This window comes from Leptodactylus fuscus, chromosome 3, assembly GCF_031893055.1.
Source record: "Leptodactylus fuscus isolate aLepFus1 chromosome 3, aLepFus1.hap2, whole genome shotgun sequence".
In the NCBI taxonomy this organism is placed as follows: domain Eukaryota; kingdom Metazoa; phylum Chordata; class Amphibia; order Anura; family Leptodactylidae; genus Leptodactylus; species Leptodactylus fuscus.
The window spans coordinates 137,772,844-138,061,201 of NC_134267.1; the positions used below are offsets into that span (position 1 = coordinate 137,772,844).

General features: G+C 41.1%; 2 protein-coding genes across 2 annotated transcripts; one reads left to right on the forward strand and one right to left on the reverse strand.

Annotated features, from left to right (window-relative positions):
- Nucleotides 1-5,376: 5,376 nt before the first annotated feature.
- On the reverse strand, nt 5,377-191,235 carry MCPH1 (microcephalin 1). The gene is made up of 14 exons (XM_075269543.1): nt 191,150-191,235; nt 190,602-190,693; nt 189,052-189,170; nt 187,138-187,225; nt 186,455-186,569; nt 185,378-185,512; nt 184,265-184,351; nt 178,706-179,860; nt 172,896-173,008; nt 147,678-147,715; nt 131,781-131,943; nt 122,698-122,775; nt 16,500-16,737; nt 5,377-5,429 (listed from the first exon to the last, which is right to left on the reverse strand). The coding sequence occupies exons 1-14, from the start codon at nt 191,190-191,192 to the stop codon at nt 5,377-5,379; spliced, it is 2,517 nt and encodes an 838-aa protein (XP_075125644.1). The 5' UTR covers nt 191,193-191,235.
- ANGPT2 (angiopoietin 2) lies at nt 82,571-119,895 on the forward strand. The gene is made up of 9 exons (XM_075268427.1): nt 82,571-83,001; nt 94,847-95,002; nt 98,316-98,437; nt 102,960-103,192; nt 107,692-107,822; nt 110,736-110,837; nt 111,794-111,960; nt 113,845-113,975; nt 118,115-119,895. Exons 1-9 carry the CDS (start codon nt 82,708-82,710, stop codon nt 118,273-118,275), a joined length of 1,497 nt encoding a protein of 498 aa, XP_075124528.1. The 5' UTR covers nt 82,571-82,707; the 3' UTR covers nt 118,276-119,895.
- Nucleotides 191,236-288,358: the final 97,123 nt, after the last annotated feature.

A 288,358-nucleotide genomic window follows, 5' to 3' on the forward strand; every position in this document is an offset into this window, starting at 1 on the left:
CCAGCACTGCCTGTCTGGTTCTGTAAGTCCTGCCCTGGTTGAGCAGTTATCTACTGAGGTGGGAATAACCCATTATTGTGAAAACTGATACATCTAATATTTGTTTTAATACAATAAATGCTATATAATGTATGTAAATTGAGCAATTAAAGGGATGGCAGGAAAATGGGTATTAAGCTAATGACAGTACATTGTGGGGCTGTTTCAATACTTTCCAAAGATGCCTTTTTTATTCTACATTGCAGCTCCATTTTCATGAAAAAAAAGTAAAATTTGCTCTCTGTTCCAGATAATTGACACTATCTGTTGCTCAGCTTCTTCCCTCATTGCTTGAATAATATTTCCAAGTGCCATGCTTTGTCTCCTGCTCTTTGCGGAGAAGCCTGACGTTATCAGGCAGGCACAGTAAGGGAGCCTTCACACGGAGTAAACGCGCGTGTATTTTTGCAAAATACACGTGTAAAAATACACGTTTAAAAATAAGACTCCCATTGACTTCAATGATATTTTTTTACACGTGTAAAAATACGCCTGTAAAATGTCATTGAAGTCAATGGGAGTCTTATTTTTACAGGTGTATTTTGCAAAAATACACGCGTGTTTACTCCGTGTGAAGGCTCCCTTACGTCAGAAATTTGCTTGCCTTGGCCTATTCAAATGATGAGCACAAGAAGATGGTGGTGGGTATTACTCGAGCAAAGGGGTAGAGTGCAGTGCTGTGCTGTTAACCAGGTTGGAGAGTGAACCCCCAACGGGAGTAACAAAGCCCCTAAAGCACTTTTCAGATAATTTGAAGAATAAACTAGATTTTCATGAAAATGTAGCTGTTGTACAAAACAAAAGGCGTCTCTGGAACGTGTAGAAGTCACCCTACTAGGTACAGTCATTAGTCTGAGAGTGATTTTATTGCTGACAGACTCCTTTTAAGTATATTCTATTCTGTCACATTTGTTTCAATAAAGGCGAGCAATGTTTATAAGCTGTAGAATTCCAGTTCAGTAACACAGCAAGGCTAAGAGATGTGATATATTACAGGTGTCTTTAGAGGAGAAGAGTTTAAACTATTTTTTCCGGGAGTTTGAAGATGATAAATGAAAGCCACGTATTTTTTTTTAAGGACAGGTTTTGTAATCCAGGGAGTCAAACTTCCTCATTAACTTCTTTTAGATAAGACATACTTATTGTCCAGAAAGGAGCCATGTGAATATATTGCTGTTTATTTCCAATGTAAAAGAGGTGTTAACATTATACCTTTCTGTCCTGTATTATCCAGTGATTTGCAGCCAAAAAGTGATGTAAAACAAGACTGCTTTTACACCATGTTTATGTAAATCAGGCAGGGAAGCAGTTTGAAAAATGGATGCAAACATTTATCAGTTTCTATGAAGGATCCACCATAAAAAAAAAAAAAAAAAAACATCCACTGTATCACTTTGTAACTTTTTATTATTAATTATTATTATTATTATTATTACTACATGGAATAGCGCAGACATCTGGACAGGAGCACAAAAAAAAATGGTCATGAACACAAACTACAAAAAACATCTGTATTTTTTGCATCCATGTTTTCTAAATTAGACTGTTTTAAAGATGACTTTTCATGTTCTCATGCACACACGGTTTAATATACCGCTAGACAGCCAACAGTGCGCTGAATTCGGTGCACTACCTGCTTTCCTTTTATGTACCCCGAGACTGGAGATATTGGTGCCATTAATTTCGGCACCACCAATCTCTCCTCACTGTCGGAAGGGTGTTTCTTACATTCTAGCTTCATGAGGAAAGGGCTGTGAGGAAAGCCCCTCTCCTGACAGTACTCTAACATAGCCATGTATTGTCAGAGAGTTCTTTAAAAGCATAACTTAACATAATAAGTATCTCATCATAAATCACTAATAACTATCAAAAATGGTTAACTGAAGCAAATTTTATTAACCATCAAACTTTTGGGGTTAAATAGATATCTTCATTAGGTGTGATCTAACAAGGAATCAACATATACAAAATGCAGAAAAGCTGCTTATTCCACATTTTTTTTAAAACATGTAATGTATAGAATTTGTCTGTATAAGATGTTGATATAGCATGGATATTTTCTAATCCAAGGTTTCTTAACCCTTTCCCTACATTTTCTCTAGATGTATTGCAGGCACCATAGCTTTTGGTGTATGCTGTTTTACACATTTGGGGCCCAGTGGCAAGGTCAGTCAACCCTGATCACGGGCACTTAAGGGAGTTAATGCCATGAAAAGTATCTATCCTCCATTCCACCACTGCACAATCAGCTTGTCCTCAGTTAGGATGAGTATAGGTATGACTGTTGGTGGATGGTGCTCCCATTCACTTCAACGGGAGAAGCAGAGATTGAGTAGGAGCGTAACAATCCCTGCGACCGCCACTGGGCCCTGAGGGGTTGCCCTGGATCTGGAGACCCAATCGTAGGCTCCAGGAGTGATGTCTGGGCCACATCATGTCAGTCGCAGGCAAAAGAGGACCATAGAATATGCTGAAGAGAGGCACACGGAGCGAGGATGCTCAGGAGAGGTGAGGTAAAGTGAGTACAAGTGTTTGTTGTTTTTAATCAATTCCCTCAGGCCTCTGCTTATTTTACTCTGGGGTCTGAGAAGAAAATAGTATAATAATAACACTGAAACAGAAAGACGAACCTCACAAATATTATATGTCGAATTTCATGGGGTTCACCTGAAGCTTCTCTAGAGTAGCTCCTGGGGACACTGTGTGGGGACACTGTGGGGACCATATAATACTGTGTGGTGTCACTGTAGGGCATATTATACTGTGTGTGGGCCGCTGCGGAACATATTATACTATGTGGGATCCCTTCACTATCCACATCACATGACATCTCTTTCATAGCAGCCGTGCACTATTTTTACATGCTGTAATAACATTATATAGTGATTATAAAACAGATACTGTGCAATTTAAATAGTGAAAGAGTCACAGCGCTCACAAAAGCACCACAGTACCTTTAAACAGTTGATCAGCAGAGGCCCTAGGTGTTGGACCCCACTGATCTCTTATAGCTATTAGATTGTTAAGACCCTGCAGATCAGCTGTTTCCCACAGCAGCTTCTTGTTTACATGCCAGGCGATACGCTGCTCACTCGCCGTATTCTTCATAACTGCTGTTGTGGGTACCAAAGCTGTATCTCTTTTAAGTATCTGAGATATCGTTGCAGCACCCATAAACGTCACCATCAAGAATACGCTGTAGACATTCATTGCAATACTAGATTGCAGTGTGCTGTACTTCGAATATCTCCAGTGCTCCCGTCAATCATGCCTACATTCATCCCAACTGTAGAGGGGAAAGACTCCATGTTCTCGTGAACAGTGAAGGTTTAATTGGTCAGACGCTCACCAATAAGGTATTATCCTCTATCCATAGTATAGAGCAGACATGTCAAACATGCGGCCCTTTACAGTCATATCTGCGGTCCGCACAAACGTCTCAAACTTTGTCTCTAAACTTTAGAGACAAAGTTGGAGACTTTTGTGCGGGCCGCAGATGTACAAGGAAAGTGAGTGGTGGATTGGGGAGGCCCTGCTGGACGCAGCGCTGCTCCAGCGGCCGCCCCTCATCCTTCTCAGAGAGCAGGTCTCCCTGCCTGCTCCGCCCCCTCCTCCCCACACGCCGGATGACATGGCCACGTAATCAGGCCCGCACCCGACGTGTGCCTGCGTCCTACACGGTCTCACAAGACCGCTGCGCAGGCTGAAAAGCAGAAGCAGGTAAGCTTCTGCAGAAGAAATTGCGATTTTTCAAGTATTTAACCCCTATCCTACAGATAGGGGATAAATACTAGATTTATGATGATGGGAGGGGGGGGGGGGGGGGGTTAGAGTGCTGGGAAGGGTTGGGGTGCTGGGGGAGGGGGGCTTTTTGATGTCTGTCTGATCCTTCCTTGGGCTTTAGGACTGTTTTTTTTTCCCACCCACGTTGTAATTCTTTCACTTGGGAGTAATTGGAGCATTACAGTCTGTAGCGCTCCTATTAACCCCCAAGTGCAAGAATTTCAAGTGGGTGGGAAAAAACAGTCCTCAGGCCCAAGGAAGGGCCAGACATCTAGAAGCCCCCCTCCCCAGCACCTTCCCCCCCAGCACTCCAACCCTTCCACAGCACTTCAACACAATAATGGTGTCTGCCAGCTTTAACTGCTGCCATTTACCGTCAATCACAGGCATCTGGAGCAAGATTCGTGGCCTGCGTGTATTTTTATGGCAACTGGGAGCCTTGTGAGGCTCCAGCCTGTCATTCTATACTTTCTATTGTAGGCTACTCTATGTAGCCTGCAATAGAAATGCCGGATTTTTGCGATGCATGGTATTAGTGATCAGTCCCCTAGGCCCTAGCCATTAGCTGCTGTGTGCAGCCCTCGCAACAACCTCTTGTTACTCATGTGGCCCTCGGGGTACCCTGAGTTTGACATGCCTGGTATAGAGGATACATACTTTTTGTGGCATAATCTCTCAGATATTGTGGTCAAATATGACCATAACATGTGGTAGTTATTTTGTGGGTATGGTCTTACTACAGCGACACTGAGAGAGGTTGGTAACCAAGAGCCTTCTGAAGACTTGTATAACAGTATCTATATGATTGCATGGACCCTTATTGTACATTTGTATCCCACATATTAAACACTGTAGCCTACAGAAAACGTGCCAAAATACACAGAAATCTAACACAAAAAACTGTGGCATGCTCCAACAGATTCCATCTAGACAAGCACCTCTAAATTACAAGGAGGTCTACTATGGGGCAATGCTGAAGCTCCTCTGCCACAATCATATGACTCCATTTCAAGCATTGTTCCCTATGTAGATAGTATTATCAGTCATGGAAGTTCTTGCAGAGGAGATTTTCTCTATTTACACTGGCAATTTAGAAATATCTAAGTTATGTACATTAATTTTACTGCTCTCTGGTGAACAATGTCGTATCCCTTCAAATTTTAATTGTATTGTGTCTTAATATTATGTAACTTCTGCAATTAATTTCTAAAGACAAAAAAGTCAGTACTCAGATCTGTTCTTGAAAGCAGTAACTGTACATTAGTGCTAGATAAATAGCTCCATTCCCAATGGGTAGATTAACAGAACAACAATTTATCATATAAAATATGGGAACTTTCTCCCCAGTGTATGTATTTTATTAGTAGAAAATATTCAAACAATTCACATCCAGTTGGGAAGTTGTTCCAAATCTGCAACATGTTAGACAATAAAAGACCAAAGGCATAAAAACATTTCATAGAATGTATAGCAAATATCCAAGCAGCAATTTCAATTATTCACAGTCGTGCTCTGTTCTTCAGCCGCAGAGGGGCCTCAGACACTGCATTATCATTATTCCAGGTGGTAGTTCTCAAGAGGGAGAAGTTTATGCTGCGTTATGGAATCTAGATAGGAGAAAAACAGTATTAGTTTAAAAATGTACAAATATACATGAAATGTCTTATCCCTATAACCTTAATCTCACGCTTACAGGGAGTCTACCATCAAAATATCTTCTAAACCACTCATACTGTTGCTGTAGGGGTAGTTATTGACATAATGGACATCCCTTTTTTGTGTCAAAGTGTAGTCTTACCCCTCCGTTTGGGGAGTCCGAATGAGAGCCCCCTCCCCCCAAACAGACTACTGAACGCATTTGCAAGTGGTGTGCAGAAAAAGTACATGGACCCCATAGGCTATAATGGGGTCCATGTGCTTGCTGCAAGATCTCCGCATGAGTCATGCGGACAGCAAGGTAGATTGTGAAGTGCTCTCCGCATGTTCCCGGCAGAGATCTTGCAGCAAGCACACGGACCCTATTATCGTCTATGGGGATCCATGTGCTTTCACTGCACACCGCTTGCAAATGTGTTTGATATTCCATTCAGGGGGGTCCCCATGCAGACTGCCCCGAATGGAATACCAACGCACATATGAACGAGGGGTTAGCTTTGAGAAAGTCAACTTTTAATCTGTATGCAACCTGTTCAAGAAACCTAGGATGTGTCCATGACAGCCAGAGAACCTATTTTCACCTGTGGATGACACATATTAGGACCATATTAGGACCTGTCACAGTCTGAAACAACCCATTCAGTGCTGACCCAGCAGACTATGCGAGGGAGTGGTTTTCCAGGCTAAAAAGAATAGGACATCACTATCAGCTTGGTGAAGGTTCAAAATACGGGACCCAATTGATCAACTGTTGCTGATACACAGGCAATGGAGCAGAAGGCTGTCAGAGGGTGCAGTTACACCGGGGCCCAGGAGCCTTAAGGGCTCATAAGCACTGGCATCAGTATTGAGATTGCTTCTTCAATCTGGCCCATAAGCCAAGGAGACCCACAGATTACCCTAACCACACTAAAGTTGGTTAAACAGTTTAGCACTCGTGACTATCACTATCAAGAATTCACTGTAGGGATGAGGTAGGGGGCCCAGGTTAAAAAATTGCACCAGGGCCCACAAGACTTTAGTTATACCACTGCAGACGAAGTAGTGCGGATCACAAGATTAGGAGCTAAGTTTAAGTTACTTGGCCTAGCCATGACACAGAGAACAGAGCTGTCTGCTTCCTGCTCCATTTTCTGTGTATCAGCTGTTGAAAACAACTGAATGATGGGGGTGGCAGGCGTCAGTGCCAAACCATCAGATTTTGATAAGGTTATCAATATCTTTAGCCCGAAAAACCGCTGACACATTTTTTTCTACATCTTGTTCATGGTCATCTCAACTTATCACTGAACATAAATAAAGTGAAATTATTGTGAAAGCACCACTCTAATCTTAGTTATAAAACCCCATGGGATCAAGAAAATGGCCAGAAATCTCTTGAGCTAAACTTTGATAAGACTGAATTGTCTATAAGCAGTCAAACCACATTGTCAGCAAATTGACTACTTGGGGATTGAGCAACATTACATTAAAAAAGCAGGTTGTCTAGCAAGCCAAAAAAAGAATGATCATAAATCAACATAAACTGTAGGGGAACGTAAGAGTATTTCATGCACACTACATTATAAGACCTAATTGTCATAAATGATAAATACATGGCTATTTCCTGGATGTTTTACAACACATTGCTGCTTCTTATTAGCTTTATTATCTCTATAAATAAAGCTACCTTGGGAGATGAACAGCTCTTAAAGACAAAAGAATGTGACATTGCCGCTTTCCTTTATGTCTTTCCTCTCTTGTCTTTATAATAGGATGTCTTTGGCTCATGTTCCCATTCATTATGTAAGGCTGATTAGTTACACGTATTATATAGGGCACACTTTGTAACATGGGGAAATAATAGTGAGGTGGTAAGATTGACAAGAAGAAAGCAACCAGGTACACAGCATGCTTAAACTAAAGTAATATTGACTACTCTGCTCTTAAAACATCCTGAATCACCCGAAATATACCCCTAATAGTAGTCTTTGAGTTATAAATAGAAGTCATTGGGGCAGGCATGAAAGCTGAAGCAAAGTAGAGCAGTTGCAATGGTAAGCAAATATAATTTTCCAGGAGTCCATTTGGAAATACACTGTATGGACAGAAGTATAGGGACATCAACACATCAAACTTACATGAACTTTTATCACATCCCATTCTAAATCAGTGGCCATTAATATGGATTGGTTCCCCTTCTGAAGCTAAAATAGCTTAATCTCTTCTGGAAATTTTTTTTCATCCACCCAGAAGAGGATTTGTGAGGTCAGATAGTGACGTTGAACAAGAAAACCTAGCTCACAAAGTCCGTTCTAGTTCTTCCAAACGTTGTTTGATGGGGTTGACGTCAGGGCTCTGGGTAGACTAGTCAAGTTCCTCCAACCATCCCGTTATGGAACATGCTTTGTGCACTGGGGCAGTCATGATGGCAAAAAAAAAAAAAAAAAAGGTTTTCCCCAAATTGTTCCTGCAAAGTTGTAAGCATATAAATGTCTTGGTATGCTGGAGAATTAAGATTTCTCTTAAAGGAATTGTTGCGCCGCTCTCTACAGTATTGGGGTACACCATTCACTTCCATGGACCTACTGACACTGCCAGAAATTCCAGTCCCAGCAGCCTCATAGAAGTGAATGGAGAGCCGGACGCGCAAACACATTGGTGCTCAATTCACAATCACACAAGCGCACCCCTATACTGTCGAGACCGGCATAACCCCTTTAAGGGAAATCTTAATTCTCCAACATAGCAAGACATTTCTATGCTTTCAACTTTGTAGGAACAATTTGTGGAAGGCTTTTTTCTTTTCCATCACAAAATGTATGTGTAGAACTGGTATCTAACAGAGATGAGGGAACACTATTTGTAACAGCCGTTTTGAATAGCACGCTCCCATAGAAATGAATGGAAGCGGCCGGTACGCTGACTTTGCCGGCGGCCGGTCGCTTAACCCTCCGCGTGCCGGCTACATCCATTCATTTCTATGGGAGCCTGCTATTCGAAACGGCTGTTTTGAATAGTGTTCGCTCATCTCTAGTATCTAATAATACATGTCTGTAGTTTTATCCAGCATGTTGGTAATATTCTGTCACTAGGTGATAATGATATGGGTTCAATGTCTGATGGTATTATATGAAATTTATTTAGTGTGGTATTATGAGCAATGTGATTCTTAATACATAGTGCTGTCATAATATACAATATTATTACTACAGTGTTCTCAATATATACAGTGTCATACTTATTATATACAGTGTTCTCATTATTATATGCTGCATCCACCTTGTTATATACAGTGTCCTCAATAGTATTACTACAATGTTCTTAATATATACAATGTCATACTTATTATTTCTAACACTTTATTATAGTGTTATTATCATATGTTGCGTCCACATTGTTATATAGAGTGTTATTATTATATACAGTGTCCTCCTTATGACACTATATACACTAATGATGGTGTAAACAGTCTCTGGTGTAATGCATACACCCCAATAATTTACAATACTGAGTGTGGCTGCTTCATTTTCTCAAAGATGATTCACCCCAGCCCAAAGTGAGGTCTTTTTGGCCGCAGTAAACCCTTGATTTCCTGTGTGACCTGTATTTGTGGAGTGTGGGATTCCACTGTGTTATTCAGAGTTGCCGTCAGATTCTCTAGACTATGTATACCCTTCATACAGGCAAGGAGATACATACCAGCATGGTGGGAAACACTTTACCAATGCAATGCTATAAGGGTCTTAGCTGCTGTACACAAATATAGAAACAGTTGGTTGCATCCCTGTCCTTAACTGTGAATCTATCCTTTATTAAAAGTTGGGTGTTCAAAAAAAATCAAAGAGTTAATCAATATAAAGAATATATCCATTCCAATGATATAATCTCTCATTTTAGTAACCAAGGGCTCTATATTCACAATGCTCCCTATTTCACACAACCCTAAGTGTACATAACCCACAATTACAAGTACGGTTTAGCTGCAGATTTCACTTTGTTCTTTACTTAATATATAAATACAGGGTTAGGATATCTTCCCTACTAGTCAAATTATTGTGTGAATGCCAGGCTTGTTAATGACTTCTGTAAGCAAGTTCAATACCCCAACCTCACTGCCGCATTTGATGTTGTAGAAGATCTTCAAATGCTTCTCATTCCTTGCGATCATCACTCCTCTACTGGTTGTGACACTCTGATGGTTTGAGTCTATCAATATCAGTTTGTGCCAGATTCTCATTATATCTCAGTTCCCAAACATTTTTCTTAAGGAACTTTGGGATTTTTTTTTTTAGAAATTAAAGTTATTCTCATTTACCTTATTTGACTCCTTCGTCTTTTACATTTATGGTATATGTCTCTGCTCAAAATGCAGCTTTCAGTAAAGAGACGCAAGGGGAAGTTGATATAAACCAGGGGTTGACATATTAATAAAAAATTAAAACATTAGACCACATATACAACTACTTAAAGTGAAACATGTACACATTGTGTATCATTGTATCTGAAAATGCCCGGTCTACAAACTTATAAAATTCTTTTTCCCATACAGTGAATGCCATAGTGGGAAAAAACAATCTAACGAGCCAAAACGACCTGTTTCATCTACTATAAAAACTTTGATTAAAAGCAGTCAAAGCAACAGACACTCCCCAAATTGGTATAAATGAAAAGTACTTCGGGTCCTGAAAAAAACAACACACCTTATTCCCTTATTCATCTTAATACCCAAAAATATAAAAAGTTAGGGGTTTCAGAATATGGCAAATCCAAGAAGTTTTTTTTGGCAAAGTTTTAGATTGTTTTTTTTTAGGGGGTTAAAACCTAAAAAGAAATCAATATAAATTTGGTTTCCCCAGAATTGTACCAACTCATAAAATACAGGTACACATGTCACTGACTGCATAGTGAATTACGTAAAAACAAAGCACTTAAAGTCGCACAAATACAGTTTTCTCCAATTTCACCCCATTCTGATTTTACTCTAGTACATTGTAACACTATGAAGTATGATTTGTCCAGGAAACATTAAACTGTTACAAAGCTCTGTAAACAGAAAAAAACAGGTCGCTCTGTGACATAAGACGACAAGTATTGAGCAGCACAGGAGCTCAATGGTTAGCACTGGAATTCTGGGTTTGAATCAACCAAGGACAACATCTGTAAGGAGTTTTTATGTACTCCTTGTGTATATGTGGGTTTCCTCTGCGTACTTTGGTATTCTCCCCCACTGTAAAAATGTTGCAGAATATGATGACGGTGTATAAGTAACGCTGGGTTCACACCAGCGTCTGGTCTCCGTTCTGAGGAAGAAGACGGAAACCTGTGAGACTGAGTCCGGCTGTGAGCACTGGTGAGCGTTTTATGCTCTCCGCGGCGAAACCGTTTTTTTATTAAAAACCAGATACAAAGTCCTGGATGTCCGACTTTGTATTCGGTTAACAAAAAAAAAACTGTTTCGCCGCGGAGAGCATAAAACACTCACTGGTGCTCACAGCCGGACACTTTTCAAACCCATTCAAATGAATCGGTTTGAAAAATGACTGCAGGTTTCCGTCTCTTGTCCAGTTTTGGGCAGGAAACGGAAACCTGAAAGAGGAGACCCGGGGCGCACGTGTGAACGAGTCCTTACCTAAATATATAAATATTATAACATTACATGATAGCCCCATTACAGATTTTGCACTGAGACCTTTGCACATGTAACAGAGATTATATGAACAGCTGTTGCATGTCACAATGACAATGTGTGCCACTTGTTTCCTTTACATTAGAATGTCTGGGTTAAGGGACTAAGAAAACTCCTAAAGGAGAGTGCCTTTTCAGGCCACCTTTGCAGTTGTATGAAGACTTACATGTCATTTGTGCACTACTGGGAGGAAAACAATGTCTCTGTTCGCTGCCACTAGGACAGCCCCCTTAAACATCATGAATGACTTTTTCAGTAAGCCTAATACCATGATGTGGGGATATTGCCATACTAGTATATACAAATATCATAGACCACTGTGGCAAACTATGCTACTAACACAATGCGATAGCTGTATAAGATTTGCTATATTTGTACATACAGTTATATACTTTACCAGACTGAATACCCACTTTGCAGTTGACAGGTGGAAATAGAAAATAAGAACTTAAATTGATCAATTTGTGTGTTAGAGCCCCATCAAGAAAGGTATAAGCTACGTTGCTAAAAAACGTATCACAAAACTATGGCAATTTGTGTTAAAACCGTACGCAGTTTTCCGTGGGATTCGCTATTAACCAGCAGCTGCATTGGGTCTAGGTACACTTAAAGTGAATATAAAATTGCCCTATCAATCACAATGCTTTGAACTGCTACTAAACAGAAACTTTACCACTGGTTAAAGGTTATCTAGAGGAGTACGTTCATGGAAAAGCTCTACCACTACAATTTATTGGCAAGCAAATCCTCTCTGTGATGTCCTAGTAAAATATTACAATTCACATCCAGCACTCCATAGTACGTTAGAATTTCCTAATAGCATGAAAGATGTTTAAGGCTAGAAGGCTTTAGCTGAGGACTTAAATCCCACTCCACTTTAAGCACGTGCAAAATCTCTAGTCACCGGTCACGTTTTTCAAGCTAAAAGCAAGCATGGATTGAAAATAAAGGACCTCCTGTTCTTAATATGATCTTCTTTTATTGACCACACTTGGTTTGAGCTTCAAGAATTGCATCACTGTTACCTGTAGGTACATGGAGCATTATACTCTGCTTATTTCCCGCTTACAATACATATATAATAGGGTTCCTGATGGAGCATGCCACATTTTTTCTAATTAATATGTAATTGAACATCATACAAATAAAAAAACTTCTCTGTATGAAACTGGGGACATATATTATTATTATTATTATTGTTTATTTATATAGCACCATTAATTCCATGGTGCTTTACATTTGGGGGTTACATACAATACACAAAATATACAGATACATATCATACTAACAGTGATCGGCTGGCACAGTGGGGTAGAGGGCCCTGCCCGCGAGGGCTTACAATCTATGAGGGCCTCACATGCTACTATAGCTGTTTGTATGAAGCAGTGGTGTAGCTAGTGGGAGAGGGGCTTTGGGCCCACTGGTTATGTGAGGCCAACTCTGGGGCCACCATAAACATTCAATTCTCTCAATTCTTTGGTGCCTGAAGGACACGGATACTGTTGAAATGCATGGAAGAGCAGGAAGCTGTCGGCTTCCTGCTCTACCACTTTGTAAGGTGTAGGCCACTTCAGGACTGCTGGCTTACAAAACATCAAGACCACAGACAAGATGTCTGCTTTCTAGTGCAAGCAGGCGCAATGACATAATCGCATTGTGCCTCCTGGGCATTTCAGTGATGTCCCGTCTGTGCTCATGGTTCTTTTTAAACAAGTGGAGAGTTAGAGGCAGAAATGGCTGTGTGCAGCAAGGGATTGCAGGCAGGTGCTAACCTTCTACTCACATGTGACATAAAGGGCACGTTAAGGGACGTTATAGCTATAGGAGGTCAGATCATTTATATAAGAGGGCATAAAGAATATAAAGGGGCATTAGTTATATAAGGGGTCATTATGACTATAGTAGGAAGATCATAATTTATATAAGAGGGCATAAAATATATAAAAGGTTGTTGGGGCATAAAGAATATAAGGGGTCATTAGAAGGCTTTGAATATAACTGGGATTATTTAACTGTAATATATGGGCTATAGAAGGAGAAATTGGGGGGCAGTAGTTATCTCAGGAGGCATAATATAAAGTGGTATTTGGACTTTACAGCTGATTTTTGATAAGTCTTTAGGACAGATCATCAATAAGAGATGAGCAGGGCTGTGACACTTGATCAGCTGTTTGAAGGGGCTATGCTGCACGTTCACTTATATTGCATGCTGTTTATTTTATATTGATCATTTGATGCAATTACAGCTTTGTCCTATAGAAGTGTATAGGTTGAGGTTGTAGTTACATTGCATGGCCACTGTGAAATGAACAATACATTGTAACTAGAGAAGATGTCACGGCACTTGCACAAGCACTTATGGTTCTCTTCTAACAGCTGAGCAGCAAGGGTCCCGTTAGAACCCCACAGATTTTTTTTTTTTTTATGGATGGCCTAGAAAACCCATTTAGTTTGGAGGCACACAGGCGGCTTTATTATAAGGAACAATAAAGGTGTAATGCATTCTTAGAAGAAGTTATATTATGTATTTTATTATTAGGAGTAGCAGCAGGTTGGAGACTTTTGTGTAGGCAAGTACAATGTGGGTTGGGTCCTGGAAAACTGAGGAGCCAAACTTCTCTGTGTTGCAAACTTTACAGATGTAAATTACAACTCGAAGAATCAGTCATGTGGCCCAGTTCAGACAGAGACAGAAAGTGCGAACAATTACAGTGGTTTACTTACCTAAATTATCTGCAGAGCCCTGAGTAAAGCCTGTACTTGCCACTATACAGTCACCATATAGTGATAATATCGATATAACCTAAGTTTGGGGCTCAAGTGGACAAACCTCCTATCAGTTTGTTCTGGATCCCTAGCTACAGTTAGGGCCAGAAATATTTGGACAGTGACACAAGTTTTGTTATTTTAGCTGTTTACTAAAACATGTTCAGAAATACAATTATATATATAATATGGGCTGAAAGTGCACACTCCCAGCTGCAATATGAGAGTTTCCACATCCAAATCGGAGAAAGGGTTTAGGAATCATAGCTCTGTAATGCATAGCCTCCTCTTTTTCAAGGGACCAAAAGTAATTGGACAATGGACTCTAAGGGCTGCAATTAGCTCTGAAGGTGTCTCCCTCATAAACCTGTAATCAATGAAGTAGTTAAAAGGTCTGGGGTTGATTCCAGGTGTGTGGTTTTGCATTTGGAAGCTGTTGCTGTGACCAGACAACATGCGGTCAAAGGAACTCTCAATTGAGGTGAAGCAGAACATCCTGAGGCTGAAAAAAAAGAAAAAATCCATCACAGAGATAGCAGACATGCTTGGAGTAGCAAAATCAACAGTCGGGTACATTCTAAGAAAAAAGGAATTGACTGGTGAGCTTGGGAACTCAAAAAGGCCTGGGCGTCCGCGGATGACAACAGTGGTGGATGATCGCCGCATACTTTCTTTGGTCAAGAAGAACCTGTTCACAACATCAACTGAAGTCCAGAACACTCTCAGTGAAGTAGGTGTATCTGTCTCTAAGTCAACAGTAAAGAGAAGACTCCATGAAAGTAAATACAAAGGGTTCACATCTAGATGCAAACCATTCATCAATTCCAAAAATAGACAGGCCAGAGTTAAATTTGCTGAAAAACACCTCAAGAAGCCAGCTCAGTTCTGGAAAAGTATTCTATGGACAGATGAGACAAAGATCAACCTGTACCAGAATGATGGGAAGAAAAAAGTTTGGAGAAGAAAGGGAAAGGCACATGATCCAAGGCACACCACATCCTCTGTAAAACATGGTGGAGGCAATGTGATGGCATGGGCATGCATGGCTTTCAATGGCACTGGGTCACTTGTGTTTATTGATGACATAACAGCAGACAAGAGTAGCCGGATGAATTCTGAAGTGTACCGGGATATACTTTCAGCCCAGATTCAGCCAAATGCTGCCAAGTTGATCGGACGGCGCTTCATAGTACAGATGGACAATGACCCCAAGCATACAGCCAAAGCTACCCAGGAGTTCATGAGTGCAGAAAAGTGGAACATTCTGCAATGGCCAAGTCAATCACCAGATCTTAACCCAATTGAGCATGCATTTCACTTGCTCAAATCCAGACTTAAGGCGGAAAGACCCACAAACAAGCAAGACCTGAAGGCTGCGGCTGTAAAGGCCTGGCAAAGCATTAAGAAGGAGGAAACCCAGCGTTTGGTGATGTCCATGGGTTCCAGACTTAAGGCAGTGATTGCCTCCAAAGGATTCGCAACAAAATATTGAAAATAAAAATATTTTGTTTGGGTTATGTTTATTTGTCCAATTACTTTTGAGCTCCTAAAATGTGGAGTGTTTGTAAAGAAATGTGTACAATTCCTACATTTTCTATTAGATATTTTTGTTCAACCCTTCAAATTAAACGTTACAATCTGCACTTGAATTCTGTTGTAGAGGTTTCATTTCAAAACCAATGTGGTGGCATGCAGAGCCCAACTCGCGAAAATTGTGTCACTGTCCAAATATTTCTGGCCCTAACTGTATGCCTCTGGTATGGAGACATATGGTAGGAAGGTGACCCAAGTTTAAATGTAACCAATTATTATTATCCTAAATAACTTCCTTTTTATTATAAAACAGACTGTCACATTTTCCTTAAAGCCTTAAAGAGGACATTTCATGTCCTCAGGTACACATGGCTTTATAGACCGCTAGAAAGTCGTCAGTGCGCTGAATTCAGTGCACTGTCGGCTTTCTTGTTATGTGGCCCGGGGCTGGAGATATTGGTGCTGTTATAATGGCATTGATTTCAGTCCACTGTCAGAAGGGCATTCCTGACAGTCTAGCTGGGCTTTGAGGAACGCCCCTCCTGACAGTATTCGTCCATAGCGCTGTACTGTCAGAGGGGGTGTTCCTTACCGCACAGTGGTGACGCTGAGCTGTGAGGAAGGCCCCCCCTCCCCTGACTGTACTTGTCCATAGACTAGTACTGGGGGACATTCCTCACAAATTAGCCTCATCGCAGGGTGGTAAGATACACCCACTCTGATAGTACAGAGCTATGGAAGAGTACTGTCAAGAGGGGCATTCCTCACAGCCCAGCTAGACTGTCAGGAACACCTTTCTGAGAGTTAAAAAAATATCGGTAATGGCACCGATATCTCTTGTCTCAGGACCCATAATGGGAAAGCAGTCAGCACACTGTTGGCTTATTATCAGTATATAAAACCGTATGTGCCCAAAGACATGAAAGGTTCTCTTTAACAAACCTCTAACTGTGCTGAGGTTATAGAGGAGGTTTATAGTTGTTTGAGCGACAGAACAGTATTACAGCACATACTGCACACTACATTACTGCATACAGTACAGGTTAGCACTCACCTAGAAGCCATTTCTCCGAGACGCACACCAGATCTGGCGGTTTCTTACCAGAAAACATTCCAATGCAAACATTGGCTGGGCGTATCGTCTTGCACACCTTTCCACCACATAGCTGCACCACATCACACAGCTTATCAGAAGGAGGCTGGCTGTGTGGAGATATGAAGATGGCTGGCGCACTGGAGAACAAATCCTGGTGGTACTCTCCAGCTGATAGATGGCGCTGTAGTCTACAGATCTGTTAGAGAGAAGCAGACTGTTAGGTTATATTGTGTGTAAGTGACAAATAGTGAACTTCTACAGTACCGTACAGGACTTCAGAGGTCAGTGTCTCTCTTTAAATATTAATGTTTATTTTTCATTTTTCTTTTGCAGTGTTTCACATTACCGAATTCCAAATCTTATTTCTACCACTTCTATCAGGGAAAAAGCAAACTGTTTCTGTGACCATCTATGAGACGAATGTTACCTATACAGACATATTTCTCCAAAATAAAATATTTTATACAACGCTTTATATACACGTACAACCAATTTTATTTTTCTAACAAATGTAGAAAATATTAAACTTTGGAAATTGTCTTGATCAAAAATTTCTATGGTTCCATATTATAAACCCTGCGCAGGTCCATCCAGCAGTCACGCAACCTATTGCCTACTTGTTGCTAATCTATGAATGCCTATGCAATACTGTGTAAGCGGCCATTGTCTTGTGTTCGGCGGGCATGCGCAGTCGGCTTTGCCCTAGGCCTGAGGCCTAGAAGTTTGAAGCCACCACCGGAAGAAGATGCAAAGAAGACCCGTTCCTGAAGGAGATGGAAGCGTCGCTGGAGAGTTCTCTCACAGCATTGGGGATGCCCCCAGTGCTGAGAGAGAACTCATTTACATACCGAAGAAAACCAGATAATATGCCCAACGGCGGAGCGGACAAGACATCTAAAGGTAGGAGAAGAATAGCTTTTCTTAAGGCTAGTCCTACATGGTAGGCAGCAAAAATGGAGTTTTAATGATAGGATCTTTTTAAAGCTGACAAGTGTTCCTAGGACTAGAGCTGGCCGTCTAAGGCTGCATGCACACAGAGATTTCGTGCACGGATTCTGACGCGGAATCCACACGGGAAAAAAGCCTACCATTAACTTCAATGAGTTCTTGGCAGAAAAGAGAAACCCATTGAAGTCAATGAGAGGTCTTTTTTCTGCGCGGATTCTGATGCAGATACCGCGTCAGAATCTGCGCACGAAACCTCTGTGTGCATGCAGCCTAATAGGCCTTCCATTTTCAGTTGCCAGCTATATTAATTAGCAGAGCCTGCATGCATTATTTATTACCTGTTACTTTAATAGGATCAACATATTCTGCAGAGCAGTCCAGAGATTGACACACATTAGGTCCAAATTCAGAAAATAGCATACCAGTTTGTTTTCAGAGACTGGGAGGAAATTTATATACCTGGAGGAACATGGCAACATTCTGGAAAGAACATATATAGTCATGGCCATAAGTATTGGTAGCCTTGAAATTTTTCCAGAAAATGAAGTATTTCTCCCAGAAAATTATTTCACTCACACAATTTGTTATATACGTTTATTTATTTTGTGTGTATTGGAACACCACAAAAAAACAGGGGAAAAAAAGCCATCAATGATTTTTCATGCAAAACTGCAAATATGGGCCAGACAAAATTACTGGCAATTTAATATTTGGTTGCATACCCTTTGTAAAAAAAAAAAAACAAAAAAAAAAAAACAACTATAACCATCAACAAGCTTCTTACATCTCTCATCTGGAATTTTGGACCCCTCTTCTTCTGCAAACTGCTTCAGGTCTCTCATATTTGCAGGGTCCCTTCTCCTAGCAGTAATGTCAGGATCTCTCCATAGGTGTTCAATGAGAATTAGATCCGGACTCATTGCTGGCCACTTAAGGCTGCTTTCACACGGAGTAACGTGCTGCACATATCACATTGAAAGCAATAGGTAAAAAAAGCCTCCCATTGAGTTCAATGGGTAGTGCACGTAAGACCGAACCCATTGAAGTCAATAGGATTCTGTTTTACTGTGCTCACTCTGACACGTTTTTACGTATCAGAATGTGCAGCACGTTACTCCGTGTGAAAGCAGCCTAAGAACTCTCTAGCGCTTTCCATCCACTTCTAGACACTTTTTGAAGTATGTTTGGGGTCACTGTCCTACTGAAAGACCCTTGACCTAGGACGCAAACCCAGCTTTCTGACACTGGGTGCTTGAAATAAAATTATTCACCCACAATTTTGAAAAGGTGCCAACAATTTTATATGGTGCTTTTTTGGATTTTTCTGTATAATTTTTTCTTTTTTTGACTTTTTTTTCTGTGTTTTTTTGTGCTGTTCCAATACACACAAATGAAATAAACATGCGTATAACAAAACGTGTGTAATTACAATAATTTTCTGGAAGAAATACAGTGATGACTGTATATAATCCATACTGATGTTGTCCTTGGTCAGATTGCCCTTTTATTTTTTGTTTCTTTGTATTATTTAGAAGGCATATATGTGTTGCCACAAGAAGTATGATGGAAGGGGCTGAACAAATACATCTAAACTCAAATTAAAGAAAAGACAATGCTGAGTAGTTAAAAATAAATCTTTCAAGTCAGCTGGGAAAATATACTGATAAATCATGGACCATTTGGAAAAAGAGAAGAAAGCCATTTGTTAGGGATTTCAAAAAAACATGACCGACCTCAGATCAAGAGCATTTTTCAATATTAAGAATGTGTGGTGAGGTTAACATGAATAATGTTTGGATTGGACACATAAGACTTCCTCTCTGTGCCAAGTTAGTGAACTGTACTAATAGGGTCATTTATCAAATCTAGAAGATGTGCTACACCTCATGTCTGTGAACTGCTCTCAGTTCTGTGCTCAGCGGAGCAGTTACACGGGGTCCACAATGACATGTCTCTCTATTAAGCAATCTAAACAACTACTTCATCTTACCGTCTTGTGTCATAACACGGACTCTGTTCTGAACCAATAGAAAGGATCAGTAGTCAGAAAATTAATGACTAAAAAGACATATCTAAGATACCAATCTCACCCAACCATTGCAAGGAAAATGTAGTGTCGAGGAAATAAGTAGAGAAGAAGAAAGTTTCCGGAATCTACTATATTTCTCTACATTTATCCACATCACATATGAGATGGCATTCAGTCATTTCGCCACAATACACCAAAAACTCAGGCTTGTTGTGACCTTTATATCGGATAAGGGCTCGTTCACATCTGCGTCGCCATCTCCGTTCTGCAGGTTTCCGTTTCCTGCCTAAAACAGAGGCAGGAGACGGAAACCTGCAGGAGTCTCTCACCCATTCATTTGAATGGGTGAGAGAGATGTCCGGCCGTGAGCGGCGGTGAGCGTTTTGCGCTCTCCGCCGCGAAACCGGGTTTTATAATCCGGACACAGAGTCGGACATGCAGTACTCTGTGTCCGGATAAAAAAATCCGGTTTCGCGGCGGAGAGCCTAAAACGCTCACCGCCGCTCACGGCCGGACCTGGTCTATGGTTTCCGTCTTCTGGCATGCAGAAGACGGAAACCATAGAACGGAAAGAAGAACGCAGGTGTGAACCCAGCGTAAATTATATTGGTTACAAATGGTAAGATCAGCATGGTATGTCATATCGGGGCATGTTGTATGTGAAAGTACAGTAAGAGACTTTGGCACCAATTCAATTGGCAAATATGTTATTTTATCTGTTGATCAGGTTAGGGTGGGTTCACACCTGTGCCCGGTGTCCTCTTTGCAGGTTTCCGTCTTCTGCCCGAGAAACTGGACATGAGATGAAAACCGGCAGTCAGTTTTCAAACCCATTCACTTGAATGGGTTTGCAAAGTGTCCGCCCGTGAGCGTCTTCTGGCTCTCCGCGGCGAAACTGTTTTTTTTTAACTGGACACAAAGTCGGACAGGCAGGTGTTAAAAAATAAACGTTTTTAGGGGCCACACGGTGGCTCAGTGGTTAGCACTGCAGCCTTGCTGTGCTGGGTCCTGGTGTTCAAATCCTGCCAAGGGCATAAAACCATCTGCAAGAAGTTTGTATGTTCTCCCCATGTTTGCATGGATTTCCATCCCATATTCCAAAAAGACATACTGATAGGGGAAAAATGTACATTGTGAGCTCTATGTGGGACTCACAATCTATATTTAAAAACAAACAAAAAAAAAAAAAATGTTTTTGCCGCAGAGACAAGAAGACGCTCACAGGCAGACACTGACTGCCAGGTTTCCATGTCCTGTCCAGCTTCTCGAGCAGAAGATGGAAACCCAGCACAGGTGTGAACCCCCCCCTTAGGGGGTTATAGTTCGATCAATAAACACATTTTTAGTTCCTTATACTGCACATATTTTGGTCTTTAAAATCCAGGCTATTTTTTGTGAAAGATGATTTTTATACAAAGCATTTTCTTTACAATTATTGTGGTTTAGAGTCTAAGAGTAAAAACAATACATTTTTCAAGTTTAAAAATTCTAATTTTAAATCACCTTAAAATCGAATTTATCTTTATGGCCATAGTTATAGTTTGTCTTTTTTATTTTTTTTATTTTGTGCTTTAATTTCATGCCTCAGAGGGTCAGAAAAAAAAACCTTTGCAGGGGACATAATTACACATTTTTTTACACTACATATTTCCTGCTATGATAACCTCAGTTCCAGAGATAAATAACAGTCCTGATGATGTCACAATAAACCCAGCAGTGCTGACACTTCACCGTTGTGTCAGCACTTATTTGGGCGCAGACACAAGTACAGGCAGTGGCACTGTCCTATAACACACATACATAACACACACATGTATAACACACATGGATAATACACGTGGAACTCACTTAATGTATACAGAAATTAAGAGGGATATGATAAAAAAACAACTGCCTTCTGTATGTGATAGCTGACTCTGAGCATGATTATCTGTACATCTATGAACCCATAGAACTGTGTTTTTACATTGACACAAATGAGACTCATTAAGGATCTCTTTAAAAACATATGGGTTGACCATTACATTACATAGTGACCGGGAATTGCATGAATAGTCATGGTGGTACATTGATCGAAATAAGTCATTGACTGCCACAGGAAAGGACTACCACAATGTTGTTCCACGTGACTTCTGAGACCTTCACTGCCATTAGAAGTATGGGAAGCTTGTGCTGTTATAATGGCAGAGGTAGGGTTACCAAGGATGTTTGCTCCAAGAGAGGAGTAGATGTGTTGCTAGTGTACTTATATAGATTATGAGGCACGCTGAAGCAAATACTTGCTTGGACATATATTTGGCATTTCTGACCGTGTAAAGGTGAATAATGACTCTAGCCAGCAGATGGTGCATTCACACACACTATGAACATTCATCTTCTCAAACAAGAGATGTCACCTTTCCACACAACATGATACAGCTTAATATGGTTCTTAACCCCCTTAGGTGCACAGCCAATATCGGACTTCAGGATGCTGTTTGTGCTTGGTTGTATGATCCACTCACTGCAATGCTGAGCTGCTAGTAAACCACACTGTGATACCCCACACCATATTTATGAAAGTAGGACCTGCATGACATCCCCTTGTAAAAGTGAGACACAGCAATGATACCAGTGATCAAAATTCTCTCTGATCATGGGCATTTCGTTTGGATTTCTAATCCCCACCTCTGGTACTTCCCTCCTCTCCTTCTTTTTTTGCGTTTTTCTCTTAAGATAATTGTAATAAAATGTGATACAAACATCAGACATTCTCCAAAAGAGTATAAATAAAATGTACAACTGACCCCACAAGACAAGACGCCTTACGAAGTTCCATTTATGGAAATATAATAAAAGTAATGAATTTGATAATGTGGTGTTTCCAAGAATTCTCTTCCCAAAGTTTTGCAATTTGCAGCCATCATAACGGCCTGCAGAATATATGTAACATGCCATTTTGGCTGCACTGTGAACGCCGTAAACCCATAAGAAAATGGTACAAATGCAGTTATCCTCTAATTACACATCATTCTGAATTGTTTTCTAGCTTCAAAGTACATTGTATAGAATATTCCATACCTCTACAATACCGTACCTCTAACAAGTACAATTTATACTATAAAAACTAAGCCTTCATATGAGTCTATGAAAGGAAAAATAAAGTTATGACCTATGGAAGGCAGGGAGTAAAGACGAAAATCCTGGCTGTGATGTGAAAGGGTTAATATTAATAATTCCTATAACATATCTTGTACTATTCTACTTGAAATCATGGTGACATTTGCACTCATATTGACTTGCGTACATGACTTTGTATGACTTTTCGTTGCAATGCTGTTGTTTCTTTAGGTGGTGGGGCTATTTTCTAAGGGATATATTAAATAATAATGTTAGTTTGACCTCTTTGCTGTATTCCAACAACTTATTAAAGAAAAATAAACCCTGCTTAGAAATTTAATGAGACATAAAATTGCTGAGTATAAAAAATTGGGAAATCTTAAGTTTATGTTTAACTATCAGTAACATATAGACTGCGGTTAGGACTCTACAGTCAGTGAATAAAATGCTGACCCCTCTCCCCCATTCTGCGATATTTCATAGGTACACATATACACATATTACACATTTCTATAAACATTTTGGCTATTTTGAAACACAGAAACAAATGAAAACTAAATATGCTGGGAACAAAAAGTACCCAGTTTATTTCTGGTTTACTTCACAGTACTACATAATCTCCTGAAACCATTCCAACCTAATATTATGGGCAAGGGCGAGCCAGGCTTTTTAAAGCAAAATCTATCACAAATTCATGGCACAGATGAATTTGGGGATGATGCCAACACTATGACGCTAGCAAGGGGAAAACCATTCCCATATCATGCTGGGGAAAACACAAGGTTTACTAAAAACATTACTTAATTAACATTACTTAACATTACAAAGTAATTAACATAGCTTAAGCTACAAAAGATATTGGCGCGCCAAAATCTTAAACATATTTTACCATTTAACACATTGGTGGGCCCAATGAAAAAAATTCAGAAATGGCCACCCCATAGCACCACCATCTTGGCATACCTGATCTGCTCAAATTATAATGCCCATATAGTATAATTCATCCTCAGTGGCCCATCACACAGTCAAAAGTCCCTACAGTAGCCTTGTATAATATAACGGCCCATCACACTAATACTCACCTTTTCACATTCGCCTGTCCTCTTTTCTCTTCCATCTCTGGTCCAGACCACAGCAGAGACAAGGACCGAGTGGTGAAGCAAGGAGCGAATGGCTCCCTGATTCACCATGGTCTTCAACTCATCTGCAACTGGTGAACATGGATGAGTTGTAATTGGAGCACCCTGGACCCATCCACTGGACAGCACTCTAAATGTAGGGTTGTCCCAAGGGTGCACCCACTATCATAGAGGCTGGTGCAAGTGCACTGCTAAAGCAACCCTGTTACCATGTAGAAGGGATCATTTTACTGCTGAACCTGGCTCCTGCTACTAAGGAAAGCTCATGCCATGAAGGATTGTACTTGACAAAAACAGTGTTTTGGTAGGCAGTATGTGACAAAGTGACATCCAATTGAATTTTAGGTCCCAAAGTTTCCCAACAGAATACTGTCTGTACCAGTTTGTGTTACCTGATGCTCTCTTATCCCAAGGAAAGTAATACACATCAATCATGGAGTCCACAGTACATGATGTAAATTAAAAAAAAAAAAAAAGTGTTATTTGTCAGACAAAGCCACCTTTTCAATACTCAATGGTCCAATGCCAATGATCAATTGCCCACTGTAGGTTTTTTGAGCTCTGACTGGCTTGCACCTATTCAGCAAGCTATTATGCATTTTGTTTTCTGACACCTTTCTACTGTAACATAGCCAGCATTAACTTTTTCAGCAAGTTGTGTTACAATATCTCGTGTGGAATCAAATTAAATGGGTCAGCCTTTACACACCATGAACAACAATGAGTGTTAGGCAGCTATAAGCCTGTTGCTGGTTCATCAGTTGTAATTCCTTGGACCACCTTAAGAACTAATCACTGTATAGCAGGAACACTGTACATAAACCATTGCCATAAAATAATGTCATTCACTTCACCTATACTTCACTGTATTGTAATTTATCGATTTTAATGGGTTTTCTGGGCTAAAAATATCAATGGTCTATTTTTTAGAATAAGTTATCAGTATCAGATCAGTGGAGCTCCAGCACACAGCACCCTTACCAATCTGGTGTTCTCATCAGCTGATACACAGAGGACATAGCAAAAAGCAGACAGCACCGTTCTCTGTGCAGTGGTCAGACTAGGTATTGCAAATCAGCTTATATTCTCTTGAATGGGAGCTAAACTGCAGTGAATTGACTCAACCAGTATACAGAAAACAGCCATCTGCTTCTTGCGCTATTCTGTGTTTTGGATGAACACCTAACCAGTGAAGGTGCAGTGGATCACCATTAATTTGATAAGAATAGGTCATCAATGTTTTTAGCCCCCCCAAAAAATCTCAATATTTCTAGTTACTCTCAGTTTAGGAGTCTGAAGGGTGGTCCATTCAGGGATTTGCAAACATTATTTATTAATAAAACCTATTAATGTTACAATCATTTCCAAAAATGTCTTATGTTAAAGTGACATGAAGTTTTGATTGTCAAAGATGTTGAGACTCCCACTAGTATTTCTCAGCTAAGTGGTATGTTGCCTGGTCTGTGTTGCCTTTCCTTGGTTCCATCAGTGAGGTGTGTGAGAAGATGACAGGCAGAGTGCAGATATATCAGCCTCAGGTTTCTGACCTATGTGTGGCCCAGGGCGGATCTGGAGTAGGCCTCAGCCCAGGTGTAGATCCTGGGCTCATCACTGACCCATAAAAGGCTGCAGTTCACGGCAGTTCCATGGGTGAAAGGAGGTGTGTGGTTCTGTCCATGTAACCCTGAGTCCAGTGAGACAATATTGCGCCTGTTGTGTTCGTTTTGCTGGACGTAAGATGCACATATAGTTAGGTTATCTGTTCTGTTAGCTAGTGGCTCAGACGAGCAGGTATTTATTTTGTTTTTGCCTATAGTTAAGGCTGAATTTTGTTTTGTTATTTTGTGCCTGAAGTCAAAGTTTATTTATTTTACTGTATTTTTCTAAATAAACTAGTTTGCGGCACGTTTTGTTTCCGTCTTAACTGTTTGGGTCTGCACCACTGCTTCTACCAAGCTAACTTCCCCACAGATGGTATGTTCAGTGTACAGGCTCACAAACTTAAAGGGGTTGTCCAGAATCTGATGGTAATTTATATAGCTCACCTATCCACAGAATAGGTCATCAATATCAGATCATTTGGAGTCAGTTTAATCCAAATCATCTTTTCTGGCTGTCAAAATCCATATACTAGCAGTTCTAGGTGCCACTGGGACAGTGTACAGAGTTCCATACACTGTATACAGCTTCTGGTCTGGATAGTGTAGTGGTTGCACCTGGAACTGCAGCCCTGATCCAATTCACTTGGCAGGGCTGGCAGCCAAAACAGATGATCAGGACAGGGCCTGGAAGTTGGACCCTGTCCGATCTGGTACTGATAACCTATCCTGTAGATAGGTCATAAGTATCAATGTGATCCTGAAAAAAGCCTTTAATTACCATTCCAACCACTGATGGTATTACAACACAGTAGGATCTGATGGTTATTCTTAAGAAAAGAACTTTAAAAAGAAAAGTGGAGATTTAATAGAATATTGTTATCATTCACAGAAATGACAAAAGTTCTGAAAAAATTCATTCAAACCTCTTGCAAAATGTAGATCAAATAAAGCACAGGCATTAGTTACACCATTATGTAGACGGTTTTAGACAAATCATATTAAAACACTATTGTCATTATAAGAGCATGTTGTATATTTCCACCAAGAGGCTACTCTATATCCTGCTGCTTCAAACTTTCTCGAAATATGGAATTTCTTCCTTAATGAAGGCTAACAATACTGGCCTTTTGACATGAACTGAGTACATATGGTGATACCATGTGACCTTCCACCATGATAATTGTCTCTATTGAGCTTCAAACAATGCTGTCTGAACCCTCCAGGGAAAGTAATGTGTCATTTCCGTGGTGTAAAAAAGACAGAGCAGAGGTCAAACATAAAGGTTTCATATATGCATGCTGCTAACAATTAGGGTTAAGCCACACACAAAGGTGTTTTCCTGATAACCATTATGGGGTCGGTTGTTTTCAATGATCAGGCTAGTTTTGCTGCAGAAAGCATTTTCTACATGGAAATGTTATGTTGGCTGTAACCAACAGAAGTTCTGCCAATAGAGACATCCAAAAGTGATATACTATAGAGCGAAGCCATGATGGAAATAATACAATAACAAGACCAGGGTCTACAGGGTGAAAACAAGTGCACAATAATACTAAGTTATCGCTCTATATTATAAAAATGAATTTCTGTCTGTCTGTCTGTACTTTATGCGCGACCAAACAACTGGACCGATCTTCACCAATTTGGGCACACAGATACTTCAGGTGTCCGGGAAGGTTTAAGATGAGGCCTCAACTCGCTTGGACGTACCGTTTCGGAGATACAGTATTCCTAAAACAGTGACCCCCATTAGCCAATACAAACCTGTAAGTCTTTCACTTCACATGCATAGTCTAACACTGATATCCAAACTGAGATACACGCATCACAGGATTAGATACACGTCTCAGCACACAGTATCACACACCAGAGGATTAGATACGCACCTCTGCACACAGTACCACACGCCAGAGGATTAGATACGCACGTCTGCACACATTTCCACATGCCAGAGGATTAGATACACGTGTCTGCACACAGTTCCACATGCTAGAGGAGTAGATATGCACGTCTGCACACAGTTCCACACGCTGGAGGATTAGATATGTGCCTCAGCACACAGTACCACATGCAACAGGATTAGATATGCGCATCTGCACACAGTTCCACACACCAGAGGATTAGATACGCGTGTCTGAACACAGTTCCACACGCTGGAGGAGTACATATGCACGTCTCTGCACACAGTTCCACACGCTGGAGGATTAGATATGCGCCTCAGCACACAGTACCACAAGCCAGAGGATTAGATACGTGGCTCTGCACACAGTACCACATATCAGAGCTTTACTCCAGGTTTCCATAGCAATCCAGCCATTTTTCTTCACTGCTTTATGTCAACTTTAAAGGGGGAGGGCGCTGTGGATGACACTGTTACACAAGGTCACACTGACATACAGCTTTACTCCAAGGTCTCCATAACAACCGATTGCAGGTTTTTCACTGATATCCAAACTGAGATACACATGATCACATGACGCTTATGGACACACACACACAAACGACATACAAAATACACCAGTGCAAAACTGAGAGAAGTATAAAAATGGTGACCTGGCGCCCGTCTAGTGGAAATAGTAGACTTCAGTCAGGAGCCCACCAGGCCAATTGCATCTCTTACCCGGGCACCGCCCCACACAGTGGGTGGTGGGGCAAATAGGAAAGGAAATATAGAAAAACCAGGAAATGATAGAGCGCTAATGGCAACAAAACCCGAAATGAACTTGAAAATAAAAATAACAATGTGGATGGTTAAGATGAATTGGTTTTGTTTATTGCTCCAAGGACATAAATAACAGCTTAAAATGGCTATGTGTTTCAACACAGGGGTGGGTGTCTTCTTCAGGCCAGGCAGGAGGTGTCCAGCAATAGCCTAAGGCTATTCCTATGGGGCCACTACATGAACAAAAAATGAAATATACCCATGTGAAGCTGGGTACTCCTAGTATAGGAATAAATAAAGATGCAATTTCAGTAATGATAAACTAATGCCAAAATGCATCTGCCCATGTTAACCATAGCACTTGTGTGAACAGTGCCTTAGCTATTGGTACAAACACAATGCAGTTATCATGTCCAGACAAAAACTACAATTACACAAGGTGTCTCTGTTTTTTTCAAGCAAAAGGTTAAGGGATATGAACTACTAATAGAAAAACTTCCCTTTTAACTAATAAAACACTCATCAGTTTTGGGTTACCTGGCAACACACAGATGGATATTGCCGGATAAAGAAAACATGATTCATTCCAGGACAAACACAAATCAGCCATGTTACTGAAAGAGAAAGTCTGGCGTGAGTGTTAGGTCATGGATATAGTGATAGGAAGGGTCACTCATAGATAGAAAGTTAGATATTTTCCCAAGACACATTCTTTTCCTATCTTTCAGCTAATCTGACATGACACCAAAAAGACCTTCTTGATTTATCGGACCACATTCACATGCAGTACAGAGCACTCATTATCCAAACAAAAATCACATAGAACCCATGGCACAGAATGCATTTTTAATCAGTAGTAAAGGCATCACACAGTGTATTTAGCATGTGCCAAAGGCCACAGTTTGTTATGAAAGCAGTAAAAAGAGATGGAAAATAATCATCTGGAGTCCATAAATAACTTAAAAAAGGTCATAAATCTGACTTCCGAGACCACGCATTTCAGCAAGTGTATGAAATGTGCCAATACAAGGAAAATCAATCTGACAACCTGAAAGTTGAAATAAGAGATCTGGTATGGAATCAGAAATAATCCCTGGAATCTTGGGAGTGAAGGTCATCTTCCTGACCCTATACACAACCCTATTAAATAAAGTAGAGAGAACATTCTCAATTAACTAAAAGCAACGTCCCTGCAGTAATGACTAATGTGATTGACAATCCAGGGCCATAGGAAGGTTGTAGCATGACACCTTTATTGGGATTTGGATGTTAGGGAACAAACAATGGAGTCTATTCAGACAGATGAAACGGACACAGCTGCTACTAGTATACTGTTTGGGAATCATAAATCATCTAATGTATAAGCCCAATTACAACTACAACTCTAATCATTCTTTAACTGCATCTGCCAAAACTGAATAGTGACGGAAAGGCTCTGCATGGTTGTGGTCGCACATCATATAGCGAGGCACATACTTTGGCTATTTGGCTATACTATACTTAGATAAGCCATTCCTTGCCAACAGGTTCAGAGCAACATAATAATGCACATTGTGATAATTAATAAAACTGAAGGCTTACGAGGGAGTTATGTTTTCTAGAGGCCACTCTTAGTTTTTACCACCTTTTTTTTCCATAAAAAAACTTAAAAATGTCAGTATTGCTTGCCTTTTATTGTTCTGCGGTTATTTGCACACACATTTGTTCTCCTAAGTCTATAAAAAAAAAAATACAACAAAAAAAAAAACAAACAAGACAAAAAAAAGCTGTTGTTAAAAACCTGGACTAGACACTTGACAAGGATTTTTTTTTCTGGCAAAAAAATGCTTAGTATATCTGTAGGATAGTTCATCAATATCAGATTAGTGGCATCCATCAATCAGTTGTTTTTTAAGACTGTAGCACTAACACAAGTGCTGTGGTCCCATTGTTGTTTGCCAGGCACACAACACAGCATTGTACATTGAATAGTGGCTGTGCTTGGTTCTGTAGCTCAGCTCCCTTCACTCTAAGGGCCCTTTCACATTGGCAGACTATCTACTGGTGATGAGCGCAGGGGTACACCTAACCTCTCTGCTGCCTGATGTACACTATTTAAAGGCAACCCCCTCTTCCAAAAAAAGAGAAACCCAACAAGGTTATCTTTGGTTACGTGATGGGGCCCTCCTAATTAGGACACCACCACCCCATTGGCAGATAAAAAAAATCCACTTATTTGGCTCCCACATACTATCACACTCCTCTTTTTTTGCCCCCCATATGATGTACAACACACTTTTTTTTAGTCCACTACATGATACATAACCCACTTATTCTGGCCCCCACATGGTAAGTAACCCCCGTTTCATTATGGTCAGTGGCTGTTTACTTTTCGTAGACATGTGGGTGATTTCAGCTACAATATGCAAGATGTGAGTTTAACTGCTAAGGGCTCGTTCACATCTGCGCCTGGTCTCCGTTCTGCAGGTTTCCGTTTCCTGCACAAAACAGAGCAGGATACGGAAACCTGCAGGACTCTTTCTCACTCATTCATTTGAATGGGTGAGAAAGCTGTCCGGCCGTGAGCGTTTTATGCTCTCGGCCGCGAAACCGTTTTTTTTAAATCCGGACACAGGGTCGGACATGCAGTACTCTGTGTCCGGTTTAAAAAAATGGTTTCGCAGCCGAGAGCATAAAACGCTCACCGCCGGACCCGGTCTGTGGTTTCCATCTTCTTGCATGCAGAAGACGGAAACCACAGAACGGAGACCCGAACGCAGGTGTGAACCTAGCGTCATATCTGAATCTTTCATGGCAAATGTGCTTACATACTGATCGTCATATCTTTTACTGGAAGGAGAGTTCATTGTTATTTTTGGGCGGGTTCACATCTTTGCCCGGTCTCCAGTTTAGCCAATCCGGCTGGTTTCTGTCTTCTGCTGCACAGAACTGGACAAGACACAGAAACCCGGCGGTCAGTTTTCACACCCATTCACTTGAATGGGTTTGCAAAGGTGACCACCCGTGTGCGTCTTCTGCCTGTCCGTAGAGAAACCGTTTTTTTTAATCCGGACACAAAGTCGGATATGCAGGCCTTTGTGTCTGGTTTAAAAAAAAAACGGTTTCCCTGCAGACAGGCAGATGACGCACACAGGCGGTCACCTTTACAAACCCATTCAAGTGAATGTATTTGAAAACAGAAACCCAGAGGTCAGTCTCTTATCCAGTTTCGTAGGGCAGAAGACGGAAACCCTCTGGATTGGCTAAGCCAGAGACCAAGCGCAGATGTGACCCCGTCCTTAATGGTTAATCTGTTGTTTTCTCTCAAATACAAACAACTGAAAAAAAAATTAGGTTATGTAATAAAAAATAAAAAAATAAAATAATAATAATAATAATGTAACCCTAATACTAAGGATTAAAAAAAAGGCAAAAGAGAAGGAAGTGCAAACTAGAAGATCCCATGGGCACAAATGCTGTGTCTGTGAAGTCACCCAATAGAGGACATCAATATACTTTATTTAGTGATATAGCCAAATTCACGTCCTGGTGACACACTAAAATAGACATATTCTGCCCACATTCTTAGATGAAGTGCTCTTCTAAATCAACATTTGACACTGTTCTAAATTTCATGAACAAATTTGAAGCATGAGAACCAGAATTTTTCCTGCTTCAAGTATGACAGCCTTGATTGATCAGAAAAATAAGATGGGAAAAAAATAAAAATTATGGGTCAGTATCATGATGAGTTGACATGACAAATGACAGGCGAGCAGATCTACTGCTGCTTTCAATTAGCCTGAGAAAAGATCAGCATGGGCTTGTTTGGTCTGAGGGAATGATCATTTGCTACTAGTTGTTTTGAAATGTAATACCGCCAAAGCTCCATAAACAAATGCAAGTTATGTATCCATAACCTGTGTCATATATTACAAATAAACAGGTGAGTGTTGTTTTGTTATCACATGGATTAAATGTATTGGAATTCTTACATTACATTTATCTTGTCTTTCATTTCTGCAGTAGAACATGTGCAGAACGTTTAATGTCCATTGAGTACAAGATGTTGTGACAGGTTACTTTCTACAAGGTGTTGATTGATTTAAAAAAAAAAAAAAAGGTTAAGAAAATCAGCAGCAAATTTTATAAAATAACATGATCAGTACTCACCCCTCTGCTCCCCCAGCGGTCTCTTAACATAAAAACAATGATGTGACCATTGCAGAAATCATGGGCTGTATTACTGGCATTGTGGTTCAGGGATGGGAGCCATGATGCTTGTAATACGGAAGATGACAACTTTGGTCATTTATAAGGTTGAGCGATCGTGTTCGGAAAAAATCGGATTCTGATCGGCGATCGAGAAAATTTCACGATCGCGATCGGAATTCCGAATACGATCTTTTTAGATGGGATCGGGATCGGTAGTATTCCCCACAATGCCTTCACACTGAGTATATAGTGTATACTCAGTGTGAAGGCTCTGCTGCAGTTCCATAAGAATGAATGGAAGCAGCCGACACACAGCCTTAACCCCCTGCGCGCCGGCTGCCTCCATTCATTCTAATGGGAGAATAAACTAACATGTCTCATAGCTACTTACCTCCAGAGATGGCTGGTCCAGTGCTCCACTGCTGTTCGCCTTGCTGCCGCTACAGCTGCAGTCTTCTTCGCCTGGGAGGGGAAACGTCACGTCTCCCCGCCCTGTACCCGCTCACACTCTCCTAACCTGCCCACACTCTCCTAATCTGGCAGGGAGGGGGCAGGGAGCAGCGTGGAGCGACAGTGAAGCAAAGAAGAAGGAAGGACCGGGCACCGGACCAGCCATCTCTGGAGGTAAGTGGACACCAGGGGGGACTAAGTAGCCAGAGGATTAAAAAAAAAATCCTCTGGCTACTTAGTGATTCACTACACAGCGTGGATTCTAACAATTGTTAGACTCCATGCTGTATAGTGAATAGGATTGCTTTTAAAATCCGATCTCCGATTAATAAAAAAAATCCCATTGACTTGCATTTGGATCGGAATTGGGATCGAGATCGGGTTCGAATGAAAAATGATTGGAAATCAGATTTTAAAATCGATCCTGAAAAGTCAAGATCGGCTCAACCCTAGTCATTTATTTGCTGCAATGGCTACATGTGTTCCCTTAGTTTTCTTTCTAAACTAGGCATTAATCTATAGGGAGCACCTTCCAATTGGTGTTGCTAGGCAAATTCCTCTTTTACCCCATTGAGGTCTTATTTGCTTATACAAATGTAAGCAATGGCACCCATGTGAACAAAATTTAAGGATATTTTTCACGTGGTATATTGAAATTTGCTCAACTTAAAATCCGTTGCATACTTTCAAATGGGTTTTCTGCAGCATGTGGCCATCTACAAATATATGTGTGAGCGCACCAATACATTTATGTTCACACATTTTCTTTGTGAGAGTTTCTGTACTAAGTTCCACATAAAAAACACCAAATGAGAGGCACTGAAGCTGAAAAAAGAAGAAACCTGCCCTTTCTTGACCATTTTCCACACCAAGAACAGCGCTAAAATCTTGAAACCTCTGTGTTCGCCTAATGGTGTGATCCCCTGGCTGCTGTCTGCCACTGGAGGTCATAATATTAGGTTAAAAGATGGCTGAGTGACCCATTTGGAGGTGGGATTACCCATAAAGGGGTAATGTTCAAGGAGTTGGATCAATTAAGAGAAAACCGCAACTGGATTGTTACTGAAACACTGCTCAGCGCCATCTCTTCTCTGGATTCATGCTATTCTTCTATAGAGTTGAGTTGGTTATACACCAGTTATCCATCAAATATATTACTACATATTTGCTTTACCATTATACAAGTTTCTTTCTTTGCACAAAAAAAAACGGTGTGTGAACATGCCGTTATCATTGTCCAAATTGATATATGTCATTGTACGGACTCTAATTTCTGATTAAAATAAATAAATAAATAAAATCCTGTTTTTCTTGTAAGGAATTTAGATCTGATGACAGATTTGCACTGTATATACTAATAAACAGCAATGTGGAAATGATCTGGCATTCCACTTGCTTTACCTCCATCTTCTGACATCAATTGCAGTAAACAAGACTGACCATGTATATTAGACAACTGCAACTTGTCAGCAATTTCCTTCCGTTCTTTTTTTTTCTCTATGCTTTAAAAGCAACTTGAGAGGAAAATTACCCTTGTAGACTTCTAACAACAGATGACTCAGTAGCACCTGAAAATATGTTATACTGGCATTCTGAACTTCCTGCTTCATGGAATACCAAACAAGTTGTGTTTCCTTTACAAATAAGCTATTACATCAAACCTTGTCCCTATAACTTCCGCATGTGTCTCTGATCCAACATTTTTGTTGGCAGACTTATGGATATTCTAATTAAAAAGCAGGGGAAAACAAGCATCAGTCATCTACATTGACTCACAAAAACAATCCAGTGTTTCAGCTTCCAGTGGTGAAAACACTGGAGAAAACAAAAAAAACTCAACTGAAAAGAGAAAGCCTGAACAAATAAAAGGTATCTGAAAATTACAGACTTTTTTTTTTAATAGATAATTTGAATCATCTATAATTCACTGGTACTGTATTGCCATATAAAAGTATATAACATTTAACTAAGTGTAGAAAATGATAATTTATATTAATCTAATTTTATATTAGTTTTAGAGTAGGGTTCTAGTTCATTATATTCTTCTATGACCATCTGTTAATCTAGAAATTCTGATAATTTAGCAACCATTGTTACTAGATTTAAAATGGCTACTAACTTTTCAGACAACCTAGTCCGATTTAATAGAGCATGTGATTCTGGACCATAATGTAATGCACTTTATTTAAAAATGTTGTTTTCTGCCTAAAGAACTTCTTGAAATTTGCTGTTCCCTAAGTGTCTCTCTTGTAGCTAATTTTCTCTTTATTTCCTGTTACTAGGTAATTTCTGCCCTTAGTTACCTTCAAAAAAGGTAAAGATGGTTCCACAGTGTAGGAAGGAGGTACTACAGTAGGCTCTCTTCCCGCAGTGGATGAAGAGGGGAGGGGCTGGTTTCTCTTCTAATCTTGTACATGTCTGAAAAGTCTATATTTGTTTATTTCTACCTGTGCAATATATTTATTTAGATGTATATAAATTTACAGTTATAAATTTATATACATTTAAAGTCATACATTTACATAATGAAAAGAAATAAACCAAGATATTAAAAAAAAAAAAAAGAATTGTAGACCTCCGCAAGTCTGGAACATCCCTAGGAGTCATTTCCATATTCAACAATAATAAGCAAGGTTAAACACCTTATGACCACATAGCCATCATATTGTACAGGATCATGTATTGTGTTTCTTAGTGATAGGTTACACTTTGCAAGTTTACATAGGGACAAAGATCTTACGCCTTGAATAAATGTCTTCTGGCATTTATGAAAAAAAATTGAACAATTTGTCAATAATGACCATCATTATGTATAGAGAAAACAAAAGAAGAGGCCTGCAAGCCAATGAACACCTTCCCAATTGAAAATGGAAAATGTTAAAACCGGCACACATTGATCAATTACCGCAAATTGACAATGACCCCAAGCATGCTTCCAAAGTTGTGGCAAAGTGGCTTAAGGACAATGAGGTGAAGTGCCCATGACAAAACCCTGGTCTTTATCCAAAAGAAAATTTATGGGAAGACCTGAAAAAGTGTATGTAAGCAAGGAGGCCCACAAATCTGACAGTTACACCAGATCTTTCAAGAGGAATTGGCCAAACTTAAGGCAAATTATTGCGAGAAGCTTGAGGATGGCTAACCAATACGTGTAACCCCTATTAGACAATTAGGCAATACTACCAAACACTAAATACATGTATATAAATATCTGAGCTATTGGGAATGTGATAAAAAAAGAAAAACTGATAAGTCATAGTACTCATCCAAGCTGATCTGAGGAACAAAATGTGTGCTAGGATTGAATGCCAGTACCATAAAAAAGGCTGCTGCCCAACTATCTGAGAAGGGTTATAAGGTAATTTTAAAATAATTTATAAAGTTCATCTTTCTACAGTTAAAGGGATTATTCATAAGTAGAAAACATTCAGAACAGCTGACAGAAGTGGTCATTCTAGCAAACTCACCCCAAAGGTCAAGCGCCACAATGCTCAGAGAAATTGCAGAAAACCCCAAAAAACTAATAACTACATGCCTCAGTGAAAAGGTTTTTCCGGGATAAAAATATTGATGACTTATCCCAAGTATAGATCATCAATATCAGATTGTGGGGGACTGATCAGTTGTTTCAGGATCTGGTACACTGAGAATGGAGCAGCAAGCAGACAGCTCTGTTCTTTGTGTAGTGACTGAATGGAATCAATACAGCTAAGGGGGCGTTCACACTACCGTCAGTGTCCGACAGGTAGTGTTTGCTCCTAGTGTCCGTTCAAAATCTCGCACGGACGGGGCCACACGGTGGCTCAGTGGTTAGCACTGCAGCCTTGCAGCGCTGGAGTCCTGGTGTTCAAATCCCACCAAGGACAGAAAACCATCTGCAAGGAGTTTGTATGTTCTCCCCGTGTTTGCATGGATTTCCATCCCATATTCCAAAAAAGACATACTGGTAGGGAAAAATGTACATTGTGAGCTCTATTTGGGGCTCACAATCTACATAAAAAAAAAAAAAAAAAATCTGGCACGGACATTAGGAGCGGACACTAGCTGTGTCCGTGACACTTGTCATTCACTTAAATGGCAATCGGGTGCGTTCTTTTGCACTCCGTGCCCTTCCTTCACTGTCCGCATGTAAAGATGTCTGCGTTTTCAAGCGGACAGAAAAACCCGACATGTCAACCATGAACTCCTATGTATAATAACGTATTCTAGAATCAAATATGATAATCTATCCAACAGTTATAGGGTGACCAAAACAGGCTCATGCCCAGGAACATGATCCCAAGCACATCAGTACATCTACAACAGAAAAAGAATAGAGTTGCAATGGCCCAGTCAAAGTCCAGACCTCAACCCAACTGAAAAGCTGTAGTGGGATCTTAAAACATGTTCAACTACCACAACCCGAGCAGATTACAGTGCTATACAATACACCTTTGATATAGGTCACTTCTGTCACTTCTGCTTTTTATCACCGCAATGTGCTCTGTAACATGGCGGTGGCAGTTGGATATGCTTGGGGGGAAGGGGAGGTGATAGAATCCTTTGTATAAGAAAGATGCACATAAACAAATGCCCACAAACATCATTGAATTGAAGCAACATAGTAATGCAGAGTGGGCCACAATTCCTCCAGAAAGACTTGAGAAGGTGATAAAATCATACAGAAAACTTCAAGTTATTGCAGCTAAAGTCAGTCCTACAAGCTATTGATTTGTGGGGTGTACTTTGATTGTCACGCAAGGACTTTCCATTTTGGTTTAATTTTTTGACTGAAGGATGAAACGGTAGAATCTCTTGTGCACTTGTTCATATGAGTCTGCATTTACCTTATTTTAAGATCTCCTAAGAACCAGAAGCTTTTTTTCTTTAGGTCCTGATATGAAAAACAATTTATGTGTGAAATATATATATACATATATATATATATATATATATATATATATATATACAATCGGTAAGTGTACAAACACATATATATATATATAAGCCCCAAACTTGTGTTATGTTATGGAAGTGAATTAGGGTCAGAACTGGGTCCTTGTAGATGATAGATAAGAGAAGTTGAGAAGGATAAACAGGCCACACAAGTTGGTTAAAAAAAAAAAAAAAAATGTATGTGTGGTCCCCGAATGACCATTTACATAACCAATGCACATAAATAACAAATTTATAGGAGTGTGTATCGCCAGTTATGGACCCTTTGGGAGATTTGTAATGCTTGACAATTACGTTAAGTTGTAAGTCTGTCACATATCTGTATAATTAAAAAATATTGCCCTAAAAATAATAATCTGTAAATATTAATTGGTGGTTTCTGTCAAGTTCTCAAGAATTTAGTTTTGTTGATTGAAATTGAATTCAATCACTATATAAACTTTGGATAATCTAGATTAACAAACAACAATACAGACCTAGCAGTAGTGACCAGTCAATGAATCACTTACCTCAGGACCAAGTTTTATGTGTAAATAATAAGTACTATAAAATAATATGGTATTACAGAGTGGGCCGTGTCCTGAATTGCTTGAGATGTTTTTCTTTTACACCATCACTGGATGAAATAATAATATTCAGATTACCTGCAGCCACCACTAGGGGGAGCTAACTGTGTACACATTTATATTATTCTATTTGAAAAAAGAATTGTTAATATAATTAACATTAATATAATAGTTTATTATTATAATTTTTTACTGGCTGAGAAGATTACTCAACAAATAAAAGTGTTATAAACAACTAGAAAAAGAAGATATAGAGGATTTTGTGTACACTAAAATCTAACTTTTATTGGTTTAATTAAAAGATAAGGTATTAATTAAGATAAAGTATTAATAAACAATGATGGTGAGATGTCTTATTGTCAAGTTCCGTCATAACTGGTAGGATAAAATTTTATGGAGGTGATAGACGATTGTCTCAAATTATTCAGGTGTCAGAACAAGAACTAAGTATATACTACTCTAACCCAATCTCACCCAAGAGAAGTGTGTATATGCAATAATGTTAATCCCCCGTCCCACAATACATGCATTGGCTAACATTCGGTCAGTTCAGAAGAGCCAATAATAAAACCCCAATGGTCTACTAGGTAGGGAAAGCATGTGTAATTATTTGTTTTTAACACACAACAATGTCTCACACCAAGTATTACTTAAAGCCTGGGATAATAAGCAGGGCTACAACACTACTGTGAGCTGCTCTATTAATAAGTGTGTAATGATAGGAGACAGGGTTACTAGCGTAGATCCTGCCCTATCAGTGTTGAAGGAGGTAGTGTGTCTGATATTCCTCAGTACATGCTCCCCTCACAGTATCAATTAGCAGGGGCAGCATATGTGGATACTTTTACAACATGCACTACTATACATACAAAACACTCTCCATTGTAAACTACCTGGGGAACACACACCAATTCACACACACTCATAACAAGTAGTGACACTGGGTGCCACCCATAGACTTCAAAGCCTAATTCCTGACGCATTTCTGCTAGCCCTAATGGCCAGCTCATCAGAGACACAGCAATATTGTTGAATTGCAAGATTACAACATATTGTTTCTAAGGGTGGGTTCACACCAGCGCCCGATCTCCGTTATCCAGGTTTCTGCTGGCAGACAGTGTCCAGCCGTGAGCGCTTTGTGTTCTCCACATCGAAACCATTTTTTTAACCAGACACAAAGTCCTGCATGTCCGACTTTGTGTCTGGTTAAAAAAAAAAAAAAAAAACGGTTTCGCCGCGGAGAGCGCGATCATGGCCGGACACTTTCCAAACCCATACAAATGAATGGGTTTGAAAAATGACTGCAGGTTTCCGTCTCCTGTCCAGTTTCAGGCAGGAAACGGAAACCTGCATAACGGAGACCCGGGGCGCACGTGTGAACCGCCCTACGTAGCGCGGTCAAGGGCATAGTTTCAGAGTTTTCCTCTGCAGACTTTCTGCCCGCCCCTATTATACCTGTATGAAATACAGCAGTGTTTCTGCAGGTATATTTGACATGCTGTGATTTTCGAATCACAATATTTAGCTCCTTCTCTGCTTCAAGTGCAATAAATGTCTAACAGGTAAAAACCCCATAATGTGAACTCCCACCCATATAGAGAATGAGGGACTTGTGAAAGCTTTCATGCAATGCAATTGCTGGTAGCAAAACCTTATTACAAGGTTATTATTTACATAAAATCTATACAAAGGTTAAAAAAAAATTAAATATAATCCATCATGGGAATACAGAACATTGCAACATAATTCATTGTCACCTGTGCAGAACACAACAATGTGGTATAATCACACATGGCAGATTTATTTCAGAAATACCTTTCCACACATCTAAGTGGAGTAATTTCGGCAGCATGTACATGAATTTATGCATACTCTATTTAGAAAAATGGGACAGTCTTGAAAACGGTGCTGGGTGTGAATATACATTTAGAAAAGTCATGGCAACATCCATACAATTTCGTACATTTAATAAACAAAAGAAATAAAAATAGAACTTTTTCTTTAGGGTATGTGCAAGCATGTCAGATTTGCAAGTGGCAAATTGCACATACATACAGTCATGGCTGTATAATTACACATATTTTGTTATATATGTTTATTTCCTTTGTGTGTATTGGAACACCACAAAAAAAAAACATGAAAAAAAAGCAAAAATGAACATTATTTCACACAAAACTCCAAAAATGAGCCAGACAAAATTGGTGGCACCTTTTCAAAATTGTGGATAAATAACTTTGCTTCAAGAATGTGATGCTTTTTCAAACTCACTTGTGGCAAGTAACAGGTGTAGGCAATATAAAAAAAAAAAAAAATTCACACCTGAAATTGAGACAACTGAGATCAGTTGTCTCAATCTTTGCATTGTGTGTCTGTGTGTGCCACATTAAGTAGGAGAACAGAAAGAGAGAAAGAGAACTGTCTGAGGACCTGAGAACCAAAATTGTGGAAAAATATCAACAATCTCAAAGTTACAAGTCCATCTCCAGAGATCTTGATGTACCTTTGTCCTTACTGCACAACATAATCAAGAAGTTGACAATCCATGGCACTGTAGCTAATCTCCCTGGGCGTGGACGAAAGAGAAAAATTGATGAAAGGCTGCAAAGCAGGGTAGTCCTGCTGGTGGATAAGCAGTCCAAATCAAGTTTCAAATAAATTCAAGCTGTCCTGCAGGCTCAGGGTGTGCCAGTGTCAGCAAGAACTATGCATCAACATTTGAATGAAATGAAGTGGTATGGTAGGAGACCTTGGAGGAATCTACTGCTGACACAGATATGAAACAACTAGACTACAGTTTTCCAAAATTTACGTGAGTAAGCCAAAATCCTTCTGGGAAAACATGTTGTGGATAGATGAGACCAAGATAGAGCTTCATGGTAAAGCACATCGTTTACCAAAAACGGAATAAGTCTTATAAAGAAAAGAATACAGTACCAACAGTTAAATATGTTGGAGGTTCAAAGATGTTTTGGGGTTATTATGCTGCCTCTGGCACTGGGTGCCTTGAAGTTTGCAAGACATCAATAAATCTGAAGATTTACCAAAGGATTTGGGTCGCAATGTAGGACCAGATGTCAGAAAGCTGAGTTTGCAACCTAGGTCATAGGTCTTCTGGCAGGGCAATGACTCCAAACATACTTTAAAAAGTACCCAGAAATGGATGGAAACAAAGTGCTGGAGAGTTCTGAAGTAGGAGAGATCTTAAAATTGCTGCTGGGAGAAGGCAGCCTTCAAATATGAGACACCTGGTGCTGTTTTTAAAAGAAGAGGGGTCCAAAATTCCAGTTGTGAGGTGTAAGAAGCTTGTTGATGGTTAATAGGAAGTGATTTAATTCAGTTATTTTTTCCAAAGTGTGTGCAACCAAATATTAAGTTGAGGGTGCCAGTAATTTTGTCCGGCCCATTTTTGCGTTTAATTATATAATTTTTGCCATTTTTTTTTCTGTTTTTTGTGTTCTTCCAATACATACAAAATGAAATAAACATGTGTATGACAAAACATGTGTAATTGCAAGAAGTTTCTGGGAGAAATACTTCATTTTTAAAAATTTTTAGGGGTGCCAAAACTTACGACCATGACTGTTTGGCACAAGATCCATCACACAGATACAATGCTGACACTCAGATATGCAGTGTTAACTGTTGTGGGTCTGCACAAGAATTAAATTAAAAAATTAAAGTAGAGATAACCAATGCTACGTGCCCAGTTAATAAACAAAAATGGGAGATAGGTAGGTAACTATCAGGGACGTATTTAAAATTTCACTTTTATTGATATGTATTAAAACTACTAAGTATAGCTTTTAATACATATCAATAAAAGTGAAATTTTAAATACGTCCCTGATAGTTACCTACCTATCTCCCATTTTTGTTGTCTGCACAAGAATTAGCCTCATTCAGTTTGGCTTTAGGCTAACCCATGCTGAAATCCATATCTAATCCGCCACGTGTTAAACATAGCCTTAAGATTTCTGTCCTTAAAAATGAGTTTTTCTGGTTTCTATAATCTACAATACCTGGCAACTTGAAACATACAGTTTTATGGATGCTAAATGAAGGCACTGTATACTTTATGGTCCAGATCATTAAACATGGATATGTTTGTAGAAGTTATTGGCATAATTTAAGCAGCTGCATTCTGTAGTGTGCACATCACTACATTAAGCGCATTCCTGAACGCTCCATCTTTTATTGAATGTTTGACCTGTTTACTAGAATGTATGCTGGAGCTGGGATTGGCCATGTCTGGATTGTGCCATTCAGTAGTGGTGCATGGCACTGTCTGTTGTGGATGTGTGGGGACTACATCCATAGAGTTAGTTGGATGTTCCACTCATTAGGCAGAGTTGGCGTGCTATGCAACTGCACGTACTTTGAAGCAAAGTTATGCCTCGAGTCGCCTCTCTTATCTCTCCACTCATTACTCACCATATTTCTTTACTCTTTACTCCTTATTCTGCATTCTTTTTTGCATCCATAAATCAGCCTCAATGCTCCATGAACTCTAGTCTTAGATTCCCTCTAGTTTCACTCATCATTAACGTTCTATAGAAATGTTAGCTTCAATATACAGGTTTTCCCTGCACTTTTCCTTTGTGTTACCGGCAATGACCTGTCAAATTGTGTGGCATTTATGTTACCTATTTAAAAAGGTATCGCTGAAGAGAAAATCACAGCGTCCCCAATATCAATACATGCTGACAGAGGGAAAGTATTGTCCTTTGTGTGACTATGGCTGGGTTCAAACTACCGTAGGTGTCTGACAGCTAGTGTCCGTAGCTAATGTCCACGCAAGATTTTAGCAACGGAAACTAGCTGTGTCCGTTTACAATTTCCATTAATTTAAATGGGATATTATGTTGTGTCCTTAAAGGGGTTGTCCCATCACAAGGATCCTATCTATACTGCTTGTTAATGTGGATGTAAGACTTTTCCTAAATACATTGCTTCAGCAAAACTGCTTTGTTTGTCCACTATCTCACTTTATTCAACACTTTGTGGCCAGAGCCCTGACTTAGCTGCTCCTGAGTCAAGTGATGTATCTGCCGCTCTCAGGGGGGAGGGAGGAGGGGCTAAGTGCAGGGAGCGAGCCTGTGTATCTAGCTATTCCTGTGTCTACACCACGTGACCTAGCTTCCTGTTAGCAGATAGAGGAGAGGAGCTGCTTTCATTTCTTCTGTTCTCCCAGTTATCAGGCTAGCTAATTCAGTTGTGTTCATTATGGCAGAGACAGGCAGTCGCTGTATGTAACACAGAATGGAGTTGCTGCTGCCTGTACTTCATAGTCCAATATGGGTGGGCGGAGCCACACACGAATTTGGGGGCAGAGCTAAACGGCAGGTTGCATGTGAAACCCCACCCACCAAATGATGCAAGAAACCAGGAAGAAAGAAGATTTTACAGCAGTAAAGACTGATGAGTATGTGAGGTGGGAATACCCCTTTAAGTGTCCGTGTGTGTCCTTAAGTGTCCGTTTACAACCATGTCCTATTTTTCAAGCAGACAGAAATAACCTACATGTAGTGTGTGTGTATGTGGGGGGGAAACCTGGGGTGATGACATGAGATGGGGGAGGGGTCTGGGCATGACACTATGGGGCAACCTGGGGTGAAGACATGATACTGTGGGGGCAACTTGAGGTAAGGACATGATATGTGGGGGGTCTGAGCATGACACTATGGGGAAATCCTGGAGGGTGTAGGGACATGATACTGTAGGGACAACCTGAGGGTGGCATGTCAGTGTGGGGGTGACATGATACTGTGGGAGCAACCTGAGGTGGGACCATGATACAGAGGGCGGATCTGGGCATAACATTATGGGGATAAGCTGGGGGTGGGCGGACATGATATTGTGGGGGCAACTTGGGGTGAGAACATCATACTGTTGGGGCAACCTAAGTGGGACATGTCAGTGTGGGGGGACATGAATCTGTGGGGGGCAACCTGGAGGGGGACATTATAAGGAGTACATTGTATGGGGCCATTATAATTTGTACAGGTCAGGTATTTCTAGGTGTTGGGGATGGGAGGGGGGCCAACTTATGAAATCTTTGCACAGGGCCCACCAATGTGTTAAATCAGGCCTGATTGTCCTATTATAATTATCTATTCTACCAGTTCTCATAGGAAAGGAAAATAGCAGTGAATACGGGAGAAGGGGAAGGAGTTAGAGTGACAGACGGTAGGTGCGGATTTCGATCAAGTGACTCAAGCACGGCACCTGCAGAACACCTGACGTTTGTAGTAACATGTAGAGCCATGCAGGATGAATTTAAACAATTATTGATTAACCCCTTTAAGTATAATCATAGTGACTAATGGGTTTGTTTATTTGATCCCCATGATGATGAGTATATTTAGTTTCAAAGTAAAATCAGACAAAATAAGAGAAAAAAAAAAATCAATCAGCCTCAATCAGCTACGTTTTTAGGAAAATAAAAAAAAATATGGTTCTACAAAGGTGAAAAACAAAAAGCAAAAAAAAAAGAAAAAAGGTTCAATCACTGAGACCCTAATAGAGCTGGTCCTTCAAGGGTTAATATTAACTATGTAATTAGATCTCAACATTCTGATACAACTTTGAATAAACGTTGCTGCCTAAATGGCCCACCATATCAGTAACCAGACTACACACGTACGTACGTGGCAGCACCCTATGGTCTACTGCGATAGAAATATGACTGTTCACTTCCTTTTATTCTCTCAACAATGTGAATTGACATCACGTTCTATGTAAATGCCAGAAACAGGTTACACATGTTGGGTCTCATATGTGTCCTTATTTTCCAAGGCAGTTCCTGTTTCCCACCATAAATTATGGAAATAAATATTGTTAGACTAGTGCCAACAAAATATGAACACCCACTTTTACTCGATTTCTGCTTCTGAGAGGCAATGAACATGAGCGATACAATTGATTCAGTGGAAACAATTGGAAGGTTCTTCAGACCTTGTCACCTTAGATTTAACATTACAGAAAGTTCTAAACCCATGGTCCGGACAACCTTCAGGTCACATTCATACCCATGGTTTCATTTAAGATTTATCGAACCTTTGGCACAGATACCTGTAGTCATTCCTTTGATAATAATTCTAACAAATTTTTAGCTTATTTGCACTTTTTCTAGATCGTTTTTTTCTCCTGATGACTTGAATTTTACTAATAATTAAAAATTGCTAGCTTTTTGCATAGAGTAACTATAAAATGGTAGATGTTTTCATATGACGCAATTTTTCCTGAAATGTTGAGAATAAGAAAGATACAGCGTGACAATATAGCTCTAAAACAGGTTTCTTATATTTGGCACAATAACAGACTGACAATAGTGACAAGATATACATGTTATTATTACATATTACTTGACATGGCAGTTTTTTCTATGTATCTTACTTGAACATTCACAAATGACTAGATCAAGTTTTGTGCAAGAACATATCAGTTTTACTGTAGGTGCCACCAGATTTTTTTTTTTTATTGTAAATTCTATTTCAATACAATTAAATGAATAAATAATTGTGCAGTCCAAATATATAAAGTATGTCCATTGGAAACTTTTGAAAAATATAACCTTTGGAGTGTACGTGGGAAACATTTTTAGCCATACATAACTACAAAGTGTTAAAAGCCACATATAAATAAATTAACAACACATTTTACTAAATAAAAATCAGATTAGCTTTACATGTTTACATCTGTACCAACCTATACTATTGGCAGACTGAAATGTAAGCTTGAAATGTTAGATTTGATCTTAAATAATTTGAAGTGTTACTTTAGCAGTAGATCTATAGCGTTAAAGAACAGGTCCCCCAGGAATATGTAATGGTAGAAAGTGTTGATAGGTTTAAGAAAGGTTGCATGTTTTCAGTACACGGTGTACCACGTTACTAGTACTAACAGTGTAGAGTGTTGATCAGACTGATTGTCAGTAGGGAGTTAGGATTACATTTCCCCTACCAGACTGGAACATGCCATTCAGATGTGGTATTTCTTACCTTCCTTTGGATCAAATCGAGTTTTTAGGTAGAAAAGGTTGTACTAGATAGATTTATTTTCTTCTAGCCTGGTAACTATATAAAATGTGAAATATAATGTCAGCAGAATAAACCAAATTATGCTGAATATCTCTGTGTCAGCCACCCACAACAGCCCAGGGAAGAGCAGTCAACCAAACGATGGTGGGCTGAGCTGGGCAGCAGTTAGGGAAAGTAATCTACAGCACAGAAAGATAAAGTTCCAAAATCCTGTTTCATTAAAACATATTTACTTGATACCGTATATACTCGAATATAAGCCAACCCGAATATAAGCTGAGGCCCCTGATTTCACCACAAAAAACTGGGAAAACTTATTGACTCAAGTATAAGCCTAGGGGGGGAAATCCAACATTGCAGATAAAAAGTCTGGTCATGTGCATTACAGCTTAGTAACTCCATGTGCCTCATGGTAATAGCAGTTAACCTCATCATGTCCCTCACATTAACCCCCTGTGTGCCTCACATAAGAGTTACTGATATGTGGGACATATGGAGGTAATAATTAGGTATCTTCATAATTAGGGTCCTTTATTAGTACCCCCATGTGTCTCACATATTAGCAACCCTTATATGGGGCACACAGGGGTTAATATGAGGGACATGATGGGGTTAACTGCTATTAATGTGAGGCAGATCGAGTTACTGAAACTAAATTAATAACCCCAAATGCCTGACATTACTAGGAATAGTAACCCCAGCAGGTACCTGTGTGTTACTTTCACTTTACTGTAGCTTCCTCTCCTCCATACGACAGGCATCTTCTATAAGACACAATGAATCCTGCACTGACTGATCTGCAGATGTTACATTCTAGTGGCTACAGGACCTACATGATAAGCCAATCACAGAGCAGTAGCACTAAAGGATCTCCCCCTTTGTTTAATTTATGCAGGTCCTTCAAGTTTCTGTGCTCCGTAGACCCTGACTCGAGTATAAGCCGAGGGGGGGCTTTTTCAGCATAAAAACTGTGCTGAAAAAGTCAGCTTATACTCGAGTATATACAGTAATGGAGCTGCAATGCTGAATAAAAAAGGCATATTTGGAAAGTGTAGGGAGCCCTACAAGGTAGTGTCATGTCTTCAATTACTTTGATTATTTTCTTGCTAACAGACTCGCCTTAACTAGACAAAATATTCATGACTGATCCAAATAAAATATTTCTCCCTAGCTATAGATCCTTTTATGGTTTGATTGTCAATACTTTTATATTTCATATCCCATCAGCAATTATACAATTTGCACATCACTATTTTTATGGAATACATATATTTCCAGTGATGTAATCAATGTGGGACTTGTTAGTGTTTCAAGACATTATGGAAAGATTTGTATGGGAAAAGGGAAAATTGAATAAAGTCTAAATTCTTCTAATGCCTTTCAATGTAAGTAGATTGGACCAAAATATTTGTATCGCATTTATGTAAAATTTTAAACTGGAGTCTGATGGTCTGATAATTCAACATCTGATAAAAGGGATACAATTTATTATTATTAGAGATGAGCGAGTAGTATTCAATCAAATATCGAATACCATTATAGTCTATGGGAGAAAACGGGAATGTTGTTCCGGTTTCCATGGAAACCAAAGTTAGACACATTGGATCCTCCAAGTTCAAGGAGCACGAGGAGGTTTTTGAATTGAATTCAATGGAATTTTCCTGCATGGTATTCGACCGATACGAGTAATCGATCGAATACTATTCACTCATCTCTAGTTATTTTATTTTATTTTTTTTACTTATTTACTTATCTATCATATATTACACAGCAATTTACAGATATTGCCATCACTCATTGTTGAATTCTAAATTTACTATCATTATGTATTTGGAGTGTGGGAGGAATCTGGAGTACATGGAGGACACCCACACCAAACACCATGAAGATGGTTGCCCTTGGCTGGATTTGAACCTAAGGCTACAGCTACTGCAACAGTGCTAACCACTGAGCCACCATGCTGCAAAATATCAGCATTTGGGTCTATGGTCAGACATATGATCAAATAAAGGATAAAATAGGCATGGAACATGACATCAGTGCCAGTAGGTTCGGGAATAACTGAAAGCTCCTTTGTTCCAGCAATGTAACAGTGGATCAAGGCAACCAAAAGAAATTACACAACCTGTTAAGACTTGGTAAACATTTTGTTAAGATTATCAGATAAACTAGCTGATAAAACATGGTATTTTATATTGGCCAACCAAATTTACAGAAATAGTAGTATTTACTGCAAAAACATCTTTACGTAAGTAATTTCCCAAACTGAATGTACAAGACAGAGGTTAACTATATGCAGGAAGGAATGGTGGAAGAAAAGCAGACAGTATTACCAGGGAGCCACTCATGGCCGCCCGCTGTGTGTTACAAAGGTGTTGAGACAGGATACAGTAACCGATAATAGGATTACTGCGCATCCAAGCATTTCCTTTGTTTCATAAACCAATGAGTCAGAAAAATGAAGAACCCAATTGACATCAGAGTCGCACATCCTTTCAAATATTTCCTAGATTATTTAATAAGAAATGAATGGTGCGTTGATTTGAATATTTTCGGTACTAAAGGGGAACTTCAGTGGCCATAAAAAGAAAAGACCTGGACTTATGAAAAAGCAAAGTATAAAGCTTCAGAATATGGTTACATTAAATAAAAGAAATAATAATAAAAAACATAAGACCAGGACATAGAAATGCAGTAGAGTTTCCAGGAACGTCTGCAAATGGTTAAACTGCTGCAGTGCAATATTTTATTTATTTTTTCATGACTTTTCAATTGCAGAGATTTGGGATAATTCTACTACAGTGAAGATTATAAAGGAGCATGGCCACCTGGATGTGCAGCGATCTGATGCAAGCACCATGCACTTCAATGACATACTTCTGCAGTTCTCTGCATAGCAGGTGATCAGGAAGCCACTATGCAATGTGCTCCTTTATTCTGAGGACTTGGGGGGTCCCAGAGGCTAGACCCCTTGATCATAAAGGTATGACATATCCTAGTGATATGCTATGACTTTGTAAGATGGGAATGCCCTTTAATTTATAGAATCGTTTTATTTATATGACATGCTTTGTACTTTATTCTGTTGGGCTTCAGTGTATGCAAAAAATGATGTATACCACATGTCAGTAAAACATAAAAGCACAGTTTGTTATTTAAGCTATGCTATTTATAAAACATAAGGAAAAAGCAAATTCCGCAACAAATAATGATTGCAGTAAACAAGTCATGACATGCTGTTCCGGTAAACACTTTTTAGAAGTAACACGTATCACTTCCTAAAGAAGCCCAGGAGACCGACTCCAGTCACTTAGGCTCTACTGTCAGGAAGCTGCTGTGCTCAAAGAATGAGGAAGAGAAGGTTACCTTTTAACAAGCCACGTTCAGACATTGGCATGCGAGCAGTGCAGTGTCTAAAGATATGAGAACTTCTAGGGGTTTACCAGCTTGTCAGATTTTACGTCTGAAAAATGTTAATTTGGCACACTGTAATGTATCCTGGTCTATAGATCTTTGAGAATGGGTGACAATCAAAATAGGAACCAATACAGATCCCACAAGATTGTCATCCATTTTTCCCAGATTTAATTTGAATAGCTATATATTGTTTTTTTCTGGGGCCAAACATATAGAAACCCTAACATTGCTAACATTGACTACCAACGTTGGCCACTTTTGGAATGCAGCCAGTGGACAACTTATATAGCCAAGAATTATCTAAAGTATATTTTTTAACAAATTGTAAGAGAAAGATTGCTATGTCTATTAATTTATGTATACAACTGTTATATTTATTGAAGGCATTAAAACATGAAAAACATAAATGTACTACCCCACAGAATACTGGCAATTTCTACCACATAGTGAATGCTGTAAGAACTAAAGTTTCTCCATTTCCACCCCTTTCTGAATTTTTCCTTAGCTTGCCAGCACATTGCACAGCATATTAAACAATGCCATTACAATGTAAAATTTATCCCTTTAAAATTAAACTGCCATTAGAATCTGTGCACCAAAAAAATGTGAAAAGTTATGGCTCCAGGATCTGGGATGGAAAAAAAAGAATCGCACAAATGAAAATGTGACGTGCGTATCACATTGAAGGCAATAGGTAAAAAAGCCTCCCATTGATTTCAAAGGGTAGCGCGCATATGCCGGCACCCATTGAAGTCAATGGGATCTGTTTTTTACTTTGCTCACTCTGAACAACTTTACGTTCAGAATGAGCAGAGCATAAACTCTGTGTGAAGGCTCCCTATGAAGTTTATTTTTCTTAGTTAACAAAATGAAGTACAAGAGAGAAATTTCAAGCACCTCAATAACTGGCGAGACCCTTTGCCTAGATTTCAATTTATTCATTCACTTCTATTGTTAATTGACACAATCTTTGGCTATGTGTGATACACTTTATGGACAAGGACATTTCCTAATCATCAATATCACTGTCATTCCAAACCTCCTAAGGTATTACTCATGAGCAGTGGTTTTCAGGCCCGAGCAGCTACATACAAACCTGACAACAGGCAGGGTGGTGGGGTAGGCTTACTCCTGTCACCACAGTGCATTTTTCAGTCCATTCCCCCGGTCCCCTCACTCACATTCTCCTCATTTGAAGTCCATGCTATCAGACTTTTCCGCCCACTCTCCTTACGTGTAGCCGTGATCTACCGTCCACCTGGCTCACCCTACCAATTTTTGGACCACTTTGCCTCTTGGCTTCCCCACTTCTTATCCAGTGAAATTCCTACCCTTATTATGGGTGACTTTAACATCCCTATTGCCCCCCCTCACTCCCCAGCTGCCTCACAGTTTCTCTCATTAACCACTTCTCTTGGTCTTTCACAATGTTCTTCTTCTGCCACACATGTAGATGGAAACACGATTGATCTAGTCTTCCATCGACTCCTCACAGTTTCTACATTTTCTAACTCTTCTCTGCCGCTCTCTGATCATAACCTTCTGTCTCTCACCATCAGTGCCCTCTCCCCTTCACAAGATACCCCTACCCATCACACATATAGGAATTTGCGTGCTATTGACACCAAGCACCTCTCAGATACTCTACAGTCCTCTCTGTCCCCCATCTCCTCAATCTCCTGTCCAAATCTGGCCACCAGTCACTATAATGAAACCCTTAAAAATGCATTGGATGAGGTTGCTCCCCCCTCCACTCGTAAAGTCCCACGTAGGAGGCAGCAGCCCTGGCACACGCCACAGACACGATTTCTTCAGCGCTGCTCTAGGTGTGCCGAACGTCTCTGGAGAAAATCATGCTCACCTGCAGATTTCCTCCACTTCAAGTTCATGCTTAAAACATATAGTTCTGCCCTTCACCTAGCCAAACAAGACTATTTCACCGCCCTCATCTCTTCTCTCTCCAGCAACCCTAAAAGGCTTTTTGAAACCTTTCACTCCTTACTCACACCCAAGGTACAGACGCCATTCACAGACCTTAGTGCTGATGACCTGGCCACGTATTTCCATGCTAAAATTGATAAGATCCGTCAGGAAATTACTGCCCAAGCCCCAGGTGGCATTGATCCCACCACCTACCATAGCAATGATCCCCTCACCAATTGCACCTCAGACTGTCTATTCTCATCTTTTGAACCTGTTACAGAAGAGGAAGTCTCCCAGCTACTTTCTTCATCTCGCCCTACAACCTGCAGTAGTGACCCCTTCCCCTCACATCTTCTCCAATCTCTGTCGCCTGCTGTCACCACTCACCTTACTAAAATATTTAACCTCTCTCTCTCTTCTGGAATCTTCCCATCCTCCTTCAAGCATGCTGTTATAACTCCGCTATTGAAAAAACCCTCCTTGGACCCGTCCTGTGCTGCTAACTATTGACCCGTCTCTAACCTCCCCTTCATCTCTAAACTCTTGGAACGCCTGGTCTATTCTCGTTTAATCCGCTATCTCTCTGCTAACTCTCTTCTTGACCCCTTACAATCTGGTTTCCGCGCTCTGCACTCTACTGAAACGGCTCTCACAAAAGTCTCCAATGATCTCCTGATGGCTAAATCCAATGGCGATTTCTCTCTTCTTATTCTTCTGGACCTCTCTGCAGCTTTTGACACTGTTGACCATCATCTCCTCCTCACTATGCTCCGCTCAGTCGGCCTTAATGACACTGCGCTCTCCTGGTTCTCCTCTTATCTCTCAGACCGCACTTTCAGCGTATCATTTGCGGGCTCTGTTTCCTCCCCTCTTTCCCTTGCTGTTGGGGTTCCTCAGGGCTCGGTCCTAGGCCCCCTGCTCTTTTCTCTCTACACAGCCCCCATTGGACAAACCATCGCCAGATTTGGCTTCAGGTACCATCTTTATGCTGACGACACCCAATTATACACATCTTCCCGTGACATCACCCCTGTACTCATACAGAACACCAGTGACTGTCTTTCTGCTGTCTCTAATATCATGTCCTCGCTCTATCTGAAACTAAATCTCTCTAAGACTGAACTACTACTGTTTCCACCATCTAACAGATCTGTCCCTGATATATCCATTGCAGTCTCAGGCCTTACTATAACTCCTAGGCAGCAGGCTCGCTGCCTCGGGGTCATGTTTGACGCAGACCTTTCTTTCACCCCTCATATTGAATCACTCGCACGTTCATGTCACCTCCACCTCAAAAATATCTCCAGAATACGTCCTTTCCTTACCAGAGATACACTAAAGACACTTATTGTCTTTCTGATTCATTCTCGCCTTGACTACTGTAACTCCTTACTAATCGGTCTTCCCCTCACTAAACTCTCCCCTCTACAATCTATTCTGAATGCAGCGGCCAGGCTCATCTACCAGGCTAGACGCTACAGCGATGCCTCTGGTCTGTGCCAGTCGCTACATTGGCTGCCTATTCAATATAGAATAAAATATAAAGTTATCACTCTCATCCACAAGGCTCTCCATAATGCCGCACCTCCCTACATTTCCTCCCTCATCTCTGTCTACCGCCCAACCCGTGTTCTCCGCTCACTCAATGACCTAACACTTACATCCTCTATTATCAGAACCTCCCCCGCTCGTATACAAGACTTCTCCCGAGTTGCACCACTTCTCTGGAATACTCTACCCCGGACAATAAGATTAACTCCCAATTTCTACAGTTTCAAACGCAAACTAAAGACGCATTTTTTCAGACAGGCCTATCACAATTCCTAATGCAAACCCTTCTTGATGCCTTTTCAGCCTAACATATTTGTCCATGCTCTATCCACATGTTAAAGGACACTACTAGTGACGGCCCATAAAGCTTTGTTTGTGTAATGGCTGCAACCTCTATTACAAAATTGTCTGAACACTGTATAAGCAATGCCTCCCCTCCTACCTCTTGTGTCATCCCCTCTACCTCATAGATTGTAAGCTCTTGTGAGCAGGGCCCTCAGTCCCATTGTGTGAAATGACGTTCTTTGTTTTGTATCTGTCTGTATCTGAACCCTACAAATTGTACAGCGCTGCGGAATATGTTGGCGCTATATAAATAAAATTTATTATTATTATTATTACATACAAACCTTATATCACCAAGAATAACGCCCTGGGACTCTGGAGCAGTGAAAACATGTTCTGTAATGTGCAGAATCCTGTTTCTCTATCTGGCAGGAACGTTACGTGGTGCCGGAATGCACTGTGCCAATTGTATGGTGGAGGAGGGATAATGCTATAGGGTTGTACTTCAGGCCCTTAGTTCCAGTGAAGGGGAAACTCTGTCCAAACAAGACATTTTGAACAATTGTATGCCTCTAACTTTCTAGGAACGTTTTAAGAATGGTCCTTTTCTGTTTCAGCATGACTGTGCCCCACTGCACAAAGAAAAGTCCGTAAAAGCATGGTTAGGTGAATCTGGTGTGGGAAATCTTAACTTGCCTGGAAATAGCCCTGATTTTAACCTCACTAAGCATCTTGGGAACAAACTAGAACACAGACTACAAGGGGGACCTCTCAAGTGCACTTCTAGATGAATGGCCAAAAACTAAATCTTGTAGCAAGCCTTCTCAGAGGAGTGAAAAATGTTTGGATGCAAATGGAGAAACAACTTCATATTAAGTCTATGGATTTAAAATTGGAGGCCATATAAGCTCATGTAGGTGTAATGTGTAGGTGTCCAAATACTTTTGTCCATGCAGTATATGTCCAGTGGCAATTGATACATGTGCAGTGAAGTGAATTGTGCAGGCCTCTTCTACAGACTCATCTCCAGTCATTTACGTAGACTGCACAATATATTCTATTTTTATAGTTATTGCTACAGCACAAAGTTGAGGCTTGTAAGGAAAGCTAAACCTCAGCTGTAAACAGCATGCTTATGGATGTAGTTCACCAATATGATGACAGGTCCCCTTTAAAACACATAGGCTTCACTTGATCCACTACCTGAATCAAATATCTCCTAAAGCTATCTAGACGAAAGTTATGTATTACTATGAAAATTAATAGGAATTACATCTAATTATTAGAAAAGGAAATGTCTATTATTTCCTATGAGAGGAAATGGCATCCATTTTATATTCACTCCACCCCACAATAAATAGAAATCCCTGCAGCTAACTGCACTACATATTGAATGGACAAATGCCAACAAGACATTTCCGTTATGTAAAATTCATGATTCTTATATTGTACGCTTCTGGTCCCAGGAGCAATTAAGTGGTTAACTGAATAGGAAGCAGGCGATAAGCAGAATTACCATTGACTTGCTTTTTAACTATGACCATCTTAAGAACTGATATCCAGGTCTATTAGCTAAAAGTCCGCCAGCTTTTTGTTCGCTCAAAATATTCTGCTAGAAAACGCCACTCTGAGGCTTGTCAGAAGAAGAGAGATTAGTGCATTGAAGTGAATTTGGAAACTTCGCCAAGCCAGATTTAGAGTGAAGCTAGATAAGGATGCAAATGAAAACTATCACTGAAGTTTATGCAGCAAATCTAGTTTCATTTTTCTACTGAAACAAAAATATTGCAAGGCAATAGGTGACCATGATGTTTGGTAGAATGTCACAGACCCCTTAGTTGCTTATATTGATACTTTAATAGTTCATTATGAATTACAGGAATGGGCAACATGTAAGGGCGGGTTCACACCTGCACCCCGGTCTCTGCTTTCAGTTTCTGTCTTTTGCTGACAGGAGACGGAAACCTGGGAGGACATTTTGCAAATCCATTCAAATGAATGGGTTTGAAAAATGACTGCCAGTTTCCGTCTCCTGTCCAGTTTCTTGGGCAGGAGACAGAAACTGAAAGCGGAGACCGGGGCGCAGGTGTGAATCCGCCCCAAAGCAGATATGTTCTCCAGTTTCCACTTAAATGGGCTGTACATGATCTTTATTGACATCCTCTCCTTAGGATAGGCCATAAAATAAATAATAAAAACATGGAGCACCCCTTTAATCTAGCATTTCATTTAGCCATGTATAGTTAAATGGCACCATAAACATATATCCTAAAGAGGTTGGCCAGAGTATTTTTGCACTGTTCTCTCTATCACTAAAGTCATGCTTTTTAGCTCAGTCTTCTGTTCAGTTCAGTACACTTCTACCTTCCGTAAGATGGCCACAGACAGAGGAGGAGGAGCAGAGCGGCAGTGACCAAATATGTCTTTTTAGCAGCCTCAGTAGAAACACAGTATGGTTCCAGAGGAAGCCAAAAAAAGAACCTTAAGCCAATTGCCCCATGTCATGTGAAAAAAAAAACCTTCCCAAGTCCAAATCCAGCAATCTGGATCAACTTCAACAAAAATATAAAACCCATAACCTGGAATATTTTTCTTTTCAAGAAAGACATCTTTGCCATTTTTGAATTTTTGCAGTGTATCCACCATCACAATATACTGTTGTAACAAGTTCCATAGTCTCACTGTTCTTACAGCAAAGATTGCCCTACTATGATGCTGGTGAAATGTTCTTTGGTGGTCCCTTAATCACTCCCAAACCCAAGTATAAAAAGATGATTAATAAGGCCGTTGTGCTTTCCCTTCATGTATTTGTACACTGTTATTAGATCTCTCTATAGCTGTTATTTCCTAAACTGAATATTGCTAAATTTGTTAAACTGTCTGTGTACTCCATTCATTCCCCTAATTATCTTGGGTCGCCATTCAGTGCACTTTCTCAAGTCCAGCTTCTGGTACACTGGGACCCAGAATTGCGCACAAGAGTCTACTTGTGATTTGTATAGAGGCATAAATATGTTCTTGCTAAGAGCACCTATGCCCCTTTTGATGCATCATATAATTTTATTTGCCTTGGTACTGGCGCTGTTCACTAAACGTAAGCTTTTTGTCCAATAATTATTACAGGGCTCTCGCCCATGTAATGACTGTATGGAGATAATAGATGCATGTTATTTTGCATAGTCTTATGGAAGTTAATTGAGCTAAGTAGATGAATGGTTAAATCCAATAATTGTACACTACATATACAGACATGTGTATGAGCCCCAAGACTAACTATACTGTAACAGTTAAACAAATAAATACACTGCTATAATAGTGGACAATAAGCAAGCACATACTGTAAAACACTATTTGATGAACTTCTGTATTTAACTGAAGTTATCCTTCCAAGATTTATACTGGAGTGTCTGTGGGAGTTCTCCTAAAAGCTTAGAAAATCATAAATTCTGAGAAGGTGTGAAGAGAAAGAGCGAAGGAAATGCATAATGGATTAGACACTGTTGGGGGGAGTTTGCTGATTACATTGGAAGCAATCAGGACACTTATACTAACCTCACTCTTTACCTTTCAGCTACTCAGTAAAGTATGTAAAAGTAAAACATCTGGATCCTAGATGCGGAATAACAGCGCCAGCCTTTCCCGATGTCCATGGAAGTCTTGGGATGCGGAAGTTCATTCTTGGCCCAATGCATGCACTGTGTGCTCTCCGCTGCTGATGCTTGAGTATGCACTGGACCAAGAACAAACAGTACCTGTGCAAGATTTCAGTTTATACAGCCATGAGAAGACTAAGTATCAATCATGGTAGACAGGGTGGCAATGGACAGGGATCGGACACTGGTCACTTAATTTGCATAAGATTATAGATGTGTTTTTTTTTTTAAAGCAATAAATGCAAAAAGTTTTCTTTCACTTTAAGATACATCTATCTTTAATATTTCTGAGCATAACCATACTGGCTCCTAAAGTTGTTCAATTTCAGAGAAGACTGCAGTCCTCATAGGAACATCATGTTCAGTCTACTTGACCTGAAACGTTCATATAAGTGGAGAGAAAATTGGGTTCATTTTAAAGCAGGATCAAATGCTTTTATAGATAACTGAATTGTCACATTCACAGAGATTCATTGAACTAAGCATCCAAATAAAAACTGCACATGCTGAGAAGAGAAAATGAAATCGTATTGTGGAATGAATGCTGTCATGACAAGGAAATCAGTCTGGGAAAAGTTCATTGGGAAGAGGGGATTGCCACAGTCAATTTGTCTTATATAAATAACAAGTACAAGACCGCGGAAAGAATCTAGGAGAATGTGCTGCAGAGGCTTCTTGGTTAGGAATTATACTTGAGGTTAAGTTATACTGTCCCGGGCCAAGGAGTATGGAGTTGTGAATTCACATGGGGAAAATTGGAGCAGTTTGACCCAAATCAGTAACTGTATAATCCAGAGTGACTAATAGAGTCGTACAACTGCTTTCTATCCTGAGAGGTTATACTTTCACCAGGAAGTGCCAAGCTGTCCAGGGCAAGGAGCTGCAAATTACACGGTCTGGCACACACTTCCTGAATCAAATCAGATGTGACAAGTTTTGTGATCAAAACACCTTCATTTTCCCTTTAAACTGTTGGCACAAAATGCCTCATTAAACCCATTAGAGTGTTTGCACCACATAACTGTACGTATATGGAAGCCACACAGTAGGGGCTATGTAGAATGACTGCTGAACTGGAAAATCAACATTTTCATATTTAAGGGTATCAATGGTTTAAGGCCATCAACAAGCGACTAAAACAAACAATAAACACAGAGCCACAATTCTGCTCCATAGTTTTGCACAAGCTTCCACTTATGATCTGACCCCGTTGATTAATAGGTTTGCTTATTGCAGTCGCCATACTGTATTTCTATTGCTAAATTCTCCCAGCGGCAGCACATTATTCACAGCTATGTAACAGTGATTGACACGTCATCTCTAGCCATCAGGTTGCAGATTTTTTTTTTTTTTAATAAAATGCAATGAGACTGAAAAGAATTTAAAGGAATCAAAAAGAGAAACTGAAAATATTCCATAATTTTTCCTCTCTTTATTCTAAAATTAACTTTAAAGATTCCTCTGTAGGTAGGTAGAGTATCACAACTTGCCATTAGGCTTCTTTAAGCTGTCACCAATGTACATACATAGAGGAAGCACATGTTGTTGCGAATACAAAAATCGCAGTCAGTTCTCATCCAATACACTTAACGTCTTGATCTAACAGCCAATAGACCATTGACGGGAACCCCAGGAGATTGCAAACTGAAATAATCCAAATTGAAATATAATAAAAATAAGTGCACAGTGTACAGAGCTGGAATCAGCGGCTCCATACACTGTGTAGTGGCTGTGCTAGGATACTGCTACTCAGCTTGGTTTCATGTGCAGATGCGGCAGTTGATTGGCAGGGGTGCTGAGGACCAGATACACAAAGATCTAATATGAATGACCTATCCTAAGAATAGGCCATGAACATTTAATCCTTGTATATGTGCATTCATAAAGATGAACAGCATATTCACAGAATGTACTATAAATGTTTGACAGGTAAGGGTTCCAACATTTGGTGGTTTCTCTGACTACTCTCATTCAGCACTATGGATGATAACACTGTCACCATCAAGATGTACATCAAGATTTTCCCTTTGTTGTACATGTACATAGTGTAAGCTGATGGCTGGTCAGGTAATGGAGGGGGTGTACATCTCACCCAGTCTACTAAGGTTGGTGAGATGAGAAAACTCCAGAAAAAATGTTTGTTCTCAGCAGACAACTTTCGTCTGCTGAGCATTTTGGTAAATGCTCAGTATTGGGCTGGATTTTTAGGAATGACAGGTAGGTTGGTAGTGGAACCTGTCATTCCACCCCCCTCCAGTCCACACTTTGGGGATGTTCCATCAGCGACTCAGCTGCTGAGAGTCTCCTCGTCAAGGAGGCTTAAGAAGCCAGCTCCAGCAGCAACACTTGGGCAGAGCTTGGCTGGAGAGCCAACAAAGAGAACATATTTTTGGAGCTGTGTCCTGAATGATTCTACTGGCTTTTGGATTTCTGTTATTCTAGGTGAGGTAACCTATTCTATGTTTAGTTAGAGCCTAGCCGGGCAGGGATTTATTTTTGTATTGTTTCCTTTTGTTGCTGCACTACCTTTTTGAGTGAAAATAAAACTCTACCTTTGTTTTGGACTAAAGAAACTGGACTTGTGTGTCTATGCCACCCCACCTAGGAACCCCAGACCCTGACAATAGGAAAGGGGGTACGAGACAACAGGCAAGAATCTAGCCATATTTGTTTGCATCTTGGATCACTAAAACAAGTAGTATAAATTACGAACAATGGCTATAACTGCTCTCTGAGACCAATGACAGAAGGAAATGTTGTCATCGGTTTCATCAATTTTCCATTCATTGCCCAATTTATTGTATTGGATGGAAAAAAAATCTAATTTTTTCCAACTGTCCATCAACTTTAACATTCCATAACATCATTGTTACAATGGATGGAAAAAAGTGACAATTGAACAGGCTTGTTTGATCCTTTGTGTTCATCTTCCTTCACACTTCAATGATAAAACAACTGATGATCTGAAAGTATCTACTTGGATGTGAGGTTTTTGACTTAACACTCAAATGCTGTACCAAGCCCAATAGTTACACTGCTGTATTGGAGTTTATAATCTAATTTCTTAACGAGTTTTCATACATGTATACCAATGTCATGAGTGGCCAGCTAAAATTCCAATATGTTATGTATAGTAGGATGAATACCCCACCTTAATTTAAAAATCTCTGGCTTGCATTGCAGACTTCTTTATTATTGCTCTTTATATTCTAAAATTACTATGAAATAGGAAAGAAAGTTTGTTTTAATGTAGGGTATACTGTAAAATAATAAACAGGAGTAATGGCATACAACCTACAACTTAAAAGGTTATTCCTATTCTGATAAATCATATTCAAGATGGGAATAACTGCTCTGCTGAGATCAGAAAACCCCTTTAAGTGGCCACTAACTTTCATACTGGTACATATACACTGATGACAGTGAGCAGTGACCAGTTTAGATACCGACTCCAGTCAGTTAGCCAGAGGGATTGCGACCCTCACTTGACCATTGTGTTGCTATATCCTACAACTCATCCCAGGAACTTGGGAGCGGTCTGTTTTTTCCAGCTCAGATTGGAAGTTCAGGTTGGTATACCGCATTGTTCATCAAAGATCCTCAAGGAGAGCACAGTTATCTGTGTTTTTTCCTCCCACCTATTTCACTAACTTTCTTAGTCTCATTTAATAAAGCAGGTGATTCTGGACCAAAATATTATGCACTTTATTTAAAAATGTTGCCAATTCCTGACTGAAAACGTCTTTAAAAATTGTTGCCACTAGGTGTCTCTCTTCTAGCTAATTTGCTGTTCACTCCCTGTTACTAGGGAAAGTCCGTCTTTAGTTATCTTCAAAATGGGTTCACAATGGATGGAGGGGCTGGTCTCTCCTCACAGTCTGTACATAGCTTCCTCTGTACCCTGCACAAAATGGATTCAGCAGCATATCACAGCTTACAATGTGAGAAAAGTCCGCTATATACTTGTAACTACTTTTATGTACTCGGAACTACTTTTGGCTGTTTGTGTTATTGCTGATGAGATATTAGTCACAAACATTAGGCAGCTTTCCTTATTGTACTCAGATTTCTCTCTTTCTTTTTGAGAGATCTTTCTTAGCTACATCATAGCCTATAAATCCAGTTCAGTGTCGCTTGATCTCCTATGTTATATTCACTTGGGCTTTTCTCTGCTACTTTTTTGCTATTTTATAGCTACTTCTGGCAGAATTACATGGGAATAAACCAGTAGTAGTAATAACAGATAGGGAAGGGGTGAGACTGTTGCAGTCATAATGGGGCTATTAGCAACCGATAGAACTCCATGTATGAAGACGTAAACAGTCATAGAACAGACTGCTCAACAAACCTTGCATTTACGATTACCAAGTTTTATGAATTACTCCTAGTTTAGCTCCTAAAAACAAACTAACAAAAAAAGCCTGAACGAAGTTTAGCTGTTTGACGATGAACCTGCAGAATACCAGCCCAAGTGCTAGTGTATATACCCCAGGTTTCATCCATGTAAATTTACAGGATTAGCTTTTCTTTCAGACAGGCTTGAAGGGACCCAACGTTTTTATTGGCAACGGAATATGATTGAAATAGACTATGACGGCTAACCACTAGCACATGAACATTATCGTGTAGTTTATCATCAAGTCCTTCTAATTTCGTGGATCAAAAATATGCATGGTCATGTCCAAAATATATTTATTGTATTTCAGTTGTTTGGGTACAGAGATGTTTGCTTAAGTCGTTTTCACATGGAACGCAATGAAATTAAATGGTTTCATCTTTATAGAAAGTCCTAGAAATTGTATCATATATAAATGTTAGTGAACTCGCATAACCCAAACAACCCTGTTAAGAGGAGCCCCATATTACACAACCAAGTAACAAAAAAAAAAAAAAGATCTGCAAATATAGCAAGTTTATATAGTGTGTTCCAATAGAAAGGCTTATTTTGATGCCTGGGTTCAGAAGAGTTTAAGGCTGTTTCTAGATAAGTACCAATTATTTTAAGTAATTGACCAGCAATAATTATATAAGCCATGCACGAGTTCCTACAATGAGACGCTTTGAACAGCTTGACAAATGAGTGTTTACATTGAGGTTATATAGCCAATAACAGTTGACACCGCCCAAAGTCAACTTGTCCTATAACCTGTGTTACTGGAGGTAATGAGACGGCAGGAAACTGATTGTAAAGCCCACCTCTGTTTTCTACACAAGGGGCTCTTGTGTAAATACAAATGCAGCAAACAAGTGATTTCCTGGTTCGGTAACTACCATGTCTGAACATTTCAAAGTGGTCACAGGAAGTTACAACTGCTCAACCATAGACTATTTTTGGAACAATTTCTGTCCAATATCATGCATCCTCCAAGAAGTTCTAACTGCATTTTTCATCGGATATTATTATATAATTGAGGTTTTATTTTACATATACAGAGGCTGAATTGCCTTCTAAGAAGGACAAATTGCTGTACAGAACATTTCTCCTTAGCAGTATAACCAACATTTGTCAACACTAGGGTTGTGCTGATCTTGAAATTTCAGGATCGTTTTTAAAATCCGATTTCCGATCATTTTTCAGAAGATCCTGATCCTAATGCAAGTCAATGGGATTTTTTTTTTTTTAAGATCGTTTTCAAAAGCTATGAAAAGTTACCAAAAAATACATACAAATTCTTAGAATGCATAGAAAAAGCAAGGGAACACTTAAATGGCCATAAAACATTGTTTTGTAATCACTACACAGAGAATCTCTATGGGAAATGTCACTTTTCGCATAACTCAAGCTCCCAGCTTCTCCAAGTAGCATCTCATCGGCTGCCACGAGTTGTGCTTGGCTACTCTTCTGCTTCGTCCCTGCTTTACCGTATACTCAGCTCTGCTACATCTCCATCACTGTACATTGACTTGTCTATCTACTCTTCTGCCTTCTTTACTCAGTTCTGCTACATCTCCATTACTGTACAGTGACTTGCCTAACTACTAGGGTTGAGCGATCGGGATCGGAATTCCGTTCCCGATCTTTTTTAGGCAAGATCGGATCCCGATTGTGAAATTTACTCGATCGCAGATCGGGATCCGATCCCGATCGCTCAACCCTAGTTAACACGCATTGTAAGGGTCTGTTGAATTGTATTTAGTAATAAATGCAATTTCCCTGTAAAGATGACCTGATCACAATAATTAATAATTCAATATCAGTTCTCACACTTGACTTTTGTCCATAAGAAGCTGTGGAAAAACTGAAGGATTTTCAGTATCCACACAAGTGAAGATAGGATACTTTACATATACTGTATGTATGGTTTACATATAGCATTTCTATTTATTTTACTACATTCAGGTGTACATTGTGCTCTGTACAATAACACAACAAGTACCATCAGCTTCAGTTGCAAAAAAAAAATCCAAATTAAAAATAAAACAGACGTTTTACTTGACATCTCCAGTGTATTCTGATATTTGGGTAACTCTTACAATACAATTATGTTCATATTCTCTTAGGGCTTGCATGCCAAGAGTGATTTATTGGCATCTATCATTGGTTAAATTAGAGAAAACTACATGCAAGTAATGTAGTAAAGTAATTATATTAATGACAAAGTCCCACAGGACACTGGAAGACTATTATAGCTGGGTAACACATGGCACCCCACAGTCTAGGGATCATTTTTATCCCATAAGATCATGAAAGTATCAGACATCACCTCCCTAAGTGGTACATCAGATTTCATCTTCTTGGCTGCTCTATACTGCATTTTAGCTAATAATGTTTATTTGTGAACCTGCTGTTATAATTGCACAAGATCTGGTAATGTTTACGGTTATTTTGATAACTACCTATGTGGATAGCATTACGAACTGCCTTTTACAATATTTAAACAACGTTTTCAACTTTTAATACTTTTTTTTTTTTAATTTTAAAAAATTTAAAGTGTGAGGCAGGTTGTTTTAGATGTACAAAAATGGTAGGTCTGAGGACCTTCCTTGTGCCTCTCTCCTCCATTATAAATGCTTGGCACCTCAAGCCTGATCAGATGGATTCCACTTCCTTTGGTAACTACTCAGATGCTGCTGTCACAAATGACTACATGGGTTAATTTCTGAGGCCTGGTTCACATCTGCGTTCGGTATTCCGTTCAAGGATTCTGCTTGGGGACCCTCCCGAAACGGAATACCAAATGCATTGACAAGCAGTGAGCAGTGAAAGCACACGGCCCCATAGACTATAATGGGATCCGTGTGTATTCCGTTTATTGTCTGCACAAGTTATGCAGAAAGAAAAGTAGTTCTTGAAGTACTTTTCTCTCTGTAGGGGTGGATCCAGGGCTGGGCGAGCTGGGCAACCGCCCGGGGCCCACGGCGCGGCCCTGACCCAGCGCCACACGTCTAATGGGGGCGGCAGCCCAGGCGATTTTTTTTTTTTTTTTACTTTTTTTTTCTTTTTTCTTTGAACCAACGCAGAAGAGCTGTCGCTCTCCGTGCGCTGGTTCACACGTCTACGTATCAGGGTAGGCGGCGTCATCACGCCGCCTACGCTGATACGTCTGACGAGAGAAGAGACTTGCGGATGCAGCGGGAGCAGCAGCAGCGCGATCGGTAACTATATTAAAAAAATTTTTGTTTTACTTACCAACCTCCCTGGACCTGATCACTGCCGCCCCCGCTTCCCCTTGTACTATGGGCTGCGGAGGCCAGCAGTGAATAGGCCCCGGGCCAGGCCACGATCCCACTGCTGCTATTATTATACTCAGGGGTCTTTTCAGACCCCCGAGTATAATAATCAGAGCCCCAGGGGAGGTGAGGGAGGTAATGCCCAGAAGTAATGTCAAAATGTAATGGCAGAAAATATGAATGGCATTTGAAAAACACATTTTTAGGGCTCATTTTTTCAAAAAATCCTGGTAAGTAGGGCCCCGCCAAAGTCAATTGCCCAGGGCCCTGCAAAGCCTGGATCCGCCACTGTCACTCTGCTTGACTGGTGTGGACACCGCGTAGAAAACACACGGACCCCATTACAGTCTATCATCACAGCGTTTAGCACTGAAACTGCTGGAAGGATGGCACTAACACATCTCCATAAGACTCATTCAGCATTATGATATATAGATGTAGCAGAATTAATCCGACTTTCAACAGAGGGAAAAATTGCTGTCAAAACATTTTTCAATAATGTTTCATTGACTTCAGTTGTGTTTGTGATAAGAGATCCTGCTGTAGCAATTTATTCCATTGCAGAACGTTGGGATAACTCTACATCTGTACATGCAAGTCAGTACTGAGATTATTTTAGTAGTTTAAGAAATGAGAATTGTTACAAAAGGGCTGCAGTTTGTGTGCAGTATTACATTCACTTTGTTTGTGTGTAGTATTACATTCACTTTAAAAAAAAAAAGAAAAAAAAAAAAAAAGCTGAGCTGCAATACCAGACACAACCCATGAACAGATGTGGGGCTGTTTCAGTAAGAAAGCCAGAGTTTGTTGTTTTTTTAAAATCCTGTGTAAGCCCTTGAAACTTTCAAGAATGTTTTTGAGTTTATCATCGCTGAGATATTTTCAGATGGGCTAAACAAAGTAAATATACTCTAAAATTATTCCCCAATGCCTTTAATGCATTTTAATAGAGACCATCATATAATATGCTATATGTGTCTTGTTCGGGCTGTACAGAGTTAATAATGTGTGCTGTATGTATTATAAAACAGCATACATAAAAAGTTATAAACAAAACTGTTTGTCAGATGTTTCCTTCTTCTGAGAATCAGCTCCAACTTTGTTTGACTTCCTGTCCCGGCGTATGGAAATAAATAATACATGTCAATAGCAGCCATGGCAAACATATTGTAAGAAAACTAAAGCACGTACCTTGGTTTAGGACCTAAGCTGTGTTAATGTTGAGAACAATGTCTGTTTTTCTTTATTTTGAGCAAATTACCTGGGTAAGTCAAAGGTTAGTTATCTTGTGTACTAGAAAGTAACCAAAATCTTGTTCCAATGTTATTCTGCCACACCAATAATATGTGTGTAGCTCCATTCTGCTCTACCCTCACACCTGGTGAGCATATAGATGACACATGGATGGTCAGAGATTGCAACTAGAGATGGAGAATCAATTCAGGATATGTTTCTGGTTCGGTTGAGTCAGGTCCCTAATTAGTTTCGGGGCAAACACGTTTGGTATGAACCACACCTTATACTAGCTTAAGAACACTCTCATGGCTACAAAGAACCTAATTTCTAGCTCTCTTGGCAAACACAGCCAAAGCTATGCCAAAGTGAAAGTGACATTATTATAATCTGGGGTATTTCAGACATTGGCTTCCAGCTCTGTAGACTGTGTTGAAATCAGCTTATCGGTGGGGGTCCCACTGATCTATGGATGGGCTATCAATATTAAGTCTTGGACAACCCATTTAAGGTAGCAGTGCAGTGGTCCCATTTACTACTGGGTCCATGTGCACTTGTGCATATAGTATGTTTGTTCCTAGGTATAGTATTACACTGGGGTCAGATCAGCACAGATCTATCAGAAATCTGCAAGTTGACTGTACACGACTTTCTTGCCTGGCAATTTCAGTTAAAAATAATAGACATCTGAGGGACACTCATACTCAGTGGGGTCCCCTTGGGCTTCATTCATGACTTACATGCTTCAACTTTACTGTGAGCCATTTACTATAAGTACATCTATGGCATTTTTTGCCTTTCCACAGTTTTTTTTTTTTTTTTTTTTTTTATAATGACGCAGTATAAGTACATTTCCAGTATGTTTCCAAGATCTTTATATTCTAAGTTCTCCCAAAGACGTAGGGTGCTGAAGTTTAACCTACCAACATAAATATATGGACTAGAGAATGTGTTCTGACAAGAACGCGCGAGGTGACGGCTGGTTAAGCAGAACAGAAATGTATATCTGTCTTAGTAAACATCCTTATCAAGCTTGAAATAATCGTCTATTTCTCTGCAAGTAACAGTGGAGCAAAGCATGCTGGTATGTGGAAAATGCTGGTTTTGTTCAAGGCTGAAGTGCTTGTCATGTGTGGTTCTAGCCTGTTTTATGTTCTAGGAAAGGCAAACTGTTTGAATAAAAGTGAATAGATAATATGAGATTAGGTTCACCGATGAACAATTCATTATCAAGCAGACATTTTAAGACCTGATATCCGCTGCAAGCTAAGTTATGATACAATCTAAATATCACAGGGCAGAGCAGCGAGCCCTTTCATAAACACACATCAAAAACTAGGCTCGCTCCGCAGACTTGGGAGATCCGAGGTTGATTATTTGATTTTTTTTTATGTTAACTTGGCAGCCCAAACTATACGAATGTGGTCTTGTAGAATATGAAACTGTGCACGTTTGACATCAAAGTTCTTGGCTCCCACACATTACGGACCAGGCCTTAAATTGCAAAACCATTAAAGGGAATGAATCACCAGAACATTTTTTTTGTTGTTTTTAACTTTATGTAATAGATATTTTTATAGCATTTTTTAAAAATCTGTTTTAAATTTATCTATATTTTAAATCCTGCAATTTTCACTCTGGTCACTAAGCTAAAATAATATGCCGAGACTTCCTGTTTTTTTTTTTTTTTGGAGATTTCTTAGCAAAAGTCACCATTAGCGCACTGATAGTGACAGCTATGATTTACATGTAGATAAAAACACAGAATCCACCAGTCACTATAGGTGATTTCACAACTTATCTTATCTTTTAGAAGCGATGGGGTACCACTCTGTGAGAATGTACTTTTACAATGCTAGTAACACTTATTGCCCTATTTTCTGTCAGTCGTGAATACACTTGTAAAGAGAAAATGTGAAAATTATCTAAAATGATTTATGGCTACATTTCTGTAAATAACACAGTACAATGCATACAGTACAATAAGTAATACAATAAAACCATAAATGTCTATGGTGACAAACGCCTCCATGTTGGCAGTGTTTATACAGTATCTCCTGCTCTTCGCAGCAGTCTTATCTTCGTGTCTAGCTGTCAGTGCGCTCTTCAACTGACAGAGAATCCTATACTAACAATCCAAAGGCACTATAGAGCTTCACTATATAATCTCTTCATGTGTTCCCATGGGATTTCAAGTTGTCTGGTTTCTTTCTCAACAGTGGGCAAACAAAACCTCAAAATACCAGTTTTTATCAAATTACATTTAAGCGGCCCCAAAATAGCACTCTTTACAAAGTATTCCATAAGAGCTGGCACTACTAGTACTAGACATTATAATGAAAAGTAGGATGCACAGGGACAGAGGGAGCACACACCATGACCAGCACAAATACTACAGTATACATATGTTTACTACCAAAGCCAAAAAAGAAGTCTATCAACCAATTATATTGTTTTATAGGTTGTAATGTTTGACCTATGTGTCACCAAAAAAAATATGCAAAAATTAGTTGAATAGCCCAAATGATAAAACCATACATATGGAAAAAACAAACAAACTGTGTCTGGTCCTGAACCAGAGAAATTGGCCTGGTACTGAAGTGGTTAAAGGGGTTGTCCCATAACAAAGATCCTATCTATACTGCTTGTTAATGTGAAAAGATGTATAGAAAAACCGGGAACTGGCAGAGCGCTAAAGGCAGCAAAATCCGTAATAGACTTGAAAAATAAAAATGACGATATGCAAGATTAAGATGAATTGGTTCTGTTTTATTGCTCCAAGGACATGAACAACAGCTTAAAACGGCTACGCGTTTCGACACCGGGCGGGTGTCTTCTTCAGGCCACTAAAATATACAGTAACAGACAAATACTAGAATTAAAATCAATAATCAAAACATGATAAAACGTAATCATAAATAAATGAATAAATACATAGATAAATAGATAGAAAAAAACAGTGGTAGTAATCATAATAAAAAGTCACATGGTACATATAAAATATCAGGTATAGGAGATATGATTGTCTCAACAGCTCTAAGCAAAAGTTTTTAGAAAAAGAAACAGAGAACCATGGTAACATTTGGTTGACAGATAACTAGATACATATATGGGTAACCAGATAGATGGAAAGGTGGTAATGGTCATAATAAAAAGTCATATGATAGATATCAAATATCAGGTATAGGGGAGTATGCTTGTCCCAGCAAGCTCTGAATAAAGGAAATAAAAAAAAATAAAAAGTACAGTCATGTGCAGTTCTACGTAGGCTAAATCAAAAACTTTGGACATATGGAAAGGTGGGGGTCCCCAAAACCTAAACCAACATCCTAGTAAGATGGTGATGCGCAAACTTAAAGTTGCTAAGTCAGGTGGTAAAGTGGTAGTATACTGATAAAACAAGAAATCCCCATATAACATGTCATAGGTTGCAATAAACACTTTCTTTTGCATATTAGTTGTGGATCCCTGTAAGGGCTACAGTGTAATGCTAATGGGTAATGCGGAGTTACGTACAGCAGGAAGTGTCCAGCAACAGCCTTAGAACCAAGTCAGGCCTTGTAGTGCCATGAGGGGTATATATACCCTGATGTGGGAGGGGAGAAGAAAAAAAAAAAAAAGGGGGGGGGGGGGCAGATATAAGGGAGTAAGCTTGTCTCTGCAAGCAAGCTATAAATAAAGACAAAAAAAGGGGGGGGCAGGTATAAGGGAGTAAGCTTGTCTCTGCAAGCAAGCTATAAATAAAGACAAAAAAAAAAAAAAGAAAGAGGGGGACAGGACTAAAAAGTAGCAAATATAATGCATGTAAGGGCATAAAGTGGATAAACAAGTAGATACAGAGAGTAGCAAAAGCATGACGCATGTCAGCAAAGTGGAATAGACAGTTTGTGATGTATAACCATACATAAATATATCATTAATGATCTAGAGGTACACAGTAAATAAAAACAATAAATTGGGAAATCAAGATGGATATAAACATTGAAAGATCAAAGGCGACAGGTAACAGTGATAGTGGTAGGGGGCAGCAGGAAGATGAATCAAAAGGACGATTCTACAGTGTCATTAAGACCATTGGGTTCTAGGGTTTGAAGCTTAAATATCCAATAGGATTCTCTCTGTCGTAATTTTTGAAACCGATTTGGGATGGCTGTAGGAATCTGTTCAATTGGCATAATAGTAATATTGGAAAATTTGGAAAATTGGAAAAATTTGCGCATCACCATCTTACTAGGATGTTGGTTTAGGTTTTGGGGACCCCCACCTTTCCATATGTCCAAAGTTTTTGATTTAGCCTACGTAGAACTGCACATGACTGTACTTTTTTTTTTTTCCTTTACTCAGAGCTTGCTGGGACAAGCATACTCCCCTATACCTGATATTTGATATCTATCATATGACTTTTTATTATGACCATTACCACCTTTCCATCTATCTGGTTACCCATATATGTATCTAGTTATCTGTCAACCAAATGTTACCATGGTTCTCTGTTTCTTTTTCTAAAAACTTTTGCTTAGAGCTGTTGAGACAATCATATCTCCTATACCTGATATTTTATATGTACCATGTGACTTTTTATTATGATTACTACCACTGTTTTTTTCTATCTATTTATCTATGTATTTATTCATTTATTTATGATTACGTTTTATCATGTTTTGATTATTGATTTTAATTCTAGTTTTTGTCTGTTACTGTATATTTTAGTGGCCTGAAGAAGACACCCGCCCGGTGTCGAAACGCGTAGCCGTTTTAAGCTGTTGTTCATGTCCTTGGAGCAATAAAACAGAACCAATTCATCTTAATCTTGCATATCGTCATTTTTATTTTTCAAGTCTATTACGGATTTTGCTGCCTTTAGCGCTCTGCCATTTCCCGGTTTTTCTATATATCTTTTCCATTTTTTCACCACCCACTTTGTGGGACGGTGTCCGGGTTAGAGCTGCAATTGGCCTGTTGGGCAATTGGCCCGGTGGGCTTCTGACTGGAGTCTACTATTTCCACCAGACGGGCGCCAGGTCACCCTTTTTAAACTTCTCTCAGCTTGTTAATGTGGATTTAAGACTTTTCCTAAATACACTGCTTCAGCAAAACTGCTTTGTTTGTCCACTATCTTAATTTATTCACTTCATCGTTGACACTGCGTTTCTATGGCCCTTGGGATTATCTGCTCAAATGTCAAGTGATTTAGCTGCCTGCTCTCAGGGGGAGGGAGGAGGGGCTAAGTGCACAAGAGCGAGCCTGTGTCTGTAGCTGTTCCTGTGTCTGTGTCCTGTGACCTAGCTTACTACTCTCAGATAATACATATAAAACAGTCTAAATCCTAGTGGGCTAAAGGACCTGGTCCCTCTGCTCACTAGGATTTAGCATTCTTATATAGAGCAGGCTAAAAGCTAGTGGGCATAAGGACCTGGTCTTTTAGCCCACTAGGATTTAGCCAACTCTATACAGAACAAGCTAAATCCGAGTGTTATAGGACCTTTGATGACATCACAAGCCCTTCAATTGTCCCATACGATCATGCTATGTGGTGGGCGGAGCTACACACTAATTTGGGGGTGGAGCTAAACTGGAGGTAGTCGGACAATATGGCTTTGCATATGAAACCCCGCCCACCAATTGACGTTGAAAACCAGGAGAAAGAAGTCTGCAGCAGCGAAGACTGGTGAGCAAGGGACATGGGAATACCCCTTTAAGAAAGAGGCTGCACCATAGATAGCTGGCAGCATGAATCGGGAGAGGAGACTAAGGGCGGGTTCACACCTGCGCCCGGTCTCCGCTTTGTGGGTTTGAGTCTTCTGCCCGAGAAACTGGAGAGGAGACGGAAACCTGGCAGTCAGTGTCCGCCCGTAAGAGTCTTCTGGTTTCCACAGTGAAACGTTTTTGTTTTTTTTTAACCGCACACAAAGTCCTGTCCAGTTTCTCAAGCAGAAGATGGAAACTCGCAAAGCAGAGACCGGATGCAGGTTTGAACCCGCCCTAAGTCTCTATTGGTAGTGGAGGATCTCCCCCTCAGAACAGAAGGATCAGGCATGTTGAAATTCAACGATCCCAATCCTTTGTTACCCCAGCATTTGCCTCTGAGTTAAAGTTGGAATAATCTGCATTATCTTTCAACAGAATATACCAAGCACCTATCCAGGCTTGCACCCCCTTACCAGCAGGTATGTTCTTCCCATTTATTCCCGGAGATAATACGTCACAGTGAGGTCTCGCAACAAATGTATTTGACATTTACAATCTGTACCATGGGGATTGGCATTTAAATGTAAGTACAAGGAATTTGTAATGTAAATTTAGAACATGTGACATGCACCAGTACATACAGTCCTATGAAAAAGTTTGGGCACCCCTATTAATCTTAATCATTTTTTGTTCTAAATATTTTGGTGTTTGCAACAGCCATTTCAGTTTGATATATCTAATAACTGATGGACACAGTAATATTTCAGGATTGAAAAGAGGTTTATTGTACTAACAGAAAATGTGCAATATGCATTAAACCAAAATTTGACCGGTGCAAAAGTATGGGCACCCTTATCATTTTATTGATTTGAATTCCCCTAACTACTTTTTACTGACTTACTGAAGCACAAAATTGGTTTTGTAACCTCAGTGAGCTTTGAACTTCATAGCCAGATGTATCCAATCATAAGAAAAGGTATTTAAGGTGGCTAATTGCAAGTTGATCTCCTATTTGAATCTCCTCTGAAGAGTGGCATCATGGGCTACTCAAAACAACTCTCAAATGATCTGAAAACAAAGATTGTTCAACATAGTTGTTCAGGGGAAGGATACAAAAAGTTGTCTCAGAGATTTAACCTGTCAGTTTCCACTGTGAGGAACATAGTAAGGAAATGGAAGACCACAGGGACAGTTCTTGTTAAGCCCAGAAGTGGCAGGCCAAGAAAAATATCAGAAAGGCAGAGAAGAAGAATGGTGAGAACAGTCAAGGACAATCCACAGACCACCTCCAAAGAGCTGCAGCATCATCTTGCTGCAGATGGTGTCACTGTGCATCGGTCAACTATACAGCGCACTTTGCACAAATAGAAGCTGTATGGGAGAGTGATGAGAAAGAAGCCGTTTCTGCATGTACGCCACAAACAGAGTCGCCTGAGGTATGAAAAAGCACATTTGGACAAGGCAGCTTCATTTTGGAAACAAAAATTGAGTTGTTTGGTTATAAAAAAAAGGCGTTATGCATGGCGTCCAAAAAGAAACAGCATTCCAAGAAAAACACATGCTACCCACTGTAAAATTTGGTGGAGGTTCCATCATGCTTTGGGGCTGTGTGGCCAATGCCGGCATCGGGAATCTTGTTAAAGTTGAGAGTCGCATGGATTCCACTCAGTATCAGCAGATTCTTGAGAATAATGTTCAAGAATCAGTGACGAAGTTGAAGTTACGCCGGGGATGGATATTTCAGCAAGACAATGATCCAAAACACCGCTCCAAATCCTCAGGCATTCATGCAGAGGAACAATTACAATGTTCTGGAATGGCCATCCCAGTCCCCAGACCTGAATATCATTGAACATCTGTGGGATGATTTGAAGCGGGCTGTCCATGCTCGGCGACCATCTAACTTAACTGAACTTGAATTGTTTGTCCAAAATACCTTTATCCAGGATCCAGGAACTGATTAAAAGCTACAGGAGGCGACTAGAGGCTGTTATCTTTGCAAAAGGAGGATCTACTAAATATTAATGTCACTTTTCTGTTGAGGTGCCCATACTTTTGCACCGGTCAAATTTTGGTTTAATGCATATTGCACATTTTCTGTTAGTACAATAAACCTCATTTCAATCCTGAAATATTACTGTGTCCATCAGTTATTAGATATATCAAACTGAAATGGCTGTTATAAACACCAAAATATTTAGAACTAAAAATGATTAAGATTAATAGGGGTGCCCAAACTTTTTCATAGGACTGTATATTATCATTTTTATGTGCAATCTATTTGAAACACTGGTTTGTCGAAGAACTTTTCCTACATTCACACTTGGCAATAACCAATGCGTTGTTTTCATGTGTAATTTTAGGTTACAAAAGATGCCTTCTTTCCCAGGACACCCCTCAGAGACCTTGTCTGGAGTCTCCCTTCAGAGATAAAACGCTGAAATTCTATTTCACTTCAGTACGATAAGGAGCCTGAAAATAGAACAACAGGCAAGCGCAATAGCTTGTAGAAACATGACAGGGTTGTGAACAGGTCTTCAAGAGCTGTTAAAAATTTGATAATGTACAAGAAACACAATCCAGAATGTCAGATCAGTAAACACTGCTACATTGCTGGTTCAGTGCCCTGGAAAGGTCTGGTTGAGAAGAAACACCAAATTTACATCTTAGGAACCTGTACAAGTGCATCTCAATAAATTAGAATATCATCAAAGAGGTTTTTTTTTTTTTTTAAAGTAATTCAATTAAAAAAGCAAAAACATATTATATTGAGTCATTACAGAGTGAACTTTTCCAAGTCTTTCTTTCTGTTAATGTTGATGATTATGGCTTACAGCTAAGGAAAACCCCAAAGTCATTATCTCAGAAAATTAGAATATTATATAAGACAAACTGTAAAAAAAAAAAAAATTAATACAGAAATATTGGCCAAATGAAGAGTATGTCCAATAAATGCTCAATACTTGGTCGGGGCTCCTTTTACATGAATGTTGGCATCAATGCAGCAATGTGGCATGGAGGGATCAGTCTGTGGCACTGCAGAGGTGTTATGGAAGCCTAGGGCAGGGGTGTTCACACTTTTTCTGCATGCGAGCTAGTTATAAAATGACCAAGTCAAAATGATCTACTACCCACTTAAAAAATGCAAAACAGGAATTTATTTAGAAAAAAACAAAACAAGGATCTTTATACATGTACAATATACAGTATGCTGGTGTACCTTACATAACTGAATGAACCCATTTTGTTAATACAACGCTGTACATTTTTGTCATTACCTCACTCTGATGACTTGCACTGAATGGAATCAGCCAGGAATGCATAGTCCGGACAGTAGCTGCTGATGGCCAGCCTCAAGCAGGTTAGGTAAGTGTTTGTTTTTTTACTTGGTCCAGCTTCCCCACTCATTTTTATATCCATTCTTAAGTTGAGAAGAAATATATTGGAGGCTAACCTGGCAACTCAGTAGCTTACAAGAGTTTTGCAGCGGTTTTACGCGCATGCGTGGTCACCCATGTGTCAGAAAAGGTCAGGTGTCAGACTGGCGGTCCTGTATGTCAATCAAGTGAAAAATCTAATAGTCAGGATGTCTGACAGGCTGACATGTTTTTTTTTTTATGTCACACGATCGACCCATACTTCCTTTGCGATCGACCGGTAGAACGCGATCGACGTATTGGGCACCCCTGGCCTAGGTTGTATGATAGCAGCCTTCAGCTAATCTGTATTGTTGGGTCTGGTGTTTCTCATCTTCCTCTTGACAACACCCCATAGATTCTCTAAGGTCAGGCGAGTTTGCTGGCCAATCAAGCAGTGATACTGTAATTATTAAACCAGGTCTTGGTACTTTTGGCAGTGTGGACAGGAGCCAAGTCCTATTGGCAAATGAAAATTTCCATCTTGTCAGCAGAGGGAAGCATGAAGTGCTCTAGAATTTCCTGGTAGACGGCTGCACTGACTTTGGTCTTGATAAAACACAGTGGACCTACACCAGCAGATGACAGAGGGCTCTCCAAACCATCACTAATTGTGGAAATTTCACACTAGACCTCAAGCAGCTTGGGTTGTGTACAGCAGCCTCTCCACTCTTCGTCAAGACTCTGAGACCTTGATTTCCAAATGGAATGCAAAATTTACTTTCATCTGAAAACACCACCTTTGACCCCTGAGGAACAGTCCAGTTCTTTCTCTCCTTGGCCCAGGTAAGAAGCTTCCGGTGTTGTCTATTGGTCATGAGTGGCTTGACAAATGGAATGCGGCACTAGTAGCCCATGTCCTGGATACTTCTGTATGTGCAGGCTCTTGAAGCACTGACTCCAGCAGAAGTCCACTCCTTGTGAGTCTCCCCCAAATTTTGGAATGTCCTTTTCTTAACAATCTTACCAAGGATGTGGTTATCGTGGTTGCTTGTGAACCTGTTACTACCACACTTTTTCCTTCCACTCAACTTTCCATTAATATGCTTTGATACAGCACTCTGTGAACAGCCAGCTTCTTTAGCATGGATCTTTTGTGACTTACCCTCCTTGTGGAGTGTGTCAATGACACTTAGGAAGCCTTTGCAGCTGTTTTGGGTTAATTATTCTAATTTTCATAGAAAATGACTTTTGGGTTTTCCTTGGCTGTAAGCCATATATTATCAATGTTAACAGAAATAAACACTTGAAAAAGTTCTCTCTGTTTGTAATGACTCAATATAATATATGGGTTTCACTTTTTCAATTGAATTACCGTATATACTCGAGTATAAACTGACCCAAATATAAGCTGAGGCCCCTAATTTTACCACAAAAAAACTGGGAAAACCTATTGACTCGAGTATAAGCTTAGGGGGGAAATGCAGCAGCTACTGGAAGATTTCACAAATTAAAATGGCCGGAATTTTTGGGTGCAGTAGATGCTGGGGAAGGGGAGGGGGTGTTTTGGTTATCTGTCTGCCCCTTCCCTGAGCTTGAGGACTGGGTTTTTTGCCCCTACTTGGAACTCAGCCTGGCTGAATATAGCGTATCTGCAGAGCTCCTATTACTGGGACACCTAATGTGTATGTTACACAGTAATTTTCTACTTTGAGGGCAGGTGCACACCAGCGCCCGATCTCTGTTATACAGGTTTCCATTTCCTGCCCGAGAAACTGGGCAGGAGACAGAAATCGGCAGGCAGTTTTCAAATCCATTCATGGGTTTGAAAAGTGTCCGCTGGTTAGTGTATTCTGCTCTCCGCGGCGAAACGTTTTTTTTTTTTAACCGGACACAAAGTTGGACATGCAGGACTGTGTGTCTGGTAAAAGAAAAAACGGTTTCGCCAGGGAGAGCAGAAGACGCTCACCGACAGACAATGAATGTCGGTTTCCATCTTCTGCCAACAGAAAACGGAAACCTGCATAACAGAGATCGGGTGCTGGTGTGAACCTGCCCTTATATGTATTCTAGGGAAAGAGTGATTTAGAACTTTTATTTATTATTATATTATATTTTTGAAAACTTTTTTTTCCCACTATTTTATTAGCTCCCCCTAGGGGACTTGAACCTGCAATCATTGGATTGCAAGTCCCGTAGACGGCAATACAAGTGTATTGCCGTCTAAAGGAGATTCTCTACTTTACTATTACAGATGGTCATAGACCAGCCGCAATAGTAATATAGCGATGACAGGCCTGGGAGCCTTCATTAGGCTCCCGGCTGTTATCAGAACAGGTCGGCTCCTGTGAGCTTGTCGAGCAGGAGCCGGCCTGCAATTTTAAATGTATGGGGCCGGTGGGGACCGGCCCCGGGGCTAATTTTAAACTTGGAGGGGGGAGGACATCTCCAGAGGGCACCTCCACTGTAACTCTTACAGCGGAGATGCCGAAGCAGCTCTGGCATTACCCACTGTAAGAGCTTATAGCGGAGGTGCCGGTTTCTATGGCAACCACTCTGCAGCGGCGCCATTACACTTATGCCCAGTTCACACATGCTGATGTGTTCCATCCGTAAGAGTCCGCATGAGGACCCCTACAGACGGAACACAAGCGCAACTGCAAGCGCTGTGCAGTTCAAGAACACGGGCCCCATAGACTATAATGGGGTCCGTGGGATTGCCGCGCACTGCCCTCATGAATCGTTTGTGCGGGCAGTGCGCGGCAAGCCCACAGAACCCATTATAGTCTATGGGGCCCGTGCGCTTGAACTGCAAAACGCTTGCAGCTGCGCTTGTATTCTTTCTGGGAGGGTCCTCATGCGGACCCTTACGGACAGAACACATCAGCATGTGTGAACCGGCCCTTACAGACCCGGCATCCGGACCCGGCATACAGACACCGGGGCGGGTGCCGGGGCCACAGCATCGCCACACTACTGCCAGGAGCATGGCGATGCTGTACATTTCAAACTGCAGAAGTACTTACGGTACTTCTGCTAGCACGCCAGGAAGCAGACACACGCCGGGTGCGGGCCTGAACTTACGTGGCCACGTCAACCGGCGTGTGATGCAGAAGTGGGAGGGCGGGGTCTGCGTTCCTGGCCTGCTAGCAGAAAATTACCGTAATGACTCTAGTATAAGCCGAGGAGCACTTTTTCAGCACAAAAACTGTGCTGAAAAAATCGGCTTATACTCTAGTATATACGGTACTTAAAAAAAAACAACTTTTTGATGATATTCTAATTTATTGAGATGCACTTTAAGTGTTCAAGGGATTTTTCCAGATCCCAGGCATTTATCACACTGGTGACCTATCCAAAGGAAATATCACCAGCATCTGATTGTGAAGTGGGGGGTAGTCCAATGCCATCAAAAACATATGACACATCTGTATTTTATGCTGGTCACTCTTGCTTAACGCTATTTTAACCCCTTCCTACTGCAGCAATTTTTCATTTCTGCTTCTGTATTCCTCCATAAACTCCTCTCTATAGACTTATATAGGATGCAGCTTGTGGCCTGATATTTGTGTACAGATTTGTCAGTAAATTCAGGGAGAGTGAACAAAGAGACGTGTTTCTGCAATAAAACATAATTATAATACAACATTTCTTATGTTGACTTATGGGGAAAAAAAATAAGAATGTAGTAGTTTTTAAAATGCAGAGGTTGCTTAGAGGAAATTTGTGATATACGGTCATATTGTGGGAAAGGTTAGGGGAATGGGGTGCATAATTTCATGGGTCTTGTGGAATTTCTCTATAAACCATATACTTGGAAAATGAGTTAAGAATTCCAAATCCTGCAGACTTGTACGGATGCTATTGAGCTCATTGACCTTATTAGAATGTTGTTTTAACTTTCTCCTCTCCAGAGCCTTATGCTTAAAGAGAACAGAGCTTATAGAATAGTTACGGTACACTGAATATATAGAAGTAGTGAACGGAGACTTCACCAGCGAGCATTACATAAACTATAATACAGCCACATGTCTGAGAATAAAGTGATTCCCCCCCCCCCATAAAATTGTTGACAGGGTTGTGCATAGTATAAATAGATAGTAATACGTTGCAACAAATATATTAAAAGACCCTTGTAAACCGTACCCGGCTTCCTATGGCTATGCACATGTTCTGTAACTAGTCACTGGTGCAGGGAGCAGGAAGCAGCTTCATCTTCTAGTCATGCAGTCACCATCTGAGGTCAGCAGTTAAACTGAGTTCACACAGGGTATTTTGGTCAGGAATCCGCCTCAAAATCCTGGCCCAAAAAAAACGGCTCCCATTGAAGTCAGTTCTTTCTTCCAGGAGTCCGCATGTGGACCCCCCAAACAGAATACCAAACGCATTTGCAAGCGCTGTGCAGTAAAAGCACACGGACCTCCACAGACTATAATGGAGTCCGTGTGCTTTCTACCAGATCTCCGCAGGGATCATGCGGACAGGAAAGTAGTTCACAAGCACACAGACCCCAATATAGTCTACGGGGTCCGTGTGCTTTCACTGCACAGCGCTTGCAATTGCGTTTGGTATTCCGTTCAGGGGGTCCCCATGCGGACTCCCCGAACGGATTACCAAACGCAGATGTAAATGATGTGTCCACCTGGGTACATTTACGGAGGATGGGGCTATTCTAATGTTAGTCCTAGAACATCTGGAACTATAAGCATTTCCATTAAGTAAAAATACATTATTTTTTTTAAATTATGGTCTGGATTTAATTATGAATAATATGCTTTGTAGCCCTTTTAAAAGCACTTCCAAAATAACACAAAAGACCAACACCACTACAGTTCCATAATAGATTTGCCACTCAGTACAAAACAGGGGAGCTTGAAAACTTTTCAGAGCATACAGTATTGTGCAAAATCTACCCTGTTGTGTACTAAAAAATTGTACAACTTATTATTAACAATAGTAATATAAAATATTACTTTTAAATATGCCATATATTTTAGATTGGCAGCTGTCGGTTTACATACCACTTTGCTGCCCACTCTCTGTGCTCCTAACAGTAGTGTTATTGGTACTGCAGAGGTGTCCCATCTGCAAGGGTCCTGACAGTCAGACCCGTGTCAATCTAAAACTGATAGCCTATGTTAAAGATGTCTCAGGCAGCAGATTGCGGACCCACTGTGCTACCTAACACAACACTAAGGGCGTTATCCCAGCAGACTTCTTGGCTTTGCCTCTTTAACCCACAAATCAGGATTTAGACTGCGCCGTTGGGAGACCGCCAGTCCACTATTTCCTGAGTTTGGTAGCAGGTGACAAGGCTACTAAGGTTATAGAATAAACTGCATAGCATGTACATAGACTAAAACCAGAACAGACATTTAAACAGGTTAACATCAGGCAGGGAAGAAGACAGGACACTCGGGTAGCAGGGATACATAAACTTACACAATATGAATAGAATAAAACATGAGAGAAGACCTATGGTGAAAAAGAACTGAACAGCATACACCATACACACAGAACTCAGAATCCACATATCAAACAGGACAGACACCAGGATAAACTGCATATATGAAATAGAACACAAACAAATGATAGCTCTTCACCTGGGGCACAGATCGGGAAAGCCGACAGTTCGCTGAATTCAGCGCACTGTCGGCTTTCTAGCGGTATATAAAACCGCCTGTGCCCCAACTGATGAAAGGTCCTCTTTAATTTATATAATTAAAATAACCTTTAGGGTGCATTCACACTGAGTAAACGCTAGCTTATTCTGTAGAGTAAAATTACACTTGTAAATTTTGCTATCCCATTGACTTCAATGACATTTTACAGGCGTATTTTTACAGGCGTATTTTTTACAGGCGTATTTTTACACTTGTAAAAAAATATCATTGAAGTCAATGGGATAGCAAAATTTACAAGTGTAATTTTACTCTACAAAATAAGCTAGCATTTACTCAGTGTGAATGCACCCTTACATAGTGGCTGGACTATTGTATAAGCAATGCCACCTGCTACCTCTTGTGTCACCCCCTCTATCTCTTAGATTGTAAGCTCTTGGGAGCAGGACCCTCAGTCTCTTTGTGTGAATTGATTTATTTCTTTGTAATGTCATATTTTGTCTGCACTTTAACCCTACGATTTGTAAAGTTCTGCTGAATATGTTAGCGCAATATAAATAAAATGTATTATTATTTTTATTGATAACTCTGCTAATATTAGAGCTGCCGTGTGTAACCAGTTGTCTTACACAGCTTCTTAGCCAAATCTACAGTAATCACCTGTATGCCAAGAAGACCCAAATACTAATAGGGTTATCTGAGGCCTTATAATACCATGGACATATTGTGCCCAACACTGGCATACAGAATTTTTAGCAGGGAATGCATGGTCTAATAAGTCCCTGTACAGTCTCTCCCTATTAACAGACATTACCCTTTCTGACCCAGAAATGGGTTTGTAAATGAGACTGCTTAAAACTAAAACAATGATTGCCCTAGGACAGGTAATACCTAAAACCTATGTACTGTATACCACTATGTTGTATTCTTGTCCATCAGTCAAAACCCCACCTAGAGGAGCCAGTCTCATCCAGAGATGAAGATAACAGCAGCATGCATTTCTGTGTAGTAAGAGGGAGGAGGGGTGACAGATGAGAAGGGAGAATCCTAAATTCTATGCTGCTGCATTCCTGGAGGCTTCTACTTAGTGGAGGTTACTAGTTCACAGTCACCCGAGTGTTTATGACTCTCTTATGTATGATATTTCTTAGTAGAAAGAATTATATATAGAAAAGAAAAATTCAAGAAGGGTGGAAATTTTTCTTTTTTTCTTTGTATAATTTTCTTTATGTATTTTATGTTGTTGCATTGCAATCCATAGATGAAGCAGAGTAAAGTATACCACCTGTTGTAATTCTGTTGGAGGGCTTTAGGATGATGTGTTGCAGAAATGTGAGGTCCGAGCTATATAAAAAAATATTACATTTCAAAATATAAGTGTTGCAATGCCTTTACCTTTGCAAGTATGTATCGTTTAAGGTCTACACTTGTATTGTTCTGCAAATGCTTTGTGAAGATCTGGATATGTTACAAAATTCCTTATGGGCAGAATAGAAGGTCATTTTATAGGGCAAGGGGGTATATGGTAATAGTGTACAAAATTATGAAAATGTCAGATAGTTTCAAGTCAATAGTTTACTACTAGTTATATATTTATATAGTTATAGTTACATATAGTTATACACTTTTTTGTTCAGAGTTAGTAGATGCTAGCTGGTACAATAGTCAGCTCTCCAGCCTCTCCACTGTTCAGTATAGTTGCATCCTGAGCTTGGACTGCTCTGGATTCTCAATTACTGTACCAAAAGGGAAGTGGCTGTCTTCCTCTACACCACAGCTCAGAGCTCACAACCAGTGATCTGGTTTTTAGACATTTTTATCTGACATTCCCCAGGGGCTCTACTAAGAGTCCCTCTAAAGCCCATGAAACAGGAGTGGTTTAGTTGAACTCTCTCCCTATAGCAGGAGAGGGGTGGTCCTGTCTGGGTATGCACATGTCATCTGCTCCCTGTTTAAGGCTAAATCTCTCACCGAAAAGCAACACAGCTTTGATTTGGAAATACTAAGCCCGCTCTTATTTGCACATTATATACAGCTGAAATCCTATGTTTATTAGCCTTGAAATACATTATTAGTATTGTATTATATATATATATATTCAATTGACATGCAGCTGTCTATTATCACTGTGCTGCTGGTGGTCTTCAGGAGCTTTGATGGGAGTCTGGCAACAACTCGGAAGGCTGTGGAGAGTACAGCAAAGAAGCAATATCAGGTGCAGCATGGGGCTTGCAGCTATACCTTTCTCCTGCCAGAGGTGGACAGCTGCCGCTCTGCTCCTGCCAGTCCCTATGTGTCTAACTCAGTGCAAAGGGATGCTCCGCTGGACTATGATGACTCTGTACAGAGATTACAGCTTTTGGAGAACATCATGGAGAATAACACACAGTGGCTTCTTAAGGTAAGCTTGAGTAAGAGTACTACACAATATGACTGAAGTTCAAGGATAGCATGCCATATATAGACACAAACTGCACAGATGTAGCAGGGTTGAATTTGCCATATAATTGTTTATGGGGGAGCTCAATGACCAACTCAGATTTGTTGCATGTTCTTTATAGAACTTAATATGCGATGACATCTGTAAAAACGCTACAGTATATACTGGCACTATATAATCAAGAGACATAGATAAATAAGATTATATGTCTACAGTATTTCAGTGCCCCCGAAGTGATACGATAGGATTCTGATGTAGGGCATAAAACAGTCCGTGCTAATAATTGAGTCAGCCTGGGTCATTTGTGAAATCACATGAACTATAACCTCTATGGAAGCGAACTTTACAGCATCTGCTTTATGTAAGACCATATATAACTGGTCATACACATGGGATATTTATTGCAGATCCAGTTCATTTTAGTAGCATCTGCGGTTAATGTGGATAACCATCACAAACATTAGACACTGAGAAGATTTCACCAACTGATCTGCAGATAAATATTGTATGTGTATGGCCAGCTTAAGTGGAAACTTATAAGCAAGACACTCACAATGGATACTGAGACAAGCTGTAAACTAGGAATCGGAGTTGACGGTGTATAATAGTTATATTGTATATAGGTGGTTCACATTATTAGAGAGTGTCATGGTTCTGAAGGACTCTATGGCAGTGACTCTGGTGGTGACACATGTTGCACTGTTAGAAATCTCAGGGTATCACTGACTGCATCACAGCTTATGACAGAGAATGTGGTTGTGTTGCGATCTACACGTTGCTGGGATCACGACACTGCAGTTCTCACAATCCTGCTGGATTTCTGATAGATATCATGTCCTGTCAACATGCAGGTTTAGAATATGGTCAAACTCCCTTTTACTAGCACGATTCAGGCAGCACTATATCATGATGTATGAGATTGCAACATATGTCTACACCAAAATGTTCACGTATCCTTAGCCTTAGGAAAACAGCACACTATTTTTAACCAATGAAAGAAGTTTTTGGTAACAATCTTCATTAAATCTAATAACCTCTGCAAATCAGTTTCAGAAAAACCTCTGAAACCACCACCCAAAATGCACTACAAAGTGGTCTTCCAGAAGGGTGGTCTATTAAGAAAAGATGGCCAGTATGTATAATCTATGATGGACGTGAAAATCTGCCAACAGAGATGTGGTGTGGGTAAAGGGGTGGGTAATGCGGACTTTCACTGTATACTAAATAACTACTGTATATACTGTATATTACTATTTAGAAGTCATCACAGCGGACTGAGAACGTTGTGGTTTGGAGTGAAAGTGATTTCAATACATGGCTGTAGAGAGGTGAGGTTTTGTGAATGGAAATGCTCATTTTCATTACAGCCTGTGTAAGTACAGAAGCTACTATAGAAAAGGTGGTATATGAATGAAGCAAAAAAACAACTCTGATAAGAACATTATAAGTAATGCTCATCATGTAGTTCCCTAAAATATTATAGATCTAGCAGTGATGAGTTTTCCATTTGGCACCAATCATTACAATGTCACATAGTACCCACTATTACATCCTAGGGTAACTCTGTGACCACAGGCAAGTTACAGCATCACATTGATAAATGGAATCCCTTAAATGTTTAATTGCTCAATTTGTCATCTTTATTGATTTTGTTATCCATTCATAAGATGCATTGCAATGGGTTTTCCCATTAACAGTATGGATTCCAAAGATATAGCATAGGGAATAAGTGTCTGATCACTGAAGGTCCAACTGCTTAGACCCCCAGCAATTATTTTCGTGGGGGTAATCATGTAAATGGAGCTGTAGTGTGCATGTGTGGCCACCATTCCTGTCAATACTTTGGCACTAAGAGGATGCTGTACTCTGCTATCTCTATCAAGGAATGGAGTGGTGGCTCTGCATGCAAGGTCTGATGGAATCAGATTCTTGTGATCATTTGGGGACCCATCAGCCCTCCGATCAAACAATTATCCCTCACCCTTTGGCTAGGAGATAAGTGTTAGTGGGAACACCCCTTTAAGCAAATAAGCCAAAGCTATTATAGCTACTGAATGGCATATTATTTAAAATCAAAGGTACCACATAGTGATAACTATAATACATTTCAGAATACAGGTGCTGTAGACATGATCATACTGGAAGGTGCTGTGATAGCATAGGGCACATGCTACTGAACAGTGCTCCACTAAATATCAGTGACAGACTCCCTTTTAATATACCTTTTTTAATGGCTAACTAATAATGATAACAGATTACAAGCTTTTGAGGCTCTAGGCCTCTTCCTCAGGTATAGTTTAAAAACTATTTCCCTTTTAGAAAGCAGGAATACTTTCTAGATGTATCTAGTGGCAAACGCTGCATTTGGAGAACACCAAAATACTAAAATAAAGGGATTGTTTGACCACCCACACAGGTAATCCAGCTGTTCCTTCCTCGAGGTTTAATGACATAAAGGTTTTACCTTTTAGTGCAGACCATTATGCAGAACAAGTCCCTTGTGGCCTTTGTGTAGTCACTTTTTTCAATGTCTAGTACTGATTAGAAAGAAAAATACAGTTTGTACAGTACCAAGAGTGCAAGATAATAAATCATGTTTATGATTGTCACATGAGGGTCATGGATGCATGGAGCAGGGTTCACTGAAGGCCCACAGAGGAAATATTCTCATGGTGAGTCCAACAGAAGTGTTCTCTACATTAGACATCCGAAACATCCTTTCTTTTTAAGAAATGGTATAGTTCTGTATCTTCCTTTGTAAATAATGAAACTTGCCCATTAATGTTTAGGGCAATGGTATGAAACTGGTAGGCATGTGGCCCTTCGCTCTCCTTTTGCTTGCTGCGCTGCCTTACATACATACAGATGCACAAGTTATTAAACAAATGTTCATATTGCATTAACAAATACTCATTTTGTGCTAACAATTTATTCACCTCATAGAACAGCAGCTATTTAATAATGCACCATAGTGTGAAAATGGTGCAATGAACAGCTGCTACATCTGAATGTATGGGAACAATCGCACCAGTGGTGGATCCAGGCTTTGCGGGGCCCTGGGCAATTGACTTTGGCGGGGCCCTACTTACTGGGGGGTCTGGGGGGTATTTCACATTGATTCACTCTTTGCTTGCTTTTGGGGCTGGTTAAGGGTCACGCTTCTAACCGACCTGCGTTTTTCGGTTAGGTACAAACTGCAGGGCCCCGCTGGCTCACCCGGCCCATTTTTTGTGGGCTTCTTTAAGTATTTCACACTGACGCAATAATTTCGGAGTGAGAGACTTCAATATAACAGATTTCTATGTCTCTTTTACTCTTTGCTTGCTTATGGGCTGGCTGAGCTTACAGGGGCTCTATCAGCAAAATTATGCTGATAGAGCCCCACATATGCATGAATAGCCTTTAAAAAGGCTATTCAGGCACAGGTAAAGTTATATTAAACTACCCCCCGTTTTAAAATAAAACCCTAAAACAGAATATGTTCAACTTACTGAACGCGCATGGGGGGCGGGTATTCAGGGTCTGATGTCATTTTCAGCCACGCCTCCTCTTCCAGCGATGTCCTTGGATCCCGTCTAACTAGTGAATTGACATTGATAAAAAATGGTGCAGGTGTGGGGCCACACGGTGGCTTAGTGGTTAGCACTATAGCCCTGCAGCACTGGAGTCCTGATGTTCAAATCCCGCCAAGGGCAAAAAAACAAGGAGTTTGTATGTTCTCCCTGTGTTTGCATGGATTTCCATCCCATATTCCAAAGACATACTGATAGGGAAAAATGTACATTGTGAGCTCTATGTGGGGCTCACAATCTACATTTAAAAAAAAATTAAAAAAAATGGTGCAGGTGCATGTGCAGTAGCATTCTGCGTCTACTACTGTGCATGTGCCCGCGCCATTTTTTATCGATGTCAGTTTGTGAGTTAGACGGGACCAGAGGATATCGCTGGAAGAGGAGGCGTGGCTGAAGATGACATTGGAACCTGAAAGGCCTCCCCCCGTGCACGTTCGGTAAGTTGGACATATTCTGTTTTAGGGTTTTATTTTAAAACGGGGGATAGTTTAATATAACTTTACCGATGCCTGAATATCCTTTTTAAAGGCTATTCACGCATATGTGGGGCTCTATCAGCATGATTTTGCTGATAGAGCCCCTTTAAGGGCCTCGCGCTTCTAACCGACCGACCCGACCTGCGTTTTGTTAGGTCCGGGCCACGCCACGGGGCCCCACTGGGCGCGGGGCTCCGGGCGGTTTCTCGGCCCTGGATCCACCCCTGAATGGCACATAACTGTGTACTGTCCATGTAGTATGATATACAATATTCACAACCAAATGGGTTAAAAAATTTTAGTGGTCATCTCCAGATTTGTTTTTGTCTGGAAATGATCAGTACAAGTAAAGGGGGTCTCCGATTACACACATTTACAGCATATGAGCACCATCAGGGAATGGGAGTTCTGTGTACCTCAGTTTGCAGCAGAGAGGTGGTTTGTACCCCTTCTATATATCACTTGACTGCTTCTGTATAAATCATAGACGCTAAAGAAATTTACCACACGTGCACTTACCTCTGCCAAAAACCACTGAATAGAAAATGTGGGACTCAAATGGAGTTAGGTCCCAATAATCTGCTAATATGACCAAGGGTAAACCTACAAATTCTTTCATGAAGACAAAAAGTTCCCTTGCTACTCCACATTTGCAATATCAAGTACACATATGTACATATTCAGACATACTGACCTACTCATTCTTAGAAGCGTGGCGTTGCTACCAATGCTTTCAAGTGTCAATACTGTGTACCTAAGTAAAGTACAGAAACTTAACCCCAAAAGTTGGTGACCAAAAGACGCATAAGTAATGTTAGGTTGTCCAGTCACTATTGCAGCAACACAGTCAACGGTTACTATAAGTGAGGTTACGTCAGGCAACATCAACTTAGTAACCCCACTCAGATGTCCTATGCCATACTATATAAGCAGCATACTCAATTAGAACTGGGGATACCTAAAGGATCACTTTTCTGAATAAACCCATCTAAACCTGAATGACCGCTTTGAGTTTCCCAAACATTAAGGTTATACACATACTCAGATGGGCACCATTTAAGTGAACACCTTTAAACAGTTAGATTGCGATCCATCCTAATTCAGCCTTTGTAATTGGTCCATCTGTTTCCATTTTGCAGGACCAATTTGCTTTTAGTCTATATTTTATGTACACTGCTATTTCTTTTGTAACTTATGGCATCTCAGAAACTCCTCAGGTTACAGTTGTAACCATAGGTCAAGTGGAATTAAGATGAAGGACTAGTTTATTACCATTAAGAATCCTAGTACCAGTTTCCATTGTGACCTTGGGCAATCATTACATCTCCATATATCATGTGCCTAAATTGCCCTGAAATTTGCTCAATCATAAATAAATATATCTAACCTACCTACTCCTACCTTATAGATTATTTTCATTGCAGCAATATAAACAATTTCTGAAATATTTTAACACATAAAAAGTAATTTTTCACAATGCAAAATGCAGGTAAATTTAGGACACGTGTTCCTACCTAAACACTAGGTGATACATTAAACATACCATATGTTCCTACAGTCATCAAGTCATAATAAATGAATCCCATAGTTCAATCCAGAGAGCAGTCAATTTTACCAAAGCAAGTATCACATCAGCCCATCCACCGCTCCATTCACAACAGGGAGTAAAACATCTCCATTCATGATAGCAGGGGTCCCAGCAGTTGTACCCACCACCAATCTGCAACTCATCCGCTATCCTGTGGATAGGAGATAAATTGATGACACGGGAAAACCCTTGGATGCTAGGCAAACCAGATGATTTTGGCAGGGTTGATGGACCATCTAATATGTATGGGGATGTCCAGATTTTAACCCAATTGTAGATTTTGGGGGAAGAAAGATCCAGCCATTTGAATTCCCTGACGTTATTGTTCTCAGGGGAGAAAAGTCATTGATGGAGGTGTCTGGTAGTGACTTATTTGTCTCCCCATTCAGAAAATAACAATTATTGGCCAAGTCAAGTGTGCAAGTGTATTAGGGGTCAGGAGGAATAGCTGTTGTCTGACTAACATTTGATGGAAAGCCATATAATGTGTATGGGCTGTATTATCTGTCGATTGAACGTCTCTCAAACTGTTTATAACGGTCAACAATGTAAGGTTTGACTGTCTCATACAAGTTCACTGGTAATTTTTTTTTTTTTTTAAAAAACACTAATAACTGAAAAAATGTGATCAATTATTTTAACATGGCGATATGTGTGAATTAGGGCGCATATTTACTGAGCACTCCCTCCAACACTGTCCAATCTTATCCAGGCAGGCCTACAAAACCTTACAGTAGAAGCCACATCTCACCGGATTCAGTAACTACATACAACTTTTTTAGTTTAAAACCCAAAGTGGTAAAATTGTTTCATTTTCTTTAAAAATAATACATTTTAGTCTTCACGGACTGGTTTCCTTCAACAAACTTAAAAAAAATAACAAAGGCAGACATTCCTTCATAAATAGTCTTCGTATAATCTGCACTACATTCCTTCGCAGCAAGTGTTCAATGACAGGGTCAAAGGGATTTTGTGTTTTGGGATTAGCCGAGGGAAGTGACAATCACTGGAAAATTCTGGCACAGAAAGGTGAGGTCAGGCAATCACTGCACGGACGTCACCTGGAATCTGTATGTTCATATGTAGAGACTAGCCATGTGTATGGTGAAATGGGATTAGGTTTCTCAAGAAATCAGCTTAGTTTTGGTTATGAGCATAAGAGAAATGCTTTAAGTAGCGTGATATGACAACCCATTGACCCTTGTCTCATTCACTTTAATTGTAGGGTACCGCCAGTAAAAGCACTACGCTATTAAATATAATTGGAAATTACTGGAATAATTCTATGCTAATTATGCCATAATGTCTCAATGATAATACAGATTTATCAGCGCCTCTAAACTGTATACCTATTGTATACCTATATTTATAGAAGGTAAATATGGTAGAGAGTTATTGCTTGTATAACACCAATATATTCCACAGCACTCTACATATATTGTTAGACATTGTCCCCTATAGGGCTCACAATCTAAATTCTCTATCACTAAGTCTTTGGGGTGTTGGAGGAAACATGGGGAGAACATACAAACTCCATGTAGATATGATACAGCCAGAGATAGTCTTGAAGAAGTGAATAGAGCAGCCATGCCTGCATGGCAAATGGGGTGTACAAGGGACACCAGCAGTCAGCCCTCGCTAATCAGACAATTTTCCCTACCTAGTGGATAGGGGATACCTTTATATTACTGGAATGCCCATTTAAAATATGACACTGCTTCTATACTGAAAAAAAACTAGACTGTCATCCGCCAAAACTATGCCATAAATACCTTCATATCAAGGGCGTAGTGGTAGAAGTTGCAGAGACAGCAGTTACTACCAGGCCCCGAACCCTGAGGGAAGCCCAAAGTTCCCTCTGCCACATAAACTATTACACTGTTCTACATGACACCAGATAGGTAGAGGACCCAATATAGATTGTGAATTGGGGCCCATGAGCTTCAAGTTACATCTCTGCTTCATACCATAAACCTTTTTCCTTTTTGCCTTAATGGTAAAAAAGTGACACTAAAATGTTCTGCTGAAAGGTAAGCTGAAATATGTTGTAAGCACGGGCTTTCTCTGTGCCTGTGGGTAATAGAAAGCAGGGATGCTCTGAATCTTCACATGTTAAGTTCACTGGTCCATGTAGACAATGTTTGTTTGTGGTGGATGACAGTGAAATAAAAGGTCACTTTGGACATCTGAACTTTGACTTGTTACCCATTCTTCATGACACACTTTGCGGAGGTCAAACAACACACATCTAACTAAGCCTGCTACATTCTTTATACACGTAGGGCTTCTGATCACTTGTCTACTATATATTTACTTTATAGACTCCTGTGGACACTAGTGCACGCAAAGTACATTACTCAAGACTATGGACTGAATGGATGACAGCCAAAATCTAAACAGATACTTGAATAACGTGTCACCACTAGCATCAAAAAAAAAAAAAAACAACAAAAAAACAAAAAAAAAAAAACAATACTCACCTGTTCCCAGTGCTTCAGTGTCTTTCACCATGGTCCAGTCCTGTCGCTCCAGGGCCCTTCTTCCAGTGGACTCTCCGCAGCACATGACCACTGAGGCCAAACAGCGGCCTAAGGAAGGGACACTGGACAAAGTGAATACAGGTTTTTTTTTTTCACTTTCTCTGGCTCATTTGCAAAAAAAAAACCCCCACAAAAACCACTTATACTGGACAACCCCTTTAAACTTTCTATGAATATTATGTCACATGATTATTCCTAATGAAGCCATCATATAAGGAAAAAAAAGCATTTTAGCGCTAAAGTACAATCTGTAATATTGAGGAGAAGCACACAGGCTAGCTGGGCAGCATGATGAATCGATGGATAGCACTGTTTCCCTGCATTGAGGTCCTGGTTTCAAATCCATCTAAAGGCAAACATTTGTTTGTTCTACACATATTCACATGGATCACTACGAGAGACTCCAATTTTCTCCCACACACCAAAAACTTACTGACAGATTTTCCCTGTTAACCCTGTATGATACGCTGCAGCACCCACAAACTCACAAACTGACTTCCCCCAGCAACGTAATAGTGATGACATATCCAAAGAATAGGCTATTGACTGTAAAGTCCCAGAGAAATCCTTTACCCAAAGTAGTGATCAGTCACCAAATTGACATGGATGACTTTAGCGTTAACAGATATCTGCCTGAATAGAAGACCCTATCCAATTCATAGAACATGTACAAACATGAGATGCAACTAGAAGGATCAAAGGGTTATTTGGGATGTTGTTAAGACTTCTAGCCTCAGAAGATAATCTGCACCCCTCCAAACAAATAGGACATGAGATGGTAAATGAGATCTATCACATGGATAATGAGAAACAAGCGAATATTTTCAGAATAGATACTACTCTTCCACTCTGTAAAACTAAAAGTATGAAAAAATATCTTGCAATTCACTGAATTTTTGTCACTGTAAGACTTCAGAAGATTATGCATATACTTTGAAGGCGTTATTCACAGTTAGAAAACCTCCTAAAACTGTGTATTCGTGCAAAAATCATCCAATGCACAACTCTATACTCCTATCATCCCATTAATCTTCTCTGGTTAGATGGAAAACTTACAGATGACATATTATCCAAACACAACATGGCCTTTTAACCATATATGTACCACATATTTCCAATAGTCCATAAAACGTGTGCATTCTGATAGGTAAAGATGACAAATTAGCATTCATAGCTATGTGCCTGCAGTGCATTGCTGTGTATTATTAGTTAGGGAAGCATGGTCTTATTGAAGAACTCTTCTCAAGTTACAGGTTCTGCCAGTTACCTGCATTGGAATAAGCCATCTGTAGGTTCATACTAGTTGTTAGACAAATAGTAATGAATCCTGAACCCTGACCCAGAAATAAATACCTCCTTCCCTCTGTGTAATTCTAAGTGTCAGGCTATATCGCCCTCCTATGTCACTCAACTCTCAAAGAATCCAAAACTTACAGTTCAATTTAGTTGACAAGCTGCAAGATTTGCAATACCATGCAAAAATAATACGTGGCAAAAATAGCCTAAAAGAATAATTAGTCCAATCATTCCTGTTTATTTGTATAACACCAAAAACACACATTTTAGGTCTGCAGTGTTACACATGTTTAACATTAGACTACATGTCAAAAACCTGGCATTCATTTCATCATATCAGTTAAAATATTCTGGGCTGTTCTAACTCAGTAATAAATAATGGCAATGTGGACTCATTTTACATGAGGACCATAACATCTTTCGCCACCGCAGTGTGTTAGTGGTAGGATGATGTAAATGTGAAAACATTAAAGCCCCATTCCGGCAGTATTCATTAGTACACGGCATACTAATGTAAAGTGAATGATGCACTCACTTTATTCAGGCTCTAAACTGGTTCCCAGGTGACCATGTGACCTGAAGACTGACCAGCAACTTCTCACTCCAGAAAGAAGACTATGAGAGCTCAATATCCAGACTCTCATAGTCTTACATTCACGTGAATTCTGGTTGGTGTGTGAATTGGCAGGTCAGCTGAAGGAACAGTTTGGAAGCTAGGTAAATTGTCCTCCAAATCCTCCAACAGACCAGAACAATGGATAGACCAACAGTAGTGTGAACCTAGCGTAAAACACAACAGAACAAAATTACGTATCAGGGCTCAGTTGTTTGAAGAATGAATGGTTGTACTATGCAGAAGTAAAATATTCTCTGTTCAGGCAATTGTAATTAAGGTACTCAGTGGTATCATCATCAGTGCTTCTATGGTGTTAAACTAGTAGGTGTAATACTAGTCAAACAAGCAATCAATGAAGAAAAGTACTAGTTTATAACATTTGCAACATGTACCATGTGGACTGACATAGCAACAGGCAAGTGACAACTAACTGCCTTTGTATCAGGGCTGGGTGAGTATGATCTAAATCAAAATCACAATCAATTTAACAGAGTTTTTGAAGAAGGCTTAAAATATAATGCCTGGTCACAGTCAGCGCCTCTGCGCTAGGATATGTCACGTTTCCAACCGTCCTAGACAAGAGCCACGCTCTCGCCATGGCAGGGAAAATTCGGTTTACCTGCTCCTGAGTCCGCCTTTTGAGTCTTGCCTCCTGGGTCCTACCTTCCGGCTGCTCCTATGCTCTGGGCTTGGTTATCTACGTGGCCAAATGTCAAGTGCCATTCTTGCTCACTCCCACGGACATAGCCACTCCATTACAGCACCTACCCCTTAATGTATAGGAGAGGAGATAGAGAGGGCCACTGCAACAAAAAGTATTTAGAGCGGTGGTTGTTAACCAGGGTTTGATCGAACCCTAGGCCCTATGCACGGTTCATTTTGTGTACCAGTAAAAAAAACCACATACCTATGTCTTGAATTTGGAAAAAAATCATATTTGATTTATCACTGAAGAAGGGTTTGGTGAATGTGCATATGAAACTGGTGGGTTTGGTACCTCAAACAAGGTTAAGGACCACTGTTTTAGAGAGAGCATGTGCCAGTAAGTTTAAGACCCACTGACCCTGCACCATCCATTATAAATATAAGTTAGGGTTACCCATTTTACAAGATTTGTCCGGAGCGAATCAGAAAAGATTCTGATTCGCTTCAGTGCCTGAAAAATAAGACCTTCCCTAAAAATAAGCCATAGCTCTTTTTTCAGAGAAAAAAAAAAAATATAAAACCTGTCTTATTTTCGAGAAACAAAGAAGGCAATGGTGTTCAGCTTTATCATGGCAGAAAACAAGTCTCTAGAAATGCCTACCTTCTGTTCTTAAGATACTGTCCATGAACTGTTGACCTAGGCTAACATGCAAATTTTCATTATCTAAACTTACGGTTAAACCTCCACAGCAACACTGACTGCAATTTTCTACTGGAAAACCAGTGAAAGGTGTTTTACTTTGAGGCTGGGCTCACATCTGCGCCAGTCTTGTTACCAGAAACCGCTGAAAATTGGCGGAGAGAGATGTCTTGTATGGAGGACACTCAACAAACCCCATTATTGTATGCCAGTGTCTGTCTGTAACCCCAGAGACTGCGGTGCTAGTGTGAACCTAGTGTAAGCTAAATGAAGGAAGAGGCAGGTAACCAGTGCACTATATGTTTTGTGTTGTATTCGAAACAAGTCATGTTTTGAGGTGTCCTCACTGTGCACCCATTTTCCTTTTTTGTAGCTTGAAAACTACATTCAAGATAGCATGAAAAAAGAGATGGTGGAGATGCAAAAGCATGCGGTACAGAATCACACTGCAATGATGATGGAGATTGGAACAAATCTGCTAAACCAAACTGCAGAGCAGACCAAGAAGCTGACAGATGTTGAAGCCCAGGTAAGTCCACACTACCATATTGTCGGCCATTTGCTATAATGGTATCAGGGGTGTGATGAAACAAAGACCATGTTAATGCATAATTTAAGTACGGTCATGTACTGTCTGTGATGTTTATGTAAAATGTGTGTTCCTTTAACCTACTGGGGAAGAAACATGGTCTGTAAAATGCTTCATAAATCTTTGGATCAGTCTCGAACCTCCATGCTTGCCAGACTAAAGCATTTCTGTTCTCCATAAATCAGCCTAATAACAAGAGTTAGTCTTACCACCCAGTCTTAGCAGTGTTCAGTGCTTTGACAATGTGAGAATGTACATAATTTGTACAATCTTCATGAAGACCTAGAAATTAATATACGGACACATAACACATCATTTATACTCTCGGACACATCATTCATAGTGGAATTAAAGGCTAGTTCTAAACCTTAATCGATCAAGTTTCCTTTTATTTTCCAGACATTGCAAATATTAGTTAACTGTAACTTGTATTAAAAAAAAATAACAGATCAAACATTACAGTGTCTGCTATAGGCTAGGCAGTCTTCTTGGTTACTAGCTGTTCACTGATGTACTAATTATATACTACCGCTAAATACGGGAGGGGAATTGTATGGAGACCTGTTCATACATCGCATCCTAAGTGGTTTCTAGATCTCTGATAAAATAGGACATTTACACTTCAATTTTCAAAACTGTTCACTTTAAATCAATCGTGGTGGGAGATACAATATTTTATAGAGCAACCATAAAGCTCAATACCATTTTAGTGAAACTGTTCAGCACTGCTTCATAAATGTAATAATCTGCATTTAAAACACCATCTATACTAAATTGTAAAGGTTTTCCAGAATTTTTTTTATGGCCTATCATTTGGATAAGATATAAATATTTGCTACATGGGGGGCATGGATCAGCTCTTTGAGATTCATCCTGTTGCCCATGATATAAGTTGCACATATCCAAAAGTAGATACTTCTGTATCTTGTAAAATGGCTGGATTCATGCACTGTAAGAAACCCCCTTTAAAGATTACCTTTTACAATCTGCAATAACTACAACTCTTTGCATCCTTCAAAGGATGCCACTGACTCCAGTGCAGTTGGAATGTTTTGTCCTGCCCCCACCACTCCTGAGCAATCAGTTCTGTTAGTTTCAGCAGTCAATAAGCTAATTAGGCTCTATTGTCAGGTAGGTGATCCTCATTGGGAGCAGAAAGCCGGGCACAGCCCAACCGACAGTAAGAGCCCATGTAGCTTATTGGATGCTGAAACTAACAGCAATTATTGTTCGGGAATGGCAGGGGTTAGAAAAACAATTACCACAGCACCAAGATGAGTGAAGTTGTACCTCATTAAAGAATGCAAAGATTTGTTATTAGTGAAGGATGTTAAAAGGTCCTCTTTAAATATGCACAATTTTGGCTTCTTGTTCGGACAATTTATGCAATTTTTATTTTGGTATGTGACACAACTTCACTTGTAACATGAATCTTTGTGTAGGGATCATAGCTAAAAGCTAGAACGACATAAATGTGTCTCTTCCAAGTACTCTGCAAACGTGAAATCATATCCTCAAGTAAAAATTGAACATGTCGGATATGAGTAATGAGTCCTTCCTGTCAACAGAAAGAGTCTCCAGATGAAAGAAGTCAATGTAACAGTTACACAAATAGTATTGTCTGAACAGCATGAAGCATGATGAGGCAAAATCTGCAAACATCTATAGCCTTGCTTTCCTTCCGAGACATTCTCATCAGTGGAATAAATAAGATTCCTAAGAATGATCTCAGCAGAGGACATATCTTAGTTCATTTCCAAAAACTTAGTCATAACTTTGTAATGACTCAGGTGCTGCAAATTTTTCACTGATGGTAACTAAAGAATCATGGAATGAAAGGGATTTTCCAACCACTGGTAATGATGGCATAAAGCTGGAATAGGTCATCATTATTTATTCAGCGTACGGGGGTCACATTACAGAATTAGTTGTTTTTTTTTATTTGGGTTTTGAATGTGTCATAGTGCAACATAATTGACATTATACCACAGGCTGACCAGGATTCATAACATGATGGCCACTTTACGTTAGTAAGAGGCAAGGTTTTGGTTGGTCTGGCTAAGGCCCCATGTGGTGGGCTGTAATTAAAAATTGCTGCGGGAAAAAAAAGTGTCAAAATGAATTGCGGTTTCTCCCACATGTCCTTTCACAGAAAGTTCACAGAGTTTTCCTCTGCGGACTTTCTGCTTTAATTCTACCTATAGAAAAACCATCACTAGAAACCCATCCACTTTGCAGAGACTGTAAAACACCATGGTTCTTCTGTAAAGTGGGTCCTGGCCTTGGGCCAAGACCCCACATTACAGAGAAGCTACCATTTAGTGGCAGATTTTGCGTTGGTTGCTTGAGGCTAAGTCAAGAGTGGCTTGAAAAGCAATGGGAAATAAAAAATTAAGCTATTATACATTCTCTTGTTAAAGCTACTTCTGGTTGTGGCTAAAAAAAACATACAGCAAAATCTTCAACCAACGGAACGTAGTAATCATTTGATCACCTTATGTCCTAGGCTGTTAGATCTTATCGGACATCAGATCAGCGATCAGCTCTGCTACTGACTAATGGAAAGTGGCAAAATTGAGGAAAAAACGTTTTAAGACCATATTGGTCTTTTATGACCTTTAGGGGGACATTATATGTAACAAATTTACATAAAATATAAGTAAAAATAAAAAAAAAATTGCAAAGTAGAAAGAAACACTCTCCTAAAAGCAACCGAAATCATTGTAATAACTGCTCCTTTTACTTGAGACCATCTTACTACTGCAGAATTCTGGGGCATTGTGCACAAAAAAGTGTTGCAGATGCTTTACACGAAATTGAGTAAATGCTTAGATACTGACAGTTTCTGTGCCCTGTACAAAAAGCAGACAGAGCGCAGAAACTGTTTGTCAGAAAGTAAGCCAACTCATAGGCTGCTAAGGAGGGGTCCCATGTTCGCTACTGTAAATTACCCTTTTATTCAGACTGTAAGACAAATGGTGGAAGAGGTAAGACAATGTTTAGATGGAAATTAAATGTATTTCTTCAGGATATTAAAAAACATTACTGCCTACAATTATAAACACTAAGAAAACAGCCATTAGTACGTTAGCTATACAACACATGGGATATCGCAACAACTGGCGGGCCACGGATGATGACTTCTGGTATAGTGCATACAACAGATGTGTAAGTGTAAGCCTAGGAGTTTCTTATTGACATAAGCCGCATGATATAGTATTAATGATTCACACCATTGTATTCATTTTACTAGGTATTTAATCAAACAAGCCGGCTTGAACTTCAACTTCTGGAAAACTCATTTTCAACCAACAAACTGGAAAAGCAAATAACTGATCAAACTAGTGAAATAAACAAACTACAAGACAAGAACAGGTAATGAACTTGACACTTTCTTTATGATCTTCACAATCTAAACACAGGACTATGCACAGATGTTGGCCAAAAATCTGCGCTCCTCAAAGTAGTCTTCATCAGCGGTTATAGACTTCTCATAGTAACCTAACATATGATAGACCGTGAGGCACAATGGGAACAAATGACTAATTTAGGAAACAAGATTATTGGACAAATATCATGGAACATATTTGAAAGTGTATCTAGTTTATAAAACAACATTTTACAGAATAATATGACTAATCCAAATTAGATTAGATTATAATTGAATTTCCTTTTCTAACATTCCTACTTAGTTCTTTTGTTGGGATGTTTGACACAAAGCTTAAAGACTATTAGTTCCCCAACATTAAAGCGACCATGAAAATCCTTTACTTGTCCAGTACTTTCCTGACAAGTTCCTAGGCTTGGACAGACTTGTTTTGAACACTATGGCCTAGTATTGAGTAACACACATCTATTCATTGTACACTGCCGGTGTGCAAACAGCCATAGACAATGTTTTTAACAAGGTGATTATTACTGGGATCATGCTCATTTCCCCAGTGATCAATAGAGGAAATACCATCTGTTTTCATAAAACAGCAATTGTGCCAGAGTTCAGGGGTTCTTCCTCAGGACGGAGATAAAAAGCATTTCCACAGACACAATGACATATTATTCTCTCTTTCTGTCTAATACATCCCGTCCAGTGCCTGGAATATTTATGTGGTGTGAATGTGTTTTAATGCAAGATAAACAATACCAAACTATACACTGTACATCTAGACAGAAAAATAGATCACGATTCCTTACACTGGATTAATGTGAACAAACCTTCTATTTAATGAATGCTCAATATAGCAGTTAGAAGTCACATCACAGTTAGAGGGGTTTTCTAGATTTATCTTGGGATAGGTCATCAATTGAAGATCAGCAGGGGTCTGTGGCCTCTACACACAAAACAAAGACAGCACCTTACAGTGGCTGTGCTTAGTATTGCAGCTCAACCCTGTTCATTTGAATGGGATCAAGCTACAAATAGGCTATTGAACTGAACACCCCATGCGACTGAAACAGCTGATTTGTGTCATCTGTATGTCAGAACCCCGCTGATAAGTCCAGAAAACCCCTTTAACAGTCTCTTCCATGCAAAGCATAATGTAGAAAAAAGATTTGCTTTCTTTTTACGTTGTATATAAATCATACCAAAGTATACATAGTATATACACTCACCGGCCACTTTATTAGGTACACCATGCTAGTAACGGGTTGGACCCCCTTTTGCCTTCAGAACTGCCTCAATTCTTTGTGGCATAGATTCAACAAGGTGCTGGAAGCATTCCTCAGAGATTTTGGTCCATATTGACATGATGGCATCACACAGTTGCCGCAGATTTGTCGGCTGCACATCCATGATGCGAATCTCCCGTTCCACCACATCCCAAAGATGCTCTATTGGATTGAGATCTGGTGACTGTGGAGGCCATTGGAGTACAGTGAACTCATTGTCATGTTCAAGAAACCAGTCTGAGATGATTCCAGCTTTATGACATGGCGCATTATCCTGCTGAAAGTAGCCATCAGATGTTGGGTACATTGTGGTCATAAAGGGATGGACATGGTCAGCAACAATACTCAGGTAGGCTTTGGCGTTGCAACGATGCTCAATTGGTACCAAGGGGCCCAAAGAGTGCCAAGAAAATATTCCCCACACCATGACACCACCACCACCAGCCTGAACCGTTGATACAAGGCAGGATGGATCCATGCTTTCATGTTGTTGACGCCAAATTCTGACCCTACCATCCGAATGTCGCAGCAGAAATCGAGACTCATCAGACCAGGCAACGTTTTTCCAATCTTCAGTTGTCCAATTTCGATGAGCTTGTGCAAATTGTAGCCTCAGTTTCCTTTTCTTAGCTGAAAGGAGTGGCACCCGGTGTGGTCTTCTGCTGCTGTAGCCCATTTGCCTCAAAGTTCGACGTACTGTGCGTTCAGAGATGCTCTTCTGGCTACCTTGGTTGTAACGGGTGGCTATTTGAGTCACTGTTGCCTTTCTATCAGCTCGAACCAGTCTGGCCATTCTCCTCTGACCTTTGGCATCAACAACGCATTTCCGCTCACAGAACTGCAGCTCACTGGATGTTTTTTCTTTTTCGGACCATTCTCTGTAAACCCTAGAGATGGTTGTGCGTGAAAATCCCAGTAGATCAGCAGTTTCTGAAATACTCAGACCAGCCCTTCTGGCACCAACAACCATGCCACGTTCAAAGGCACTCAAATCACCTTTCTTCCCCATACTGATGCTCGGTTTGAACTGCAGGAGATTGTCTTGACCATGTCTACATGCCTAAATGCACTGAGTTGCCGCCATGTGATTGGCTGATTAGAAATTAAGTGTTAACGAGCAGTTGGACAGGTGTACCTAATAAAGTGGCCGGTGAGTGTAACTTAGGCAGCAAAACAATTCCCAATAATGAAATGCACAAGTGAGATTACATAGGAATTAATGAGGGGCGACTAAATTAAAAGTTGGGTGACTAAATTAAAAGTTGGGCACCAATGGCCAAGTACTGACTTGATCTCAACAGTAAAAAAGCGAGTCTAAAAGAGGACAGTCGTACAAAGAGTGCATCAATATTCTGCCACTCAGGAGTCAAAGACCAATATCATATAGAATATGTAAGGTCAAATTTATCCTCCACGAAGTTGGTGCAGCCTGCTTAGTTTAAGGGGACAAAAATATTCTATACAGATTATTTACTGTAATGCTACATTAATTCTTGGATTTCAAGCATTACAGAAAACACAGCTTTGTTACAGCCCTCGGTATAATTGTATTTTCTGCTACAGTCTATTACACAGAAGGCAATTTTTTTTTTTAGTATTGTTTAAATATTCACTTGAGTCACATTACTTTAGTCTTTTTGCTATATTTCAGCACTGCATTGAAGCTGGCATTCTGACTAATGCAGTTATTTTAATCTGTTATCACTTGTGGTTGGTCCTCTTCTCACTTCTTATATCACACATCTGTTTTTGGGTTCGGTTTACACTTGGATTTACACTATATTTCAACAGAAGACTTCATATGTATTGAATATATGACACTAATAGGGCTTACATTAAGGATTACAGAAAAGTAGCCTCCACGAGCTGAGTGCAAGCTGATATATTTAAATAAACTGGCTCAACTTTCCGCACCTGGATTCCAAGCATCAGCAGCTCAGTCTTTCTAGTAACCCCCATTTGTCACTACGGCATACCAGTCAATGTTACAGACCCACATCTGAAATAAATACAACTTGACACAATAAAGATGTGATAACACTGACTTTATCACCATTAGCTTGTAAAGAGAGCTTACCAGTGCCAGGGTTAAAGCATGTTATCTAGGTTTCCATATGTATTAGGTTAGCAAACATTTTTAACATTCCAGTAGCAACATCTGTTATAAATAGAAAGTAATAAATACCCAATGCCAACCAACAGACAACTGACATGCCTTTTGTCACCCTTCTAATACCTGAAGAGTAAAATGAAAGTGTATGCAACATAAAACGACTTAAGTAAAATCAATCAACAGTCCATCCATTGGTATTTATCACTCCCGACACAACAAATTACTATTAAACAATGTCTTCTGGGCACTTAACCACCTAATGCTAAACATAATAAATGTCTAATACATTAGGTTTACACATAAAAACCAATGATGTAGGGTGGCTACCTCTGGATTCAGGCTGAAACTAAGCCAGCTGACTTTCATTTCAGTCCAGAAAATTTGTAAGTTGAAACTTAATGCACAAATAATTTTAGAATTTTGCAGCCAGTTTTGAACACTTCAATCCATTATGAGTCGCCACACGTAGACATCAATAGAAAAAAAAAGCTTACAAAGATAGCCTTCACCATGTTTGTAGTATAATGAGAATCTGGACACCATTCGTGCTTCGCATTTCTGAAAAATAGCCGCTAGAGAACACAACACTCCATTAATTTAAATGGGAGCACTGGAAATGGCCAAAGTCCAGTGATTGGCTATTTCTGGCACACCCATTGAAAATAATGAACACGCCGCTCAGACACTGCTCTAGTTAGAACAGAGGAAGAAAGTCTCTCATTCATTTCATCTGTGGGGTCTGAGCATCTGCACCCACACTTATCTACAGTATATCCCCTTCCTTATGGATAGGGGGATAACTTGTTTGGATGGGAAAACCCCTTTAAGGCCAAGGTTCAACAATGTGGAAACTCAGATTTATTTGTTGAAGATTTTGCTGCAGATTTTGCTGCAGTTTATGGAGCCAAAGCCAAGAATGGCTATAAATGGAATGTAAAATATATAGGAAGTTCTTATACTTCTAACTTCTGCTTAATTCCAGTCATTTACCCAGTGCTTGCATGAGAACAAAATCAAGTAGTACTAGCTCCTTTAAGAGAATAAATAAACTTGAACCTTGAACATGAACCTTGGTGGTATATGACATTTCTTTTTCTTCCTTTTTTTGTTTCTTAGCGATTTAGAAAAGAAAATTCTTAGCATGGAAGATAATCATTCTCAACAACTGCAGTCAATGAAGGAAGAAAAGGATAAACTTCAAGTCTTGGTACTCAAACAAAATTCCATAATTGAAGATCTGGAAAAGCAACTCATCACAGCCTCAGCAAATAATTCCCTTCTACAAAAACAGCAGCATGACCTGATGGAGACTGTGCACAATCTATTAACAAGGATGGCGCCTCAAACAGGTAGGCTCAACACACCCAGGAAATATAGACCTGACAAGGTCTGATAAAATGTACAAAATATCATATGACATTTTATCAGCAAAGTCATTGCACAGTAAAACATACATTGTTTGCAGATAATACTTAACTGTGTAATTTACAGAAAGGAACAGAGTATTATGTAAAAGAAAACGTGGCTACCTTGGGGATAAAGACCCTATTAGACAGACTGATATCAAATATTGGTAATCAGAGCTCCTAGAAATACTCAATATTGTTGATAATAGACCTGTCTAATAAAGCGGTCAATGAGCTGACCAGCGAGCAACCGAGCATAAGAAAAGAGGGTGATTACCAGCAGCACATCCCCATGTTATCAAGGCAGTGCTAGCAATAATCTTAGGGCCGGGCAAAAAGTAACCAAAGTCAACAGTCAATCCAACTAACTGATTCTGCGTATCTCAGTTATTTCACTTGGGTTACTACAGTATTTGCAGACCTCTACCTACAGTTTCATTTGGACCAAACATGTTGGAACTTTTATTATACTCTGTGGCCTCTTCAGTAATACATGAAATAGGGACACTGAAGATCCCAAAAAGATTTTTGAATATTGTTTAGTTTAGGGAAAGGATAGCTTAGGGGTGGCTTAATAAGATTAAAAATATCAAAGGCCAACACAGAGACTCCGCAATCTATCTATATTCTGGAATATATATATATATATATATATATATATATATATATATATATATAAAATTCACCCCTGCTTGTAAAAGCAGGGAGATTATGAATCTCCCTGGGTTTATGAATCTCCCTAGGTCTAAATACAGATCACGCTTTACTTCATACATCTACACTGGATTGACGTATTGATCAAGACTAGTTATATGTCTTGGTTTGGATTGTGACTTTCACATTTACCTACAGTAAGTTGCTTCTGAGCATTATCCAAGACAAGGAATGGCTTTCATGTGTACTATCAATCTGACTGCCTTTTTGAGCTCATTGAAGAATACATATTGGTTTTATTGCACTGTACAGTTCTATTACCATGTGATGGACACACTAGTGTGTGGCTTGTTACAAGACATATCTGATATACTGCCCTGTGGCTATAACAAGCCATGCATATATGTTTTCATCACATGACCATAGACTGTTTTTTTCACTGGAAGTAAACGAAGAATGAGACAGCAAGCAGAGTACTAGGAAATTGTGAGGGATTTAAACAAAGTAGATTAGAAAATTGTACAATTTTTCTTTATACAAACAAATAGCATTTTCTTGCTTAAACTGGACAACCCCTTTAACGTACTATTATTGTGACAGACAGGTTGGTTGGGGTAACTTTTATTTGATGGACCTTACTGTTAGGGTGCATCCAGACTGTACAGCTGGGTGAAGTTCACCAGAACCCAGAACATCAACCCACAGAAACATAGATTATGGTCTCCTGTTCCTTTGCTGCCAAGGTATACACTTGGCACTTGACACTATACAAATGAGTAAGAGCAATGAACGCATTGTCATTACCCCAAAGAGGTAACAGTAATGCCCTCTTGCCTACTGACAAATAGTAGTAGTAGTAATAATAATAATAATAATAATAATAATGTGGCAGAGGTTGGGAAATGGTTAATAAAGTTAAGTTAATTAACAAAATAAAAATCAAAATCAAATCAATATTGGGTGTGATCAACCATTACAGTAGAAGTCTTGGAAGCGGTAATATGGCTGCCACTGAGCCCTGATCTCAACACCCTCCAGTCTGTCTGGGATATCATGAAGAGGCAGAAAGATTTGAGTAACATCTGTGGTTAGCGCCCCAAGATGTTCCTTCAATAACTGTCTGAAAGCGTATTCAGCAGAATTGATGCAGTTTTGACGGCCTGGGAGCGTCTGTCCTGTACAACTGTACTAAATGCAGAATGTGAACCTGTAGCACTTGCCAAAGAGGGATGGTCACTTCAAAAATATCTGGTACGACATGAAAGCGGAGATTTTAAAGATTGCAACGCTAGCTATAATAAAAAGAAAGATAACACTAGTTTAAAACAAGGTCAGGGAAGTGATTTTTATATGCAGCATGTAAAGTATATAAAGCTTGAATTCCCAACATTGTTTTTAACTATCTCAGGTTATTTTATGGCTAATTCTTCAGTACTGGCAGAATGGGAAAGCTCAGCTTCCATGTTATGACAACCACTTTTCTAGGTGACACAGCCATTGGAAGTGTCCATTCCCTCTTTGGCTACAGCTCTACTGGAAATACAAATGTGTACAGATATCCCTGGGAATAGCTCAGTTAGCGGGTTGTTGGGGAGAATTTTAGAGCCAGTTTTCTATTAAAAAGATTTTCTATTAAAACAGCCACCACTCAATAGCACAAAAAAGGGGGGATTTAATCTTTAGATTATTGATTATTGCACTATATCTAGTTCACATAGGACAATAGACCATAGTCATAAAGTATAATGGTGTTCACTAAAGTGCATGGAAGAGTCTCGTGTGAATATGCGTCAGACTTTTTCTTTCAAAACGTAAAATTGACTACAAAGCAGTCTATAACGCCTATTCAGGCTCGGTCATAAACATTACATGATTATAGTCAAATCCCTCAACTTTAACAGGGTGTCTGGCACTGACTTCTTTCTCTCTCGACGTTCAGTACATATGTAACGTTAGGCAAGCGTACTGAAGTTTGACTGACAACTATCTTATATGTATGGCCAGCAATGAACATATAGAACCTTACATTATAAGTATGACGAATGAAACATTAGCTGTAGCGTGAGCCAAACATTTTATATATAGTACGTGCACACCACTTTCTGCATTGTTCCGAAGTGTGATAAATGGCAGTGCGCCTACAACAACAGAACAACTAATGTAACATTTTACAAGCATCAAATGAGTAATGTAATAAATTACTGTGTATGTGCACTCTACATACCCAAGTAAACATGCATGTGTTTTATCATCTGATATCCCTTTCTAAACTTTTCTAAAACTATGGCGTTCAGTAGAAAGCACTGAAAAAATAATAAATAAATTGTCTGGTGAAAACAAAATTTTGGACCGAGCAGTTGTGTTTTTCTGGATGGATACCAAGTAAGATTAGCTTAGCACAATAACAAAACTGTTATTTCAAGTGTTCTTAAACTTTGGATCACAAACTTAAGAACATAATACTTTACAGAAACAGATGGGTATTAAATTTAGAAATTGACATGGTGCCCTGTAAGATATTGGTATTTATTTAGGGCAGGAAAATAATAAAACAAGAATAATAGTTTTATCAGATTTTACAGAATTCTGGTGCCAAATAATATATCGATGAGGAAGAGGGGAAATTATACTGTATGCTTACAACCTATGAAGTCAAACAACCTCTATTATAGCTGGCAACACACCTAAATATCAATGAAGATTGAAGCATGGGCACACAAAAAGAATAGCCAAGAAAAATCTGAACACAAAAGTAGAATTTCTTTATTATAAAATGACAGTTTCTAAGAATACAGTACATTTTGGGTTACAATTATTTGTACTAAAGCTTTCTAAATTCACACAAATGTGATTCATGGTGCAAAAAAACTGAGTTCCTGTATTACATTTCACATATCCAGATTTACCAGCATGGCATAAAAGACATTATTAAAAACCCTCCACTCTCTGAATGCAGGACCCACTTTTAGATGAGAATTTTGGTTGGGACACCCCCTTTACCATACTTATTTCATTTGTTACTCTACATCTTATTCTGCTGCATCATGCTTCTTATACCACTTTATTCTGCCTCTTTTCACCACTGTATACTGACTCTTATTCTGCTGTTCACCTCTGTATTATGCTTCTCACAGTTGAGCAATCCTGCTGCATCCACAGACATAAGCCATAATGGCTACTCTCATGCATACAGGACCAGGCATCCTTGAGAAACACACCATTACCCCACTGGAAAATGTAGTTCACTTCATAGGAGGTTCCATTATTAATGAGCACTTTCCTGACTTCCCTCAAGGCCCAAAAAGGGGGAATAGAGATGACTAGTAAGAGCCAATGTCCTGAACATTCATTGGCATACGTACTTAGACACTACCCGCATGTTTTTTTTTTTTTTTGGATAGTCTTCAGTTGACCTCTCAACCCTTTCTTCACCTGCCTCCAACTGACTATAGGTTACTACATCTGCCTGCTTCCTGTCCTTCCGCCATGCCGCCGAGTCTGCTAGAACTCAGATTTGCCCTCTCACCAACTTCCCCTGCCTGATCCTGAACCATGTAGAGTTCCAGTTATGGATGCAAATGGAGGTTCAGTGACCTGACCTACCAACAGCCATATTAGGAATGCAATAATTTAATAGTACAAACCTTGTTGATGGGTCATGACTCCCTGAAGGTCTTCATATGACACCCCCCCACTGACGAAGTAATGACCCACTCCTTGGGAAAATGTGGTTATAGACCGTTTATATTGCTTCTGATCTACATAAGCCTCTTTCAATTTCATTTTAGCTCCAAGAACATCATTTGTTGCCAAAGAAGAACAAATAACATTCAAAGACTGTGCCGAAGCATATAAATCAGGGCTGACTTCAAGTGGCATCTACACGTTGACGGCTCCAAATACCACAGAACAGGTCAAGGTAAGAAAATTAAAAGTAGAGATGTCAAACAGGTGTATTCCCTCAGATTCCAGTGCTATGGTTAATTCATAACTAACGTCCATTCCGGAAGGCTCCCTTTCATTAATTAAAAGGGGTGGCCATTTTATTTCCCTAAATGTCCTGGAAGTGGCACATATAGTCACTTCACCTAGATAATTTTCTTAGCACAGTTGTGTTAATATCTTTATTTTTATATAGCAATCTCCCTATTTAGAGGGTCACTGAGGTTTTGCCCCTCCATCAGCAGACATGTTGGGATTGGAATGATAAAGACAAACAATGGGTAGCACTATACAAATAAAAACATCAATGAAAATCTTCTAACAACAGTATACTGTTAGTAAGTTACTTTAAAATGTCTTCGTTCCAGCACATTTGGATAAAATACGGATAAGGTGACCAACCAATGATAAAAATGACCCTGGCATGGATTCTGCCTACACAACAATCATACTGTGCTTAACATTCAGCATACTGTACATAAGTGTAGGGGAAATTCGGTCTCAGACCAATTCTATTTAAACTATGGCGTGGCAAATATTTCCCATAGGAGGTATGAAATTCATATTATTAATTATTATTATTATATGCTGCTAAGATAGTTGTATGAAAGCAGCTTTGGCTCTCCAATAAAGAGTTAAGTACAATTCCCCTGCACCCCGACCACTACTGGCAGCTTGCTTGTGACTGGTGATTAGTGGATGGTGGGACTATAAACAGGCTTTTACACAAAGGACTTTGGTCATAAGAGGACCGCCAACTACAAAAGACTATATTGTAAAATTTTCACTTTAAGGTAAACAAAACAGGATAGTTTCTCATTAGTAATTAAAATCAAATCAAAGAGGTCTTAAGTGCCCTACAGCATTCTTATGTTCTCCAATAGTTGTCCCCTTGGGAACAACCATTTTGATGTGCATCTGCTAGTCATTTAACACCTTTGTTGCTTTAGGGGTTTATAAAAACTGATGACTTTGTATTCAACGATTCCTACAACTCTTGGCAAGATTTGCCAATTCTTTCTATATAGTAATATTAATTTAATTTATGCGTCCTTGCAAGGTTAAACTGCTGCACGAAATTGTGAGCTGCCATGATGCAGACCCAAGTCAGCTCTACAGTATAGCATAGGAGGCTACATTCCCCCTCTAACTAGGTATTATACATAAGTCACTGTTACAGATGAAAATTTACAAAAATTGTATTGCATTAGCAGAGGAAGGAACTTGCATTCATGCTTGCTGCCTAAACAGCAGCATAGCAGAGTACGGCTACTGTAATAAATTAGTGTCAAAGGAACAGCAGACAGGTGACCAGTCTTTCTCCTAACTGCTGTCAGTGTCATTATTCAAGATTCACGATATGCCAGTTGAGTACCTCTGATCTAGAGCATTTCTTGGCTATATGAGTATTGTAAAAATACTATGACCTGTTGCAACCATTGGCTCAGAAGTCATTTTAATGCACATTTTGTTACAAAAGCAGACTCTCTTTAAATATTGCACATATAAAATACCCCTTTAATTAAAAAAGCAAACAAAAAAAGCCCACAACATCAACAAAAAATGCTTGCAACTTGATCTATTAAATGTTTAATGGTGTTAGGTAAAGTGCATGAGGTTGTCCCATGACTTTGAAAGAACTTTTAGCTGTTCTGCTAACAGGGCTCAAAAATGGAGGGGTAATTTTGTAAACTATTTTCTAGTCTCTTTCCCTCAGCACTTTTTATTCCAGCCTATTCCAACCAATAGTAGAAATATTAATGGTGTCGCTAAATGTACTTCTATTGTGCGGTTATCAAAACAGGAAAGTCCCCATGCTGTCTGATCCAGTCCAGGATCACCCACCTGACAGTAAGGGATTCTAACTGGCATACTGGGTGTTGAAATGAACACCCAATTGATTTCCAATTGCTCAGAAATGGTGGGGGCTAGGGGAAAAATTTCAACAGCCCTGGAATCAGCAGAGCAGCCCCTATTGAAAAATGTAAGGCTTGGAATTGGTCAAGGTGGTAAAAAAGTTCTCTAACTTTTCATTTGGAGTGGGATGTAGATCATACATTTATATATCGAGCAGAATCTGTACATTATTATATGGCTTTTTAAAAAAAAAAAAAAAAAAAAAAATACTCAATTTATATTTGGAAAATGAAAATCAGAGAAAACATGTTGACGTTATTAACATGGTTAAATCATCGTCACATGACCTCATATTTTAAGAGAAACATGTTTTTATCGGTATGTTATGGCATTGTGTGTGGAAGCAAACTTGTGTAGTGAAACTTTGAAACGGAGATCCTGTTTTCATTTTCCATTGTTTATGCGGTACAGATTGCATTCATAAGATGCTACCAGACAAGTGCCTCAGTTTGTTTCCAGAATTCCCTCTTGTTTTTTCCTAACTAGCTTAAATGGTTTCCTAACCTGTAAGGCTTAAGAAATACAAGTCCATTTGTCAATGGGAGGTAGGAAAAAATATGTGAAGTCCATGATAAGAATCTAGGACTTCTTGAGATCAAAATCTATTAATTCATTTAAAAAAATCCCATAATAACTTTTTTTTCAGGAAATAATTCGATAAATGACTGAAGCGGAAAACAGTTCAAGCAGTAGCACAGCGATCAGATAGTGGAAGCTGGCAGTTTAATAGCTAGCTATAGAAATATCACCTGCTTTAAAGAGAACATGTCAGGTCAATTTTGGACACTAAACCACCCACAGGTCCTTACAGACCTATAAGGCATTGCAGGACACTAAACCCCTGGTCCATAAGAGCCTGTGGGTGTTTTAGCTTCCAAAATCGCCACGACAAATTCTCTTTAATGATTTTACTTAACAACAATTCACATGAGAACCAAATAATAAAAAAAATAAATGTATGTATTTATTACAGACATACTGTGACATGAAAAACGGAGGCGGTGGTTGGACCATCATTCAAAAACGCTTTGATGGCAGTGTGGATTTTCACAGAACATGGAAAGAATATAAAAAGGTAGGAAGAAAAGCTACTTTCGGAATAAGACATCCATATTAAAGGAACATCTAACAAAATATACAAAACAGAAAAAAATAACAGCTATCTTTCTTAATATTTTTTTTCTTCATATTGCAAATCAAAGAAAAAAAAATATATATAAAGTGCTTGTTTATATGTTCCTCAGAAGAACTGTTATTTTCTCCTTCTCCCAATAATCTGTATGTATGACAACTGGGTGAAGCAGGACACCTCAACCACTGTTCTATCTCCAGTAAAAACCCAAATAATTACCATCACTTCCGTCATCCGCCATTTGAAAATGAAAGAGATAGCAGGAAAATGAAAAGGGTATCCCTTAGGGTAGGTTGTCAGTAAGAGATCAGTGGGATCTGACACCTGTCCAGCGGCACTTGTGCATTTGCTAGGACCTTTTCCCTTTTTACATGTGATATAATGACATTCATTTTTATGGGACTAGGCAGTAATTACCTTGCATAGCTGCTATGAAACTGAAATACCCCTTTAAGCTGTGTTCTGTATAAAATTTCTACAAGGCCGTTTCACCAGTTTGTAGAAAACCCAGATTAGAGAGTGTGGGTAGTCTTATCCTAAAATTCACATTATCACTGTACTATAGGATTAGTTTATCCATCTAGTAAAAGGATGTAACAGTAGCTGCAAATGGTATAGAAAAGAATCAATGCCTTTTCATTCCCTTAGTGAGAAGAGTTGGGAAAACGGAGCTAGTGCTCGACCACCATGGGGATGGAGAGATTAGTACTGATTTTGTTTTTATTTTATTCCATTTTAAGAAAAAGAATAGTTAATATTGGATTGTCTACTGTCTGACTGTAACTTATGTATTATTTCTTCATACCTTCTCTTAGAGGTATGAGACACTGTTGCTTTGTTTTGTAAATGATATTATACGTATTAACAGCTACTTATGAGATTATAACACTCTTTCTTAGGGATTCGGTGACCCTTCTGGAGAATACTGGCTGGGCAATGAGATTGTCTCTCAACTCACAAATCTACAGCGCTATGTTCTTAAGATTCAGCTCAAAGACTGGGAAGGAAACGAGGCTTATTCACTCTATGACCAGTTTTACTTAGGAACCGAGGCCCAGAAATACAGGTAAAATAATCTGAAGGGACAGTATGAAAGTATTCCATGTAAACTAAAGAACATAGGAATATATCTTCCAAAATAATCAACAGATTATGTCTCACTAGGATCAGTATAACTAGTAAAGACAAATAATTAATAAAGGCTTATGTTATTAATTCTTCCAATATGGAGTTTCAGATCATTTAATAAATAACACACTTTAAAGGGGTTGGCCACTTTCAGACCAATATTGAGAGACAAATGTTATTGTTTGTATAATAAAAAGTTGTACAATTTTCCAATATATTTTCTGTATCAATTCCTCACAGTTTTCTAGATCTCTGCCTTCTGTCACTCATTCTGCTTACCTCCAGTAGGTAAAACTCTGACCATGGTCACATGATATACGGTCCATGGTCATGTGGGGAGCACCCAAGTTGCTGCTCGTTATAGTCACAGGACAATAATCAGACATCTGCCTGGTAATCAGCTGTGCACCTGTGTGCTCATCACATGACCATGGTCAGTAAATCACATGACCAAGGACCGTAAATCACATGATCCTGGTCTGACTTTTAGCCACTAAAAGTAACAGAATGACAGACAGCAAGCAGAGATCTAGAAAACCGTGAGGAATTGATTCAGAAAGTATATTGGAAAATTGCATATACTTTTATTGTACAAACAATAACATTTGTTTCTCACTATTGATCTAAAAGTGGCCAACCCCTTTAAGGTTAATTTTACCTCGTCATTCCATTTTACAGGAGTTGCAGGGAAAGATTTTTTGTGAAAGTTGCTGAATGTAAATTAGTTTTAGCTACTACAAATATTACCTCATAATATATATGTTTGCATCATATAAGTACAGTATGTCATAAAACAATACAGTATAGCGCTGCAGCCTTGCATCGTTGGAGCCCTGGGTTCAAATCCCGCCAGGAACAACATCTGCAAGTAGTTTGTATGTTCTCCCCGTGTTTGCTGGATTTCCTCCCATTCTACAAAGACATACTGATAGGAAAAAAAAACGTACATTGTGATCCCTATATGGGGCTCACAATCTACTTTAAAAAAATATATAAAAAAATAAAACAGTACAGTATAATAAAAGTATCAATACACATTTCGGTATCACAAACAGCTGCAGTTAGAGTAGCCCCCATGATGAGAAACAAATATTATTAGCACCAGATACATCTGTAGAAGATAGAATTATCTGCCCATACTGTAAGCCACATCGGACTTCTTACAAGTGTGCTGTAGTCATAGGAAATGACCAAAAGACAGATACATTTACTGTATTAATATTAATATCAGTCTACCCTTACTGTCATCTGTCCAAACAAAATATTTCATTTCGTTCTAGTTATTATTATATTTTTTTAGTGCTAGACACTGAAATGCTTCTCAGAGCAAAGGACAGCAATGGGTCACCACAGTCAGCCAATAGCACAGCTTCCAAGTAAATGCCAGATTAAGTCGCTAAGACGGCATTTCCTCTGGAAATACAAGCAAATATGTGATACATCATGGATGGAGACTCTATATATAGTTCTGTCACTTTGCTTCTAAGGATCAGTATGCTTCTGCATTAATAAGACCAATGCTCCTAGACAAGTTTACATGGAAAGTATTATTGCTATTGACAATCAATAAGAATTGTATAATAGAACCATGTATAAGTGAAAGTATAAAGCTAGCAGCATCGTCATAAAAACGTTACAACAAATAGAAATCTTACTATCCATACTAATAGAATTAATAAGACTGCAGGAACCAACAGATTCAATATGAAGCCAGACATGGAAAGCTTTGCTTTGTACATGGTGATAGATTTTTCCATTAATGTGAACCAGCACAATACTTTGCTTCCACCTCAAATTCTCTTTCCATTTTCAATTACCACAGGATTCACCTCAAAGGATATACTGGGACAGCGGGCAAAATAAACAGCATAAGCCAACCAGGAAATGAGTTTAGCACAAAGGATGCAGACAATGACAAATGTATTTGCAAGTGTTCGCAAATGGCGACAGGAGGTAGGAACTGTTTTCAATTTTATGGTCTTCCTATTTTTACTGGCACTTGCACGATGCTATTTATTTGGAATTTGTGATGGCTTCAATGTTTTTAGCAAAATTGTGTCTGTGCCTCTAAACCGTAAAATCTGACTCTTTCTTTTCGGCAGCGTTACGAGATAACTTTTGTTAAAGATAAGATTATTGAATTGAAGGAGGAAAAAAATGAGGCAACCAGACATTTTTATGATTTTTGTGGGAAGAGTAATATTCATCAATGACAATATTTTGGGGTACACAAAGTACGGAAAACATTAACTCTTTCTGCCATAGCTATACTGTTAACTTTATTCTGTGAATAGATTCTTTGATGTGATTAAGTGGTATCAATTTTTTTATTGTAGTTATTTTAAGTTTATATTAAAAAATTAAATTGCACAATAAATACATTTTAGAAAAAAAATTGCTATAAAGAAAGAAAAATCTATGACTATTTGCTGTCAAAAAAGCCATATGATGGTTTGTTTGTGGACAAAGTTGTAGAGTTCATTGGCAGCATTTTGGTTATTTTTAAAGAGGACCTTTCACCATATCTGGGCACAGGCAGTGTTATATACTGCCAGAAAGCTGACAGTGCGCTGAATTCAGCGCACTGTCGGCTTTCCCGATCCGTGCCCGGTGTAAAGCACTATCGGTCCCGGTACCGTAGCGCTTTACAGTCAGAAGGGCGTTTCTGACCATTAGCCAGAGACGTCCTTCTGCCTCGCGGCGCCAATCACGCTGTGCTGTGGAGTGGGGAGGAACGCCCCCCTCCCGCTCCTGATAATGCTCGTCTATGGACGAGCTGTGTGAGCAGAGGGAGGGGGGCGTTCCTCCCCGCTCCACAGCACAGCGCGATTGGCGCCGCGAGGCAGAAGGACGTCTCTGGCTAATGGTCAGAAACGCCCTTCTGACCATAGAAGAGCTACGATACCGGGCCGTAAGCTCTTCACACCGGGCACAGATCGGGAAAGCCGACAGTGCGCTGAATTCAGCGCACTGTCAGCTTTCTGGCAGTATATAGAACTGCCTGTGCCCGGATATGGTGAAAGGTCCTCTTTAAGCCTCTTTTCAGCAGGTAAGATGAACAAAAAACAATAGCAATCAACACTAACAACTAAAAAAAAGCTATGCAATGGCTTATTTTTTGTGGGACAGGCTGTAGTTTTCATTGATACCATATGACCTTTGATTGCTTTTTAGTACATTTTTTAGTATATAAAAGCATAAAGTATTATACATTAAAGAGGTCCTTTCACCTCCTGGGGCACATGCTGTGAAATACACCGCTAGAAATCCGACAGTGCGCTGAATTCAGCACACCATCGGCTTTCACGTTGCTTACTGCCCAGCGATGACGCTGAGGAATGAGTAATATATAATAATAATAAATTTTATTTATATAGCGCCAACATATTCCGCAGTGCTGTACAATTTGTAGGGTTCAGATACAGACAGATACAAAACAAAGAACGTCATTTCACACAATGGGACTGAGGGCCCTGCTCACAAGAGCTTACAATCTATGAGGTAGAGGGGATGACACAAGAGGTAGCAGGGGCGGCATTGCTTATACAGTGTTCACACAATTTTGTAATAGAGGTTGCAGCCATTACACAAACAAAGCTTTATGGGCCGTCACTAGTAGTGTCCTTTAACATGTGGATAGAGCATGGACAAATATGTTAGGCTGAAAAGGCATCAAGAACGGAAGGGTTTACATTAGAAATTGTGATAGGCCTGTCTGAAAAGATGCGTCTTTAGTTTGCGTTTGAAACTGTAGAAATTGGGAGTTAATCTGATTGTCCGGGGTAGAGCATTCCAGAGAAGTGGTGCAGCTCGGGAGAAGTCTTGTATACGAGCGTGGGAGGTTCTGATAATAGAGGATGTAAGTGTTAGGTCATTGAGTGAGCGAAGAACACGGGTTGGGCGGTAGACAGAGATGAGGGAGGAAATGTAGGGAGGTGCGGCATTATGGAGAGCCTTGTGGATGAGGGTGATAACTTTATATTTTATTCTATATTGAATAGGCAGCCAATGTAGCGACTGGCACAGACCGGAGGCATCGCTGTAGCGTCTAGCCTGGTAGATGAGCCTGGCCGCTGTATTCAGAATAGATTGTAGAGGGGAGAGTTTAGTGAGGGGAAGACCGATTAGTAAGGAGTTACAGTAGTCAAGGCGAGAATGAATCAGAGAGACAATAAGTGTCTTTAGTGTATCTCTGGTAAGGAAAGGATGTATTCTGGAGATATTTTTGAGGTGGAGGTGACATGAACGTGCGAGTGATTCAATATGAGGGGTGAAGGAAAGGTCTGCGTCAAACATGACCCCGAGGCAGCGGGCCTGCTGCCTAGGAGTTATAGTAAGGCCTGAGACTGCAATGGATATATCAGGGACAGATCTGTTAGATGGTGGAAACAGTAGTAGTTCAGTCTTAGAGAGATTTAGTTTCAGATAGAGCGAGGACATGATATTAGAGACAGCAGAGAGAGTGTCACTGGTGTTCTGTGCAGGGGTGATGTCACGGGAAGATGTGTATAATTGGGTGTCGTCAGCATAAAGATGGTACCTGAAGCCAAATCTGGCGATGGTTTGTCCAATGGGGGCTGTGTAGAGAGAAAAAAGCAGGGGGCCTAGGACCGAGCCCTGAGGAACCCCAATAGCAAGGGAAAGAGGGGAGGAAACAGAGCCCGCAAATGATACGCTGAAAGTGCGGTCTGAGAGATAAGAGGAGAACCAGGAGAGCGAAGTGTCATTGAGGCCGACTGAGAGGAGCATAGTGAGGAGGAGATGATGGTCAACAGTGTCAAAAGCTGCAGAGAGGTCCAGAAGAATAAGAAGAGAATAATCACCATTGGATTTAGCCGGCAGGAGATCATTGGAGACTTTTGTGAGAGCCGTTTCAGTAGAGTGCAGAGCGCGGAAACCAGATTGTAAGGGGTCAAGAAGAGAGTTAGCAGAGAGATAGCGGATTAAACGAGAATAGACCAGGCGTTCCAAGAGTTTAGAGATGAAGGGGAGGTTAGAGACAGGTCGATAGTTAGCAGCACAGGACGGGTCCAGGGAGGGTTTTTTCAATAGCGGGGTTATAACAGCATGCTTGAAGGAGGATGGGAAGATTCCAGAAGAGAGAGAGAGGTTAAATATTTTAGCAAGGTGAGTGGTGACAGCAGGCGACAGAGATTGGAGAAGATGTGAGGGGAAGGGGTCACTACTGCAGGTTGTAGGGCGAGATGAAGAAAGTAGCTGGGAGACTTCCTCTTCTGTAACAGGTTCAAAAGATGAGAATAGACAGTCTGAGGTGCAATTGGTGAGGGTATCAGTACTATGGTAGGTGTGGGAATCAATGCCACCTGGGGCTTGGGCAGTTATTTCCTGACGGATCTTATCAATTTTAGCAAGGAAATACGTGGCCAGGTCATCAGCACTAAGGTCTGTGAATGGCGTCTGCACCTTGGGTGTGAGTAAGGAGTGAAAGGTTTCAAAAAGCCTTTTAGGGTTGCTGGAGAGAGAAGAGATGAGGGCGGTGAAATAGTCTTGTTTGGCTAGGTGAAGGGCAGAATTATATGTTTTAAGCATGAACTTGAAGTGGAGGAAGTCTGAAGGTGAGCGTGATTACTGTGAGTACTGGGGGGGCGTTCCTCATCGCTCAACATCACGGCTGGGTGGTAAGGAATGGCCCTTCTCACAGTAAAGCACAATAGACGCTACTGTGAGGAGTACCAGCACCGATAGCTCTTCACTGGGGTCACAGAGCATGAAAGCCGAGAGTGCACTGTCGGCTTTCTAGCAGTGTATTAAACTGCATGTGCCCCAGGAGGTCAAAGGTCCTCTAAGTATTTTATAGTCTTTACAGACAAGGTTATAAGATTTTTGTGGTGCGTGGGATTTATTTTTTTCTAATGAATTACACAAGCTCCACATGCAGAAATATTTGATCTAATGATGGCCCCAGTCTATTTGATCTACACTTTCTCAAGACAAAACGCTTATCGGTCTCAACATTTTATAAACAAATAGGTCTCAACACTTAATATGACAGATTATTTTATTGCTTGTCTGTTAGGTTACAGAACCTAAGTACTCTGGTATTGAACTAATAGACATTTCTTTTCTTATAGGTTGGTGGTTTGATGCATGTGGCCCTTCCAACTTAAATGGAATGTATTACTCATTGGGTCAGAATACAAACAAATTCAATGGAATCAAATGGTACTACTGGAAAGGATCGGGCTATTCTCTGAAAGCGACTACAATGATGATTCGACCAGTTGACTTTTAAATACACAACTAAATTATACTTATTCTGTCATGGAGACAGTTGCCAAGAACATTTAGTTAACCATCAATTTGCTGCAATGTTGATTGGAAATTAAAGAGCGATACCCTGGAAAGTGGACTACTTAACTGTAGGGAAGAATGAGTTATTGAAACACATATCTATAGGATTTCAAGGCAGCTCTTTACACGGCCTTTGAGAAACTTTCTGCTGTGTGCAACTTTTATTTGGATGTAAATAACTGGAACTGTGAAGTAAATACAAAAACCCTATCTTGTGCCTCTCTGCAGACACATACTTGCAGTCTTCATGGCAGCCTACCTGCAAACCACTTTGTATTATGTTTTGTATTATGTGGTGTACATATGACTGTAAATTAACTGTATACAGATTTTGATAGTTTGTTACACGTATAAATAAGAGGAGGCCATTTTCTATTTTATGACCTGTTTACATGTCGTCTTATAAGTAATCCTATTTTTAAAGGGAATATACTCCGGTCCAAAATGTCTCCGAAACCAATAATGCTGCTCTGTAGGGGTCTTAGTAGTAGCACGAATATACAATTGTGGCCATAAGCCAATGAAGCAATGAAGAGATATATCTTTTTAGAAATATTCAAATAGGCCTGCAAGTGCACTAGGGACGGGCTCTCCTCTGGAATCACTACCTAGAGTAGGGATTTTAGCTGGAAATTTGCATTTTCAGCTTTTTTAAGTGTCATGCCCCAAAAGTATGTTTGTGCATCTATAAAAGTTCTCTATACAGCACAGTTATTAATTTGGGAGGAATTTTGGATCTTATGGAGCCTATGTAACAGAAAGAGTATCACGGTAAAACCCATGCAAATGCCAAATGTACAGAGGTACGATGCAAATCGTCAATGATTTCTGAATTCTTACTAAGAATGAATAGTTTGCTTGACCATTCTGAAGAAAAATAACACAACAAATAATTATTGTATTCATAACAACTGGACATTGTTACTGATATAACAGATGTTCTTATATTTATATATACATACACAAGTTAGTGATAAGCCATGTCCCTAACATAATAGTACGGAAACAAAGAGGGATAACTATGTTCATAGACTATTGTGGATAGTGGGCAGTTTTGACTACATAGTTACCTCTGATGGATGGAAAAGTGAAGTCAATAAAGACCATTAGACTTTACTGCAGTGGACAGACAGTATAATTTTCAGCATACTCAAAATCTTTTTCCAGGCCCAGTGCAACATAATATCACATTTACCATAAAACTCCCAACTCTGTTGTGATCTGTGGTACATCCAACCAGCTTAGATATGTTACTGATAAAACACCTATATTAATGAAGTACCGCCACTGATTTGCTGTCCATTAAAGGACTGATTTTCCGGACACAATGTCACTATTGTCTATGGGCTGTGTCTGTTATTGCAGTACATTCTCATTAAAGAAAATGGAGGTAAGTGGACAACAGCTCAGACAGCCTATGGACAAAAGTGAGGCTGATTTTTTATTCTTTTTTTTAAATAAAGAAAACAAAAAAAAACCCTCTTATCAGATGTGGAAACTGTTCTTGCATTATTTCACAGCTTTCAGTGGCAGCCAACTGTATATGAAGGTGTTTTTCTCAGAATGACTTGGTCTTTGATTCAAGTTATATTCATACACTTTCTATAATGGTATAAATAGATATTGAATGTATGTCCTCTGTGAACAGTGCCTCTCTTTGTATACATCGACCGTCTTCAATAAATAAGTCATTATTTATTTTCCCTGTTTTCATAAAATCTGAGACTGTTTTACAAGTTTGCCTTTTTCCAATGCCAAGAGAAATTTCTATATATTTATGCAACTTATTTCAGATACTTTCTACCTAGAATTGTAACTATTCGCATAACCATACACCCTGGGAAAAGTGTGATACAGCTAAATCACAAAGGGCATCTAAGAACTAGTAGCAAAACATCTCTGAGATCATAATGGGATCATGGATGACAACCAACACTCCTCCTGAGCTGCTTGATGTTCAGCATTTTCTGTTAAGTTCTTCTGATAATAAGAAAATAGGCAACCCCCCCCCCCAAAAAAAACAAACAAACAAACAAACAAAACAAAACAAAACTGGCACTGCCATTCTCTAGAATTTATATCGGACAAAGTCTGATAGTATTAGTTAATTGAAATGTATATTTATTGTTCTCAAATACAATACGTTACAAGGCACAGAGTCCTTACATCAAGTATAATGAAAGATGTACCAATAGTTCTCTACTTAGAGTGCATTCACACGGAGTAATGTGCCGCGTGACCTGGCACGTATACACCGTGTGAGATTTTGAGCGCCGTATACGCTCCCATTGATTTCAATGGGAATTAGTCTCTAATACGTCGCGTTATTTTGCGGCCGTGATTTTGCGGCTGTAAAATCACGGTCGCAAAATTACGCGACGTATACGATCCAGGCTCCCATTGAATTCAATGGGAGCATATACGGCGCTCAAAATCTCACACGGCGTATACGTGCCAGGTCATGCGGCATGTTACTCCGTGTGAATACACTCTTATACTGTTAATCCCAGTTTTAATACTAGAAGATTATGGACTGAATTAATAGAAAAACAAAGCTACAAAAAAAATAGGTTGTACAATTTATAGTATTTCCACAATACTAGAGTCCATGGTATAAGCTGCCTGATGACTTTGTGGTTCTAGTGTTTGACCTTTACAAGCCATTAAGCTTTGAAGTTTTAGAGTTCTTCTGTTTTAATGAATATCCTGCTGAGGTACCCGAGCTAATAAATACAGAACTATCTTAATAGCCAGTGATTAAGACTTTGTGTCTCAGAATTTCTGTCTAGCTATAAATAAGATTAAAATAAGACAAAGGGTATGCATTGCATTATTTATTTCATTGAAAATGATCAAGGACACTAAAATTCACTATTATCCCAAAAATCATGTATAAGGAAAAATATCTTTGTACCGTGTTAGCTAGTGGATATGAAATATAAAAAATTGAGAGTCTTCAGTAGTTGATACCTTTTTTAATGGCTAAATAAAATAATGACAGATTGCAAGCTTTCGAGGCTGTAGGCCTCTTCTTCAGGCATAGTTTAAAAGTATCAACTGAAGTCTCTCAAATTTTTAAAAATCATATAGTACTTATGAAACAGTGAGTGAACACATACAACCAACAAATGTCAGCAGGTCTGAGAAGTCCAGTGATATGCGTTATCGGCTGTCACCTTGACCATTTTGGTGTTTTGTTTATCTAAATGTATTTAGCCATTCCAAACATATAAACCTTATTATGGTTGATACAAATTAGGATATACTAGCCAAGTGGATGGTTACACGGTAGTTTCTCTAATTTCTATCAACACTATAAGGGCTTATATCTTTGGAATGGCTGAACATATTAAGATAAAAAGAACACCAAAATTCTCAGGGTTCCAGTGATAGATGATGCCTGGCATTGGATTGTTCAGATCTGGTGGTTTGTCTCCTCAGGATTTCAGTGAGGGCCATGGTGACAAAAATCTAACTGCTTGGATCAATGTTTTCACTGTTTTGCCTCCCCCAAAAAACCGAATAAAGTGATCAAAATGTCATTCATTTCCCAGAATGGTTTCAATAAAAAGCACAAAAGAGCCCTTACACAGCTTCAGCGTTAGAAGTAAAAGAAAGTTTTTGTATATTGGAGTAACTATGTATCTATGATAGTTTTATACATACTAGCGCTATTCCAGTGACTGGTTATTGATGGTTTCTCTGTGATTGTACTAACCATCCTGGAGAACTAACTAGATATCTTCTGAACAATGGCTTCTCTAAATCCTTCTTTTTCTTCATATAATCCCAGAAAAACGCTATGTTGAGATCAGGGCTCTATGGGACCCATATCATAGAAACATAGAAGACTGGCCGCAGCCAAAAGAAGGCCTGATCTGTCCTGACATTATTTCCTTTATCTTAGGATAGACATACTTAAAATCACTTTATTGTGGAATTCCCAAATTTGTTGCAAGCATCTACTTTTCTGATTAAACCCCCAATTAATTCCAGATTCTGCCCCCTGAACCTTATTAATGCCTTTAACAGAATATTTCAGGGTCACAAACATGTCCCCTTCGTTTCATTCTTTCTTCAAGGCTACACATATTAGGTTCATCATCACTTCTAGCCTCCACCCTCCCCTTCAAAGGGTGGTCTTCCAAATATTGGATATTGGATTTCATTTAGATTTCTCTTATTTTCATTCACTTAAATTTGGTAATTGTCAAAAATAAACTATTAAACACTTCTACTTTTGAAAGCTTTCTTACTTTACACCACACCTGACAAAACTTTTCCACAGAACTGTATGAAATATATGAAACATTCAGAACTTGAAAAAGAAAAAGATGCCTGATAAATGAAAAATGTAACTTACAGTAGCTCCAGGAAAATCATCAGAAAGCTCAAAGGGTTCCTCTGGAATCCAGTGACCACGTTCAAGACACCACAACACCTTTGTGAAAACAAAAGTGACATATGTAATTATACAAAATACAAATGAAAACTTTTTTTTTTTTTACAGTCATGACTTTAAAGGCTATGGATACCTTTAAATGCATTGCATTTATTTTAGTCTAAAGTCTTGACTATACATTTCTCTTAAGGATTTCTCTCTGAATGGCAGGTGGCAGCTGGGTTGTCTGAAAATAGGCTGCAGAAGACAATTTGAGCAAAACTTTTAATAAGGTTTCAATTAATTCAAAAATTAAAAACACATTTAAAAAAGGTGTCCATAGTCTTTAAAGGCAGCAGGGCAGAAATGTTATGACTTGTATACCAGTTTTATAGCTTACAAGGCATAAAATTATTGCAATTTTAGCACAAAAAAATAGTGACTTTTTGTTTTAGCGCTACCCTCACCACTTTCCAGAAAGGGGGGTCATGATGAGGAAATGCAGGGGGACAGAGTAAGGTTTATAATTACGGTAAGTAGGAATTCTTATGTATATGATGTGGGAAATCCATGTTAGCTATGAACTGACATACGTTTTGCTCTGTGCCCCCCGGTGAAGAGCTATTGGTGGACTGTACTGTGAGAGCGGGCGTTGCTTACCAACCAGTGAAGACACTGAGCAGTGAGGAATGCCCCCCCAGTACTCGTCTATGGATGAGTTCTATCAGGAGGGGAAGCGTTCCTCATCGCTCTCACAGTACAGTGCAATAGACGCTACTGTAAGGAGGGGTGTTCCAACTGACTGTCAGAAATGCCCTTGTGACGGTGAAGAGCTACAGTACCGACACCGATAGATCTTCACCGGGGGCACAGAACGTGTAAGCCAATAGTGCACCGAATTCAGCGCACTGTCGAGTATCTAGCAGTGTATTAAACCCTAGGTGCCCTAGAGGTGAAAGGTCCTCTTTAAGCCCTCCTGACCCTGAGTCCAACATTTTGAGAGATCTTTTGAAAAGTCCTTCTGTCAACAACTCACCTTCAACAGCTGTTACCAAAAAGGCTTTCAATGATACATTGCATTCTATAGTACTATTAAAGGTTTTCATAAAAACACACAGGACAGTTGGACCAATCGGCTACATAGCAGCTATGGAAATGTGATGCATTACATAACATTTCATAGCATCTTTATAGGGGTTTTCCAGGACAAACTGAAAACCCACTGGTGGTTGTAGGAGATGTAAAATAAACGTTATACTCACCTACCCCAGGACCTCAGCTTGGGTAGTGTCCCACAGTTCTCGATTAGGCCATAAGCTCTAAGGCTCCTGTGACCACTAGGGCCAATCTTTTTTTATTTTTACACCTTATGTTTCCACCAGTGGATGGGTGATCAGTTTATCCTTGAACATCAAGTTCTGTAATACTTTTATTCTTTCTTTTTAAAGTAACCAATGAAGCAGAGTACACTTTGCTTGTAAACTGCTTACTCTCAGGTCATGGGAGTTCTTGCAAATTTCTATACTTTGGAATGAATTAGCAGTAACTGTCACTGATTTATGCCCAGCTTTAAAAAGCATGTGAAACTCCACAACTCCGGCTTGTGATGGTCAATTTGTGGCACAAGCAAAACAAACAACAGTGCTGTCATTAGGAAAGAAAACACATTGAAGTCAGAGATTAATGATGCGATGTGCACTAGCAGTTGCTAAGACAGGCAATCATCTTGGAATGGTTTTAACATTATTTAAAAGAACGCAGCAATCTAGTTGTTTGTTTTAAACCTATTTAACATAATTTAGTAGTACACTCGTTGACAAAAAATAACGCACCCATATAGAAATGATGGAGGGCTGCAAAACTCAATATGTAAATGACTACAGTTGTGGTCTGATTAGATACTTGTTTTTGCAGCAAGAGGATGTAAAAGGGATTTCCGTTCTCCCTATAAAAAGGCTGTCATTGGCAACTTTTGGGTAGTGTACTTTTGGCTAGACAAGCCTCTCACACTCTCAAACGCATTTTGCCCAATTGACTAACTTTGAGAGGGGGCATATCATTGGACTGAGAGAACTAGGGTGGATGCTTTGACAAACTGCCTGCATTCTAGGCTGTTCTAAAATGGTTGTTAGGAGGTCTTGGGAACAGAGGTTATATGAGGGCATGCACACACAGTAAACAGGCTTGACATCTAAGACAGATCATTTGATTTGCTGACATGCACAAGCTTCTCCCACAGGTTCCTTGTCTATCATCCAGACTCAAGTGACACCTTCATTACACACCCCAGTTTCTGTCTGGGTCATTTCATTTGATGGTGTCAAGAGTGAGAAACCTGGCCTAGGGATAAATCCAGGCTCCGCTTGAGATCTGGCAACAGTCAGGTTAAATCACAGAGGGCTCCTCATTAATGCTCCAATCCTGCCTTTGCTATGGAGCAACACACTGCCCAAATAGCTGTTATGATTATCTGGAGAGGCTTCACATACAACAGTTGGACATCCCTTGTAGTGAAATGAGTGACAATAACAGCTCAGCATTACTGTATATGCCTGACCGAGTGCACAGGCCGGCCGGTGGCCATTTTTTTGAAGGCCGCTTATGTGCGCATGCGCAGTACGCTCCTGTTCTCCATGGAATTACAGGAGCGTACTGCGCATGCACGAGTAGCGGCCACCAAAAAAAATGGCCGCCGGCCTGTGCACTCGGCTCTTGCCTGCGTCCCGATGGCAGAGCTGACTGCATAGGCGCCGGAGTGTGACTGCAGCCGGAAGAAGACGCAGAAGAGGCGGTTGCTGTTGAAGATGGAGGCGTCGCTGGAGAGAGTTCTCTAGCAGCATTGGGGACGCCCCCAGTGCTGTCTGAGCGCTGGGGCCCGCCCCCAGTGCTGCGAAAGAACTCATTTGTATACCGGTAAAAACCGGTATTTCTACCGAACGGCGGGCCAGAGGCAACTGATAAAGGTAGGAAATGAATAGCCTTTCTTAAGGCTATTCCAACGTGTCAGCTAGAAAAAAGTGTTTAAATGATAGGATCCCTTTAAATTCAATGTGGAAACTCAAAACTAGGCATGGTCAAGCTGTAAACTTCCTGTAAGGCTGCAACAACAGGTCTGTTGGAAAACAGCATAGAAGGCACATGAATTATATCAGTGTGCCAACCATGCCTCCTGGACACTTTCATTTCAAGTAGTGAGCCGGGGTTAGAGTGCTTGTCATTAAAAATACAGCTAGAACATGCTTGTATGTATGGAGCCTTAAAGGGGTTTTCCAGGCAACATTTTTTTTTTTTAAGTTCTGTTAGTGCTATTAATGGGTTAATAAACACCCAAATACTCCAAGCCGTGTTTTTAGTGATTTATGGGAGCTTCTGGCATCCTCTGCATTTGTTTACATGGATAGCTTCCTGCTGTCTTAGCCTACCCCTAACGTTTCGGTCGTTGGACCTTCATCAGATATGATCTATGTACAGGAAGCGGAGGGTGTAGTATATCTCAGGCCTGAAGGTCCAACGACCGAAACGTTAATTTGATCTATTATTTTCCTTTTTGGCTATTGCTACATGTCCATGGCACAACGATTGTTTAATTTATGTAAATAAACTTACCATACCCTTAGCAAATTCAGTGTGTGCAGCAGCATTTTTACATTATTTGCTGTTGGATCGAAGGATCCTTTCTGCTAGCACCACGCTATATATTACCCCTGGGTGTGCGGCACCATTGCTTTCTATATACTAAATTAGAAGTTAAGCGGGGGTTTAACTTACTAATGCATTTTTAGTTTATCCCAGACAACCCCTTTAAAGCTATACTCCATGAACTTTTTCACCCAATTAGTCCTGGCCATTGTGATATATGAAGAAAGGTGAGTTCACTCACTTGGCGACCTCATCTTCTTATACATCCACATACAGGGTCCTTTGTCTGGTCATATGTTGTCAGACTGATGTGCGAACTTGTACACAGAAGCTGGAAGTCCCTCTTTTTTGTTCAAATTTGTGAGAGTCTTACACCCAGGTTCTCAAAGAGTTGCATAGAAAATGTGAATGCTAGCAGCTGTGTGAATGAACAGGTCAGTCCGCTGATCATATGACCTGACTGAGGACCCATTTAGTGCCTATTTAAAGGGATTCTACCATTAAAACTCTTTTTTCTCGTTCACATGTCAGAATAGCCTTAAGAAAGCCTATTCTTCTCCTACCTTTAGAAGTCATCTCCGCCCCGCTGTTCGGTTAAAATCCCGGTTTTTGTCGGTATGCAAATAAGTTCTCTCGTAGCACTGGGGGCTGGCCTCAGCGCCCAAACAGCACTGGGGGCGTCCCCAATGCTTCGAGAGAACTCTCTCTAGCGACGCCTCCATCTACTTCAGCAACTGCCTCTTCACTCGTCTTCTTGCAGCAGGGGTCACACTTAGAAGCCTGCGCAGTCGGCTCTGCCAGTGGCCCGATGTAGTCCATAGAACTACAGGAGCGTACTGCGCATGCTCGCATAAGCAGCCACAAAAAAATGGCCGCCGGCATGTGGACTAGGCTCTGCCAGCGGCCTGATGGCAGAGCCGACTGCGCAGGCATCGAACTGTGACAACAGGCGGAAGAAGACGAGTGAAGAGGCGGTTGCTGAAGATGGAGGCTTCGCTGGAGAGAGTTCTCTCGCAGCATTGGGGATGCCCCCAGTGCTGTTTGAGTGCTGAGGCCCACCCCCAGTGCTGCGAGAGAACTCATTTGCATACCAACAAAAACCGGGATTTTAACCGGAGACGACTTATAAAGGTAGGAGAAGAATAGCCTATCTTAAGGCTATTCTGATGTGTGAACGAGCAAAAAAAAAAAAAAAAAGATTTTTAATGGTAGAATACCTTTAACATGACGAAAAAATTGAGGCTGGGGGAGGGGTGGCACTAAAACCTGTTATATCTTGGGCTTTAGAAAACATAGAACAGTGTTTCTTTTGGTAGCACATGAAACATGAGATAATCATGTTTTATATGACACCAAGGTTTCAGTTTTAACAGTATTTACAAAGATGTCACCAGTTGAAAAAACATTCAGGGTTAGGAGCAGGTTCATAGAAATATGGCAATTTTTGTGGTGGTCCACTTTTATCATCTTCAGTTCACCAATTTTACCGTCCCTTCGGTAAACTTGGGTAATCAATATTGATACTGCTGTATTTTCATAAACACTTGTTGTTCACATACTAACAATTTTATAATATGCTGATTATCAGAATTTATTTTGAAATTAAAGGGATTGCCCAGGGACTTCAACTTATCTTCTTCAGACATTTGTCTGAAGCTGGACTTGGGGAACCCAAGCTGCTTCTGACCCCGGGGGCACGGGATCAGAAACTGCCGCAATCCCCCATTTTGCCAAGTCTCCTCCCTCTCCCATTTTACAAATAGTTACCTGTGCTGTGGGGGCTGGCAGACAATAGTAAAGCCAGCTCCCTAGTGGTTGAGTTAGGGAACAGTTATTCCCAACTTGGCAGTGATTTGCTGTGATGTGAATAACCCTTTAAATAAATGAATTCAGGTGTTTTTTTCAGGCCCATTGCCCACTGCCCATTACATAGTTCATAAAAGTCTGAAGATGCTATGTTCACACTAGCGTTCGGGTTTCCGTTCTTCGGGTCCGCTTGGGGACCCGTAAAACGGAAACCCTATCCACTTGAAAAAAGCTTATCCGTTTAGACTATGATAGGGTCTGCCAAGTTTCCGCTTGAAATTGGCGGAAAGGAAAGTCCTACTTGCAGGACTTTTCTCTCTGGATATTTTAAGTGAATTGGGGGATGGAGTCCTCGAACAGTCACCCAACACTAGAGTGACTGCAGCCTTACTCAGTAACTGCAGACTTCTAAATCTCTCCTAGCATTAACATCTGTACAAAACTGAGTGTCAGAAACTTCATGGCATCAGTTTCCATGGCCAAGCAACTGCATGCATGCTTTACATCTCAAGCACAACGCCAAGCATCAAATGAATTAATGTAAAGCAGCTTTTCGCAAACGGTCCACATGCAAAAAATGACATAAGTTACAACTGGCCCTGCACAGTACAGGGCATAGCAAAATGATTTGGACACGTTTCCCTAGGGAGTCTGTCAGAAGAATGCTACCAGAAAAGAATGGTTATATGATATTGACGTGAACAATTCTACATTTGACTGACACATATAGAGTCCTGAACTCAACCTAATCAAATGCCTTAGGGATGAACTAGAATGGATGTTTATGATAGTAGTTTACTATACTCAGTTCCTTTATTTACCTTTTGTATGTGTTTCAATATTATAGGTAAGTGAGGTTCTGGATGCTTTGACGGGTTAAGTTTGTACTTGGGAGGGTGGCCACACCTATTGGGTGGTTCACCTATGTGTCTGGTGCTATTTATTCCTGTGCAGCATACCAGTAGTATGCATCCATTTTTTGTACACTTGAAATCCTACCACAGGAGTTGGGACTTGGCAGCAGTTACTCCCATCTCACCAGAAATTTGTCAAGATGAAACTAACCCTTTACAAAGAGTGTCCCACAACTTTTGCACATATAACATACTGTAGGTCACTGATAGCGAACCTATGACACGTGACATGCCAAGACATTTTGGGTGACACACATTGTCCAAACCAAGTGGCAGCCACAGGGGCGCACCGACCATGAGGCAATCTGAGATGATGGTCTCAGGCGGTTCCTCATGGAGTAATCGGCATCTTATTGTGTTACTGTTATAAGGAGCGGCCAATAGTTTTTACTTACCTGTCCTCGCTCCTGTCCTGGCCACCCTCCACTGCCTCCTCTAGGCAGCACTACACTAACGTCACAACGCTGGAGGTGGCAGAGGAGGGCAGCCAGGACTAGGGCGTGGACAGTTTAATATAAATTATTGGCCGCTACTCTGTGTGGAGGTGGAGGAAAAAAAATAAGGAGTCATATGCTATGGGTGAACATTAAAAAAGGGTCATATCCTGTGTGGGGCCATAAAATGGGGTCAGATACTGTGTGGGGTCAGCCCATAAAAAGATGTGACACGGCACCAGAGTTAATGTAGGTTATGGTTTTTTGTTTGTTTGTTTTTTTTACAACCACTGCTGTAGGTTGATGAAATTAACTTGTTCATAAAGACAGCGTGTTAAGAGATTGACTCCAAAAGTAAGTACCAAGTAAACTATGAATATGGTGCAGGTATCCAGACCTACCAAAAGCATACAACAATATTCAACGCAATAGTTCTCAGTATATCAATAATTAAAAATTAAAAAAAGTTACACTGGAATAATACAAGTCACACTCAGCAATTCATTGATATAAGGCTACTTTCATATTATGGATTTCTTTTCCAATGGACATTAAAACAGTCGCATGAAACTAGACTAAATATGAGAAAACTATAACTAATATTACCAGTTTCCCATTAGTGACTTGCATGGTAATATACCTTTTGACTATATTGTCTTCGATTAGATTGTGATGTGATGGCTCAATGACAGTTTTACAGCTACAAGCAGAAAGACCCAAAATAAAGCTATTTGTCATATTTTGTATTCTACGTTTCCCTCTTTGGTGCCTCAAGTCTCTCCATTATCTTATTGTTTATTATGTGCGCAGAGGTTATTTCGATCATTAAATATGGAAGTGATGAACAACTGGGACACTGAGTGTTATGAATATACGAGTGTCTGCTGACTGATCCAGGTTCACAACATGCTTTCAGAAAGTTATCATTCTACTGTTGTGTATTTTAGCTGCATGGATGAATGACAGAGCACAGACAGAACTAGGTCTCAAGCAGCAGCTCCCCATCATTACACAGATAAGCTAAATAAATATACACAGTAGGTAATGACATTTTTGCAGGCTTTACTATACAGTGACTACATTCATGTTGAACATCTCAGTACAGACTAAAGTTGCATTCAGATTACTAAAATGATATTACGTTCACTAAACAGGAATTTCTCACACATCTTTTCACTCTATTAACCCCTAGCGTATGCAGTAGTTTAGGTGTTAATGCTTGGCAACTTTTTTTTCATATTTTCCATTTTTCTCCTGATAAAGTTCCAAACTTCTCTATTTTTATGTCAACATAAAAGCTTATTCTTTGTGCGATGAGTTGTACTTTTCAGGGGACATATAATGTTTAGATAAGCTTTTACTTTGGGGATGGGGGGGGGTTCAAGTGAAAAAAAAACCCAACATACTAATCTATGAATTTTTTCTTCTTATGGCATCCACTCTGCATTATAAATGACAATACCATTTTTTCCCACCAGGTTATTACCACAACGGTGATACTATATTTGTATTGGTGTTACCACTATTGCTGAATAAATTGCATTTTGTGAAAATAAATGATTTGCCAGGATGCAACATATTCTGATATCTATAACTTTTTTTTTTTTTTCTGACAAAGCTAAGCAAGGACTCTTTTTTTTTGTGGGATAAGTTGTAGTTTTGATTAATACCATCTTTTTTTGGGGGGAGAAAGGTTACCTAAAACACTTTTTTTCATCTACAATATTCATCGTACAGGATAAATTAATATTTTTGGATAGTGTAAATTTATATGCACATCTGGAAACCTAGTATGTAAAGCATTATTTATTGGTAAATTGCCCATAGATTCCCTATGTGTTATAAAAAAAGATAGCCCGGGGGGAAGGGGGGCATTGATTGCTCCTCTGTCTGCATTGAGAGTTGAGGAGTTGAAGGTGGGGGGAGAGTTATCTGTTCTCCTAACAACCCCGATGATGTGATAACTATTGTGTGATTTGTATTGAATCTGAATCCGTATAGGCACAGAATAAAGCATGTGGATGGTAAAGACGACTTTATTACGCCTTGAATGAAGCATGGACTGATCCATATTATTATTATTATCCATATTATTATTGTATATTATCACAATAATTCACTTTGCAGGTGACCGTATGGTGGTTTAACATATTGTGACCCATATATAAAAACCTTTGTTATCTGAATTCAAGACCCTTTAGTGCGCAGATTTCCAACATAATAGCAAATATTTCACTGAAAGTATTAAATAGACATGTAACCACTTACTTACCCAGTCATAGGATAAGATCCAACATCCTCTGGCAATTCCTAGAATAATATTTAAAGTACGTCGAGGACTTCCAGCAATCACATGAGTGGTAGTTTCACAGACTTCATCTGAAAGCACAAAGCCTCCAAACTTTTTCACAACTTGAATTACAGTGTTCTGATTTCTAAAATATAAAATTATGATGTTTAAGCAATGCAATTCAGAATTTGTCTGTATTTTCTGCATTAATGTTATCACATTATGCTATGACTAATAATTACTTATACTGTATTTTGATTTTTCCCACTCCTTGTGTCTGAACATTTAGCCTTGTAAATAAAAGAAACCCTCAGTTATGCTGTGAAATGCGATTATGAATATGAGCAATGAGTAGCGAATAATGGAATAATTCAGATTCCAATGTACACTCAACCTTTGCGGTCAGCCTTTGCTATGGTTAAACTATAGATTTTTACTGTTCTCTAGACAAGTATGTAGTCATATAGTTACAGACAACACCATAGATCACAGATTGTTTTGTTCAAGTAATCTCCTTAAATAAACAGCAGAAAGGGCTGAGTATTAATTTGCAGTACTGTAACAGACAAGATCTTTGGCAGTAGAATCTGACAATTCCTATACAAGCAGAAGACTGCATCTGTTGCTGTTATCTAAGCTTTCTTGATACAGCATATTTGTGTCACTACTATAAAAATAATATGGCAGGTTGGCAGAACAGAATAGATATATTCATGGTGGAACCAGAGGAAATAACAGTTTCAACAAACTATGTATAAATCAATAGTACAAGCGAAGATATTACAAAACTTCTACAGAGGTTTACATGGAGGGAAATGGAAGGTGTAAGGACACACAAAGTGTTGCAGAAGTGGAAACACAGGTTTGGCCCTCAAGCACACGATTGCTTTGTCAGTGTGCTGACCCATTATTTCCTTATGTCCCTTTATGCACGACCATGTATTATCACGGGCCTGTGTCAGGGGCTGTGAACCCAGGGGCAAAACCCATAATTGGTCCTTCTTCAGTCCATTCTGTGGCTGGGGTCATTAATATAATCTATGTGTTGGTGGAAGTCATCCATGTGCTGTTAGTGTCGTCTTCTCATGGACCTTTACCCTTAGCCTAATGATAATAATTTTGGAGTTAAATATGAGCTTTCTGACATTTATTCACAACATAATAGGTCAATACCCTTCTCTATCTCTTTCTGTATATAATTATTTAAATATAAAATTTAATTGATTGAAAAATTAAAAAAAAAATACTTAAAGGGGTTGTCCAGGATAATCTAAAAATTAGCCCCTAAACTAAACCACCTCCCCCCCACATAACTTCTAATTTACTTCATTTAAAAAAATCTATAATTACTCATATCCCTTGAGTGGTCATGTGACCGCCCCAGGGACACTTTTTGATAATCTGGTGACATTCCATTTCACTGCTTCCGAAACAGAACGTCCCAATTACTTTTGTCCCTCTCCTATCACCATCAATAGTTACCAAGCTTTCCTGTGTCTGGGATGGCTCTCTCCCTGTCTTCTAGTAGTGGGCAGAATAAGTTAGCTACGTAGACAGGGGAGGGGCTAGTAATGGGTGGGATTTTTGGCTAAAGAGAGACAGGGAGGGTGGGAGGGGCTAGTAATGGGCTAGATCACTTGGTTAGAGAGACAGGGAGGGTTTTGTAACGGAATGAGAGAGGAAAGGGGATGAGTGAGAGGGAAATATTGTAGTAGCTACACAGAAAGTTGCACAGCAGAAAGCAAACACTATGTAAACTTAGGGAGAGAATGACAGAAGCAACCAGAGACACCCAGAAATCACTCCAAACACTGGTAGAGGTATATGGATGTACTTATTAACCCACTACTAGCACTAACACATCTTTATTTAAAAAAAAAATATATAATAATAATAATAATAATAATAATAATGATTAATGATTGAGAAACATACATATTACAGGAGATTTTATGGCATCCCATACTAAAGTCATAGGTCCATAGGCATTAATATGCACTTGCCACACAGATATTCATTTATTCACAAATTAGGAAGAATAACAGCACAATAAGAATTATAAAGTAGCAAGGATGCTGTAGAGTTGCCATTTCATGTGAAATACTAACATTTACTAAAACAGACTTGTCAGAAATTGTGAGGAATAATGGTTTTAGTTTTGTTTTTTTAAATCACCTAATATGGCACAAGAGAAAGTGAATATTTAAGAACAGAAATTGGTACATGTTGCAGTAATCTATTGTCTTTTCTATTGTATCTGAAAGCTTCAAAGTCCTTGACTGTATGTTGCAGTTTATAAAATATTACTGTAAATGCGTGGCAAACATTGCTGTGAAGGTGAGATTCATCTTTAACTACCACACAAGTTATTTTTGCCATTTAAAGCGCCTGTTGTAACAGCTGCCGACTACAATTACGGAATGTGCAATATGGTGTGTATTCCGTCTTTGGAGAAACAGACAGACTGCCATAAACAGCGCAATTCTAATAAAATGATGCAAGCAAGTTACATTTGTATAATGCTACCACTCCAATGACCAAATAGCTACACATATGGTTTAGACACTTAACTTAGGGTATTAATATTTCATGGCTTTTAACAAATGCTATGTTAACTCCCTTCCTTAGGGAGAAAAAAAATAAATAAAAATTCAATAACACACACCTCATGACACTACTACACTTCTATTCTGTATAAACAGCAGATAAGGGATTGCATTTTACAGTATACTAAAGAAAATTTATATGTGTTACAAAGAAAGAGGTTCACATCCCTTGAAAGATGCATGTTCTGCTTAAATCACTATATATGGATGCGGATACTTCTATGAATACATACTGTGCATAGACACCAAGTCATTTCAGACATTGTATACTGAAACATCAACTCTAATGTAAACACTTTAATTTGCTCCTATTATGATTTATTATGTAAGGACTGACCCCTAAGAGGGTCATATATTGCTCATTAACAATAGCATAGCTTAAGGGCTCTTAGTTTATTCAAATCCATTGCCCTCACCCAATTATTAATTTAACAAATACATACATCCTACAGAAATCTTCCGTCTGGTTAGCTTTATCCAATTGATCTAGAACATTGTATGTGAAAAGTGCAGTGAAAGTTTTATCTGTATTGGTCTATGTTGGCATATTGAAATGAAACAAGTTAATTCGCTTTTCCTCCCACTTCACTGAATTTACTGATCTAGAAAACGCAAGGAATTGATACAGAAAGTATATTGGAAAATTGTAAAACTTTTCATTACACACATAATATTTGTCTGAAACTGGACAACCTCTTCAACAGAAAACCTTGAAAAATTATCTAATGGATTTGTTCATTATGACCAACTGAATCAGAGAGAAACTCTATTTCAGCCCCACATGTTATCATGATAGCTGCCTATGCCCCCCACCTCTGCAAAACCGTTTCTGCCTGTTATATCTACATGCTGTGCCCCCTCCTCATGTCCTCCAACCACGGTCGGACTGTATTATTAACATCACTCCGCACAGAGAACTAAATGATCCTGCAGTGTGTCTGTTTCTTTCTTTTTTTAGTTGCTATGATTCCTAGGATTTTCTCTATCTGCCATGAGCTTGTATGTGTTTTTCTCTCTTGTTATATACTACTGTACCATCTATGAAACTGTATCACTGAAATTTCCCCATTGTGGGACTATTAAAGGATATCTTATCTTATATGACAGCTTCATTCTATCATCAGGAGGGTTTTTATTTCTTGGCTGTTATTAGGCCGGGTTCACATCTATGTTTGGTATTCTGTTCAGTAACTCCGCTTTGGGACCTCATGAATGGAAACCTATATGCATAGAAAATGGTTACCTGGGAAAACACGCGGCTATCATAGACTACAATGGGGTCCGTGTGGTTTCCGTCCAGTTTCTGCACAAAACATGCGGAGAAAAGTGCAGTTTGCACTTTGAAGGAGAGAACTGCACTTAATGCAATGCGGCCCACTCATACACTTCTCATATGTAATGTAGCACCCAGAAGACACTTTTAAGATTAAAGTTCATACCAGTGGGTTTTTTGTAGGTTAAAAGTCATATGATTTGCAATGAAACTGAGTTATAAAATGACAGCATTGAGCTAGGACACTCATTTTCGCATCAGGTAACATACATTATTGGGAACATTTAATTCTTCTACTAGATTGACTTAATTTCATGTATTTATTTTTATAGCAATTTTTACACCTAGTATCCATTCATTTTAACCGGTTAAGGACCGGGCCCAAAAGTATGTTAAAGACCAGGCCTTTTTTTTCAAAACTGACATGTGTCACTTTAAATGGCAATAACTTTGAGACGCTTTAACATAGACAAGTGATTCTGAGATTGTTTTTTCGTAACACATTGTACTTCATGTCAATAGTAAATTTTGGTCGGTATGTTAGGTCTTTGATTATTAAAAAATATGAAATTTGGCGAAAATTTCGAAAAAAACGCAGTTTTCAAACTTTGAAATTGCAAGTCTTCCAAATAGAAAGTCATACCAACCAAATTTTTTCATAAATATAATTAACCATGTCTTTCATTTATGTAGCAATCAAATTTTAATCACTCTTTAAATTTTTTCAGATATTATAAGGCTTACAAGTCAAGCAGTAATTTTCCAAATTTTCAAGAATATTTCCAAAACACAATTTTCAAGGGACCAGTTCAGTTCAGGAGGGAACTTGAAAGGCCTCTGTAATAAAACCCCCCATAAGTCATCCCATTCTAAAAACTGCACTCCTGAAAGAATCCAAAACAGCAGGTAGAAAGTTTTTTAACCCTTTCAGCATTTCACAGCAATTAAAACAAAATGGAGGTCAAATTTACATTTTTCAATTTCTATCACTAATATATTCATTTAGCCCTAGAATTTACACATTTACTAAGGGTTAAAAGAGGAAATGCACCCCACATTTTGTTGCACAATTTCTTCCGAACACGACAATACCACATATGTGCTGTTACCCTAATGTACGGGCACACGGTCGCTCTCAGAACAGATGGAGCGCTAATTGGATTTTGTAGACCAGATTTTGATAAAATAGTTTGCAGGCACCATGTCCCATTTGCAGAGCTCCCAAGGTGCCAAAATAGTGGAAACCCCCAAAATGTGACCCCATTTTGGAAACTAGACCCTTCAAGGAATTTATCAAGGGGTATAGTGAGCACTTTGACCCTACAGGAGTTTCACAAAATAGGCCCAGCAAATTGGAAAATTAAATTTTTTGCTATAAAATGTTGCTTTAACCCAAAATTTGGCATTTCCACAAGGGGTTAAAGGAGAAAATGCACCCCACAATTTGTTACGCATTTTCCCCCAACTACAGAAATGCCCCACATGTGGCTGTAAAGTGATGTATGGGCACACTGTAAGGTCCAGAACAGAAAGAGCGCTGTTGGGATTTTGGCGGGCAAATTTCGATGAAATATCTTTCAGGCACCATGTTGCATTTGGAGAGCCCTTGAAGTGCCAGAACAGTAGAAACATCCCCAAAATGACCCCATTTTGGAAACTAGACCCCTCAAGGAATTTATCAAGGGGTATAGTGAGCACTTTGACCCTACAGGAGTTTCACAGAATTGGCCCAGCAAATTGGAAAATGACATTTTTTGCTATAAAATGTTGTTTTAACCCCAAATTTTGCATTTCCACAAGGGGTTAAAGGAGAAATTGCACCCCACATTTTGTTACCCAATTCATCCCGAACGTGACAATACCCCATATGTGCTGGTAATCTAATGTACGAACGGATGGAGCGCTAATTGGATTTTGTAGGCCAGATTTTGCTAGAATAGTTTGCAGGCATTCAATAAGTGCTTTAGCATCTTCTTAGAGTATCCAGATTTTTTGTGAAATGTTGAAAAAGATGCAAAAAATGTAATTAGTATTTTTGTTCCCCAATGTATTCATCTAGGGGTATAATTTAGGGAATTTAGAGTTTATAACAATAGGAATTTGCAGGTTTATGCAAAAAATGTAATTAGTATTTTTGTTCCCCAATGTATTCATCTAGGGGTATAATTTAGGGAATTTAGAGTTTATAACAATAGGAATTTGCAGGTTTATGCAAAAAATGTAATTAGTATTTTTGTTCCCCAATGTATTCATCTAGGGGTATAATTTAGGGAATTTACAGTTTATAACAATAGGAATTTGCAGGTTTATGCAAAAAATGGGGCTTGGTGGCAACCACAAAATTAGAAGTGGAATATTTTCTGGGGAAGAGCTCTAATAATGAAGAACAGTGTGGTATCTCTCGAAACAAGAAATACACAGGCCTGGTTGTGAGGGGCATGAGGGACAAAAGTAACGGGTATCTCTGCGTCGCCCATTTTTGGCGCAGACACGGCATTTTTTTTGCACGTTAGCTCGTGTTGTTGTGGAGGGAATTAGACTGATAAAATGCCTTTCAGTGAGTCGTTTGACATTTTCAGACTGGGGGTTCTCTATGGGGTCCTGAGGGTCAAAAAGGAGGTTGTGAATTATTTCCTCCTGGAAATCCAGATATTTGTCGGTGCCTCCCTTCTTTTTATAAAGTAAAAAGGCATTGTGAATTCCAATTTGTATTAGGTAGATGGCCACTTTTTTGTACCAGGTTTTGGTTTTCCTTTTTATCAAATAGGGCTGTAAGATTTGATCACTTAAATCCACCCCCCCCATGTGTTTGTTATACTCGGACACACTTATTGGCTTATGCTTGTCTGCTGTTGCCCCTCTTTCCCTCACTGCCACTGTTCGTGTGGGGTGTATTGTGCTCAACACATATACATCTCTCCTATCTCTGTATTTCACCGCCAACAGCTCCTCACAAGAATAAGGACTCCCCCTTTTGTATGCCCTTCCCCACTAGCTGCTGCGGAAAACCAATTCGGTTTTTGCGCATGGTTCCACATGCTCCTGTGTTTGCACAATGCAAGTGTCTAAATAGGGCCACACCTGAATAAAAGTTGTCACAATACAAGTGGTACCCTTTGTGTAGCAGGGGCTGCATTATCTCCACCACTATTTTACTACTGATGGGAAAATTTGGGGGGCATCCTGGGGAATTAATTTTTTTATCTCGTCCCTCATATATTCTGAAGGCGGCAGTGTAGCCAGGACTGCTTTCGCAAAGCTTATATAGCTTTATGCCATATCTTGCCCGTTTGGAAGGGAGATATTGGCGAAAGCTCAGTCTGCCGTGAAAACTAAGGAGGGATTCGTCCACACTGACGTTTTGCTCTGGGGTGTAATGTTGTAAAAAGGAGTGGTTCAAATAATTTATGAGGGGTCTCAGTTTGAATAACCGATCACGGTTTGGATCATCACTTGGGGGGGCCTGTGAATTATCACTGAAGTGAAGGAACCTCGTTATTCGCTCATAACGAAGCCTGGACATGACTGCCGAATATATTGGGGTTGACTGTGCGGGACTTTTTGACCAATATGATCTGATTGAGGGCTTTTTTTACAATACCCATATTTAGGGTGAGGCCCCAAAATTTTTTCATTTCCACTAGATCTGTGGGTGTCCAATCTTTGGCATGGGCAGAGGAAGGTTTTTGGGTTATGTACTGGGTGGCATATAAATTTGTTTGAAGGACAATTTCATTGAGGAGGTCGTCGCTTATAAATAAACTAAAATAATTCATGTGGGTAAATTGGGAATCATCCACTGTTATGCCAGGAGATGCAGTAAATGGGTGGACTCTAGGGGCAAAAGATGGAGCAGGTGCCCACTGGAGGGAACGCACATCAATTAGTGGGAAAGTGTCACTGTGTGCTGCCGCACTGCTAGTTCCTGCACCTTCACCATCTGAAGAGTCAATGTCATCAGGGAGAACGTCCCCTGAAGACATATCGGAATTGACACTTATATTGTCATTTTCATTGTCTGCAAATGTTTCAGTGTCAGACGCATCTGATGCATCTGACCAAAGAATGGCGTATGCCTCCTCACTAGTATAAAACCTCCTCGCCATAATCGCTATACAGGGGACAGATATATATATATATATATACCTATATGGTGGGTAATTTATATAATATATATTTTATACGGTAGATATATATATATGTATTTAGCTAGAGAGCTGATTATTGCGAGCCCTCTTTGACACTTTGGCTGACAATGTCTGTAAAGCGCCACAGAATATGTTAGCGCTATACAGGGGACAGATATATATATATACCTATATGGCGGGTATATATATATATATATATATATATATATATATATATTTTATACGGTAGATATATATATATATGTATTTAGCTAGAGAGCTGATTATTGCGAGCCCTCTTTGACACTTTGGCTGACAATGTCTGTAAAGCGCCACAGAATATGTTAGCGCTATACAGGGGACAGATATATACCTATATGGCGGGTATATATATATATATATATATATATATATATATATATATATTTTATACGGTAGATATATATTTATGTATTTAGCTAGAGAGCTGATTATTGCTAGCCCTCTTTGACACAGTGGCTGTAAAGCGCCGCAGAATATGTTAGCGCTATACAGGGGACAGATATATATATATATATATATATATATATATATATATATATATATATATATATACACCTATATGGTGGGTATATATATATATATAGATATATCTCCCTATCTAGATCTGATATACAGATAGATATATATATATATATATATATATATATATATATATATTTATTTATATATATATATATATATATATATATATATATATATATATATATATATATATATGATCTATGTATAAGGTGATATGGGGTGGGAATTAGGGGTTTTGGGGCAGTGGATGGGGTGATCGATGGGTTTTTGGGCAGTGGAAACAAAGTATAGTGCTTTGTGACAGCTGCTGCTCTAAGATATCGCTTCTTCTTCTCTTCTCCTCACAAAAGAAACTAAGTGTAAGAAGAAGAGGAGAAGGAGGAGACTTAGAAGCAGCCGTCACTAATGTAAATAGAACGGATCGCTGTGACTTGCTGTCACAGCGATCACGTGACCGGGGACCAATCAGATCGGTCCCCGGCATGTTCACCAAGTCCCGCGCCGGTAGTGGGGGCGGGACTGTCGCCGGGGGGACGCGCGATCCCCTCTAAAATGGAGTCTAAAGACCGGCCGTTTTTTTACAATCGGCCGGTCTTTAGGTACCAGGATCACTGGCCGTAATTTTACGGCCAGCGGTCCTTAACCGGTTAAAGGGTTTGCAAAAGTATCACTGACTTAATTGTTCTACACATATACACACTACACTAACGTAACTTGACCTCTCCCATCTAGAAGTTACCCTGCACCCCGTGCACTTAGTAGCTTGTATATACACAGATACAAGCTAGTGAAGGGTTCATAAAGCTTCAGTTATATGACCTTATTTATTAAAAGGTGGCTGGACCATTGTACCAAAGAAGCCGTATGACCTCGTGTCTCCCTATTTCCCCATAGAATGTAAGCTCTTGCGAGCAGCGTCCTCACTTCTATTGTTTAATACACTGTAAATTTCTGCGGAGGTGGAGTTATGGTCTGGGGGTGTTTCTCCTGGTATGGACTGGGACCTTTGGTCCCAGTGCATGGTAAACGCAATGCCAATGCCTATTGCACTATTTTAGATAACAGTGTGCTTCCTACATTATGGCAGTTCTATGGGTCAGACCAATGTTACTTCCAGGATGACAATACCAGCTGTCATGTAGAAAGGTCTACCATGGCTTGGTACAGTGACAATTAGATTAACCGACTGGACTGGCCTGCCCAGAGCCCAGATTTAAACCCTATCGTGTTGATTCGCCGAACTAAGCATCCGTCCAAAATTATGACTTCTTGTACTACATTCTAGCATTTGAAATGATTTTTAACATTACTACTTGTTAAAGGATTTCCAGTTTCAGAAAAATATTGCTAAATAAATGTTTTTGTTTGTAAAATGAAAAGTTGTACCATTTTTCAATATACCTTCTGTATCAATTGCTCACAGTTTTCTAGATCTCTGCCTGCTGTCATTCATTCAGCTTTCTCCTAGTGGATAAAAATCAGTCCAAGGTCATGTTATATACACAGCCCATTATAGTTATAGCACAGTAATCTATCTGCTAATGAGCTGTGCACCTGTGTATCCATCACATAACCATGGACTGTACATCACATGACCAAGCACTCAGTGGCGTAACTACCGGGGTAGCAGCTGCCACAGGGTCTGGGACATTAAGGGCCAGGCGACAGCCGCTATCGCTGCATTTATTTATTTTTTCTTAATAGGCCGTTACTCCAGCCGGTAACGAGTCCTATTTACTTACTGATCCTGGCAAGGACCCTTGCCAGGATCAATAAGTGACGCCACAGGCCCCACAAACACTATTATTATACTCGGGGGTCTTTTTGGAGGCCCGGGAGAGGTAAGGGAACATAAAAAACACAGTTACTTACATCTCCACGCTCCATAAAGGCATCGGGCCTAGTTGTGTGACGTCCATGACGTCACTTGACCGGGACCTGTTCCCCAGGTCATGTGACGTCCGGACGTCATTGAAGATGGCCGACACCACCAAGGACTGCAGCAGAGCTGGGGATAGGAAAGGTTGAGGTCTTCGGTGTTGGTTGGTGTTTTTTGATATAATGCCTCCCAAGTCATGACCCTCAGAGCAGGACTCATGGGAACAACTGAGCCCTGCTGCTGTACACTGTTCCCATAACTCCCATAGAGGAGAATGGGAGCTACAGAAACAGAATAACACATATAGCTATGCCATTTCTGCATTGGAAGCTATAGAAACATCACAGTTCAGCTGTGCTATCATGTCTCCATAGCTCCCAGTCTCCTCTTTTGGAGTTAGAGAAACGGTGCAGCACAACACTGCTTGATTCTTTCTGTAGGTTACAGCTGTAGGGGTAGGGAGTAGTTGTTTCCATCTCAACAGCAATTTGTGAAATTGGGAATAACACATTAAATTAAATTTTACATCTTTGTTATTATTCTCTATCCTCCGAAACTCCTCAAGTCTTTTGTATCCTGGGTTCACTGTATGGTGAAACAATTTAAACTCTAGTATGTTTTCTGTATCAATTCTTGATGGATTTTAACATCACTGCTTAGACTGTCATTCTAAAGTAATCTCCATTAGCAAAATCCTAGATAAATATCTGTTGTAGTCATGCAATGGACACGCAGCTCGATACACCAGTTATGAGAGATCTCTTACCTGTGTGTCCAACACATCACCAAGACATATTACTATTCCCTAGACGGAACCACGTTCCAATTGTATAAATTCAAGAAGGGATCTTAAAAACTGTAAGTAATTGATACAGACAATATACTATAAAATGTTATAATTTTTTTTATTTCATATGGACTAACCTCCATTAATTTAACTGCCAATATTCCTTTGACATAAGTATGCCCTAAGAAGCACTATGACACAATAGCCACTTTGCAAGTATTGGGAAATATCCATACACACACACACGTACTGTATAACAATATGCTAACTGTATGACTGCAAGCTGGATGTTATCTCAAGGTCTTCTTGCATCGTCTACATAATGCTTGGAAGAACATTAATATGTAACACAGAGACATGCCAAAACAGACCCACAAGGATCTCAGCAAAGCAGAAGTATCAACAGATTAAAGAGATAAAGCAGTTTAAGATAGGGGTGTGTTTGATTCTCCAGTGAAAGTATTTCCTTTAAGTTATGCTTCATTTCTTTTGCCTTCAACACCATCCTTCCTTGTGTGTCCTGGAGGTCAGTATTTTACTTACAACTCCAATTGTGTGAAACTGTCCCCTCTACCACACACAGTACTTACACCCATGACAGTAAATTAAATGTGGGACAAAGAAGACGCCTGTACAGCCATTCAATGTTATACACCATTAATAACTATTTCAGCCTTATTACACTAGGGATTTCTACCTCAGTAAATTAAAACACTGTAATAGCTTCTGCCACAAGCAATTTGTTGAGGTTTTATTAACATGGCTGAATAAAAGACCTGCAATAAAAACATATATGAGATCGAGCGAGGAAAAAATACAGTAGAATTGCTGAAATTTCATCTAAAATTAAAAAAAAAAAAAAATTGTTCTGAATAAATATAGTTCAGATTTCTCTTGCCATCTCATACAGAAAAGAGATGTGGAGTGACAAAGTATTATGTTTTTTCACCGTATTTTCACCAACAGTTAAATAAGTTTAACGTATTAAAGCATTTAGTTAGAAGTTTAGCTTAGTCTTTCTGTGACATGCCATTTTCTGCTTTTTAAACTCATTTTATTGGTCCCACCCCCCCACCAAAAAAAAAAAAAGAGAAAGAAAAAAAAAAAAGAAAACTAAACAAAACAGAGCATACTTGTATATTGATGCACTGGTAAGAAGTACAAGTAAAGGATACGTTCACATCTGCGCCTGGCGTCTCTGCTTTCAGGTTTCCGTTTCCTGCCCGAAACTGGACAGGAGACGGAAATCTGCAGGCATTTTCAAGGGTTTGAAAAGTGTCCGGCCATGAGCGCCGGTAAGCGTTTTGGCGAAACCGGGTTTTTTTTTTTTAACCGGACACAGAGTCGGATATGCAGTAGTTTATGTCCGGTTTAAAAAAAACGGTTTCGCCGCATAGAGCATGAAACCCTCACCGGCACTCATGGCAGGACACAATCTGTCATATTTCCGTTTTCTGTCTGCAGAAGACAGAAGCCTGAGAACGGAGACTGAGGCGCAGGAGTGAATCCAGCATAACGTGTCTGCAATGTAATATCATAAGGTTTATCGAGGATATAATGGATATGGCCACATCAAGTAGAAAATAAGTACGGGAAGAAGAAGTTAAAAAAAAACAAAAAAACAAAGATGGTAGAAGAAAAGAAATCAGAAAAATAGAAAATAGAGTCCAACAATTTTACCAGAGTAGTCATGTGTTATTTTACTGTAAATTTGAGATGGCATGAGAGAACATGTTACAATTGTTATATCTGACTGATATATAACAGAAAAAAGGGGAAGAATTAGCATCAAATCTTCTAAAGAGTCTAAACATATAGAGTGATTTTCTCTAATTTACATATTAAGGCTAATCCTATATGGAAAGATGGCCCTCTATGCAAGAATAGGACTCTACCCACACAGTAAACTACTTAGAGATCCAGTCCTTGCTAATCACATGCAGTCAACAAATACAACTAATCGGGAATTGTCCAGATGAGACAGTGAATGTTCGGTATAGGTTTTACCTGAATCTGATATCTGAGTTACATAAATCACAGATAAACATGCCCAGGTGAAATTTTGGAGCCTTCTTGGAATTATCATTTGGTAAATCTGCCCTACTGCCACATTGTATGATGGCATGATACAATCCAGGAGGACAGAGGGTGACTCAAAAGGTAAAAAGGGTAGTATATAGCAGCATAAAGCTGTATGAACTAGTCACCAGCCAGTATTTGTGTGCTCAGATATAAAGTTCATTGAGTACCTAAAATGTAGGGTTGACTGTTAGATAAAAGGAATCTGGTTCAGAGAAATAGAATAGTAGTAATAGTACAGGGGCGTAACTACCAGGGTAGCAGCGGTAGAGGCTGCCACAGGGCTCGGGACATCAGGGGACCTGGCGGTAGCCGCTTCTGATACAGATTTTTTTTTTTTTTTTTAATAGGCCATTACTTGCTGGAGTAACTCCAGCAGGTAACGGGCCCTATTTACTTACTGATCCTGCCTCCTGCTCATGGCCGCCAGCGCTTCCCCTTCTGCAGAGGCTGCTGTGAGCAGGAGCTGTGATCAGGAAGTAAGGTTGTGGTCCCACGAACCTCACAAACACTATAATTATACTCAGGAGGGGTTTTTCTTCAGCAGGGAGTGCGCTGGAGCCAGGGAGAGGTAAGTAACAGTGATTTTTATGTTTGTATCCTCCCATGGGACTTCGATTATTATACTCTGGTACCTGAAAAGACCCCAGAGTATAATAATCGTTCATGGTTGGTCCACAATGCTGTTTGCAGGAGCCACTATGGAGCATAATACTGTATACAGGGGTCACTATTGGGCATATCAAAAGTTTGCCACGGGGCCCCACCATTCATAGTTACACCACTGTAATATTAGAAAGAGGCTAAATAGAGAAGAGTTAGGTTATTATAAGCCTGTATAAAAAATACTTTTAGGGCAATATTGTGAATTCTCATGTAGCTCAAAAAAGTCCCTAATACAAGGGAAAAGAACCGTAAATTCAAATGTACAGGCCATACTAATCAATCTATCTTGGTAGTTTGTATTACATAGTCAACATCCCGGCTGAATAAGTATGGCAATTGACGATAAACACTACATCCCCATTTACTGATATACATTTGCTACTGATATCCTTCCTACAATCAGTTTTATTGATTATTGGAAGCACCAGCAGTGTGCTGCAGATAATCTTGCATTGCTTATACTACATGAAAGTCGCTAAACGAGTGTTATTGATACAATATTCCTTCAACACACTTGGTAATAAAACACACACTTGTACATACACAATTATATATAGATCAGTGGGTCCCAAACTTTGCACAAAGACAGGATCCACTATGGAATAAGGGAGAAAAAAAAATAAATCTTACTTTTATTCTATTATGCCATCAGAACTTTTGAGGTCCCATACTGGAAAAATGTGTGTGTCCCCTACATCCCTGATGTATCTTGCAGTTTCCTGTCCTGTGGCCCTCCCACATAATATAGTATAATGTTCTCAAGTGCTCCCTACACAGTATGAAATGCTCCAGAGTGTCTCCACAAGGTATACTGCTCCACAGTGGCCCCACACAGTATAATACTCCTGAGTAGCACCTACAGTGTGATGCTCCACACAGTATAGTACTCCACAGTGGCCCCACACAGTATAGTACTCCACAGTGGCCCCACACAGTATAGTACTCCACAGGGGCCCCACACAGTATAGTACTCCACAGGGGCCCCACATAGTATAGTACTCCACAGGGGCCTCACACAGTATGATGCTTCACAGCATATTCACACAGTAGAATACCTCGGGTACCATAATTAGTAGAGATGGGAGAAGCTCAAAAGATTCGCTTTGACTAATATTCATGAGATTACATGTAAATCCTCCTTCCCTTTGTTCGTTTAATTGAATTATTGTACTTTGGGGTCTTCTCACACCTCAGATTATAATAAGTGGAGGCCCAAGGGAGATGAGGAAAATAGACATTGATATTCATCTAGTCTCACCTTCACCTCTCTGCATCCTGCTGGCACCTCACGTCATCTTCAGGCCCTTTGAGACGTCACACATGGCGCTGACCCAGTGTTATGATGTCAGAGGACCTTATGTGACTGCTGAGACCAATCATAGGCCTCAGTGCGTTTCACAACACAAGAGACCTGAAAAGGATGTCTGAGCATTGCCAGAAGCCCAGGAGAGGCAAGTATAAGTGTTTGTTCTTTTTAGTCCCTTCCCCTGGTCCCACCGCTGTAGGCTGATGTTTATCAGCTGCAATATAAAGACTGGGGCTCAGCGCTGCACAGCCTATTCACTCCTGATAGCTCATGATGACCTCTCGGCAGTCTTCATACAACCCACCAGGGATTAGCAATTTACAGTTTGGAAACCATTGTCAGAGATAAAACAATGATCTGATCTTGAAACAGAACCTGTGTTGCTACAATGTTCCCAGAACTATGGGGGTTTGATCATTTGTTATATTGATCACTGTCAGCATTGTGCAGCAAGTCTTGAATGACAGTCGCTTTCATAGGCTTTCAGTTGATAGATGACCCAGGTCATTCACTTTAGTACTATTTTACAATGGAAACTCTGCTGTACAATACATCATAAACTAAAAAATAAGAATGAAGTTGAGAGACTTACTCAGAGGACATGCTTGTCATAACCAGTGATCTTGTGCCCTAAAACAAAAGAGAGAGACACAGATTGCAGTTTATTACTATATTTAATCAAAACAGGTAAAATAATAATCTGTAACAACCTTCTCCAACATGCCAAGAAATTGGTTACACGTTCGGCAAATCTCCCAGAAGAGAGCAGCTGTTTGCCAAACATTATTTCTGGGCATCAATTACCGACAGTAGGTCTGAGATCCAGCACTCACGTCTATCAGCTGTTCGGCTCTCCACAGGGGGGAATAAAATGCCCATCACTACCTATAGCTGATGATTACACAGGATACTGATTGTTATTAGAGAAACATAATTACAATGTTCCCTAACAGGTAAAGATAGCACTGTCTCTAACGGCCCATGTGGTACTGTAAGGAGGTGTAATGGGAATTATAGTAGAGCACAGAGAAAAAAAAAAAGAAAATTAGGATGGTGTCTGATCAGAGCAGATAGGAAGCTGAGGCGTTACTATTGAGCAACATGGTAAAGTGTTTATAAACCACAGTTGAATTAATAGAAACTAAAGACTCTTAAACATAACTCAGGACCTGGCTTAGTGGGATTTAACATGTCAGACATTTTTGGGCCACATATGTGTAATCAACATCTGTAAGACTACGTGCAACCTGTAGGATTTCTCTACATAGTTCATCCAAAAACTGGTCATCACAACCCACATCAAGGTTTAATAAAGTGCCGTGTTCATAAAGCCATGTGTATACAGCAATTGGAAAGGCAGGGAAGTCCATATGTATACAGTTAAAGGGCGATTGACAAGTAGTTATATTTACTGTATATTCACATCTTTTGTTCACAATGTGAGGAGAATAAGCATTATATATGACAATGTATTGTATATGTTAGAGTCACCGTAAATAGAAGTGTTACTCCTAACGTACCAAAAAGTTACAGAGAATAGAGTAAGTAGAAAAAAATGGTTAAAACTTAACTTTTAACCCGTTCCCAACTTCTGCCATAATATTATGGCTGATACCAGGTCTTTAAAGATGGCGGCCACCACAGCTACCGTTCCAAATTACACCACCGCCCTGCACATATGTAAGAGAATATGGTATCTGGTACCCCCATGGTACACGTAGCATTCATCTTCCAATAATCATTTTTGTAGAACCTTTATCTTTGATCACTTTTCCTTGGCCTCTCTTCAAGTTCTTTGGCTGCACTGCATATCACCCCAGTAGGATACAAGTTAGTAGTATATAATTATCCTGCATAGCACTCTCCATTCCTCCTACATTAATAAACTCACTCCCACTATTGGCTGTGTCCTCCACAGAGGTTCCTAGGCCGCACCTTGTGTGGCCATGTCCTGTAGTTAGCTGCGGTTCTCATTCAGGTCTGTACCTACTTGGTTTGCGGATCTATTATGGGAGGCAGCATGGGAATGCACATCACACTGGGTGTGAGCAGTGGGCAGATCACTATTTTTGGATTGGCTATGATCCAATGGGGGTTGTGACAGAGCATCAGTATATTGGTGGTGAAAGTTCAGTGGAGTATTCGCCAGCACCAGGAGCAGTCATACTGCACCAACAATATATACTAATGGTGTGATACATCTACCTAAATAGCAGTTTTTACTGCTAAACATTGTATTGATCAACAACAGTTTTTACTGCTACTTGTATCAGACCCTTGATGATTACAGAGAAACACGTGTGGTCAATTTGTGAGATTATTTGTGATACAGTTTTGTTCGTCCCTTACTGTTTCAGCCTGACTATGAGTCCCTAGGCTCTGTTGATGTGGCACTAGGCAAGTGTCCTTTGATCGAATTGGCAAAACTTTATCCTCTGGCTGGCTAATCTTTTAATATTGGTGGAACATTTCTGACCCATAAATCTGTTCCATGGAGATCATCACAGTTTATGCTAAGTTTTTTTTTTTTTTTTTTTAACTTTCCAACATCCCTACAATTTTTCTTACCCCATAACGGGTGCTGTGCATTAGTGGACACTGCTCTTGCCTTGCTGTGTCATATTTTATCGCACCTTTCAGTTATATCTTTTAAAAATTCAGTTTAACCATCTTTTCTCCTTACTCTGTTTTTGGTGACTTTTTGCATTGTACATATTGTGTTACAAAAAAAAAAAAAAAGAAAAAAAAGAAAAAAAGAAGACACTTTGATCATTATGGAATCATTATTTTATTCATGCGAACAGATTATTGAAAGTGACATCTGTATATTATGCTTGACATTTTTGACATAAGGCGCAGCTTTATAACTGTCACAAAAACTGACTGAAATGTTGCTTGAGTGATATGAAATATAGTTTGTTTTTAGTTTTTTTTTTTACTATTTTGAAGTGCCAGCTTCTTTTTATTTATTTAGTTTTATACTCATGGTTCTAAAAGTCAGGACAAAGGACAATTTGCACCCACATTTTTTGGTGGTGATGCCATCAACTAAAAAACTGCATATACATATAGACATATAATACAGGTTACAAGTTTGCTTTATTCAGACCCCAACAAGCAATTTATCATATATCACGCCTTACACTAAATTAAAAAGACAAAAAAGCAATAAATGCACCACAAACGTTAAACCTCAGGGGACAGTAGGTCCCAATTACAGTACTAAATTGAGCCAAGCCACAAACTCAACACTCTGTACACAAGTGGTAATTTCGCTGAGTTCAGAGAAATTATGGCAAATAGGAATGTTACGCTTTTCTGGTAAGAGTAATACTTGGCAGAAACATGAGATGTAGAACAGAGCCAGAGTCAATCCATCATCAATGTAGAAATCTGTTCTCACAAAAGCATGATCTTGCACTGTTGTGTGTGACTTTTGACAGAAGGGATTAAAAAAATTACATGTTAGCCATCGAGGGGACCCAGAAAAAAATCTTTATCTCTTATCGTAAGTGAAGTTGTCATTCACAAAACATTTCTTTTGGCTCAAAGACACTTGGCTTCCACCCATTTAGCAAAGAGCGGATCACTAGAAGTCCTACTTTAATTAACCCGACGCAAGGCTACAATGACAGCCTAAAGTACAAAATGGATGTACAACAGTGAAGGATAGGCCTAACCCAATACTAAATCATTAGGTTCTTCTTAGAAAACTGCTTTGTCCAAACAAGGCAATTATATTAGGCATGTATGTATGTTAAGAAAAAAGATATAACAAAAACCACACTGATTCTTTATGTATAATATATAGTAACTTCCAAAAATATCAGTGAACAGTAGATCTGAAAACTATTTTTGAGCAAAAAAAAAAAAGTCTACAGGGAGTTTCTGGGATAGAAACATAGATTACCTATCCTAAAGAGAAGACAACAACTAGGATAATCCAGCACTCCGAGTCCGATGTATTTTGTTAATTTAAAACTTCACTTTTATTACGAAGATACCTTCTTCCATTAAAAAGCAGTAAGCATATAGGGATTAAACATAGCCTACGCGTTTCGAGGCTCCATATGCCTCTTATTGTCTTACTGCTAACGATCTGGCCGAGGGAATCTTTCTCCGTGCACTTACTTGGAAGGATCCGATTTGTTAATCCATCCAAGATGCCAATCTCTGACATGTGAGTGTCACTTTATCTTTTCTATGTTATTCTGGAGCTGGGAGCAAACACCATTATATCTCTATCCTAAAGATAGGTCACTAATATTAGATATGTGGGGGTATGACACCAGTCAGACACTGAATTACTACTTAGGTCCCATTCAACTAAAAAGGAGCTTATCTGCAGTACCTGGTCTGTCTGTCCACTACACAAAACAGAGCTGTCTGCTTCCTGCTCCATTCACTGCTGAGAACTGCAGAAATACCTAGCCCTTTTTAGAATATGTCATCCGCATTTCTAGCCTAGGAAACCCTTTTTAACTGAACAACAGAGTGGCTTATAAGGAGTCAAGATATCGACCCTAGCCACGCAGGTTAAGCCCCTTTGCCTACTGAGTTGGGAGGTTGACTTAGATCTATTCCCCTGACGGAAAGGCATGAGTCGTTTGGATTTGTCAGACGTGTGTCGAAGGGTGCTTCTCACTGGGAGATGACGCAAAAAATTATGTTGCGTTGGTACAGGACTCCCGCACAACTGGCGTGCATGAGTTCCTTCACTTCAAGGCTGTGCTGGCAGGGTTGCGGTCGTGTAGGCTCATTCATTCGTATGTGGTGGGAATGCCCCCCAATACAGGCGTTCTGAGTGGAAGTTTTTCAGTTCATGTCTTCCGTTGTTGGACTTTCCATTCCCCCTTCCCCAGGGTTAGCACTTTATTTTCTGGATCCTGGCTCTTTCCCCACGGGTACGCATGTTGTTTTGGGTCAAATAATCCTAGCGGCTAGGTCCATGATAGCCTGTCAATGGAAATCTGTATTGTGCTTGACTGTGCGTGAGCTGACCCATCACGTCACTCTAGCTTTCACTCTAGAACGTATGTTGGCCAGCAAAGGGCACACCTTTTCTAAGTTTCAGTCTAAATGGTCCTTGTGGTCTACCTATATGGGGAATGGGCGAGACCTTCCACCTCGGATCTTGCCTCCCTCCACTGGTACTCCTTGATAGAAGCTCTCTTTATTTGAGTGAGTTAGTGATAGCTGCACCCCTGGGCACCTCATCTGTATTTTGCCTTTTTGACATGGATTTAGACTTTACTTGCTGAAAAGCCGAGCTGGACATAGATAAGTGTTTTTGCTTTCTTGTCGTTGTTGTTCTTACTATTTCCTTGTTCCCCCTATCTCTCCCTACCCCATTCCCCTCTCTTCCTTTTTCCTCCCTTGTACCACTTGGAATTGTTCTCTCCCTCAATTGTGCATTTGTTTGTACTGTATTCTTGATTATTGGTACAATGTCTATCCTTTCATGTCACGTTTTGGGTTTACTGCTGGGGCGTGTTATTAGTATCCTTGTTTTCTTTTTCCTTTTTCTTCAATAAAAATAAAATTTAAAATAAAATAAATAATGAGACAATGTATATCAACATGGCGCAAAATATAGACATAAAGTAAGCCAATCAAGCGAGTACGTCAGCAGGAAAATTGGTACCAAACTAATGACAGTTCCTTAGGGCTGCTCCTCACTTTCAAAAGATTCCTTTCTTGATCTACATTGAAGCTCCATTTTTGTGATAATTTGCATTTTATTATTATGCAAATTGACTGAAAGGGGCTTTAGGGGTGTTTATTTTCCTGCTCGGGCTTCGCTCTCTGCGTTAGAAAACCAAACCCCTAACTGCAGACAAAGTGTATTAAAGCAGCAAACGTCAATCATGTAATGGGGGGCAGAGCTGGGTACCAGTCATGGATGGTTATCTAAAGTAGAGAGCGAAGCTTCAACAGAAGAAATGTCCCTAAATTTCTTTTACGCTAATGTGCATAAGAATAAAATCCAGATTTTCATGAAAGTGGAACTGCAATGAAGAATTTGAAAAAGACATCTTTGGAAAGTGTAGAAGTCACCGTGAATGCTACTATCATTAGTTTAATACTGATTTTACTGTGCTATTACAGTGGATGTCAGGTATTTAAATATGGCGGACACCCAGGAGTTGAGCGGTTACTATAGCCAGCAGGTCTCTTTTGTATTATACTGCACAGAACCAGCGCCAATGCCTGCAGTTAGTGCCAGCACTGATCACGTGCATTAAGTAGGGTTGAGCGATCGTGTTCGGAAAAAATCGGATTCTGATCGGAGATCGAGAAAAATTCCGAATACAATCTTTTTGGGATCGAGATCGGTGATAATTTTCCACAATGCTTTGCTAGGTAGTCTCCCATTCATTCTTATGGGAGACTAGCTAACATCTCTAGTAGCTACTTACCTGAAGAGATGGCTGGTCCGGTGCCCGGTCTTCTCGTTCTTCTTCGCCTTGCTGTCCCCTGCCTCCCAGGTTAGGAGAGTGTGGGCAGGTTAGGAGAGTGTGTGCGGGTACTGGGAGGGGAGACGTCACGGCTCCCCGCCCTGTTCCCGGCCACACTCTAAGCTACAAGCCCCGCCTTCCTAGCTCTTTAAACACTAACCTGGGAGGCGGGGGCAGCGAGGCAAAGAAGAACGAGAACACCGAGCACCGGACAAGCCATCTCATCAGGTAAGTGGACACCAGTGGGGACTAAGTAGCCAGAGGATTAAAAAAAAAATAAAAAAATCCTCTGGCTACTTAGTGATTCGCTACACAGCGTGGATTCTAACAATTAAAGCATTCAATTGTTAGATTCCATGCTGTATAGTGAATAGGATTGCTTTTAAAATCCGATCTCCGATTAGTAAAAAAAATGCTATTGACTTGCATTGGAATCGGAATTGGGATCGAGATCGGGTTCGATTGAAAAATGATCGGAAATCGGATTTCAAAATCGATCCTGAAAAGTCAAGATCGGCTCAACCCTAGCATTAAGCACTCAAACACCTTAGTCAATGCTGAGGCACCATTTTTGTGGCAGCACACAGGCACTGCCATTTTCAGTAGATCGCCCGCACACAGAACAATCAGTTGCTATGACCTATCGAACGCTCCAAAGGCATATCTCTCATTCACTTGTATTACAGGCTGCTATATGCACCCTGCAATATAAGTGGCAGTAGTTTGCAATGCATTAGTATTGTAATGCATTACAATGCTTACAATTGGGGGTCTAATAAATATAGCAAAATAAAAATAAATATTTAGAAAGAATTAAACAGGAATTCAAATCACCCCACTCTCCCTAAAACACTAAGTATCTCTGTGTCTGAAAATGTCCAGCCTCCACACTTACTTGTATTACAAATATTTTTCCCATACGGTGAATGCTGTAGTAGCGATAAAAATAAAAAAAACATTTGTTGAAATTTGAAAAAATATGCCTGAGGGGAGGGGTAAATGAAGGAGCCTTTAACACAAAACGGACAGGACCTATATTGAAATTTAGAGCCAGGCTCAAATTCCTCCCTCCATGGACCTATAAAAGACAAATATGTATGAGACCATAGGAAAAAAAAATAGCTGAGGGTGCCTTCCTTCAAAAAAAATAAAAAATACAGTGACCAAAACTACAGTCAAGTGCATGTAAGCGTAAATGCTTACATAAAGGGGATTTGGCTGTATATCAATGAAAAAATGCTTCACAATAAACATATTTATACTGTTTTGATCTTTCCCAACTTTTTGTCCTAAATTATTCAAATGGAATCCAGTTATGTGTGACCCGAAGCACACACTAAAACTGAATATTATGTTGGTAACATAACAAAGACTATACAGATCTTATGAACTTAGCGTGTATCGCACAGTGATAAAATTTTTCATGAATCAGGCCTATAACAGTAACACTGTCACAATCTCACTTATTAGGTGCTGCATTTTCCCCTGCACATGAACACTGTATTACAAATACAAGAGCACCCCCTAGTGGTGAGATCTACACAGTGTCGATATGCCCTTATTGTTAGACACAGGAAAAAAACATGCATCAGCCTTAATTGAACATTTTAGAGGACTGAAAATCTAGGCCATTAAAACACTAGAGGATCAACAATTTGATTTCAATTCCTTTCTCAGAAGCTCCAGATGAATCACTTGCTGATAGCTGGAACCTCAAACAGAATGCTGAAATATGCTTATTAATGTTTCACTTGCGTAAGACTTGTAAAGATGCTCCAGTGCATTGCTCTCAGGTATAGCAGCATCGAATGTCTTATAAAGAGACAGAAAATTAGCATTTATTATACACTGTGGCCAATACTTTATATACTGGCATTTCATTGTGTCCAGTACCGGTCATGAACATACATACGGAAATGCGTTAAACTTAATACTGAGCCAAATGGTGTAACAAACCAAATCCATATACCTATCAGAGGTTTAAGGCTAGGATTACATAGAGAGGTATGGCTGCAAGATATTTAACCCTTTCCCACTGCAACCAATTTTCATTTTTACTCCTTGTTCTTCCGTCCTCAGAGCCACGTGATGGCTTATTTTTGCAGGACAAGTTACAATACTTTTTCAAAGTACCATTTAATATTCCATACAAATGAGAAGCTAGAAAAAAATTCAGGGTGGAGTGGAATCTGAGAAAAATTGTATTTGTGCCACAGTTTTATAGGTTTTGTTTTACCGCCGATCACTGTGCAGTCAAAATGATAATTTAGCTATGATCTGCAGGTTGTTACGATTACAGCAATACCAAATATATCTATCTATCTATCTATCTATCTATCTATACACACACACACACACACACACACACACACCAATATATATATCTTTTGTGCATTTTAACATCTTAATAAAAACCCAAAAATGTGAAATTAAAACAAACAAAAAAAACCCCATTATTTTAGAGTCGCCATATTCTGACACTGAATGGGATGGCAAAATCAAGACACGCAGGAGTAGGGTAGATTTGCAAGAGTATAGCACACAATCCATCAAGAAAAAATACATAGAAAACCATAATTCACAACAGATGAAGTGGCCAGTCATTGAAACTAGCCACTATTTGTCACAGTGAACCATAATAAGCGATATCGGGAGAGTGTAAAGACAGCCAGGGCTCAAAGATCTTGTTGCAATCTCATCCAGTTGTACAGATGCGAGTATTTGTATTGGGGAGTGATAGAGTGAAAGACTTCCATCAGGTGATTATATGGATCCTGGCCACCAGGATATACCAAATAAGCTTAAAGCTAAGGCCCATGTTATGGAAACGCAGCTTTTTTGTTACGTTTTTTTTGAGCCAAAGCCAAAAATGGCTACAGAAAGAATAGGAGATATATAGGAAGTTCTTATACTTCTATCTTCTGTTCAATCCACTCCTGCTTTTGGCTCAAAAAAACTGCAACAAAAAAAGGTCTGACATCCACAGTAAAAGGATATCTATATTAGTATATACTTGCATTCTCCTTAATACTCTGAAACTCACTGAGCTCTGCAGAAATTTGTAAATAAATTGTGAAGTGAGTGTTACCATTCTCATTTGCCAAAGAAGCATGCTCCTACACAGTCTGACAGTATGAGTACTAGCTGGACATTTATCAGACTGTCTAGGGACAACCCCACCTGTTACAGACAGTTGTCAATTGATTTATCAGATCCTAGTTGTAACAGAGGAACCACACAATGCAAAGCTCTAAGAAAATATACTGTAGAATTATTTCAAGTAAGATAAAAGTTAATAAAATAGACACATCAGGAAATGTGACTGGTTGTCTGTAAGACTGAGGCCCCACGTTGTTGAAAGGCAGATTTTTTTTTGTAGCAGATTTTGTTGCATTTTTCAGAGCCAAAGCCAGGAGTGGATTGAGCAGAAAGTAGAAGTATAAGAGCATCCTATTAGAGATGAGCGAACAGTGTTCTATCGAACTCATGTTCGATCGGATATTAGGCTGTTCGGCATGTTCGAATCGAACACCGCGTGGTAAAGTGCGCCATTACTCGATTCCCCTCCCACCTTCCCTGGCGCCTTTTTTGCTCCAATAACAGCGCAGGGTAGGTGGGACAGGAACTACGACACCGGTGACGTTGAAAAAAGTAGGCAAAACCCATTGGCTGCCGAAAACATGTGACCTCTAATTTAAAAGAACTGCGACGCCCAGCTTCGCGTCATTCTGAGCTTGCAATTCACCGGGGACGGAGGTTTCCGTCCAGTTAGCTAGGGCTTAGATTCTGGGTAGGCAGGGACAGGCTAGGATAGGAAGGAGAAGACAACCAACAGTTCTTATAAGAGCTAAATTCCAGGGAGAAGCTTGTCAGTGTAACGTGGCACTGACAGGCTCAATCGCCGCAACCCAGCTTTCCCAGGATCCTGAATGGAATACACTGTCAGTGTATTCCCGTATACCCCATATATACACCCCAAATCCCCGTTCCAACGGTGTGCCCCCCCACCTTCACCCCAGAAATACCCTGCAAGTCCCCTAGCAATAGAATTGGGGCTATATACACCCACTATTTTTGCTACTGCCATATAGTGCCATTGTCTGACTGGGAATTCAAAGAATATATTGGGGTTATAAATACCCTCATTTCTTGCTACTGGTATATAGTGCCATTGTCTGACTGGGAATTCAAAGAATATATTGGGGTTACAAATACCCTCATTTCTTGCTACTGGTATATAGTGCCATTGTCTGACTGTGAATTCAAAGAATATATTGGGGTTACAAATACCCTCATTTCTTGCTACTGCCATATAGTGCCAGTTTCTGACTGGGAATTCAAAGAATATATTGGGGTTATAAATACCCTCATTTCTTGCTACTGGTATATAGTGCCATTGTCTGACTGGGAATTCAAAGAATATATTGGGGTTATAAATACCCTCATTTCTTGCTACTGGTATATAGTGCCATTGTCTGACTGGGAATTCAAAGAATATATTGGGGTTACAAATACCCTCATTTCTTGCTACTGCCATATAGTGCCAGTTTCTGACTGGTAATTCAAAGAATATATTGGGGTTATAAATACCCTCATTTCTTGCTACTAGTATATAGTGCCAGTTTCTGACTGGGAATTCAAAGAATATATTGGGGTTATAAATACCCTCATTTCTTGCTACTGGTATATAGTGCCATTGTCTGACTGGGAATTCAAAGAATATATTGGGGTTACAAATACCCTCATTTCTTGCTACTGCAATATAGTGCCAGTTTCTGACTGGTAATTCAAAGAATATATTGGGGTTACGTGCACCCACAAATTTTGCTACTGGTATATAGTGCCATTGTCTGACTGGTAATTCAAAGAATATATTGGGGTTACAAATACCCTCATTTCTTGCTACTGGTATATAGTGCCATTGTCTGACTGGGAATTCAAAGAATATATTGGGGTTATAAATACCCTCATTTCTTGCTACTGGTATATAGTGCCATTGTCTGACTGGGAATTCAAAGAATATATTGGGGTTACAAATACCCTCATTTCTTGCTACTGGTATATAGTGCCAGTTTCAGACTGGTAATTCAAAGAATATATTGGGGTTACGTGCACCCACAATTTTTGCTACTGGTATATAGTGCCATTGTCTGACTGGGAATTCAAAGAATATATTGGGGTTACAAATACCCTCATTTCTTGCTACTGCCATATAGTGCCAGTTTCTGACTGGGAATTCAAAGAATATATTGGGGTTATAAATACCCTCATTTCTTGCTACTGCCATATAGTGCCAGTTTCTGACTGGTAATTCAAAGAATATATTGGGGTTACGTGCACCCACAATTTTTGCTACTGGTATATAGTGCCATTGTCTGACTGGGAATTCAAAGAATATATTGGGGTTACAAATACCCTCATTTCTTGCTACTGGTATATAGTGCCAGTTTCTGACTGGTAATTCAAAGAATATATTGGGGTTATAAATACCCTCATTTCTTGCTACTGGTATATAGTGCCATTGTCTGACTGGGAATTCAAAGAATATATTGGGGTTACAAATACCCTCATTTCTTGCTACTGGTATATAGTGCCATTGTCTGACTGGGAATTCAAAGAATATATTGGGGTTATAAATACCCTCATTTCTTGCTACTAGTATATAGTGCCATTGTCTGACTGGGAATTCAAAGAATATATTGGGGTTACAAATACCCTCATTTCTTGCTACTGCCATATAGTGCCATTGTCTGACTGGGAATTCAAAGAATATATTGGGGTTATAAATACCCTCATTTCTTGCTACTGCCATATAGTGCCAGTTTCTGACTGGTAATTCAAAGAATATATTGGGGTTACGTGCACCCACAATTTTTGCTACTGGTATATAGTGCCAATTTCTAACTGGGAATTCAAAATGCGCAAGGCTCCCAGAAAGGGACGTGGACAAGGCCGTGGGCGAGGTCGGGGGAATAGTTCTGGGGAGCAAGGTAGCAGTGAAGCCACAGGGCATCCCGTGCCTACTCCTGTGGGGCAGCAAGCATTGCGCCACTCCACAGTGCCAGGGTTGCTTGCCACATTAACTAAACTGCAGGGTACAAACCTTAGTAGGCCCGAGAACCAGGAACAGGTCTTGCAATGGCTGTCAGAGAACGCTTACAGCACATTGTCCAGCAGCCAGTCAGACTCTGCCTCCTCTCCTCCTATTACCCAACAGTCTTGTCCTCCTTCCTCCCAAAATTCCCAAGCTTCACAGAACAATAACCCCAACTGTCCCTGCTCCCCAGAGCTGTTCTCCGCTCCTTTCATTGTCCCTCAACCTGCCCCTCCACGTCACGATTCCACGAACCTAACAGAGGAGCATCTGTGTCCAGATGCTCAAACACTAGAGTCTCCTCCATCTCCGTTCGATTTGGTGGTGGATGACCAGCAACCCACCCTCATCGACGATGATGTGACGCAGTTGCCGTCAGGGCATCCAGTTGACCGGCGCATTGTGCGGGAGGAGGAGATGAGACAGGAGTTGGAAGAGGAAGTGGTGGATGATGAGGACACTGACCCGACCTGGACAGGGGGGATGTCAAGCGGGGAAAGTAGTGTGGATGTTGAGGCAGGTGCAGCACCAAAAAGGGTAGCTAGAGGCAGAGGCAGAGGTCAGCAGCTTAGGCGAAGCCAGGCCACACCCGGAATCTCCCAAGATGTTCCAGTTCGTACCCAGCCCCGAAAAACTCCCACCTCGAGGGCACGTTTCTCGAAGGTGTGGAGTTTTTTCAAGGAATGCGCCGAGGACAGATATAGTGTTGTCTGCACAATTTGCCTCTCGAAATTGATTAGGGGCTCTGAGAAGAGCAACCTGTCCACCACTTCAATGCGCCGTCATTTGGAATCCAAGCACTGAAATCAGTGGCAGGCAGCAACGGCAGGACAAAGGCCGCCTGCCGTTCACGCCACTGCCTCTGCCTCCGCCACTGCTGACTGTGCTGGCGATGCACTCCAGAGGATGAGCCAGGACACCACTTCATCTGCCTCCGCCACTTTGTTGACTTCTTCCTCATCCTCCCCTGTTCCTGTCTTATCTCCTTCTCCTGCACCATCAAAGGCACCATCAGGCGCTTCTTTACAACAACCCACCATCTCTCAGACATTGGAGCGGCGGCAGAAATACACTGCTAACCACCCACACGCGCAAGCCTTGAACGCCAACATCGCTAAACTGCTGGCCCAGGAGATGTCGGCTTGTTGAAACTCCCGCCTTCCTGGACCTGATGGCAACTGCGGCACCTCGCTATGCCGTCCCTAGCCGTCACTACTTCTCCCGGTGTGCCGTCCCCGCCTTGCACCAGCACGTGTCACTCAACATCAGGTGGGCCCTTAGTTCCGCGCTTTGCACAAAGGTCCACTTGACCACTGACGCGTGGATAAGTGCATGCGGACAGGGACGCTACATTTCACTGACGGCACACTGGGTGAATGTAGTTGAGGCTGGGACTGCTTCCCAAACTGGCCCGGTGTACCTCGTCTCCCCGCCTAACATTCCTGGCAGGGACACGAGAAGAACACCCCCCTCCTCCTCCTCCACCGCCTCCTCCTCCGCTGTTAGATTGACCCCAGCTACGAGTTGGAAACGTTGCAGCACTGGCGTTGGTAGACGTCAGCAGGCTGTGCTGAAGCTGATCAGCTTGGGGGACAGACAGCACACTGCCTCCGAGGTGAGGGATGCCCTCCTCGATGAGACGGCAATATGGTTTGAGCCGCTGCACCTGGGCCCAGGCATGGTCGTTTGTGATAACGGCCGGAAACTGGTAGCAGCTCTGGAGCTTGCCGGACTCCAATATGTTCCATGCCTGGCCCACGTCTTCAACCTAGTGGTGCAACGTTTCCTAAAGAGCTACCCCAATGTTCCAGAGCTACTGGTGAAAGTGCGGCGCATGTGCGCCCACTTTCGCAAGTCGACAGTAGCCGCTGCTAGCTTAAAATCTCTCCAGCAACGCCTGCATGTGCCACAACACCGGCTTTTGTGCGACGTCCCCACACGCTGGAACTCAACGTTTCAGATGTTGAATAGAGTGGTTGAGCAGCAGAGACCTTTGATGGAATACCAGCTACAAAACCCTAGGGTGCCACAAAGTCAGCTGCCTCAGTTTCACATCCATGAGTGGCCATGGATGAGAGACCTTTGTGACATCCTACGGGTCTTTGAGGAGTCCACAAGGAGGGTGAGCTCTGAGGATGCGATGGTGAGCCTTACAATCCCGCTCTTGTGTGTTCTGAGAGAATCCCTGATTGACATCAGGGATAACTCAGATCACACAGAGGAGTCAGGGATAGCATCCGATCCGTCACAGCTGGAGAGTAGGTCCACACATCTGTCCGCTTCATCGCGTTTAATGGAGGAGGAGGAGGAGGAGGAGGAAGAAGAGTTGTCCGATGATGTGATGGTGATACAGGAGGCTTCCGGGCAACTTTGAATCGTCCCATTGTTGCAGCGCGGATGGGTAGACATGGAGGATGAGGAGGAAATGGAGATTGAACTTTCCGGTGGGGCCAGAGGAGTCATGCCAACTAACACTGTGGCAGACATGGCTAAGTTCATGTTGGGGTGCTTTACAACCGACAAGCGTATTGTCAAAATCATGGAGGACAACCAGTACTGGATCTTTGCTATCCTTGACCCCCGGTATAAAAACAACATCTCGTCTTTTATTCCGGTAGAGGGGAGGGTCAATCGTATCAATGCTTGCCACAGGCAATTGGTGCAGAATATGATGGAGATGTTTCCAGCATGTGACGTTGGCGGCAGGGAGGGCAGTTCCTCCAGTAGGCAACCAAGTTCTCACCGGTCCACACAAACGAGGGGCACACTGTCTAAGGTCTGGGACACCTTGATGGCACCCCCTCGCCAAAGTGCCGACACGGAGGGTCCTAGTGTCACCAGGCGTGAGAAGTATAGGCGCATGTTGCGGGAATACCTTTCCGATCACAGCCCTGTCCTCTCCGACCCCTCTGCGCCCTACACGTATTGGGTGTCAAAGTTGGACCTGTGGCTTGAACTTGCCCTATATGCCTTGGAGGTGCTGTCCTGTCCTGCCGCCAGCGTCCTATCTGAGAGGGTGTTCAGTGCAGCCGGTGGCATCATCACTGACAAGCGCACCCGTCTGTCAGCTGAGAGTGCCGACCGGCTCACTTTGATAAAAATGAACCACCACTGGATAGAGCCTTCATTTTTGTGCCCACCTGTGTAAAGCACCCCAACATGAAACTCCATGTCTGTACTCAACCTCTCCAATTCCTCCGCATCCTCATACTCATCCACCATAAGCGTTGCACAATTCTGCTAATACTAGGCTCCCTCCACCCTGATTTCCCCCAACTCTGCTGGTTAGAGGCTCCCTCCACCCTGATTTCCACCAACTCTGCTGGTTAGAGGCTCCCTCCACCCTGCTTTCCCACAACTCTGCTGGTTAGAGGCTCCCTCCACCCTGCTTTCCCACAACTCTGCTGGTTAGAGGCTCCCTCCACCCTGCTTTCCCACAACTCTGCTGGTTAGAGGATCCCTCCACCCTGCTTTCCCACAACTCTGCTGGTTAGAGGCTCCCTCCACTATGAATTGGTCCAAACTGGGCTGGTTAGAGGCTCCCTCCACCATGAATTGGTCCAAACTGGGTTTTTTAGAGGCTCCCTCCACCATGAATTGGTCCAAACTGGGCTGTTTAGAGGCTCCCTCCACCATGAATTGGTCCAAACTGGGGTTTTTAGAGGCTCCCTCCACCATGAATTGGTCCAAACTGGGTTTTTTAGAGGCTCCCTCCACCATGAATTGGTCCAAACTGGGCTGGTTAGAGGCTCCCTCCACCATGAATTGGTCCAAACTGGGCTGGTTAGAGGCTCCCTCCACCATGAATTGGTCCAAACTGGGCTGGTTAGAGGCTCCCTCCACCATGAATTTGCCCAAACTGGGCTGGTTAGAGGCTCCCTCCACCATGAATTTGCCCAAACTGGGCTGGTTAGAGGCTCCCTCCACCATGAATTGGTCCAAACTGGGGTTTTAGAGGCTCCCTCCACCATGAATTGGTCCAAACTGGGCTGGTTAGAGGCTCCCTCCACCATGAATTTGCCCAAACTGGGCTGGTTAGAGGCTCCCTCCACCATGAATTTGCCCAAACTGGGCTGGTTAGAGGCTCCCTCCATCATGAATTGGTCCAAACTGGGGTTTTAGAGGCTCCCTCCACCATGAATTGGTCCAAAATGGGTTTTTTAGAGACTCCCTCCACCATGAATTGGTCCAAACTGGGCTGGTTAGAGGCTCCCTCCACCATGAATTTGCCCAAACTGGGCTGGTTAGAGGCTCCCTCCACCATGAATTGGTCCAAACTGGGGTTTTTAGAGGCTCCCTCCACCATGAATTGGTCCAAACTGGGTTTTTCAGAGGCTCCCTCCACCATGAATTGGTCCAAACTGGGCTGGTTAGAGGCTCCCTCCACCATGAATTGGTCCAAACTGGGGTTTTTAGAGGCTCCCTCCACCATGAATTGGTCCAAACTGGGCTGGTTAGAGGCTCCCTCCACCATGAATTGGTCCAAACTGGGGTTTTTAGAGGCTCCCTCCACCATGAATTGGTCCAAACTGGGGTTTTTAGAGGCTCCCTCCACCATGAATTGGTCCAAACTGGGCTGGTTAGAGGCTCCCTCCACCATGAATTGGTCCAAACTGGGGTTTTTAGAGGCTCCCTCCACCATGAATTGGTCCAAACTGGGGTTTTTAGAGGCTCCCTCCACCATGAATTTGCCCAAACTGGGCTGTTTAGAGGCTCCCTCCATCATGAATTGGTCCAAACTGGGGTTTTTAGAGGCTCCCTCCACCATGAATTGGTCCAAACTTGGCTGGTTAGAGGCTCCCTCCACCATGAATTGGTCCAAACTGGGCTGGTTAGAGGCTCCCTCCACCATGAATTGGTCCAAACTGGGGTTTTTAGAGGCTCCCTCCACCATGAATTGGTCCAAACTGGGGTTTTTAGAGGCTCCCTCCACCATGAATTTGCCCAAACTGGGCTGTTTAGAGGCTCCCTCCATCATGAATTGGTCCAAACTGGGGTTTTTAGAGGCTCCCTCCACCATGAATTGGTCCAAACTGGGCTGGTTAGAGGCTCCCTCCACCATGAATTGGTCCAAACTGGGCTGGTTAGAAGCTCCCTCCACCATGAATTTGCCCAAACTGGGCTGGTTAGAGGCTCCCTCCACCATGAATTTGCCCAAACTGGGCTGTTTAGAGGCTCCCTCCACCATGAATTTGCTCAAACTGGGCTGTTTAGAGGCTCCCTCCACCATGAATTGGTCCAAACTGGGGTTTTTAGAGGCTCCCTCCACCATGAATTCGTCCAAACTGGGGTTTTAGAGGCTCCCTCCACCATGAATTTGCCCAAACTGGGCTGTTTAGAGGCTCCCTCCATCATGAATTGGTCCAAACTGGGGTTTTTAGAGGCTCCCTCCACCATGAATTGGTCCAAACTGGGCTGGTTAGAGGCTCCCTCCACCATGAATTGGTCCAAACTGGGCTGGTTAGAGGCTCCCTCCACCATGAATTGGTCCAAACTGGGCTGGTTAGAGGCTCCCTCCACCATGAATTGGTCCAAACTGGGCTGGTTAGAGGCTCCCTCCACCATGAATTTGCCCAAACTGGGCTGGTTAGAGGCTCCCTCCACCATGAATTTGCCCAAACTGGGCTGGTTAGAGGCTCCCTCCACCATGAATTTGCCCAAACTGGGCTGTTTAGAGGCTCCCTCCATCATGAATTGGTCCAAACTGGGGTTTTAGAGGCTCCCTCCACCATGAATTGGTCCAAACTGGGCTGGTTAGAGGCTCCCTCCACCATGAATTTGCCCAAACTGGGCTGGTTAGAGGCTCCCTCCACCATGAATTTGCCCAAACTGGGCTGTTTAGAGGCTCCCTCCATCATGAATTGGTCCAAACTGGGTTTTTTAGAGGCTCCCTCCACCATGAATTGGTCCAAACTGGGCTGGTTAGAGGCTCCCTCCACCATGAATTGGTCCAAACTGGGCTGGTTAGAGGCTCCCTCCACCATGAATTGGTCCAAACTGGGGTTTTTAGAGGCTCCCTCCACCATGAATTGGTCCAAACTGGGGTTTTTAGAGGCTCCCTCCACCATGAATTGGTCCAAACTGGGCTGGTTAGAGGCTCCCTCCACCATAAATTGGTCCAAACTGGGCTGGTTAGAGGCTCCCTCCACCATGAATTGGTCCAAACTGGGGTTTTTAGAGGCTCCCTCCATCATGAATTGGTCCAAACTGGGGTTTTTAGAGGCTCCCTCCACCATGAATTGGTCCAAACTGGGGTTTTTAGAGGCTCCCTGCACCATGAATTTGCCCAAACTGGGGTGTTTAGAGGCTCCCTCCACCATGAATTTGCCCAAACTCTGCTGGTTAGAGGCTCAATCCACCCTGATTTTCAAAACAAATGTTGGTGCCAACCTCAACTTACTACAAGGGCCAAATTCACTGCTGGTGACAAGCTCTCCTCACTGCAAGTGCCAAATACACATGTTTCAAGGTGTTTTCCTACTGTCAGAGAGGTGGTATTGAGTGTGTAAAGTGTGTAGTTGTTAGGCTGTGATGTTGGGGTAATAGAGGGTCTTTGGTGTGTTAGATGCCCCCAGACATGCTTCCCCTGCTGTCCCAGTGTCATTCCAGAGGTGTTGGCATCATTTCCTGGGGTGTCATAGTGGACTTGGTGACCCTCCAGACACGGATTTGGGTTTCCCCCTTAACGAGTATCTGTTCCCCATAGACTATAATGGGGTTCGAAACCCGTTCGAACACACGAACATTGAGCGGCTGTTCGAATCGAATTTCGAACCTCGAACATTTTAGTGTTCGCTCATCTCTACATCCTATATATTTCCCATTCCTTTTGTAGTCAGTCTTGGCTTTGACTCAAAAAACCACAACAAAATCTACAACAAAAACAGCTGTGTTTCTGCAACATGGGGCCTCAGCCTAAGACTGCAAATATCGCTTTACGAGTTGCAACTAATAGTGAATGCAGTTGTGCAAAAATCCTGAAGGGTTGGATTTCGTCTGTTTATAAGGTAATGGCACCTTTTAGGTTGCAATGGGAACACATTCACTATCATTAGGGGAACTTTACCAGTATAAACATTGTAATCTTATATTGTGCAACTACATGTCACTTTGTAACCCTATCCTAATACTTCGATTTTTATGTTTAATTAAAAAAGAACTATATCTTTATAGTAGACAAACATGGAAGTTTATCTGAAGAAAAAGGGCCCTCTGTTAGACAATAATAGAATACTTGCCTGAATCCAGCCAAAGCCTGGTTGGGAAAATAGATACTGAACAGCAGGAGATAAGTTTTTCTAGCTATGTCTCTTTGTCTAAAAACATTTTACTAATTAAATGTATCAGCACTAACAGCCTAAAATATTAAAGTCAAGCTGTGAATATCAATCAGGCTACGATGTTCAACATCTCTGGATGATTTGCAGTAAGATCATGTTTTCCTTAGAAAAACTGCACGTAATTACCAGCAGACACAAAATACAACTCAAAGCAATGCAGAAAAGGCTATCACATTGCAAGAGATACACGTCTGGATACTATTACATGTATGAGGAAGTACCAGGAAGATCAAAGCAGCATACAGATACTAATCAGAATAGCCTGGAAAGTAGAAAAAAAATAGCACAATAGCATACCTCCCAACCGTTCCAATTTCTGTGGGACACTCACCATTTCGGTGTCCCGTCCCGTGGTCCCAGTCGGCGGGAGGTATGCCCAGATTTCAACTCATCAGCGTCCTACGGACACCGATGAGCTAAATACACAGGTGTTTAAATCAGGAGCTGTCACAGCTTAGCTCCTGCTTTAACGCTGCGCTCCGGCATTTGTAGCCGCGATGTGATGATGTCACATCGCGCATACGTGTATGAGTGAGAGAGCTGTGGGGGAGCGTTGGAAGATGAGTGTAAGTGTTTGTGTTAAACATTAAGGTGGAACATAATGTAGGGGGCCCATGATGAAACTGGGTGCAGACGAAGGGGGGGGACATGGGACATCGGCATGACACTGGAGCATATGCAGGGGAGGAGAATTGCATGACACTGGGGCAGATGAAGGGGGGAAACAGCATGACACTGGGGCAGTTGAAGAGGGAGAGAATGGCAGAACGGCATGACACTGAGGCAAATGAACGGAGGGGGGGGCGGCATGACACTGGGGTAAATGAAGGGGGAGGAAGAAGGGCATGACACTGGGGCAGATGAAGGGGGAGGGAGAAGGGCATGACACTGGGGCAGATGAAGGGGGGGAACGGCATGACACTGGGGCAGATGAAGGGGGGGAGAACGGCATGACACTGGGGCAGATATAGGGGGGGAGAACGGCATGACACTGGGGCAGATGAAGGGAGGAAACGGCATGACACTGGGGCAGTTGAAGAGGGGGAGAATGGCAGAACGGCATGACACTGAGGCAAATGAACGGGGGGGGACGGCATGACACTGGGGTAAATGAAGGGGGGGATGGCCTGACACTGGGGCAGATGAAGGGGGAGAGAACAGCATGACACTGGGGCAGATGATGGGGGGGGGAACGGCATGACACTGGGGCAGATGAAGAGGGGGGGAACAGCATGACACTGTGGAAGATGAAGAGGGGGGAGAACGGCATGACACTGGGGTAATGAAGGGGGAGAACGGCATGACACTGGGGTAAATGAAGGGTGGGAGAACGGCACAACACTGGGGCAGATGAAGGGAGAAAGAACAACATGACACTGGAGCAGAGACGGGGGGACATGAAACTGTGGGCAGATGAAGGGAAGAGAACGGCATGAAACTGGGCAGAGACGGGGGGACATGAAGCTGGGGGGATATGAAACTGGGGACAGAGATGGAGGGGGGGACATGAAACTAGGGGCAGATGAAGGGTGTATATGAAACTGGGGGAGAGATGGAGGGGGGGACATATAATTTACGAGTGACTGTTGGGGGATTATACTGTGTGGGAGCACATGAAAAATGAATGAATGGGTGGAGTCAACATAAAAGTGGGCGGAGCTAAATTTACAGCAGCGCGCGCATTTTGTTCTTCTTTCTGCTCTTCAAAAATTGGGAGCTATGCAATGGGTATAATGCTTAGTACATGAAATAAACTGAATATGTGCAAGAATTGTGAAAATTCCCTCAAACTATCATACATGTTTTACATCATGTTTAGGGCAGGTTCACACCTGTGCCCGGTGTCCGCTTTGCAGGTTTCCGTCTTCTGCCTGCGAAACTGGACAGGAGACGGAAACCAGCAGTCAGTTTTCAAACCCATTAACTTGAATGGGTTTGAAAAGTGTCCGTCCATGAGCGTCTTCTGTATCTCCATGGCAAAACGTTTTTTTTTTTTAACCGGTCACAAAGTCGGACAAGCAGGACTTTGTGTCCGGTTAAGAAAAAACAAAACAGTTTCGCCGCAGAGACCAGAAGACACTCGCAGGCGGTCACTGACTGCCGGGTTTCCATCTCCTGTCTAGTTTCTTGGGCAGAAGACGGAAACCCACAAAGCGGCGACCGGGCACAGGTGTGAAACCGCACTTATTAGTGGGGTGTTAAAATACTTTTGTGCCTTGTAAGTAGGGCAAATGGGGCTTACCAAAAATCGTCGGGACTTGTCAAGAAAGGGTCAGGGTTTAAAATGTGACTCTACACTAAAATTGCGCCAGAATTTTGTCAAACTTCTTTTGTTTGTAAATAATGAAAAAAGACCAAACCTAAAAACCTTGTTCTCAGTGAAAACTGGTTCTAAGCGCATTTTTAACATCCTGCTTTAAAAAAAAAACAAAAAAAAAAAAAAGTATCGGCTTAGAAAATACCTACTTACAGGATATATTATAGTACATGCAGAAAAAAACTTCATTTTATTCAGAAGACGTCTTTACCTTTTTGACACCCTGTAATTCATAGCTAAAGGGGTGACATCAGGTAGCAATTTTAGAGAACATTCAGTGCACTTATAGCTACCTATAGGCGGATCTGACAAATCAGGCCGTGTTGCCAATTATAACATATACAATCTGAAATGCATATCCGTAAAAAGATGGGTATCTCTGCATTGGTTCATTGGTTTGTGCCCAGAAGGCTATGTTTCTGCTCTCATTTAAGGTCCCAAGACGGCACTAATATTGGTTTGGGAAGTATTATGTCTTCTGGTCATAATGGAGTAATAACAGCTATGAGAGATGTGTTCATCAAGGTTTGGTATTTTTGACAGCAAGAATAAAGCAGCAGACTGCAATTGTTCTTACCATGAAACAGTAACAGAATGTTGACCGATCTGGAACATACAAGCGTGAATGGAGTTTAATTTAGTGATCTGCAATATATTTTATCAATTGACCTGTGTGTAAAAGTCCATACATAGAGTAAAGTACAGCAACAGAGTTTGTACTGTGTTTATGGATCATAAGGTGTGCCATGTATAACATTATTGTGCCCTAAAGTACAGCACTATTCACTACAAGCATTGCATTCTGTAATATAATCATACACATGGGCTCTTACCCATGTCCTGATTTATACATGAAAAGGTCCAACACAGAGTTATAATCCCCAGTACTAAGTATGCGAGCCTTTAAAATGAACTGATATTAATCAATTCAATGACAATGACTATAAAGAAGACCTTTCACCACCTCCACTTCTTAGCATCTGATAATAGGCTTCCACTTCCCTCGCAAGAACATGTTCCTGATGCTCTGGTGTCCTTGCAGGAGGGTCCAGTCTGGATGCTCCGGTGTCTTGTTGAAGTGAAACTCCTCAGCAGGCGCCAATCAGCCTTCTCAGGAAGGGACCCGGGATATCATAGGTAGTGACTAGAGATGAGCGAGTAGTGAAATATTCGAGATTCGTTTTGAGTAGAGCCTCAATATTTGACTACTCGATCGAATATCGAATCCCATTATAGTCTATGGGGAAAAAATGCTCGTTTCAGGGGAAACCACTATTCGACTAACGGAGAGTCACCAAGTCCACGACTAGCAGGATGAGAGTGTTTATGAGGAGCAAAGTGCAGTTGAAGCACACGGACCCCATATACTATGTGCCGGTTCACATTAGCTCTTGCCTCCCGTCCGGAAGAAGTCCGCAGGAGGACCCCCCCCCCTCCCCCAATGGAATATCAGCGCAACTGCAAGTGCTGGACAGTTAAGCATACGGACCCCATAGCATACAATGGGCTCCGTGTGCTTGCCGCGCACTGCCCGCATGAATCATTTGTGCGGTCAGAGCGCGGCAAGCACACGGAGCCCATTGTATGCTATGGGGTCCGTGTGCTTAACTGTCCAGCGCTTGCAGTTGCGCTGATATTCCATTCGGGGAGGGGGAGGTCCTCCTGCGGACTCCTTCCGGACGGGAGGCAAGTGCTAATTTGAACCGGCCCTTACTCGTCCTGCAGAACCAGCATTGATTGGCTGAATGCTATACACTGTATAGCATTCAGCCAATCAACACTAGTTCTGCAGCAGGCTCGTCTTTGCTAGTTGGGAGAGCTGGCAGCTTGCGGTTAAGCGGGAGCTGACTTTTTCTCATAGGAATGCATTGACCAGTGTTGATTGGCCGTATGCTATACAGTGTACAGCATTCGGCCAATCAATGCTGGTTCTGCCGGTTCTTGTCTGTGACGAAGCAGAGTCTACGATCGAACCACAATGAAGACTGCTGTGGTTCGATCTTAGACTCCGCCTCCTTGCAGACGAGCCTCCGGCAGAACCAGCATTGATTGGCCGAATGCTGTACACTGTATAGCATTCGGCCAATCAATGCTGGTCAATGCATTCCTATGAGAAAAAGTCAGCTCCCTCGTAACCGCAAGCTGCCAGCTCTCCAGACTAGCAAAGATGAGCCTGCTGCAGAACCAGCGTTGATTGTCCGAATGCTATACACTGTATAGATTTCGGCCAATCAACGCTGGTTCTGAATCGAATCTTTACTGCGAATAGGAGTAGTATTCCATAGAGTATAAGTATTTCGAATACCGTAGTATTCGTTCGAATACCTACTCGATCGAATACTACTCAGTCATCTCTAGTAGTGACGTCATATGGCGTTCGCTGAGGCCGCTGATTGGCCTCAGCAGTCTCGTGTAGTGGACCAGCAACTGAATGGACCGCACTGGGAGGCCCTAGCACACAGAAAAAAGGAGAGTATGATTTTTTATTTTTTTTTCACTTCCCTGGTCTATTTAAAAAATAAAAATTTGGCCAGGACAAACCCTTTAAACTCTGTAATGTCAGAAGGGCAGTGCCAGACAGGGAGATGTGACTCAGAGCTCCAATCAGAAGCAGCCAGTGTCAGAATCACACCCCTTGCCTGCTCACAATACAGAACCTAAATAACATACGAGTCCCCCCAAACTAAGTGCACTTATTGCTCAGGAACTAGAGAAAAAATTCCAAGTGTGCTAGAATATATGGAGCAGCGCCTACTGATGATGCAAAGAGTTGCACTTGGTGGAAGTGGTGAAAGGTCCTCTATAAGCTGCAGTTTTATCCAAACTGCGGTATATAATCTTTAAAAAACAAAAAAAACACAAATTCCATATATCTCCACACCTTGTTAGACATTACTTTTCTCTGGTACATACAAGCCATCAAGCATGCCTCAATCTGGATCTCACGTTCACAATGGTTAAACCGGTTGCCTAAATGTGTTACATACTGGATAAATCTATTTCTTGTAGGCACTGTAAGTAATTTTTCACTTCATACAAGACAACATATATGTAGACTTTGTGAAGCATTGTTTAAAAACAGACTACATTTATATACAGTATTTTAGATCTTGGCTTTACGATTCCATTTGATTACTCAGATTTACTTTCAGAGTGTAAAATGTAACATCACTTTTATAGGCAATACTTCTTTATTCTTCCAGCTGCTACCACAATCCTTGCCTGTTTAAACACATACCTAGCATTCCCTGCGATCTGAGTTGTTATAATAGGTTATTTAAGTAGTTAAGTCAATGACCGTGATATAGCAGATGTTTTTACGCTTATTGTGCAAAGTAGACAGCAAAGTTAATAACTCGTTTATGTATTGTTTTTATGCTTTTCACCTCTATTCTCATTGCATACAATGTGCAAATTATTCCCACAGCTATGTCACTGCTGTTCAGAAGAGACAAGTCAATAAGCTGTAGGCATTACCGGCATATTCAACTGCTCCAGTACTTTACCAAATCAATACAGATTTGTGCTACACATTCAAAAAACCACTGCTGAGCAAAACACTAAAAAAGGACCAATCAAAGTAATTTACAGTTCAACTGACCTTTCTGCTTTTCTCTGTTTTCCGTGATTCCTCTGTGCATTTATTTCTTTGTTCATTAAACATTTCAGACAGTCCGTGTATTGCATCAGAAGCCGAAGTTCTACTTTCTGCACCTAGAAATCAATTAAATGAAACATCTAATTAGGGCTCAAAAATATAAACCTTCAAAGTGCATATAACAATTCACAGCACCGAATATCGACAGGACGGACACAAGAGAACGCTATAATCGCCTCAGCCACTCATACGTAGGGCATTGAAAAATCACACGCAAAGCCATTATATCTATTTTCATGTCCAAGTATGACAGACCTCTAAAGGACATAAAAGAGTCATCTATGAAGAGATGCGTTTCATGCTAAAAGCCACATGCACCCTGAATTACTTTGTATCAAGCATAGCAGCAAAGATCAATCGGCTGTAAGGAAAACACATTGAGAAGGATGAATCACCCCGAGTCACATTTGAAGCACTTCTGCTTATATGCATATACTAACATGTACAGTAAATAAGGTACTTGACAAGCCATAAGCCAGTGGCTAATAGGAAGGTTTAAGTTCATGATCTTCTGCCCTTCACATCATAAAATATCTTAGGTCAACAAAGTAAAATGCAGGGAAAAAAATGTATTATTGATTGAGATTAAAACTAGCAATAAATAAGATCCAAGTGTGCGATTAGAGCTTCAGGATTACAGTTCCCTCCTGCTGTGCAGTACATCTCTGCATGGCCACATTCCACATACTAGTTCTCCACTTTGGCTTTTAGCAGGAATCAATATAGTCTTTGTGTGCCCTTTACTTTCCTGTGCTAAAAGTGTCATCTGCCATGTGGCAAAGCACCATGTTACAAAGAAAATTGCTAAAATCCCTTTTTATATAAACACATCCTCAAATAGCCATTATAAAGGCTATTCCAGGCCTACCTGTAGTAGGTGCAACAGGTAGTTGTAGGTGCAAGTATGAACCTAGAGTAAGCAGATTGTCCAGACGAAAAGCAGAATATAAAACGTGAGAGGACTAAGCCACCCTCACCCCAGAAAGCAGTGAGTCACGTCATCCAACCTGGTGTCATGTTATAAACTTTGGAAAGAATACGAGGTGATATCACATAGCAGGAAAGACTGTTTGAACTCTGTTCGGAGTTTACATCCCTGAATCTGCTTGAAAAAAAGCTATGTATTTAGGAAAACTCTTCAAGCTAACAGTATAGTTAGGATGCTTGAAATGGAAATACCCCTTTAACTTTACGGGTATTTTTTTTTTTTTTTTTTAATACCTCAATGTGATTTTTAATGATAATGTGTACTGTTATTAGGGTTATTCCTTTTTTTCTTGTGAATTGTAAACGTCTGTAGTTTTGTGGACGTTTCAATAAACATATTAATGTAAAGGGAATATGGAAAAGACCTGAATCAATCAAATCAATCTGTGATTTTCCTGGCCACTGATCGTCCACATTGGTTATTACATTTTTCATAACTCAAGTTCCTTGCTCTGAATTTGTTTTACTAGCAAAAATATTAAATTTGAAAATTGGGCACGACTAAAGCTACCTAAGGGTAAGTTGACACTGGGTTTTTTGGTCAGGAAGCTGAGGCAGTGGTGGCCTCAGGTTCTGGACCAAAAAACAGGTAGCCGCGACTGAATGCCGGTGCACTGCACTGGCATCCAGTCGCATACTCCGCTCCGGATTAGGCCCAATGAATGGACCTAGTTGGGAAGAGGGAGTGTCTTCAAGCCAAATCACGAGGCCTATCAGGCCTGAAGAACGAGCATCTTGCTTCTTTTTCTGGGAGCCGGAACAATCCTGACCCTTTTTGGCCTTCGGCCTGAAGACACTCCCTCCTCCCAACAAGGCCCATTCATTGGAGTGCGCGACTGGATGCCGATGCAGTGCACTGGCATTCAGTCGCGGCTACCCGTTTTTTGGTCCAGAACCTAAAGTGGCCTCCGCCTCAGGTTCCGGACCAAAAAACCCCATGTGAACTTACCCTAAAGGAGGAATTGAGTGGTTTTGGGAATTATAAGTACTCTTTAATTTTCCATCTGTACAAGATGATTAAATGTAACTGAATAATTGTTTGATTACAAGCTATGCTTGTTAAAGAACAAACCTGGAAAACTGAACTATTGAAAAGGGAACCTGTCAAGTATGAGATATTAAATTACCCATAGGTCCTTATGGACAGATGGTTTAAAGGGGTTTGCCTATGAGACAAGTTATTCCTCATCTATGCTCATCACTAAGATAGGGGATAACTTTCAGATCAACATGAATGCAATTACTTTCTATGGTCTGGCACTTACCAAAAACCCAGCCATGATATTCTTATTGTGGCTAGATTCTCTTCTCATAGATGTAGTGTCAATGCTCGATAACCTGTCCACAATAGGGAAATCATAGCTTTAATTTTGACAAGTCTTAGACAGAAAGTTTCTGTATTCATGGTTATATCCATTGGCAACAGATCAAAACAAATGACTATCGGCACTAATAGGGTTCCAGAAAATCTTTAAAACTCTGCTAAATTTTTTTTATCCATGTGGACTCCCCCGGACGAAATATAAACGCAGATGTAAACCAACCCTAATAATAGTAAAATTATGGAAAGACTATCACAAGGCATAGCAATGGCAGCTGCCATATAATCAATTAAAAAGGGACTAGATGAATTATAACTGATCTAACTATAAATTATAGAAAAACTTTGTTTTACTACTTAGATGATAATGTAGTGATTTATTCTTATTGCCAAAATTGGAGTCAGGAACAAATTTTTCCTCAATATGGTGTGATTGGCATCTGTCTCTTAGAAGTTTTCACCTTCCTCCGGATCAATGTTATATAGTTATATGTTGAAATTGATGGACCTACAAGTTTATACAACCTTATTGAATATGTAACATGTTCGATAATAAGGCTGAAGATGCTTTATACTGGGTTCAGAAGGCTCCCCAGGACATAGCTGGCCCTTCTAACCAGCCTGTCAAGTCTGTTTCTGTCCCTGGCTTGTATGCTACTCCCCCAGCAGGCCACTCCGAAGAAGATGGCTGATGCTACCACAAAGCTGGTAAAGGCCCTAAGAAGTGCCCCATGGGCTCCAAAGGCCCTCAGTCTCCTAAGAAGGTAGAGTCCGCTGTAACCCTTTCTGTACTGTATCAGGATAAAACAAAAAGGGCAAAAAATAAAAAATAAAGATAAAAAGGGAAAAAACTACTATACAAAGATAATTTAATATGTAATTTGTTTTATTTTTGTCAGAAAACGATATATCTGGCTTAATCAATGGTTCTGCAGATTCAAAATAAAAAATGTCAGATACTGAATTTCAAAATATATAATAATTTTTTGTGATCCTAATCATCTCAGATCAGGAAAATTGGACCAAAGCTTTAGGCCTCATGCACATGAAAATTGAAAAAAAATGGATGGTTCATTTTTAATGTCCGGCTTCAATCCATGTCAAATTTTTCATCCATTTTTGCACATCTGTCAGTTTTCAATATCCATTTGTCAACTGTATTAAACTGTTCAAAAAAAAATAAATAAAAAAATCAGAATTTTATTTTTTTTTGACAGACATTAAATATAGACCCTCAGACTTGTATTGTTCTATTGGGCTACAACCATTGGCTGCCATTCTTTTCAAAAGAGATGCGACTGACAGAGAAATATCTGTTTTTCATGACCATGTGCATGAGGCCTTACAGATAAGTTGGTTTTCTTTAAGCCTAAACAAACTGTTCAATCATTAAGACATACCGTAATAGAGAAGGGGAGAAAAATTCATAAAACTACATTTTATAAAGAAAAAAGTTAAAAGGAATTTTCCACATTTAATTAAAAATAGGTGCAAATTGTTTAAAACAAAAATGGTTGCTCACCTCTTTATACTGGGTGTTCTGGCCCCACAGTGGCTGTTGTACCCCTGGTTTTTGTTGCAGAGTGACTGCTGCAGAGGTGACTGCTGCAGAGGTCACAAATAATACTACGTGTAAAATGGCTCTTATCACTGAGCCATTACTTAAGTAATACAAGCTGGGTTAAAAAACCTGCCATTGATTTCAATGTGTAGCGCGCGTGAGCCGGCACACATTGAAGTGAATGGCATCTGTTTTCAGCGCTGACACTCTGACACATGTATATGTGCGGTGTGTTACTCCGTGGGAATGGAGCCTAAGAGAGAAGTTATTTTTTAAATACAATTTAGGGTTTGTTTTGTTTTTTTTAATGTGGAAAAGCCCTTTAATACAAGCAATTACTTTACAAAAATATAATCTTTTATTGAATAAGACTATACAATTAAGAACACAAAAATAAAACAGGGAAAATAAAAGGAGAGGTATTCATGTGTATTTCACAGTAGTTTCTGTCACCACTTCCACTTCCAAGCTCTTTGTATTCTCCAACAGGTGCCTCTACACAGTTCCTGGCACAGATGGAATTTTTCCCTCTAACCTCTACCTGACAGTAAAGAGCATGAAAGTACTGAAAATAACAGAACTGATTGCAAGGGAATGGCGGGAGACAAAAAAAAAAAAATTCTGACTGTATAAAACAATAAAAAAACAAACAAATTCCAACTGTATTAGAATCTATAGACTGGTGCCATTTGAAGAACGCAATTACTTGAAACTGGTGGAAGCAATGAAAAGTCTTCTTTAAGTCCCAACAGAAGAAATAATCCTGTGGCACTTACCAGTTGTTTTCACATCAGACACATATTATAATATCTATCTTGAATGAACAGTGCAAAAGCGATGACTGTTTCACTTGCTGTATCCAAGCCTGCAGGATTATTCTTTCATTGGAAGTTTTGTGAACAAGTTATTTTTAATGGTAGAGCCGTACTAAAGGTCCTTGGTACCACAGTTTTCCATGAAGAGGCAGTGCCGATCTTTATATAGACTTTCAATATTTATTCCCATTACTGTATACATGCGATTGTCAAATCATCACAGCCAGTATCCTTTCTAACAATTTACCAAATAAAAGTATAGCTTCATGTAATATAATCCAGAGCTGCAATCACAATTCTGCTATTTGCTGCTGAGATCTGTCCAAAGCTTTTAGACACTCCTAAAACAGTTTAGCTGACCTACCTTTATACAATTCATCCGTACTGCACTGTATTCTGGGAGACTTAGTAAAGATAAGAAAGGGACACGGCAATACATAACCAAGGAATCATAGTTAGAATAGTAATTCAGAATTGTACTACAGGCTGAAAACCTGAATAAGCAAGGCAATCTGTAAAATTGCTCAAAATTTGTATATGTAGATTGCTAGTACATGCAACATGGTGTACTCTACTTTGCTGCCCATCAGTTACATTAAAAAAAAAAAAACAGTACATACAAGAATCTACCAGCGTTCCCTCAGGAAAGGCTGCTCAGCCCATCACTGTAAGCCAAAACCTGGAGTGGAACACAACCAGAAGCAAGTGTAATGAAAAGATATGCACCTTTTAAGTGTTTAGGTTCCACTCCTTATAGGATAGCTCCAGATATTTGCTTGTATACCCTAGCTTAAAGTGATTGGAGTCAGGGATCCTGTATGGACACATATTACAGTTATGAGATGCAATGTGAATCTTGCAGCTACTGAATACTTGAATTACAAATACACAATACAAGGAAAAAATACGTCAGCAAATTGTTGGTATTATCATTGTGCCATTCCGTTACACATAGTGCACATTATTCCTAATGTAGACAACATCTGTACGCCAGGTTTAATAGTTCAGTCAAACCACGGATGTATAATATCTGCTTATTAAAAAGATAGTGATTACAAGGCTCACGTACTTGGCTGAAATGGTTTCGTCTGTTTTCCGTGATCCGTGTCATTGACTAGATGCAAGTTCTCTTTAACACCAGGTACATCCTCCATTTTTATAGCTGTGGCCATTGATACGTTTTTCCTCACAGAGGTTGTGTGTATCTTGTTACCATTCTCAGCTACTTCAGATTTCTTAGAACTACTAGCAACTGGAGACTCCTTCTTATTTGAGGTGACACATTTTTTAGAACTTCTAGGATTTTTATTTGAAACCAAGTTTTCCGACGGTGATACAGAATGAGTTAGTGAATGCATAGTTTTCCTCTTTTTCACCGTGCGCTCTTCTTGCAGAGCGGCACCCATAGATCTTGTTCGTTTGCGGAAGTCATTAAGAGGTGGAGGGCTTGGTGACCTCCGTGGTTCCATAGTCAGTGAAATTCTACTCAGTTTACTCTCATGGTTATTTAAAGCTGAAGAAGTAAAAAAATCTTCAAATGTGTCAGGGTCTGTATTGCATGAGGATAAACAGGATTTTGCCACTTTCACAGCTTTATTTTTGACATGGGGACCTGAGACTTCAGATTTTAAACTCTGATTGCCCTTTTTCTTAGATTGTTCCTTTTCTTTACATAATGCAATAAGTTCATTTGCCATAGATGAATAGTCCAAACCTGAAACGCTCACCTTTTCAATGGGAGTGTCAGAAAACGCATCACTCCCATGGTCATCGACTGTTGTGCTATGAGCAGCTTTCACTTTATTGGACTTTAGATCCTTATGTGATATTTGTATTGAGAAGTTTTTAGTTTTCCCATCTACAGCATCAAAACTGACTTTGGAAACTGCTTTATTTTCCATAGATGTAAAATCGACATCCAGGGTTTCATTTAGAGTAAGAAGTGCTGCACTGTCATTCACATTTATACTGCCAGTGGGTCTGACTCGGTTTGATTTTCGTCTACTGACTTGAATTTCTGATCGTCTTTTTACTCTTACAGGACTAGATTTACCTTGTGCAGTATTTTGAGGTGATAAATCTGACTTTAAAGCAGCTGAATCAACTGGGTCTTCCTTATCTACATGGATTTTATTATTGCTTGCAATGCTAACTACTTCGCTCCCCTTCAAGACACTTTCAAAAAGGTCCTCATAGCTAGTATTAAGAGGGCTGGTGTTATTTTCTGAAAAACAGAATACAAGAATATTAAAAAAAAACAGATACTCAAATTTTATTAAAAAGTAAATTTGAAATATAGACATATGATTCAGTGTTAGAACATTTCATCACTTCAGTGAATAAGTCACCATAACCATGTTTGTTACTCAATCACACAAAAACTGCTGAATGGATTTGAATGACATTTGGCACATAGTTTGTAGCCTTGATTAAAACATAGGCTACTTTTTATCCCGGTAAATGACATGGCTTCATGACTGTTATGAATTTATGTTCACATACTATATTACACTGCTCTTGCAGCAGCTTATCTCAAGTTCTGATAAAGCCAGGTCTGTTATCTCTCTATGTAAACACTCAGCTAACCTTCAGTCCATTGTGTACATGAATTTGCATATTATCTGATCTGCTCCAGGCAACATGCTGACACACTGGATGGGAAAACACCTTTAATCCAAACTGGTAATTTGCTACTTTTAAACATGCCGGGAAAAAGAAAATCTAATTTGTCACAAAATTCTAAAACAACAACAGCTATGAAGGTAGCCAGAAGTCACAGAGTTCTCCTCAAGTGGAGCTGAGGGGGAAATCATCGGCGCCAACAACACGCTCATTATATGGCGTCCCAGCGAGCTACTGAGATGCCAGTACAATCACGGAGCACAGTGGTAGGAACAAGTTCAGCAGTAAGACAGCTTAACAGGTGCCAAAACGCCGGAGCAGGCAAACCATCAACGGCAACAATTTGCTGAATATAGGCGGATCATCTACGCCAACAACATGCAGACAAAGTCACGGGCAGAGGCTAGTTAATACTAGAAATTAAAGAACAGAATGACAGCTGGGTGTTATCAGTTGGAGGGTTTGTCCCTACATACTCTCACACTGTCCATTCAGTGCCACACAGTCCTTAAGCACCCAAAAGATAATTTATTTGCAAATCTCTAGAACATATTATAGAGACAACAACAACAACAAAATATAGGTACATGAGGAAAGAAAAAAAAAGAGCCCCAGAATCGACATTTCAAGGCAATGCACCAAAATCAGGACAGAAGACAGATGCACTTTAAAGAGGACCTTTCACCATATCCGGGCACAGGCAGTGTTATATACTGCCAGAAAGCTGACAGTGCGCTGAATTCAGCGCACTGTTGGCTTTCCCGATCTGTGCCCGGTGTGAAGAGCTTACGGCCCGGTACCGTAGCTCTTCTATGGTCAGAAGGGCGTTTCTGACCATTAGCCAGAGACGTCCTTCTGCCTCGCGGCGCCAATCGCGCTGTGCTTTGGAGCGGGGAGGAACGCCCCCTCCCTCTGCTCACACAGCTCGTCCATAGACGAGCATTATCAGGAGAGGGAGGGGGCGTTCCTCCCCGCTCCACAGCACAGCGCGATTGGCGCCGCGAGGCAGAAGGACGTCTCTGGCTAATGGTCAGAAACGCCCTTCTGACTGTAAAGCGCTACGGTACCGGGACCGATAGCGCTTTACACCGGGCACGGATCGGGAAAGCCGACAGTGCGCTGAATTCAGCGCACTGTCAGCTTTCTGGCAGTATATAACACTGCCTGTGCCCAGATATGGTGAAAGGTCCTCTTTAAGGTTGGGTTCACACTTCTATCATGGTTTTCAGTAACTACTAACTAAAAGCATGCTGCAGTGCTGGATCAGTTTTACAATATCAAGGCACATGACAGACCCCACTGACTATAATGGGTTTAAGTAATGATATCGTGGTTTTAGTTTCGACAAGAAAAATGGTGCTGCATTCTGAATTAGTCTTCTCTACAAATCAGACAGAACTGCCTCTCTCAGAGATGGAATGCACCATGGTCTGTTTGCCATGAACAGCTCCTTACTTTTTTATATACATACATATATATATATATATATATATATATATATATATATATATATATATATGTTTTTATATACATATTCTTCTATAAACCTAATTATTCAAAAGCAATGAAAGTCTAGGTGTAGCCAATGTGACAAAAAACCTGCTATTTTCCTAGAAAGTTAGACTGGGATTAGTTTGGGGATTAGTCTAACTTGCTTATAAAGTCTCTATTTTTATATACCGTACTCAATTGAATTAAAAACCAATCTGATGAACTTTAAATAAAAGGAAAATGAGCGCAAGCTGGCTTCAGTAAAAGAGCCCCCTTTCTGCTGTTTTATATCCCCTCTATTTCCTACTTATAATGACTTAAAGATCATTTACAACCTGATGGAACAGGAAGTTAAAATTTGTTAAACAACAGATTTACACTATTTTTAAGGTAGTGAAAAACATAAGTGATGATTTTCATCTGTTATTTGCTGTCATACAGCTACAAGATTAGCTCACAAGACAAGCTGCCATTTTCAGTTACTAATATTGTCAACCACCTACATTAACATGCGCTGTTTAGGTCAACTCAGTATTTTCAGTTCCTTAAATTTACAGCTCGGGTGATATTCAACCTTCATTTTTTTCACATAGCAAGGCACTCATGCAACCCACTTATCGGATATAAGGTTACTTACATTCTGATCTAGGTGCAAACTATATTAATATGATGAAACCACACGTGTCCATATGTGCTGAAAGGAGACCGCATACTTTGTGCAGCTAAAATACCACTATGTTATATTATACAATTACAATACTATGCTACTACCACGCTGATGAACTAGTAACCCAAGAACTAGTCTGCCAGTCATCACATGCTGGTGCTGTTCCTTTAACCCATCTATCAAGCTGTATCAGAACTCTGACTATTGTTATATATTCCTTACTGCCACTATCTTGACTACAACTTGTACCAAATCTCATTACATCCTTCCACATAAGATTCCAGGTGTTCATATCTATATGAGCTACAAAATTATTATTAATTAACTACATTACAATTATTTTTAATTGTAGACCTATTAAACCTTATATATATACACTCACCGGCCACTTTATTAGGTATACCATGCTAGTAACGGGTTGGACCCCCTTTTGCCTTCAGAACTGCCTCAATTCTTCGTGGCATAGATTCAACAAGGTGCTGGAAGCATTCCTCAGAGATTTTGGTCCATATTGACATGATGGCATCACACAGTTGCCGCAGATTTGTCGGCTGCACATCCATGATGCGAATCTCCCGTTCCACCACATCCCAAAGATGCTCTATTGGATTGAGATCTGGTGACTGTGGAGGCCATTGGAGTACAGTGAACTCATTGTCATGTTCAAGAAACCAGTCTGAGATTATTCCAGCTTTATGACATGGCGCATTATCCTGCTGAAAGTAGCCATCAGATGTTGGGTACATTGTGGTCATAAAGGGATGGACATGGTCAGCAACAATACTCAGGTAGGCTTTGGCGTTGCAACGATGCTCAATTGGTACCAAGGGGCCCAAAGAGTGCCAAGAAAATATTCCCCACACCATGACACCACCACCACCAGCCTGAACCGTTGATACAAGGCAGGATGGATCCATGCTTTCATGTTGTTGACGCCAAATTCTGACCCTACCATCCAAATGTCGCAGCAGAAATCGAGACTCATCAGACCAGGCAACGTTTTTCCAATCTTCAATTGTCCAATTTCGATGAGCTTGTGCAAATTGTAGCCTCAGTTTCCTGTTCTTAGCTGAAAGGAGTGGCACCCGGTGTGGTCTTCTGCTGCTGTAGCCCATCTGCCTCAAAGTTCGACGTACTGTGCGTTCAGAGATGCTCTTCTGGCTACCTTGGTTGTAACGGGTGGCTATTTGAGTCACTGTTGCCTTTCTATCAGCTCGAACCAGTCTGGCCATTCTCCTCTGACCTCTGGCATCAACAACGCATTTCCGCCCACAGAACTGCCACTCACTGGATGTTTTTTCTTTTTCGGACCATTCTCTGTAAACCCTAGAGATGGTTGTGCGTGAAAATCCCAGTAGATCAGCAGTTTCTGAAATACTCAGACCAGCCCTTCTGGCACCAACAACCATGCCACGTTCAAAGGCACTCAAATCACCTTTCTTCCCCATACTGATGCTCAGTTTGAACTGCAGGAGATTGTCTTGACCATGTCTACATGCCTAAATGCACTGAGTTGCCGCCATGTGATTGGCTGATTAAAAATTAAGTGTTAACGAGCAGTTGGACAGGTGTACCTAATAAAGTGGCCGGTGAGTGTATATATATATATATATATATATATATATATATATATATATATATATATATATATATATATATATATTTAATTTATAGGTAGATATACTAACAAATAAAATGTGTCTGCACTAGTGAAATCTTCAATCATTAAAACTAATGTTCTACATTTGTACCAGATAGATTTCCTTAGGATCATGAATGGCATTGGGTCACTAGTTTTTATGAGCATTCTGATAGCATTAAACCCTTTTTATATGCATTTTAACATACCGGGTGGAGAGCCCATAATGACAGAAGGACTATTTCCAAGTGATGGTTTCAAGGAAGAAAATTCAAAGGTCTGAGACACTTGAGAAGCTGTAAAAGAAAAACAAATGTGTGTTTTACCATAATAAGTACTCACATATGGATGTTACTGCTTTTAGCTATAAATATGTCAAATACTGCAAAGTGGGGAATAGGAGAAAAGAGGTTGAAAATTCATTAAATAAATAAAACAGTGTAGCAATAGAGTGCAGGACAGGTGTAGAAACTTTACTTAACCCCTTTCCAACATCCATCGTAATAGTATAGCAAGCGTCGGGTTTTTAAATATGACTGCTGCTCAGGAGCAGAGCAGCCGCCATAGCCAACAGGTCTCTGCTGTATTATATAGCAGAAGCCCAATGCTAATGTTCATGATCAGAGCCCTGCACTGATCGTGGGCATTTAGGCTCCCGATGGCATATTTGAGCATTTTCTCAGAGGCGCATTGGTGTCACCATTTTGGAAAGAATTGCCGGTGCCTGGAAAGAGATCTGGGGCCAGTAATCCATTGCCATGACAGCCAGGACCCTACTGGAGGCTCCCAGACTTAACCTTTAATATATAGTGGTATATAAAATGCTTCATATTACAGCTACATGTATGTACTCCTAGTAGGTAAAATGGTACAAAGAGATGAACACACACTGGATATAAAGTTTACAAGTCTGAGGTGTAAGCAAATTTGCAGCAGCTTGTTAAATAACTGACTATACTTTTTTTTTTAAATGTAGATTGTGAGCCCCCAAATAGAGATCACAATGTACATTTTTTTAAATTCTTTCTCCTATCAGTATGTCTTTATAGAATGGGAGGAAATCCATGCAAACACAGGGAGAGCATACAAACTCCTTGCAGATGTTGCTCCTGGCAGGATTCGAACCCAGGACTCCAGCGCTGCAGGGCTGCAGTGCTAACCACTGAGCCACCGTGTTGCCCCAAGTAACTGACTATACTTTGACTTCTACTTACAGTGGTAAATTACTGAAGCAAATAAAGAAATAGCACTTTATAATATATTCGTAAACTGCCCAGGCAAACTTTCACAACAGTAAGAAATAGCACTGCATTATTTTCTACCTGTAGGAGATAAATTTTCCCTTTTATTCTTCATTTCTTGTATTCTTTTTTCCATGGCATTGCAGCGATCGGCAACCACTGCTTTTGGGCTATACAATAATGTTCCGTCATCATCAAATGATAACAGAGGGACATCTGCAAATAGATTTAAAGAGAAAGTCAGATGTAAAAGATCATCAAGCCAAAAATCGTAACAGGTTTCAAAATACTACCTAGAAGTAAAGCATTATCAATGGCACCAAGTCACTTACAGTTTCTAAGTGCATCCGAAACACATTACGCTAGGTTCACACTAGCGTTCGGGTCTCCGTGTGCGCCGGTGAGCGTTTTATGCTCTCCGCCGCGAAACCGTTTTTTTTAAAACCGGACACAGAGTACTGCATGTCCGACTCTGTGTCCGATTTAGATAAAGGTTATTTGTAGGGTGTTTAATGGGCGCATGTCACGCAGTTAAAAAACATTTTTAAATAAGTTTTATAGTTCTTTTCACCTATGAAAGCCCCTAGACTGAAAAACTGCACCATTAAATGGTTGCTGAAGACCAGATATTGATGCCCTTCCCCAAAGATAAGCCATGAGTATTAGATTAGTGAAGGTCCACCATGTGGCACCTCCACTGCACAGCCAGTGTACTGTGTACAGGGCGGAAAGTAGATGAATGTAAGGCTCAAGCTCTGTTCTCATTCATTTGTCTGCTTATCAGTGGGGGTGCTGGGTGTTAAACTCCCACCTGTCTGATCTTGATGACATATCCTAAGGATAAATCATCAATATCTAGCCCGGGGCATCTTCTTTAAGAACAACAATTAGCTGTATAACATGTGTTGCACTGCAATGCAGCACACTATGCGCTAATCTTTAGTGTATTAAATACATACAATATTCATGGGCATCAGAGAAGAGCAGCTGAGGAAACAAAACTGTTTAAAAACAGGATTTTAGATTTCCACTGTTATGGTCCTTCCTTTTAGCTACTCTACTTGAATCATAAAATAGTATATTTTACAAGGCACCGCAACAAAGAGGCTAGGAAACGGTGAATATGTGCACTTAACGACAATTGCAGATGTAACTCACCAACAGACGCCTTTTGTACATCAAGGTCCTTGCACATTTTATCAAATTTTCGTGCAAGCCTCCTATCATTTTCTGGTGTTCTTTCAACAAAATCCTTGGGTTGCATACATTTTCTCTGTAAGAATTAAGACATAGTTTGTAGACTTTGAAAGAGTGCATAAACCCCCACAAGACAATAAGTATGTTCAAATGTAAGCAAGAACAACATAATACCTTACACCTATTGTAATCCAATACAAAATTTAAAAACATCTGAACCCTCTGATGTTAGTACTTCTCTCAATGGGCCTAGACATTCTGAAGCTATAAAGCTAGGTTTAAGCACAAACATATTTCACAACTACCCACTATGGTAAGAGTGGTACAATAGACTAATATACTGTAAATGGATATGGCATCCAGTGATAAGCTAGCAGCGTGTTTGAGTGGAATAAGTACATGATATGGCCAGAAGTATGTAGACAGCTGACCATCACTCCTATAGCAATTTGCTGGATATCCGAATTAAAAAACCATTAGTGTTGATAGTTGGGCTCGATTTTGCAGCTATCCCTGCCTCCTTTTTTTGGGAAGAGTTCCCGCTCAGTTTTCCCATGATCAAAAGGCATATCTTCATATACTGCAAATAGTTATTTTGTTCAGATAGATCTAAAATATTAGAATAAAAAGTCAGTTTCACTTACTTTCTTCTTAGCTAGCTGTAGTAAGCCCTTACTAGTATTTACTGCTGGGTGTGCAGATTCTTCTACATGCGCAGTCGTCTCTCGACATCTGTAAAATATTTTGTTAAGGTGCTCAGTTAATTGGTGAAATGAAATTAAGGACTTTTGAAGCAAAGATTTTTGGACCTATGAAAAACAAAAGTAAAACATCTGACTCCATCTCCTTAAGGCTAAGGCCCCTCGGGACGATTCGCAGCTATAAAACGCTGCAGAAAAAAAACCGTAGCGGGAACGCATCGCGGTTCTTCTCACAGCGCTTTGAACAGAAAGTTTGCTGAGTTTTTTTCCGTGGACTTTGTTATAATTATATCTATAGGAAAACCACCGGTGTTTCTGTAGATATAATTGACATGCTGCGATTTTCAAAACCGCGGCACATTTAGAAATCGCAGCATGTAAGCGCTATGATTTTTTCTGCGAAGTGGGCAGGAGATTCGCATGAATCCCATCCACTTTGCAAGTACTGTAAAGCGCAGCGTTTCCGGGCCATGGGGCCCCGGCCTAACAAATTACTTGAGCTGGATAATGAGCAATAACAAATTTACAATGGTACAATAGTACTTTTTTTTTTTTTTGTAGATTGTGAGCCCCATACAGGGTTCACAATGTACATTTTTTGCTTTTTTCCTATCATGGGAGGAAATCCACGCAAACACAGGGAGAACATACAATCTCCTTGCAGATGTTATTCCTGGCGGGATTCGAACCCAGGACTCCAGTACTGCAAGGCTGCAGTGCTAACCACTGAGCCACAGTGCTGCCCTTGGTACAATAGTAAATTTAAGAGGTATTCACAAACTAGCTTTTTATGGGGCCAGAATACCAGTCTATCTGTAGCAGTCAGAGGCAACAGGAGGTATGGAAACAGCTGAGCACCTATTTCCATAAATTCCAATCCCATACAAATTAAAGGGACTTGTGGAAATCGCGTAGCAAAATTAGATATGCTGAAGTGGTTCTTCAACTTCTGAGTTAAGGAAACAGCTGAACTGTTTCCCAACTCCCAGTCACCTCAGACCACCACCACCAAATAGCCTTTGATGACTAAGTTCAGGATACCTAACATAGGATTACCCCTAAAATATTTAAGAAGCTTAAAAATAACCACTAGTTTTTTGGTTTGGACCCTGTCAAAGAGTTTCTCTGCTTCCTGTGTCCCGGAACTAAAATGGTTAAGGATAAACAATATCACTTTGTAATTATTTTACATAACGTTTAATTTGTGCACATTGATTAAAACTGTCTAAGGGTGAATTCACACTGAGTAAACGCTAGCTTATTCTGAACGTAAAACACGTTCAGAATAAGCGGCGTCTAAAGCAGCTCCATTCATTTCTATGGGAGCGGGGATACGAGCGCTCCCCATAGAAATGAATGGGCTGCTTCTTTCACTCCGTGCAGTCCCATTGAAGTGAATGGGGAGTGCCGGCGTATACGGCAAGCTCTGCTCATGCCGGAGCGTACACGCCGGCACTCCCCATTCACTTCAATGGGACTGCACGGAGTGAAAGAAGCAGCCCATTCATTTCTATGGGGAGCGCTCGTATCCCCGCTCCCATAGAAATGAATGGAGCTGCTTTAGACGCCGCTTATTCTGAACGTGTTTTACGTTCAGAATAAGCTAGCGTTTACTCAGTGTGAATGCACCCTAAATATAAAACTGACTTTGTTGCCCATTGCAACCAGTCACATTGCAGCTTTCATTTTTCAGGAGCAGAATACATAATGAAAGCTACACTGTATTTGGCTGCTACAGGAAGCGATTTTAAGAAATCTTCCCCTATTTTATTACCGAATAGGTTGACTGCTGTTAAAATTCAATGAATTATTTACAAAAGTAACATAAATCCTTTACTTACTAAGAGCAATACTTACTTTTCTACCCATAGGACAGACACAAGTTTGACTTTTCTCTTGACTGCCTTGTCCCATGTACTTTGACTGCCATCTTTAAAAACCACGTGAGTTACTTGCTTATTGAATGTTTTTGAAACCTACGGACGCAAAGCACCAACATTAGAGACGACTGAATATATTCGATCGAATACCTCCGCCGCATAGCTCCCGGCGGCAGGGAAAGAGCGGAATAACAGCATCGCTTCTGCCGCTGCTGGCTTCATGCAGGGCAGAAGCATAGCGATGTTGCTGGCTTCACCTGTGCCGGCGTCTAACACTCCCCGGCATCCGCTGTAATGGAGAGGCGGATGCTGGGGACTGTTAGACGCCGGCACAGGTGAAGCCAGCAACATCGCTATGCTTCTGCCCTGCATGAAGCCAGCAGCGGCAGAAGCGATGCTGTTATTCCGCTCTGCTCCGCGGTCACATATGCAAAGCCAAGCGGCAAGATGCCGCCGGCCCTGCGTGCACGCTCATGGACCAGTCTAGCCTTCACAATGTGAATACAGACCCGACACCCTGTCGGGTCTGTATTCGCATTGTGAAGGCTAGACTGGTCTATGAGCGCGCACGCAGGGCCAGCGGCATCTCGCCGCTTGGCTTTGCATATGTGACCCCGCCCACCAATGACGCAACAAAGCCGGAAGACAGAAGATTTCACAGAAACAAAGACGGGCGAGTATGCGACGTGGGAATACCCCTTTAATATATTCTAATTTGAATTAACAGTAAATTGGTATATACACTAAAATGCTTGGGGTGTCACTGACTAGCAGATGATGTACATTATTAGATTTTCAGACATGACACCAGGTGCTCTTTAAACAAATCCGATTGACATACTGTAAAAGAAAACCCACAGCGCAAAGTGCCTTGTGTTGCAGATTTTGGAAACACAGTATCCATTTAGACAAACAACTATCCCCTAATGCTTTATAGCAGTGGTCCCCAACCTTTTTTCCACCAGGGACCAGTTTCAGCAAGACAATTTTTCTATGGCCTGATGGGGGCGGGAAGGGGTGTGGGCAGGGTTAAGAATGGGGGTGTAGATTACTGATGACGGACTCTGCAGGTTATGAAGATGGCTACTGATGACAGACACTGTTATGAAGATGGATACTGATGACGGATATCACTCCTAATGCTGCTATTAACTTCACTACAGCTACATTACACGTCACAGGGACAAGTGACATGTAATGTAGTTGCCCAAAGTTTGGTAAGCGAGTGCAGGGTGGAGCCAAGACCCGCTTCATGTCCTGCATAGTACTAGAATCCCGGACAAACAGCGGGTCCCAGATAAACCCTGCACTTTGCTCACCTTATCCCGATGAGCAACAACCAAGCGTCAGTGTTGTGGAGCTGCTGACTCCTCACCGCTGGTACACGGACCGATACAACATGGCCCGATACTGGTCCGCGGACCGGCGGTTGGGGACCCCTGCTTTATAGCACACACAGAATATAAGTAGCATTTGTTTGAGATAGGGGAAAAAGAATGAAATTCTCAAAACATTAACATTACTTACTTTGGCCCCCAGGTTAAGCAGCTGTTGTGAGAACATTTTGGAATAGTTTTCGGTTTGGTTGGATGACCACACATCTACAAATGCTACAACCCCTGAAAAAAAAAAAAAAGACAAAAGACCCAAATGTTAGAAACAGTGTTGTAGACATTAACATTCCCAAGCAGGAAGGAGTCACAGAACGTGCACTTGTCATGCATGGGTTACAGATAAACTTTTGCGCACACAAGCTTCTCCACTTTCAAGCTGGAGTCACAGATGCCACCATAGATCATGTGGAGAATCATAATGCTATTCTAACCTTACTTAGTTGCAGACAAGTACCCACTTCACCTACTCAAATACTTATGATAAAATATCTACAATAAGGCAAAATATTTAGGTTTATCATATTGCAACATGCACAGCTCCTCAGGCATTATTACAGCCTATGCATCTACAGTAGACAGAGTTCTGCTCCTACCTCCTCCCTCCACAGCTGTTTAGTGCTACAAGCCGCACTTTCCATTGCATCCTATGTAAAACGCATTTAACACGTCCAGCTGCGTTACCTGCAAGGATGCTGCTCCCACCGCTGCTAGGTGACAGCTCCATGAGTCTTGCAGCAGTCTTGCTGCTGCCTGTTCTCCTCGCCCGCCACAGCTTCAAACAGAACTTCCGCTCAGTGACGTCATCACAGGGCGCCGCCACGCTGGTTCTGTTCGGCTGTGTGTCTGTAGAGGGGCGGGAGTTGTGGTGGCACACTGAGAAGATCCTGGTGTATATTGGAGGCATAGCTGCTCATAGCTTGGCGTTGTCTTTCATAACGCTGGGCAAAGCCAGTGACTCCATGTGTATGGGGATCGAATAATATTAATTCATTCCTTCAATATTAATTCATTATTGCTCATTCTAGCGGTGGTTTACACGTGTTCACACTCTGTTTCATTTGCGGTTTGGAGATATCTACGATCTTCCTGGAATAAAACCTTCCTATTCCCTCTAACAGAGCTGCCTATCCGCTGGTCCTTCACATGTGATTTTCACATTACAATCCTTCTGATTGATAGAAAAAAAGTGTATGCATGGCAGAATAGTGTTTTTGGCAAATGGGACAGATGTCGTTCAGTCAGATCAGACCAGTCTATCCTGATATTTTCAGATATCTGTATTTGTGTTTCTGTTCACAGCTGTGTTTTGGATGATGTCAGGAGAAACTGTTTTTTCTGTTGTAATGCATAGTATGTCAACTGGTGGATGCCAAGGACTCGCAATGTGACATGGGTGTCATTTCATGATGAGAGGAAATGCTGAATGTAGTAGTCTTTCACATAGATGTGGACAGAGAGAAGAACATATACAGTATTTTAAAGAGGACATTTCACAGATTTGGGCACAGGCAGTTCTATATACTGCAGGAAAGCTGACAGTGCGTTGAATTCAGCGAACTGTCGGCTTTCCCGATCTGTGCCCCGGGTATAGAGCTATCGGTTCCGGTACCATAGCGCTTTATAGTCAGAAGGGCGTTCCTGACAGTCAGATATGTCACGCTGTGCTGTGTGAGCGGGGAGGAATGCTTCCTCACCTCCTGATAATACTCGACTATGGACGAGCACTGTGAGCAGAGGGAGGGTGCGTTCCTCCCCGCTCACACTGTGCAGCGCGATAGGTGCTGCTGTGAAGAAGGACGTACCTGACAGACTGTCATGAACGCCCTTCTGACTATAAAGAGATACGGTACCAGGAACGATAGCTCTGTACCCGAGGCACAGATCAGGAAAGCCTCAAAATCTGCCTCCATACAATGGTGGTCTATGGAGACCACTAGCGTTTTTTTTTTCCGCTGTCGGCATGTTACCGATAGCGGAAAAAAGCGAGCTGCCCTTACTTCAGGCGGCAGCAACCTTCGGTGTCGGGCCATTCATTTGAGCCGACTTCGGAGGGGGAAGCCGCAACTGCAACGGTCGTGGCAAGCGGGTTTTGACCCAAGAGTGATGCGGCTCGCCGCATCACTCTCGGTGCCAAAATCCGGCCCCGTGTGAACGAGCCCTTAGAGGCTGTCCAGCTTCTAATGTTTTTTACTTTTTTTTCCAAATCGTGTGCAAAAAAAAAAAAAAAAAAAGTGATACTCTCCTTATCCCCTACTATAACACGACCCTGGTACTCCACTTATCTCTGCTTCCTGGTCCTTCTGGATACACAGAAAATAACCAGCCAGTCATTGACTGCCAGTGGTGGTGAGGTTTTATAGAAACAGCATAGCTTACACAGCTTTAACTCCCATAAAATGAACGTTTACATAGTGCACTTTGTGTAATATACAGTAATTGCTCTGCATTAGTGCCCAACAGAAGTGAAGCTAGGGGTTCAGTGGGGAGGGGGTGGGTAAACATGTCTCGGTGGGCCTCCAGCTTATGTATACCAATATTATCAGCTCTACACAGGGCTCTGCAGACAATTTAGTTGAATACAGTGCAGTAACAATTAGTTACTTAGGGTGCATTTACACTACCGTTGGATTTTGTCAGCAGTGTCTGTGGCTATTGTCCATACAAGATTTTAGCATCGGACACCAGCTGGTCCATCTGAAATTTCCAGTAATTTCAAAGGGATTTTATTTTGTGTCCGTTTACACCCATATCCGTTTTTTCAAGCGGGCAAAAAAATCCTACATGCAGGACTTTTCTGTCCGTTTGAAAAAATGGACACCAAGTGTCCATTATTTATTTATTTTTTATTTAGATTGTGAGTCCTATACAAGGATCACAATGTACATTTTTTTCCCCATTTAAGTATGTCTTCATAAAATAGGAGGAAATCCACGCAAACACAGGGAGAACATACAAACTCCTTGCAGATGTTGTTCCTGGCAGGATTTGAACCCAGGACTCCAGCACTGCAGTGCTAGCCACTGAGCCACCGTGTTGTCCCGTGTCCATTATTTTTTTTAACATTGAACTCTACGGGCAACGGACGTCTAACGGACAGTAACTGATAGCCATCAGTTACTGTCCATTTGTGTCCGTTATGATAGGTGTCCATTTTTTATTTATTTATTTTAAACGGACACCTTCTGAATGAAATCCAACAGTAGTGTGAACCCTATCTTACAGGTGATGTCTCTGACTAATCTTTCATATTCCCCATCTCTTATATCGGGACGGCCATGACCACTTGTTTCAATCTATGTAAAGTCTGCAGCACAGACGTCTTTGGCTCCTTACTTTTCCAGGTACCTAACCCACAAGACTTCTCTTGCTCTTGTAGTTCGATACAGGAGCATAGAGAGGCCACCCCAAAATGGCCGCCAGCCAGCTCCTGTATTGAACTGCAAGAGCGGCTACCCAAAAATAGCCGGTGGCCATTTTTGGGTAGCCGCTCTTGCAGTTCAATACAGGAGCCGGCCGGTGGCCATTTTGGGGTAGCCACTCTTGCAGTTCAATACAGGAGCTGGCCGGCGGCCATTTTGGGGTGGCCTCTCTATGCTCCTGTATCGAACTACAAGAGCAAGAGAAGCCAGAAGAGGCGGAGTTGCTGCAGAACAAGGAGGCGGCGCAGGAAAGAGCTCTGGGCAGCAATGGGGACTCGCTCATCGGTGTTTCAGCGCTGGGGCCCGCCCTCATTGCTGCGGAGAGCTCATTTGCATACCGGTTAAAACAGGTATTTCTACGGAACGGCGCGGCGGAGACCACGTCTAAAGGTAGGAGACGAATAGCCTTTCTTAAGGCTATTCCGACGTGTTCATTAGAAAAAAAGGTAGTTTAATGGTAGAATCCCTTTAAGCCAAATGTGGCTCGACTATGCGAGAGTAAGCACTGCCATATCTCTAGCAGCAAGAAGTAGACAGAAGAAGCCATGTTCAAAACAGTTTATGTTCAGTGTTTCATTCATGTTCCGAAAAGGGGTTGGCCACTTTCAGACCAATATTGACAAACAAATGTACAATAAAAAGATATAAAATTTTCCAATACACTTTCTGAATCAATTCCTCACGGCTTTCTAGATCTCTGCTTGCTGTCATTCATTCTGTTACTTCTAGAGAATAAAACTCTGACCATGGTCATGTGATGTACAGTCCACACAGGTGCACAGCTGATTACCAGGCAGATGTCTGATTATTGTGCTGTAACTATAACGATCTGTGCACCTGTGTACTCATCACATGACCATGGACCGGAAATCACATGACCATGGTCAGAGTTTTATCCACTAGAAGTAACAGAATGAATGACAGCAAAGAAATGTTAATACAGAGATTTGAATCTGAATAATAATAATTACATTTCTCTAGTCAGCAACTATATGTGGTTTCTTCAGTCTTCTATATCTTCTGTATTATTATTATTCGAGATGAGCAAACACTATTTGAAACAGCGCTCACATAGAAATGAATGGACGTAGCCGGCATTCATTTCAATGGGAGCCAGCATACAAGCGCTCCCCTTTGAAAGGCTGCTTTTTTCCCTTTTGGTTTCAATGTGATACGCGCGTATCACATTGAAAAAGCAGCAGACATTGAAGTGAATGTGAAGTGCCCGCGTGTACGGCTTGCTCTGCTCATGCCGAGCCGTACACGCAGCGCTTCCCATTCACTTCAATGGGACTGCTCGTAGTGAAAAAAGCAGCCCATTAATTTCTATGGGGAGCACTCGTTTGCCGGCTCCCATAAAAATGAATGGAACTGCTTTATACGCCGCTTATTCTGAACGTGTTTTACGTTCAGAATAAGCTGCCATATACGTAGTGTGAATGCACCCTAAGGGTGCATTCACACTGAGTAAACGCTAGCTTATTTTGTAGAGTAAAATTACACTTGTAAATTTTGCTATCCCATTGACTTCAATGATATTTTTTTACAAGTGTAAAAATACGCCTGTAAAAAATACGCCTGTAAAAAATACGCCTGTAAAAATACGCCTGTAAAATGTCATTGAAGTCAATGGGATAGCAAAATTTACAAGTGTAATTTTACTCTACAAAATAAGCTAGCGTTTACTCAGTGTGAATGCACCCTAATAGTGTTTTTTCAAGCCTTACATGTGCACTGTGATAGCATACAAAGAATGCACTATAAAATTGTATGTGTGGGCAACAGTGGAGTAGCTAGTAGGGAAGGGCAGAGGGGGTGGCTGCCTCAGGCCCACTGACTCTGGGGCCCACCAATAATATATGGTTTACGTTTAACTAAATCATTGTCTGCAGACAGAGATCTAGATAAAACGCATCCTGCAACTAACTGTCTTGTAAACCGCAAGCCACTTCACACCTGCGGTTTACAAGACACCAAGACCACAGAACACGTCTGCTCCTGACATAGGCGGACACAATGACTTCACAACATCGCACCAGCTCCTACGCTGAGATACAGACGTCCTGTGCTCATACTGGAAGGACAAGATTCCTCCACATGGTTGCAGGTGTGCCACTTTCAGTTTATTTTTATAGCTTTTGTTCTGATTTAAGGTTACATACTACATATACCAGACCCTGAAGTTATTTTATCATTCTGAATTATAATACAGCTAGGCCTGCTGTATGTTATGGAGTATCACAACTACAACTTTGGTTGCTGTAGTCATGTGATGTTCAATAAAGCTGTGGCTATTTAGTACTCAGTTATACAGTTTTATGTCTTTGATTTGATCCACTTTGCTTGGGATTTCCAGCTCAAATAGCACATAGTCATGAGGCCAGACCTTGGTCCTTGCAAAGTTTCCAACAGAATGGAGCAAAATACAAACATCTCAACACAACAAAATTGTGCGCACATCTTCGGATTAATATACTGTAGTGCTGCTTGTAGCAGGGGCTACTGAGGGGCTTGTATAGTATAAACATGGCAGACATTACATAAGGGCAGTAATAAAACTGGAGAACAAAGATGGAGGAGGAAAGTTCCAGCATCTACACATCGCCACTGTCTGAAAGAGTGCTGTGCTACACCCACCTCCCTCTGGGAACAGAAAGATTTGTGTATGTGCCAAAGTGTATTTACCATTTTAGGATGTCTAAAACCAGGAAAAAGATAAAGGAGAACATATACTTCTACATATACTGTTTCGGTGGCTATTGGCTATATACTATACTAATAAACTATAAACTATACTATACTAATAAAATATACTCCTAAACGTGGAACCCAATTTCACATGTTCACACGCCTTACAGTTACCGCATCGGAACATTCCATTAGGGATACATCTATTTAACCACGTGTTTGTTGTCACTGGTGCAAAATGACTATGTACTAGTCTATCATGGAGGTTCCTACCCCTCCGGAATGTAATCGAGGGTGTGTCGGATATCATTTGTTCAATATCCGTATCTAATTTGAGAACACTCCAATGTGAATTTAAGATGGACCTCACTTTCTTATGTAGGTGATCATATGTGCCAATGACTCTCAACTGACCAGTCAGGTCTTCCCTAGGGCGAGGATTTAAAAGGCTTGTGCGATTTTGGTTACATGCATTCAGATATGATGCGGACAAAACATTTTCAGGGTAACCACGTGCTTTTAAACGGTTGGATAGATCTCGTGAGGCACCTTGAAATGCTGTAAATGATGAGCAGTTTCGCCTCATCCTTAAAAATTGGCCTTTAGGGATACCTTTCCTAAGGACCCTAGCTATACCTGCTAAATGAGTCAGAGCCTAAATTTTACTATACGGCTGGGACATATTGTTTAACCCCTTATTGTTTATCATAGGGGTAGTGGTATATTGATGGTACAGGGATATGAGTAAATTGACTAGCCGGTTCATCCAATAGGCGTATCTAATAATCAACCTGGCCCTATATACCTACTTTTGTTGGACTGATATTTTAGAATCCTTTTATTCAAATTTATTAAAAGTTATGTTTTAGAGTTACTCCCTCAGTGAAGTGTATACAAAGCTTGAGTAGCGATCCCACAGTGATATTTGTTTAATTTGGGGAAATCCTTGCCCACATATTCGAACATTTATGGCAAGGTTTCTGAATAACGATATAGACCCCAGCAGATGGTTGGAAGAGGCAACTAATGTCTTCTCAGAGAATGAATTACCAACTTCTGAACAGTCCATGTCAATCAAGTCCACTTTTAAAACTTTGACAAAATCATATAGAGAGTATATCAGATGTTGGTGGGAGATACAAGGGCTAGGGAAATATGTAGAAAACAAAATTGTTCCTAGAGGCCTGCGTAATACTACCCTTCCCCCAGAGCGACTTACAAAACTGTGCATTTATACCTTACTGGATGTTTGTTTTTATGTCTGTCTTTATACATGAGTTAGAACTATAACATATGTTTGCTAGTCCTTCTCCATTTCCCTACAATCTAGTGGACACTTTTTATCGTAGTCTGAAAATGTTATGAGCTGCATTATGAATTACTGTTTATTTTCTAATGAGCCAAAATCATTGTGTTTAGTGGAAGAATTTCCATTTGAAAACAATAATGTTTGTCTCCTTAATAAATGCAGTGTTTTACATATGAATTGTTCCATTTTTGCATCAGGGATTCTTTGAAGTATAATACCCCAAATAGGGATGTGGCAGTGAATGCTGCTGAGTGCTCTAAATTGGCATTGTAATGACTTGCTTACATTTCAGTTGCCTCATCTAAGGGAGATTGTGACAGACATTTCTCTTTGATCTTGGCAGCCATTTCACTTTTAATACAGGTTCCACTTTTTGCATAATGCACTCTGCTGTCTAAACAGCAGTCTGCAATGGTACCGTGATTGCCTTACTGTCTTTCACTTGCTAAATCATTCGTTAATGCTTTTTAGGCTTTGTTTTGAGGCAACTATATATATTGTATTCAAAACATTTGTTTCACATGTCTCAGGGTCTAAAATGTAAATTTCAGTTGCGCAAGAGGGGCCGATCGTGATCCCAGATAATCTAAAGTCATTTCCAGAATTCTAATTGATTTTTGTGTGAAAACCTATTGTGCTAAATAGATCAGTTAATATGATTGTCAGCCCATCAGAGTCAGATTTTCTTGGGAACAAAATATTAACCAACATTACATAGTATTGGTAAAGAAATAGAACATGTTATTTTTCAGCCTAATTTCACAGATCTCTCAATAGACTCATGTGTAGGAGGGATCAGTGAAAACGGAGAAGTACTTTTTCACAGCCGAGTACAGGGCACTGTCATGTGAATGTAGTCTCAAAAGAGGTTTAAAACTCATAAGTATAACATGTCAAAAACATGATAGATGTCTCACATTTTAAAGTGGTGGCATATTTGTAGGATTGTGTCCTACTGGACCCCCACTGATCATGAAAATAAAAGGTGCTCACATATGGCTGTGTCCACTGCTCTGTATTTCATACCGATAACCCTTGTCACATGCAAAGGAAGTACAGCAGTTTCATTCTAAGTTTTCTGCACATCTAGGTGGTTGAGACTGCTGCTTTGCAGAGAAAACATCCACAACCCCTTTATTGTAATAATCCATTATAATGGCATCACATTATAAAATTGGAAAACTCTTTTAAAGGAGCTAGTGCTATAGTGGTGGTTGTAAGTACTGCCGTAGTGTTCCATTCAAGTATATGGCACACCAATGCTGCATCTAAAACCAATACTAACTAATAAAAGAACAGCAACTGAGGAGTGCAGTGTCCAGCACATAAACAATGCCCAGAGCTGGGCGTTCGGGAGATTCAACAGTAAAACCTGCCTGGAATTGATGGCTTATCTTACAGAAAATTTGTTTCATGTCCTCATAGATGAGCAGCACTAGATGTGCAGAGACATAGACATTAGAGATGAGCGAACACTAAAATGTTCGAGGTTCGAAATTCGATTCGAACAGCCGCTCACTGTTCGTGTGTTCGAACGTGTTTCGAACCCCATTATAGTCTATGGGGAACATATACTCGTTAAGGGGGAAACCCAAATCCGTGTCTGGAGGGTCACCAAGTCCACTATGACACCCCAGGAAATGATACCAACACCTCTGGAATGACACTGGGACAGCAGGGGAAGCATGTCTGGGGGCATCTAACACACCAAAGACCCTCTATTACCCCAACATCACAGCCTAACAACTACACACTTTCCACATTCAAAAAAACCTCTATCAAAGTGGGAAAATACCTGGAAACCTTCTTTACTCCCCAAATGGATGGACACAAACCCCAATTTAAGCTCAACAAACAGTAACAACCACCCCTTTAAACCATGACAACCACAGATGGAATAGGCAATGGGAAATCCTTTAGTCCTCACCCACAACTGTCATTGTGTGTGTGTGTGTGTGTGTGTGTGTGTGTGTGTGTGTGTGATGTGGTAAGACCTTCCAAAATTGACTTTTCTAGCCCTTAACATGAGCCCTTCCAAACAAAGTTACAGGACCTTACGCTGAGCTACCAGTAGAGATTGAGGCCCTTGGCATGAGTAAAGCCTTGCACCAGCAGTGTTTTTGGCCCTTAGGGTGAGTTGAGCCTTGTACCAGCATATGTCCCTTAACATCAGGCGGGCCCTAAGTTCTGCGCTTTGCACAAAAGTTCCACATTAACTAGGCTGAATGGTACAAACCTTAGTAGGCCCGAGAACCAGGAACAGGTCTTGCAATGGCTGTCAGATAACGCTTAAAGCACATTGTCCACCAGCCAGTCAGCCTCTACCTCCTCTTACCCAACAGTCTTGTCCTCCTTCCACCCAACATTCCCAATCTTCCCAGAACAATAACCCCAACTGTCCCTGCTCCCCAGAGCTGTTCTCCCTTCCTTTGACTGTACCGCAACCTGCCCCTCCATTTTGTGATTCCACGGACCTAACAGACGAGTATCTGTGTCCAGATGCTCAAACACTAGAGTCTCCTCCATCTCCGGTTGATTTGGTGGCGGATGACCAGCAACCCACCCTCATCGACGACAATGAGATGCAGTTGCTGTCAGGGCAGCCAGTTGACATGCGCATTGTGCAGGAGGAGGCGAGACAGGAGTTGGAAGAGGAGGTGATGGACGATGAGGACACCGACCCCACCTGGACAAGGCGGATGTCAAGCTGGGAAAGTAGTGTGGATGTTGAGGCAGGTGCAGCACCAAAAAGGGTAGCTAGAGGCAGAGGTCAGCAGCTTCGCCGAAGCCAGGCCAGACCCGGAATGTCCGAAGATGTTCCCTTTTGTACCCAGCCCAGAAAAACTCCCCCATCGAGGGCACGTTTCTCGAAGGTGTAGAGTTTTTTCAAGGAATGCGCCGAGGACAGATATAGTGTCGTCTACACAATTTGCCTCTCGAAATCGAGTAGGGGCCCTGAGAAGAGCAACCTGTCCACCACTTCAATGCACCGTCATTTGGAATCCAAGCACTGGAATCAGTGGCAGGCAGCAACGGCAGGACAAACGTCGCCCACCGTTCATGCCACTGTCTCTGCTCACAGTGCTGGCGATGCACTCCAGAGAACAAGCCAGGACATCACTTCATCTGCCTCCGCCACTTTGTTGACTTCTCCCTCATCCTCCCCTTTTCCTGCCACTTCTCCTTTTGCCCGCGCATTCATGCGCCTCTTCCCAGCAACTCCCCATCTCCCAAGCCTTTCATTTCATGCTAAAGTACAGCGCAACCCACCCATATGCCCAAGGCTTCAACGGCCTCATCTCAAAAAATCTGGCCCAGGAGATGTTGGAGTCCCGGCTGGGGGACACTCTGCCCTTTTTGGGCAGAGTGTCTACTGCGCCACCTCACTGTGCCGTCCACACCAGCACTTTCCCCCAAACATGAGGCGGTCCCTAAATTCAGCGCTTAGCTTAGCTGGGAAGAGACGCAGTATGGTGCAGGCCAAAAGGGCGGATGAGGGTGAACTCCCCAATGTGTCACAGACAGATATGTAGGTGTCCTTGCATCATATCCTTGCACCATACTTGGCTGGATTGGACTTTCATTTTGTGCCAAAAAGTGGTCAAGACAGCGATCCCTCAGCTAATCCCATTACACCATCCATTGCCAACTGCAGCACTGAAATTACCATCTCTGGAAGTGGTCCAAAATCTTTCTCTGCATTTAGCCAGGCTCGATGCTATGGTAGGCTCCAGGGTTCTCTTAATGCATATTGCATGGGGGACTCAGATGTGTTTCTCAGCACTGAGACCACCACTTCTGAGATCCCAAAGGAAGTAGGCAAGAGATGTGCAGTGCAGAATAAAAGATGAGAAAATAAGTGTAGGCTGTAGAAACGGCCTCATCTCAAAAAATCTGGCCTAGGAGATGTTGGAGTCCCGGCTGGGGGATACTCTGCCCTTTTTGGGCAGAGTGTCTACTGCGCCACCTCACTGTGCCGTCCACACCAGCACTTTCCCCCAAACATGAGGCGGTCCCTAAATTCAGCGCTTAGCTTAGCTGGGAAGAGGCGCATTATGGTGCAAGCCAAAAGGGCGGATGAGGGTGAACTCCCCAATGTGTCACAGACAGATATGTAGGTGTCCTTGCATCATATCCTTGCACCATACTTGGCTGGATTGGACTTTCATTTTGTGCCAAAAAGTGGTCAAGACAGCGATCCCTCAGCTAATCCCATTACACCATCCATTGCCAACTGCAGCACTGAAATTACCATCTCTGGAAGTGGTCCAAAATCTTTCTCTGCATTTAGCCAGGCTCGATGCTATGGTAGGCTCCAGGGTTCTCTTAATGCATATTGCATGGTGGACTCAGATGTGTTTCTCAGCACTGAGACCATCACTTCTGAGATCCCAAAGGAAGCAGGCAAGAGATGTGCAGTGCAGAAAAAAAGATGAGAAAATAAGTGTAGGCTGTAGAGCACAGAGGGATCGGAGAGGGCAGAGCTGGTGTCGGCCAGGTATTCCCACAACATGCGCTTATACTTGTCCCTCCTGGTGACACTAGGCCCCTGAGTGGCAGTAATTTGTCCAGGGGGGCCATTAACGTGTTCCAGACCTAGGAATAAGTCTTCCAACAGGGTAGAGTTTTGCATGCCTTTGCTTCTACCCACTGTTTTTGCTGCTTAGCTTCCCTCCACATCTACACTGCTTTCGCCCCTAAACATGACCCCAGTTTATACCTTTGCTTCTACCCTGTTTTTTTGTTGAATTAGCTTCCCTCCACATCTACACTGCTTTAGCCCCTAGACATCACCCCTGTCCATGTGGGGTCGGTGGCCTCGTCATCCACCAACTCCTCTTCCAATTGCGCACTGTCCCCTTACTGCAAACCGCAAATGACCACAGCTTGCCCTGATGGCAACTGTGTCTCATGATCCCCACTGAGGTCCAGAAAAGTCGGTGGCGGGTCCAAAACCCCATAATTGGAAGGAAATGGCGGATGCTGCAGTATTTCTAACACCAGTTCCTGGTGCTCGGGCCTGGTCTGTGTTGTACCCTGCACCCTGCTTAACGCAGCTGCCATATCCGGAGTTGTGATGAGCGCATGCTAATGTTTCGTGTCCAGTGCAATGGATGGGATGGGATTTCACATAAGTCTGCCACCCATGGCCACTCATGGTTGAGCAACTGATTAGCTATTGGCTACTGCTAGGCAGAAAACATTCAGAGCACACTCCTCTCATCTTCGCGCCGTTGGCTGGCGGAGGAAGACGAGGGGGTTGGAGTGGCATCTGATGTCCCTGTCCCACATGAGGCTAGAGGGTGCACTTCAGTGCATACCATTGCTTCACCACAAATGGTGTGAAGGGGAGTGGAAAATGGAGGAAATGGAGAGTGACCCTTACAGTTGGGGCCAGCAAAGGCATGCCAAGTAACACACTGGCACACATGGCTGACTTCATCTTGGGTTGCTTTTCAAGAGTCTAACGCATATTTCACATCATGGACAACAAATAATACTGGATTTTTACAAGCCTCGAACCACGGTCTAGGTCTAATGTCTGTTCCTTTCTTATATTAGGAGAGAAGGAAAAAAATTACTTCAGTGATGTGTTTAGCGTACATAGACTGACTATTAATGTGTATCCCACTTAGTGTTGTTAGGGTTACACACCGTCACAACCTGGCTAAAGCTTCCATAGCTGTTAATAAAGTCAACATAACTTTACAGTATCCAAAAAGACAGCTGGTACCGACAGAGAGCAAGACAAATGTCAACCAAAGCTGTGAGCTCTGAACACCCACAGTGACTTTGGCGTCATCATTATAAGGGAGCGGGTGGTAATAAATAACTTGGCAGTGCCTAAAACCCAACAAGCTTATACAACTATATTTACATTAAGATACACAAATGACACTTCTTAGTAGCATGTCATGAGACAAGCTGATAAGATCTTCCTTTGTGCAGTGCTATTTGAAAGTTAATAGCTGCCTTCATTTTAATTCTGGAGAAGGTGCAGACATTAGATTTAGAACATGTTGTCTTCATTGTCCAAATCCTCTATATAGGTAATGTGTTTTTCGGGCCGAGCTGTCTGGGAACGAGCTGGTGCAGCACTGACAACCTAGGTGAATATGGCAAGAGCCTGAGATGTAGGGTGAATGTATCCTCAAATTATTTGGGGAATTTCCACTCAGAAACTGGCACTATATACCAGTAGCAAAAATTGTGGGTGCACGTAACCCCAATATATTCTTTGAATTCCCAGTCAGACAATGGCACTATATGGCAGTAGCAAAAAATGAGTGTATTTGTAACCCCAATATATTCTTTGAATTCCCAGTCAGAAACTGGCACTATATGTCAGTGGCAGGACTTGAAGGTATTTGTAACCCCAATATATTCTTTGAATTCCCAGTCAGACAATGGCACTATATGGTAGTAGCAAAAATAGTGGGTGTATATAGCCCCAATTCTATTGCTAGGGGACTTGCAGGGTATTTCTGGGGTGAAGGTGGGGGGGGCACACCGTTGGAACGGGGATCGGGGGTATATATAGGGTATACGGGAATACACTGTCAGTGTATTCCATTCAGGATCCTGGGAAAGCTGGGTTGCGGCGATTGAGCCCGTCAGTGCCACGTTACACTGACAAGCTTCTCCCTGGAATTGAAGTTATATGTAACCCCAATATATTTTTTGAATTCCCAGTCAGACAATGGCACTATATGGCAGTAGCAAAAATAGTGGGTGTATATAGCCCCAATTCTATTGCTAGGGGACTTGCAGGGTATTTCTGGGGTGAAGGTGGGGGGGCACACCGTTGGAACGGGGATCGGGGGTATATATAGGGTATACGGGAATACACTGTCAGTGTATTCCATTCAGGATCCTGGGAAAGCTGGGTTGCGGCGATTGAGCCCGTCAGTGCCACGTTACACTGACAAGCTTCTCCCTGGAATTTAGCTCTTACAAGAGCTGTTGGTTGTCTTCTCCTTCCTATCCTAGCCTGTCCCTTCCTACCCAGAATCTAACCCCTAGCTAACTGGACGGAAACCTCCGTCCCCGGTGAATTGCAAGCTCAGAATGACGCGAAGCTGGGCGTCGCTGTTCTTTTAAATCAGAGGTCACATGTTTTCGGCAGCCAATGGGTTTTTCCTACTTTTTTTCAACGTCACCGGTGTCGTAGTTCCTGTCCCACCTACCCTGCGCTGTTATTGGAGCAAAAAAGGCGCCAGGGAAGGTGGGAGGGGAATCGAGTAATGGCGCACTTTACCACGCGGTGTTCGATTCGATTCGAACATGCCGAACAGCCTAATATCCGATCGAACATGAGTTCGATAGAACACTGTTTGCTCATCTCTAATAGACATAGATGTGCAGTATACCACTACAAAGCCAACTGTGCGCTGAATTCAGCTTTCCCAGGACTCACCCAGGTGCTGGAGATATCGGTGCTGTTAATTTCGGCACTAATATCTCACCACTGTCAGAAGGGCAGGCCTTACAGCTCAGCGTTATCGCTGGGTTGTGAGGAATGCCCTCCTAATAGTACAAGACTATGGAAGAGTACAATCAGGTAGGGGGGCATTCCTTACAGCCCAGCAATGATGCTGAACTGACCTTTCTCAGGCACAATCTGCAAAGATGAAATCAAGAAGGCAGACGTAGTACACACTGGCTCTGTGGGGTTAACAAACCCTCCAAGTAGCGAGGCTACTACTTGGAGGGTTTGTTAACCCCACAGAGCCCATCTCCACCACTCCTGCCTTCCTGATCTCATCTTTGCAGATTGTGCCTGAGAAAGTTTATAAATATGACCAAAATGTTGTCTTCATAATCTGTACAATTTGGGGATATTTTTTGCCATGAGATTACTAGATACTGGTGGAGGATCACATATTATGCTCTGTTGCACACAAACTTTTTTTAGATTTGCAAACGTGTGCTGTGGTTTTGCATCCTATATTACTGGATTGTAGAATCCTACCACGAGGCACCCACACAATATTAAGGAGAGTGCGGTACCATTGTTTGCCTACAAAAGAGATGGCAAATAAAGACCGACCAACTGGTCATAACTCACTAGGCACTATCATAACCATACTAACTTTATGAGTTTTATACTGGTTCTGCTTTATGAGATATCTTCCCTCCTGGCGCTTAGTTATCCAGTTTTCTGTAAATTTTTATCTGATGATCTAGTAGTCTTTACAATCCAAGGGGACATGTGATATTTAGTTATCTATATTAGTCAACTGTCTAGTGTTCCTTTACAGTCCATGACCTCTCAGGAACCCATAACTTGTTGCTAGCAGAGGAGGGAAAGTAAAGACTAGAGAAGAATAACTGAAAAACTACTGAGGCCACACATATTACCTACTCACCTTGCTGCACCCTACCTCGTTTAATACCATAGCCAGGCTGACAGCTCTATTTCTTTGGGGATTGTGGTGCCATGCATCCCTTAGCACTGGAACTTGTTAAAGAAAGTAATTATTCCTGAAGGATCCAGGTTCTGGGTACTGCACAAGAAATTCTCTCTTCTACAGGTTCTATAGTGTTAGGGGACACACATGAGAAACAGAGCTTTAGTTATAATGGATAATTACAAGCTGCCTGAAGTTGTGATAAGTGCTGTATAAAGAGCCACGTGAAAACCGAATAGCATAAAACTGCCTCTGCTAGCATTTACTAACAGAGTAAGTACTGTACACTCCTGTGACAGCGACACCATCTTTATACTGAAACAAATTCTATTATGTTTTCAGCTGTCTTTAAAACTGGATGAGTGTATTTTGTGGGTTAAGCAGATCAGAGTACAGTATGTATAAAAATACTGCTCTATTATAACTTTATGTTTATCCTGCTACAACATATCCTAAATGTGAATTTGTATTGTCATTTGATAATGTATCACTTTATCTACTTACCTACCTTTATATGGACTTCTAAAAATTGAAAAAAGGCAGCATGGTATACAAACACTAGGGGCAAGTGGGTTCACGCTGACGCTAGGTTCACACCTGCGTTCGGGTCTCCGTTCTGTGGTTTCCATCTTCTGCATGCAAGAAGACAGAAACCACAGACCGGGTCCGACCGTGAGCATTTTATGCTCTCCACCGCGAAACCAGTTTTTTAAAACCGGACACAGAGTACTGAACGAGCCCTCAGACTGACCAGATGTCAAACAAAATAAAAATGTGCAAACAAAGTCAGCACTCCAATCTAAAGTGATTCATTCACCAATACATCTATCTATCTATCTATCTATCTATCTATCTATCTATCTATCTATCTATCTATCTATCTATCCATCCATATTTAGAACCAGTGTTTACTACCAATGTTTGTATATATATATATATATATATATATATACATACACACACACATATATATATACTAGAGGGAGGACCCGGCTTTGCACAGGTATATTACATTTTATGTTCATGTAGTGGCCCCATAAGAATTGTCCAATTTTGCACTGATGTATTTTGTATGTTGTTTCTGTGTATGTCCATAAGCGTCATGTGATTATGTATATCTCATTTTGGATGTCAGTGAAAAACCTGTGATCAGTTGTTATGGATACCTGGAGTAAAGCTGCATCTAATCCTTCCCTGTGTAGTACTGTGTTTAGATGCAAGTATCCAATCCTTGTTGGTGTGGTACTTTGTGCAGATGCACATATCTAATCCTCCAGCGTGTGGTACTGTGTGCAGATGCACGTATCTAATCCTCCCCTGTGTGGTATTGTGTGAAGAGCCACGTATCTAATCATACAGCATGTGGAACTGTGTTTAGACGTGGGTATCTAATCCTACGGCATGTGGTACTGTGTGCAGATGCGCGTATCTAATCCTACGGAATTTGGTACTGTGTGCAGACTCACTTATCTAATCCTCCGGCATGTGGTACTGTGCGCAGACTCGCGTATTTAATCCTCCCCTGTGTGGTATTGTGTGAAGAGGCGCGTATCTAATCCTACGGCGTGTGGAACTGTGTGTAGACGCACGTATCCAATCCCCCGGCATGCGGTACTGTGTGTAGACACGCGTATCTAATCCTATGGCATGTGGTACTGTGTGCACACGCGTGTATCTAATCCTATGGCGTGTACAACTGTGTGAAGATACGTGTATCTAATCCTCCCCTGTGTGGTATTGTGTGAAGAGGCGCGTATCTAATCCTACGGCGTGTGGAACTGTGTGTAGACGCGTGTATCCAATCCCCCGGCATGTGGTACTGTGTGTAGACGTGCGTATCTAATCCTCCCTCGTGTGGTACTGTGTGCAGATGCACGTATCTAATCCTCCCCCGTGTGATACGGTGTGCTGAGACGCGTATCTAATTCTCTGGCTTGTGGTACTGTGTGCAGAGGCATGTATTTAATCCTCCAAAGTGTGATACTATGTGCACACACATGTATCTAATCCTCCCCTGTGTGGTATTGTGTGAAGAGGCGCGTATTTAATCCTATGGCGTGTACAACTGTGTGAAGACACGTGTATCTAATCCTCCCCTGTGTGGTATTGTGTGTAGACGCGCGTATGTAATCCTTACAGCATGTGGAACTATGTGTAGATCTAATCCTACGGCATGTGGTACTCTGTGCAGACGCGTGTATCTAATCCTATGGCGTGTACAAATGTGTGCAGACGCGCGTATCTAATCCTCTGGAGTGTGGAACTGTGTGTAGACACGCGTATCTAATCCTACGGCATGTGGTACTGTGTGCAGACATGCGTATCTAATCCTACAGCATGTGGTACTATGTGCAGACGCATGTATCTAATCCTATGGCGTGTACAACTGTGTGAAGACACGTGTATCTAATCCTCCCCTGTGTGGTATTGTGTGAAGAGGTGCGTATCTAATCCTACGGCGTGTGAAACTGTGTGTAGACGCGCGTATCCAATCCCCCGGCATGTGCTACTGTGTGCAGATGCGCGTATCTAATCCTATGGCATGTGGTACTGTGTGTAGACGTGCGTATCTAATCCTCCCCCGTGTGATACTGTGTGCTGAGACGCGTATCTAATTCTCTGGCTTGTGGTACTGTGTGCAGAGGCATGTATCTAATCCTCCAAAGTGTGGTACTGTGTGCACACACGTATCTAATCCTCCCCTGTGTGGTATTGTGTGAAGAGGCGCGTATCTAATCCTTCGGCGTGTGGAACTATGTGTAGATGCGCGTATCTAATCTTACTGCATGTGGTACTGTGTGCAGACGCGTGTATCTAATCCTATGGTGTGTACAAATGTGTGCAGACGCACGTATCTAATCCTCTGGAGTGTGGAACTGTGTGTAGACGCCTGTATCTAATCCTTCGGCATGTGGAACCGTGTGCAGACGCGTGTATCTAATCCTATGGCGTGTGAAACTGTGTGCTGATCTGTGTATCTAATCCTCTGATGCGTGTATCTCAGTTTGGATATCAGTGTTGGGTTGTGTATGTGGAGTGACCGTGTGTTTTGCAGTTGGAATATGAGTGAAAGACTTGCAGGTTTGTATTGGCTAAGGGGGGGGGGGGGCATTGTGTTTGGAATGCTGTATCTCAGCAACGGTACGTCCGAGCGAGTTGGAGTCTCGTCTTAAACTATATATATATATATATATATATATATATATATATATATATATATATATTTATTTATTTATTTCTGAACCTTAAGGCTTGAAAAAGGCTCAGGAAAATGGATGTATGAAAGAAGCCTCCATTTTCACTACGTATTGTAAGGGGGTCCAGCTCACACAGTTTGGGAATGGCAATGACACATTTCAAGCGGGCAGTAGGTTTAAAATCCAGGGGTGTTTTATTCAGCAGCTTCTTCACAAATACCATGCAAACAAAACAAGCAATTGAAAAACCTAAGTCTGTCTGGCTCTAGCTTTACACCTAGTGCAAACCTAGACACGCGTCATCCAATGTAGCCACAAAACTGTACAGGTTGTCCCAGGAGTACTTTCTCTCACTCTGGCTGTAACACTGCCATCCCTCCTTTTACTAGGCTTCCTTCCCCAGTAACATTTTAGGAAGCCTCACCTGTGAGCACCTGGGATAAGGGAATAAATCCGTAGTGGACTAGAGGTGTGGACTGGAACACTCCCACTACCAACCTGCCCAGAAAAACCAGCCTATGTAATTTACACAAAAGAGCTTTAGCAGATTATGTTCTACTAAAGCAGCATGCAATCTTCTAGATGTCTTTTATCTCACCTTGCTGAGGAAACCAGGCAAGATATACACCCCGTCCACCACTTTACCATACACTTTACTACAGTATATATTCATGTATTTATTTTATGAGTTTATGTATTTATTGTACTGTATATTATCTATCTATTCATCTATCTATTAGTTATCTGGCTAGATATACAGTAGCTAAGAAGTAGACAAAAAAGGAAACATGTTGGGTATTCTAACAAGGTTATACATGTAGATACATTTCTAAATGTATCTAAGAGAAGCTAAGAGAGTTCATAAACCAAATTTTATTATATTATCTAGGATTATGACTTTTTTTTGCATTTTCCTTCCTTCCTTCCTTGACCTTATAAATGTAAAACATGACAGTAATTAATAATAAATCACATACCAACTAATTTTTATCATTTGATTAATAAGTTTAACAGTGCTACATTTTATATCTCATTAGTACATAAAATTGTGCTTAATATGTAAGAATAATATCACTTTTATATGTAGTTAACTACTAAAGCTTTGCAGGCGCAAGTACTTTTTCATGTAATGGTATATAAAATTACTTTAAGAAGGTCATGTGGAGTTGGCACCTGCTCTTGAAGTGATGTCTACAACTTCAGAGGCAAGTTTCTTAATTATAAGCTGGTTTTCTTCAATTAATCACTTTTACACAGTTAAAATCCCTAATTAGTTAATTGCCACCTGTTACTTTACAGTTGTTTTCCTCCCACATTGTGATGTTCTCCTGTTCTGTATTCATTAATTGTACAGATTTCTACTATACAAGTGTCACCAACATCATAATCAAGTGCCATATTTCTTCTAAATAGCCTTATACAATTTGAATTGATTTTATCTATTAGGCTTCCTTTTACATAATGCAGCCGGGACAATTGCCAGGTTACACCTGTACTTTTTATTTGAAGCAATAACTACTGGTGCAATTTGGGAATTATCGTCTGCACCTGTATTTACGGGTTCTTCAAATAGAAAATATAGTTGTGATCCAACAATTTACACATAATGGATAGTGCTGAACTATATTGTCTTTGTCCACCCTTAGGCTAGGCTTACACTAGATGAAAGTTGGCTTATTTTGTTACTATGGAAGATAGGGCACCACATTAGATGACTGAAGTGGCTTGCAGCCCTGAAACTTTAACCTGTTTCCTCATATCCTGAGAACCCCGAAAACTGAGCCTGACATATTGAGGAACTTTAAATGTGAGTATGTTTCCTGATTCTCTGAGTACTTTAAAACCTGAGCCTGTTTCCTGGCATCCTCACAGTCCTGAAACCACAGTGTGTAGCCTGAGTTTGTATCCTAGTATTCTGTGAACTGCAAAATCTGAGCCAATACGCTGTACCTTGTGAATCTGAGCCTTTATCTTGGTATCCCATTCTTTATTCTAGGGCTTATGTCTGGTATTAGTGTATAAAGACGTCCTTGTGTTTCTATGTACAGCTGGCTAGGGTGTTCATAACAGTACTTTATACAGGTGCTGGTAAGTCCATAAAAAATATAAGATTACAGTGGAAGATCAACCTGAGTCTGTCCTCTACTTATGGCACCCCCATCTTCTTGACTTATTCCAGTGGTTATGCCACTTGATCTAGATCCATATCTAGCCGAGGCTAGGACAGACTTAAAAAAAGCATTTCATTTAACAAACACATCAACATTATCTACATACTGGCCAACTCTTCCAAAATATTCAGGAGTCTCCTTTAAAAAAGGGTGACTACCCGATGTTCCTAAACAGTGAGGCAATCTCCATGACCCCATGGAATGCTCCCATGTCTAGAGATGTCTTGGTCATATGATGTGGGGCATATACTTGAGTGATAAGAAAGACGACACATTTCATAACAGTGTCACAAAAAAGGCGTGTCATCGAAAAACAAGGGAGTGTGTAATCCCCAAAGGGAGCGAGGCTTTACATAAAAAGAGATGTGACCACTGAAAATGTTCTTGATGCACTTCATACAGGGCTGGACCATCTGCATTAAAAGTATAATTGCATATAGCAAAAAATCCAGAATCCAGACAAAATCCAGAGGTGGATAGTGTAAAAGTAAGTTCTCTTTAGTAGTATAACTTCTCTTTACTCATGCACAGTAGGTTAGTTATTAAATCCTGAAAAATGCATTATATTTGAAGATTATATAAATTCTTGAGATATTAGAATGGGTTGCGAATTAATTTCTGCCATATTTAGGGGTTTGGAAGTAATATTTTAATGTTAGTTTATATTGGGAATATGACAGAATGGCTTTAAACATTATGCTGACACTGACAATTGGGTTTAATTGTTGAGCTAGTTTGACTTTAAAATGCCCTATGAAATCAATCGAGACTTGTCAGTATGTTTATGGATGGTTGGCAAGGCCGCTTAGTGACAAAATACATTCCAAAAGACCAATTCTCTTGCATCAGCTATGAGCTAAATGAGTTTAACTAGCATTAAATTGTATGCACAATTGTCTATAAAGGAGATGTTCTCTATTTGTGGCTCACAAGAGGGTTGACCTCGCCAGATAGATCAAGACTGACATTAAATCCTACTTGAAGTTTCAATAATACATACTTAAGATTATGAATTACACACTTTATTCTGCCTATGTTAGCTTTTCTTTGTTATTCATCATAAATCAACAACATGCTTCCAAAATTGTCATTGTTCATATGAACTTGGGAACTTGTATAAATTTATTAGGGTAAATAGAAGACTTTTAAACATGCTTACATTATTATTAAGCTGGATTTATTACCTTTATAAATTTCCTAGTCAGCATATTACACCTTTCCACATAGCTTCACCTAGGAAGATATAGATTATGGTGTCATATTAGCTTAGAGGAAGGGTCGGTCACTATTTTAAAGAGTTAACGAGGTTGTTCTGATTTTCTGACACCCATTGTCCAAATGTTTTTTTTTTTTAATCATACCTAAGTTTTTATTAAAAGTTGAAATATTTGCAGTGTCTTGCTGGACAAACTGTTCTGTGACTGTATAAACCTTCATATATGGTGGCCTATCAGATTATCTCCTGCCAATAGTCCCATTATGGCTGCAGCATATTTTACATATGTTTCTCAGGCTGTGGGTATGTACAGTAAGGTGCAATCTGTCCCCATCCCCATCTATTACTTCTACTGGTTTGCTATTTTACAATTACTGGTGGCAGAATTACATGTACATAAGTAAAATAGCAAACCAATAGCTGAGAAAAACACAAGTGACTATCATATAGGAGATCTAGGAACACTGAACTATAAATATTGTGCAAATTCATGCAGGAATGATACAATTAAAAAGATCCCTAACACAGGAAAAGAGCAATCTATCAGCACAACAGGATAACTGCTTTCTGTCGTTTACTAACATCACATCAACAATAACACAAGCAACCAGAAGTAGATAAAAACACATCAGTAGGCTTTTCTCATAAGCTGTGAGATGTGCAGAATGCTAAGTCCAGTGCACAGAGAAAGCAGTTTTGCAGATGTGTTTGGATCAGTGAAAAAAAATCAGTCCCACCCCTCTCATTTCAGTGTGTGAAGACAAAACAGACCCTTCCCTCCACTGACTGTGATCCCGGCTTGCTTTTTTTCAATAGCATGGGCAAGGCTTCCTTTGTAACAAAGAGTGAACATCAAATTATCTATAGAGAGACACCTTGTGGCAGGATTTTAGAGAGGTTTTTCAGGCAGAATGCAGCAGTTTTAGTACAGAATCTAGACTAAGTAGATATACCATAGAGCATATCGCACACTAAGAAAGAGCTACAAAATGGTTATATACCCTGTTGATAAATGTGTGTGCTGTCCATCAGAGGGAGCAGAGCTGTACCACTGCCTGTGGTCCTGTGCACGGATACAGACATTTACAACTATGCATCTTACCACTGCAGGACCATTCCACACCAACTAGGCAATAAAGGATATTGATAAAGATACAAACCCATGCACCCAAGGCATCAGAAGACTGCTACATGTGACAGCAGCTACAGAGATTGAAAAAATCTTACAAACCTGGATACTCCCAAATCCTCTCCCCTTCAAGGTATTTCTGGATAGCTATTTTACATCATGAAAATGGACGGGGTGGAGGCCTCAAGTAAAAAAAAAAGGAGACGCTTGAAGAAAACTTCTTTGCGTGTTGAGAGAGCTTTATCGATATATTTCCGGTAGGAACTAGTTAGCCTATGTGAAAGTGCTTTCTGTTGACCTCCTGGTGCCTAAAAAGTTTATTAGTGAATGACCCTCCAGTCCCCCCCCCCTCTACTGACATTGTGCTGTTCACTGTCTCCCCCATTCCCCTCATGCGTCCCATGTTTGTCAAATTTCTATTTTTTATTCTATCTGTGGATTTTGAAGTTGACTCTTTACACACTCACACACCCCTATGGGGTGCACAGGGGTGTGTGAGTGTGGTACACAGTTCATTTTTCTTACTTCATTGCGTGGCTGCATTGCTAGTATTGCAGGAGGGCGCTGCCACAACCTGCCCTCTTGCGTATGTTCCTCAGGTTCTTTCTCCCATAGACTGCAATACAACAGCTGCAATAGCAATATTTCTTCTTTTTTTTTTAAATGTAGATTATGAGCCCCATATAGGGCTCACAATATACATTTTTCCCTATCAGTATGTCTTTGGAATATGGGAGGAAATCCATGCAAACACGGGGAGGACATACAAACTATGGTTCATCTTTGGCAGGATTCAAACCCAGGACTCCAGCTCTGCAAGACTGCAGTGCTAGCCACTGACCCACTGTGTTTCCCCCAATAGCAATATTTCTATGAAAGGCCTGGGAGCCTTCATTAGGCTCCTGACTGTCACAGTAACAGGTTGGCTCCCGCGGTCTTTCCACGATGGAGAAGGCTTGTAACTTCAGAGCTTCTGTGAATAGGTGCCGATCCACTGACTCCAGCGCTGTTGGAATTTTCTCTCTATCCCTCACCATTACCAAGCAAAAAGTGCAGTTAGTTTTGGTGCCTGATGTGCTATTTAAAGGGGTATTCCCATGTACATAATTATTTCTATATTTGTAGATAATTAAAAGTTAAACATTTTTGCAAATATAAGTAATTAAAAATTCTGCAGAGTTTTAAAGATTTTCTCTAACTTTCTTAGTGGTGTCAGTCTGTTAACCTGATCAGTTGCCATGGATATGACCACCAATGCAGAAACTTTCTATGGTCTGAGACTTGTCAGGAACCCAGCTATGATTTTCTTATTGTAGCTGGGTTATCAGGCAGGGACACTACATGTATCAGAAGATATCCCGGCCACAATAAAGAAATCATGGCTGATTTTCTGACCTTAGAAAGGTTCTGCATTGGTGGTCGTATCCACTGGCGACCGATCAAGATAACAGACTGTCACCACTAAGAAAGTTAGAGAAAATCTTTAAAACTCTGCAGAATTTTTAATTACTTATATTTGCAAAAATGTTTAACTTTTAATTATCTACAAATTTAAAAACAATTATGCAGATGGGAATACCCCTTTAAGCTCTGTAATGTCAGAAGGGCAGTGTCAGGCAGGGAGGGGGGGGGGGGGGGGTCATGATTCAGAGCTACAATCAGAGGCAGCCAGTCTCAGAGCTCACACTCCTTGCCTACTCTTGCTTGACACCGCCATCAAAGTACAGATCCAAAACAGCATATCCAGTACCAAAATTAACAACTGTGTTGGAATCAATGGAGCAGCAGCTATTGAATGAAGTAAACAGCCGGACTTGTTGGAGGTGGGGAAAGGTCCTCTATAAATATAAAGTAGAGATGTGGTAAGTAGTATTTATTAACTAATTTTAATGGTGTGATTACCTGAGTCTTTCACATTGTATTTCAAAATTTTCACCAAAATTTCCCATTTTTCACAAATAAAAATATCACAAAAAACACTCTCAAAATCATTTCATTAAGTTAAATCATCCCAAAGTTATTACAACTTGAATTGACACATCATGTCCTTAAGGCTGGAGCCACATGGGATGGAAACGTCATGATTTGCCCGTGGCAGAAGCATCGCAGGAAAAATTGCGGCGTTGTACAGTACGGGCAAAGTGGATGGGATTCTATCGAATTCCGTGCCTACATTGTGGTAAAAACCGCTTTACAGACACGCCGCAATTTCCAAATCCAGCACAGTTTTGGAAATCACAGCATGTCAATTATACTTTCAGAGACGACGGCTGTTTCCCCATAGGTATAATTATAACAGAAAGTCCGTGGAGAAAATCTCTGTTTAAAGCGCTATGCAACTGGCGCATCATTAACTTGTTAAAGCTCCTGAACAGCTCCAAAGCTGTATAAAATGAACACTGTGCCCTCCAACAAGTATAATTTTCCACAATATTTTTATGGGCGGTAACATTTTTTGCGGTAATATTTTCCTTTACATTCACTTTGTAAGATGGCTGAATTGTTAATTTACCTAAATCCTAAATGATATTTTGACATTAATCTGTGGTTTATTGGGAATAAAGAAGCTCAATGAATTAGTTGGTTTGTCACATATTGAATCAATAGTTTTAGAGATGTGTTGCTTGCATGCGGTTTCTAGTAATAGGCAAACCTCTTCTGTCAGGAGAAATAATTATTTCACTTCACCCTGCACTCTGCGGGATTAATGTGGGAAAGGAGATATATCAAAATATGGAACAAGGAAATCGATAAGGTACAGGATGAAAGCATTTTTCATGCAAAACAGGCAAGCACAACAACTTATTCAAGTGAGATGGGCAGAGATGTCTCATGGGAAATGTTAGTAAATGCTTTTTACACTTTATTGATGGCACACATGCCTAGAAGATGCAGTGAAACCTAGTATAGAAATGTATTCTATGTTCTCTTTGTGAAATGTTTTATATTCTCTTTGGTTTATCTTGTCTCATTACTCAACTTCTACAACCTTGGGCACAACAATGTGGAACAGCAAAAGAATCGCTCAGATCAAGTGTATCTTACTGGACAGTCATAGTAAACTGGGACTTTGTGGGATGGTGTCAGTGGAGCCAACTCAGGATTAATGCTGGGAAGACCAAGGAGATGGTGGTGGACTTTAGTAATTGGAGAAGTGCCCCGAATCCAGTGGACATCCAGGGGACAGGCATTGAGATAGTCAAGACCTATAAGTACCTGAGTGTGGGTCCAATGTAATAGTTATTTTGTTTTTGCTGTTGTACTGTTCGTACTCTTGTCTTACTTTTGTGTTTGCTGTGTTTTTATTGGCCTATTTTGGATCTTGTTGTGTCTTAAAATCTTGCAATAAAACTTTGAATTGAAAAAAAAAAGTACCTGGGTGTGCTCTTCAATGATAAGCTGGACTGAGCTAATCACCTGGATGTGCTGCACAGAAAGGGTCATAGTAGTGTAAATGCGGGACCTTTAGAGAAGGTAAGTTGCTAGGTCAATCAGATGGAGGCAAGGATATCAGCTCACACTTGTAGGTTTATTGGAAGCACTTCAGACAGTCCAGCAGCACATAAAACAAAATGGCTTTCTTCAGCATAAGGATAACTCAAAATAGCTTTCTCGAGCACAAAGATAAATCAAATAACATAAACTGTCCTTACTTCAGGAGACAAGAAAGTAAATCTCCAGGGGTTTCTCACCAATGCACAAGGTGATATTTGCCTTTCTCCTAAAGACACACAGGGTAGTGTGTACACGGCTTCCTTAAGTAAGAGACGACCACCCTCCCTTCCCTTGGGCATCCTCAGTTCTTTAATAGCTGACCACTTGAGTCAGTCAGCAAAACCAGAACTAGAGTATAGGCCTGGGTCTACAACCACTCCTAAATCCTGAACCCATACTCCAGCCAGTCACCATGTGGATACCAGCCACCTCAGTGGAAGGTACCTGCCCTCTACCACTTTTTCATCTGCCTGTTTACAGTAGGCTCTATCTGCTCAGCAGGCTGAGGGCCTTCGGAGTTCAGGGGACACTTCATAGGGCCTTTTTCAATTCTTTAGTGGCATCAGTCATCTTCTTTGGAGTGGCCTGCTGGGGGAGTAGCATACCAGCAGGGACAGAAATAGACTTGACAGGCTGATTAGAAGGGCCAGCTCTGTTCTGGGGAGCCCCCTGGAGTCAGGGTAGTACAGGTAGTTGTTGACAGTAGGATACTGTCCATGGTGAGCTCCATGCTGGAGAACAACTCCCAAGCCATGTATGAGACCGTGACAGCACTGGGCAGTACTGTCAGTAACCGACTATTCACCGCAAGTGTGAGAAGGAGCTCTATCAGCAGTCCTTCCTCCCAACCATGGTCAGGCTGTATAAACAACATCAGGCTAAGCGAAGATCACTCCATACCGAGAACTAAATGATCCTGAAGTCTTTCTTTTCTTTTCTTTTTTTTTTAGTTGCTATCACTCCTAGTATCTTTTTCTATTTACTATTCTGAGCTTGTATTTGTTCTTTTCTTGTAATATATTATATAATACAGTATTATCCATGCTGCTATAATACATTGAATTTCCCGCATGGTGGGACTATTAAAGGATTATCTTATCTTATCTTAGTAAGGACAGCCTTTAGGCTAAGGCCCCAAATTGTGGAAACGCAGTGTTTTTCCTACTGTGGGAAAGCAGCAGAAAAAAATATGCTGCACTTTGCAGGAGAAGTAAAGTGAGTGACATTCTGACTTATGCATCCACACATTGCTGGGGAAAAAAAACTGCTGCAGAAAGGCTGTTATCATAAATGCAGCATGTCAATTTTATCTGCATAAACGCATCCCAGAAGATTTAATAAGGGAAGAAAAAACACAATGAAAAACACTGCGGGAAATAAACGTGATGTGTTTCTGCTGTGTTTTTTCCCCCCCGCATTATTGTTAGCTGAAGTCTGCAGTGTGGGACCTTACCCATAAAGGGGTTTCCTGACACTTTAATATTGATTGGTGTAGCCTCTTTACGGTTTATACAGCATAGTACTATATGCCGTTTATTGGTTTGAATGGGCCTGAGTGGCAACATGGCCATATGATCAATGTGTTACTTAAAGAGGACCTTTCACCATATCTGGGCACAGGCAGTTTTATATACTGCCGGAAAGCTGACAGTGCGCTGAGTTCAGCGCACTGTCGGCTTTCCCGATCTGTGCCTGGTGTAAAGCGCTATCGGTCCCGGTACCGTAGCGCTTTACAGTCAGAAGGGCGTTTCTGACCATTAGCCAGAGACGTCCTTCTGCCTCGCGGCGCCTATCGCGCTGTGCTGTGGAGCGGGGAGGAACGCCCCCTCCCTCCCTGATAATGCTTGTCTACGGACAAGCTGTGTGAGCAGAGGGAGGGGGCGTTCCTCCCCGCTCCACAGCACAGCGCGATAGGCGCCGCGAGGCAGAAGGACGTCTCTGGCTAATGGTCAGAAACGCCCTTCTGACCATAGAAGAGCTACGGTACCGGGCCGTAAGCTCTTCACACCGGGCACAGATCGGGAAAGCCGACAGTGCGCTGAATTCAGCGCACTGTCAGCTTTCTGGCAGTATATAACACTGCCTGTGCCCGGATATGGTGAAAGGTCCTCTTTAATGGGGAATACAGTTATTGACAGGTTCTCATTAAAAGGGAAGAAATGGTTTAAGGCTAAGTCTCCATAAAAATCAAGGTTTTTTTTCCGCAGAATTTTTCATTGCTTTTTCGTAGCGTTTTCTTCTGCATTCGCGTCATTTCTGCAGGCATAATTGAAATTCTGTAATGTAATATGCTTTTTCTCTGCAGATTTTTTCTGAAATGTGTAGATGAGATTTGGCAGATTCCCATTCACTTTGCAGATATTGTAAAATGCTGCATTTTTGCAATGTGAGGCACTTTAGCCTAAAGAGGACCTTTCACCTCCTGGGGCACATACGGTTTTATATACCGCTAGAAAGCCGTCTAGAAAGTGCGCTGAATTCAGCTTTCCCGTTCTGTGCCCCGGGTGAAGAGCTATCGGTGCCGGTACCATAGCTCTTCACTGTCAGAAGGGCATTTCTGACAGTCAGTCAGGACACCCTTCCTCACAGTAGCGCCTATTGTGCTGTACTGTGAGAGCGGTGCTTAGACGAGTACTGTGTGGGCATTCCTCACTGCTCACCATCATCCCTGGGCAGTAAGCAACGCCCCTTCCCACAGTACAGTGCAATAGACGCTGCTGTGAGGAAGGGCGTTCCTGACAGACTGTCAGAAACGCCCCTTTGACAGTGAAGAGCTATGGTACCGGCACCAATAGCTCTTCACCGGGGGCAAAGAATGATAAAGCCGACAGTGCACAGAATTCAACGCACTGTAGGCTGTCTAGCAGTGTATTACACCGCATGTGCCCCAGGAGGTGAAAGGTCCTCTTTAACCAAAACCTGTAAAAAAAAAAAAAAAAAGCTGTGTTTCCGCAGCATGGGGCCTAAGAAGGTCTTATCTGGTAACAGTATTTTGTATTTTATCAGTTCATAAGCAGTGAAGGAGTAGCCCATCCAGCTGGAGGCACATATTGAATGTCTTTGTTGCAGTCTTGCAGCAATTCACTTATAGTAATAACTGCATTTTATGGAAACTGATTAAGACACCATTTCAGTAATTATAATAATTTACATTGGCTTGTCTGTTTAAATTCTCAGTGCATATGGAACTATTCATTAACATCTTAAGATGGAAAAGATAGTTATGCAATACCCTGCTCATAGAAGCAGCCAGAACAATTTTCAAGTAATGGTTTTGGCAGTTCAAATTCAAGGTCACTTAGGAAGTAAAACAAAACCTGGCAAATTGCTAAAATTTTATATTCGACTTGAAAACAGAAGAGAAAATGCAGTTCATTTCTTAATATGAATATAGAAAAGTATATTTTCAGGAATGAATGTGCCATTCTAGATGTAAATGGGGGCCAATCAAACATACCGATACAAATATTTAAAGAGGACCTTTCATGGATTTGGGCACAGGCAGTTCTATATACTGCTGGAAAGCCGACAGTACGCTGAATTCAGTGCACTGTTGGCTTTTCCTATCTGTGCCCCGGGTAAAGAACTGTCGGTCCTGGTACCGTAGCTCTTTACAGTCAGAAGGGCATTTCTGACAGTCTGTCAGGTACGTCCTTCTCCACAGCAGCGCCTATCGCACTGTACAGTGAAAGCGGGGAGGAACGCCCCCTCCTGATAGTACTCGTCTATAGACGAGCACTGTGAGCAGAGGGAGGAGGCGTTTCTCCCCAGTCACACTGTACAGCGTGATAGACGCTGCTGTGGAGAAGGATGTTCCTGACAGAGTGTCAGGAACGCCCTTCTGACTGTAAAGAGCTACGGTACCGGGACCAATAGCGCTTTACCCGGGGCACAGATCGGGAAAACCGTCAGTTCGCTGGATTCAGGGCACTCTCGGCTTTCCAGCAGTATATAGAACTGCCTGTGCCCAAATCCATGAAAGGTCCTCTTTAACCACATATCATAAAATAGCAATATAGTATCTTGTGACAAAGGAGAAATGGGAAGGTTAAGGGGTTATTCACACTACCGTTGGTGTCCGCTCAGCAGTGTCTGTGGCTATTGTCCATACAAGATTTTAGCAACAGACACTAACTGGTCAGTTTGCAATTTCCATTCATTTCAATGGGATTTTATCTTGTGTCCTTTAGTTTGTACCTTTAGTGTCCGTTTACAACCATGTCTGTTTTTTCAAGCGAACAAAAAAAATCCTACATGCAGGACTTTTCTGTCCGTTTGTAAAAAGGACTGTAAGGCTGGGTTCAGACGGGGTTTTTTGGCCTGGAATTTGAGGCGGAGGCCGCCTCAGATTCCGGACTAAAAAACCACCTCCCATTGAAATCAATGGGAGCCCGTCATTTCCTTTTTTCCGCAAGCGGTTTGTTCCTGCTCGCATAAAAAGAAGCAACATGCTCTTTCTTCATGGGGATTTACCTCGTGATATCCTTCTTGAACACCTTCTTCCCGACTAGGCCCATACATTTGGGCATAATCCGTAGCAGAATGCCGCAACTGGATGCCGGTGCACTGCACCGGAATACAGTCATGACTAGCTGTTTTTTTTACCGGAATATGAGGCAGACTCCGTGTCAAATTCCGGTCAAAAAAACCCTGTGTAAACCCGGCCTTTTTTTAACATTAAGGTCTATGGGCAATGAACATATAACGGACAGTAACTGATAGCCATCATTTACTGTCCGTTTTTTTTTTTTAAACACCTTCTGAGCGGACACCAACGGTAGTGTGAACCCTACCTTAAAAATGTAAGAAACTATGGTATAAATATTGGGTGGGGACACAATGGGAGTTCTCACAGCAAGTTAGTTATTCATACTCAATTACTACTAACCTACCCCGATATACAGTATCAGAAGAGTGGATGAGATTTCACTAACTCTTATCCACATGCTGCAGTTAAGCCTTATTCACATGTCAGTGTTTTGGTTAGTACTTTCCATCATGATTGTAAGCCTAAACCAGGAGCTAAACTGAGGCCACATATTGCAGAGAGGCTGTGTGTTTTTTGTTGCAGATTTTATTTATTTTTTTTGGGGGGGGGGTTTGAACCAAAACCTGGCGTGCTTTGAAAAGGAATAGGAAATATAACAGAGGTAATGATACTTTTCCCATCTGCTAAATCCACTCCCAGCTTTAGCTCAAAGAAACACAGCTTTTCTACAATATATTCCTTCAGCTTCAAATTCGGCAGCTTGTTCACCCAGTATGTCCCCAGTCTTAAAATAGAAAATGTACATAAATATACAGGACTTGCTTACTTTTCAGCCTTTTGGAAACTGAGTGAATTTATATAATTCTGTTCTGTAAAACATTGGTTTTACTTATTGGTCAATAAATATTATACTATGTTAGTATAGGCAATCATTACTAGAGATGAGCGAACACTAAAATGTTCGAGGTTCGAAATTCGATTCGAACAGCCGCTCACTGTTCGAGTGTTCGAATGGGTTTCGAACCCCATTATAGTCTATGGGGAACATAAACTCGTTAAAGGGGAAACCCAAATTCGTGTCTGGAGGGTCACCAAGTCCACTATGACACCCCAGGAAATGATACCAACACCCTGGAATGACACTGGGACAGCAGGGGAAGCATGTCTGGGGGCATAAAAGTCACTTTATTTCATGGAAATCCCTGTCAGTTTGCGATTTTCGCAAGCTAACTTTTCCCCATACAAATGCATTGGCCAGTGCTGATTGGCCAGAGTACGGAACTCGACCAATCAGCGCTGGCTCTGCTGGAGGAGGCGGAGTCTAAGATCGCTCCACACCAGTCTCCATTCAGGTCCGACCTTAGACTCCGCCTCCTCCGGCAGAGCCAGCGCTGATTGGCCGAAGGCTGGCCAATGCATTCCTATGCGAATGCAGAGACTTAGCAGTGCTGAGTCAGTTTTGCTCAACTACACATCTGATGCACACTCGGCACTGCTACATCAGATGTAGCAATCTGATGTAGCAGAGCCGAGGGTGCACTAGAACCCCTGTGCAAACTCAGTTCACGCTAATAGAATGCATTGGCCAGCGCTGATTGGCCAATGCATTCTATTAGCCCGATGAAGTAGAGCTGAATGTGTGTGCTAAGCACACACATTCAGCACTGCTTCATCACGCCAATACAATGCATTAGCCAGTGCTGATTGGCCAGAGTACAGAATTCGGCCAATCAGCGCTGGCTCTGCTGGAGGAGGCGGAGTCTAAGGTCGGACCTGAATGGAGACTGGTGTGGAGCGATCTTAGACTCCACCTCCTCCAGCAGAGCCAGCGCTGATTGGCCGAATTCCGTACTCTGGCCAATCAGCGCTGGCCAATGCATTCTATTAGCCCGATGAAGTAGAGCTGAATGTGTGTGCTTAGCACACACATTCAGCTCTACTTCATCGGGCTAATAGAATGCATTGGCCAATCAGCGCTGGCCAATGTATTCTATTAGCTTGATGAAGCAGAGTGTGCACAAGGGTTCAAGCGCACCCTCGGCTCTGATGTAGCAGAGCCGAGGGTGCACAAGGGTTCAAGTGCACCCTCTGCTCTCCTACATCAAAGCCGAGGGTGCGCTTGAACCCTTGTGCAGCCTCGGCTCTGCTACATCAGAGCCGAGGGTGCGCTTGAACCCTTGTGCACACTCTGCTTCATCAAGCTAATAGAATGCATTGGCCAGCACTGATTGGCCAGAGTACGGAATTCGGCCAATCAGCGCTGGCCAATGCATCCCTATGGGAAAAAGTTTATCTCACAAAAATCACAATTACACACCCGATAGAGCCCCAAAAAGTTATTTTTAATAACATTCCCCCCTAAATAAAGGTTATCCCTAGCTATCCCTGCCTGTACAGCTATCCCTGTCTCATAGTCACAAAGTTCACATTCTCATATGACCCGGATTTGAAATCCACTATTCGTCTAAAATGGAGGTCACCTGATTTCGGCAGCCAATGACTTTTTCCAATTTTTTTCAATGCCCCCGGTGTCGTAGTTCCTGTCCCACCTCCCCTGCGCTGTTATTGGTGCAAAAAAGGCGCCAGGGAAGGTGGGAGGGGAATCGAATTTTGGCGCACTTTACCACGCGGTGTTCGATTCGATTCGAACATGGCGAACACCCTGATATCCGATCGAACATGTGTTCGATAGAACACTGTTCGCTCATCTCTAATCATTACCATACTTAAATAGAAAGATGGGCTTGAGGTTTGCAGGTTGTTGTGGGAACTTTTATACAAAACCAAGAGAAAACTCTCTGGATAAAGCAGATTAAAGTGAGGTTATTGTAAAAAGAGTATTATAGATAGAGATAATAAACAGAACAAAGAGAAGTAGCTACGGGACCCCCCAAACAGGGTTTCTTAAGCCAGATTTCTGACAACTACCCAGAAAAATTCCCCTTACAATCAATGTCACCCTCATAAGAGAATTAGCATAATTATACATGTGACTCATAGTTAACTTAGGGTTAACGCTAAAGAAAATCAGAGCTTTCTTCATCTTGACCTAAAAACAGCTACCTAAGGCTAAGGCCCCACGTGGCGTCCTGCAACAAAAAAGCGCTTCGGGAAAAAACGCTGCTGCAACGCATCACAGTTCTTCCCGCAGCACTTTAGACAGAAAGTTTGCAGAGATTTCCTCTGTGGACTTTCTGTATTCAGTTATACCTATTGACATGCTGTGATTTCCAAAACCACATCACACCATGGTTTTTACCACAAAGTGAGCATGGGATTCGCTAGAATCCTATCCACTTTGCTCTGACTGTAAACTGCTGTGATTTTTTCCCTTTTATGCCATGTGGGTCGCCAACCTAAAACAATGTTTTTTGACTTGCTAGGATCCAGTTAACTAGAACAAACATTCCTTTTACATCACAAAGCCACATGTTAAAATGTCAGCAATAAAGGAATTAGCTGTATACATATATACCATGGGAATGCAATATAACACCAAGTAATTAGTATACTATAATGAGTATTTTTCCTTACACGTGTTTATACAAAGAAGCATATTGATGCCTGATCCACCAGCTTGCAGCCCAGCATAAGCTTTGTAGGTCTTGTTTTACACAGCCAAGTTTGGCCCAAAACTCATTCTGTGTATCAGCCAATTTACTGGCAGCTCTGTTGAACTGAACAAAGCTGAGCTGAGTTTTCACCAGTAAAAACAGCCAATACATCTAACCTGAACTTGGTCGCTTGAAACCAGACTAAAGCCAAATGTTGCGGAAACACAGCAAAAGGAAAAAAAAACACTGCATTTTACAGCACTAGCAAAGTGAATGAGATGCTAGCTAATTTCATCCACACATTGTGGAAATACACTGAAAAAATGCAGCATGTCAACTTAAGCTGTGGAAACACAAGCATTTTCTTTAGATTTAATGAGGAACAAAAAAATGCAGATAAAAAAACTGTTAAAACACAACAAACAATGATGCAGAAAAAAATGCAATGCATTTTTTTCCGCTGCAGTTATTTACGTTGGGCCTTAGCCTAGTCTCCACATTGTGGAAATATAGCATTTATGTCTGCTGCTGAAACCCAGCCGAAGAAAATGCTGTGTTTTACAGTACCATCAAAGTGAATAACATTTTAGTTAAGGGTAAGTTCACACAAGGTTCTTTTTGGTCTGGAACCTGAGGCAGAGGCCGCCTCAGGTTCCGGACCAAAATACAGGTAGCTGCGACTGGATGCCAGTGCACTGCACTGACATCTAGTCGTGCACTCAGCTCCGGATTAGGCCCAAATAAATGCTCCGTGTGAACTTACCCTAAAGAGGTCCTCCCATCTCCCTGCATCAGCAGCTTTACTTTCTGTCTTTTCTTCTCACTTTCTCTATTCTTCAACAAACAAATGTAATATAATTGCGGATGAAATATGCACAGTAAATGTATATTACTGTACACAGGTTTGTAGAGAACACTTACATGCTGCTAGGATAGACAACTTTTTTTAAGTAAACTTATATTCTTTTTGTGTTTATGCAAAGGAGTAAAAGACATTGTGGAAACTTTTTTCAGCAAACTGCAATTAGCTGAACTGATAATAACAGGAGATCACAGCTCTGAGAGCAAGCATGATATGGAGAATTCAGCCCTCTTCCCTCCAGAGAGCATTGAGTGAGTCACGTCATCTGCCCTATATCAGATAAATAAGATAGGGAGCAAGGAAACCATGTGTAAATAATGGGAGGGATAATTTCATATAGCATTCAAGTGAATCAGCATTTTGGGACTTCCACCACAGGTCAGCACAGGATGAAGAAGACCGGACCATGCAGGGAGGCATCGAAATACAATGGAATGGTATGAATTTTAATTTTTTTTTTCACTGCCCCTGACCAATTTAAAATTTAAACAAGTTGTCCATTTTTGCCTGGACAACCGCTTTAAGATTGGTTTATCTGTCTAAAAGTTTGGTAGAAAAATATCACTGTGGGATCGTTACTCAAGTTTTGAATACACTTCACTGAGGGAGTAACTCTAAAACATAACTTTTAATAAATAAACATAAAAGGATTCTAAAATATTAGTCCAGCATACTTAGGTATATGGGGTCAGGTTGATTATCAGATGAGCCTATTGGATAAACTGGCTAGTAAATTTGCTACTGTTCCCTGTACCACCATATCACTACCCCTATAATGGCAAATAAGGGGTTAAATAATGTGTCACAGCCATATAATTTGCATTTAGGCTCTGACCAATTTAGCAGGCACAGCTAGGGTATTGGGCATAGCATTTCCCCAGCCTGCTCACCTATAATAAGGCTACATATCAATTGCCGATAACCTGCCTGCACTTCTATCATAAATCCCCTCAACGCGTTTCTATGTCCTTGTATCAGGACAGTTCATCAGGAGGAGTTTTGTGGTTAAATAGATGAAGTGCGGTGAAAACCGCAGTTCCCCTGTCCCGTGTGGTAGGACAGGGTACCGATGTATGCCGCCGAGCGCGGCGTTCCTCACGACTATAAACCCAAAGACACGCCCCTTCTCCCGCCTCCTGTGTCGTGGCGCGATTCTATTGGTCGCACCTTCCTATCTCTATTGAAGGCTGAAGCTGCTGTGTCATGCAATCATGTACATTGACCCCATGTACTGCGATCGTGTAAGATACTGACGTACCGCAGAAACGAGCGAATGACAAGTAAGTGAAGATAATTTTTCAGGCGGCTCCAGAACAGGATTGCCAGATATATCATATAAGCGTCCAAATCAAGATTTCTCCTTCTACATATCCGTTTGGAGAAAATATCTACATTAGATGGCCACAGACTCTGTATCACGTAATATTTATGTGGATTACAGAGAAGGATGTCACGGATGTGTACAGTATGTCTAAACCGCACCATATAATATAAAGATGTAACGCCGGAAAAAACGCACTGTGTGAACAATGTTCTACTAACACCTTTACATATACCTATGAGAACAGGTGGGAATATATATAAATATGCTACTGTATGGTAAAGCATAATAATAGTAGTCCGGAAAATTTACATTGATGTCAATCAAATCCAATCCGTCTAAGAACTAATACACAGGTATAGAATGTGATAGTTTATTTAAATAAAACATGTATACCCAATGTTTTCATTTAGTCCTTTGGGACTCAAGGACTGTAACCTATATATCCACGCAGCCTCTTTCTGAAGAATTTTCTTATACAGATCACCCCCTCTTGGACTGGGTCTCACAAGTTCAATGCCTTGAAAATAAATCGCCTTTATGTCACCTCCATGATGCTCCCAAATATGTCTACTTAATGGTCTATCTTCTTTACATCTAACATTACCCACATGTTCTAAAATACGTTGACGTAATTGGCGTGATGTCATACCCACGTAGTTTTTTGGGCAACTACATGTTGCCAAATAGACGACTCCCTCACTGACACAATTAATAAAACTGCGGATGTCATATTCCTTTTCAGTGTGAACACTCCTGAATGTGGAACCAGGTTTCACATGTTCACACGCCTTACAGTTACCACATCTGAACATTCCATTGGGGATATGTCTATTTAACCATGTATTTGCTGTCACTGGTGCCAAATGACTATGTACTAGTCTGTCACGGAGGTTCCGACCCCTCCGAAATGTTATCGAGGGTGTCTCGGATATCATTTGTTCAATATCCGTATCTAGTCTAAGAACATTCCAATGTGAGTTTAAGATAGACCTCACTTCCTTATGTTGGTGATCATAAGTGCCGATAATTCTCAACTGACCAGTCAGATCTTCCTTCGGGCGGGGGTTTAGCAGGCTAGTGCGATTTTGGTTACGTGCGTTCAAATATGATGCGGATAAGACGTTTTCAGGGTAACCACGTGCTTTTAAGCGATTGGATAGATCTTGTGAGGCATCCTGGAATGCAGTGAATGAGGAGCAATTTCGCCTCATCCTCAAAAATTGGCCTTTAGGGATCCCCCTCCTAAGGGAGAGGGGATGATAACTATCCCATGCCAAGATGTTATTAGTGGCAGTATCTTTTCTGAAAACCTCCGTTGACACATCCCCTGCCTCATCTATCTTAATCCTCAAATCCAAGAATGTAAGTTGGTATTTGTCAATATTTGCTGTAAATTTTAGATTGAGGTCATTGTCATTGAGTGTGTCAACGAAGTCAAAAAACTGTTGTTCAGTTCCCGACCAAAAAATCAGGACGTCATCTATAAATCTGAGCCAAACGTGGACCAATGAAGTCCACGCCTCCATAGATTCCGTAAACACATACTGTTCCTCCCACCACCCTAAGTATAAATTAGCAAAAGTGGGTGCTGCGGGACTACCCATTGCGGTCCCGACCATCTGCAGGTAGAGGCGACCATCGTATGTAAAAAAGTTTTTTTTCAGAATAAACTCCATGAGGTCCAACACGAATTGACTGTGTTGGGCAAACTGACTGCCACGAGCTTGTAAGAAGCGCCCTACAGCTCCACACCCCTTGTCATGGGGGATGGAGCTATAGAGCGCCTCAACGTCAAGACTGGCGATAAATATGCCAGTAGGAAAGGTTACTTCATCCAATCGTCTAGTACACAAATGCTGAATCTGAAGTGTCTATGTCTGATACAGATGCATCAGACACAGAGAGACGTAGCCGTTCACAAAACCGACAAACAAGAGGGAGGGGTAGGGGAAGAGGAGGAGGTTTTCAAAGTAATAACAGACAGATATCACGTAACCCTAGGGAGAAATCAAGCAATAGAAGGGATCGACCTGGTTTTTTATCCGAGGGTCCCCAGATTTCCACATACTTCCTGAGGGGCAAATCGAAAACAACCCCAACAGAGAAGTAGAAATTGAAGGAAGTGGGGAGGTGGGGACTTCGGATGGGGATGTTAATTCATCTAGTTCAATCTATGTAGATAAAAATCTCCAAGTTGTTAATCTCTCTAAAAGGAACATCACATTGGCTGAGAAGGAGGTCTTAACTAAAGGACTATCCTTTGTACCTACATCAAGGTTCAATGAGTTTGGCTGGGTGAAAGATATTAATCTCTTTACCCGAAAATTACGCTGGGCTAAATTCATGAAAATAAATGATGCCAACAAATGTAGAGAGCTTGGCATAAACCAGGAAGACTTACCAGATCTAGCTGTACTAGAAACTATGTGGGATGAAGGACAAGGGGGAGTGATTAAACACACGAATCTTAAACCAAAAAGTCGAAAGAATCCACCTCTCTTTGATACCAGACTGATAGATATTTTTGAACAACTGGTAATGAAAGATCTGGCATCACTTGGCCTACAAACCCACCCCATTCATAATAACCTCACAAAGAAACAAATCAAAGCTCTTAGGGATTTGGAGACAGATACCTCAGTTGTAATAAAACCCTCAGATAAGGGGGGGAACATCATTATTATGGACCGTGAGCACTATAAAACCATGTGCTACGACATATTGAGGTATCCTAATACTTATCGGGTATTAAAGGAAGATCCAACTGACATTTTCATCAAAGAGTTGGTCACCCTATTAGATCGAGCTTTGAATGAGGGGATTATATCTCATACAGAATGGGAGTTTCTAGTACCTCACAAACCTGTAACACCTACCTTCTATTGTCTCCCGAAACTACATAAAGGGACCTCCCCTCTCAAAGGGAGACCCATAGTATCTGGAATTGACAGCATCTCCACTAACATCAGTATATATGTGGACAAAATTTTAAGGCCGTTTGTATTCTCTTTACCATCATTTGTGAGGGATACAATGGATGTGTTAAGACGATTGGATGAAGTAACCTTTCCTACTGGCATATTTATCGCCAGTCTTGACGTTGAGGCGCTCTATAGCTCCATCCCCCATGACAAGGGGTGTGGAGCTGTAGGGCGCTTCTTACAAGCTTGTGGCAGTCAGTTTGCCCAACACAGTCAATTCGTGTTGGACCTCATGGAGTTTATTCTGAAAAAAAACTTTTTTACATACGATGGTCGCCTCTACCTGCAGATGGTCGGGACCGCAATGGGTAGTCCCGCAGCACCCACTTTTGCTAATTTATACTTAGGGTGGTGGGAGGAACAGTATGTGTTTACGGAATCTATGGAGGCGTGGACTTCATTGGTCCACGTTTGGCTCAGATTTATAGATGACGTCCTGATTTTTTGGTCGGGAACTGAACAACAGTTTTTTGACTTCGTTGACACACTCAATGACAATGACCTCAATCTAAAATTTACAGCAAATATTGACAAATACCAACTTACATTCTTGGATTTGAGGATTAAGATAGATGAGGCAGGGGATGTGTCAACGGAGGTTTTCAGAAAAGATACTGCCACTAATAACATCTTGGCATGGGATAGTTATCATCCCCTCTCCCTTAGGAGGGGGATCCCTAAAGGCCAATTTTTGAGGATGAGGCGAAATTGCTCCTCATTCACTGCATTCCAGGATGCCTCACAAGATCTATCCAATCGCTTAAAAGCACGTGGTTACCCTGAAAACGTCTTATCCGCATCATATTTGAACGCACGTAACCAAAATCGCACTAGCCTGCTAAACCCCCGCCCGAAGGAAGATCTGACTGGTCAGTTGAGAATTATCGGCACTTATGATCACCAACATAAGGAAGTGAGGTCTATCTTAAACTCACATTGGAATGTTCTTAGACTAGATACAGATATTGAACAAATGATATCCGAGACACCCTCGATAACATTTCGGAGGGGTCGGAACCTCCGTGACAGACTAGTACATAGTCATTTGGCACCAGTGACAGCAAATACATGGTTAAATAGACATATCCCCAATGGAATGTTCAGATGTGGTAACTGTAAGGCGTGTGAACATGTGAAACCTGGTTCCACATTCAGGAGTGTTCACACTGAAAAGGAATATGACATCCACAGTTTTATTAATTGTGTCAGTGAGGGAGTCGTCTATTTGGCAACATGTAGTTGCCCAAAAAACTACGTGGGTATGACATCACGCCAATTACGTCAACGTATTTTAGAACATGTGGGTAATGTTAGATGTAAAGAAGATAGACCATTAAGTAGACATATTTGGGAGCATCATGGAGGTGACATAAAGGCGATTTATTTTCAAGGCATTGAACTTGTGAGACCCAGTCCAAGAGGGGGTGATCTGTATAAGAAAATTCTTCAGAAAGAGGCTGCGTGGATATATAGGTTACAGTCCTTGAGTCCCAAAGGACTAAATGAAAACATTGGGTATACATGTTTTATTTAAATAAACTATCACATTCTATACCTGTGTATTAGTTCTTAGACGGATTGGATTTGATTGACATCAATGTAAATTTTCCGGACTACTATTATTATGCTTTACCATACAGTAGCATATTTATATATATTCCCACCTGTTCTCATAGGTATATGTAAAGGTGTTAGTAGAACATTGTTCACACAGTGCGTTTTTTCCGGCGTTACATCTTTATATTATATGGTGCGGTTTAGACATACTGTACACATCCGTGACATCCTTCTCTGTAATCCACATAAATATTACGTGATACAGAGTCTGTGGCCATCTAATGTAGATATTTTCTCCAAACGGATATGTAGAAGGAGAAATCTTGATTTGGACGCTTATATGATATATCTGGCAATCCTGTTCTGGAGCCGCTTGAAAAATTATCTTCACTTACTTGTCATTCGCTCGTTTCTGCGGTACGTCAGTATCTTACACGATCGCAGTACATGGGGTCAATGTACATGATTGCATGACACAGCAGCTTCAGCCTTCAATAGAGATAGGAAGGTGCGACCAATAGAATCGCGCCACGACACAGGAGGCGGGAGAAGGGGCGTGTCTTTGGGTTTATAGTCGTGAGGAACGCCGCGCTCGGCGGCATACATCGGTACCCTGTCCTACCACACGGGACAGGGGAACTGCGGTTTTCACCGCACTTCATCTATTTAACCACAAAACTCCTCCTGATGAACTGTCCTGATACAAGGACATAGAAACGCGTTGAGGGGATTTATGATAGAAGTGCAGGCAGGTTATCGGCAATTGATATGTAGCCTTATTATAGGTGAGCAGGCTGGGGAAATGCTATGCCCAATACCCTAGCTGTGCCTGCTAAATTGGTCAGAGCCTAAATGCAAATTATATGGCTGTGACACATTATTTAACCCCTTATTTGCCATTGTAGGGGTAGTGATATGGTGGTACAGGGAACAGTAGCAAATTTACTAGCCAGTTTATCCAATAGGCTCATCTGATAATCAACCTGACCCCATATACCTAAGTATGCTGGACTAATATTTTAGAATCCTTTTATGTTTATTTATTAAAAGTTATGTTTTAGAGTTACTCCCTCAGTAAAAGTTTGGTAGGCCTTGTATTAGGGAAAATTTGCCTGTACATATTGCAAATTTTTATCAAACAAAAAATAATTTTACAATTTAAAAAAAATGAAAAAGCATTCCAAAAATTACATAAATTATTACATTATTACATCTTAGCACACCTAAGCAAAAGTGATAGCTTGAGAGTGTGACAGAATGACAGGAGATAAAGCTCAGCCAGTCCCAACACCTTAAACTTCTGTTGTCATCTAAATGAAAGGGTTTATGCTGACAGGGAAATCCTATACTTTACCATGTCTCTGGCACTGCTCTGTCTGCCGTTCAATGAGTCTTACCTCCTTAGATTCTGATGTGATCATTCAAGGAGAAAAATGCCATAGATGTGTTTCTGAAGACACTTTGTGTGTCAAGGGAGAATCTGTCAAGGGAAAGCAACTTCTTGTACTGAAATCTGTTCTCCTGTGTCATGATGCACTAACTATGGCTGCCGGGAGTCCTGCCGGACAACAGATAAAGTTTATGGCTTAAGCTACTGTATGTAAAATGCCAATATTGCATGTGACTTTTAATACAATTGATCCCAGAGGTTGATCTTTTACATGCTAGGACTAAAAAGATCCATAGACTCTATGGAATGGAATGCATTGTACTGCAAAAAACTAAGTTAGACCAGTACTTCTAAATAATCTGAAGTTCGCAAGTGTGTGCGTCTATGGCTCAAATGTAAAAGCAAACAGGCACCAAATATTGCAGCCCACAGCTTTAAAGATCACTGGTTGAAAACATAGTCTAATTGGGGTTTTTATATGTAGATGCGGAAAAATATTCCAGTCCCAACTATACTTTATGCCGATAACTCATTTTCTTAATCCAACTTCCCCAAATATTATCAAACTGTTCTTTATGACTTCTTCTTAACATAAAAAACCTATCCAAGTTTTCCAACCCCTCTAAACAGATTCTCAATTTACATATACTATGTACATATTCCTGTCTTCTTGTCTAGTAATTAATAGGGTTTTCTGGGCTAAAAATATGGATGAGCTATCCTAAAGATAGGTTACTAATATTGAATCTTTGGGCGTTTGACATCTGCCACTCCCATTGATTACTTGTTCTAAGCAGCTGATATACAGAGAATGGAGCAAAAAGCAGATAGCACTGTTCTCTGTGTAGTGGCCAAACCAGCTACTGCAGATCAGCTCACATTCATTTCATCGGGACCTATTCTGTAGTACCACAGTTCTGCCACTATACAGAGAACAGAGCTGTCTGCTTCCTGCTCCATCCTCTGTATATGAGAAAGATGCTGAGGACAGGTAATTGATGGCAATGGCCGGTGTGAAACTCCAACAGATCAAATATTAGTAACCTATATTTAGGATAGATCATCAATATTTTTAGCTTTGAAAACCCATTGAGGTTAGGACAGTTCTACAATAAATAGATCATGTCCCCAGTACCAATAATACAGCTAAAGCAATGGTCTTTGACACTCGTGAATGTTACATACTGTAAGCTATATGGGATATAACTAGCTCTATATGTGAAATTTGTTTATACTTCCATTCTACAAAATTCTGCATCTTAAATAATTCATGCAATCTCAAATTATCTCAAGTTTGAGTCTGTTAGGTTTATTTCAGAATCCCCAGCATGTTATGTCAGAATTCCAGGAGCAAATATCAGCAAATAGCAGGATTTTGTTGATAACATAAAGCAGTAGAACAGCTGCTTAAATCTAATACAGTGTTGAGAGGTAAACCCAGACTCCGAAATGTCTTCACCAGAGCCAGCGGCAATGCCAGATGGACTTTGCTGAATTTATGGTCCGAGTTATCACCACCAGAAACTGTACTAGAAATAAATGCTCCACTAGATGAAACTGAAACCAGAACCTACAATAAACTTACAGGGCAGATCTGAAACAGGAGAATATATATCCAAGCAAAGGATCAGTATCAAGAGATTACGTCAGAGGCAGAATCAGGAGACAAAATGAATATCCCATACAAAGCCAAGGATTAGTTAACATGCGATAACATCATAGGCAGAACCAACGGGCAAATGAATAACCAGAAACAAGCTTAGAGTCAGAATAAAGTAATCCAATGCACACGATAAGGGTTCAGAGCCAAACTAGAGTACTAAATTAGCAGACAATCTGGATCAGGAGGAAAGGGTATTTGTGATATTGTAGAAGTTTCTCGGGTTGGCACAGTAATCTTAAAGGCATAGCAGTTGAATTGGGAATCCTGACATAGCAATTGCCTCATTGCATTCCAATGTCTTTGTGTAAGAACACCTATATTGTATATAGAGTTCACAACCTGTAATGCCTTAGTATAGGTCATAAAAGCAAACAACCATTTCAAATTCTATTGCTGTGTTAGGGAAACATGAAGACAAGACTTCAGTGGGGAAAAGAGTGCAAAAATTAGACTCTGACCTATCCTTCAAATCCGACATAGAAACCCTCAACACCTTCTGCTGCCTCCAATTCAAGAACATTCATCAAATCTGCTCCTTCCTCACCCCTGAAACCACAAAGATGGTAGTCCATGCCCTCATTAACAACTGCTTAGACTACTGTAACACCCTTCTCCATGGCCTCCCTACAATTACTCTTGCCTCTCCAGTCCATCTTACACTGTGCTGCTTGCTTAATACACCTCTTCCCCCCGTTCTTCATCGGCTTCTCCCCTTTGCCAATCCCTTCACTGGTTACCCACTGACCAGCGAATAGAGTTCAAAATATTAACGCTGACATACAAAGCCATCCACAACCTGTCCCCTCCATATATCTCTGGCCTAATCTCCCGCTACCTGCCTACACGTAACCTCCAATCCTCCAAAGACCTCCTACTCTGCTCTGCTCTTATCCTCTCTTCACATAACTGTCTCCAAGATTTCTGTTGTGCATCCCCCATACTCTGGGACTCCTTACCAAGACACAAGACTGTCCCCCACAATCACAAGCTTAAAAAAGGCCTTGAAGACTCACTTATTCAGGAAGGCCTACAACCTCCAATAACACTACTGTCACCACACCACCATCTGAACAGTCTCCCCCTCTCCTTCTGTCTCTATCCTCCTTCCCTCATAGATTGTAAGCCCTCGCGGGCAGGGCCCTCTACCCCACTGTGCCAGTCGGTCATTGTTAGTATTATATTTGTTTCATATATTTTGTGTACTGTATGTAAACCCCCAAACGTGAAGCACCATGGAATTAATGATGCTATATAAATAAACAATAATAATAATAATAATTGCCTGTTTAGATGATTACAGATTTCTGTTGCACCATGCTGAGGGAAGGATCAGAACCCTTCTGGTCAGGTGGTAGCAGTTCAGGCTGGTGGACCTGGAAGTATTTGGTGGCAGTACATGCGTTCTCTGATACCATTGGATGAGACCTGTGTATGTTACAAGGAATTTCTGCAGTTCTGAAGGCCAAAAGAGGTCCAACCCACAACTAGATGGGTGTCTCTAATAAAGTGCTCATTTAGTGTGAATAATACAAACAAATGTTATAGTTACATTGACAAGTTCGCGTTAATGGACTTTTTACACTCCATGATTCTAAATTTTTTTATTTAGTATTTATTAGGACATGTGGCCTGTACTGTATTTCCAATAAATAAAAGACAGGATGAACATTACCAGTAACGCAATCTTACAAGTCTGTGTGTTACAATTCCATAAATTAATAAGTGTGATTGCTTCAAAATATTTAGAGCTTATATTTCTCCTTTCATCACTTTCAGGTTTCCCGCTACCTATTTATTGCCACGTTTTATCTCCATCTTTTTCAGTCAGATGTCCTGAAACCTAGAGCAAGCTTCCTACTGTATCGGGAAATTAATAAGTTTCTTACTTTGTTTCAAGTTTTGAGGTGACTTTCTAAACTTAATCCGATATGAAAAGTTATTTAAGGATAGTGGAAAAAATGAAGTTTCTGCTTCCCCGAAGCAATGTTCAGTTGATCTGGCTCAAAGATTAATGATACTTCTCATTCTATGTTTATGACCAGAAGCATTGATCTGTTTTGATTTAGTAAGATGAGAACCCAGTTGTTTCTATTGTTCCTTTGAGCACAATAGCTGAATTAAGTTATAGGCGTTATTTGTTTGTATAGCTCGGATTAACTGTAGTATCTTTTGCATTACTTATTTTAATTACCATATACTTTGAGAAATTTTTATACATGCAGAGAAAGTGTCACATTTAAGGTGGAATGCCGTATTCTTACACCTGTATTTCTGTATATGGGGCTTCATAAGACATTATTTTTATCTTGCAGGGCCAGTTTTAATTACTTTTTATTTATACCACTTTGGGAAATGTCTGATATTTAATTGCTTTCACTGGGACTTGGTCCCAGATCCACAACTGGCCAGAAACCAACGCACACCCAGCGAACCCCAAGTAGGAGGACCCAGAAAGACCCAGACATTAACCTTAGAGTGATGTCCAGGAGAGCAGGATGATTTGGAGAAGCAGGCATGCAGGAAGGTAATCCAGGGGAGTCGCATAGATACCCAAAGAACACATTCTTGGTCAAGCAAGCCGAGTCTATAACTGGAGGTCACGTGGTAGCAGAAGACAGAAGCGGAAGCATAGTCAGGAGAGGCAGGTCATACACAGGAGGTTAGCGGAGTAGCCAAATCAGTATCCAGAAATGGAGGTCAGGAGAAAGCCAAACGGTCATACACTGGAGGTCAGGAAGGCAGCGGAGGCCCTGGCCCGTCCTAACATCCATACTTTGATCTGAAATTTTGGATCCACAATTGCACAGAACCTTTCAATTATGGAAATATTAAAGCAATATTATGTTGTTGCTATGGGCAACAAGTCCAGTAATACAGTATATTTTTTAGGCACAGTTATAAAATTTACTGTGTTATATCATCAAAATTATGGCTATATATTTATACAAATCATATTCAGTTACGCAACATGTGTATGTGACCACTCCAGACCTCTCCTTTTCTTTTGATCGTAGGTTATCACTTTATTTCTCAAAAATGTAAAACAAGTTAGGGTATGTTCACGTGGTGGAATTTGGCGCTGAATTTGAAGCAAATTCCACCTCAAAATCAGCTCCAAATTCTGCCTAAAACCATTCTTTCTTGATTCAATGGGAGGCAGACACTGATTTTTTTCAACTTGATTAATCCTGTCTTGCTCTATGAAACTCTACTTGCTGTAATATGCTTTCTGCTGATGCCCCTACATTGTTATTTTTCCTTATCTCCTCCTGTTTTAAAACCTAAATAAAGTTATTAGAAACTAAAGGAAACTAAAATTATAACTCTCTCTCTCTCTCTCTCTCTCTCTCTCTCTCTCTCTCTCTCTCTATATATATATATATATATATATATACAGTGGGGCAAAAAAGTATTTAGTCAGTCACCAATAGTGCAAGTTCCACCACTTAAAAAGATGAGAGGCGTCTGTAATTTACATCATAGGTAGACCTCAACTATGAGAGACAAAATGAGAAAACAAATCCAGAAAATCACATTGTCTGATTTTGTAAGAATTTATTTGCAAATTATGGTGGAAAATAAGTATTTGGTCACCTACAAACAATCAAGATTTCTGGCTCTCACAGACCTGTAACTTCTTCTTTAAGAGTCTCCTCTTTCCTCCACTCATTACCTGTAGTAATGGCACCTGTTTAAACTTGTTATCAGTATAAAAAGACACCTGTGCACACCCTCAAACAGTCAGACTCCAAACTCCACTATGGTGAAGACCAAAGAGCTGTCAAAGGACACCAGAAACAAAATTGTAGCCCTGCACCAGGCTGGGAAGACTGAATCTGCAATAGGCAACCAGCTTGGATTGAAGAAATCAACTGTGGGAGCAATAATTAGAAAATGGAAGACATACAAGACCACTGATAATCTCCCTCGATCTGGGGCTCCACGCAAAATCTCACCCCGTGGGGTCAAAATGATCACAAGAACGGTGAGCAAAAACCCCAGAACCATGCGGGGGGACCTAGTGAATGAACTGCAGAGAGCTGGGACCAATGTAACAAAGCTACCATCAGTAACACACTACGCCGCCAGGGACTCAGATCCTGCAGTGCCAGACGTGTCCCACTGCTTAAGCCAGTACATGTCCGGGCTCGTCTGAAGTTTGCTAGAGAGCATTTGGATGATCCTGAAGAGTATTGGGAGAATGTCCTATGGTCTGATGAAACCAAACTGGAACTGTTTGGTAGAAACACAACTTTTCGTGTTTGGAGGAAAAAGAATACTGAGTTGCATCCATCAAACACCATACCTACTGTAAAGCATGGTGGTGGAAACATCATGCTTTGGGGCTGTTTCTCTGCAAAGGGGCCAGGGCGACTGATCCGGGTACATGAAAGAATGAATGGGGCCATGTATCGTGAGATTTTGAGTGCAAACCTCCTTCCATCAGCAAGGGCATTGAAGATGAAACGTGGCTGGGTCTTTCAACATGACAATGATCCAAAGCACACCGCCAGGGCAACGAAGGAGTGGCTTTGTAAGAAGCATTTCAAGGTCCTGGAGTGGCCTAGCCAGTCTCCAGATCTCAACCCTATAGAAAACCTTTGGAGGGAGTTGAAAGTCCGTGTTGCCAAGCGACAGCCCCAAAACATCACTGCTCTAGAGGAGATCTGCATGGAGGAATGGGCCAACATACCAACAACAGTGTGTGCCAACCTTGTGAAGACTTACAGAAAACGTTTGACCTCTGTCATTGCCAACAAAGGATATAGAACAAAGTATTGAGATGAAATTTTGTTACTGACCAGATACTTATTTTCCACCATAATTTGCAAATAAATTCTTACAAAATCTGACAATGTGATTTTCTGAATTTGTTTTCTCATTTTGTCTCTCATAGTTGAGGTCTACCTATGATGTAAATCTTTTAAATCTTTTTAAGTGGTGGAACTTGCACTATTGGTGACTGACTAAATACTTTTTTGCCCCAATATATATATATATATATATATATATATATATATATATATATATATATATGAATATTTATTTAAAAAAAATTGGGCTCTATTCACATCTGCATTGTGACTGCACAATCCCCAATACCCTGCTGGATCCATCATACAGCAGATACCAGCAGGGCCTGATGAACCACATTGACTAATAATAGGGAGCAGCTGCTTATGTTAGGATGTCTGGTGTACTGACAGGAACAAAATCTGGATTCTCCATGGTGGCTTCTGCCAAAGCCTCCGAAACAGATGTATACAAATGTATATACATGTAAACAGATATAAACATATAGATTTAAACAAATATATATATATATATATATATATATATATATATATATATATATATACACACACACACACACACACACACAAGGTTATCATGCCGACACAAGCAGCAGAAATAATTTCTACTTTGACTAAACGATATTCTACATAATCACATTATTGTAAGTCAGTAAGGACTTGGGAGCGTTGGCATACAGTATGTTTGGTTTTACTTGGTAAATCAGATGGTCATACATATCAAAACCTTTCATTTTAAGGTTTAAATATTCTTTTCATGTAATCTTTTCATATTAGCCTGAACTTTGCTAATGACCACCCTAGTGATAGATCCACAGGGTAATAAAATGTTGTATAATTGCCCTGATCAAATATTTGGCTAATTATTCATAACGGCTGCCCTAACTCCCTGGCACAATCGTATGCTTAATTATGCACAGCAGATTGTCGCACTGATGAAATGTCAGATGATCACAGCTATGTGATATGTGGCCTTTTATAGGCCAGTAATGTCCGATGCACCAACTAAAATATTTCAGAACTAAAAGGGAAATTACACCATGCAATGTTATTTTTAACAGGTAGAGAAACTTGTTTAACAAACGATTGCCAAGAATTACTTATCATAAGCCAACAAAGTCAGGAGACCTACATGGTGTATAATTGGTTCGCTTTGTTATTTGTTATCATAGACATTAAACAGCAGTAATGGCATATTAACAAAAAGCATAATAAGTGAAGGCCTCTGAGCATTTGGTAGTGTAAGGTAATATAGATACCTCTGACTGTGATAGCGTACACAATTTCCTTTATATTTTTGGTGTGCCATCTTGCACTGTAGAAGGGGGTAACTGATACTCTATTAGCAAGTCATTAAACATTATCTCTCAATGTGCTACTAATAAGCATGTTTATTCTTGTAAATACATTAGATGAACCATCTGGCAAAGACACCTTGTTACTTTTGCTAATTTGTTCATAACTCTACAATTGCGAACTGTCGGCTTCCTTGAAAAGATCATTATGCTGCCAATAGCCACCTGGGTGGTTTATATATTTATTTAGCTTGTTTAATTAAATTGTCACACTTTTTTACTTTATAACTGTTATTATATTTCAGCTAAACCTTTTCTCGACTATCAGATGAAATATCTTCAGAATATCTACACAAAGCATGACAATAATGCAGAAGATTCACTTTACAAGAGCTTACTTTATCAGGCATATGAGCATGTGGAGAATCGATATGGGCACTGACCCTGGTTCATTGTAAGGAATGTCGAAAGACCATGTGCAGGTTGTTCCTCTGTCATGTCCCTGTTTTTCACGGTGGCTTAACAATGAATATTATTAGAAATTCTGACAGTTGTGGCTCACCATGTGATGGCACATTGGCACTTACTAAAATTTAACAGCAGAACTCAGAAAGTGACTGCTTATGGCCTGCCATTAATAGATCCAATGACATAATTTTATATCCAAGGTGTAAATGTAAGAAAGAAACCTTACGCTAGTCTATCCACAGCCAAAAATCTGGCAAAGCATTGTTCCTAGTTTGGAAGGTTATTCACTATTCACTATGATTATTCACTATGATTATCAAGACTGACATCTCCTATGTCAGTGTTTATCTCTCCTGCACCGGAGTAAGACTGTCATTATGTCATAATTTATTAAGAGAATTATACCTCTTAATATATTAAGCTCATCTCCTGTGCCAGAATCTCATATTTACACCAGATAGGAGTTAGTGTTCTGTAGTAAGTTTTGCATGGAAAATTGCGACTTTTTATGTCTTGTATGTAATAAATCTGCCTTATTGTGTTTACCAAGCATACTGCATATATTTGCATATATGTACTGTTTCTATGCAACTTTGTACATAGTTTATAGATAACCTGTATGTTTTTTCACTTAAGTTGGTTGAACCACTGTAGGCAGGGATAATGAGGCCTGTTATTTTACAGTCTGGACGTTCTGGAAGGTGGGAATAGACATAGTGTTAGGAGCAGGGCTGGAGCCCTGTCACGTCTGTCACTCAGCAAATGTGGCAGAGCCTGGAGATGCCGTGCAGAGCGATCTGCTGCCTGCAACATCCTTCAGCATGACTGGTTTGGCAGCAGGTCACTAATGGTGTGGGGTGGCATTTCTTTGGAGGGCCGCACAGCCCTCCATGTGCTCGCCAGAGGTAGCCTGACTGCCATTAGGTACCGAGATGAGATCCTCAGACCTCTTGTGAGACCCCTTGTGAGACCATATGCTGGTGGGGTTGGCCCTGGGTTCCTCCTATTGCAGGACAATGCCAGACCTCATGTGGCTGGAGTGTTTCTGAAAGATGAAGGCATTGACGCTATGGACTGGCCGTTCTCCAGACCTGAATCCGATTGAGTACTTTTGGGACATCATGTCTTGTTCCATCCACAAATGTCACATTGCACCACAGACTGTCCAGGAGTTGGCAGATGCTTTAGTCCAGGTCTGGGAGGAGATCTCTCAGGAGGCCATCCACAACCTCATCAGGAGCATGCTCAGGCGTTGTAGGGAGGTCATACAGGCACGTTGAGGCCACACACACTACTGAGCCTCATTTTGACATGTTTTAAGGACATTACATCAAAGTTGGATCAACCTGTAGTGTGTTTTTCCACCTTAATTTTGGAGAGGACTCCAAATCCAGGTCTCCATTGGTTAATAAATTTGATTTCCTTTGATGATTTTTGTGTGATTTTGTTGTCTTCACATTTGAACTTTGTACAAAACAAAGTATGCAATGAGAATATTTCATTCAGATCTAGGATGTGTTATTTGAGTGTTCCCTTTATTTTTTTGAGCAGTGTAGATCTAATACAGTATCCCTATTGATGGGTTGCTCTGATTATTACCTAGCATATAGTAATTTAATACACACACTAATGCCATTCTATAGTAGATCCAGTATGCCTATGAGTATCCCTATGCCAGTGATGGTGAACCTATGGCACGCGTGCCAGAGAGGGCACACAGAGCTCTCTATGCTGGCACGCGTGTGGTTGCCCGGATCGCTCGGTAACGGGGAATCAGGTACAGGATTCCCCGTTAGTGAGTGATCGCAAATGCACATCCAGCTGAAAGCTGTCAGTGTAGGCCTGCAGTGAATAGGAGAGAGGACACCCAGTGGCCCTTCAGGTAAGTATATTTGTGTATATGTACTGTCTGGGGAGGGGGCTACTGTGGACCATTTTGTGCTGTTTGGGGAGGGGGAACTACTGTGGAATATTTCATGCTGTGTGGGGAGGGGGCTATTGTTGGCCACTCCATGCTGTGTGGGGAGGGGGTTACTGTGGAATATTTCATGCTGTGTGGGGAAGGGGCTACTGTGGACCATTTAGTGCTGTTTGGGAAGGGGGAACTACTGAGGACCATTTCATGCCTTGTGGGGAGGGGGCTACTGAGGACCATCTCATGCTGTGTGGGGAGGGGGCTACTGTGGACCATTTCATGCTGTGTGGGGAGGGGGCTATTTTGGAGTATACACGTATAATCCTTTGGGGGGGGGGCACTGCGGGACAGATTATACTGTGTGTGTGGGGGCCACTACAGGGCAGATTGTTCTGTGTGTGTGTGGGCCACTGTAGGGCAGATTGTACTGTATACAGACCTTTCAGCACAAGCTCTGTAAAGCCCCATTCACACGACTAATTTATGGGTCCGCAATTCTGGATCCAAAGAGTTTTAAGGTTAAATTGGCGTGTTGGCACTCTGTGATAATTTTTTGGGTTTTGGGTACAGTTCGGGCACTTGGTCTCAAAAAGGTTCGCCATCACTGCCCTATGCTTTATAACTGATGCCTTTTCTAATATATGTAGATAGTGTATTTCTCTTTCTATATGTGTGGTACTAATGAACAACATTATGACTCATGACTTTATGATCTACGAATCCAGTGTGCTGTTTGTCATGGATGCATACCTCTGACTTCATCAGCATTTGGAGTATCGCTTCACAATAAGAACAATATGAATTGAAATCCAGCTCCCTGTGTAGTGTCCATGTTCCCACAATCAGGGCCACCGATAGGCCAGTATTACTGCTACTGGCGTCAGGGGCCCGGCCAAATTGAAAAATGGGGGGGGGGGCCCGGTTTTGGACCGCCACCATGTGCCGACCCCCTGGCGCCCGCAGCAGTCATGTGTCCGATTCCAGAGGACGCAGATCTGAGTTGGACACATACGCGGCTACAGCAAGGAGCTGACACAGGTCAGCTCCTTGCTTTGCTGCTGCACGCCGGCTGCTGCTGCCGCCGCTGCGCACCTGCTGTGTAGACGCGATGTGATGACGTCACATCGCGTCTACAACTATGCGCGAGTGAGAGAAGAGGCACGCAGACAGCAGCGGGGGAACGAGGAAAAGGTAAGTTTAATGTGTACACTGAGGTGAAACGGGGGCAGATGAAGGAGAGGACGGCATGACACTGAGGGCAGAGATGTGGGGACATGACACTAGGGGCAGAGATGGAGGGACATGAATCTGGGGGCAGAGATGGAGGGACAGGAATCTGGGGGCAGAGATGTGGAGACATGAATCTGGGGGCAAAGATGGAGGGGACATGAATCTGGGGGCAGAGATGGAGAGGATAGCATGACACTGGGGGCAGAGATGGAGGGAAATGAATCTGGGGCAGAGATGGAGGGGACATGAATCTGGGGGCAGAGATGGAGGGGACATGAATCTGGGGGCAGAGATGGAGGGGACATGAATCTGGGGGCAGAGATGGAGGGGACATGAATCTGGGGTCAGAGATGGAGGGGACATGAATCTGAGGGCAGAGATGGAGGGACATGAATCTGGGGTCAGAGATGGAGTAGGGACATGAATCTGGGGGCAGAGATGGAGGGGGGACATGAAACTGGGGGCAGAGATGGAAGGGGGACATGAATCTGGGGCAGAGATGGAGGGGACTTGAATCTGGGGGCAGAGATGGAGGGGACATGAATCTGGGGGCAGAGATGGAGGGGACATGAATCTGGGGGCAGAGATGGAGGGACATGAATCTGGGGGCAGAGATGGAGGAGGGACATGAATCTGGGGGCAGAGATGGAGGGAGGACATGAAACTAGGGGCAGAGATGGAGGGGGACATGAAACGGGGGGCAGAGATGGAGGGGGGACATGAAACTGGGGGCAGAGATGGAGGGGGGGCATGAAACTGGGGGCAGAGATGGAGGGGGGACATCAAACTGGGGGCAGAGATGGGGGGACATGAAACTGGGGGCAGAGATGGGGGGACATGAAACTGGGGGCAGATGAAGGGTATATATGAAGCTGGGGGAGAGATAGAGGGGGGACATATAATTTACGGGTGACTGTAGGGGGATTAAACTGTGTGCGGACACATGAAAAATTAATGAGAATGGGCGGAGTCAACATAAAAAAGGGTGGGGCTAAATTTTCCGCAGAGCGCGCCACACATTTTGTCCCTCTTTCGGTTCTTCAAAAGTTGGGAGGTATGGGTACAGGGGCAGTGGAAAGATGTTAGAAGGTGGATGGGGGGGCGGGATTGTTGGGGCATCGGGTGTGCGGCACTGCGGAGAGGGAACGTCTGGGGCAATAATATATAATATATAAGTTTTTAGCTGGAGAACTACAAAGCACACAATACCTCCAAAGGTATGTGTGCTTTGTATTAATAATGAAGCCTGTTTGGGGGTGGGACTTTCACTTTAAAGGAGTGTTCATATTGCGTTTTTGGCCTCCCTTGCCGGGATACGTTGGTAACTAGTCACAATCAGCTACCCACTTATCCCTGCATGGAGAACTGCAGGCCCCCCCTTTTTTTTAATGGCCAGTTCTTCGTGCAGGTATATGTTGACAGCTGATTCTGACTGGTTACCAACGTATCCCTGCAAGGGAGGCCAAAAACGCAATGTGAATAAGCCTTGAGGATTTATTAAGAGGGCTCTTATAAATGGTGTTGGCTCTCTATAGGCGCTTTCACACGTAGAGGATTTTACCTGCAAATAGAATCTGATTAAGCCTTGTAATGCTGCAAAATAAAGGGAAATGTAATACATATTTGGTATGTCGCAAAATAAAGTATTTTAAAATGCCGGGGGGGCAGACACTTAGGCTGTATGGGGCCCCAAAATTCCTGATGGCGGCCCTGCCCACAATCATGGCACTGATTGGTAGAGGCTTAGGAAGAGAGGAGGTTGTGCCGGTAAGGTGTGTGTGCAGTTTGATTTGTTATGGGCGGTGGGAGTGTCCATCACATCATTGATGATGCGACAGTGCTATATACAATTAGGGGATGGAGTTAGCACTAACTGATAACTAGCTAACCGGGAGGAAGCAAGCAGAGGTAACATTAGCAAGGATTAACTGCAATAATAATGCCACAGGTCAGCTCCTTGCTTCGCTGCTGCACGCCGGCTGCTGCTGCCGCCGCTGCGCACCGGCTGTGTAGACGCGATGTGATGACGTCACATCGCGTCTACAACTATGTGCGAGTGAGAGAAGAGGCACGCAGACAGCAGCGGGGGAATGAGGAAAAGGTAAGTTTAATGTGTACACTGAGGTGGAACGTGAAACGGAGGCAGATGAAGGAGAGGACGGCATGACACTGAGGGCAGAGATGTGGGGACATGACACTAGGGGCAGAGATGGAGGGACATGAATCTGGGGGCAGAGATGGAGGGACAGGAATCTGGGGGCAGAGATGTGGAGACATGAATCTGGGGGCAAAGATGGAGGGGACATGAATCTGGGGGCAGAGATGGAGAGGATAGCATGACACTGGGGGCAGAGATGGAGGGAAATGAATCTGGGGCAGAGATGGAGGGGACATGAATCTGGGGGCAGAGATGGATGGGACATGAATCTGGGGCAGAGATGGAGGGGACATGAATCTGGGGGCAGAGATGGAGGGGACATGAATCTGGGGGCAGAGATGGAGGGACATGAATCTGGGGTCAGAGATGGAGGAGGGACATGAATCTGGGGTCAGAGATAGAGGAGGGACATGAATCTGGAGGCAGAGATGGAGGGGGGACATGAAACTGGGGGCAGAGATGGAAGGGGGACATGAATCTGGGGGCAGAGATGGAGGGGACTTGAATCTGGGGCCAGAGATGGAGGGAACATGAATCTGGGGGCAGAGATGGAGGGGACATGAATCTGGGGGCAGAGATGGAGGGACATGAATCTGGGGGCAGAGATGGAGGAGGGACATGAATCTGGGGGCAGAGATGGAGGGAGGACATGAAACTAGGGGCAGAGATGGAGGGGGACATGAAACGGGGGGCAGAGATGGAGGGGGGACATGAAACTGGGGGCAGAGATGGAGGGGGGACATGAAACTGGGGGCAGAGATGGAGGGGGGACATCAAACTGGGGGCAGAGATGGGGGGACATGAAACTGGGGGCAGAGATGGGTGGACATGAAACTGGGGGCAGATGAAGGGTATATATGAAGCTGGGGGAGAGATAGAGGGGGGACATATAATTTACGGGTGACTGTAGGGGGATTAAACTGTGTGCGGGCACATGAAAAATTAATGAGAATGGGTGGAGTCAACATAAAAAAGGGTGGGGCTAAATTTTCCGCAGAGCGCGCCACACATTTTGTCCCTCTTTCGGTTCTTCAAAAGTTGGGAGGTATGGGTACAGGGGGCAGTGGAAAGATGTTAGAAGGTGGATGGGGGGGCGGGATTGTTGGGGCATCGGGTGTGCGGCACTGCGGAGAGGGAACGTCTGGGGCAATAATATATAAGTTTTTAGCTGGAGAACTACAAAGCACACAATACCTCCAAAGGTATGTGTGCTTTGTATTAATAATGATGTAGGCTGCTATGCTACTAGCATAGCAGCCTGTTTGGGGGTGGGACTTTCACTTTAAAGGAGTGTTCATATTGCATTTTTGGCCTCCCTTGCCGGGATACGTTGGTAACTAGTCACAATCAGCTACCCACTTATCCCTGCATGGAGAACTGCAGGCCCCCCCTTTTTTTTAATGGCCAGTTCTTCGTGCAGGTATATGTTGACAGCTGATTCTGATTGGTTACCAACGTATCCCTGCAAGGGAGGCCAAAAACGCAATGTGAATAAGCCTTGAGGATTTATTAAGAGGGCTCTTATAAATGGTGTTGGCTCTCTATAGGCGCTTTCACACGTAGCAGATTTTATCTGCAAATAGAATCTGATTAAGCCTTGTAATGCTGCAAAATAAAGGGAAATGTAATACATATTTGGTATGTTGCAAAATAAAGTATTTTAAAATGCCGGGGGGGCAGACACTTAGGCTGTATGGGGCCCCAAAATTCCTGATGGCGGCCCTGCCCACAATCATGGCACTGATTGGTAGAGGCTTAGGAAGAGAGGAGGTTGTGCCGGTAAGGTGTGTGTGCAGTTTGATTTGTTATAGGCGGTGGGAGTGTCCATCACATCATTGATGATGCGACAGTACTATATACAATTAGGGGATGGAGTTAGCACTAACTGATAACTAGCTAATCGGGAGGAAGCAAGCAGAGGTAACATTAGCAAGGATTAACTGCAATAATAATGCCCAGACACTAGCCGTGCCATCAGGAACAAACACGTCTACCAGTTGGTTTGTTAATTGCCTTAGTTTCCTGGCATGTTAGCATCTGGACATTCACAGTGCAGTTAATGCTTCCTAGCCTTAGTGCTGTCTGCTTCCTCCCAACCCAATCTCCACTGTGCCAGGGGAATATAGTTTGCATGCCACTCTTGTCACACATGCCAAGGTTGCTGACCCCTTTAATAGGTAAAGATTAGAGACTATAATTTTGCTTATTAGTAAAAAGAAATTGATATAGAATAAAAGTTCAGTCATACGGTATGTTCTTCCAGATTTGCAAGTAAAATTATAGATCTTTTTCCCCATAATCATTCATATGTTAATGATGTGAATTAAATGGCTATCTAGCAGGTTAATACCATAGATATTTACCCTTGAAGTGTGAGATCAACATAAATAATGTGTAGTAAAATGTTATTTGCTCCAGTTTTTTTACATTAAGGTAGTAATGATTGTGCACTTGTACAGCAAGTACCAGGATCAGCTATTTATTTTATTCATCTTATAAGTCCTTGCAGTTTTTGGAAAGCCGCACTTTTTCCTTGATTGGTTAACTGGGATTATACAGATCATTAATTTTACTCAATTCTTACTGATATTTTTCACTGTAGGAAATGCATTTTAACAAGAAAGATGTCAATACTTCACACCGGGCAGTTTATTTCTGAACATTCATCTTAAACATGACCTAGTAGTGCTTTAAATCAATAGCTCTGAAGGAATATTATATAAATAAAATTTAGTCTTGCAAAGTACTTTTATGAGATGATATTTTGTTTTATTTAGTTTATTTTTAGTAAAAAATTTTCTTTTGTAGGTTTATGTCATAAAGACACAAAAGAAGGTTGGGCAGGATGAAGTCATTTATGCAGATACTAACGCCAATATTCATAACCTTGGTGTCGGTGGAGGGTGAACCTCATATATGACGAGGAGCACACCTCCTTGTAAATGAGGCTCACCCTCTGCTCCTAGTTAGCATACATTTCCCGCATCATTTTTGCCACATTTAGGCCTACCGTCAGCATGCCCTTGCCATGGCCCCTGGCAAAGACGGGATACAGTTACAGAAGTCTTGAATTGTTTTGTTTAAAATTGAGACTTTTTGTGCCTTGCTCACCAGTAAACTGGTGTACAAGACGTAATAAATCGGGGCTATTGTGCCTTGAACATTTAATAATTTTACAAATGCAGACAAGCTTTGGAAGCTGCCATGGCTTTACAATATGATGAAGAGATGGCTATTAAAAGGTACCTGAGTATGTACAGGGTCTTCCTGGACAGTGTTTTCTATGTATAAGCACGGGTGTAATGATCAGGGGTCACATGGGGTACGACTACGACCAGGTCCAGAGGGGTACTGGGCCCACAGCCAGCTTGAGATGGCCAAGACCACACAGCACTATAATATCGTCACCACTAAGGTTCAATAACCGGCTCCAGCAGTGATCTCTTGGGCGTGTGACCTCTTGGGCGTGTGACCTCTTGGGCGTGTGACCTCAGTCGCAGGCAGAAGAGGACCAAAGAGGATGCTAGAGAGCCGGACGGAGCAAAAATGCCCAGGAGTGGTAAGGCAAGGTTAGTATAAGCATATGTTATCAACAATTTGCTCTCAAGGAGTTATAAGAGTCACTCAACTGAAGCACTGAGGTATTAGATGATGAACGTTCCAATGACCAAGACATCCAAAACCAAGAGATTGAAGGCCCTAACTGCCCTTTAGAGTCTTTGAACAACCGAGTTCTGAAAATACTTTGGGGATGCTTGAAACAACTACAAGGAGGAAACTGCAGGACAAGAGTAGTATCAGTAGGCCAAGGACTCTCAACCACACTCAACTTCTGGAGACTTTCAGTCTCATCCTCTTAGCTCCAGCCAGGGATTGGCTGGGATAAACTAAGTCCTCCTGAAGTGCAGGGGTGTTCCAGGCCACAGTGGAAAGCTCCTTAAAGGGGGCTCTATCATTTGATTTTCGCAATTTTAGATACACATATGGCTGAATAGCCTTTAAAAAAGCTATTCAGGTCCTGCTAATCGTTTGTTAAAAGACCCCCCCGTTTTAATGAATTAACATTAAAACGTATATGTAAATGAGTCCTACCCTGCACCGTGGGCATTCCGTGCACCCCTCCACGTCATACTTTGTTCACGCCCTCCTCTCTTGGTTCTTCTCTGTAAGACCTCCTCCTGCTTTCTATTCACCGCCTCCAACTGACTTTATTCCCGGCGGTTTAGATCAAAATCACGCGCTTGATTTTGGGAACCAAAATTAACTACTCTGGTGCCCAAAATCTAAGCAGTCATTGGCTGCTTTACATCTGTTTTGGAATTGTTTGACCAAAAAACAAAACAGAGTTTTGCAGCAGTAGAAGCCTGCTGATACATTCATTTACATGCCCACCTATGTACTCCCTGTGAAGCCATAATGACTTCTCTTCTGGGTGTACATACAGAGGGAATGAGCTACTGAGCATGCTCAGTATGCTCAGTTCCCCTGAGAACGACGCGAGCGCATGCGCGCGATTTTGATCTAAAACGCTGTGAATAAAGACAGTTGGAGGCAGTGAATAGAAAGCAGGAGGAGGTCTTACAGAGAAGAACCAAGAGAGGAGGTTGTGAACAAAGTATGACATGGAGGGGTGCATGGAACGCCCACGGTGCACGATAGGACTCATTTACATATACGTTTTAATGTTAATTCATTAAAACGGGGGGGGGAGGGGTCTTTATCAAATGATTAAAAAGGCTATTCAGGCATATGTTTATCTAAAAAAATCAAATGATAGAGCCCCTTTAAGGTTAAGGCCTCACGTAGCAAGCCGAGTTTTCTTTTGTGGACTTTCTGCTTCAATTATACCTATATGGAAATCACCAGTGTTTCCGTAGGTATAATTGACATGCTGTGATTTTCATGGTTTTTGAAATGTCTGCAGAGGATATTTTGCTGCAATGTGTGGATGGGATTAGCCAGAATCCGCTTTGCAGGTACTTTAAGACATGACGGTTTGCGCCACAGCAAACTGACGCCGTGGTGCCCTGGCCTAACAGGGAGTAACACAAAATGGAAGCTGCAAAACGATACAAAACTCAAGAAAATTCATATATACAGACAATATATAGAAACAATGTGTCACAAATAATAAAGTAAAAGCAATTCAAGCAGTGTCCACTGGGATGCTCAGGGGGTCTTATAAAAGTCCAGTTATGCTCCTGAAATTAAAGAGGACCTTTCACCATATCCGGGCACATGCAGTTCTATATACTGCCAGAAAGCTGACAGTGCGCTGAATTCAGCGCACTGTCGGCTTTCCCGATCTGTGCCCGGTGTGAAGAGCTTACGGCCCGGTACCGTAGCTCTTCTATGGTCAGAAGGGCGTTTCTGACCATTAGCCAGAAACGTCCTTCTGCCTTGCGGCGCCTATCACGCTGTACTGTGGAGCGGGGAGGAACACCCCCCTCCCTCTGCTCACACAGCTTGTCCCTAGACTAGCATTATCAGGAGAGGGAGGGGGCGTTCCTCCCGGCTCCACAGCACAGCGTGATTGGCGCCGCGAGGCAGAAGGACGTCTCTGGCTAATGGTCAGAAACGCCCTTCTGACTGTAAAGCGCTACGGTACCGGGACCGATAGCGCTTTACACCGGGCACGGATCGGGAAAGCCGACAGTGCGCTGAATTCAGCGCACTGTCAGCTTTCTGGCAGTATATAACACTGTCTGTGCCCAGATATGGTGAAAGGTCCTCTTTAAGTTGTTTTTTTTTTTCAATTTGTTCCTTGGGCATTTATTGTATAATACAATGATTTATGGAATACAGTGATTTATACAGGTAAAATATTCATGAACGCAATGTAAAGAAACCTCCCGAATGTCTTCTTTCTTGGTATAGTCACTAAAAGTGGCAAAACATAATGTATTACTCATGACAAGTAACCAGTAGATGTAAATATTTAAACGTATACCGCCAAACCACATTCACACTAAGTATTCAGCTGCTTTGTTGGGTTATGAACTGAAGCCATTTCAATTCATTTCATTTGAAGTCATTCTGTCTTGTAATCTTTGCCTGCTACGATTTGTTGAATTCGCAGTCACTGTGTATCTTCTAGCGTGCCCTCTAGGTTTGTCTTTGTATCTTTGCTATAGAAGGGTCTATTGAGTTGTTATGTTATGGATATTGGTTAGCTTGACTTTAAAGATTTTAACTAGCAGGCAGAAAAAGCTAAACCATTTTGCACTGTAGATAAGTAAAGCTTATAATGATGTTATAGGTAATAGCCCCCAGGCCTAGAAAGGAATCCAAATTCTTAATAATATGAATGCTTGGCTAGGTGAATGTAAAATGTGAATGTTGATGTTTGAGCAGAAGTTTGGAGACCTCTCTGTTTAACCCTGAGTGCACTAAAGTAAGATAACCGGCAGCATATTGTTTTTATCTTTATACTCCAAAAATCTGTCTGCAGGTATAGGTTAGCATAAATATCTACTTATCTTTCCCCTTTACATCACATATGAGACATTTATGAATATGAATAGCTAGAATCTGAATCTCAGCAATTCCTACTTCTCACAAGCCTCAGAGTTCTCCTATAACAGTGTACCTCTAAGAAGCTATAACAAATATTACAGAATTGTATCTGCTGGGAATCTCCTGGAAAAATCTATGAAATCCTAAATGTTTAGAAGATGTATTGCTGTTTCTGTATTTGCACATATATTATTAATATTAGACATTGGTATCTATGGAAACAGATAGTAGTCTATTATATAGTAGTAAATGTGCCCTAATGGAAGTTGTCAAATGTTTTCATAAAGTTGTAAAAGATTGTAGTGTGCACAACAAAAAATAACAGATAAGAAAACAAATCATTTCAATGATAACTGCAAAAGACAAGATCCACATGAAAGGGATTCTATAATTGGGTCAGTGGTTTTGAGATACAGACATTCCTGGATAGCCTTTAAAAAGGTTATTCTACCTTCTTCTTTTTTTTCGATTCTCCCCACCGTTCAGTTGTAATCCTGGGTAATTATTTTAAGTAAATGAGCCCACCGAGCACCCTGGGTGTTCAGAGCGCCATTTTGGTGTAGCTCGCTATAGAATAGCATACTGAGGAGTATGCTGAGTTCTATAGCGAGCTGCAACAAAATGGTGCTCGGGTATGCGCAGTACCGCTCTGAACACAGCGGAACTGCGCATGCCTGAGAATTCAAATGCAGCAGCACAATCTGGCAGGAAGAACATCCAGGGAGGAGGTGTTATGGTCTGGGGATCTCTGACCATGGACTGGTCCATGACTAATAACCTCTCAGTCAAGTTTAAGAGAAAATACAAAAGAAAGAACAAAAATCAGGAGTATGAGCAGTTTGGAATAACTAGTGTGTGATACTCCTACACCCTGCCTTGCATACTAGAAGTAGCCATGGGCCTGACTAACTTGCCTGAGTGGCCGCGAACACAGTCAGAGAAATAATTCACCTATAGTGAAACAGAAAACCCTGACTAGTTTCACATTTATGAGGAGAGAAAAGATACAGAAAAATCTCCCCCACAGGTGTCCGACTGGACTAACGGTGAATATGAGGAACACAAAGTATAGAGGAGAAAATAAACATGAAACTCAGAAATACTGACACTATGCAAAGGGATAGGAAAAAACAGAACTTAGTATCATACACAAAAAACCCTACAAAAGTCCAAACATCCAAGCAGTAAAAGGCTAGGGTTCACTGCACCCGGAACAACTATGCTTGGATAAGTCAGCTCAATACTTAGCAGATATCTTCGTAGTATCAATAGGCAGCAAAGGAAGCTGAATGGGCAGGACTCAGACACAGATGAGACAGCTTCAGGTAGGCAGACCATGTCTGGGACACAGGAAACTGAAGATTAAGACCGGCAACTGACAGAATGCAAAGCGGAGTTTAAATAGCCAGAAGCAGGAGTATTCAGAAAGCCAATTGTATATCAGAACTCAGAACCGCCCACAAGGCAAAAGATCTACTAGGGCGGGGCCAGGGCGGGCCTGTGGGCGGAATCGGGCGGGCCTATGGGCGTGATCGGGTGGGCTTGTGGGCAGGGCAGAGCATGTCGGTGGGCGGGGCCTGTCATGTGGGCGGGGTCGGGCGGATCGTGAGAGCAGGAGACAGCGGCGTTCTGTGGCCGCCCAGGGATCCCCGGTGTCTGTCTGTTCACAGTGCAGGCTGAGAGTCATCTCTGGACACTGGCAGGCTGGGGCTGCGGCAGCCCCGCCTGCTAGTGTCCGGAGATGACTCTCAGCCTGTTCTGTGAACAAGAAGCACCCCAGCTCCTTCCATCCCTAAGAGCGGGGAGCGCTGAAGAAGCAGACACCGGGGATCCCTGTATCCCGTGATCGACCCATATGTCCTTTGCGATCTACCAGTAGATTGCGATCGACGTATTGGGCACCCCTGCACTACAGCAATGATCAGCAGTGCAGCTCATTGCACAATACATGTAAGAGTGCATGGCGAACGCCCAGAGTCTTTGGTGGACTCATTTACATAAACTTATAACCAGGATTACAACGGAATGATGGGGAGAACTGAAAAAAAGAAGGTAGTAGTAGAATAGTCTTTTTAAAGACTATCCAGGAATGTCTTTATCTCAAAACCACTGACACCAATGATAGAATTCCCTTAAAAAGGGGAACTGATACAAGTATACAAGTAAAGTTCTTATACTCAGTTGTCATCCATTAAATATGAACCTGTTTCAAACATTATAATAAAAGCTTTGACTACATACATATTCCAAAAAATATATCCACAATGGTTGTTCCAAATAAAGTGCCATTTTCATCTGTGTGAATGGACCCTAAAAGATAGGGAATCTAGGTTGGTAAAAAAAAAACAAGTAGATCCATAGGATAAGAAAAGAACCAGTGGCAAAAGAGTTGCCAAACATAAGCAAAAACGGGCTTAAAATACTCATAATGCAAGACGATACACAGTATAAGAAATAAGGAATGCCTTGTCTATGATATATTCCTATATACATTTATTATAGATTTAGTCGAATGAAGGTCTGATGAATGAAATGTTGCAAGTAATTTTTGATCTACATTTCCATTTTACCGTGTGTTGCATAAACATGGCGTTGTTAAGTCTCTAAAGCACCTCCTTATGCTGCAGGATATTGCAAAAATGTTCTCTTTTTTCAATACAAGAAACCTGTAGGTGTGCGACAATATTCATTCTCAAAAATTAGGGGTTCAGGCATAGGTGTCTGTACTAATTTAGGGGTGTGTTTGGGGGTCTTTTTTTTTTAAAGGTAAGATATGGGGACTTTAACTATTTTTGAGTATATATTTATTCAGTTTTTCATGAGGCACTATTGAAATTGTACTGTGCCTAATGTTTTCATTCTGCCAAAAGATAAACTGCTACCAAAGATGTCTGGCTACAGCTTATCCCATTCTACCTATAAAATAGATGGACACTGACACTTGACGCTGCATATTTATGGGGAGGTCTGTTCCATAATAATTTATATATATGACCAGCCTTGAGTTGTGAACTCTAAGTCTTTAAAAATACTCCCTGTCTATTTTCTGTGCCAGAACACCTTCCTCTAGCTATAGCTTTATTTTCTTTGTCTTACAAGCTCTGGCACATTCTGCAATGATAGAAGTGGTAAAAAAAAATAGCAAAATGTTAACAACACAAAAGGTTAGAAGTGTCTTCATAAAAAAAACCAAAAACCTAAAGAATAGCACATTCAGTTGCTAATATCAGCTTGTTGGGTGACAGCTTGTAAACTTAGACGGTATGCTGAAAAACAAAAAGTCTAAATGTGAGAGTAATGTTCTGTTTCTTTTCTACTTTCCTTTTGCAATCTTATGTATTGTTAGGCATATTAATCATATTGCTTTACTTTGGAGGTTTTTTTTGGTAACCCCTCTAGCTCTCCAGATAGTTTCCAACATCTTAAAAGGTACATATTTAAAACAGTCCTTCTTTGACATATGCACTCGACACCAGTTACTGCAGTCAGTATGTATGCCATGTACTGTAATTTACCAATCACATATCTAACGTTAGCTCTAAGTTGCAGTTTCGGTACCTAAAGGCTGAACATTTTATGACACAAATTCCTGCTCTGACTCTATTATGTACATTTTACAGTATGGCAAAAAGGAAGCTTATAAGTAATGATCATAACTATTCAGTGAAATATATATTCCTGGAATTTCATACTGCTTAATGGAACAAATGGAAGTCCAAAAGTGATTCTAATAGTTGAAATTTAGCAATTATCAAATGTAAAATTATATTAATATTATGTTCTCTTTTATTATAGAATTGTATTTCTAGAGAAAAAAAGTCAATCTATGATTATCCTCTTTAGTTCAATGTTTGAATTTATGAGATCACACATCTCCACTGTGGGAAGGATGCTACTTTCCATTATTTTGCAGAAGCATAATCCTATTAATATTATAAATGTGAAAGTTTGTGAGTTTGGATGTTTGTGGGTTTGTGTGTTCGGATGTTTGTTAGTCAATCACGCAAAACCCGCTCGACCGATTTGGCTGAAATTTTCCACAAACATAGTCACTACACTGGATTGCGCAATAGGCTACTTTTTGTCACAATAGCGCACATACGTTTGTGCCAGGACCCCCACAAAACCCAAACTCACACCACCATCTCTGCAATCTCACACACTTTGGACCATAGAAAGCCACAAAATTCCTATTGCCCTCTACAGCCTTGCCCCTAGCCCAGGGGTCTCAAACTCGCGGCCCCCCGAACAATTTTGTGCGGCCCGCACAAGCCTAGGGACGCCGGATCCAAGTTGAATCCGGACATTTCACCATTTTGCCCACAGGCAGTTTTATATACTGCCGGAAAGCTGACAGTGCGCTGAGTTCAGCACACTGTCGGCTTTCCCGATGTGGGCCCAGTGTGAAGAGCTTACGGTCCGGTACCGTAGCTCTTCTATGGTCAGAAGAGCGTCTCTGACACTCAGTCAGAGACGTCCTTCTTCACAGCACAGCCAATCGCGCTGTGCTGTGAGAGCCGGGAGGAACGCCCCCTCCCTCTGCTCGCAGTACTCGTCCATAGACGAGCATTATCAGGGAGGGAGGGGGGCGTTCCTCCCGGCTCTCACAGCACAGCGCGATTGGCTGTGCTGTGAAGAAGGACGTCTCTGACTGAGTGTCAGAAACGCCCTTCTGCCATAGAAGAGCTACGGTACCGGACCGTAAGCTCTTCACACTGGGCCCACATCGGGAAAGCCGACAGTGTGCTGAACTCAGCGCACTGTCAGCTTTCTGGCAGTATATAGAACTGCCTGTGGGCAAAATGGTGGAAGGTCCTCTTTAAACATTGAGGTGGAATGAAGGGGCTCATGACACTGGGGGCAGACGAAGGGAGGGGGGAGAACGGCATGACACTGGGGCAGAAATGGAGGGACATGAATCTGGGGGCAGAGATGGGGGGGACATGAAACTGGGGGCAGAAATGGAGGGACATGAATCTGGGGGCAGAGATGGGGGAACATAAATCTGGGGGCAGAGATGGGGGGACATGAATCTGGGGGCAGAGATGGGGGGACATGAATCTGGGGCAGAGATGGGGGGATATGATTCTGAGGGCAGAGATGGGGGGACATGAATCTGGGGGCAGATGAAGGGTGTATATGTAACTGGGGGAAAGATGGAGGGGGGACATATAGTTTACGGGTGACTGTAGGAGGATTATACAGTGTGGGGGCACATGAAAAATGAATGGGCGGAGTCAACATAAAAGTGGGTGGAGCTAAATTTGCCGCGGTGCGGTCCGCCGACTGGCTGGGATCTTGCTCTGCGGCCCACATGCTGAGTTGAGTTTGAGACCCCTGCCCTAACCCCACACAATCACATATACATATACTTTACCACTTTGCCCCTCACCTTAACGATACTCCAGGAGGCTCTCTATAACGCTCTGGAGCAGCCATGTTTGCCGACCCCCACCGCTCTGACAATCCGCGACACCGCCCACCCATGTCAATACCCCTAGGTGGTCTAATAAATGCAAAAAAAAAAAAGTTTAAAAAAAAAGTAAAAAAAATATAAAAACAAATAAAAAGGATTAAAAATTCAAATCACCCCCCTTTCCCTAGAACACATATAAAAGTAATTAAAAACTGTGAAACACATACATGTTAGGTATCCCCGCGTCTGAAATTGCCCGCTCTACAAAGCTATACAAATATTTTTCCTGTTCGGTAAACGCCGTAGCGGGAAAAATGGTCAAAAGTGCCAAACCGCCGTTTTTTCACTGTTTTGATTCTGATAAAAATTTGAATAAAAAGTGATCAAAGCAATAACATTTCCCAAAAATGGTAGAACTAAAAAGTACACCCGACCCCACAAAAAAAGACGCCCTATACATCCCCGTACACGGACGTATAAAAAAGTTACGGCTGTCGGAATATGACGACTTTTCAAAAAAATTTTTTTTAACAGTTTCGGATTTTTTTAAGGGGTCAAAATGTAAATAAAACCATATAAATTTGGTATCTCCGGAATCGTAACGAAACACAGAAGACAGGGGACATGTCATTTTGGTTGCACAGTGAACGCCGTAAAACCAAAGCCTGTAATAAAGTCGCAGAAATGCATTTTTTCTTCAAATCCACCCCATTCTGAATTTTTTCCCTGCTTCCCAGTACATTATATAGAATAAATAATGGTGGCATCATGAAGAAAAATTTGACCCAGGAAAAATTAAGACCTCATATGGCTCTGGGAGCGGAGAAATAAAAAAGTTATGGGGTTTAGAAAGGGGGAGTCAAAAACGAAAATCAAAAAATGCCATCGGTGGGAAAGGGTTAACTTCAAATACTTCTGTCCCAAAGTCACTATGTAAAGTTTCTCACAACACCGTATAGCAGCTCAAATACAAATTAACTTCAACACAAAAGTCTCATGTATTCTCTGGATTACAGCAAAAACAAGATACAAAGTTACATTTCATATCCCATACCTTATACACAGTACGAAAACCTTACCCACCCCTGTATATACCCACTGCTACAATCACTGCAGACGAAGTCGCGGGTACCAGCTAGTATAACATAATTCTCTTGTACGAAGTTAAAGGGGCTCTATCATTGGGAAAAGTCATTTTTAACTTATCACATCCTTGCATAGCCTTTAGAAAGGCTATTCCACACCTACCTTTAGTATGTAAATTGCCTCAGTGGTTTTTGAATGTCAGTTTTTATTCATATGTTAATTAGACTTGGTGCACCATCGTGCACTCTCTTTGCTATTGTTTCCTATGGGTGTATACAGCACAGACTGCTGCTGCTGCTGACTTCCTGCTTCCTGTTTGTACACACAGATAGGAGAGAATAGAAGAGACGAGTGCTGCTGGGAACTTTCTGTGCTGGCTGGAAGCTAATTAGCATATGAATAAAAACTGACTTATTCAAAAACCACTCAGGCAATTTACATGCAAAAGCCTATTCAAGTATGTGCTTAGTTAAAAATGACTTTTCCCAATGATAGAGTCCCTTTAGACTAAAGCCCCACTGGGCAGAAACAAAGCAAAAAATGCAGCGTAAAAAAACGCTGAGAAAAAGCTGCATTTTCTGTTGCGGAAACAAACACACCTGTACATGCGTTTTTCATCGTATTTTTCAGTTTTGTGCTGCGGAAATTCATATGAGTTTTCTGTTGAGTGGGGCCTTAATCTGTCATTATGCATCCAGTTTACCTAATGACTGTGTAGATTAATGCTCCAGTCCCTGAGATCTACTGGTTAAGGCTGAAGTACCCTTGTTGCGGACATGCAGCTTTTTTGTTGTTGCAGATTTTGCTGTGTTTTTTTTAGCCAAAGCCAATAATGGCTGCAAAAGGAATGGCAAATATATAGGAAGCGCTTATACTTCTACCTTCTGCTTAATCCACTTCTGGGTATGGCTTAAATAAACACAGCAGATTTCTGAAACAAAAAAAAACTGTGTTTCTGCAACATGGGGCCTCAGGATAAAGCTGACTTTACACCATCTCCAGCTCTTTGCAGCCTTTAACCCATTAAGGGCAGGCCGAATTTGTTTGACCATAGCTCAAAATGATAATACCCCTTGTGTAATTCCTTTAGGAGTGTAGTTTTTAAAATGGGGTCACTTTTGGGGGGTTTCCATTGTACTGGTAATTTAGGAGCTCTGCAAATGTGACATGGCACCTGTAAACTATTCCAGCAAAATCTGCCCTCCGATATACCCATACAGCAGTTAGCAACTACATTTGGGGAATTCCCGTATTCAGAGAAAATTGTCTAACAAACTGTGGTGTGTTTTTTTTTTTTTCTTCTTTTTTTAACTTCTTGTAAAAATGAAAAATGTGGCTAAATGGACGGTTTATTTTTAACTTTTATGTCCCAGTGCTAATAAAATGTATGATACACCTGTGGGGTCAAAATGCTCACCATACCTCTTGATAAGTTCCTTGAAGGTATATTTTCCAAAATAAGGTTACTTTTTGGGGTTTTCCATTGTACTGGTACTTTAGGGGTTTTGCAAATGCAACATGGCACCCGAAAACTATTCCACAAAATCTGCCCTCCAAAAGCCAAATAACGCTCTTTTTATTCCAAGCCCCACCATAAACCCATACAGCAGATTATGATCACATATGTTGTATTGCCGTGTTAAAGAGCAATTGTTTAATAAACTGTGGGGTGCTTTTTTTTCCTTGGGGATAAAGTGACGTTTTAGTAATTTTTCATTTACACATCCCAATGTTAATAAATTCTATGGAACAGTTGTGCAGTCAAATTGCTCATTATACCCCTTGATAAATTCTATGATGGGTGTAGTTTCCAAAATGGGGTCACTTTTTATAGGGTTTCCATTGTACTGGCACGGCACCTGAAAACTTTTCCAGCAAAGATTCAAACACCCAGTGTCTCTCCTTCCCTTCCATGCGCTGTCGTGTGCCCAAACATCAGTTTACATCCAGATGTGGTGTGTTTTCGTGCTCCAGAGAAATAGTGTAACAAATTGTGAGATGCATTTACTCTTTAGTCCCTTGTAAATATATTAATTTTAGGACTAAATGAATATATTATTACTGTATTTTTTTAAAAATGAAATGTCTAAATTTCACCTCCATATTATTTTAATTATCATGACATTTTTAAAGCATTAACAAACTTCCCAAATGCTGTTTTGAATTGAGGAGGGTTAGTTTTCAAAATGAGGTGATATATGAGTCTTTCTAATATATAGGCCTTTATAATCCCCTTCAGAACTGAAGTAGTCCCTAAAAAATTAGTTTGGGAATTTCTATTGCAAATCTGGAAAATCGCAGTTATACTTGTAAGGCTTCTAACATCCAAAATAAATTAATGGACAATTAAAGGATGGTGCCAGTATAGCCTAGAGCAGGGGTACTCACACTTTTTCAGCATGTGAGCTACTTTATAAACTGACCAAGGCAAAAGATCTACTACCCACTTCTTGTGGGCGGGGCCGAGCATGTGGACGGGGTCGGGCGGAGCGTGAGAGCAGGAGACAGCGGCGTTCTGTGGCCGCCCAGGGATCCCCGGTGTCTGCTTGTTCACAGCGCAGGCTGAGAGTTATCTGTGGACTGTCAGGATACGGAGTCACCGCGGTCTCCTTGCTGCGCGGCGTCTCCCTGGGAGACGTGTTAGGAGTTCTATTGGGTGTGCTTAGGTCATTAAGGGTTAATCTTTTCCTTGCCTTCAGTCTCCATGCCGTTAGCCATCAGGTGTGTTCTCTGCTGCTATTTAAACCCCACCCAGGCATGGATCCTTGCCAGCCAATCACTTTGTGTTTCCTGGTCCTCTGCTCAGTCTGATTCCCTGTTTGTTTGTATTTGGTCTGTTTTCTTGGTTTATTTACCCGGCTTGTATTTTTGACTATCCCTTGTCTTTTGATTTGGTACCTTTATTATATCTCCTGGCTCGACCTCTTGCTCGTCTGACCTCGCCTTCTCTTCTGTGTCTTGCTGGGACTTGTGGTCCTCCCTGGTTCCATGCTGTTAGTCTTTTGTTTTGCATTGCATTGACACTGTGCTTTCTGTTTAGGTGTGACCCCATGACTCCAGTCCCTAGGACTTTCAGGGCCTCCTCTCCCCTTATCCTAGCCGCCGGATAGAAGTGTAGGAGCCATGGTAGGCGCACTTCAATTAGGAAGTGCATTGGTCTGCCTCATCTCAGATATTACAGCATAGTTATAGCTGCAGGGCCTGCGACCCCTTTTGTCATTAGCTGCACAGTGTTGCTTTCCAGCTGTGTCACTTTGCACTGCCTGACCCTGACTCCAATCCTTACATGGACACTGGCAGGCTGGGGCTGCAGCAGCCCCACCTGCCAGTGTCCGGAGATGACTCTCAGCGTGCGCTGTGAACAAGAAGCACCCCGGCTCCCTCCATCCCTAAGAGCGGGGAGCGCGTCATCCCACAGAACTGCTGCTGCCCGGCCTGCAAGTGTCCAGAGTGCTTGTTCACAGTGCAGGCTGAGAGTCGACTCTCAGCCTGCACTGTGAACAAGCAGACACCGGGGATCCCTGGCTGCATCCCGCGATCGACCCATACGTCCTCTGCGATCGATCGGTTGATCTCGATCGAGGTATTGGGCACCCCTGTTCCTAGAGTAATGGCCTTTTTCTAGATCCCTCAGCAAAGGTATTTTGCCAATAATCTATAGGTGTAAATCAGACTTTGGTATGACAAGAGGAGGTCAGATATGGGAAAGAATCATTTGGAAGATAAACCGTACTTTCTAAAAGTCGAATACTGATAGATCACTTTTATATTAAGCACAAATATCTCACATCTTGTGTAATGATTTTCTTATTTTTAGATTTTCTGTGCCTGTTGCATAAAAGATACAAGGAGGAATCAGACATCTGTTCCATACTACAGTCTATTCCACTTTAATAAATCTCAACTGATCTGGATTATCTTTAAGATTCATTTGAAGGTGCTTCAGTAGTTTAAGGTTTGTATTTGTCTTTTTAACAGCCCCAAGGTGTTTCACCTATTCCCTGACTCATTTGTCTAGAGCTCGTATTCATGTACATTAAACAGCATGGTCACTTAAGTAAGCTTGCAACAAAAGATGTACAACATTTAATAAAATCTCTGCACTGGGATATGTTCTGTAAAATGTTTCCATATAAAAGTCACCTTGGGAAGAATAGAGCAAATATCCAGAACATGCAATGAACGGTAGAGTGCACAAGTTCTCTAATGGAATGTTCCTGGAGTTAGCCTTCAGAGGAAACTGCTTCATTGCTGAAATTTAATTGGGTTAAACTTACACTTTTAACCTGCATGTCCTGATTGAGATTCTGGTAGGTTTCGACTTTTTAAATTATAATTTTATGAAGTTCCATTACTTGCAGATTGATTGAGATAAATAGTTAATGTGCTGGATAGCAGACTGTCACAAAGTGCACCAGATCTGAATGGAATCTTAAGCCTGAAAGTGTGTGTTAGTTTCAGCTTTCCTTAGCCTACGGCAGGGGCTGGCTGCGTCTCCAAGTGCTAGCATGAACTCAAGCATGCCGATTTCTGCAAATAGCAGAGCAGCAACTGGTGCCTTTAGAGGAGAGCAGCTGTTCAGTAGCATAAAGCTTTGTGCTAGTTAGAAACTGACATACTAATGAGTGACTAGCTCCATTACCTTTGCAAACTATGATGTACCAGACCTTGTCGTATATTTTTGCAGTGCTGCGCTGTAAAATATCATCTCTAACTGCTGATTATTATAATAACTCTATGCTTTTATTGCCAATCTTTGTTTTATAATCACATCCTCTTCACTAGCTTATTTTTACTCTTTCACTACCTATATTTTATATATAATACATACTACGTGTTATATTGTTTATTATCCACTATAGTTATTTTTCTATAGATGTTCATTTACCTTCTCATTTAAGTGCACTGTCTTTTGACCTCCATGTAAGGCCGGTGCCCCACATTGCTAAAGCACAGCGATTTACTGTATCTGCAAAGTAAATGGGGTACTGACTAATCCCATTCACACATTGCAGAAAACAATCTGCATGGAAAAGCTGTATTTTAAAAAATTCTTGAGTTTTTAAAAATTGCAGCATGTCAATTATACCTGAGGAAGTGCTGGTGTTTTCCATATAGATATAATAAGGGCAGAAAGTCTGCAGAGGGAAAACTGTGAAACCGCAATAAAAAACACTGTGGAAAAAATTGCTATGCATTTCCGCCACGGTTTATTCTGTTGAATTTTTTTTTGCTGTGTTTTGCTACATGGGGTCTAGTATTGCTAGTATTGATGGCCTTTCCTTAGAATCGACCATCAATATACAGTATGATCTGCAGGGGTCCTGGAATAAGATAGTATGCATCTCGGTAATGTTTACTGTTTACACACTGCTAGCCACGCTGTTTGCTCGCCATATAAACTTTAGTGGTGAGTTTAGGTACTGCATTGTCGTTCCATTGAGTAATTTTGGCTGCATCTTACATGCTAATGGCTATCTACTGGACCTTACCTAGAGATGAGCGAACACTGTTCGGATCAGCCGATCTGAACAGCACGCTCCCATAGAAATGAATGGAAGCACCTGTGACGCCGGCCGGCCGCCGGCAAAGTCAGCGTCACAGGTGCTTCTATTCATTTCTATGGGAGCGTGCTGTTTGGATCGGCTGATCCGAACAGTGTTCACTCATCTCTAGACCTTACAGTTAGGATGTAATAGAATGTCCATTTGTGGGACTGAGTTAAAGGATAATAACATATATACAAAGTGGCTAATTTGTTATTAATACCAGGAGAAGATTCTATGTAGATATTGCTAACATCAGATCACTGGACAGTTGGAAAAGGTGAAATCCTTTGGCAACCACTACAGAGTTTACTGTAAGAAACAATGATTGAAAAATATGATTTCAAAATCTTTAGACATGGAATGAATGTGAGTGCAGCTCTGTTACTAATATAAGTAAAACTGTTTGCATTTGTGAATTGTTGGAGAGTAGCACAAGCTATCAGAACATAGGCCTTAAAGGGATTATGTCATGAAAACTATCCTCTATCCATAGTATAGAGGATAAATTGCTTATTGGGGGGTCTCACTTCTCCTGAGAACAGGGGGTGTTTTACCTATATTGAGAATGTAACTGTGAATGCAAACGTATCCCTGCTCCATTCAGTTCAGTGGGGGAGCCAAAGTACAGTGCCATGCTATCTCTCGTGCTCCCACTATTATTAAAGGGGTTGTCCCATAAAAAGAATCCTATCTATACTGCTAGTTTATGTGGATATAAGACTTTTCCTAAATACATTGCTTTATCAAAACTGCTTTGTTTGGCCACTATCTTAATTTATTCACTTCATTGTTGACACTGGCCCTTGGGATTATCTGCTCATTTGTCAAGTGACGTACGGTAGTTGCCTGCTTCTGCCTGCTCTCAGGGGGGAGGGAGGGGCTGACAAGCAACAGAGCTCCTCATATAGAGGAGGGGGGAGGTGAGAGCTCCAGGATTACAGTGCTGTCTATCTTCAGCTTTTCCACTTATTAGCCGGTTTAATTGAATTTGGCTGATAAGGGCTGAGATAAGGAGTCCATTACCTCTGTATATAATGCAAGCGCACTCAAAGCCAGCTCTGCTACATCAGTTTCCACATCAGCTTCTTTCTGTGGATCATAGCAGATAGCAGAGCAAGTGAAACCCTGCCCACCAATGTGCGAGAAATCCAGGAAGTGAAGAGAGTACAGAGCCTTCAGGCTTCAGAACAAGAGTTATGGGAATACCCCTTTAACAATTTCCTGACATCCATCATACTATTATATTTTCAACATCCTTGTAATAGTATGGAAGACATCGGATATACAAATATGGCATCTGCTCAGGAGCAGAGTTAATCTCATTGGTTAGACCAACAGATTTGCAATTTATCGTCTAACCTGTGGATAGAGCATAAGTAATTTTTGTGGTATAACCCTTTTAAGACAAATTAAGAAGTCGATTCAATGCTTATGATGATAAATGGGTATTCTATGCTGAGGCTTGGCACAGGGTCGTTCTACAAACAAGCAGATGAACAACACAAACACAATATTTAAACCAGAGCAAAGACGTACATTTATATTATAGGGTCCCATAAACAAAATATAGTAAGGGCCCCCTGTCATGTTTTACTAAAGTCAAGGAATCTTTTCCATAAAACATTAACACTCCACATCACCCAGATACTTTATTAATATGGTGTTAATTCTGAAAATCACGCAGCAATTTATTAAGACGAACAGCCATTAAATGTGAATTAAGAGAGTTATACCTCTTAATAATTTTGGTACATCTCATATGGTCCATAACCCAAAAATTGAGATCAATTTTTTTCTTCCTATCAGTATGTCTTTGGAGTGTGGGAGGAAGCTGACGCAAACACAGGGAGAACATACAAACTCCTTGCAGATGTTGTTCTTAGCAGGATTCGAACCCAGGACTCCAGCACTGTAGTGCTAACCACTGAGCCACCTTGCTACCATGGGAATTGAAATCTATGCCAGCTATGCCCATTTTTAAGAAAAGTTTGATGTAAATGGGGGAAAAGTTGCAGTTGCTCTGCACTAAGAATTGCTACCTTTTACATGCTTTGTATGAATCAGCCCCCATATTGTTACATATTTTAACCCTTTCCCAACATCCACTGTACTATTACACCGGATGTTGGGTACAGCAATATGGTGGCCGCTGATCACCGGTATTAACCCCCAAGTGCCTCGGTCAAAAATGGCTGAAGCACTATTTTCCCAGCGTCTCATAGGCATCTCCCTTTTTGTATGGATTGCCAGTTGGGGCAATGACAGCTGGGCTTCCCCCATGGACTTCTATTACAGACTGTGCTAGGCAGCCTGTGTTAGAAGTATAGCAATTTTACAATACTTTGCAATGCATTAGCATCAGAACCCCTGGGTGGCATATTGTAATTCATTGTACATATTATTACTAGAGATGAGCGAGTAGTATTCGAGCGAGTAGGTATTCGATCGAATACTACGGTATTCAAAATATTCGTACTTGATGGAATACTACTAGCTATTCCCAGTAAATATTCGATTCAGAGCCAGCGTTGATTGGCAGAATGCTGTACAGTGTATAGCATTCGGCAAATCAACGCTGGTTCTGCAGCAGACTCGTCCTTGTTAGTCAGGAGAGCTGGTAGCTTACGGTTATGAGGGAGCTTACTTTTTCTCATAGGAATGAATTGACCAGCGTTGATTGGCCAGTGTACAGCATTCGGCCAATCAATGCTGGTTCTGCAGGAGGCTCGTCTGAGAGGAGGCGGAGTCTAAGATCGGACCAGAGCAATAAACATTGGTCAATTCATTCCTATGTTAAAAAATTAAGCTCCCTCGTAACAGCAAGTTGCCAGCTCTCCTGACTAGCAAGGACTTCTAAAATTAGGAGAAGAACTAGTGTTGATTGGCCGACTGTATAGCATTCGGCCAATCAATGCTGGTTCTGCATCGAACTTTTCCATTCGAATAGCGAGTGGTACTCGATTGAATACGAGTATTTCGAATACCGTAGTATTCGATCAAATACCTACTCGATCGAATACTACTCGCTCATCTCTTTGTTTACAACCCCATTTACAGCTTTTATTACAATGTAAGTAACATTTTATATAATCATTCACAATCACTTTTAAAGCCTGTTTGCCATTAGTTTACAAGAACTGCCAAGCAGCTACAGAACGTCTTAAAACTATACAAAGACAGTGTGATCGTAACCTGGAATCCACAAAGATTATAAAGCGTAGGGAAATGCAGAGATTAAATGCTACATTTCTTTCTGCGATGAGACACTTGAGGTTTGGAGCTTGTGTGACACAGGCTTAACGCTCTGCCTTCTGTGATAAGAATGATTGTATTCCTGCATATATGAAAACTTGCCAGTTCTGGAGACATTATCCGTCTTGCTGAAGCAATTTCCAGTACCCTGTAAAAAGAATTAGATATGAAAATGAATGCATGGCACTGACACTATTAGGGTGGACAAAAAGAAATGCATTATTGATCGCAGGTGGTTTTATACACTTGTATTATGTATAATCTAGGTTGCTCTACTCTTACACTATACCCTATAAAAATCAAACAGATACATACGGAACTCTTTCATGACTCTGAAATCTTGATACACAGCATGAACACAATGTTCATAATAAGTTATTAATAGGAACAGCTGTCATCGCTGTGCCATTGAAGCAAAGGGCTTTCAGAGGAATGGATTTTGTGGCCTCATGCTATGGCATAGTTTAATGAGAAGACTCTGATTATTTATTTTAATTAGAACAAAACATTTATTTAGAGATAATGCAGGTTTAACATTCCATCTGCATTCCATTGTCCAAAACCTGGTTAGAAGCAAGCTAAAATGTGTGAGGAAGAATGGCAAAGTATGTCAGGATAGAAACTACAAAGAGAGTAAAGGATAAATATAAAGTCTGAAAAACAGCATTGAATTTAAAAGGAAAGTGATTTAACCCTTTCCCAACATCTGCTGTAATAGTAGGGCGAATGCCGGGGTCTTTATCCGTAATGCCACAGCCAATTTTCATTTTTGCGTTTCTGTTTTTCCAGTTCAGAGTCACATGATGGCTTATTGTTTGTGCTTTTGTAATGGCACCATTCAACATCTTGTACAATGTCCCTGGACGAAGCCCAGTTAGGTGGGCAAAACTCGCGTCAGACAATTTTTTCCTTATGGTGTGGTAGGTCACATATATATGTTTATAGTGTTTTATATATAGTGTTTTTCTTCACTCTTTCATCTATCAGACCTTTTGTCTCATGCCAAACTATAGTGCATACTAAGTTATGATATTCATTCATGGTCTTTTAGTATTTATTATACACTGTTTATCCGTCTTATATACCTTATTCTCATTCAATACCACCCACCATTGTGTTGTACAGGTATTATGACTTCATTATCCCCCCATGTCTCTTTCGTATATTTATTAGAGATGAGCGAGTAGTGTTCGATCGAGTAGGTGTTCGATGGAATACTACGGTATTCAAAATACTCGTACTCGATCGAACACTACTAGCTGTTCGAAGTTTAAGGTTTGATGCAGAACCAGCATTGATTGGCAGAATGCTATACATTCTGCCAATGAACGCTGGTTCTTCTCTTACCTTTAGAAGTCTTCTCCGTGCAGCGTCCCCACGGCGTTTGCTGGCTGGAATTCACTCTGCCTAGGCATCCGGCCTAGGCAGAGCCAACTGCGCATGCATTTGTTATTGGCCTCCTATTTATTTCTTGTGAAAAGCAATGCAGCAAAAAAGCAATGCAGGAAAAACCGCGACGGAAACACATCATGATTTTTACCGCAGTGCCTTTCACAGTAAGTCTGTAGTGTTTTCCCAAACTACAAATATATATAAGTATTTTTCCCATACAGTAAATGCCATAGCAGTAAAAAGAAAATTAAATGGCCAAACCTGTATTTTTGCTATTTTGCTTTCTAAGGGTGGTTTCACACGAAGTTACACTCCACTCATTCAGACATGTAAAGATGTGTCAAAGTGACTGCTGTAAAACAGAATCCCATAGACTTCAATGTGTGTAGGTCTTACGCGCACTACACATTGAAATCAATGGGAGTCTTTTAAATCCACTTTTACAGTGGTCAATTTGACAGGTGTTTATGTGTCTGAATGAGAGGAGCGTTAACTCCGTGTGAAAGCAGCCTTGGGCTAAGGCCCCATGTTGCGGAAACGCAGCTTTTTTTGTTGCAGATTTTGCTGCGTTTTTTTGAGCCAAAGCCAAGAATGGCTACAAAAGGAATGGGAAATATATAGGAAGCACATATACTTCTACCTTCTGCTCAATCCACTCCTGGCTTTGGCTCAAAAAACAGCAGCAAAATCTGCAACAAAAAAGCTGTGTATCCGCAACGTGGGGCCTCAGCCTAAGGCTGGGGCCTCCACGTGGTGTAAACAACGCAACATTTTACAATCTCTGCAGAGTGGATGGGAAACCTCTAAGAACTTTCGGTGAAAATCGCTGTGAAAAAAAACGCAATGTATTGCTGTACAGTGCTTTTTTGCTGTGGCCTGATACATGGGGTCTTAGCATTAAAAATTTAAAAAGCAATCAAAACATTAAACATGCCACAAAATAAGTAAAAAGTACGTGGTTCCATGCATAAAAGGACACCTTACACAGTCCCGCTTATGGAAATATAAAAAGTCAGAATGTTGTGACTCCCAAAAACTTTTTTGTATTTTTTTTAAGATGTTAAACCATAACCAAAGCTACGGTATATAAATTTGGTATTGCTGTAGTCGTAAAAAACAGCAAAATATAGGTGACATGTCATTTTGGCTGCACAATGAATTTCACAAAAACAAAACCCAAAAAGAAAGGGTGTAAAAGCAGTTTTTCACTGTTTTTACCCCAGTCTCATTTATTTTCCAGCTTCTTAGTACATTGTATGGAATAATACTTGGTACAATTACAAACTGCAATTTGTCCTGAAAACATAAGCCCTCATAGGGTCCATTCACACAGAGGAAAATGGTGAGGAATTTGGTGTGGAATTTCAGTGCTGAAAAGAAAGCCTCACCATTTTCCTCCGTGTGAATGGACCCATACAATTCTGTGAATGGAAAAGTAAAAAAAAGTTATGGTTTTTGGAAAGCAGGGAGTAAAAAATGTAAACTGAAAAATATCTGCGGTAGGAAGGAGTTAAAGAGAATTATGACCTATATTTCCAACCTAAAATTGGACATACACTAATAAAATCAAAGTAGTCACTTAAGCTTAGTAAAAGTTTTATTTTCTTAACCCCTTAAGGACACAGCCCAAATGTATGTTAAGGACCAGGCCTATTTTTTCAAAATTGACATGTGTCACTTTAAATGGCAATAATTTTGAGACGCTTTAATTTACACAAGTGATTTTGGGATTATTTTCTCGTAACACATTATACTTCATGTTAGTGGTAAACACTAATCAATATTTTTGTATTTACTTATTAAAAAAATAGGAAATTTGATGGAAATTTGGAAAAAATTGCAATTTTCAAAATGTGAAATTCTCTGTTTTTCAGGCAGATAGTTATACCACCCAAATACAGTAATAAATATTATCTCCCATATCTCTGCTTTATATCGGCATCATCTTTTGATTGTATTTTAATTTTATTTTGGACGTTATAAGGCTTACAAGTGTAACAGCGATTTTCCAGATTTACAAGAAATGTAACTATGTTTGTTTTTTTGTTTGTTTTACACACTTTATTTTTTTTTAAAAAAAAAACTTTTTTACATTGTTTTATTTGTGCTGCAAGCACACTAGAACCAGTGATCAGAGAGGATCGCTGGTTCTATACTAACTACAGACTGCAATACACGTGTATTGCAGTCTATAGAGGAAGCTAGCTATGCAGATGCATAGACTAGCTTCCCCTCGTCCTGGCATCCAAGGGGTTAACCCTCCCCCCATCGGAGCTCGCTCCGATGGGGGGAGGGATTAAGGAGCAGCGTGTAGCTGTAAATTACAGCTCACACAGACTCCTGATGCTGCCGGCAACATGATTTATAGCCCGGCCAAACCCCTAGGGTGCCATGATCACTATGGATCATAGCACCTTAAGGGTTAAACAGCGGGGGTCGGTGCAATCACCGTCCCTGCTGCTACAGGGGAAGCCTGGCTGTCAGATACAGCCGGCCTCCCATGGAGATCGCACGGGCTCTGCTTCTGAACCCGTGCGATCTCTATCACGTACAGGTACGTGGGAATGCGGGAACTAACCACATTCCCTGACGTACAGGTACGTGATTTAGCGTTAAGGGGTTAAAGTAATATAGGGTTTTTTTTTTGTGAAAACAATTTTTAAAAATAGATTTGTTGCCATGGTGATTGTCATTGTAAAATTACACCAGACATCCTTTAACCAGTCACTGGATGGTGAAATTATTGTAAAAAAAAAACTCAATGCACTATAAAATTCAGGATGTAAATAGGGAAACAGTTCCTCAGTATGCTGCCCGCATATTCTTCCCACAATCCCCCACAGTGGAGCGAAATTGGCTTTATAAGACTCCCCACACCTACATGGTGGTCTCTCCCTAAGGAGTGACAATATCCCCTTATTCTGGTCTAGAAGTCTCTCACCTCTGCCAAGTCAGTTCTCCCTAGACTGTGCTGATGAGATTCAATCAGATCGAAACTGCGCCGTCCACAGTTGGAATGAAAATCCCGCATCATTGCAATTAAAGGCTTGTTGAAAGATGGGGGTATGATGTTCAAGGGAGCTGCTTCCAATAGAGGGCAGCAAACTGAGGCACTGTTTCCCTATTTACATCCTGGGAAACACATTTGCATATTTTTCCCACAATCCCCCATAGTGGAGCGAAAATGGCTTTATAAGTCTCTAGACACCTACATGGTGGTCTCTCCCTAAGGAGTGACAATATCCCTATAAAATTCAGCTAAGGTTTCCAGAAATTTGTGTCGACAAGATTGCCTACTATTTATAAGTCTGGGGCCACAGTCAGGGCAAAGTGGATGGGATTCTAATGTATCCCATGCCACTTTGCGGTAAAAACCTCGGTGCGGACACGCTGTGATTTCCAAAACCTCTGCGGTTTTAGAAATCGCAACATGTCAATTATACCTATGGAAATGCCGGCAGTTTCTCCACAGTTAGAGTTGAAACAGAAAGTCCACAGAGGAAACCTCTGCAAACTTTCTAGCTAAAGCCCAGCAGGAAGGACCGCAATGCGTTGCCACCGTGGAGTTTCCCGGATTGCTGTTTCGCTGCGGGACGCCACATGGGGCCTTAGCCCGAAAGTATGAAGCAGAATGATGAATGAATGTTGTGAACACAGGTAAACATATACTCGTCAAACACTATTTGGCTCAGTTACAATGTACTTTAATATGTTAGTATTAGTAGGAACATATTAATTAGTATTTAGTAGTTTGACCTACAGTTGAAATGTGTTATTTGGAGGAAATAAAAAAATGCACTCCAATAAAAAAAACTAAAATTTTATTCCATTCATGAAAGACAGTGTTAAAACTAACAAGGCTTTCGTGCCATGAAATTATAATGTCTTACTATCATAGATGAAGTGATGAATTTTAGATGGTAAGAGAAAAAAGAAAATCAGGCTTCTGTCAAGGTATACTGTGCATAGAAGAAGTGAATCTCAGTAAGTCTTGTAGCAAGCTAGTGACTCCAAGGAAATAAATCATGCCTTTTGGAATGGTCAAATCTAGAAAGAAAAGCTGAGACAGGACCTGAAGTATTCATGCTTGTTCTCTAACATTCCTGTGAAAAGCGAAAATGGCTAGAAGTTGAAATGGGTTCACATGCAATTGTAAGAGATTAAACACTGAATACTTATAACATTATATCATTCTCTGTGTAATGCATTTGTGTAAGCTTTAGATAGTATGTATACTACAATGTTAGCATAACTGTATACATCAGACAACATATGTCATAACAAATCATATCTAAAAATTGAGCCAATATTTGACGCACCCGGACCTCCGCCTTTCTTAGTTGGAGTATGGCCAGTTATCATCCTTTCTCAGAAAGTTCTCTCTCTCTTCCCGGCTCTCTACACCCCTGTTGGCGTTGGAGTCCATCACTGTCTCATCAGTCCCTCCCCGACGTGTGTTGTCTCTTTTGTATGATCTTCTCCTTGCCGATGTTACGCCGGGGCTTCCCTCGTATGTGGCCTCGTGGAATGTTGAGCTTCCCTCGGGTCTTCAGCCTGCCGACTGGGATAAGGCCTTCCTTCTCTCCCACAAATTGGCTTTGCCCTGTAGTGCGCAGGAAAGGAACTTTAAGATCCTTACCAGATGGTATCGATGTCCCGACCTCCTTCATAGGATCTTCCCTGCCGCCTCTGACTGGTGTTGGTGCTGTGGTACCGAGAGGGGCACCATGCTTCATATTTGGTGGGAGTGCACTGTGCTCCGATCATTTTGGGATGCGGTCTTCTCCTTCTACTCTAGAGTGTGTGAATGCACGGTTGTGGTTTCGCCTCAACTGGCCCTGCTTTTGGTCATTCCTGGTAAGTTGTCATCAAAAAGGATTTGCTGGGGCATTTTCTCACGGCCGCCAGGGCTGTCATTCCGAGGCATTGGCGCAGCTCTACTCCGCCTACCCTTCTTGAGTTTCTCCAGGAATTCCTCCTTATTCTGAGAATGGAGGCCCTGGTTGCAGAGGACTCTCCTGACTCCTGTAGGTTTGAGCAGCTCTGGCGGCCCTGGGTGATTTTCCAGGAGTCCCCTGACTTCTCTTCTTCTTTTTCTTGAGTTGGAAATTGGTTGGGTCTCTGATCCTCCTCGCTCTCTCTTTTTGTCTTTTTCTTTCCCCTTTAGCTCTCCCCTTTGTTCTCTTGTCCTGTCTTCCCCCTGTCTCTTGTTCGTGTTTGTGGTCTTGACTGTTTGTTTATCTTTCCGGGGCCTTGTCCCCTTTCTCTGTTCCCTGTATGTTTTGCCGTTCTTATTGTCTGGCTCTCATGGCCGGTTTATTTCTTCTTTATTTGTTGCTTTAGCATTGACTGTATCCTATTGAGTTTTATCGGTTGGGGGTTCCCCCCTTTGTATGTATATGCTGATTGGGGCCTGCATGTCCCATTTCTGGATTTCTTTATTTGTTCTTGTTCGTGTTCTCTTATTATAAAAAATTTCAATAAACACCGATTATACATACAGTCCTATGAAAAAGTTTGGGCACCCCTATTAATCTTAATCATTTTTAGTTCTAAATATTTTGGTGTTTATAACAGCCATTTCAGTTTGATATATCTAATAACTGATGGACACAGTAATATTTCAGGATTGAAATGAGGTTTATTGTACTAACAGAAAATGTGCAATATGCATTAAACCAAAATTTGACCGGTGCAAAAGTATGGGCACCTCAACAGAAAAGTGACATTAATATTTAGTAGATCCTCCTTTTGCAAAGATAACAGCCTCTAGTCGCTTCCTGTAGCTTTTAATCAGTTCCTGGATCCTGGATAAAGGTATTTTGGACAAACAATTCAAGTTCAGTTAAGTTAGATGGTCGCCGAGCATGGACAGCCCGCTTCAAATCATCCCACAGATGTTCAATGATATTCAGGTCTGGGGACTGGGATGGCCATTCCAGAACATTGTAATTGTTCCTCTGCATGAATGCCTGAGGATTTGGAGCGGTGTTTTGGATCATTGTCTTGCTGAAATATCCATCCCCGGCGTAACTTCAACTTCGTCACTGATTCTTGAACATTATTCTCAAGAATCTGCTGATACTGAGTGGAATCCATGCGACTCTCAACTTTAACAAGATTCCCGATGCCGGCATTGGCCACACAGCCCCAAAGCATGATGGAACCTCCACCAAATTTTACAGTGGGTAGCATGTGTTTTTCTTGGAATGCTGTTTCTTTTTGGACGCCATGCATAACGCCTTTTTTTTTATAACCAAACAACTCAATTTTTGTTTCCAAAATGAAGCTGCCTTGTCCAAATGTGCTTTTTCATACCTCAGGCAACTCTATTTGTGGCGTACGTGCAGAAACGGCTTCTTTCTCATCACTCTCCCATACAGCTTCTATTTGTGCAAAGTGCGCTGTATAGTTGACCGATGCACAGTGACACCATCTGCAGCAAGATGATGCTGCAGCTCTTTGGAGGTGGTCTGTGGATTGTCCTTGACTGTTCTCACCATTCTTCTTCTCTGCCTTTCTGATATTTTTCTTGGCCTGCCACTTCTGGGCTTAACAAGAACTGTCCCTGTGGTCTTCCATTTCCTTACTATGTTCCTCACAGTGGAAACTGACAGGTTCAATCTCTGAGACAACTTTTTGTATCCTTCCCCTGAACAACTATGTTGAACAATGTTTGTTTTCAGATCATTTGAGAGTTGTTTTGAGTAGCCCATGATGCCACTCTTCAGAGGAGATTCAAATAGGAGATCAACTTGCAATTGGCCACCTTAAATACCTTTTCTTATGATTGGATACATCTGGCTATGAAGTTCAAAGCTCACTGAGGTTACAAAACCAATTTTGTGCTTCAGTAAGTCAGTAAAAAGTAGTTAGGGGAATTCAAATCAATAAAATGATAAGGGTGCCCATACTTTTGCACCGGTCAAATTTTGGTTTAATGCATATTGCGCATTTTCTGTTAGTACAATAAACCTCATTTCAATCCTGAAATATTACTGTGTCTATCAGTTATTAGATATATCAAACTGAAATGGCTGTTGCAAATACCAAAATATTTAGAACTAAAAATGATTAAGATTAATAGGGGTGCCCAAACTTTTTCATAGGACTGTAAAAATTGAGCCAACGAAGCACCAACAAGGCAAACTATGCTAAATATTTATTATGCCCTAGAGTGCCCGACAAGATCATGCTGTCAATACAATTCCATACGTATATAATATATATAGTTGCAGGAAATAAATATTTTTTTATTTAATTGATAGCTGTCAAATAATGCTAATAAAAAAAAAATTACAATAGTCAGGCCTGGTTCACATCTGCGTTCATTATTCTGTTCGGGGAATCCCCGAACAGAATACAGAATGCTTTAAAAAGCGGTGAGCAATGAAAGTACACGGACCCCATAGACTTTAAAGGGATTCTACCATTAAAACCTTTTTTTTTTTTTTGTGGATGAGATGTCGGAATAGCCTTTAGAAAGGCTATTCGTCTCTTACCTTTAGACGTGGTCTCCGCTGCGCCGTACCTTAGAAATACCGTTTTTTACCGGTATGCAAATGAGTTCTCTCGCAGCGATGGGGACGGGCCCCAGCGCTCAAACAGCGATGGGGGCGTCCCCACTGCTGCCAGAGAGGTGTCTACAAGCGCCGCCTCCTTCTTTGTCCGCAGTGTCATCTTCAATGTCTTCTTCCGGCGCAGGCTCGTAACTTCTAGGCCTCAGGCCTTGGACAGAGCAGACTGCGCAGCCACACAGGTCACGGGAAAATGGCCACTTGCACAGTATTGTTAGCAGCCATTTTCCTGGGACCTGTGCACCTGCACAGTCTGCTCTGCTAGAAGTTACGAGCCTGTGCCGGAAGAAGACATTGAAGATGATGTGACGGATGAAGAAGGAGGCGGCGCTTGGAGACACTTCTCTGGCAGCAGTGGGGATGCCTCCATCCATGCGGGAGAACTCATTTGCATACCGGTAAAAAACGGTATTTCTAAGGAAAGGCGCAGCGGAGACCAAACTAAAGGAAGGAGACGAATAGCCTTTCTAAAGGCTATTCTGATGTCTTATCCACAAAAAAAAATAAAAGGTTTTAATGGTAGAATCCCTTTAATGGGGTCCATGTGTTCTCTGCGCGGTGTCTGTATGAATCAGGCAGAGAGAAAAGCAATGCTTGAAGACTGCATGTGACTTGTGCACTATAGTGCATTATAGTTTATCTGTGTGCTTTCATTGCTCCCCACTTTTTAATACGTTTGGTATTCTGTACGGGGGGGGGGGGGTCCCCAAGTGGACTCTCAGAACAGGATGCCGAACACAGATGTGAACCGGTCCTCAGCCATTGTTATTGTTGGACATAATAATATGATTGTGCTGTCAGGTCCTTGTGCTATAGTTTAGATATTTACTGTGCTTTTCAGTGTATTTCCTAAAGTTTTATTACCTTTTCCTTACCTACAAGAAGTTATCCTAATCCTATACGATTATAGGCCATTATTTAAAACTATTGTTGGCATTCTGTAGCTAAAATAGGACATCAATTATATATATCTAATGAACCAAAGCTATTATGTACATAAAATTACTAATAAATATTTGATTAGAACATACAATATTAAACAGCATGCAGTAAGGTATCAGATTGAGTGTCTGTTAAGGAAATCATGACAATTACATATAATGCACTTATTATAAATTCTGATGTGTTGTTGAAGAAACAGCGATGTATAGTAAAGCATTCCTTAAGGATATCTGTTGATTGTGTCCTTTCTGTGCGATCAAACCTTGAGTCGGAGCTAGAAGTTAGAGAAACAACTAGGTGGCGCTGCTCTGCTATAGATAGACTGAAGCTGGAGGGATTTGTATGGCAGAAAAGGAAAATAGACTGCTTAAGAAGAAATGTGTAATCAGCACATTCTCCTGCTTCATCTCTACAGCATAGTAACACATCAATACTATTTGCAGATTTTTACATTGTAATTTTTGAATTATAGTTCAGCTGGTATGCGAAATATTGCTGTAAGAGGTTTGGCATAATGATTTGCACATTTGCACATTTTACTATAAATAAAAATCCATTTTCAGACTGTCTTATTTTTTCTCACTCTTATTATTCATACTGATTTACTGCTTAAACGTGGCCTTTCTGCATTTGTTATAGTCTGGTATGATTATACGTTCTGGACAGACTGCAAGAAGGGAAGTCTTTTATATCATGTCTCACAGCTTCAGTAGAGTCATGGCTGGAATATCCTAGGGCATAATTTACCAAGTAGCGCTAGAATGTGAATCGTGTAATTGCCTGGCATTTATAAATGGTTCAGTAATTACAGCATGACTTAGGGATTCTTATTTTAAACCTAACCATTGTTGCAGAAATATAGTCATTTATTAAAAATGCAAATGAAAAGTAAGATGTAACCATAGTGTGTAGACTACAAAAATAAATGCAAAGCCTTGATTAACTCCTTTAATGGGACAAAGAGTGGGAACTGAACGTTGCAAAGAGCTGACAGAGTCGCATTAGCAGCAAGCCAATGGAGAGCGCAAGGGGCGCAGATAGTGGATAGCGCTCACTGGTCAAGAACCGAAGAAACAGCTGGAGATATTCACTTAGACTTTTTCATGATATCACAGCACAATGCGTTTTGGGCTAAGAGGGCCCTTTGTCAAGTTCAAAAACTTTACCAGTCAAGCCAGACGCATCTGGCTTGACTGGTAAAGTTTTTGCACTTGACAAAGGGCCCTCTTACTGTAGTCTAAACTGTGTTGTGCTGTCATAGCTTGACCAATGAGTGCGGTCCACTATCTGAGCCCCTTGTGCTCTACATTGGCCTGTGATTGCCCAGTCTTCCGGTGTTATAACTGATAGCTGCTTCCACCCTTGCCTTTGGTTAAACAAAACGCGGTTTTGTTTGTTGTGACTCATTATTATTATTATTTATTTATATAGCACCATTAATTCCATGGTGCTTTACATTTGGGGGTTACATACAATACACAGAATATACAGGTAGATATAATGCTAACAATGACCGACTGGCACAGTGGGGTAGAGGGCCCTGCCCGCGAGGGCTTACAATCTATGAGGGAAGGGGGGTAGAGACAGAAGGAGAGGGGGAGACTGTACAGATGGCAGTGCGGTGATAGTGTTATTGGAGGTTGTAGGCCTTCCTGAATAGGTGAGTCTTCAAGGCCTTCTTGAAGCCTGTGATTGTGGGGGTCAGTCTTATGTGTCGTGGTAAGGAGTTCCAGAGTATGGGGGATGCATGGGAGAAATCTTGGAGATGGTTGTATGAGGAGCGGATGAGAGCAGAGCGGAGTAGGAGGTCATTGGAGGATCTGAGGTTACGTGGGGTCAGGTAGCGGGAGATGAGGTCAGAGATATATGGAGGGGACAGGGTGTGGATGGCTTTGTATGTTAGTGTTAGTAGCTTGAACTCAATTCGCTGGGCTATAGGTAGCCAGTGGAGGGACTGGCAGAGGGGAGCAGCCGATGAAGATCGGGGTGTGAGGTGGATTAAACGAGCAGCGCAGTTTAAGGTGGACTGGAGGGGGGCGAGGGTGTTTGCTGGGAGTCCATGGAGAAGGGTGTTGCAGTAGTCTAGGCGGGAGATTATGAGGGCCTGGACAAGCATCTTGGTAGCTTCCTGGGTGAGGAAGGGGCGAATTTGGTGGATGTTCTTGAGCTGGAGGCGGCAGGAGGTGTTGAGGGCTTGAATATGTGGCTTGAAGGATAGGTCAGAGTCCAGGGTTACCCCAAGGCATCGGGCCTGTGGGACAGGGGTAATTGTGGTTCCATTAACTTTGATAGATGGGTCAGGTGGAGGGGTCATACACAACAACCAAAGGTGAGAGGCCAACTGGTCATATTAACAATCTCATATTTGTCTACTTTTATTCCTTGATGGATCCACACTATACCCTGTTTCCCCGAAAATAAGACAGTTTCTTATAATTAATTATCTAACGAAATATATGACCTTTCTTATTTTTGGGGGATGTCTTATGCAGCAGCTGGAGCGGGGAACAATCGGCAGTCATGCTGATGCTTCCTTAGCGGAGCGCCAGCATGACTGCCGTATGTATGTGATCCAGAAGGTGAAGGGGGGGGGGGGTGTCTTATTTTCGGGGAAACAGGGTAGTATTGCTCAGTCTCTTGTCCTTTTTTGTTTTTGTGACTTTAGCAGCAAGTGAAGATGACCAGGGTCCAAACACAGTGATTGCTGATTAGAGACTACTGTGATTTGTCATCTGTATATGCTGACAATTTATATAAGTGTCACAGAATGGGGCACAATTCGTAAAAAACAAGTCCAACTGCACCTGGGGAAAGCAGGGCTGTTTGCTCTGACAAGTTGATGCTAGTCAAATACAATGACAATTGTGATGTTCTAGTTCTGACTAACCTCCATGCCAACCAATCCACCCCAGTCTCATTCCAAGGAACCACAGAGCAGACCAACAAGTCTGTATGTATGCAGTACTATAACCACTTCATGGGAGGGGTGGATCTTTCAGATTAGATACTGCAGCCCTACAGTGTCCTAAGAAAATCTAGGATGTGGTATAAAAATTTGGCAGTATATGTACTGTAGCCTAAGTGGCTCTCTATAATACCTTTGTATTGGACACAACAACCAGCCATGTGGGGCCTTTCCTGGATTTTTAGGAAAAAAATAATATACGCATATTTTTGTAAAAACAGGAAGGTGAGGGCAGAAGTACTTCTGGCATCTGGAAAGTAGTACATGAGCAGCACTTTCTTTGCAGTACTCCCCCCCTCCCCCAGACAAGAACAAGAGACTCCAGAAAAGGGGAAAGACACCACTTAGGAAAGACACCACTCACTAGTGTGAGATCTCGCCCTCTAAACCAAGCCTCTGTATCGGAAGATGCTTCTATATTCTTATCATACCACTTTTCACATTTAATAAAGGTTTTACACCTCCGCTGGGTATTCATTTTCCAAAATTCATTTTATGTTCAATATTACAGTTTCCTTTTTTTTTCATTTGGCATTTCAATAATACCAACCCAATCCACCCACCCAAAGAAATAAACATTTACTTTTTACCACTAGATGAATAATTTGAAGGGTGTTCTGTATGTTCTGGCACTGTAGACCACTGTCATTGGCATAAGTGCCACCATAGCAGCAATAGTGGGTGGGCCGCTGATTTTTTATTTTTTTTCTTCTAATAGTCCGTTACCTCCTGGAGTAACCCCAGCAGGTTACAAGCCCTATTTACTTACCAATCCCCATTCCTGCTCACTGCACTGCTACCTCCGCTTCCTCTTCTGCCCTCCAGGGGGCCCCACACATCTCTTATCATATTGCTGGGGCCCCCTGGAGAGAAGACAGGGAAGTGCAGGCGGCTGTGAGCAGCAATGTGCGAACCTCAGCAAATACTGTGGGGTCTCTTTAGACCCCTGAGTAAAATTATCGAAGGCTCAGGAACAGTGAGAAACATAAAAAACACAGTTACTCGCCTCTCCTGTTCTCCAGTGTGACTTCATACTGTCTTCCAGCCTCTGTAGTGACATCACAGACAACACATGGGTCAGGCTACTACACATTGAAATCTACGCACTACACATTGAAATCAATGGGAGGCTTTTTAACCCATTGATTTCAATGTGTTACACGCATTAAACGGAACCCATTGAAGTAAATAGGATTCTGCTTTGAAGCGCTCACTCTGACACGTGTTTACGTGTCAGATTGAGCGCCGCGTTACTCTATGGGAACGAGCCCAAAGAAAACAGCAGCAGAAAAGCTGCGATTTCAAAAACGCTTGCGTTTTTTGTAAATCACGGCATATCAATTATAGCTACAGAAATGCTGGCATTTTCTGTATAGGTATCATAGAGGCAGAAAGTCTTTTTGTGAAAAAAAAAACACAATGTGTTTGCGCTTTGGTCTTTTCCACAACGTTTTTATGCAGTGATTTGCTACATGGGACCTTAGTAGAGATGAGCGAACAGTGTTCTATTGAACTCATGTTCGATCGGATATTAGGCTGTTCGGCATGTTCGAATCGAATCGAACACCGCGTGGTAAAGTGCGCCATTACTCGATTCCCCTCCCACCTTCCCTGGCGCCTTTTTTGCTCCAATAACAGCGCAGGGTAGGTGGGACAGGAACTACGACACCGGTGACGTTGAAAAAAGTAGGCAAAACCCATTGGCTGCCGAAAACATGTGACCTCTAATTTAAAAGAACAGCGCCGCCCAGCTTCGCGTCATTCTGAGCTTGCAATTCACCGGGGACGGAGGTTTCCGTCCAGTTAGCTAGGGGTTAGATTCTGGGTAGGCAGGGACAGGCTAGGATAGGAAGGAGAAGACAACCAACAGCTCTTATAAGAGCTAAATTCCAGGGAGAAGCTTGTCAGTGTAACGTGGCACTGACGGGCTCAATCGCCGCAACCCAGCTTTCCCAGGATCCTGAATGGAATACACTGTCAGTGTATTCCCGTATACCCGATATATACCCCCGATACCCGTTCCAACGGTGTGCCCCCCCACCTTCACCCCAGAAATACCCTGCAAGTCCCCTAGCAATAGGATTGGGGCTATATACACCCACTATTTTTGCTACTGCCATATAGTGCCATTGTCTCACTGGGAATTCAAAGAATATATTGGGGTTACATATAACTTCAATTCCAGGGAGAAGCTTGTCAGTGTAACGTGGCACTGACGGGCTCAATCGCCGCAACCCAGCTTTCCCAGGATCCTGAATGGAACACACTGACAGTGTATTCCCGTATACCCCATATATACACCCCAAATCCCCGTTCCAACGGTGTGCCCCCCCACCTTCACCTCAGAAATACCCTGCAAGTCCCCTAGCAATAGAATTGGGGCTATATACACCCACAATTTTTGCTACTGGTATATAGTGCCATTGTCTGACTGGGAATTCAAAGAATATATGGGGGTTATGTGCACCCACAATTTTTAATACTGGTATACAGTGCCATTGTCTGACTGGGAATTCAAAGAATATATGGGGGTTATGTGCACCCACAATTTTTAATACTGGTATACAGTGCCATTGTCTGACTGGGAATTCAAAGAATATATGGGGGTTATGTGCACCCACAATTTTTACTACTGGTATATAGTGCCATTGTCTGACTGGGAATTCAAAGAATATATGGGGGTTATGTGCACCCACAATTTTTAATACTGGTATACAGTGCCATTGTCTGACTGGGAATTCAAAGAATATATGGGGGTTATGTGCACCCACAATTTTTACTACTGGTATACAGTGCCATTGTCTGACTGGGAATTCAAAGAATATATGGGGGTTATGTGCACCCACAATTTTTACTACTGGTATACAGTGCCATTGTCTGACTGGGAATTCAAAGAATATATGGGGGTTATGTGCACCCACAATTTTTACTACTGGTATATAGTGCCATTGTCTGACTGGGAATTCAAAGAATATATGGGGGTTATGTGCACCCACAATTTTTAATACTGGTATACAGTGCCATTGTCTGACTGGGAATTCAAAGAATATATGGGGGTTACGTGCACCCACAATTTTTGCTACTGCTATACAGTTCCATTGTCTGACTGGGAATTCAAAGAATATATGGGGGTTATGTGCACCCACAATTTTTAATACTGGTATACAGTGCCATTGTCTGACTGGGAATTCAAAGAATATATGGGGGTTATGTGCACCCACAATTTTTACTACTGGTATATAGTGCCATTGTCTGACTGGGAATTCAAAGAATATATGGGGGTTATGTGCACCCACAATTTTTAATACTGGTATACAGTGCCATTGTCTGACTGGGAATTCAAAGAATATATGGGGGTTATGTGCACCCACAATTTTTACTACTGGTATACAGTGCCATTGTCTGACTGGGAATTCAAAGAATATATGGGGGTTATGTGCACCCACAATTTTTACTACTGGTATACAGTGCCATTGTCTGACTGGGAATTCAAAGAATATATGGGGGTTATGTGCACCCACAATTTTTACTACTGGTATATAGTGCCATTGTCTGACTGGGAATTCAAAGAATATATGGGGGTTATGTGCACCCACAATTTTTACTACTGGTATACAGTGCCATTGTCTGACTGGGAATTCAAAGAATATATGGGGGTTATGTGCACCCACAATTTTTAATACTGGTATATAGTGCCATTGTCTGACTGGGAATTCAAAGAATATATGGGGGTTATGTGCACCCACAATTTTTAATACTGGTATACAGTGCCATTGTCTGACTGGGAATTCAAAGAATATATTGGGGTTATGTGCACCCACAATTTTTACTACTGGTATACAGTGCCATTGTCTGACTGGGAATTCAAAGAATATATGGGGGTTACGTGCACCCACAATTTTTGCTACTGCTATACAGTTCCATTGTCTGACTGGGAATTCAAAGAATATATGGGGGTTATGTGCACCCACAATTTTTAATACTGGTATACAGTGCCATTGTCTGACTGGGAATTCAAAGAATATATGGGGGTTATGTGCACCCACAATTTTTACTACTGGTATATAGTGCCATTGTCTGACTGGGAATTCAAAGAATATATGGGGGTTATGTGCACCCACAATTTTTACTACTGGTATACAGTGCCATTGTCTGACTGGGAATTCAAAGAATATATGGGGGTTATGTGCACCCACAATTTTTAATACTGGTATATAGTGCCATTGTCTGACTGGGAATTCAAAGAATATATGGGGGTTATGTGCACCCACAATTTTTAATACTGGTATACAGTGCCATTGTCTGACTGGGAATTCAAAGAATATATGGGGGTTATGTGCACCCACAATTTTTACTACTGGTATACAGTGCCATTGTCTGACTGGGAATTCAAAGAATATATGGGGGTTACGTGCACCCACAATTTTTGCTACTGGTATACAGTGCCATTGTCTCACTGGGAATTCCACAAATAATTTGGGGATTCATTCACCCTACATCTCAGGCTCTTGCCATATTCACCCAGGTTGTCAGTGCTGCACCAGCTCGTTCCCAGACAGCTCGGCCCGAAAAACACGTTACCTATATAGAGGATTTGGACAATGAAGACAACATGTTCTAAATCTAATGTCTGCACCTTCTCCAGAATTAAAATAAAGGCAGCGTTTAACTTTCAAATAGCACTGCACAAAGGAAGAGCTTATCAGCTTGTCTCATGACATGCTACTGAAAAGTTTCATTTGTGTATCTTAATGTAAATATAGTTGTATAAGCTTTTTGGGTTTTAGGCACTGCCAAGTTATTTATTACCACCCGCTCCCTTATAATGATGATGACGCCAAAGTCACTGTGGGTGTTCAGAGCTCACAGCTTTGGGTGACATTTGTCTTGCTCTCTGTCGGTACCAGCTGTCTTTTTGGATACCGTAAAGTTATGTTGACTTTATTAACAGCTATAGAAGCTTTAGCCAGGTTGTGACGGTGTGTAACCCTAACAACACTAAGTGGGATACACATTAATAGTCAGTCTATGTACGCTAAACGTATCACTGAAGTAATTTTTTTTCCCTCTCCCCTAATATAAGAAAGGAACAGACATTAGACCTAGACCGGGGTTCGAGGCTTGAAAAAATCCAGTATTATTTGTTCTTCATGATGTGAAATATGTGTTGAAAAGCAACCCAAGATGAAGTCAGCCATGTGTGCCAGTGTGTTACTTGGCATGCCTTTGCTGGCCCCAACTGTAAGGGTCACTCTCCATTTCCTCCATTTTCCACTCCCCTTCACACCATTTGTGGTGAAGCAATGGGATGCACTGAAGTGCACCCTCTAGCCTCGTGTGGGATAGGGACATCAGATGCCACTCCAACCCTCTCGTCTTCCTCCGCCAGCCAACGGTGCGAAGATGAGAGGAGTGTGCTCTGAATGTTTTCTGCCTAGCAGAGGCTAGTTCTCACTTACGAAAATGGCCCCACTTTGACCTGTATATCAGGCACAATGGTGTAGGTTTCAAAGAAACATGGCACCAACAAGTTGGAAAACGTGGGCCATGCGTGGACCGTGTTTGAGTCTGGCAAGCTCCAGATCTGCTACCAGGTTCCAGCCATTATCACAGGCGCAAAAATGCCAGGCCCCAGGTGTAGCAGGGAAAAAAAAATGCCATCTCAGCCAGGATGGCATCCCTGACCTCGGAGGCACTGTGCTGTCTGTCCCCCAAGCTGATCAGTTTCAGCACGGCCTGCTGACATCTCCCCATGCCAGTGTTACAGTGTTTTCCGCTAGTAGCTGGGGTGGAGGTTGCAGCTTCGTAGGGTTTCAGTCTACTCCTGCCATGAATTTTGGCCTGGGAGAGGAGATAGGCCACCCCAGTTTGCACCCGGGGAACAGACTCCACCACATTCACCCTGCCTGTCATTAAAGATAAGCACTGCAGCATCCCTGACCACAGGCGCTTGTCCATGTGTCGGTGGTCAAGTGGACCTTGCAGCAAAGCGCAGAGCTCTGGGCCCGACTGATGTTATGGGACACATGCAGGCGCAAGGCAGAGACAGCACACCAAGAGAAGTAGTAACGGCTAGGCCCAGCATAGGGAGGTGCCCCAGCTGCCATCTGCTGACGGAAGGCCTGGGTCTCCAGAAGCATAAACAAACACCAACATCTCCAGGGCCAGCAGTTTATCGATGAGGCTGTTACAGGCTTGGGCATGGGGGTGGGTTGTATTGTACTTCTGCCTGCAATGAAAAGCTTGGGAAATGTGGAGTGGCTGGGAAGAGGCGCATGATGGTGCAGGCCAAAAGGGCGCATGAGGGTGAACTCCCCAATGTGTCAGAGATAGGTGTGTAGGTGTCCTTGCATCATATACTTGCACCATATTTGGCTTTGGAAGTTAATTTTGTGCCAAAAAGTGGTTAAGACAGCGATCCCTCAGCTACTCCCGTTACACTGTCTATTGAAGTTACCAT

What these genes read in the sequence shown, in the direction of transcription:
- ANGPT2 (XM_075268427.1), top strand. Translation starts at nt 82,708, where the DNA reads ATGCAGCTGTCTATTATCACTGTGCTGCTGGTGGTCTTCAGGAGCTTT. An exon ending in AAGGATGGCGCCTCAAACAG is followed by an intron (nt 103,193 to 107,691) that starts GTAGGCTCAACA and finishes ATTTCATTTTAG; the next exon opens with CTCCAAGAACATCATTTGTT. An exon ending in CATGGAAAGAATATAAAAAG is followed by an intron (nt 110,838 to 111,793) that starts GTAGGAAGAAAA and finishes ACTCTTTCTTAG; the next exon opens with GGATTCGGTGACCCTTCTGG.
- MCPH1 (XM_075269543.1), bottom strand. Translation starts at nt 191,192, where the DNA reads ATGGAGCTGTCACCTAGCAGCGGTGGGAGCAGCATCCTTGCAG. An exon ending in AAACAGAGAAAAGCAGAAAG is followed by an intron (nt 147,716 to 172,895) that starts GTCAGTTGAACT and finishes CTTTTGTTTTAG; the next exon opens with GGCACAAGATCACTGGTTAT. An exon ending in CTCGGAGAAATGGCTTCTAG is followed by an intron (nt 5,430 to 16,499) that starts GTGAGTGCTAAC and finishes TCTCCTATCTAG; the next exon opens with ATTCCATAACGCAGCATAAA.